The sequence below is a fragment of the Felis catus genome, chromosome A2 (genome assembly GCF_018350175.1).
Source record: "Felis catus isolate Fca126 chromosome A2, F.catus_Fca126_mat1.0, whole genome shotgun sequence".
Taxonomy (NCBI): domain Eukaryota; kingdom Metazoa; phylum Chordata; class Mammalia; order Carnivora; family Felidae; genus Felis; species Felis catus.
This window is the reverse complement of record NC_058369.1, coordinates 140,375,356-140,663,713: the sequence shown is the minus strand read 5'-3', so window position 1 is coordinate 140,663,713 and position 288,358 is coordinate 140,375,356. Positions and strand designations below refer to the sequence as shown.

The 288,358-nt window shown below is 37.8% G+C and overlaps 2 protein-coding genes across 6 annotated transcripts; both read left to right on the top strand.

Annotated features, from left to right (window-relative positions):
* The first annotated feature begins 89,992 nt into the window (after window positions 1-89,992).
* Window positions 89,993-232,691, top strand: SLC13A1 (solute carrier family 13 member 1). Of its 5 annotated transcripts, XR_006594479.1 has the most exons (17): window positions 91,312-91,716; window positions 113,245-113,373; window positions 122,935-123,071; window positions 125,641-125,828; window positions 126,444-126,501; window positions 126,583-126,631; window positions 156,539-156,690; window positions 170,024-170,143; window positions 174,747-174,845; window positions 175,263-175,364; window positions 178,681-178,787; window positions 181,766-181,875; window positions 184,989-185,150; window positions 186,582-186,719; window positions 188,748-188,913; window positions 223,532-223,597; window positions 232,149-232,691. XR_006594479.1 is itself a non-coding variant. In XM_019825749.2 (16 exons), the coding sequence occupies exons 1-15, from the start codon at window positions 91,600-91,602 to the stop codon at window positions 188,883-188,885; spliced, it is 1,806 nt and encodes a 601-aa protein (XP_019681308.2). In that variant the 5' UTR covers window positions 91,312-91,599; the 3' UTR covers window positions 188,886-188,913; window positions 189,011-189,947. The 5 variants fall into 5 exon arrangements, 4 of the variants coding, with proteins under 4 accessions (XP_019681309.2, XP_019681308.2, XP_019681307.2 ...); XM_019825749.2 differs by lacking the exons at window positions 223,532-223,597; window positions 232,149-232,691 and adding an exon at window positions 189,011-189,947; XM_019825748.2 differs by lacking the exon at window positions 223,532-223,597 and having other exon boundaries at window positions 91,313-91,716.
* On the top strand, window positions 230,535-286,666 carry TAS2R16 (taste 2 receptor member 16). Its single transcript, XM_045052638.1, is given in 9 exon segments — window positions 230,535-230,600; window positions 246,995-247,125; window positions 281,415-281,547; window positions 282,536-282,785; window positions 284,225-284,342; window positions 284,344-284,548; window positions 284,550-284,579; window positions 284,581-284,865; window positions 284,868-286,666. Coding segments are annotated over 9 exon segments (1,425 nt in total). The 3' UTR covers window positions 285,075-286,666.
* Window positions 286,667-288,358: the final 1,692 nt, after the last annotated feature.

Below are 288,358 nucleotides of genomic sequence, written 5' to 3'. Positions count from 1 at the left end.
AAAAGAAAAATTTTCCCGCTGGAGTAAATGATTTACCAGCCAGGCAAAAGAGCAAGGAAATTGTTCATATTAAATCTCAGAATATTCAAAGTTCTAATGTGCCTCTGAAGTTTAGCTCTTAGAACTTTACATAGTACTCAAATACCTGGACCCTAAAAAGAAGCAATACTATATAAGCAAAAGGCGTTCCAGTTTTAGGATTTAAACAGTAATAGATTTTGAAAAACCATGTTAGAAATTCATGTTTAGATACAATCTATAGATAAGTGTTCAATTTCTTGAGGTCTGCTCATTAAAAATTCTCATTTTACGGGGCGCCTGGGTGGCGCAGTTGGTTAAGCGTCCGACTTCAGCCAGGTCACGATCTCGCGGTCCGTGGGTTCGAGCCCGCGTCGGGCTCTGGGCTGATGGCTCAGAGCCTGGAGCCTGTTTCCGATTCTGTGTCTCCCTCTCTCTCTGCCCCTCCCCCGTTCATGCTCTGTCTCTCTCTGTCCCCAAAATAAATAAAAACGTTGAAGAAAAAATAAATAAATAAATAAATAAATAAATAAATAAATAAATAAATAAATAAAATAAAAATTCTTATTTTACAATATTTACATGAACAGGTGCCCCTTCCATACATATACCAACTTACACACACACACACACACACACACACACACACACACACACACAGCATTTTTCCAGAATTTTATTTCCTTCACCATACATGATACACATGGAATATTTTAAATAGAATGTATTAAGGAGTCAGAATCAATTCAGATTAGCTTCTGTGTAACCAGCTAACAAACTATCAACCCTCACATAAAAGAAGGCTACAACTATGGAAGAGACCCACTATATCTAGAATGAAATGTATGTTATGGATTTCATTGAAAAATACTCTTATAAAGGCCTTGATTACATTAAAATCTGTCTTTGAGTTTTAGACTGGTTAATTGCAAACTATTTGCCCACTTCCTCACCCAAAATAATGAAAGCTTTGACACAGTGTTTATCAAATATTTAGAACCAGAGAATCTTAATATGAAAAGAGCAATTATTGGAATCATCAGATAGATTTTCAACAGAATATTACACTACAAAAATGGTAATAGTTACAAGGTGTAATTGTGTCAGTTTATCTCAAATCATCCGTGTTCAGAATGAATGAGGAAAGGATACATACTTAGCTTGGAATAGAAGAAAATATTTCCTTTGCTTTTGATGTTGTTTCTTATTTCTTTGATAGTAAAACATAAATAACTAAAACTTTGCTCATAGGTGGCAAAATCTTAACTTTTTACTTCCTAGTGGGTCCCTGGTTGAGCTTGGAAGTAAATAAAAGTCTTTAGAACTAAGAAGAGAAAGGAACTGGAAGCTGTTAACATTCTCAAATATAAAAGTATGACAAGGTGCAAGCAACAGTTTAAGTCAGAGGAAGTTACTACTTGAGAGAACATTACAAAACAGGAGACCAGTTAGCAGAGTTGCCACCAGGGAAAACTAGGAGCATGAAGGAGGTCTTTCTGTTCTGTACATCCCCTGACCATGTATATTCAAGCTTCCTCCCTCAAATTCTCCTCCTTGCCAACCTTTTAATAGTCATGTCTAACTGGACAGTATTTACTTTCTTCCATCATCTTGGAGCTCTGCAATATGTAACTTGCCAAATTGCTCTGTGTTAACAACAAAAATACCTAAGCATCAAATATGTATAGTGCATGGAAATTACTCATTTCAGGTACCATGTTTAATGGCGGTAGCACTCCCATTTGGTTCTCCAGTAGAAGGGATTTGTGGACAGATTAAAAAGGCAGAACTTTGGGAGCTTTCTAGGGGAAAGATATCTAAAATCAGGTATAGCCTTGTGACTTCCCTTGACTCACAGTGTTCAAATATATCTGCTGATTTTATGTAGCTTGGTCCATGACTTAGACTTGGAGAACACAAGAAAATCAGATTGCTTTATGATCTTCTAATCACCAATGTTTGTTTTTTGATTATACTGGATGAAAAATCCAGATTCTCAGTGGGTTAAAGGAGTCATGGGTTAATAAGATAAATTTTCATCCTGAAAATTGATTCTTAACTTCTTATTTCTCACATAGAAATATATTTTCTCCATTCTAAGGACATACTGATTTCAAATACATAGCCTGTTCAACTTGACTTCTAAGAATCACTGCACACACACCCACACCTAACTGAAGGCAATTTAAGAACTAATAGGAGATGTGCCTAAGAACTTGAAGATGGCACTTTCATTTTCAGTTTGGCTGGAACTGAGAAAATTGAAAATGTATATTAAAAAGCCATTATAAAAAATTTACTGTATTTATCATTTAAATCATGTCTTCAAAAATTTGGAATTGACAGTTTTAGAGATCATGTGCTTGATTCATGCTCTTAAAGTAATTCAACAAGTATATTAACATGATAGCTCTTCTTCTACTGAAGAACATTAATTTCTTTCATTCAATATGCTAATGGATACTTGAAGTCATTGCTAAGGTCAACTACAAACATTCCCTTTTGACTATACAGTGACTGTTCTTATTAAATGAACATTTATTCAGCTCTAAACATGATGAAATGCATGACTGGAGGATGATGTCTGCTCTTTAGTTCTTATGACTTCAGTATCATTATTCTAGTAAGCCTCTCAGTAAAACTTGCACAGGGGACATGAAAGCAATGAAGGTACTCTTTAGGAAGCAGTTGCCTGAACTCTGCTAACCTTCATTCAGACAGAGAAATGTGAAATTAGCATGCCTCTTTAATGCCTTGTCTTTGATAAAAAGCGCAAAACATTTACGAATAAAACCATTAGGTTATTTCATTTCTAGACTGCTGCAATCTGCTGTTTAAGGACAACCTAACAGGGAGAAAAATACAGACACATTTTAGTCTGTTTGGATTCCATTTTTAATTACTTCCTTTTAATTTTTACTTGTTACAGACTTGAGTTTAATTAACAACCTGTAGTGGATGCTGCAGTGTGATGCCCAGGTTCCTCTTCCAGGAATGAGATTTGAGAGATTTATCTTTTTTTTCTTAAGTTGATTTATTTATTTTGAGAGAAAGAGAGAGAGAGAGCATGAGCAGGGGAGGGACGGAGAGAGAATCAGAGAATCCAAAGCAGGCTGTGCACTGACAGAACAGAGCCCGAAGCAGGACTCAATATCAGGAATCATGAAATCATGACCTGAGCCAAAATCAAGAGTCAGAAGCTTGACTGACTGAGCCACCCAGGTGCCCTGAGAATTTGTCTTTTGATGGTTCTCAATTGAAATATCCTTAGCCAAAGAGAGCCATCTGCTCAAGGCCATGCCCTTTCCCTGAGGTCAGCTGCATCAAATGTCTAGTTTCTCCAGGCTTGGGTCTATGTATCCCACTCCCTTGCCAAAAGACAGCACAACTCTGAGGGCTCCATCCCTGCTCCAGAGTACCCACGTAATTGGGTGAGCCTTTGTTGTGACTTCATCCATTTTAAACCTTCTTTTGCTGTCCTACAAACCTTCCTAGTCAACTTCCTGCATACAAATGTCTATTTCATGGAGAACTGACTTAAATGACGGTACTCTTATATACAATACCATTCAAGTTTGAAAATCACAGTCACTTTCTGATAACCTAAACCAGTATTTCAAAGAGAAAGTTTAGGGTATGGGATGGAGTGAGATTAAGTGGCAACAATCATAAAGTTTTTTTCTCTAGAGGCCTACAATAGAGCTGTAGAATCCAAGAGTTACCAGTCAACAGAAATCTTCCCATGAAATAACTGATCTACTGCAACCGACAGAGCACTGTTGAAAGAGCACTGGACAGGAAGAAGACACTTATTGTTCATTCCTGCAAACTGTGTGGGACCCTGGTCAAGTTGGCTTATTCATTAAAGACTAGACTGTGTATTTTCTAAGGTCCCTTCAATTCATGGGTCTGTGATTTTTTTTCCAGGCTTATGAAAGAAGTACTATTTATACTTAGTTGTTAAAAATTATTAGGACAATACTTATTTCTTTATAGGTATCTTCAGTGAGAGTGCCATAGACCATATAACAGGGCTGAATGGCAGATTTGAAAAAGGACAATAATTCACTAGAGCTGAGGAGATATCAAAGTGGCCATGATGTTTATGAAGGGTTGGTCCTAAGAGGGAGGACAGCACGGTAAAACCATGAGGGGGAGTCTGAGAAAATGTTATGTCAACAGGTAGAAAAATAACTGCCACAGGTGAAAAAAAAAACCCACAAAAAATGAAAGCTTATTCTGTCTTTCCTTTTTCATGCTTCTTAGTATGCTGTGTTAATTCCAAATACCACAACTTCTGTTTCTGGCTATGACAGACTAGCTTATAGACCAATCATTCTTCCAAGAAAACCTAGAAAAGTGAAAAACTGGATTAAAACACACACACACACACACACACACACACACACACACACACACACACACATACGTAATCTGAAGACATTAGAGAGATGCCAAGGCAACAACGACTTGGGGGCCAGATTGCTGAAGAGAAGGAAAAGTGAGTGAGTACAACATGCAGTACTACTGATTTTCCCCCCAAAGCATTTGCCAATTTGTAAGTGATGGTTGAGAGGCTGGAAGTCTGCCCAGAGCTTTGAGACAAAAATGGAATTCAGAGATCATTATGGAGGACAGACCTAGTTAACAATCCAGGATTTCCGTTGTGACTCCTGAAGAGTTACTCTTTAATAGTAATGACAAACCAGAAATAGACTGGCTCACACACAGGCTGAACTCTGCTTCAAACTAGCTCAATTTCAACTTCAGGCTGGATTAAGGGAAATTTCCCTTATCCCTATCCTTATCCTAAATGTCTACTAGAAGACAGATGTCTCTAGAATTTTTCATACCCTGCGTGTATGTATTCATTTATACATTTACCAGGCTATAGGAAACAAGAACAAATGTTAATAGAGGAAAAAAAAAAGATACTAGTAAAGGTCTTTAGCAATTTCAGCTATTGGAGTTATCAAATACTGACCTTTTGTTAACCTGTGAGGACCCTAGTTCCCTCATTCTCCCTAGACCTCTGATGTATTCAAGGTGATAAGAGGTAATTTCACATAATAGTTCATGCTAATATATGAGGAGAACTTTTCTTCCATCTCATTCAACTCTTTGATGAACTTTAATGGTGCTTCTAGGGAAATAACTAGTTATTTGTGTAGCCCCAAAGAGATAGTGGGAATCTCAGGCTATGGAGGAAAGAAGAATATTGGTAAAATGGCAGTATATGAGAGCGATATTTTGGGGGCAGGAAAGGCACCATGAGAATCCAATAATGGCTTTATAGAGGCGGCTATTCAGCCTGCCTACATAAAGGTAAATTCTCAGCAAGCATAATTAATCACTGGCCCCTATGATTTTGTTTGCTTTATCTTCATACTATAGCTACTTTATTCCTCAAGATCCTTCGCTATATTTCATGCAGTTCTGTTGTTTTAAAACACTGATGAGGTATGATGCGCTTTCAGTAAAGCAGCTGTAAATCTATCAAATCTGCCACAGTCAATATCAAATCCACCAAGGCATGATTGCTGGCATAAGAAATGCAGATTACTTTCTGTTGACTGTACTTGGATAAAGATAGAACTTGCTTAAGGAATCTGAAAAGATGAAGGGCATAGGGCTCTTGGTTTTGTTTTTTAGAAAAAGAAGATATGACATAAAATAATATTTCTAGGTCCAGTAGAGGAAGACAAGACAGACTTTATTTATTTATTTATTTTGTAGGTGATGGTGTTGAAAGGTATAACAAAATAATAGGGAAAATAAAAAATCCAGTTGGAAGATTGAATAGTTGGGTCTAATATAGCTATTATTCTGTCAGCGTTGACATTATAAATTCCCATCTTTGGGTGTTTATAAAATCCAGTTAGACCTAAAACAAAATACACTAGACTCTAGCCAGCAAGCAATTAAAAAAAATTGAATAATATACTTTAAATCATTTTTAGCTCTAGGCCTTGCAAATTGCGCTACCACCAAATGACCCTGAATATTTCCAACTTCATTTACCTGGGACTGAACTTGATTTCTTTCAGGTACAGTTTTGGAATATAGAAGTATGACAAAATGCTCTTCAAAGATATTTTAATATGGATAAATGTAGGCGTTAAGCTTCATCACTACTGTCAGGGGGTCACCAGTGGTTATCATTTGAATCAAACAGGTTTACTGAATACTTTATAAGTACTGAACTTCATTCGAATAATGTTCAGTATTTTAAAGAGCTGAAATTAAGCTTGTAAATTAAGATTTCAAGGCAATATTAACTAAGTATAATAGACCCAGTGCTAACATAGTGACCAGCACAACGTTGGTGCTCAAGTACTATACTGGATCAATCAGCCCTGCCTTTTACCAGCACTGCTACATAAATGTTGCAGAGTTTTATTGATTTTGTCTGAGAGACAGAGAATAGAAAAAGATGGGAGAAGACAACAGAATGGTTATTGAAGACCAGTAAAAGAAAAAAACAGAAAAATAAAGTGGGGAAACAGAAGAGATGAGCAGACACAGGCGACCCAGAAGCAGACTCATATCAAGATTTATAGCTTATTCAGTGGACATCATGCTGCTTGCAATAAGTATAATCAAGATGACACATTTAATTGTTAATCATTAATTTAACAAATAAATAAGAATAACAACAATAATAGTATATTGTGGGATAAAAGGAAAACCACAAAAAAAACCCCTGAAATACTCAATGACAGTATCACACAGATCAGACATGTTTGGAGTTCGAAGATCTTTGCATTGTTTGAGAGAATGGTAAAGATACTTACTGATTTCAGACTTGGAAGAATATAATAGCTCATGATAGAAAGTTTAAAGGAACAACTAACAGAATTGGATCGTGGTATATATTCTCCAAATTTGTAGTTAAGAGAGATGGGATTAAAAAAAAACATAATCAAAAGTGTGTGTGTGGGGGGGGCGGAACAAGAAAGGAGAAAAAAAGCATTGTTAAAGGCAAAAATAAGACCACAGAAATAAATTCAAATTTATCAATACTGTGATGGATATAAATGGATAAATGCTTTGGTTGAAAAATTGGCAGATGGGGCCAGGTTTTTTTTTTTCTCTCAGACTGGATTTAAAAACATACACATAGGCAACTCACTATATTTTGTTGATAAGAAGTACATCTAAAACATAATGATCCAGAAATTCTGAAAACCAAAAAGTAGAAAAAGATACTTCTTACAAAGAAAATTTAGAATTCAAAGGTAAGGGGTGCCTGGGTGGCTCAGTTGGTTGAACATCTGACTCTTCATTTCCACTCAGGTCATGTTCCCAATATCATGAGATCAAGCCACACATCTGCCTCTGCACTGAGCTTGGAGCCTGCTTAAGTTGGAGCCTGCTTAAGATGTCCCCCCCCCCCCCCCCCCCCCCCCCCCCCCCCCCCCCCCCCCCCCCCCCCCCCCCCCCCCCCCCGTCTCTCAGCACCTGGATGGCTCAGTTGGTTAAGCATCCCACTTCAGCTCAGGTCATGATCTCATGGTCAGTGAGTTTGGCCTAACATCAGGGTCCCTGCTGTTAGCACAGAGCTTGCTTCAGATCCTCTGTCTCTCTCTCTCTTCCCCTCCCCAGCTTGTGCACGCGTGCACTCTCTCTCTCTGTCTCAAAAATAAATAAACATTAAAAAATGATTCTCTCAAAAAAACCCCACAAAAGTCAAAGGGCAGAAAAAATATTCCTAACAAAATGAAAATTGGTATACTTACATTAGTATACAGAGAAAGCTATAAGGCAAAAAAGCATTATTAAAGATAAATAAGATCAGAGTATAATTTTTAAAAGTATTAATACACCATATATTTTTTTTAATTTTTTTTCAACGTTTATTTATTTATAGGACAGAGAGAGACAGAGCATGAAAGGGGGAGGGGCAGAGAGAGAGGGAGACACAGAATCGGAAACAGGCTCCAGGCTCTGAGCCATCAGCCCAGCCCAGAACCTGACGCGGGGCTCGAACTCCCGGACCGCGAGATCGTGACCTGGCTGAAGTCGGACGCTTAACCGACTGCGCCACCCAGGCGCCCCAATACACCATATTTTAAACCTGGATATATCAAATAATGAAACTTCAAAATACATTAGGCAAAAATTGATAGATCTGCAAAAGAAATACGCAAATCCGAAGCATAATGGGACCTTTAATCATATTTGTTGGTAATTGATGAATCAAGTGTACAAAAGATGTGGGCTAATGGTCCTGTGCTTAAGTGCCATTGTAGTTGTGTGCTTTCACAAAGCATAACTAATTGTAAGAGACTTTCACAAATACACTCTGGACAGAAGTAAACAAATAAGCAAATTACTTACAAGGCAGTGCCATTTCAGACATAATTCTTTTATAATTAGTAGTTTTTGGAAAATGGATTTTGGCATAATTTACAATTCAGTCAACATTCATGGAGGCTGACTATCACAGAAATAAGGTGCACTATGACCACAAGAAGTTTTTTCATACTTTGCAGGTGGTTTTGTATTTTAGCTATGAAGATTAGTTATCAGAGCCAAACTTGGTCTTAACAAGTAGAATTTTTTGGGGTGCCTGGGTGGCGCAGTCGGTTAAGCGTCCGACTTCAGCCAGGTCACGATCTCGCGGTCCGGGAGTTCGAGCCCTGCGTCAGGCTCTGGGCTGATGGCTCAGAGCCTGGAGCCTGTTTCCGATTCTGTGTCTCCCTCTCTCTCTGCGACCCCCCCCCCCCCCGCCATTCATGCTCTGTCTCTCTCTGTCCCCAAAATAAATAAACGTTGAAAAAAAAAATTTAAAAACAAGTAGAATTTTTATGTATGTACATTCAAAGTCTCTTACATCTTTCTGAGCCTATTCATTTGCAGATAGAAGTAACAGCTGTAACAAGGTTCTTCATATCATGCATTCACATATGATATGCACAATTTTTTAAAGAAATCTCCAATTTCTTTAAGACAAAAGGAGGACTTGCAACAGGGCCCTGTAGATGAGGAAGTTCCAAGTGTAGGCGATCCACCCTCAGGTGTCTTCCTTTTTTTTTTTTTTAAGTTTTATTTATTTGTTTTGAGAGAGAGAAAGAGCGAGCATGAGCAGGGGAGGGGAGGAGAGAGAGAGAGAGAGAGAGAGAGAGAGAGAGAGAGAGAGAGAGAGAGAGAAAGAATGAATGAATATCCCAAGCAGGCTCCATGCTGTAAGTGTGGAGCCTGACGTGAGGCTCAGATTCATGAACCAGGAGATCATGACCTGAGCCAAAATCAAGAGTTGGATGCTTAACCGACTGAGCTACCCAGGAGCCCCAGGTGTCTTCCATTTCATTTTGTTTAGCTTCATCTCGAGCCCTTTGTCTGAAATGTCATGGCTCTGCCTCATAGGGCGTGTGGTTGACATTCTGCTTTCTTCACTGCCTGGCACTTGGACAATCTTAACTTTTCCAAACTCAGTTACTTTCTATGTAGAATGGAAGTCATAGTATCTAACTGATTGCATTGCTGTGAATTTTAAGTAAGATATATTCAAAAAACTTTACCAAGAGATATTAATATTCTTCTCACTTCCCCCCACCCCACCTTGCTCCTCCTACTCCCAATGCCCCCATCAGAGGACTAAGACCAATGTTCTGCATCTATGATGTCATGTTATATGCTCACCCTAACTCAGGCATCTACTCTTCATTCTTTCAGTGTCCCTGCTATGGGTCATAGTGTGGGTAACTGAGATGCCAAGCTTACCAGCCAGGGAAGCTACATTATGCTTTTCTTTCTATATCCAATGCTGTTGCTATTGCATTGTTTTGTGTTCACCGAACACCTGATCACTATTATTATCACCATTCCAACTGATGACAATAATAAAACAATCACTTAGGATTTTGCAGATGATGTCAACTCTCCTAAGGTTGTTTGGCTGTTTCTGCTGTATTTTCTCAGTTTGATCCAAAACAGATCCCTGAGTTATCTCTTAGTTGATAATATCTTTCCTAACTCATTTGATTTCACTCATTTTTCCCCTCCAGATTTTAAATGATGAGCAAGTTCTGTACAGACTCTTCTCAGAACTGATTTAGTTTAGATTCAGTAGCAGTCTTGCAGGATCATGGAGAGACTGCTAAGTTTAATGCCACAATCATCTCAGCTCCTACAGAGTATTCATTTCATTGTCAGCTGGTGGGAACAGGCAATTGCTGTGCTCTAAGGCTGATTCCCTTCAGTAATGAAGCAAGGCACTGGGACATTTTCATTTCTGAATTCCAAGTGAGTACATATTGTCATTTCAGATGCTATTCTAAGATCTATCATTTGCTGGAGTGCATCTGGTACCACATTTATTTACAGCATTCTAATTTTTCTTTAAAACTTAGGGAATGTGGGAAGAAACTGAGGTATTGATTTTGGATATGTAGAGCTCAGCTAGTAATATAGGGTCAAGTTGTATTCTCCAAGGGAAAAATGCTCAATTTCTCATCATTTCTGCTACTGAAGACAGCATTAGAAATAATAATTGAAAATAGGTAATAGACAATCAGCCAGAGGGTTTATTTGATAGCAAAGAGATGTCTGAGTCCCAGGGAGAGAAAATCAAGTTGTAAGAGAGGCAAAGTGCTACCAGGCAGTAATAATGGGAAATTGTGCAACTTTTTACTTTGATACTGAAACATTTCTTATCCTGCTCTAAATGAGACAGTGAACACTAGTATCCTGCTTAAAAAATAAAGGAAAAGAAAGTAGAAGAATATTGTAAGATAATAATTGCCTTGCCCTGAGAAAAATCCATGAAGCAAAGGAAAATTGTAGCACAATATTGAAAGGTGAATTTCATATAATTAAACAAGTAACTGAAGATGTAAAAGACAACCACAAATCAGAAATTCAAAATCTCTGAAATTGTCAACAACTGTATATGATGTTAGATAAAAGTAGAGTAACATTTTTAAGAATTTCAAGGAAGAATATGTGATCCAGGAGTTTTATATGCGCTGCTTCAATTTTCACAGCTATAGAAAACTCATTTTAACCATGTAAGAACTCAGGGACTATTGCACTCACAAGTTCTTTCTTCCTGAGGAAACTGCTAGAGAACAGCCTTCATCCAATCAAGAGACAATTTTAGCCAAAATGCTTATAGTATGTACTGTTTGCATATATTTAATTGCAGAGCTAAGAGTAAATTAAAGATAAGATTAGAATGTAAATGTTAAATCCTCTGAATAAATATAAATACCACAACTAAAAACTGGAAGAGGAAGGTATGAAGCTAACAACTGTACAAAAGGTATAAGGAAAACATTAAATGCTTACGATATATACATTATATTCAAACAAATGGAAAGATGTTCCATAATCTTAAAAAGGAAGGATAAAAAATTATCAGGATGTTAACTCTATCCAAGATAATAATAAGACTGACCCCAATGAAAATACCAGGTTTTTAAAAATTTTTCTAAAAATTGAATCTGAAGTTTATATGAAAAAAATTAATCAAGCTTTGATAACTGTAGGTTGTGGGGGAAGGAAGGCAACAGAAGTGAGGAGGCTAGCACTCATAGATGCTAAAGAATACTGTGTAGCCTCTAATTAAAACAGTGTTGGATAGGCAAGTAAGTGGACTGACTGACAATCCAAAGGAACAAACACATAGAAAACCCCCAAATAGACCCCAAATGTAGGTTCATTTATTCATCTTAATCACTGGAGAAAGGTAACTCAGCAAATTGTATTGGGTTAATTGGAGAAACATTGGAAAAAAAAAAGTTGGATCCTTACCTCAAACTATGTATAAGAATAAACTCCTCTGATTGATCAGAGATATGAATATTTAAAAAAATGAAAATGAAAAAGAAACTATACGTGTACTAATAAAAGGGAATTCCTCTATAAAATGGAAATGGAAAAGCTTTCCTAATTATGACTAAAACTCTCCTTGAAATTATTAGGGGAAAAACTGATAAATTTGCTCTAAAAAATGTATAAGGCAAAGGAAAAAAAAAACTAAATTTAAAAGAAATATAAAAGATTTAGAAAGGAAAGGAAAAGAAGATTTGCCTTGCCCCTGAAGTCTTTCTTCATCTCAGTTTGATCTTAAATGGTTTTGAGTAAGTAGGTTGTATAAAACAATGTCTAAAGTTACTTCAGTCTCAATATTTTAGAATTCTGGTATGCGTGGACTACCTAAATAAGAGAGAGAGGAAGGTATATTCTTGGAATGGATTTTGGTCTCTGTTTTTTTTTTTTTTCTTTCTAGTAATCTGACCACTTCACTTTAATCTCTGCCCAACCATAAAATACAGGATGTATTCTCACTATTGCTTCTTTATGTGTGACACTGATAGACTTTACTCTTCATTCCTCTCGAAATGAAGACCATACCATCAGTTCATGAGCAGAGACTCAAGCCTCATGGATTAGAATTTCTGTTTCTCGGGGAGCCTGGGTGACTCAGTCGGTTAAGCATCCAACTCTTGATCTCTGCTCAGGTCATCATCTCTTGGTTTGTGGGATTGAGCCCCTCATCGGGCTCAGGGCTGACAGCACAGAGCATGCTTGGGATTCTTTCTCTCCCTCTCTCTCTCTCTCTCTCTCTGCTCCTAACCTATTCATGTGAGTTCTCTCTCTCCCTCTCTTCTCTCTCTCTCTCTCTCTCTCTCTCTCTCTCTCAATAAAATAATAAACTTAAAAAAAATAATTTCTGTTTCCTCAAGCCTTCTAGTATCCAGGAACTTTGGAAATTCCCAGTGAATAGGCAGGCAACAGCTGATTAAGGTCCCTGGGTTTGTGGAGTGCTGGGTAACACAATGAATTCAGAGAACTTTAGCCTTGGGAAAGGTGGTGGGAAAAGAAAACTGTAACAGGAAGTAAGTTCCATGACCTTTGACCATGTGTATAAATGGTAGTTTGGGATAAGGAAGCGTAAAAGGGTAAAGAGCAGAGGTAGAAAAGAAACCATATTGCTATCAGAGATTATTTTTGTCCATGATGATGACTTGTAGTTACAAGAGTTTTCATGAAGGAAAAAGGAAGCAAACTATGATTTTTTTTCTAAATAAATACACAGCTTCTAGCTATTTGTAATTATTCCAAAAATGGTTTGAGTTTGCTTATTATATAATTTTCATCGTCATTTAAAAGTAAGCACGTCTTTTTTTTTTTTGAAGTAACAGTTTTTATTTATTTATTTTGGGACAACATCTTTTTAAGAGAGAGAGGTTTTTGTTTTGTTTTGTTTTGTTTTGTTTTCTGTTAAATTCTTTGAGAAGTTTATCTGAAAGATCCTTACATAGGAACAGGGAAGGAAACATTCAGCAGTGGGTCTGTAACTGGTTTCTTCTTTCCTCAGGGCTGCCTGAGGAAAGATTGACCTGAACTCTTGCAAACATTGACTTATGGAACATACAACTAAAAGGCAAATGAGAGTTTAGCAAGAATGCTTTTAGAAGGGTCTACGTGGTTTATCTAGTTTGATTCTTATTAATAAATCTGAAATTTATGGGCTTATGTGCCATAGCCATGATAAAGAACAGGATTTAATTATGTAGCTAGAACAGGTTGTGTGATTAATGAGGCATATAAGAGACCCCAAACTCAGTGGTTTTCCTGTGTTTGACTGGCACCCAAAAGATGGCATAAGTCTGAAACCAAATGAACTCAGGTACAGAAAAGCGTACTCTAAGACCTGCATCTGATATTTGGTGCCTCATAGGTATTGATGCTGCTTGTATTATTGCTTTCATTTCTTTGCTAATCATTAATCATTAATAAAGCTTGAGCCTGATGAAGATTCTTATTTCATTGATTGATAATTGAGGCCTTTGCGATTGTACTGGAATAGTGAACAGTATAAGCAACAGCATCTCCACTTTGTTTTAAATTTTTTAAAATGTTTATTTATTTTTGAGAGAGACAGAGACAGAATGCCAATGGGTTAGGGGCAGAGAGAGAGGGAGACACAGAATCCAAAGCAGGCTCCAGGCTCTGAGCTGTCAGCACAGAGCCCGACACGGGGCTGGAATTCACAAGCTGTGAGATCATGACCTGAGCTGAAGTTGGACGCTCAACCGACTGAGCCACCCAGGCGCCCCTCCACTTTGTTTTAGAAAGGACACTGCCACCTTCTTCACATGACTATTCCTTATAGACAATGTTTACAGCAGCTGAGGACCCAACATCGTGAAAACAAACTGTTTCTATAAGGACTCAAATTTCTCTGGGAAATATATGTGGCTTTTTGAAGGTTGGGCTCAGTTCAAGGGTAGAATTCCAGAAATGTAGAACAATGAATCACTAGCACGTTGTATAGACTCTCTTTCAAATGCTAACAGTCTTAATAAGGCTTACATCAAGAGCTCTCCAGGGACCCATTTATGATAAAGCTTTCTAGAGAATGGCTGAAGTGTAGGTATTTATTGAATGAAAGAAAGGTCTTTAAGATGTAGAAACAAGGTGTGCTGTATTAAAGTGGACAATGTTATAAGTTTTTCAAGATTTTTCTTCTTTTTTTTTCTTTGGACTGGATGCAAGACAATTATTTATATCATCTATTAACCTTTATACCTATTAACATTTATACCTTGTCACTGAACAGCAGGTACCAATTCTGGATACATTCAAATAAAAGTCAGAATCCTTCTTTTATGAGTATTACCTGCTTGTAAGAGTTTCCTTTACATATGTTTTGTATTTATAAGTTGTTAGGTACAGAGTACATGTTTCTTCTTCACTTTTTTAAAACTTAAAAGCACTTTTACCTAGTAAATTTTCCTGATGGGTAAAGAAGGTGTGAAATTTTTTTTTTTTTCTCCTGGAATAGTTCTTACTGTAAAGTAATGAATGATCTTTTGGTTGATTTACCTGAATCTGTCTTCTAGAATTTATCACATTAAATTTATATTTTTTACCCGTAAATATGAGTACCAGACCCTGGATTTATGGGGAGCCTATCGAGGTGAGGATAACCTTCTATCTGTCTCAGGTACACCTAACAGGAAGATACCTTCTTGTTAGGAAAGCAAAGGTAGGGCTGGAGGTTGAGGGCGGGGGGAGGGAGACAAAATGATTTAGAAAATGGGAGTTGAAAAGAGAAGACTATGAAATCTCTTGAGTCATGACTCTTTAAATCCCTGGATTATAGTGGTGCAATGAATTCATTTTTACCTTCTGAATGTATTGGTATTTTATTGGGCAGTATTGTCTACATCACACCCAAGGGGCTACTTTTAATCAAATCCATTCATTTGGCAAATATTTTTAAAGGCATGTTTTTGCTTAACACTGGGCTTTATCTAGGGATATAAGTAATTAACAAAATAGTTAGGATTTCTTCCCTTGGGAAGACCATTATCTTAGGGGAGAAACAGACATTTAATTGAGTACTCAATTGATTGTTTAATTATAATTGTGATAAATACCTCAAAGGACAGGAGCTATATATGATGGAAGGCTATTAGCAGATGATCTGACATAAAGTAAGATTCAGTAAGGTTCTTTTAATTGCCTGAAATCATACAGTTTAGAAGTAGCAGAATAGAAATTTGAATCCGGGCGTAATCTTACTCTGACTCTGCAACTAAATAGTGGCACAAAGTACCATGTGAGCAAAAAGAAGTTTTCTTTGACTACTATAACAAGTTACTACACATTTAGTAACTTAAGACAACACAATGTGTTATTTTACAGTTCTCTAGGTTAGAAGTCCAATACAGGTCTCATGGGCTAACATCAGGTGTCAGCAGATTTATGTTCCTTTCTGGAGGCTTTCTGGGAAAATCTGTTTCCTTACTAAGTTTTCCATCTTTAAGAGGCTGTCCTCATTCCTTGGCCCATGGCCTTCTTTCTCCATCTTCAAAACCAGCAAAGATGAGTCCTGTTTTTCTCACATCACATCACTCTGATTACTCTTGTGCTTTCCTCTTTTACTTTTAAGGACTCTGGTGATTACATTGAGCCCATGTGGATAATCCAGGATAATCTTTCTATTTTAAAGTCAGTTGATTAGCAAACTTAATTCCCCTTTCACATGTATGGCAACACATTCACTGGTCTCAGGGATTAAGATGTGAAGGTGTGGATGTCCTTGGGTGGGCGGGGCGGGGGGGGGGTCTTTATTTCAGCTTCCACAAAGGGGATATTAATTGTGGCTCAAGGGTAGAAGAATCAGATAGCATTGGGTGGAAAAGAGTATGATAAACAGGTATGATAAACAGGTTACCACAGCATGAGCAAGACATGGAAAGGAGTTCTTTAAGAAGTATGGAGCTCAGACGAACCTGAGTCCAAAATGCAATTGGGCTCTACTTCAGAGAAGCAACTGTAAAATATATATTTTTTATATTTATAAACAACTGGAAATGTGAAACTTCCAAGACATTTGGTATTGAGTGATCGTAACTTCATTTTTTAGATGTTATAATGGTATTATGGCTATGTGTATAAAATATTCCTTACCTCTTAGTCATACATATAAAATGTTGGTGGATGAAATCATAAGACACCTGCGATTTACTTTCAGTACAGAAAAGGAGAGATGAAACAGAATTATGTCCATGGATTGATGATTATTGAATAAGAGAGTTGGGAGGAGGGGATTCATCCTGCTCTGTGGTTTGAAATTTTCTATAATAAAAAATTAAAGTTAAAAATAAAAATAGGCTTTTTTTTAGGACGAATAATATTCTGTTGCATGTAGGTACTACATTTTCTCTATCCATTTGTCTATCAATGGACATTTAAGTTGCTTTCATATCTTGAGTAGTATGAATAATGCTGCAGTGAACACCGGAGTACAAATATCTCAAACTTTGGGGACATTATGCTAAGTGTAATGAGCCCATCACAGAAGGACACATACTGCATAGTTCCATTTAGATGAGGTACCTAAAGTAGTCAAACTCATACAAGCAGAAAGAAGAATGGTGGTTGCCAGGGGGCGAGGGGGCAGTGGAAATGGGGAGTTGCTGTTCAGCAGGTAAAGTTTCCACTATTCAAGTTGTAAAATTCTAGACACCTTCGGTATAACATTATGCTTATAGTTAACAATAAAGTGTTAAGTATAAACAGTGAACTTAAAAACTTAAGAGGATAGATCTTATGTGAATTTAATTTAGAAAACAAAGGCATGTCATCATTTTGCAAATTTTGATAACAAATGAATAAGTTAAGTGATGACTCTATCAAATATTTTTTTTTACATTTGTTATAATGTCTTCAGATATCTTATGTAATCTGGTCAGCCAGTGTATTGTCCAAACAATTTTCATTAAAACATTTACCTTTTTACTTTGCAGGTAATGATTTTACTCCATGATGACACTATATGTCATAAATTGAATTCATTGGCAGAAACCTGGAGTTTAATTATCAACACACAGTTAATTCTGTCTTCGTTCCATCTGATAAAATTATGCCAAAGGGAATATATAGATATCATAAAGATATATGACCTTTAATCTTACAGCCTATAAAGATATTGACTAGATAAAACAGCACTGTGGTCTATGAATCATTACACTTGCATTGTAGCCTTGGTTCTACCTATCAAAATGCATTCTTTAAGGACATTAAGCTCACTCTTTTTTTGGCACAGGGCTAATAATACTCACTTAAAGGAGAATTATGCAGATTAGCGTATTTAAAAATGTTTTAATCCTGGAAAGTAAGCTTTGACTGAAGATTTTAACTAGTGAAAACAGTTTCAACCTTAAACATATTTGCTAAAATATTTGTGATATGTGTTCTTGACATGCTACACAGTTAAAATACAGACTTTGAAGTAAAAGTTTGCTGCGTTGTAAGTTGAGTGTTTCTTTAATATGTCTCATTGCTAAGGTTTCCAACTTAAAATAATTTTTCCCATCTTTTCTTTTGTAACAACTCATGGAAATAAGTGAGAACAACAAAGTCTAACATGGATAACAAATAGGAATGAGCACACGGACATTAAATGAAGATTGCCACTTCAGTTACTTACAGAGGACCTTATTATTTTTTTTTTCTCCGACTTTTCAAATTTTGTGTACTGCCCTAATATTCTAGGACATTGAAGCTGGGATGGACATCAGAGCATCAAGTTCACAAGTTATTTTACACCTTTGATATCAGATGGTATAGGCTGCTGGGCCATATGTGCTTCCCCATAGCTTTCAGCAGGAAGGTTTAGATGGTTTTCTTAAAAGCCATATGTAGCATGATTTGTCTATATTCTAGTTGCACCTTAGAAATCCTACTATTTGTATTTAAAGCTATTATCACAGGAGCACTTTAAGTAGCGGTTACAGATTTGTGATGCTTTAGTCACATGCTTTCTTCCAGGCTTCTCCATTTGTGAACCTTGGGTTTGCAGAAGGCCTGGTTAAATGTCCTGGCATGATCTGGGGCTGAAAACTGTTGTGCCTTATGTAAAACTACCTAATAAAAGGAATATTCTTGGGACGATGACCTCATTACTATGGTACTCTCATTGAACAAATGAAGCTTTTAAATACAACCATCATACCCAGTTTCCTGCTAGGCTGAACCCCGAGGAGCTGAGGGCTGAGAAATTGTTTGAACTGACACCTTGGCAGTGGCTAGTGAACTATTTTGATTATTTTTACTACCGCAATTCTCTCCTGTTGGTTCACCTCTTGTGGCCCAAAGTATATAGGGCTGCTTTACTGTGCTATGACCAAGAACAATCTTTATGTATAGACTCCATCATAATGGCAAGTTTTGTTGTCTTCAATATTATCCATATGCCAGGGATTTTAATAACTAGGGCCTGAAAATCCTGAATTAATAGGGGCAAACATAGTGATCTATAAATCTATAAGAAAACGAGCATTTTAAATTTTTTTTTCAACGTTTTTTATTTATTTTTGGGACAGAGAGAGACAGAGCATGAACGGGGGAGGGGCAGAGAGAGAGGGAGACACAGAATCGGAAACAGGCTCCAGGCTCCGAGCCATCAGCCCAGAGCCTGACGCGGGGCTCGAACTCACGGACCGCGAGATCGTGACCTGGCTGAAGTCGGACGCTTAACCGACTGCGCCACCCAGGCGCCCCAAAACGAGCATTTTAAATTTGATCTAAGTTCTGTAATATTCAATAATGCTTTCACAAAAAATTCTCTAAGATGTAGGAATGTTTGTTTTGCCAAATAGAAATTACTTCATTCATTCTATTATAAAGGAATGCATGTATATTCATTACAAATAATTCAAAAAATACAAAACATATAGAAAAAGAAAATTAAAATCATCACAATCTCATCACTAAAAGATAATTTCTGTTAACAATTGGCTATGTATTTTTCCAGACTCTTAACTATATCTACTATCTGTTCTTACAAAAATATGATCACATTATATATACTGTTTTGTGACCTGATTTACCACCCCCAAATCCCTGCTGCCCCCTAAACCACACACACACACACACACACACACACACACACACACACCCCACTGGTACTTTTCTATTTCAAAATTTTGCTTATATACAACCAAGACCTAAAAAGGTTGAATAATATCTAATCAGGGGATTTTATGTTTAGAAGTATGAAGGATGAAGAAGGATTACTACTTAACTGTTAGAAATATCAGACGTGTATGTGTTTCACCAAGGATCACAAACCTGGGTTAACATGGCAGAAGCACCGAAGCAGAGTTTTAAGAAATATGTATGTCATTCCAGGCATGATACAGAATACAAGAGCACTGCCCAAATGGTTGAGAACAGTTCTGAATTCCATCTTACAATTTTAAGTCTACCTTTGTGCTTTGACTTAAGACACTTTATTGCTGGGCTAGTTACTGGTAGCTATGCATATATTTATTAGTTACCAGTTTTATGGTGGGCTCTCCATATCCTTATCACTATATGAAAGCTGAATGAGAGGAAGGTAAAATATAATTGCTGTTTATTCATGTCAGCAATCAGGGGAAATGAGATAGTGCTGCTGAAGGAGGCCTAGACCTGGCAGTGCTTACAAACCCCGGCAGTCAAGTTCCGTGCGGTCAGAGGAAGCCTTGAGTCATAAGCAGGTACTCTAGCTTTTAAGTTGCAGGTTTTTTTAGACTGCATGTTGCAGTAACAACTTGTCTACTTTGAGACTGGCTAAAAAAACCAAGTGTACTCAAACCTAATTTTCCTTTATCAGACTAGATTTTTCAGGGTTTGGTAGTCTAAATTCTTGTCCTGAGCAAGAGTTTTATCTTATTGAATGTATAAGTATCTCCTTTTGACATGTGATCATAAATTAAAGAATGTTAAGTATGTACCTAAATATATTAAAGATTTACGTAGTCACATAATTTACCAGTGGAAGAATTAAAGGTTAGAGAAGTGACCTTTTAAGATCGCATAAATAGGGGCACCTAGGTGGCTCAGTCCATGAAGCATACGACTCTTGATTTCGGTTCAGGTCATGATCTCAGTGTCATGAGATCAAGCCCTGTATCCGTCTCCATGCTGAGTGTGGAGCCTGCTTTAGATTCTCTCTCTCCCTCTCTCTCTCTCTTTCTCTCTCTCTGCTCCTTCCATTCTCTCTCTCAAAAAAAAAAAAGGTTTGCATAAATAATTACTGACAGATCTGTGATAGGAACCCATGACTCTTGTCACCTAGGGAGTCTACTGGACAATATAATGTATTAACTGTATCTTTTATTTTCTGTATTCTGATGCTTTGACATCTGGGCTTTTCTGACCCTGGAGGGGCTGCACCATACAGAGTTAGCCTAGCCAACTTCTAGAGATACTAAATAACTTGCTTATCAGCACATTTTTCAATTGAAAACCAATCAACCCAGAGTCCACATCCCTAACCACCTCCTTTATTAGGCTGTTACACTCTCAGTCACTATCCACCTGCCCTAATCACACCAGGATCAGGTATCAGGCAATAAGGGAGAGTCCCTATGCCCCAAAGCCCACTGAAATTATCCAAACTGGTCAATTTCTAACGTGCCTACCCTATTTTATCTGTTCCTGTTCATGAAAATCACAATAAAATCTTGTCTTTATATACCCCCTCCCCACTTCCTGACTGATCTTGGTGCTCCTCTGTGCCCCCCACCCCATCCCCATGACATGGTGATGCTCTGTCTCTTGAGACCTGTAAATAAAACAAACTATCTTTTCATTGGCAGTGATCTCCTAATTTGCTGGCCTTGTCATGCCTGAATAATAATTAAAAATCCATATATTAAAACATGTAGAACCTTTTTTAAAAAAATTTTTTAATGTTGATTTATTTTTGAGAGACAAAGAAAAAGGGATGGGGGGAGAGAGAGAGGGAGACAGAATCCGAAACAAGCTCCAGGCTCTAAAATGTCACCACAGAGCCCCACACAGGGCTCGAACCCACAAACCATAAGATCATGACCTGAGCTGAAGTCAGATGCTTAACCGACTGAGCCACCCATGTGCCCCAACACATAGACCCTTCTTAATCATGATAGACTTCAGCTATACTACTACTACCAGATGAACATTATGTTTGCAGAAATTACAGTCACTGCCTCTGATTCTGCTCTATGCCAATACTATATTGTCTTTATAATCATTCAAGTAGATCAAAGAGAGGCCAGTACTACACCTCTGTTAGGATATTATAGATACATTTAAATATATATATTACAAAGTATGTACGAATGATGCACATATTTCAGACTTCCTTTCCATTCAATTTAACCTCTTCCAGATTCATATACAATTGTACAGTTAGCAAAGGAGGTGAACCTCATGAGAGCCTCTGATGAACTGCAGTATTCAATTCAATGCTTATAAGTCATATGGCCTTTTGGCTTTGTTTTGGTAGTCCTGGGCTTCTTATGACAAAGTTCTTGTAACATTCTAGGAAAAAAAAAAGATGAGCTTAAAATCCACGTTATTCACAAATTACATTCCCATAACCACAAAGAGGTCCTATTTCCTATTTGGGGAAAACAGGAAGACTTTGGAGCAAGTGAGGAGGATCTGGGAAAGCATTCAGAAATTCTCAGAGTTAGAGAAAGTTTTCATATCATAATTTAGAAAAGTCTCATTTTAAACCAAAGATTTATAGAAAAATTGCTTTCACCTATTAGAATGAACTGTAGGAAATTTCCATTCTTCCAGGTGAAAAAGGGTCAAATATTGACAGTTCCCTATGGTTTAGCCTATTAGCAGAGCAAGTAGGATTTTTCTCTGCCCAGCAGTTTTTGTCTTTTTTTTTTTTTTATCAATGTGACAACTGGAAAAATGGGGCTTTAATGATCAAAGATAAACTGTTACTCATGTTTTAATTATCCTCCTAAACTGTAGATGGAAGCTCATCCCACAGGCACAGTGCCTGTTGTCTCTATGAATCAAAAAGTGAAGGAGACCGATCAACATTTTAGGACTAAGAAGACAGAAGCTAACACTTCTGTTTTTCAGATTGGAATTTATTTTCTGCTGTGGTATTATTATTTAGCCTTGTCATCTCCAATCTGACAATTACCAAGTTTTCTAGTAGCTTCAATTGACAATCCAATATCTTAATTTTTAATCTTCCTCTAACATTTACAGATGGTGAATTTCGTACTGGTTTGAAGAAAACATGGACTATTGACTGATTGTAGAAGTTTCCTCAATATTTTTATCCCTGGTATTATATTTCAACAGGGTCGAATTTGCAAAATGGGTAGTGTGGCTGGTAAATATAGATTACATTAATAAAGATCTATGCCTCCTCAGAGGAAAAGGAATGGATTGAAGTGAAAAAGAATTTCTGTGGTGTTTATCTTAAAACTAACATCAGCAGAGCAAACCTCCTGGGAACTTTTCTGTGCCTCCACGAAATCTTCTCTTTGTAGATTCCAGGCTTTGGTGTCAGAAACACCTTGCATTTATATGCATTGACTCTCTGTGCTCTCCTGATGTTTGGATAGCCGGAAAACATCAATAAACTTACTTTGGAGCCTGATGTATACAAGCCACATGATTTTACATCTTACAGTGAACAATAGAGTAGATGACCTAAGAGACTCACCTTGGTCAGTTCTTCAGAAAATATAGTCTTGTCTGATTTACCTTTGTATAGTTTCTTAGTATTGTGTTATGAATGAAGGCATGCTTTTTGGTTTGATATGTTGGAAAGCAAAGACATGTTCTCTAATTGCATATGAGCTTGAAATCCTCAGAAACCAGACACGGAAATGGTATGGTCCACAATGATAATAGCAGCTCCACAATGATAACCTCTTGGTCATGACAGTGACAGTCTGGCCAGAGTCTGAGAGTTAATCGCAACCTGAAATAAAGGCCTAAAATGAAGTCAGTGGCTTTTCTTAATTCTATTAAAATAACCAGTGGTATCAGCCTAGAGATTTATTTCTGTTATCAGAGGTAGTTGCTTGAAGGTTCTTATTTCATAAGAAATAAGGTATTTATTAACAAATGATATGCTGGAACATGTTCAAACTTCTGGCTAATTAAAAAGATTTTAAACTCAAAGCAACTATGATGGGAATTTGTAAAGATTTGTCATATCAAAAACTGGAAGCATCAGAATGCAGCAAACAAAATACAAAAAGTGAGGAGAAAACACTCATGTCTGAAGTATAGAAAAGGAAAACCTTGGACAGGAGGTCTAAGGAAAGGCTGAGCTTTGGCAAAGGTGGAGACTACAGTGCCCAGGAGATGGGTCCCCTAGCAGATGAGGCACCGGCCTTGTGAATCACCAGGACATGTAATAAACCAATAGTCTCTGGCATTACTTCACTATCTGAGTTTATTTGTAGAATTCTCTTGGTTTGTGTAGTCCTTTTTATGCTATTATTTCAACCAAATGATCATTTAAGATCCTTTGCTGTGGCGCACAGAATTAAGGTCTTCTTTTCCACAAAGTGGTACCCCAGGATCTGATATTTAGGAATAAATCAGCATCTGTTGTAACTACACATATTCTGTAATCTTGTAAAGACTTCTCATTTTAATTCAAGTTGTATGTCTGCTTAAGAAGCCTGTAACATTCACCCCTATTTTTGTTTTTTAAAAATTATATCTTACTGTCTGACTTAATAGAAGAAATTAAATTAAGTTAGTAAATTAAAAAAACAATTTTTTTAACGTTTATTTTTATTTTTGAGACAGAGACAGAGCATGAATGGGGGAGGGTCAGAGAGAGAGGGAGACACAGAATCTGAAGCAGGCTCCAGGCTCTGAGCTGTCAGCACAGAGCCCGATGCGGGGCTCGAACTCACAGACCGCGAGATCATGACCTAAGCTGAAGTCGGCCGCTTAACCGACTGAGCCACCCAGGCGCCCCAAAAAAACAATTTTTAATGTTTGTTTATTTTTGAGAGAGAGAGAGAGAGAGCATGAGTAAGGGAGGGGCAGAGAGAGAGGGAGACACAGAATCTGAAGCAGGCTCCAGGCTCTGAGCTGTCAGCACAGAGCCCAATGTGAAGCTTGAACTCATGAACTGCAAGATCATGACCTGAGCTGAAGTTGGATGCTTAACCAACTGAGCCACCCAGGCGCCCCAAGTTAGTAAAATTTTACCTGATTGTAAAGGTGTTAAAATGTGGAGTGTGACTATATTCTCATCTGTGTTAACCATTAATTATTTGAAAAATAGTTGAAGATATGTTAAAGACTCACTGTAATCTGGCAATACTGTTATATCCGTGAACCATCTCATGACTACAAAAGATGTTCTATGGAAACCATGTTCTGGAGGTCTGATGTTCAGGTGCCTCAGAAAGAAGGCAGAATCAGAGGTTCAGATATAAGCAACTAGAAAAAGTTACAGCAGAAGAAGAAGGTAGGATTGTGCTTCAGATTCTTCTAAACTAAGAAGACTTTAATATACCAAAAGGAGCTAACCCTGGATGATATTTGGGATATCCAGGACATAAAGAGCTGTTCAATTTACTTTAATTAAAATTAGGCAGATGCTCTGAAATTCATCTAAGTGCTTCAGAATCCCAGTCCTGGTGGTCTGAGGTTAATACTGGTATGTGGAGGGATTTCAGGTGCATTCATTTTCTCAAACTTAGACACTACTTAAAGTTTAGCTTATAAATCTCTCTCTTTTGCTGAATGGGCTCAGGTAGCAGCCCAAGAATATTTTTTGATTGTTGTTTTCAGTGAACTTTTAATTTTTAAAAATTGATAGTCTATTTTTAGACCAGTTTTAAATTTATAGAAAATTGAGCAGATAGCACAGGGGGTTCCCATATTCCTCTTTTTCCCATGCCCATAATTTCTGATGTTATTAATATCTTAAAATAATTGTGGTACATTTGTTACCATCAATGAACTGGTATCAATACTTTGTTACTAATTAAACTCCATAGTTTACATCAAGGTTAACTCTTCCTGTTGTACAGAAATTTGTGCAGTTTTGGTAAGTCTATAATGATGTGTATCTCCCATTAAACTAAGGTAATTGTTTAGGTTGAGTGACTGAATCAAAGATAATTTTAAAGTGGCTATTATGGCATGACCATAAAGATGTTTAAATCTCAAGTATCAGTGACACATCCCCGAAGGCAAGGGAATTAAAAGCAAAAATGAACTATTGGGACCTCATGAAGATAAAAAGCTTCTGCACAGCAAAGGAAACAACCAACAAAACTAAAAGGCAACCAATGGAATGGGAAAAGATATTTGCAAATGACATATCGGACAAAGGGCTAGTATCCAAAATCTATAAAGAGCTCACCAAACTCCACACCCGAAAAACAAATAATCCAGTGAAGAAATGGGCAGAAAACATGAATAGACACTTCTCTAAAGAAGACATCCGGATGGCCAACAGGCACATGAAAAGATGCTCAACATCGCTCCTCATCAGGGAAATAGAAATCAAAACCACACTCAGATATCACCTCACGCCAGTCAGAGTGGCCAAAATGAACAAATCAGGAGACTATAGATGCTGGAGAGGATGTGGAGAAACAGGAACCCTCTTGCACTGTTGGTGGGAATGCAAACTGGTGCAGCTGCTCTGGAAAACTGTGTGGAGGCTCCTCAAAAAATTAAAAATAGACCTATCTATGGCCCAGCAGTAGCACTGCTAGGAATTTACCCAAGGGAAACAGGAGTGCTGATGCATAGGGGCACTTGTACCCCAATGTTTATAGCAGCACTCTCAACAATAGCCCAATTGTGGAAAGAGCCTAAATGTCCATCAACTGATGAATGGATAAAGAAATTGTGGTTTATATACACAATGGAGTACTATGTGGCAATGAGAAAGAATGAAATATGGCCTTTTGTAGCAACGTGGATGGAACTGGAGAGTGTGATGCTAAGTGAAATAAGCCATACAGAGAAAGACAGATACCATATGTTTTCACTCTTATGTGGATCCTGAGAAACTTAACAGGAACCCACGGGGGAGGGGAAGGAAAAAAAAAAAGAGGTTAGAGTGGGAGAGAGCCAAAGCATAAGAGACTGTTAAAAACTGAGAACAAACTGAGGGTTGATGGGGGGTGGGAGGAAGGGGAGGGTAGGTGATGGGTATTAAAGAGGGCATCTTTTGGGATGAGCACTGGGTGTTGTATGGAAACCAATTTGACAATAAATTTCATATATTAAAAAAAATAAAATAAATAAACCAATAAAAAAACATAAATCTCAAGTATCAGTTTAACTTTTTCTTCCTAAATAGCTTATGGAAGTTAAACTGATACTAATTTGTAATAAAAAAGTATAATCTAGAGGAGAGGAGTAGATGGCAGAGCAAACAAGAAAAAATCTTCCAATAAGGAAGAGGGATTGCTTGCTTCTCCTACTTTGCTTCGCTAAAGAGATGAAGTTACTCCTAATCAACACCTTTGTAAGAAAGTTCACCAGAGCTAGAAGCTTGTAGCCATGCAACAGTGAATTGAAGTGGGGCATAAAGAAATGAATATTGAGGTGCTCTCAAAAAAAAAAAAGCTACTTACTAGCCAAGAACTATTCCAGATACTCTTAGACACCATGATTAAAGACAGCTTATTCCATGCTTTGTTTTAGGTAGCTTCTTCCTGACTTAGAATAAAAACTTTCCTTAATTTAATACTATTAAATAAATGCATGTTTAAAAAAAAAAAACAGTTCAATCAGCAAGAGTACAGTAGATTTGGTTTATTCTGTCTTTGATTTGATTGACTGAATGACAGTCCAATTTCATCAATAATTAATAAAGCCACAGTTCCTAAATTAACCATGTTGTGGTACATAGTTTTGTTATTGTCTTAGGTGGTAGTCATAATACCATTGGTTGGTTTCTTTTCTTCCTCATATAGTTCTGGCTTTTTCAACTTCTTCTTTCTACTATATTTACACTTTGTTTTTATTTATGTGATACCATTATCTTAAGTGGTTAATGTATTTTTCTAAGGTAATGTAATGTTTTTTCTAGTTGTGATTTCACTACAGTAAATCTTTTCATGTTTTGTCCTGGAGGGCTCTTGACCTTCACCTACCAAATACCCTGACTTTAGTTCTTTGGGCTATAACATTGAATTGCAAATAGTGTGTGATCCATTAAGCTGTTTTCTAGGATTCTGCCTACTGGAGACAATGCTGTTGAGTGATTACTTTTTAGACATGTAGGTGTCTTCTCCACACCCCGCCCCCCCCTTTTTTCCAAATTGAATGTTATTTTGTTAATTTCTGTTCCCATTTCCAGATTCTTGGGAAATTTATATCATTTTTCTTACCACATTAAGTGTAACAACTTCCAATTTGGAATCATTGACCATTGTTTTTGAGAAGTTCATTTCCTATTTCAGGTGAATAATGAAGACAAAGTTTGTTCTCTTCTAACTCCTATAGAACATTGCTTACACTACTCTTATCACCTCCCAGACAGCTTTGTATGTGATAAGTTGTGTTTATTTTCCTTGTGAGATTACAAGTGTCTCTAGGGCAGAGGATATTCAGCTTTGCATTTTCCACAGATATTAGCATAATGCTTTTCACACAGTAGGAATTTAGTAAATATGTGGGATTTACATTATTACGGCTATTTATAGGAAACTTCACAAATGCGTCTAGAAATATTGCCATTCAGCCTAACACATAGTCTGTGTTTTTTTCTTCTGTCTTTCAGCTGATGTTTACCACATGTACTTATGCAAATTAATTTGATTAACATTGTTTTTATGGTTTGGGATGGGGCATTATGTCTTTTAAAATCCAGGCGCACAGTAAGTGTTACGTTTGTTCTAATCACAACATGAAATTCAACGGGGAAGGTTTTGTTGGTTTTTTTGTTTTCTTTAAGTTAATTGGGTCTTTCCATCCTGGCATTTAAGATTCTGATTGCTTTTGTTTCATGTATTTAAATGCTTTCCCTTGGCATTTTCTAATTATTACATAAATAACACAGACATACAGGAGCAGTGTTTCAGCCTTCACTCTTATTTTGCCAGGAATCCAAAGTGATTATGTTAGCATTGAGGGCTTTCTTCATAATTTCTCCTTAGTTTTCTCCTGCTTTCAAATGTAAAACAATTACCCTATAAAAACACAAAACATTAAAAAGCATTAATAAGTAGATAAAAATTAATTATGATTTATAATTTGGAGACTACCATCATCAATGTTTTAGGAATATATTCTTGCATTTTTAAAGAAAAAATTTTGTTTTATAATTTTCTTTTTTCACTTAAATGCATATATAAAACATTTTCCACCCCTTAAATATTCTATAGTAGCATTTTCAGTATTTTCTTATTGTGATAGTTTGATATATCATGATTTTGACAGTCTTTGCTTTGGATATAAGAGACTTTTCCTTATTCATACCCTTATAAATTCCAGTGTATGACCATCAAACATACTTCATGATAAATTAATTTTCAATGAGTAGTCAGCCTTATGTGTATAGAAAGGGACCATGGCTAATACTTGGACTACTATGACGTTTAAATTCCTAAAGTTTGATTATTTGTTCCTTTACTACTCAGTCATTGCCATTGTTGAGCCTACAATCTGACCCTGCAGTTTCTAGGCACTGAAATTATGGTTCTTTTATGGACCATAACCAGTTAGAGCTGGTTAAAGGACTCCTCTGTGCTGAGGCATTAGTATGGCCAGAAAGGAAGTGAGCCAATCCTCCAATTTATGCTGTGCCATGGAAAATGAAGAGAGTTTTCTTTTAATATTTCATTAGTAATGATAACATAAATACTGGTACTGAGATGATAAAACATTGAGATGTAACTAAATTGGGAAAATGGGGAAAGGAGAAATAGGTATCATGGTGTAAGAGTGCCATTACAGTTGTGTCTGTTATGATTAGTTTTGGTTGTGTATAAAATGAAAATACAGAAGAAGATAGACTTAAACAGATAGTAGGCTTATTTCCTCTTCAGTAAATGAATTTGAGAGATGGGCTGCCTAGATTGATGTGGAAGTTCTATCAAGCACATGGGGCCCTATACCTTTTGAATCACTGCTTTGTCATGCTAGTGTGTTGCCTTCTTCCTCAAGGACCAAAGTGGCTACTGGAGATTTATTCATGATAACTGCATTCCAGGAAGCAGGAAAGAGGAAGGAGAGAAAAAAAATAGTCATACAGAAAAATAATACTGAATTATGAGTACAGTTCAATACATTATCACAAAGCGAACTCACCCAAGTAGCTACAACCCAGGGTCAAGGAACAGAATATTTCCAGCATCATAGGAATGCTTCCTGCACCCCTTCCCAATCCCCAAATCTTCCTTCTCCTCTCCAAAGATAACCATTATTCACACTTCTACCATGATTGATTGACTTTTCCTATTTTTGCATTTTTACAAATGAAAATATACAGTATGTATTCTTTTGTGTTTGGATTTTTCTATACAACATTATTTTCTGTGAACTAATCCATGTTTTTGTAAGTAGCTACATTTCATTCAAGAACTTGGAAGATGCCATTTTGTGTTCTTCTAGCTTCCATTGTTCCTATTAAGAAGTAACCTGGAATTCTTGTTGCAATTTTGAAGGTAACCTGCCTTACTTTTTTTTCTTTAAATTTCCAGTATAATTAACATATAATGTTATGTTAGTTTCAGGTGTACATTATAGTGATCCAACAACTTTATACATTACTCACTGCTCATCACAATAAGTGTACTCTTAATCCTGTTCATTTATTTCACTCATTCCCCCACACACCTCTCTGGTAACCACCAGTTCTCTATACTTAAGAGTCTGGTTTTTTTGGTTGTCTCTTTGTTTGTTTGTTTTATTTATTAAATTCTATAGATGAGTGAAATCATATGGTGTTTGCCTTTCTCTGACTGACTTCTTTTATTTAGCATTGTATTCTCTAGATCCATCCATTTTGTTGCAAATGGCAAGATTTAATTCTTTTTTTTATGGCTGATAATATTCCGTTGTATGTATATACCACATCTTCTTTATCCAGTATCATTTATCAATGGACACTTGGGTTGCTTCCATAATTTGGCTATTGTAAATAATGCTGCAGTAAATGCAGGGCTGCATATATCTTTTTGAATTAGTGTTTCCATATTCTCTGGGTAAACACTCAGTAGTGGAATTACTGGATCATATGGTAATTCTATTTTTAGTTTTTTTGAGGACCATCCATACTGTTTTCCACAGTGGCCGCATCAATTTGCATTCCCACCAATAGCGAGCAAGAGTTCCTTTTTCTCCACATCCTCAGCAACACTCGTTGTTTCTTGTGTTTCTGATTTTAGCCATTCTGGCGGGCGTGAAGTGGTATCTCATTATGGTTTTGATTTGCATTTCCCTGATGATGAGTAATGATGAGCATCTTTTCATGTATTCTGGCCATCTGTATGTCTTCTTTGGAGAAATGTTTGTTCATATCTTCTGCCCATTCTTTAATTGGATTGTTTTTGTTGTTGTTGTTGTTGTTGTTGTTTGTTTTCCTGTTTTTGGTTTTGTGTGTGTGTGTGTGTGTGTGTGTGTGTGTGTGTGTGTGTGTGGTGTTGAGTTGTATAAGTTCTTTATATATTTTGGATGCTAACCCCTTACCAGATACATAATTTGCAAATATCTTCTCTCATTCAATAGGTTGTCTTTTAGTGTTGTTGATAGTTTCATTTGCTGTACAGAAGCTTTTTATTTTAATGTAGTCCCAATAGTCTATTTTTGCTTTTGTTTCCCCTGCCTCAGAAGACATATCTAGAAAAATATTGCTATGGCCAATGTCAGAGAAATTACTGTTTGTGTTCTCTTCTAGGATTTTTGTGGTTTCAGGTCTCACATTTAATCCATTTTGAGTTTATTGTTGTGTATAGTGTAAAAAAGTGGTCCATTTTCATTCTTTTGCATGTAGCTGACCAATTTTCCCAACACCATTTGTTGAAGAGACTGTCTTTATTCCCATTGCATATTCTTGTCTCCTTTGTGAAAGATTAATTGATCATATAACTGTGGGTTTATTTCTGGGCTCTCTATTTTTTTTTCTATTGATCTGTGTGTCTATTTTTGTGCTAGGACCATACTGTTTAGATTATTACAACTTTGTAGTATATCTTGAAATCTAGGATTGTATACTTCCAGTTGTGTTCTTTGTTTTCAAGATTGCTTTGGCTATTTGGGGCCTTTTGTAATTCTAGTTCTATAAAAAACACTGTTGGTATTTTGATAGGTATTGCATTAAATCTGTAGATTACTTTGGGTACTATGACCATTTTAACAATTTTGTTCCCTCAATTCATGAGTATGGAATATCTTTACATGTGTTTCTGTTATCTTCAATTTCTTTCATCAGTGTTTTAATAGTTTTCAGTGTTCAGGTCTTTCACCTCTCTGGTTAAGTTTATACTAAAGAATTTTATTATTTTTGTACCAAATGGGATCGTTTTCTTGATTTCTCTCTCTGCTTCTTCCTTGTTAGTAGATAGAAATGTAGCAGGTTTCTATATATTGATTGTATATCCTGCAATCTTACTGAATTCATTGATCAGTTCTACTAGACTTTTGGTGGTGTCTTTAGGGCTTTTCTACAAGTAGTATCATGTCATCTGCAAATAGTGAAAGTTTTACCTCTTTCCCTACCAATTTGGATGCCTTTTATTTTTTCTTATCTGACTGCTATGGCTAGGATTTCCTGTACTATATTGAATAAAAAGTAGTGAGAATGGACATTCTTGTCTTATTTCTGATCTTAGGGGAAATTCAAAAATTTCTCAGTTTTTCACCATTGAGTATGATGTTAGCTGTGGGTTTTTCATTTAAGGCTTTTATTATGTTGAAGTGTGTTTCCTCTAAACCTAGTTTGTTGAGGATTTTTTATCATGAATGGTTGTTGTACTTTGTCAAATGCTTTTTCTGAAGCTATTAAAATGATACATGTATTTTATCCTTTCTTATTGATGTGATATATCACATTGATTGATTTGTGATGTTTTGAACCACTCTTGCCTCCCAGGAAGGAATCCCACTTGATTGTGGTGAATTATTTTTTAATATACTGTTGAATTCAGTTTGCCAATATTTTGTTGAGGATCTTTGCATGTATGTTCATCAGACATATTGGTGTGTAGTTCCTTTTTTTTTTTTTTTTTTTTTTCCCTGTAGTGTCTTAATCTGGTTTTGTTATCAGGACAGTGCTGGCCTCATAGAATGAATTTGGTAGTTTTCCTTCCTCTTCTATTTTTTGTAATCATTTGAGAAGAATAGATATTAGCTCTTCCTTCAGTGTTTGGTAGAATTCACTTATAAAGCTGTATGGTTCTGGACTTTTGTTTGTTGGACATTAAAAAAATTTTTTTTAATGTTTACTTATTTTTGAGAGAGACAGAGACAGAGTGTGAATCAGGGAGGGGCAAGAAAGAGAAGGACACATAGAATCCTAAGCAGGCTCCAGGCTCCAAGCTGTCAACACAGAGCTCCATGTGGGGCTTGACCTCACCAACAGTGAGATCATGACCTGAACCAATGTTCAACCGACTGAGCCACCCAGATGCCTCTGGACATTTTTTGATTACCGATTCAGTTTCATTACTGGTAATTATCTCTCTTTCTAATCTGAATGATAGCCTTGCTGGATGGAATATTCTTGGTTGCAGGGTTGTTTTTTTTGTTTGTTTGTTTGTTTGTTTTTTCTTTCAGCACTTTGAATGTAGCGTTTCTTTCCCTTCTAGCCTCCAAAGTGAAAAATCAGCTGATAACCTTATGGGGCTTTCCTTCTATGTAACTGTTTTCTATTCTGTTGCTTCTTTTTAAATTCTTTCTCACTACTTTTTGTTATTTTAATTACTGTGTGTTTTGGTATGGACTTCCTTGGCTTGATATTCCTGGGGACTCTCTAGGCATTCTGGATTTGGATTTCTGTTTCCTTTCCCAAATTTGGGATGCTTTCAGCTATTATTTTCTGTAGCCTTTTCTCTTCTTCTGAGATCCCTGTAAGGCGAATATTATTTCACTTGATAGTTTTGCTGAAAAACCTTTACCTATTTTCATTTGTTATTACTTTTTCTATCTCTCCTGTTCTGCTTGATTGCTTTCCATTACTCTGTTCTCCAGATCACTGATCTGTTCTGCTTCATCTAGTCTACTGTTTATTCCATTTGGTGTGTTTTTTTAAGTGTTTTTATTTATTTTGAGAGAGAGGGGGCATGTGAGCAGGGCAGGTGCAGAGAGAGAGAGGGAGAAAGAAAGAATCCCAAGCAGACTGGGCACGCATGGAGCCTGACACAGGACTCATAATCACGAGCCATGAGATCATGACCTGTGCTGAAATCAAGAGTAAGATGCTTAACCAACTGAGCCACCCAGGCACCCCCTATGTAGTGTATTTTTAATTTGTTATTGAGTTCTTTATCTGATGGGTTCTTTTTTATGTTTACTCTTTGTTGAGGGTCTCACTGAGGTCCTCCACTCTTTTCTCAAGGCTGTGAGTTTCTTAATGACCATTACTTTAAATTCTCTATCAGGTATATTATTTATCTCTGCTTCATTTAGCTCTTTTGCTGCAATTTTGTCCTGTTTTTTTCATTTGAGACAGACATATTTCTCTATCTCCTCATTCTGTCTAACTCTCTGTGTCTGTTCCTATGTGTTAGGAAAGTCAGCTACACCTCCTGCTTTTGAAAGTAGTGGCCTTATGGGGACACCTGGGTGGTTCAGTCAGTTAAGTGTCCAACTTCAGTTCAGGTCATGATCTCACAGTTTGTAAGTTCAAGCCCCACATAAGGCTTTGTGCTGACAGCTCGGATCCTGGAGCCTGCTTTGAATTCTGTGTCTCCCTCTCTCTCCACCCCTCCCTCACTCGTACTCTGTTTCTCTCTCTGTTTCTCTCAAAAATAAATAAACATTAAAACAAGTTAAGAAAGTAGTGGCCTTATGAGGAAGAGGTCCTGTAGTGCCCTGTAGTGCAATGTCTCCTGTGCATCAGAACCTGACATTTCAGGGATGTTTTCTGTGTGCATCACGTGCACGCTACTATTATGACTGAGCTGTGTTTTCCTCCTGTCCAGGGGTCTGCGTTGCCTCTCTTTGCCTGTTGTGGTCAGGGTTTGGTCCCTGTGTTGTCAGTGGGTCAGTCTGGGGCTACCTTGCACTTGAATTGGGTCAGATCACCGGGCATTTGCCAGAGCTTGGTAGCACCAAACTGCGGGGTAGTCTCCCTATGTTTTCTCCTGAGAAGCTTTTTTTGGTGGACCAGGTCTTCAGTCAGACCAGATGTTTGCCCTAAGCCCACTACTGGGATTGCAGTCAAACTGGTGTGTGTGGTTATATCTCCCTCTCCCAGGGACAGAAGACGATTTTGTGTGGTCCTGACCCCTGTTGAGGCTGTTTGTATCCTGCCACGCTTGTGGCGCAGCTTTGGAATGACTCCTACTGAGGGCATGAGTCTGCAGGAGAATGTGGGAGTGGAGCACGCTGTTAGCAAGCTAGGTGAAGATTGTTCAGGCTGCGCTGATTCCTGTCAGGGTCTGTGTGTCTGGGATGGGTGTCAGGGGAGGGAAATGGCACCCGCCAGCCTCTTTGTTCTTAGCGATGTCTTCCAAAGATCCCTGCACCTCCAGCACAGGCCTTACCAAACATATCTTCCTCCCATACACCCCAGGCATTTTTCAAACTGTTGCTTCTATGCTGTATCTCCTGAGGCTGTTTGTTGTGTTGTCTCTTAAGAGCAGGGCGTGTTTCCCATTTCCCCCCAGCTCTCACAGAGCCAAGCCATCGATTTTTAACATTCCAGGTGTTAAGCTCCACTAATTGTAGGAACCCGAGAAGGTCCTCTGGTTTTTAAAGCCAATGTTATGGAGTTTTGTCTTCCTGGTGGAGGTCTCTGTGTCTGGGGTGCCCGGTGTGGGGTCTGCTCCTCTCTTTTCCATGCCCACAGTGTCCCTCTCTCTTAGACGGTCCTAAGGGTCATTTTGTCTTCCAACCACTTCTCTGCTCTTCCTATCCTCTTTGATGGGGTCTCTTCTCTACATTTAACTGTGGAGAGTCTGTTCTACCAGTCTTGTGTGGTTTTCTGGGTTATTTACACTGATGTGAATGTTATCTAGGTGTATCTGTGGGATGGGGTGAGCCTAGGATCCTCCTACTCCATCTTCCCTGTTTATTTCTTTATCTTTGCTGTTGAGCGGTTTCGCTATGATATGCCTAGTCTGGTTTTCTTTGAATTTTTCTTGCTTGGGATTTGTAGTGATTTTTGATTCTATAAATTATCCTTCATCAGTTTTAGAAACTATGAGCCATTATCTCTTCAAATGTTGCTTCCGCTTCATTCTGTCTCTTCTTTTTCTCCTTCTTCTCCTTCTCCTCCTCCCTGTTTTTCTTCTTCTTCATTCCAGTTATACATAAGTTAGTGTATATGCTCTGTGTTTCAATATTTCTATGTTTCTATCATTTTTGCCTTATTTGTATTTTCTTCTGACCTACCTTCTACTTCACTCATTTGTTCTTAAGTTATGAATTATCTGCTATGAATCCATCAGGCAAGATCTCAATATCAGTTACTTTATTTTTCAATGTTGGAATTTTTATTTGGATCTTTTTAATAGTCTTTAGTTTTTGCTGAGATTTTAAATCTTGTCATTTATTTAACATATTAGACATAATTTTTCAATATAAATTGAGCACTAGGAAGATGCTATCTTCCTGAAGAGAGAATTTGTCTTTGCTTCTGGCAGGCTGCTAGGGTCGCTAGGAATCCGGGATCATTTTAATCCAGTGAAGAATGGGAATGATTTGAAGCTCATTTTCCCATAATTTTCTGTACGGGCTGGTCTACTTCTAGTTCATCTTTTTGCCTAAAGTATAATTCTCTACAGCCCCAATTTAAAGTCTTGGTTTATCAGGTCCTCCCTCTTTGGGGGTTCTTGAGCTCCATTGTTCCTCTAGCACAAGAAATATGCCAAAAACTGCTCAGTTTCTCAGAGATCTTTTCTGGAACCTGGATAAGCCTTGTGCTGTATAGCCTATTCATCTCCCTAGCTTCAGTTCTGCACTATTACGTCTTTCTACAGCTAGTGTTACTTTACCAGGCTCAAATATTTGCTCCCCATTCTGTTCCTTCAATCCTCATGGCACTAGGGGCTTCTTCTTCTAACCCTAGGGATGTCACCATCCCTTTATTATGTGTTTTTTTTCTTTACCATCCCCACAACTGTGTATATAGTCCCATAGTTAAGCACACTTCAACTACATTTTTGTCGGTGCCGTCTGCTCCTTGCTACACTCTGACGCAAGCATGCCTGTGGGGGGAAATAAAACTGCAGGTACTGTACTCTCTTCTCTGGTTTCCTTCTTGTCCTGAATCTTGGCCCGTAATTTTTATTAAATCTCTAATACCTCAACTTGTTTTATTTTTAAAAATATATTGTTCGTCTTTTCTAATTATTTTTAGTGGTGGAGTTGTGAATTACCTAGTCCATATTCCTGAGTGTGGAATTTTCCCCCATGCCCGTATTTTAAGGGAAATGTTTAAAAAAATGCACAAAAGACCCTTTAGTTGGTCATATGATTGGTCATATGGGTATACATAACTGCAAAGAAATCTGGAAAATCTCTAACCTAGGTGGCAATATGCACATCTAAAATGGGAAGTCTGTTCTATAGAAGAAAGTGAAGCTGGATATAGTGAGGTAACTAGCAGTGCATGCCCCAGAAACAAGTAGATAATATTGTTAGGAACCAAGCTCCTAGGCCCTATGAAATGAGAGTTGGCGCAAAGAACCACACGGCACTCCGACGTCGGCAGAGAGTCTTTACTGGTGCACCAGGGCTCCCCAGTGTTAGAAAGCGGGAGAGCCTCGAAAAGCGGGTTTACAGGTCTTTTATAGCATTTGGGCTACATTTGCATACAGGTTGGCGATAGGCTCTCTTTTCGGTGGTGGCTAGGGGTGGGGGTAATTTTGTCCTGGGGACACTTGGGAAATGCAGTTTCTTTCGGCTGATGCAACTCGGCTGATGCAACTTGGGGCCCGGGTTGCGAAGCGGCTGGGGACTTTCCGGCTAGGGTGGGGTGCATAAGCAGTTTTACAGAAGCGGAATGGAGGCGGTTATTTTTGTAGCAACCTGTCTTGTGGTGGGAAAGGTGGGGGCTGCGACTTCTCAATATCAACAATTTAGAAATATATTGTGTAAATAAATATATCACTTAGAAATGCAAAGAGGAATATTATAAAAGTTAAGAGTTAAAAAGGATTTCTTTTCTGGCAGGTGGGACTCAGAGGTAGAGAAGAGCAAGGCAAGGAACTGCCATTTTGTTGTTGTTGTCGTTTGTTGTTGCTGCTGCTGCTGCTATTGTTTTTATAAGTCTTATGGTTCTAATGGACATACAAATCCATCTCCATGTATTGCTTTGATACAAATAAAGTTCATATTAAAAGGAAGAAAAATGATAGTGTCTTTCTGTCCTAAATGTATGTGATCTTTATTCTTATACTTCTCTGGGTTTCAGTTGCCTTCTCTAAAAATTCTTTCAGTTTATATTGTGCTTTACCATGAAATGGAATTAGACTAAATGCTCTTTAATGTCCCTTTGATTCTTGATATTTAATTAATCTGATTCAATCTATGAAAAACATATAGTGCTGATTTAAAATGTATCTGTCACCACACTTAGATACAGACCTGTTTGTATCTTGGTGTTCGTTTCGAACCAGACTAGGTACCTATTACCCAGAGAAAGCAAAAAAATCTCCACATGTAAATTTACGTAATAATGAAAATGTTAAAAGCAGAGAATTTTCCCCAGGAGCCAAGATAAAGTTTCAGCTTTAAAAATATGAAAGTAGCAATTGGGGAATCTCAAAATATGTACAACACGCTTACTTGATATTAAAATCTGAACATGCTGGTTTGTGAACCCATACCCTTGAATAAGATTTTTGAGGGCCATGTTGAAGATTACTGAGATAATACCTATTAAGGCATTTGAGTCCTTTATAGAAGACTTGCATTACAAAGAGTAGAATTACCTATATAAACTGTTCTTGGTTTTCTCACTGTTTTAATGAGATTAAGTGGGGAAATGGCTACACTGTGGGGTTTTCTAAAAGTTCTCTTTCCAGTTGCTGTTAGGACTGTATGGAAATTGCAATAGAACTGAAGGAAATGAGTAATTGCACCAAACATCTGTGCGAGAGAAGTAAGAGTAAGTGTTATACTGGTATGACACCTACATCTTCCTGGTTATTCTAATGTGATGAACAATATCTCTAAAAAGATTTTCACACTTATAGGCCTGTTTTTACTATTTGAATTTATCTCGTTTTCACGGAAGAGTATATCACTCTGCACGTATTTTTATTTTGGCCTCTGTTATACTTGCCTGAGTCCCTCTACTTTAATTTTAAATTTAACATCTTTCTTTGTATCAGATAGTCTCCATGGTACTCATGAGAAGAGTCTTCATACTACAGGGCTCACTTGCTATCGATCACCTGGCTTATAGATTGGCCAAACTTGGGGCTAATACTTACCTGCAATTTGCTCATTCATGACTGAGATAGCGCATCCCTGTGGTACCTATATGAAAATTATGTTCGAGGAATTCCTTATGAGGACACAGTAGATGAGGAAAGATATTCTAATATCTTACTTAAAAAAATAAAATATTGAATCCAGGTCTGTCTAGGAGTGTTTGGAAGATTGTTGAGGAGGATCTAATATTGATCTTTTTCTTTGATCAGAGGCTGAGTCTTGTATTAAAATTTAAAATTATTGTATGGGAAAAGAGAACTGAATTTGGCTTCGAGACAGTGAGGTAGGCCAGAGCTGCATGATTTAGCTGTAACCTTGGTCAAGTGACCTCAGTACTCAAATCTTCCTTTTTCATCTTTTAAATAGGAATAGTGGTAGTATATATTTTGTAAAGCTGTTGTGAAAATTAAAATAATTCATATAAATACTCGGCTTATAGCAAATGCTATATGTTATTTTTATTGCCTAATTAAGCATTGTTTTGGTAATAATAAAGATGTTCACAATAGTCACTAAATCTTCATCTCCATTTTCTTTGATAGATTATGCTCTATTTGCTTCTTTGGTTGTTTGGTTTCAAACAGACTTCTTTTGGTTGTTTTTCAGTCAGTGTTACCAGAATTAACTATGCTTTCTCCAAATGTACACAACCTTTCAGCAATTTAATGTAAAGACTTCTGGGTATCTTTGTAATTTTCAAGGTAATTTTATATTTTGCAAAAAAGACAGTAAGAAAATTCTAAATGTCAATGAAATATACTGCCTATCATATACAAAATTCACATGACATATATATCACTAGATGTATGTATACTAAACTTTTGTTTCCCTTTCTTTTTCTCCTGCCAGTGGGTATAGATTTGCACAAGCCTGACCAGTCCCACCAACTCTTATTCAGTCCCCTTTATGCCCAGCAGAATGTGTTAAATAACTGAAAGTGCATATGTCCAGTCACTGAGAAAGAGACAAATAAGACAAGAAAAAATTATACTAATGTTTTTGCCCCTTTATGACCCTTCTCAACAACTCTAATTATTGGCTCTTTATCTGATTGAAAGATAAAATGTGGCATATTATTCTCTAATAGGTAAATATATTATTTTTAAGGTCTTGAGTTCTAAGGTCTAGAAGAACCAATCCTTGTATTACAATATAAACAGTTGCTCATGGGGCGCCTGGGTGGCTCAGTCAGTTGAGCGTCTGACCTCAGTTCAGGTCATGATCTCACGGTCTATGAGTTCGAGCCCCGCGCTGGGCTCTGTGCTGACAGCTCAGAGCCTGGAGCCTGCTTCGGATTCTTTGTCTCCCTCTCTCTCTGCCCCTCCGCCACTCATGCTCTGTCTCTCTCTGTCTCAGAAATAAATAAACATTAAAACAAATTTTAAAAAATAAATAAAAATAAAATACAAATAAACAGTTGCTCGTGTCTGGAGCTTCCTGCCTCTAGAGGTTAGCATAACATGAGTTAGTAGCATACACCTTTAAGGTCAAATCAAAAAAGTATTTACTTTTTGTTTTGTTTTGTTTTATTTTAAAAGAAAAAAGAATTCAAGAACCAGCAAAAGTCTATTCAAGAAAATAGAAGATCTCTTTGAACTTGGAATCTGTGTCTCATAGTATTTCTGATAAGGTCACCAGGCAAAAGGTGGCCTCAAGTCCTCAATCTTCCAGAGCCTCCAAAACAGTTTCGGCCTCCTACATTTCAATCTAATTCTGAAACATGTATATAATCTTCTTGGTGGGAGTCATGTCCTCTCATAGTTCCCTGTATACGTAATATAGTGGTCTGTGTGGTTCAAGTAGAAGAAAGATATTGACTGAATGAATGAAAAAACAATTAGCGTAACTTTGGGCAGCGCATTAATTTCTTTATGATTTATCCTGTCATATTCCAAACAGTCTCTTAACAGTTTGTTAAACAGGTCTGGCTACTGCTCTGCTCACCTCCATTTCCCCTGGAGAATGTAGGCAATGACACTTTGGTCTTACCTGACTCTGACACTTAATGGCAATTTGAACACATTATGTCACCTTTGAGGTCCTTAGTTTATTCATCTATAAAGAGAAGATAATGGTTCCTGCTCTGTTGGCCTTCATATTTTCAAAAGGATCTATCTAATAAGAACTGAGCATGAAAAGCTCAAAGTCTGCCAGTGTACAAAAGGAATGTGTTCATATTAACCAAGCACTGAGCATGGGTCCATGGGCTGAGAAAGCCTTCAGGCACAGGGTGCCTGTTAGGGGGTCCTGTGTTAGCTTTGTTCCTTCCATGCTCTTCCCCCCCCCCCCCCCCCCTTAAATAGCCTGTAATCACCCTGCAATAGCTAATCAACACACTTTTCTGATTAGAGGGAAACATGAAGCATATGGACAAAAATAAGGGAAAATAGAAAGTCGGACACTGAATTTGATACAAATTGATTTTAGTTGGGCTTAAAAATTGTATATTCTTAACATTTAGCAGAACCATTCAAAATATGCATCACAAGTCACTTACTAGCTTTGCTTAAATATAAGAACTATATTCTACTATATTCTTTCCTCTTGATTTCTCACATTTCTTCTTCTCTTCTATTCTTAAATGTTTTCTCTACAACCTTTTTGTTCTGGGCTTGAGTCTCCACCCACCTCTCCCTTCCGCTAAATGACCAGGACAAACCTGACCTCTTTTAGATTCCCTCCTTAAAACCAACTGAAGAGCTGATCTTGTTTTTTATTATGCCTCGTATTGCAGTAAGCAGCTTTTTTCCAGTAGCTCTTCAGTTTACTAAGGGTTCATGAGGGAGAAATTCCTAGAGCAGAGATGAGAAGTACAGAAAGGGAAAAGACACGGAAAGAGAAGTGGAAGCCTGCAACAAGCAAATATTCTGCACTATAAAAGTCTCTCAAGAAGTGATGTTTCTCTACTGATTTTCCACACAAACAAGCTAGCTGAACCCTGGCCAAAGAACTTGTCTCCGGGACCTACATGCATTTCTTGGAACTTTACTTTCAAACATGTAGAATCACTGCATTCTTTGGGACTTGGAGCTATAGAAATGCACATGTAACGTATAGTGGGGATATTGTATAAATTTGTGTGTGTGTGTCAGAAGCATTAATTGTGACAAACTCAACAGATATTTATTGGGCATTTGTTACAAACCCGGCATTATGTCAGGTGTTGGAGATACAGCTATGGATAAGACAAAAACAGTTTTGAGTGTAGTTTGCTTACACTTTCATTACAGAGGTTTTGTTTTTTAACTAAGCTTTTCTGCTTTCCTGCAAACAGATAAAGAATATAAACTACAAATATATTTGAATTTAATGCATACCTTTTCCCAGCAGTTATTACTTCCTCAGTTGCCTGCATGGGATAATATGATACATAAATAGTGCTTGAAACACTATCTGAACATACAACCAGTCAATAAAAGTTAGAAGGAGGAGGAAGAAGACGACGATGGAGTCCGAGAACTGTAGTTACCTACTAGATTTGACAATAACATTGTACCCTGAGTATGGGGTGGTGCAATGAGTTGAAGAGGAACCATCAGAATGCTTGGGTGAGAGTTCCAATATTTGCCATTTTCTTTTGGACAGATTAGTCTCTCAGGGCCGCCATGTGCTCAGGTATAAGATGGGAGGAAAATTTAAATCTTCCTACATCACTGGAGGCTGCTGGATCAAATAATATAGGGTATGCGATAATAATTTTGTGACTTAACAGAAGTACTATTAAGTAAGGTGGTTAGTAAAAGTTTATGCTGAATATGAATCAAAATATCAGTAGATCCACCTTATCTAAATGTAACTAATGTTTTATTAGGAAATCCACACTACTGAATGCCCCAATTCATTGGAAAATGTGAGCTCTATTTTTATTTCTCAGAATGCAAACACAAGGGATTTCTGAGATAGGCACGTATTTCTTTTATGGGAGGGAAAGAGGCTTAGTTGTTTGGAAAATGGTACCTGCTGGTTAATCTGTGCCATCTCTGTCATCTCCATAGCAACAAGCTCTGATGTAACAAACAGAGGAACTTGATGGAGAAATCAAAAATAGCTCAGAGATATGGTAATGGGAATTCATAAAGTTACCAATGAAGTAAGAAGATTGTTCCCATGTAAATATTCTCTCTTCCACTTCTGTTTTTATGAGAAATTCCTCTTTGGAAGGTATTCGTTACCGTGGTTATTAAAACTTAAATACCATCTATTCTTTTTTTTTCTATTAAAAAGTTGGTTGTTGCAGAGTAATGCATTTTTAGTAAAACAAAACGTGGCAGACTTATAATTCCTGACTCACTTAAGGGGACACGTTGTATCTGGTACAAGATAACATTCTTTGGTTCCAGCAGTTGGTTCTAAGAGTAAAAGAGTCAGGAATGGATCTCACTGCCCTTGACTCTTTGGCTCCCAAGGTTAGAGTATTAAGGAATAAATGGACTGCTATCCAGATTATATTGTCTGTTTTGGTACTTTCAGCATTTTTTTTTATTAAGAGTGAATAATAATAATAATAGTAAACATATATGTAGAGGTCACAACATGCAAGCAATATTCTAGGAGGTATATGTGTGTGTTTTCATTCAATTTATGAAATAGGTACTATTATTATCCCCAATTTACAAGGAACAGAGAACTAACTTGCCTCAAATTACACAGCTGGTAATGTAAATGGTGTTGTTTGTTTTCTGTAGACAATGGTAATTTATTTGCTTTGGTATCCAGAGGATCACTGTCTAAGAATTATGATAGACCATATTGTAAGTAGTATGATATCCCATTTCAATCAGGGATGATGAAACCTTTAATACTTAAGTAGGCGCAGAGAAAAGGGAATGAGCAATGTTTTTCCTAAATAGGAACAAGGAGGAAGGGAGATGCTGTATCTTTTGGTTCAGGCCAAGTCTCTCTACTGCACTTTGCAATAATATTGATAGCTACTATTTATATAAGGCACATTCTATGGGCTAAGCAATATAATGCATGTTTTATAGGTACTTCTCATTTAATTCTCACAATAGTCTATTCGGTAGGTGTTATTTTCATTTTACAGATGAGGAAATGGGGATGAAAGGATTTTGAGTGAATGATGGAATGATAGAATTTTCTAATAATTTTTTATTCTTTCAGTCAGGGCTTAGAAATTTTACAAAGTTCATAATGGTGGGTGGTCTAAGGTTTAAATCATAGACTGATTCCAAACTCTAGAAAGTGATCAAAAGTAATTGATGATGGGGCACCTGAGTGGCTCAGTGGGTTAGGCGACCAACTTCGGCTCAGGTCATGATCTCACGGTCTGTGAGTTTGAGCCCTGCGTCAGGCTCTGTGCTGACAGCTCAGAGCCTGGAGCCTCCTTCGGATTCTGTGTCTCCCTCTCTCTCTGTCCCTCCCCTGTTCACGCTCTGTTTCTCTCTGTCTCTCAATAACAAATAAACATTAAAAAAAAATTTTTTTTAAAGTAATTGATGAAATTTATTTACACAAGTGTGCGGGTCCTTCTGAAAACTATTTTATCAAAGTAAATAGGATGGGTGGGTGTAGTTGAACATTTATCCTGTATGAAGCTTGCCTTGTAAATACTCTGAAATGATAACTTATTTCATTCCTTGTATATTTTGATGTATCAAAGTCTCAGATGGCAAATCTGCCCTTGTTTTATTTTGCTTTTATTTATTCATTCAAAAAAAAATCTTTATTGAACACCAACTCTGACCACACACCATGCCAAATTACGGAGATACAGAGATGACTAAAACATCTTCCTTGGCCTGAAGTTGCTCATAGCTGAGTGGATGAGATGATAAATAGATGACAAGTGAGCATGTAGGACAAAACTCTCATCTGGGAGCTTTGGGAGTAGTAAAGGACCAAATGTCAGACAGGAAGTAGTGTCTGTGCAGAGATTTGAAGGATGAATTGAACAATTGTTCCAGATAGTGTGGGTATGGAAGCTGATTTCAACCACAGGGGAAAGAATGTGATTTTTAAGATATCAATATGTGGAGAGAAAATAGAAGAACAAAGCTGCCTTGCCTGAAAACTGATCACTCCTCTAAAACAAGTGACTTTTTACTTTCATGTCAGCATCACTAATTTAAAAGCATGTTTCTGATTTCTTGAGAGGATATGACCTTGCAAGACCTTTTGCAGTAGTATAGATACAGGAGGGAATTGTGGATGATTTCTCATTGTTTTCTACTTGTTATACTTAAGGACATCGATCTGTGTCACAAAATGTATTTCAGGATGACTTATCATATACGTTGCAAATGTATTTGAACTGGAAAGGTAGAAAGCTCAAGGTATATTGAAGTGTAGTGGTTGAGTTGCAAATTGGCCGTTTACAGTAATAAACATCCCCACCCAGACTTCCTGGCAAATTGCAATTTATCCTTTCAAGACTTTGCTTAGACACTACTTCCTTTTTGATCTTCTTTTCCTAATAACTGAAGGGTTTTTAGAAATGTTATCATTTATTCCCCAGTGAAAATATGTGAAGTACAGTTATTTCTTTCAGCTTGAGGAACAGCATCTTCTAAGTGGAGAATGTAAAAAGAAACTCGTCATTGATGTTCTCTTGACTCTTTTCACTTGCCCGTGTACAATCCTGATTTGCCTCATTTTCTGCCCATTCCAACCTCTCCCTTTGTCCCCAAAACACTTTCAGTTTTCCCTTCTTTCCTCATTTTCTGTCTCTTTTTTTAATGTTTATTTATTTAGTTTTTTGTTTTTTTTTTTTTGTTTGTTTGTTTGTTTTAATTTTTTTTCAACATTTTTATTTATTTTGGGGACAGAGAGAGACAGAGCATGAACGGGGGAGGGGAAAGAAAGAGGGAGACACAGAATCGGAAACAGGCTCCAGGCTCTGAGCCATCAGCCCAGAGCCTGACACGGGGCTCGAACTCACGGACCGCGAGATCGTGACCTGGCTGAAGTCGGACGCTTAACCGACTGCGCCACCCAGGCGCCCTGTTTTTTTTTTTTTTTTTTGAGAGAGAGAGGGACAGAGAGTAAGCAGGGGAGGGGCAGAGAGAGAGAGGGAGACACAGAATGTGAAGCAGGCTCTAGGCTCCGAGCTGTCAGTATAGAGCCCAGCGCGGGCTGGAACTCACAAACCGGGAGATCATGACCTGAGCTGAAGTCAGATGCTTACCAACTGAGCCACCCAGGCACCCCTTTCCTCATTCTTAATCACCTGTTTCGTTGACAATCCTCTGTCTATTCATAAATATGATTTTTCTCTATTCCCTAGTGTTTATGAGTAATAGGTTGATGGGTAAATCATTTTCTTTTCATAGAGCTTTCCCAAATTGTTCTTTTAACTGCTGGTAAATTTCCTAATCAATTATTTCATACAACCCAGTGCAACTAGGGTGTTTATTTGTTTGGAATCGTAGACAATTCTAATCAACGACACCATATAAAAGCCAGATCCCTTATATTCATGTGTGCTTGTGTGTGAGAGTGGGTGGACTGGAGGGAAACAAGTCTTAAGTGTTCTAGAATCTTCAAATTTTTGAGCCAAAAAAATAATTTAGGTATCGTTTAGTTCAGCCCCTTCATTTTAATAAAGAGCAAACAAGTCCAGAATCCCACAGTAGTACAAGGAGGCAGATTGGAAGGCAGGACCAAGGCTCTGAGCTGTGCCACCAAGCCCAGGTCTCCCAAAGCAAATCTGTTAAAATCAAGTGGGCTTGGCCTTTTGTAAAAATGTAGATTTTTTTTTTTTTTGAGTCCTTTAAAAAAGACCTGGCCTGAAAAACTATCCAGTCTGACTAGGTCTGATTCTTTTCACTGGAGTGTGAGGAAGTAGAAGAAGATTACATTTCAATTTATTTGGTGATATCCTCAGCTCTGAAGTACTTTGCAGGTCTGAGAAAAGAGACATACATAGAAATTAGGTTCTTAAAAGTAATTCCAAAGCTACTTAAATTGCATGATTTAATGCTATGTAGGGAAAGGGTGGGGAGTCTCTAAAGAAACTGACCTCTACCCCTTTGAATAGGAAAGCACTTTTTGGCCTCTTGGCCTCGAAATTGACACCAGAGTTTGGAGAATGAAATTCTGTATGATAGAATTTACCTAGCCACATCACCCTGTCATTTACTTAAATTATGTATTTCTTTTTCTCTCTCAAGTCCTGGCATTCATACCAGAAATTTGAGGTCATTGTTATTATGTTCTATGGTAATTAAAGAAATTTCTTCCCTGTCCTAGAAAGACCAAATTAACCCCTCATGTTCTCCCTTTGGGACTCAAAGTTAATTAATGGCCACATAATGGGTCACTTTGCTCTTCACTCATTCCCAGAGCACTTTCCTTCCCCTCACTGTCTTTGAGATCTGAAAATTGCATTTTTTTTCTTCCTCTTTCACATCTCCTGAAACTTCGGACCTTCTGAGTGGCTATAGAACATGGAAATACACTTGCTCTCCTCCATGGTAATTTCCCTGAGGTATAGAATTTCATTCCTGCTATCTGAACAGTGTTAAGGGATTTGGATCATTCTTTCAGAATCCATAGTACAATATTTCACAGGAGGATGCAGAAAAAAATGAGTCTCATACCTAATTCTATGTAACAGTTGCAGTGGGAACAGAAATGTAGAAGTTAGAGTCTAGGGGAGAAACTCAATTTTAAGTTTGGTAGGTTGCCTGCTGCTAGGGTAAAGGGAGCATGAGTCTGAATGTAACCCTACCTTTTTGGATGTGTCCCAGAAATATATCTGAGGATATTAAAACATGCCTGGAACTCATGAAGCAAGCTGCAATGCATTCATTTAGCCACCTTGAAGGAGGTGGGGCTGATTATGTCGTGTCTGTTAAATGTGTTTTCCTATTTTCCCAGTGTTCACTAGGTGTATAATACATATGTATGAACATAAATACATACATACATCTGCCCCCAAGTAATCATCATGGGTGGTTTGTAATTTGCTGCTTTTATACAGAAGGAAGCTTTTAGAGCGCAAGTGTTAGCTGTTTTACATTTTAAGGCAAGTCCCCAGGTGAGAGCTGATCCTAGATTCCTTTCAAGGAAACTACTCAGCAGGAGTTTGGAGGCAGAAACTAATACAGAAATTATACATCCACAACATGCACTTGACTCTCCTTTGAAGTTGTTCTAACACGGTGATTATGAAATCTGACCCGTGAAGGCAAGATTTTCAAAATAACTCCTCCTCAGAAACAATAATTAAAACTGGCCTAATTAGTTGTTGGATAAGTAACATGACTTCTTTATGTTCTGTTCTTTATGTCAGTAAAAGTCTAGAACTGTGGACAAAAATGGAACTCAAGTACAGGATGGACTTCAAGTGGAGAAAACCATCACAGACATGCTAGGGCTTATTCAAAGGTAGTTCATCTCTGGTTTGCTCATGTGACTGTGAATTACCAGCCTCACTAACTGCTTCAAGATCCAAAGAGAGTGCCTGCAAGGCTTCTTTGGGAGTGATGCAAATCCACTGAATCGTTATCAAAGGGAGTTCCTTGTTTGAGATATCTTTTATGTTTCCCAGCAGTACATATGATAGAATTGAAAAAAAAAAAAAAAGAGGAGCAAAGTTCCCATCTGAAACTACTGGAGAGCTGCTGGATCTGACCATTACTAAGGTTGTTGGAATGCAGGGGAGTGAGGGCACCAACCTCTTTATCTGACTTTGCAGTATTAGCCCACCCCACCCTATCGGCTGCTCTGTCTTCCTCCCAAGGGAGTGATAACAGTAGGGGTACAGTCAGAGCAGGCGCTAACATGCCAGTTATGTAAATGCAGAACCTTGTACCCATGGAACCCCACCACAAGAGCCGGCATTTTGGCAAGTCTAAAATCTTACCCAGTGTGGATTCCAGGACTTCCTTCACGTTGTGTAGACTCATGACATGCACTTAACTTTAAAGGTTATTTATAGTTTCCAAAAAGCTTTTCATAAATGTTCCCTCATTTGATTTTCATTATAACCCTGTGGTGTGAATATTGTTATTTTGAAGACTATCTTGTTATTTTGCTGATGATGCCTCAAATGTATTTTTTTTCTTATGTGTTGTTTCAACAAACAAACATAACTTAACACCTATGGTCTGCAGCATAATGCCCCAAAGACATACTTCCCCAAAGACATCATCAATCATCCTAATCCCTGGAGATGGTGAGCTTGTTAAGATTATATGACAAAAGGGAATTAAGATTGCAGATGGAATTAAGGTTCTAAATCAGCTACTAATCCCTTATAATAGGGGGTTTGTCCTGAATTATTCAGGTGGGCCTGTTGTAAACACAGGGAATTTAGAAGTAGAAGAACAGGCACAAGAGGTCAGAGTGGTATTGTACCAGAAAGACCAGATCCGCTGTTGCTGGCTTTGAAGACGAAGGAATGGGCCGAATAGCCAGAGAATGTGGGTGGCTTCTAGAAGCTGGAAAAGGCAAGGGAACAGATTCTCCTCTAGAGCTTACAGAAGGGAAGTAGTCTTACTGACACTTTGATTTTAGTGCAATTAAACTTGTGTTTTTTGTAAAATTGTAAGACAATAAATTTGTACTGTTTTAAGCCACTAAATTTGAGATGATTTGTTACAGCAGCCATAGAAAACTAACAGATTTTTTCACACAAGTGAATGGTCTAGATAATTAAAGTATAATATTTTGATTGACAGTTTAAATCCTTTAGATGGAAATATCTGTTAAATATATTTTGCATTTCTTTACTACATTAAACAGGATACACTGATCACAATTTAGCTTTCCTAATAATTATGAAACATAGTTATGAACACAAAAATTCAGGGCTGCAATAGTACTGATGAACTCCTGAGGATATTAATGTAGGAAGAGCTGTTGGGCATTAAACTAAATAAGCCTAGCCCAGTTTTTTTTGGTTTGTTTGTTTGTTTTTTAAAGTTCTTGGGTCTCAATTCTCCTTATCAGTTCTTTCTGCTGGCTGTTTATAAGTTTCTACCAGCCACCTCCAATGATGCTTATAATCTGTTTATAACCAAACTTGTTAAAAAGTAACTTAAAATTATATTTAATGGAATTTAGAAAATATATGCCAAGTGACACACACACACACACACACACACACACACACACCTATGTATTTTTTCCTAATGTCTTGGTTGTCTGAGGATTGAACATAATATGAATGTACCATCTGTAGGTACTTCATTGTATATTTAATATTCACTAGGATCCCATGAGGTCGGTGGGAGACTAATAAATGCATAATTTCTGTGAGTTTATGTCTGTGTCTGACCTAAAGGAGATAACATTATATTAAAAATCAATAGGCTGGAGGTTGGGACTGGAGGCTCTGAGATGCTTGCAAGTTTGAGACACTGAAAAGCTTGGATGGTTGAGAGGTGACAGAGAAGAAGAAAGAAAGGTCAGGCCAGAGAGGAAGGCGTGACTGTGATAATGACTTTGGGTTGTATTCCAAGAGGAAAGAATTAAGGAGAGAAGAAGCATGATCAGAACAAAAGATCACTTGACTGCTGTGTAAAAAATCAATTGAGTGCGGGTGAGGGGGGAAACAGGAGTGGATAAGAGGAGAATTTTCATAAGGAAGCTATGTCAGCAATCCAGGCAACGGAGTGGTGGCTTCAGCTAGCAGTGAACAGGGAAAAGGGATGGATGGAGTCAAGACAGATGTTGGAGGCAGAGCATTTTATCCAGATCTTAAAGGAAAGGCTTATGATCTTATGTGGGGCAAATATTCAGCATATTCAGTGTAATAGGGGAGCTCTAACTTGACATAAATCACATTAACACAAGGCAGAAGGCCTTGACTATCACAGTAAAGGTATATATAGTATGGAAATCTTGACAACATTTGTATCAAGATTGACTCTCTGCCCTTAGTATTGGAAGCTTAAAACTGGGCCTCTCACCAAAGCTGGGGAAGCCATCCCTTCACTGCCCCATCCCTTCAGAATGTCCTTTCTTCTGCTCTTTCCAGTGCTGGAGCTCGGACTCTTGAGTGACCGCTCAGGCAGTCCAGGTAGAATCCCGCCTACTTTCGGCTCTGCCGTATAGACCTATAACACGTGAGCCCTAATAGAAAAATTTGGAAACCTGACAGGGATGTTTACATGAATCTTGACTTAGAGAAAAATCCAGTTTTGGACTAAATTTATCTTGAGCTCTGAGATTTAAATGATGCTGTCTCAAGCTTAAGAAAATCTGGAAAATCGATATATCATTCAGTTAAGCAAAATATACTTCACATGTTGAATTTAAGTTTATTTGAAAGTTTCCAATTATCTGAATCAGGAAAGGATCCAGATATTGAGATAATGATACAAGATTCTTTGACCTGGCTCTGAATATGACATGCCAAGGTTTCCTAATAAAGTAACATTTTCTAGCAAATACTAACATTTATCATTCAAATATATTTTTCATTTTTTATAAGGATATCTCAGAGATTACCAAGTTTTTAAAAAAGGCATAAACTCTGCAATCTAGCAGCAATTTCTTGACTTCTATATAACATCAGGACGCCCTGTTTTTCTTTATATTCCCTTCAATGTTAGGGTTTAAGGCCAGGTCTCCAGAATGATAACTGAAGCAAAAAAATCACTCCTTACCCATTGTATTGGAAGTAATAAGAGCACAAACTAAAGCAATTGGTAGAATTCATCATTTTTCACGTTGGAAGTATTCTAAGTGGGCCTGGGTGGCTCAGTCGGTTACGCGTCTGACTTCGACACAGGTCATGATCTCACGGTTCATGAGTTTGAGCCCTGTGTCAGGCTCTGTGCCAACAGCTCAGAGTCTGGAGCCTGCTTTGGATTCCGTGTCTCCCTTTCTGTCTGCACCTCCCCCCTCCATGTGTTTTCTGTCTCTCTCTCTTTCAAAAATAAATAAAACATTTAAAAAATTTTTTAACTTACTGCCATAATTTAGCTATTGTTGAAAGTGCATCTATAAACACTGGGGTAAAGCATTCCACCTGAAAGCCAAAAAGTAAAGAATTGCTACTTTTTTTAAATGCCTAAAAATGATAATAGAAAGTAGTCATAGGAAAGAAAACTTGAATGTCCTTTCTAACTCTCTTTCAAATAAAGTTAGATTGATTTTTTTTAACGTAAACAAAAATCACATGTTTTCTCCTATAACAGTACTCTTCAACCAATTAACATTCACAAAGAGTGCTTTGCTGTGTTCTGAAAATTTTAAATAAGTAATTGAGTCAGTGAAATAAACCTGTACACATGTGGAAAATAATAACCAAGGGCCAGAAGGTGATTCAGTGAGTGCCTGTCAACTGAATGGCCTCTAAGCTTCTTGACTGGGAGAGTTCAGCCTTGGCTACACATTAGAATCCCTTGAGCAATTTTGAAAAATGCTGAGTCTTGGGCCATACTCCGGACCAATAAGCAGAATCTCTAGAGGAGTTACTGGGGCATGGTTGTTATTTTTGAGCCTTTCCAAATGCTCCCCAAACGGGGCCAAGATGGAACAACTGCAGCGTGATCAATGTTATACCTTCAGACATATCAGGATTGCTTAGGTGTTTTCTCCGAACTTACATGAATCTTAAAGAACTGGGACTGAGAACTCTGTGGATGAGAAGTTCATTCCAATAAGGGTACAAGGAAGTTGGCACTATTTGCTGCTGACTGCTAATGAGAAGGTGTGTACCTTATGATTGCTCTGAAGAACTGGCTAAAAACAATTCACCACCATCTGAACAAAGCCGCTTTCTCAGTAGGTCAGACCTGCTCAGTTATTACATTCGGTTTCTTAACTACTAAGAAGAGGGCAAGACTTTAGAAGTACAATGAAAGAGGAAGCTCAGTAATTACTTACCTGTTCCACCAAGTGCCAAGACACCTATAAGTGAGTGAACAAACACTAGCATTCAGGAACTTGGCTTTCATACAGAACCCAGTGCTTCTATAAACCAAATCAGAGGCCCAGTTTTATATAAGGAGGAGGCTGGGATTGTTTCTAATTGGGGAGAAAAATCCACTCCCATTAGAAAGATACTCCCACCAAGTGCACACACGTGCACACACACACACACACACACACACACACACAGGACTGTTTACGTTTGAAGAAATTGATATGCATAGGAGACAAAAAATATCTTTATGAAGGAATACTTAAAAACTGTTTGAAGATGAAGGTCACAACTGAATTCCATTTTCTCAGTCTTTCTGAAGTATAGAAATCCACATTACAATAGGCTCCTCGAGCAAATACAAACTGATTTTAACAAGTGAACGAAGGAATATTATTGTCCATCACCAGCAGTAATTATGTGTCCTTTTCTAGAACTACCCAATTTCTTTTAAAGTTATTATTCTGGGGCCACCTGGGTGGCTCCATCGGTTAAACATCTGAATCTTGATTTCAGCTCAGGTCCTGATCTCACTTTGTGAGTTTGTGAGTTCGAGCCCCACATTGGGCTCTCTGCTGCCAGCACAGAGCCTGCCTCAGATCCTCTGTCCCCCCCCCCCCCCGCCCCTATCCTGCACTCTTTCTATCTCAAAAATATATATAAAAAATAAATTTTAAAAATAAAAAAACCTTAAAGTTATTATTCTGAGAGTACAGGTTAGCAGAGGGTTTTGTGTGGCTGAATCTGGTAAACATCTGGGAATCCAGGTGCTTGACATTTAAATTCTCTGTGGCAGAAGTGTTCCTTCATCGTGTGAAACTGTCACATTATTATTTTGCCTAATGATACCATCATTATCATATTCACTTGAGTGACAAAATGCCAGAATCACGCTCATCAGTTTTCTGCTGTGTCCTTCCAAAATCAAAGAGCTTTTTCTTTTTAAATCTATTGAATTAGCATGGTGGGCTCAGGCAACAGAGTGGAGCTTCAGTAGTGGTATTCAAAAATTATATGCCATCTTAGGCCACCCCTGTAATTCATGCATTAAATTTAGTTCTGCCAAGATTTAGCCATTTAAGCTTGAGTTGTTTTAAATTTAATTATGTGTGTCAAGACAAATATTTAAGTGTGAAAATTTCAATCACAAGAAATAAGGAAAAAGTAAACATAATTTAGAGAGAGAGGGTAAAACAAAATATTCTTATTATACCAATCTGTTAACCTATATGATTCTAATTCCTTTGATTGAATTAAAAGACTAAATTTGTTTTTCATGTATTTTAAAACGATGTTTTGTCTGCACACATATTACAGCAAGTATAGTTAGTAGAAATTACATAAAAACAGTGATGTGTTGAAAGTTTCTAATAATTTAATAAATGATGTGGGGAGACTGAGTAAAGAAGGTAAAAAGAAACACAAGATGCCTTAGTTGTTAGGGGATTGGACTCTGGAATCAAATAACATGAATTTAATCTTGGCAGAGCCACTTGTATGTGAACTTAGCAATTATTTAACGGTTCAAAGCCTTGTTTCAATGTGACCCCGCTTGTGTGTCTGTTGTGAGGACAGAAGTAGACAACATGTATGGTACATAAATGCTCAGTAGTGGTTAGCTATTATTAATAATAGCAAGGATTATATTATGTTGCGTTTGTTATAGATCATACCACATTATATGATATTAAATGATATTATAAGGTAGCTTTATTTCCAATTATAAGAGATACATAACAGAGATGAATAGACAAAGGGTATCTAGATTTCAGCTACCATTTGGAAGCTACTTTAATAATAATAATATTATTAATGTAGATAAAACCAAAACCTGCTGATGGTAGTTCAGCATGATAAGATGATGAAGCCTCAGATAACTGGTTACCATTAGTGAAACTGAACTCACTAAATAGGATCTGCTTCAGTTCAATTAGTGGCACCACCCTAATACCCACCCAGTCATGCAAGTCTGAACCTCCTGGGCCTGTGAGATGCTCCTCACTCCTTCACTGCTCTTCGCCCCAAGTGTTAGTTAACTCAGAAGATTTCATTGTTTACAACTCCTGAAAGCCTCCAGACTCTTCATTCCTCCCCATTCCTCTCTCCCGCGCTCTCCTGGCCTCTCCTGGCCTTTCCTGCCTGGGTGCTCTGTTTTTCTCCCATTCTCCTACACACGCTGTCTCTGGAGTGTCTGCTTTCCTTCTTTCCTAACACAGTTGCTTTCTGTCTTCTCTTCGGTCCATAGAAAGCCCTTTTCTTTCTTCCCATTATGGGATGACTGACAAACAAAATCCTAATATGAGAATTAATTAGTGAAAGCCATTTTTTGAGCCCAGTCTTACTGAATTGCCAAATTACTGATTTTATGTTTCCTGATTAAACTTAGTATGTGTAGTTAACCCTCTGGCTTCATAGAAATCTAGAAGATCAGATGACCTATGCAGAAGCCCTAGTCGCTAATGATTCTTTAATTCCGTTTAAGTCAATACAGTGACATGTGTTTTACTGGCATAAAAACAAATGCAATGGGCTTTTGCCATGTTTCCAAGAAGAGATCTCAAGCATGAGGAGAGTAAGGTAGGCAGTATGGCACTTAATAGCATGGGTTGTGGGTCAGACTGCCTCAATCACAGACTGCCTCAGGTTCTCTGCAGCCTGGGGGAAGTTATTCACTCTTTTTACTAGACATGCTCTGAGAGTAACCACATAAAATGCTCAACACAGTACCTATTATATTTTCAGCATCTCGTGACTGGTAGATCAAAGTGATGGCCCTGTTCTGTGTCTCCTGAGAGTGTTTGTGTCTGTGAATGTGTGTGTCTGTGCTTTAATTTTCCCTTCAAGAGTGATCTCTAGCACAATTCCAAAGAGAGAATGAAACAGGAGGGGAAAGATACTTTTAAAGGAGTAGGAGGAATACATATAAAGGCTTATAAAATCGAATTGCTGTTATGTTGGCTTTCTGAAAATTTCCACTCATAAATAATATTTATTCATTTATTTAAAAATATTGTCATAAATGTTTATTGAGGGTCTACTATGTCCACTGTTTGAGCTGCTGGGGATACAGCAGTGAAAAAAAACACAAAGTTCCTTTCCTGGTTTATACCCTAGGGGAGGGAGATGGGCAATAAATAAATCGGTAAATATGAAGTGTATCAGATGGTGACAGGGTAATAGAGAAAAATAAAGCAGGCTGGAAAGCATGAGATATGTGTAATTGGTTATTAACATGATGATGATGATGATGATGATGATGATGATGATTTTATGAAGACTGCTACTCTCCTGCCTGACTAACCTTCATTAGTTTCATAAGAAGAGTAGATCAGCCCACAGATAAGCGCAAGTCTCAATATAGTCTGTGGGGATGGGTCTAGGATGGGCTGGGGCTATCAGGTGGGGCACACAGCAGAAACAACATTCTTTTGCATGAGGAAGTTCTGAGAATACAGCATTGTACTACTGTAATATGGAAGAGACATTAAAGATCAAAGGTAGTACCAAAAGAATAGAGCTAAAAAGAAACTTAGAGATGTGAATTGAATGGTGCACTCCTGTGCTTCCTAACACAAGTCATTTTTCCAGACATGAAGATCTGAAGAGACAGACTGAAAGAAAGTAACTTTAAGTTAACATTAGACTGGACGCTTAAGAATAGATTGCATTGATTCATTATGTTAAAAAAATCCTGATGAAGATTTTTCCTGATGATTCATTATGTTAAAAAAACCCTGAGAGAGATCTGATGAAGCCTCACTGTTAAGGTGTCCAGTGAGGAGGGGAGAGGAGGAGAGTGCAAGGAAGGCATCTGAGGGATGCAAAGTCCAGGCAGAGGGAACAGCAAGTGCCAAGTCCCAGAGGCAGGAACACAGTCTATGGTTTCACGAATAGCAGGAATACCTGTCAGCACAGGGGAGAGTGAGAGGCAGGCAGAACACACTGATCGTTAGACCAATTTAAAGACTTTGGCTTTTATTCTGAGTGCAAATGGGAAACCAGTGGAAGGCTTTTGAGTGGAGGAGTAAACATGACCCGACTGATGCATTACGAGGTTCTCTGCAGCCTTTCTGTAGAGAGTAGACGGAAGGGAATTGGCAGTGGGATGAGGGTGGAAGCAGGGAGCCCTATTAGGAAGTAATTGCAGTAATCCAGTCAGAGTTGAAGGTGACTTGGACCAGTGTGAAGGCTGTGGAAGTGGTGAAAGTGGGCAGATTCTGCGTGTAGTAATATGAAAGTAGAGCTGACAGGACTGAGTGCTGGATCAGCTTGTCACAGATGATAAAACATTCTGTCCGTTAGTTCATTGTCTCCCTTCACACTCCTGACAAGGGTGAGAAGCAGGTGTTGCACTTACTTCATAAGAGAGAATTGATGCTCTGAGGAGTTAATACAGATATGAGGTCTAACAGTGTCAGCGGGGCAGGGGTGTGGTCTTGAACCCCCTGTTGTCATTCCTAGCTGCCTCCTCCTGGAGGACCCTCTCTCCCCAAGAGTTCTCTTAGGACCCTTTTATCCCCATACAGCATCTGTGTGACAGCAGAACCGACATTTCTTTGTTCAATTCAATAGTGCCTTCCTATTACAAATCCATTCCCTTGTGCCATTGGATTTCCCAGATTTCTCACACAGTGACTTCATAGTGTCCTGAGTAGAAAATTCAAAAACCCTTTTTAGATGTCTCACCAGCTTTCTCTTCATTTGGTGGCAAGTAATTTCTGGCTTCATTTCTGGCTGAACCTCTCCACTGCTGTCCCATATGCCTGTACTAAACTAAACACACACACACACACACACACACACACACACACACACACACTAATTGATTACAGTTATAAGATTACCCTAACTTGATTAGATGTGAATATAACAACCCAAGCATATATTTTCTGATCTGAAAGGACAAACACAGCAAAATATAGCAATAGACCAAAACAGAAAGTATCAATTAGTCCTCTTGCAAAATAGTTATTAAACTTCAGATATCACAGAGATGTTCTTTTTGGCTTTGTCTTTGTCTTCTCAGTGTAGAAGAACTTATTTTATACTTCTAAAACATTTCTGGAATAGAACTGGTAGGGGAAGAGGATGTGGAGGATAAGGAGTCATGGAGATTTTTAAGTGGGCAAGTTATTTCCTTGAACATAGTTAGAATTTAAACAGCATGATGCTGATTTTTCTCCTCACTCTCATGGTTGAGGAATAAATGAAAATTAACAGCGTCTTTGCTGAGATGAAACATAAAGTGATTCCAGCTTAGTACCTTATAAAATCAAGTAATTTCTATCCCAGTGATAAACAGTCCCTCAAAGGCCTGTGAATGAAAACTCAGTTATGTCTTTGGCAATTTTGTTCACTTTACGTCCTATATGCTTTTTTTATAAATGCATGTACAGTATGGGAGGGGTAATTGTTTAGTCTCCAGACAACCTTTCCACTTACCCTGTGATTCTGAGACTCTGGTGCCTCTGTGAAGACAGCCATAGAAAGCTGCTCACATACTGGATTTTGGCATGCAGGATGCCTTTCTTCCTGAGCCATCATGGCACCAATATGAGGCAATTTGGCTGGACTGACTTCATTAGGAATTAGGCTATAATGTATGTTAGTATTTTTACCTCCATGGAGAGTGGGAGAGTGTCCCAGCTCCTAATAGTTATTACTTATGTGTACAACTTTCCATTCTTTCATTCTCTCTTTGTAAAATGAGGCTGAAGGATTGGCTTGAAGTTATACAGAGGAAAGATTATGCACAGTCTTCCAAATCATTCAGCTCTCTAATTGGTTCCTAAAGACAATTAAATTGATTCTGTTACTTCAGTACTCTGTTTCTGTTGGCCTTGGCACAATAAGTCACTTCTGAGAAATGGCAAAGTCCTACATTAGGATCGATCAGTGAAATGAGTTTTCAATCTCACTCCCATAATTACTATAAGGACAATAAAAGCGTGGCCTTCTGGTAGACATGCAAGAAAGTACTAATTTCCAAATGTATGAAATAAATAGACTAAGGGTGTGGTCAGTCAGTTATTGAATAAGAAGAAACTATTCCTTATTCTGTAGCAATTATTTGTATAGATTCCATTCATTCATTTCTCTGTAGGAATAATAGTCTTATGAAAATGTAAACATTCCTAAGAAGGTAACATGTTAGGTTATTATTGACCACAGTAATTTTGGTAGCTTAAATTACTGTTCACAGTATTTACATGCTGCACTTAGCATGTGACTTCCTTGGGGCTTGAGGTGGGCAAATTGTAATTCTCTGCCTTTTGGGAATCAGAGTGTTCTTTGATTGCTGTTTCCATGTTGGGCTCAGTGTGCACCTTCCTTTGGCCAGAGGGATATTAGCAGACTGGATTGCGTCATTGGCCTTGATCTCTGACATTTCTATCATTGCCATACTTCCTCTGTGAAGCTGCTGTCCCTTCAACCTGGGCCCCAGGATGGCATACATGGAGAAGAATGGACCTCAACCATCAGTGAAGTCTAGTCTAAGGCAGCCAATGTTTAGATGACCTGTATACAGGTATACATGTATCTCTTAAGTTTATATGTTTCTGGGTGGTTTATGCAGTAATAGTTGAAAAATACAATAACAATCATTAATTAGATACTTAGGAGTTAAAGGTGCTAAACATACATTATCTCTGAAAGAGTTGGTTTCATGCTGGAGTAGGACATTAAGTTTAGGATAGACTTCTAAATCTGACTGTGCAATTATGTAAAAATAAATACGTTGGAGTATCTATGAGAGAACGTGTCCTTCTTGCCTTCCTAAAAGAAAGGGGTGATCTAGAATATTCTTTATTTTTCCCTGAGAGTGACTTAACAGTGGTAATATGATGCAATAAAAGAATGGGTTATGACAGTTTAAAAAGAAATAAAGAAGAATGAGGGGTGCCTAGATGGCTCAGTCGATTGGGTGTCTGACTCTTGATTTCAGCTCAGGTCATGATCTTATCATTCCTGCGATCGAGCCCCGTGTCTGGCTCTGTGTTGACAGCATGGAGCCTACTTGTGATTGTCTCTCTCTCCCTCTCTCTTCTGCCCCTCCCCAACTCACACTCTTTCTGTCTCTCAAAATAAGTAAATAAACTTAACAGAAAAGAAAGAAAAATGAAAAAAATGTATTAGGATCTCCTTGTTACTTTTTAAGTATAGAAGGTGCAGAGTATGGTATACTCGTGTGCCAGGTTTTTATTTTGATTTGCTCATTTCATCCTCACAGCAATGAATTTAGGAAGTTGGCACTATTATTATAGGCATTTTATAGTTGAAGAAACTGAGACATAAGAGTTCAAGGAAACTAACATCCTCACCCAACTGAGAAATAGAATACTATGACTAAAACCAAGGCAGACTGGCTCCAAAGTCCCTGCTATACCAAATTGTGAATTAACCAAACTCTAAGGAACAGTACTACTGAAAGTTGTAAGAAATATCCAGCATTTTCTAAATGAACAAGGAACTCTCATCCCTTGATCCTTCATACATGTGAATTCCACTGAATGGGGTGTCTTGCCCTTTTTGCCCAGCACATTCCTTAAGACCCATCCCAGATGCACTACCTCCAGAAAGCCTCCTTGGTCTCCCCAGTCTGGGTTAGGTGTCTTTTCTTCTTTGTTTCAGTTCTCCTTGTGCTGTGTCATTCACCTTCAACACAATGTTGTTATAGTTTATGTGCTGTGTCTCTTCCTCAGAATATGAACATCTGAAGAGCAGGAATTATGTCTTTGTGCTAGTTACATAGAAGGTTCTTAACAATGGCCAGTGGTGAGTTATATGATACACTTAAGGGTAGAACAAGTGATTGGTATTTGGAAAGAGTCCCCATTATTTTCTTTCCAACTTAATTTTACAACACCCTGCATCACCTGATAAGCTTCTTTCAAGCTGGTGTTTCAGTCTGGGAGCCCTCAGAGCTCTGGTTCCCCTCCAAGTCTTTTAGCTGGTAGCCTTCCTGCCAGGAGTGCTCTTCAGCCCTCCTCTTTCTGTAGCTGGCTTCTTCACCGCTGTCAGCCTCAGATAGCCTTGTCTGACTTCTTATGTTGTGGACTTCACCTTGTTACCACCTTTCAGGGCAGCCCCATTTGTTTCTTGCGTATTGTATCAGGAGATTCCATCAAGATACTCATTTGTGTTTTCTTTTTGTTGGTATTGAAGAATCAAACTACTGAGAGCTATTGTGTTTTGTTTTCTTTATTACTCCCAGATTTTTAGAAGGCCTAATTTTATTTTTTTATTTTTTAAATTTAAATCCAAGTTAATGTATAGTGTAATAATGATTTCAGGAGTAGAATTTAGTGATTCATCACTTACATGCAACACCCAGTGCTCATCCCAACAAGTGCCCTCCTTAATGTGGAAGGCCTGATTTTAAAGAGGAGATTATTCTGGGTACTCCAGAGTGGGGAGAAGAAAGGCTTATGCCTGTGAAGTTGTGGGTTAGAGGGTGGAAGAGAACATTTTCAAACCCTGGGAAAGGGACAGCAGAGTGTCAGTCTACAGGCAATGGTTCTGTTCCAGTTTCCTGGAAGTATTTCATGGGAGGTTCAGAGTCCTGCTAAGTAGGGTTCTGTGTGTCTCTAGGAATGTTGGTCCCTTAGAACTAGACTCATTGGCTCAGCTAAGAGTTCTGAATTCAAGCTTGGGGGCAGCAGGCTGCCTGCCCTTTCAGGACCATGTGGGCTCAGTGACTTCAGCAATCCGATCCCAGCCATGCTGGCCTAAAGACAAGGAGGATGAGGTGGCCCCTAAAATGACTGAGATCAAATTTCCCACCAGCCTGATATGCTGGGGATTCAGAGGTATGTTTAATTTTGTTTGAAGAAAACAAATTAATCTGACAGTTCAAGCTTACTTGACTATAATTCATACCTGCTACAAAAGCACTTGTTACAGTTTATAATTATATATTATATTTCTCTTGTTCATTGTTTGTCTTACAGATTCTAAGTTCAATGAGGGCAAGAAGGTGCTGAAGTAATTTTTCTCAAATCAATGTTGAATTAATGAATTTTGCACATAATAGGGTAAAGACTAATTGTTCACTTAACTCATTAGTGAGGTATACTTACCAGAGTGCAAGGTGGTAAACAGCATTACAAAAAAAAAAAAATATTCACAGGAAGGTCAATAAGCTTTCTCCACTTTTTATTCCTATTTATTAATGGCAGAAATTTAATTGAGAAAAATGCTACCAATTAACCTTCCAAAACATCCCTTAAACATGTAATAGTCAGTGTGCTAGGTGGTCCACTGACAATGAACAAAGGAATGGGGCAGGGGGCGGGGGCCATTATAAGGACAAAGAGAACAAGGACATGTGACAGGAATGAAAGAGAAAAGGGGAAGGGGGGGGGGAAGGGCAAACTGTGGGAAGGATACTCAATAAAGACCTGAAGATGATTCCTGAGAAGCTGTTCAAGAACATTCTAAAAGAACTGAGTGGACTAAGGAAAAAATCACCATGAAAAGCATAGGAGTAGGATAGGAATGTGGATGGAATTCAGTTTAAGAGCTGTCCTGGGGCTGTGACATCTCATTACTTGTCCTTATGCACCTGCCTAGACCTTACTGTATACTGTAATCTATATGTAGGGTTGATTATACAAAGGTAAAGAATGAGGGTTTCTACTCATCAAAAATTGTGCATGAACAGAACAAGTTCATAAAGTTCAACAGAACATAAAGTGCTCAGAACAGAACAAGTTAGGTGATCTAGGTGACTATTTGGGTTGTTTATTTGTGTTTACTTCTCCTGAATTTGTCATTTGGTCTTATTATCACCTGCCTGGATGTTCTATTTTTTATAAATCATTACAGCATTGAAGCGTTCAAGTGCTAAGATTCTAACATGAGTATAGCGTGTTATGAGCTATATCTCTAATAGTGAAGATGGGTTTGTGAAGAGTGGCCTTAAAACCAGCCTTTATCCTTGGATGCTCTGCATTTGGCCACAATGGAACCCTGAAGAGAGGCTGTTGATGGAGCATGATAATAAGAAAGCGTAAGTCATTCATCTCTGAGTTCCCTATAATGGGGCTGCAAAACCATCTCCTGCCCCAAAGAAAGATTTAACTAGTGACAAGGGAGTGCTGGTTATGGGGAGGAAAATTACCTTCCCCCCATACTTTAGCAATAAAAATAAGGATAAGAATCAGGGTTTGAGACAAATGCTGCTACTCACTGACTTTCTTTTTATGTTGTTTTGATGGTGGTGAGCTTTGGAGTCAGGACAGAATGGGGATGTTGGGATAGGAAGGGCATCTTATTTACAAATTACTAATTAACTAAAATGAAATGGCCTTTTGGTACTCTCTGAAGTGGGTCATTGTAAGAGAAAAAAAGTCATTTGTTTTCCTTTCACTTTGGGCATTGTAAATGAATATTCCTTTAGGAAAATTGTGTATGGAGACTCAGAGAAATCATTGCTCTATTCATTCAATGTGACAGAAATGAAAATGATTCTATGAAAACAAAGCAGTAGGAGTTGAATTATATTTTTTATTGCTGATAATCTAAATTTTTTCCAATGCCATCACAGTAGTATCTGTTAACAAATATTTATTAAGCCCTCAGTGTGTTTTCTGCTTAAAGCAACTGGATGGGGATGAGAGGGAACGAGGCTAGGTTAGAATAAAGACAGAACAAGACTATTTGCTATCAACCCATCCTGTGTTTTTACTGTGACTGGACATCACATGTCAATGCCTTTTTTGGGGGTCTGGCCTTTACCATAAAGGAGACATTTCATCTAAAAAAGGTCAAAAAGACCAAAAAATATATAGAAGGAATGTAAAGATAAGATATATAGATATTTCCAAGCAATAGATACTGTGATCATGTATGAATAATGACAGAAATCTGGACCTCCCAGTACTAGTTAGCAAATTTACTTTTTGACTCTCTAGATATTTTGAAAAGGTTTTTACTTATAAATAAACATGTATAAACAACTACCCATGACCAAAAAACAAAAACAAACAAAAAGAATAAAACAAGGAATAAATGACAGTTAACAGTTATTAATGTCAGAGTTAATAATTTGGCATTGTAATTCATAGTGGGTAATAAAATTACAGGCAATTTTAACTTGTGGTCAGCTGCTAAGTGGTTAGATCTTTAAACCAATTTTGAAAAGGAGATATAGAGTATTAAATAGAGTCCTGGAAAACCATTCCCTAAGGATATTATTTCCCATGATCATACATTCTGGTTTCCAGAGTACAAATTCAGTTTATGGCTACTGTCCCAGAATAAATATTAATGGATCCTTTTTAACTCTAAAAAGTGTACCAGTTAGATTAAAAAATTGTATCTACCTATGGGACATCATGACTATCATGATGTGCTCTCCATTTGAGGAATATGAATCATTTTGAATTCCAGCTGAGTGGTATTTATTAAGCAAACACTATAGACTCAACAATGATAATAATAATAATAATAATAATAATAATAATAATAATAGCAATTTTAGCAGATAATATTTATTTTGTGATTACCATGTTCTGGGTAATTATACTGGGCACTTTATGTGCATTAGCTCATTTAAATTTTAAAACAATCTTGTGGAGTAAATGCTCTTATCACCATTATATAGATTTTTTTTTAAGTAATGGAAGCACAAAATAATAAGTAACTTGCCCAAGAACACACAGGTAGTACGTATTGAATCCAATAGTCAGCATTTTTATTCCAAGCCCTATTTTGTTAACCATTTTTTTTTATCAAGAAGCTTACCAATTAGTTAAGTAACTAGGTTAGGAAGTATGACATAAGCACATGAAATAAATAAAATGGGATAGTAAATGAGATAAAATGTATGTATTGCCCATTTCCCAGAGGCTCTTTCATCTGTGGAACATAGAATTATTGTGGAGAGTTTTTAAAAAGTTATAGAAAACATGAAACCTTTATAAATTGAATAGATAATAGGCTTCATATTTCTGCTATACTTTTATGATTGATAAATTATACTTAAATTAAAAGCAATACAGAATTCAAAGTAGTTTCTTTTGTTACTTCAAATACATTTTTCTTAAAACCCTACTGCTTTCAAGTTTCATGTCACCAGGGACAAAGAGGGTACCAGCAAATCAGCAAAAGCTGGATGAACGAATTGCCCAACAACAGCAAGCACCCTGTACAGAGGAAGTGAGAGTGATTACTTGATAGTTGTATTAGGAGATTAAGTGTGGTGATGTATGTAAGTGTTTAGAATGGTATCAGACACATGGTAAATGCTTATGAAATGATTATTCAATAAATGCTACTGAGGAATGTGACACTCAGTAGGGTGTTATTAGGGTGTTAGATTAGCATGGAATTTGGAGATGCCAGGATAAGGATGGAAAGATAAAAAGGAAAAACATAAATGAGTTGTTGAAGACAAAAGTGGGTCTAGCAGGACAGGACAGAAGAGCAAGCAGGAGATAGTAGATGGTGGTGGTCAGTCGTAGTGATTGGAAAAGGAGAATTTAAATAAGTGGTTACTTGAAAAGGAGAGTAAAATGCTCCAGAGCACTCACAAAATCGTTCGGGATGTTTCCTTCTTTTCTACTCTTGCTATAACTTACTTTCCCAGAACTGCTTTGGGTAACCCATTCATCCCTTTAAAACCAAATTTTATGCATGTTGAATTATACATACTAAAAGATAAACAGTGGAAGCATTTATAATAAGTTCAAAGAACAAATAAATGAAGTGATTTTTTCTTTTTGCATCTATATTCCTCCTTGTTTTCTGAATGTTTTGTGATCGTTCTCCACTCTGCAGTTGGCTGTGGTGAATGTTCTTAATTATGGTCATCAGAATGATGAAAGAGTTTTCATATCACAGGTGTTGACAGCAGACAAATCTGTGGTTTCAGAAAAGGCAGTTTCAGTCTGAAGACAAATGAATGTTGACAAAAGCACAATAGATATTGCAAGGGTACTAATCTCAAATTTATAGGGAGAACAGCACATGTCATGCTGTGCAGCCCAAGTTTGGGACATTTAATATAAGGAATGGCTTCCATACTGATTGCAACAAGAACGTTAATTGTTCTCCTCTTGCACTGTGTCTAGTGCTACAGCACAAATCTGCTTCCCTTAATTAGATTTCAGAGGATTCAGAAAGGTTCCACTCTTGATCTGAATTGTTTCATTTAGTGGCATTATTGGGTTTTTATTTCAGCAGCCTGGAGGTGAAACCCATCAACCAATCAGCAAGTTTATACAGCATCCCTACTATGCAGTTGGCTTTGTGTTAGGTGCCTATAATGGAATTGTGGAGGCAGAACCTGCACATATGAAATAATAAGAGAACAATGAAGGCCGAACTGTGTGGAACTGACTTTCAATGCAACAGAAACTGAGAACAGAGGGATCAGTGTGGGCTAAAGAGGTTTAAATTTTTTTCTTATGATTTTAAATTATTATTATCAATTCCTACCATTATAACAACATTTACTGAGCATTAAGTGCTCACCATACAGCAGGTACTATGCAGAGCACTTTGTGTGCCTTCTCTGATTTAATCCTCACAACAACCCTTTTTATTATTCCCACTTACAAAGAGAAAACAACATACTGTCTTTTTCCCTAATTTATATATGATGATATTGACTCTTAACATGGTTATATAATTCACCCATAGTCAGAGCTAGAAATGCCCAAGTCTATACTTGAATTCAAGTTTGTCTGACCCACCCCCCCCGACCATTATGCACATTAAAACAATATATGCTGATATAGCTTCATAGCAGGATGAAGCACATAAAGTAAGTCTTAAAAACTACATGTAGATTCCAAAAGGCAACAAAGAGGGAGGGTATTTTAACAGGAGGAGTAGAATATACATACACACTGAGACAAGAATGAGCACGACATCTTTAAGGTGCAGGGGAAAGGTGCATGTCCAGAGCAGAAAGTTAGTGCCATGGAGGAGTATAAAGGCTGAGTGGATCTTGTTTGCATAGTCCTGTGCTTGAATCTGCACAAACCAAGGTGTGGCTTGAAGCTGGATCAGGCAGAAAACAGGCAGTACTACTCAAGAAATTAGAATATCTGATAGCAAAATAGTTACATCAATTTTAAAAATTTTTTATGTTTATTTTTGAGAGACACAAAGAGAGAAAGCATGAGAAGGAAAGGTGCAGAGAGAGAGGGAGACACAGAATCTGAAGCAGGCTTCAGGCTCTGAGCTGTCAGCACAGAGCCCTACACGGGGCTCGAACCCACATGCTGTGAAATCTTGACCTGAGCCAAAGTTGGTCGCTCCACGGACTGAGCCACCCAGGTGTCCTTACTTCAAACTTGATGGCAGAGAGACTCAGGTACACAAGAGTCAGAGTAACAGAACAAGACTAGATAGGGTAGGTCATACATTTGTTCATACCCTCCCTTATTCATCCACACTGTTGTAAATGAGCATGTGTTACATTTAAGACATTACACTGGGTGTTGTAAAAATTTTAGCGATTAAAAAAAAAAGGCAGGATTTCTTCCCTCAAACAGTTTGTAGTCTAGACTGGGTTGACTCGAGCTGTGGTTGTTAAAGTGTACCAATTGGGAGAAAGTGGAGCAGGAGAAGATCTTTGAAGGAAGACTAATACATTCTGAGTGAACTGAAAGCCCAATCAGAGGAATAATTTACTTATTGATTGATTTAAAGACTATTTTTGAGCACATATCTTATGCTAGGTGTTGGGGAAAAAAATGGAGTCCTCATAAAACTTAGATGTGGGTAAAGGATAAACAATAAGATGAACTCACGGGTGAATGTAAAATTACAAGGTCAGGGAAGACTTCTCTGCAAGAAATTAATTGAGACTGAGGGATATATATGAAACAACCAGACACAGAAGGGAGGGAATATTATTCTGGGCAAAGAAAAGAGCATACGTGAATGTTGAGTGTGGGGTGGAAAAATGGTAACTGTAAAGAACTGAAGGCCAGAGCCCCTGAAGCACGGCAAGTGACAGAGACCATATTGTGTGAGGAGTTGAAGAAACACAAAACAAAGATCTGTAGGCCATTACACGGCATCGTCTTTATCTTAAGAACAATGGAAAGCCGGTTTAGAGGGAAAGAGGGAAGTGATACATCAGATCTGCAGCAATGTGGAGAAAAGATTGGAAGGAAGGAAGATTGAATGCAGTGGGGTAATGATAGCTTCAGTTAGGGTGGTGTTGATAGTGCACGTAGGGTGGAGATGAAAACAAAAAAATCAAAAGCTATTTATGAGATAAAACCAGAAAGACTTTGGTAGTGGATTGGATGTAGAGGTGAAGAGGAAAATATCAAGGAAAACTAGATTATGCTTGTACAACTGGATGAATGATGGTGCTGTTTTCTGGAAGACCATGTTCTTGGTGGCGGGAGACTGTAAGTTTAGATGAGGTTTTTGGGGAAATCTAAGAAAAATCTCAAGTAGGCAGCTATATATATGTGTGTCTAAATCTGAAAGAGAGTTCTGGACTGAGAATATATATTTGTGAGTTTGTTGTTTCAGAACTACAGGATGGCAGCTGAATCCTAGAAGGAGAAATTTAAGTTTTCTTCATGAAAGCCCTTGTTTTCATGTGGTCTAGCACAGTCAGTCTGAGGCCAGTGTTCTGCTGGTTCTACCCTTACACATCCTCACAGAACAAGAAGTATCCATCCTACTAGTATTTAGGAGCTGAATGTAGCAAAGGCATATTGGAAGGATTTATACCATAATTTGGTCTAAGAAAATCCATAATTTGATTTAATGAATACCTCTTATAAGTGAGGTCTTCTACTAAATAACCCAGGAGTTGAAATTTGAGTGAGATGTGGTCCCCGATGATGCTCAGAATCTCCTATTGCTAAATCATGGGAAATCAACATAGTTGGTTCTCAATAAGTAGTAAACCATAATAAAAGCATGTTTATTATGCTCTTATAACCTATCTCCTTCCTAAGTAGAGCAGAGGTCTATTAGAGCAATGAAAACTTAGGTTGAAAAGATGACCAATGTGCCAAGACTGAGAGAAAATGCCTAACAAAAGGCAAGATATAGGATTAAAAAAATAGATGGACACTTTTACAGGTTCTGCCCATGCACCAGATAAGCAGCTAAGGACTATATTTAAAAATGCAGTGCTCACATGCACATAGATTACATTATCACCCTGTCTTCTTTACTTAAAGTTTTCATCAGAGCATTACTGATTTTAATTGGAGAGACTCCACCCATGTCACTTTAAACTGCATTTCCCTGTAAGGTAGAATTCCTGGAAGGAATTTGAAATATCAGAAAGAGTACCTTTAATGTAAGTAAAAACAGCATATATATAGTGTGACTTGAAAGAAAACATGTATCTGATAAAGAACTTATATTGAGACTATATAAAGAACACTTACAGCTCAATAATAATAATAATAATAGGAATAGTAGGAAGACCAAACTTTCTGATCTTTTTAAAAAATAGGCCAAATGGGGTGCCTGGGTGGCTCAGTCGGTTAAGTGGCCGACTTCTGCTCAGGTCATGATCTCTCGGTCCGTGAGTTTGAGCCCCGCGTCGGGCTCTGTGCTGACAACTCAGAGCCTGGAGCCTGTTTCAGATTCTGTGTCTCCCTCTCTCTGACCCTCCCCTGTTCATGCTCTGTCTCTCACTGTCTCAAAAATAAATAAAACGTTAAAAAAAAATTAAAAAAATAGGCCAAAGATTTAAACCAAAAGAATGTATACTAGAATAGCCAATAAGCACATGAAAGATAATCAACATCATTACTCAATAAAGAAATGCAAATTTAAGCCATATTGAGATATTACACACCAACCAGAATGATTAAAATTTAAAAAATTATAGTACCAATTGTTGACCAAGATGTGGAAAAACTGGAACTCACATTCTACCGGTAGGAATGCAAAATGTTTCAGTCACATTGGAAAATAATATGGTAGATTTTTATTATACACTTTCCAGATGACTCAGCAATCATGCTTCTAAGTATTTACTCAAAAGAAATGAAAATGTATGTTCACAAAAGTCATGCATGCAGATGTTCATAGTAACTTATTTAGAATGGTCAAAAACTGGAAACAATCCACATGTCCACCACCTGATCGCTAGATACACAAATTGTGGTATATCCATAAATCAAATATTATTCAGAGATTTAAAAAGGAAAAACTATGGGGCACCTGGGTGGCTCAGTCAGTTAAGCGTCTGACTTTGGCTTAGGTCATGATCTCATGATTTGTGAGTTTGAGCCCCACATCAGGCTCTGCACTGACAGTGCAGAAAAAAGAAAAAGGACTACTGAGGTATGGAAAATTATGGATAAGGCCTCACTGACAAAACCAGTGTAGTTCTAAAACATTGAGTTTTGGAAAAACTGAACTTTATTTCTTTTTTCCCCCTCCAAACATTATCCTGTTCAGCTTCTCTACGTTCAGTGCCAAAAAGAAAATACAATCATTGTCCTACAGGCATATGGTTGTCTTTTTGTGTGAAACTTGTACATGTATCTGTTTCAATTCACAATAGTCCTCAATCCAATATCTCTCTCTCAACGAAATACTTTTGGAAATATCTGTATATGACTGAAATACTGTTGTATTATCCAAGAGGGGAAAAAAAGTCTTGAATTTTGTCAACAATAGGTTACTGTAGATTTTTCTTACTCAGTAGAGAATGCCTTAGTGTAATTCTTAGAAGTCATTGCCTTTATTACAGCATTCCCTTACCACCCATATCTGACATAAAAGTGGTCTGATGTTGACATGTACTTGCTTATACCCCAATGATAAACATTCATCTAACCATTCATTTGAAAACATTTTTTGAGTACTCACTGAAATACTCACTCCTATGCTAGATCCAGAGACTAGGACAACGAATAAGACTTATTTCAAAGGCCTGAGCCCCCTGGAAGAGATAAGACATGCTAATAGTTGATAAGGATATAGTATTATAGTCAGTGGTTCTCAGCTCTGGCTTCATAATAGAATGACCGGGGAGACCTTTCAGGAAGTGCTGATACTGGGTTCCAACCGAGAGATTCTAGCTTAATTGGTCTGAAGCAATGCATGGACATCAGTATTGTTTTTAACAACACGCAATTAAATCTAGTAGCATCTGTGACGGAGGAAAATACAAGGTACTGTGGGAGCATTTAGGAGTTACCTAGGATCCAAAATAAATATCTGATGGAATTGATTAACTCAGTGAGTTGATTCACTCAGTGAAGAAAGAATATCTAATCGAATCAGGAAGAAGTTTCTCCCAACCAGATGCATCAGAAAAGGGCAAAACATGAAAATCCTTCCCTCAACAAATACTTACTGAGTGTCGTCTGTATTCCAGGCACTGTCCAAAGACCTAAGAACTAGGTCTCAGTAACCAAAGAGAAATCTCTCCTGTTCTTACGGAAATTATACTATGATGGTAGATACTGACATTATACTATTAATTGTGGAAATAATACTTAAATTACAATTCTGAAAAATTACATAAAACACAGGAACTATGAGGGTCTAGTTGAGATATACCCAACTCACTGTGTGTGGCCGGTAAGGTTTTTGAGAAGGACTGAATTTAGGTTGAAACTTGAAGGATGGACAAATGGCAATCAACATAAGTGGGAATTCAGAGAATGGCTGGCAGAGAAGAGAACTGTGAAAAGCCCTGATGTGGACTGCATGGTCAGTAGGCGGCTGAAGAACAGTGAGCTGAAGGAGGATTATGGAGGAGAATGTTTCTCCACTGAGGCAAATTACCCGGGACTTTGTAGGCCATGCTAAGTCCTTAGTATATCACATCCCTTCTGTTCCCATGTGGTATCAGTGACACATCAGTTTGTGTGACTCTTGGCAGCTAACAAAATATTTCCACAAATATCTCATGTCCTCAAAAACAGTCCTGTCTCTTAGATAATGTTCAAAGATGCTAATTGACTTGCTCAAGTTCACATAGCTTAAAATCAGTCTATAGAAACCAAGACTCCAAACCTGAGCCTTTTTCTATCACACAACAGCTAATATTTTGTTACTAGATTATATCTATTGTGTGCAGCTAAGTAAAGATTGTTCTGATAAATTTAGAATCACTTGTCTAGATTTTATGACAGTACAAAGATGTTAGGAGCACTTTGTGATTTGTTGTTTGTTTTTATAAGAACAATGGACTCAAAAGACAAAGGGCAGATTTAACAGTAGCTAGGCAGACCTGTCTAGATGAAAGGAATTTATCAAGATAGATCTCTGCTCAGAGCTAGAGGAGCCTTATTTACTCAGTAACTGCTTCCAAGAGGAAATGAATGCCTGTAAAGAAAAGAGAGACTTCTCACTGCCCAAATTCTACTGATGAAAGAGAAAGCTTTGCCTTGTTAAAGATTCCAAGCAACCTATAGGAGCTCTGAGGAAGCAGCCAATAAATACAGTCTTTGCACTGCTCTAGGACCTCACTCTTTGCTTGTCTGGCGAGGAGGGAAGCTGTGCCTGCCTAGGTTCCTCCACATGGCTCAGGAGCATGTTCATTGGACGCCATTTTGTTGATGGGGCCCTATCAGAGCCACCACCTCCCCCCCCAAAGGGATTCTTCAAGGAATTTACCTAGTGTCTGCCTGAGTGGAAAAGATTCATGGTAGACATGGGATAAAGCAATTCATCTTTCTTGGCACTTTTTCTTGTAGTCTAGACTGGCTAGATTGTAGTAGCTAGTACCACAAAAAGATTCAGAGAGAAATGTTCTCTATAGATGTTAAATTGGGACATATACTATGTGTTTAAATAAGTAAATCACAAACTAGGCACAACTAAATGCCAGAAAAAGTAACATCTAATAACTTGCTGAAAATGTCAACTCTTTAATATTTGTCTCTGTGTCCTAAATTTGCAAAACTATAATACGTATATATTACAGAGAGTGGAAGTCAGGTACTTTTGAGTTTGGGTGAGCATCTCAATTCCTTGAATATAACCAAGGGTTTTATAAGTACATGATTATTTCATTTGGTCAGTATTATTAGGAAGCAAAATATTTAAGAAGCATATTTCTAGATCACTAAAAGCAAACCCTCCAAATGTCAAAATATGTATTTTCTTATTTTCACTTTTTACTACCCTTTAGTATAACTGCCCTTTGTTTTTACCAGATCTAGTTAAGATTATCATTCTTCCTGTCCCTCAAGGCAGGCTCCCCATGGCCCTTTATTTATCCAGATCCCTTCCTTATCCAATCTGTCTTCTGGTTTAATAGATTCCACCCCGTAAGAACTCACATATTTAGTCTTGATTCCTCTTTTCCATTTCCACTTTTGGTGGAAATACAATACAGTTCATGTATCACCTGGACTACTGCAAAATGTTTTGAATTCTTCTCATGGTTGCTTGCTTCCAACTCTATTGTCATTAATTCTGTTGTCAGGTGAGATGGCCATCTGCCATGACAAACCAGCACTTTGGGGCTAGGCTTGCTATGCTTGGAGAATTTCCAACAATGTGGAATCTGCCTTCCCAAGGTACATCCAAGAAATCTTCGTCTCTGGCTGCTGGGTAACAAGGGCACAGGCATAGAACTGGGCTTTGTTATTTAGGCTCACCCATGCAACACTTGGATTCTGAAGCGTGTAAATGGAAGAAAGAAGCTCTACATACATTCCTTTTTGCTGGCAAGAAGTCTGGTTCTGGAAATAGAGTCACTGTAGCATCCAGTGGCAGCAGCATCTCAGATGGCCATCTCTGATGGAGCCAGTTCTGAGCATGATTTGGGGTATCATTCTTCAAAGTAGCCTGGAGCATAGTTCTTCAACTCTCCCAGGGGTTCCATGAATCACCCAGTATTATTTCAGTCAAGTCAGCTCTTTTTCTTGCCCCTTATAAGCACAGAGTAATCTTTCTGAAAAGTAAACCCAACCATTTCACTCCTGCTTAAACTTCAGGACTCTCTACTGCCTACAGAATGAAGTTCAGACTCTTTAACTTGACATTCCAGGTTCATTAACATTTTGGTTCCATCAGCATCTCTAGCCTCTTGTCCTCCCATTCTCCCCACACAGACACTAATCCAAACATACCAAACAACATGCAACACCCTCTTTGTGCCATTGTTTTTAGTGCTCTACCCTTTGCTTGGAATGCTCCTAATTCCACTCTGTCCAGTAAACACCATTCTTCCTTCATGTCTTAACTTACTGCAACATTTATTCCCTACAACCTCCTTGGCAAACTTATGCATTTTCCCTCTTTCTTTCAAGTTGTGTCCTATATATCTCTATTTTAATACTCACCACATTGCAGAAATTGTTTAGACATTGGCCTTACCTACCCTGGCTGTATGCCTCTCAAAGGCAAGAACTATGTGGTATTTATAGTTCTTCAACTATAGTTCTTCAACTAGCACAATCCCTAATGCTTGATATTAACTTTATACATCGTGGATGAATAGATAATGAACTTACCTCGTCCTTTTAATTCATCCAGCTTCACCTCTTTCAGTACCCCACTCACACCCCACCTACTCCAGCCAAGGGCTTCCCCCATCACCACCCCCACCTCTGCTACTGAGGGCACCTGACATCTTTGTTCCTTTCTGCAAAGTCCTTCCTCTGGATGTTCTCTGGGAAGCATTTACACAGTTAACAAGACTGTTCAGTTATCTCTTTCATACTAAGCATTTCTGTCCCCTTTTCCTATCCCCCAGTATATTGAACCACTCCCTATTTTGTGTTTAAACTGTCCCCTAAAGAGGCTTTTTTTTTCAGAGTCTCTAAAATACTTTCTTGCCTTTATTCACACAGTCTGTAACTCTTTTCTATGCTGTAATCTTCTGGGGAACAGTGACCATGTCTTCTTAATCTTCATATCCCCGGCACTGACCAAAAACACCTGGTGAATGAAAGAAGCTTCATAAAATTTTGACAAATTATTTGAATGTTGCTACTACACATTTTCTAGTGAGAAATGTATTGTTGGCCTTTCTTTTTCTTGGTCTTCTATCTGTTTCTTTGCTCTTGTCTTCCCCCTACCGACTTTTTCACTAAAAGCTAATGTTTCCACAGAAAGAGGGATTTAATATTTAGTTTTAGGGGATGGTTGGATGGATATATGGATGGATGGGTGGATGGATGGTTGGATAGATGGATGATGTATGAAAACATAGATACATATATAAATTGACAGATAGATTGACAGATATGATAACATATTAGAGAAAAAATGTTATCTTAAAAATTACAAGGCACTGAAAGTTAATAACTAGAGAAATTAAAACAAGCAGCTGTCAGAAGACATAATGAGAGAATCCACCTAATTACAATTTTAAAAATACAAGGCCATGTTCTAATTCATCCTGAAACCTGGGGCCAGAATTGGCAATCTTAAATGCTTATCTACTTGAGTTACTTTTATGCCTTAAATCTTCCAATGGCCCAAATATTAGCAAAACCTATAGAGTTTAAGTATAACCTGATCCTAGCTCTCTCCCAACCTGCAGAGCTAATAAGGGGAGGATTCTTTTAAATCAAGAGTAGAGCACATAAAGTTTTTATTGCTAAGTATGCCCTATAAGCAAGATGTGTGGGATCTGACTGAAGGACCTCAGGTGTTGGAATGATGCAAAGGGCAGGGGCGCTGTTGGTGGAGATAGAGACAGTCAACCCTAGTAGCCACACACGAAGAGTGAGAGAAGGTCTGGGTGAAATGCAGCTACCAAAAAGCTGGATGAGAAGGAACCAGAACTGAAGTAGGAATTCAGCGTTTTGCAGAACGTTGTGGTGAAGGGGATTGACTTGGTCACTGGAAAATTCAAGATTGGTGAAAGGGAAAGAAGTAAAGGCTCACTGCCACTTGGAGACTTCCAGTGGCCCTCAGAGGCAGTCACCCTAACAGCAAGTGCAGAGAGAACTAAGAGAGCATGCAGTAGTCATCCATTGTTAGAAGGCAGTTCATGTCTTACCAACAAATAAAATGAACTAAGGAATGCCACCAGAGGAAAGGAGAAAGCTAAAAAATGCATTAGAAATGACAAAGGAAATAATGCAAATTAGATGAAATAAAAGCAACAGAAATTCATATAATAGACACAGATTTTTTTTTAAAACACATTTTAAAAAGTTTTCAATTGAGCTGACCATTTATTTGTCTTTGAGTCCTCTCTCTTTCCATTAGAATGCCATTGCCTATGCCAAAGCAGTTGGTCCCGTTAGCACCTATTTCCTTGAGCTGATGAGTTGTCTGCCATGGGTCCTTCTAGCAGAAGCAGTGCTAACAAGTGCCAGGACCCACTGCCAGGTGCCCTTGCTGGGCTGCTGATGGGGTGCAGTTCAGAGGGGCTTGCGGCAAACCACCGTCACAAGGCTTGTTCGGTTCCCAGTTTCTATGGTGGTGTTTTTGCAGAGTTCTAAAGAGAGCTCCCAAAGAGTTCATTTGGGCCTCTGCAAAGATTTCAGTGTAACATCAGTCAAGTTAAATGATTCTACACCTGGGATTTCGACTTGTTTTCTCCTTTTTCTCCCCCCCACCCCTTTTTCTTTTTGTTAGGCTGAGTGACATAGGCACTGATGTTTCCTCTCTCTAAAGCTGCTGGTGGCCTGGTGATTTCATAGATCACCTCATTCAGATTCTCCCACAGGGGCTAGTTTCAAAACACTGGCCCTGATCTATAATCAAATTTGCTGGCTGTCTGTTTCCTTGAAGTAGCAGAATCCTGCTGATGCCATAGTAAATACTGCCCCTCAGGAAGGTAACATTGTGTTTTAGGTCCTGGCTCATCGCATAGAAATAGAATGGCGAATGTTGAGCAAAGTCAGCACTGCAAATTTTTCCCTACAAAAAGTAGATTATTTTGTTTAATGGAATCTTAATGTATATTATTTATCAGTAAAGAATGGACATTTGATATACTATCAGACCACTTGTGTCTTATATTATGATGAAATGTTAAATTACAGTGGAATGGAGAGGTGAGAAAAGCATTATCTTAGTGTGACCGTGGCTTGAGTCAGCTTTTATCCATAAAACTCCATTGCTCATCTCAGATAAAGGGATTTGAAGTAGAAGACTCAAATGTCCAATTTCAGTTTGGCTTCTATATGTTTAACCCATATTACTGCTGCATTAATAAATGCATCTGTTAGTGCATTCCTAAGCATAACTCATGGTAGATTCATTTAAGTTCCAGAGATTGCTTAGCAACGATATACAATAAACTGTGCTTCTCTTGGGATAGAAGGATGACATTGACCCCTCAATTAGACATGACTTTGATGTTTTCTCTTAATTGATGGTGATGATTTGTGCTCTGAGTCATCCACACTCTAGGATATGTGGCTGGCTAAGTATAGATCTATCCTATGGGTCACAGGACAGAGTTTTAGCTGGAAGAACTACAAGAGGATTATATTCATACCTTCAATTCTATTAGTATCAAACTGAATTGGTTGCTGACATTTAAATCTCAAGAAATTTCATGTAAAAGATTATAATACTGAGGGTTGTTTTTTGGTTTTGTTTTGTTTTGTTTGTCTTGTTTTATTTTTTTCCTAATTCAGAAAAAGCTGATGGCCTGGGACCTGTAGTGTCTCATGCCAACTGAGTGGGTCTGAGGATGGCTGGCTCCTCTAGGGAGCCACCTACTTTTGATTTTACCAAGGTTCCCTGCTTGCTCCTCCCTCTCATATTTGATGGACTCGTACCCAAAGACGTTTGAGTTTGCAATCCCTGCTTAAGGGCTATTTTATTTGTTATGCAGGGAAGGACACTCACCTTAATTAAAGTGCTTCCACCCAATGTCCTCTGTGATGGAGGAGGCATGCATTTCGCAGTTACTTTCACCACAAATGCATTTTATGTCCTTAATGGAATTAAGCTCTGTGGCCTGTGAATCAGCAAGTCTATCAGGATCATAGGTAAAATCTCTGTCTAGTGGAGACAACCTGTCACTCAAACTAGTTTTTGACACTCAAAAATAGATTACTTCAGGTGTTTAAAATTCTTAATAAAGTTTTTAGTTAATCTTAAGATTCTGTGAGCTCTCAGGACTTTTTAAATCCTCTGTACCGCGAACTAATTTACTCAGGTCAATCTCCATTCCTTTTGCCACATCATTCATTCCCTTTGATCAGAACACTCTCCCCAGACTCTCCAAAGATCCCAAATCTTTATTTTTAGATGCCTTTTAACTCTCAGTTTCTGCATGGCTAAGGGGACCACATGATGCAATTTGCCTTGAACAGCCTTAGAGTAATTATTAATAGCATCCCTTTTATTCTCAAAAATGTCCAGATCTGAGCAATAAAATATAGGGTTACCCTACCCTGACTACCCCAGTCCTTACGATACCTGTGTTTGTGATTATTGTAACACAGAGCAGTCCATGTTCTAGGATTTAAAAATTCTAATTCACTTATTAACTCTGAGTCTGAAGATTTCTTCTCAGCAACATCAAAGTGAATAGACACCTCTAACTACCCACCTCCCATAGAAGGCAAACTTCTAATAACAATAGTTTACCTCATTGATATTTGTTTAGTTCAGCACTTCTCAAAATGGGGCTTAGGTACTCTGTGGGATTATTTTCATAATCAGACAAAGACATTATTTGCTTTTGTTTTCTCTCACTCTCTCATCAGTATTTGGTGGCGTTTCCCAGAGGCAACATGACATGATATGGCAATAGATTGAATGCAGAGTCCAACTGTTTCCAGTCTCTAAAGAGATTTGCAAAAATGTAAAACAATACCATTATTCTCACAGTTTTTTTGAGGAGTATATTTAAGTTTCTTAAAATATATTATTTGTGTTAGCCTATAATGGGGTTATTATTTTTAGTATTAAGCAAATTGCTAAATATGTAAAGTTTTTCTCAGCTTTATTTTCTAATGGCGTATGAAAAAATGTTTAAGAGCATAGAGCATCTGAGACAGAATGTTTGAGGACTGCTCACAAAGTGCTTTGTACTTTTCAAATAATTTCACATTTATTATGCAATTTTGAGTAGTTTTATCTTTTCTTAAATGGAGATGTGACTCACATGCAATGTTCACTCTTAAAGTGTACAATTCAGTGTTTTTTCATATATTCACAAAATTGTACAGTTATCACCACTGTCTAGTTTCAGCATAATTTCATAACCAAAAAAGAAACCACATGCCCATTAGTAATTACTCCCCACTTTCCCCTTTCCCCAACCCTTGGCAACCACTAATCTACTCTCTGTTTCTATGGATTCGCCTATCCTGGGCATTTCATATATACGTTATTGTAGAATAAGCAGCCATTTATATCTGACTTCTTTTACTGAGCATAATGTTATCAAGGTTTATAATTGTAACAAGTAGCAGGTATCAGGTGTAGCAGGTATCAGAATCTCATTCTATTTTATGGCTTAATAATATTCCATTGTATGCTTATACCAAATTTTGTTTACCCATTCATCTTTTAGCAGACATTTGGATTATTCCCACTTTTCAAAAATCCTGTAAAAAATGCTCTTGTGAACATTCATATACAGGTTTTTGTGTCCAGACATGTTTTCATTTCTCTTGGGTATATACCTAAATGTGGAATTGCTAGGTCGTATGGCAATTTAATATTTAACATTTGGGAAAAGTCCAAACTGTTTTTCAAAGCTGCTGCAGTTTTACATTCCCAACAATTGTGTATGGGATTCAGTTCTTCTATATTCTTGGCAACAGTTGTTATTATCTGTTTTTTTTGTTGTTGTTGTTGTTGTTTTGTTTTTTTAATCGTAGCCACCCCAGTGAGTTTGAAGTAGTATTCTGTTATGGTTTGATTTGCGTTTCTTTGGTGACCAATAATCACGAGCACCTTTTTGTATGCATATTGGCCATTTGTGTATCTTCTTTACAGAAATGTCTGTTGAAATCTGACTCAGAAAAATCTGTCAAATCTGTTAAAAAATTATATTGTCAGGGCGACTGGGTGGCTCAGTTGGTTAAGCTTCCGACTTCGGCTCAGGTCGTGATCTCACGGTGCATGAATTTGAGCCTCACGTCAGGCTCTGTGCTGACAGCTCAGAGCCTGGAGCCTGCTTCCGATTCTGTGTCTCCCTCTCTCTGCCTCTCTCCCACTCACACGCTGTCTCTCTCTCTCTCAAAAATAAATAAACATTAAAAAAATTTTTTTTAATTGTATTGTTTTTTTACTGTTGAATTGTAATTTTTAAAAATATATTCTAGGGGTGCCTGGGTGGCTCAGTCGATTAAGGGTCCAGCTCTTGGTTTCAGCTCAGGTCATGATCTCATGGTTCATGAGTTTGAGCCTCATGCTTGGGATTCTCTCTCTCCCTCTCTCTCTCTGTCCCTCCCCTGTTCGTGCTCTCTCTTTCCATCTCTGTCTCCCAAAATAAATAAATAAACTTAAAAAAATAAAAAATATATATATTCTAGATATGACACCCTTATCCGATATATGATTTATAAATATATTCTCTCATTTTATGGGTTGTGTTTCACTTTCTTGGTAGTGTCTTTGGAGCACAGACATCTTTAATTTTGATGAATCTAACTTGTCTAGTTTTTCTTTGGTTACTTGTAGTTTTGGTATCATATCTAAAGAAAACAATGCCAGGGTTGGAGAAATGGGTGAAGGTGGTCAAAAGATACAAATTTCCAATTACAAAATAAATAAGTCATGGGCATGCAATGTACAGCATTATGACTCTAGTTAATAGTACTGCAGTGTTACATTTAAAAGTTGCTAAGAGAGTAGATCTTAAAAGTTCTCATTACAAGGAAGAGAATTTGTTACTGTGTGATGATAGATTTTAACTAGACTCCTGGTGATCATTTCTCAATAAATACAAATATGCCAAACCATTATGCTGTGCACCTGAAACTAATATAATAAGTCAGTTATATCTCAATTAAGAAAATAAACTAGATAAACCCAAACAACAGCATGACTGAATGAATGAGTAAATGTAAATAAAGAAGGAAAGAAACAGGGGCTCCTGGGTGGCTCAGTTGGTTAAGCATCTGACTCTTGATTTCAGCTCAGGTCATGATTTCAGTGTGTGGGATTGAGCCTGCGTCAGGCTTCGTGCTGACAGCAAGGAGCCTGCTTGGGATTCTCTCTCTCCCTCTCTCTCTCTTTGCTCCTCCCCTGCTCACCCGCACTCTCTCTCCCTCTCTTTCAAAATAAATCAGTGAACTAAAAAGGATTAAATAAATAAACCAGTGCCAAATCTAAGGTCACAAATATTCAAACCAGTGTTTCTTCTAAGAGTTTTATAGTTTCAGCTCTTACATTTAGCTCTTCCATCCATGTTGAATTAATTTTTGGATATAGTGTGAGTCAGGGATACAACTTAATTTTTGTACATATGGATATCCAGTTGTCCCAGCACTATTTATAGGAAACAACTCTCCTTCCCCATTGAATTATCTTCCTCACCCTCATCAGAGTAGTTTTACTTTTACCTCAATTTCCATTGCTTCCAAATTAGTCTCTACTTAATTGCACCTTTTGCTCAATTTCAAAGTGCACATTCCCAGATGGAGCACTGGCTGCCAAATAATTAGTGAAAACAAGTGACAGTGAAGTTACTCAGAAGTTAATCCTGAGAAACAGTTTACTAAATGTCTATGAAAGCATCTTCCAGGATGAGTGATCACAGCAAGCTGCTGGGTCTATGAAAAGATGAATGATTCTGTGTAAAATCATCTGAACGTTTCCTTTATACTATGTAGATTGGATTTCTTGACAAATGACAGCAGATTGTGCCAAAGGTTGTTTTAAGTAGCAAATCTCTTGGCTATTTGTTTGGATGGACTTTGGATAGTTTCTTTTACATTGTTAATAGTTCTTTTTTTTTTTCATTTTTAGGAGAAACATAGCATCAAAGGTTAGAAATCTGTACATTTTCCTAGAAAGTTTTGAGAATTCTACATTTTTTGAAAGAAAAATTTTAATGTATATATTGAGAAGAAATTTTTTGAATATAAATCAGCTCTAGAAATACAGAATGTAAGAGCTGTGAGATCATGTAAATCCTTGATTTTTAACATTTTTTTTAACATTTATTTATTTTTGAGAGAGACAGAGTGTGAGCCAGGAAGGGTCAGAGAGAGAAGGAGACACAGAATCCAAAGCAGGCTCCAGACTCTGAGCTGTCAGCACAGAGCCTGATGCGGGGCTCAAACCCACAAACGGAGAGATCATGACCTGAGCTGAAGTCGGTTGCTCAATCAACTGAGCCACCCAGGCGCCCCTAAATCCTTGATTTTTTTTTTTAAGGGAGAATAATGAAGGCTACAAAGGTAAATTTATTTATCTGGGGAATGCCCACAGAGAAGTAATAAGGCAATGAGGAAAATCAGTAGGAGACTATAGGCAAGGTCTTGAAAGAGTTGAAAACTGGAAGGCACTTTAAAACCTGCAGTAACTGTCCAGATACAACACATATTTAGAGAACCCATCTGCTTAGTAAACAACTGGAGTGCTTCTCCCAATATAAGAGTTGACCTGTCAGTTATCATAATGATACGTTAACTAAGGCAACAGAAAGTAGGCAGCAAGGTTAAGATGAAAAGAGTTGCCATGAGGCTATCAGACCAAGGGAATATCACAATAAAAAAATGAAAATCAAATACTTGTCTTCTATGAAAGTATGGGATGGGGGAATAGCAGGCAGCTGCCTTAAATGTTTTAGATATAGAGAGAGTCTTGAAGTTGAGAATGATTAAAGTGACCATTGAAAGATGAATTTTATACATGGCCAAATATTAGAATAATGCTCCTAGTAGTATAAAAATCAGATGTTAGAGAATATTAGTTTTGGGGGGGGATACTCCCATCCTTCTCCTTTATGAGTCTATTTCTGTGTTTTTGTTTGTTCATTTGTTTTGTTTTTTAGACTCCACATATAAGTGAAATCATACGGTATCTGTCTTTCTGTGTATGACTTATTTCACTTAGCATAATACCCTCCAGGTTCATCCATGTTGTTGCAGATAGTAAGATCTCATTCTTTTTTATGGCTGAGTAATATTCTATGTATGTATAAATATATAAATATAGATATATACCACATCTTCTTTATTCACTCATTTATCAGTGGAAATTTAGGTTGCTTCCATATGTTGGCTGTTGTAAATAATGTTGCAGTAAACGTGGGGTACATATGAGTGTTTTTATTTTCTTTGGGTGAATAGTAGTGGAATTACTTGATTGTATAGTATTTCTTTTTTTAATTTTTTGAGGTGCCTACTTGGGTCTTTATACTTTCGGGTGATGCCTCTTTTCCCTAAGGGGAAGGTCTGAGATCCATTCACTCTCTCAACCTTGGTACTTCCCAGTCCAGGCTCTCTCCTGCTCCAGGAAGCTCTGCCAAGATCCCTGAGTGGCTGATGCTGAGTTTGCATAGTAGATAACATCCCTACAGAACAGAAGAGAGGAAAGAGTGGCCAAGAGGAAAAATACTAGTGGTTTCTAATTATACTCGGTTCATATTAACTCCACATGTGATCTCTTGGGTGTCTGTTTATAGAGTCACATATATTCATTCACACATATTTAATACTGATGGCATTTCCTTTCTAGAAAATATGAACATTCTTAATTTTTGAGTAATTACTAATGGATAGCCCTCCTTTCTTCGGAGAAATCCATAGTTCAATAAGTATAGTTACTAACACTTCTTATCCAGACAAAAACATATTTCCAAATATAAAGGAATAATTGTTTAGTGAAGTTGAAAGTAACTTATGCCTTAGAAAAAACTGTTTATATCCTTTTTTGGCATTTATGCTAACTAAAGAGTAGAGGGTAGACATAATCAGATGTGTAGCAGGGGCTTCTGGGAAAGTAGATTTCAAAAATTTTATGAGAAATGTGGATTTGTGCTTGAAGACAGGAGACAGGAAAATGCCAACAAGGCAAAAGTCATTGCTATTAACTGTACATCAGTGAGTGAAAGGTCAATCTTGGGCCAGATTCTAGAATGGACTACATTCTACTAAAAGCGCATGTCTACTCAAAGAAGACAATTCAGTAGACCTGAGTTAATGATATTGTCCAAGAGCTGCTTTCTAATGCAAGAGTGTCAACTTTAAGGAAGGTATCTGGAGAAAGGAACCTGTTGAATATATTATCGATGAATCTAGATAAAAATATGCAGGGTGCTAATATTAAATATGTGTTTAGCATGCATGTGATGAATGACAGAAGTCATGGCAATTTAAAACCTGTAAAAATCTAAGAAGAGAGAAATTAATAGGGAAAATTTTCTGTGTCTATCAGTATGACAAAATAGAGATTACTAAGCTACAGCATATAGAAAAATATTTTGAATGTTTATTGGATGTTAAGCTCAAAATGTTTCAGCAATGTAATACGGCAATGCAAACCAAACTCTGCAGTGCAGCCTGCATTACTATAAGAACCACATAAGAACTGTTCCTGTCTGCTGAACAGCATCTACAATAGAGCTGTGAACTCAGGCCAGAGGTATAGAAAAAACTAGTTCCTGCTTTTAATCTGAGAAGAGTGCTCAGGCTACTGATAAGACTTGAAATTTGAGACACGAGGAACAATTGAAGCAAATGGGTAAGAGGAGACTTCAAATAATAAAGACTGTCATGTGGAAGTGGAGCTTGATTTCCACCTCCCAACTCCAGCCCCATGATCCCAAAAAGCAAAATTTAAAAAGCAGGTGGAAGTTACAGGAAGACAAATTTTGGCTCAGTCTCAGGGAAAAAAAAATCTAACAGAGATTAGATTAGGGGATATTTAAATATGGAACGAGGGATGATTCGTCTATCATTAAAGGCATTCAAGAATGGGCTAGGGTTGCCTGGCTGGCTAAGTCAGAAGAGCATACGACTCTTGATCTCAGGGTTGTGAGTTTGAGCCCCACATAAGGTATAGAGATTACCTACATACATATATACATACATATACATACATATATACACCAACAAACTTGGGGAGGGGAAAGAATGGGCTAAAACAAACAAACAAACAAACAAAAACGGGTTTTTCGCACCAATATTTCACAGAGGCCAAACAATTTTCCAAACCAGAGATATTGTGATTCCCCAAATGTAGAGGAAGCCACATTAGGTCAAGACTCTTGCTGTGAGAATTTCTAATCAGTTACTTTAGGGGCTAGGAAAATAGACATTGTTATGAAAGCTAGCAGAACAGTCAAAATTAGTTGTCTTCCCATAGGACATGTCTTATGCTGTACTAAGCCATAAGGAGTCCTTTTCTGTGTACGTGGCGTCTTCCTCATTCAATGGTAAGCTCTCTTGTGGCACCATACTTTATTCATATCAGTTCACTCACGAGAAGGGGTCCATTTTATTAGCTTCATTTCTTTTAAAATCTCCCAGAGTTTAGGGGCACCTGGGTGGCTCAGTCAGTTGAGCATCCCACTTCGGCTGAGGTCATGATCTCCTAGTTCATGAGTTTGAGCCCTGTGTCAGACTCTTTGCTGACAGTTTGGAGCCTGGAGCCTGCTTCAGATTCTGTGCCTCCTTCTCTCTCTGCCCCTCCCCCATTCATTCTCTTCTCTCTCTCTCTCTCTCTCTCTCTCTCTCTCTCTCTCTCTCTCTCAAATAAACATTAAAAAATATAAACAAACAAACAAACAAAATCTCCCAGAGTTTACACTACTGACCACTGTCATTTTTTATCATGTTTATCCAGACCAAAAGTATAATTTAAGCTGTGTCCTCATGGTCTGCAAATTAATGTGGTTTAACTGTACAATCATAGAAATTGAGAAGAAAATATTGTTCTGAAAATGCACCTCTGTGAATCTTTGGTGAAAGAAAATGGACAAGAATGTAAGCATAAATAACTTGTCAGAATAAATGTTGGTATGTTTCTTCATAAGGTCTTGAGTTGTCACAAGGCACACATTTCCTTCCTTTAAACAATGAATTTCCTCTATAAGCAACCATTTTGAACCGAAAGCTGCCAAACCCAAATAATAAAGCCCATGTGGTGAAGAAGAGTGAATGCTGTAGCTATGCCAACAGAAAATTGCTCCAAGAGGGCAGCCTGGCTAACTTCCTGTATTCATGTTAATGACATATTATAAAATATTCTACACTTAGGTCAAAAATAACTTCCAAGGAAGATGGGTCAGCTTGACAGTAAGCTGGATGGTGTCAGTGCCACCTACTAAACTTAACATGAAATCACCATTAGGAACTATGTTAACACTTTATCTGTTCACTGTCATCAAGGACAGGAGATGTCCCAAGCTCAAATGGACTTTTGGTAGTAAAAATGATGGGAGAAATACCAATTTTTTTTCCTGAGATAGGAAAAGCAGACCTAATGGCTGTGAACAGCAGTGAATTCATAGCAGAATTGAGATTACTAGGGGAAAATTTTTACCTCACTAGTTTCTTTAAACTGGTCTCTCCAGCTATACCCAAAAGCAGATTCTAACTGCTTACTCTGAACTATATGAAATCCTTCTGACTTTATAAGAGGACTGAACACTTGGATCAGCTGGGATCATGTGGGCTATTTCTGTGGCTCCTTAGCTTCCATTGCTGGGGCGTTCTGGAATCATAAGCAATCCTCTCAGAGCACCTGAAACTCTGGTCTGCTTTCTCATCCAGGTGCTGATAACAGTGCTACATCCAGGAGTCCTGGGCTCTCCTTTGAATACCACGAGGATGACGATATGTCTTACGTGTGAAGACGGTTGAAACATAACTGTCACACAAGATGATTGGGCAGGGGAGGGAGAGGCGGGCAAGGAACGGAAGTAAACAGTGTTCCAGGCAATTCACTTTTGTAATGATCTGCTCAATACTCCAGAATGTCCTTTGTCCTCTTCCCTTCTCAACATTTCTCTCTTCCTCCCTCTATCCTTAGATTTTTCCTTTCATCTCCCAGAGAACCCAGGATAAAGATATGGCCAGTGTTGGTCAAGGGAAAACATTCCTCCCACCCTGGTAGAGGGTGTGACCAGTTGTTTCTGGCTGCAGTACTAAACTGCTCTGGCAACTGCTCTTTTTTGCTGGAAATAGGTCCTCTTTCGGAATTTGCTTTGCTTCTCAGTTCATGGGAGTTCAGGTCCTCACCCACAGGTCACGGTTCAGTCTTCACTGTTCAGTCAGCCATTTACCTCATGACATCAGAAGAATGATTACTGAAGTTGTGGTTAATAATCAGCGTACCAATTTAGGAGTTAGGCAGGAATCTGGAGTCTCCAGGGCAGACTGTCTTTCTCTAAATAATGACTTTATCCTTTACATTAGGAAATAAAAATAAAAACTGATGCAGTTCATTGATGTGGGCCTGGAAATGTTCCTGTATATATTATCTATATCTTTCACTTTCATCAAGAGAATTCATCATCTTTTAATTTTTTTTTAATGTTTATTTATTTCTGAGACAGAGAGAGACAGAGCCTGAGAGGGGGAGGGGCAGAGAGAGAGGGAGACATAGAATCTGAAGCAGACTCCAGGCTCTGAGCTGTCAGCACAGAGCCTGACGCGGGGCTCGAACTCACAAACCATGAGATCATGACCTGAGCCGAAGTTGGTCGCTCAACCAACTGAACCACCCAGGTGCCCCGAGAATTCATCATCTTAAAGAATAGAAAAGTGGGCAAGAAGAAATTGAAAATACTAAAAAGTACTAAGGAAAATGACCACTAAATGCCAGTTAGGAGGGGGAAAAAGCATCTTAGTTTTCATAATATCAAAAAGGGGTTTGGGGCACAGCTCACATACATCATTCAGAGAGTGAAACCCTTCACAGTGCAGGGTCTGGAAGTTGTGGAATTTATAAATGTAACCAGAATATATAAATGGAGATGCGCCATGAATGAGTGTCAAAATTAGGAACTAGTCGAGGCTTAGAAACAAATGAACTGTAAGGAGAAAATCTGACCTACATTCCTTGACTTAATTGTCTAACAATAGCAATCAACTAAGACTGGCATGCACCTTGAAGTCTAAAAATTCAAGGAATGAAAATAGGAGCACATAATTGAAGCAAACGCAGTGTTTTTTTTTTTTTTAATGTTTTATTTATTTTTGAGACAGAGAGAGACAGAGCATGAGCAGGGGAGGGGCAGAGAGAGAGGGAGACACAGAATCCGAAGCAGGCTCCAGGCTCCAGGCTCCGAGCCGTCAGCACAGAGCCCGACACGGGGCTCGAACCCACAAACTGTGAGATCGTGACCTGAGCCGAAGTTGGACGCTTAACCAACTGAGCCACCCAGGTGCCCCTGTTTGTTTGTTTGTTTGTTTGTTTGTTTGTTTGTTTGTTTGTTTGTTTTAAATACAAATGTGCCTATCTGCTTTCACCAATAGTAAAAGCATTCTGACCTTTTTTTTTCTAGTCAAAGTATATACTGAGTATGCACACTTTGGGGTATATTTGCAATGCAGCAGATATTCCCCCATGGGACAAGCCATGTCTCTTTGCAGACCTAATACACTATTGAAGAATTCCTCTTAGAAACCATACTCTCTCAGCAATGAGGCTAATCAGTTCCCACTTGTCTATATCTGTAGGTAAGTTTAGAGAAACTTTTCACAGAATATTCACTTGTCTCTAGCAGCTTGCTAGAGACATAAGGGGAGTAAATTAATGTCCCCTGGACTCAAAGTGTTTGCAATCTTACTGAGGATTTAAGATTTACATGTATTAATAAAAATAGTAAGTCAGGTAAGCCAGTTTACTTACAGGCAAAATGTACCTTACAGATACTAAGTCAGTGATTCTCAAATATTAGTGTGCATGAAAGCTATGTTGGGAGCCATCTAAACATGCAGCCACATTTTGACCCAACAGGGCAGGGATCTTTACCTTTGTCAAGCACTCCAGATTGTTTGGATGTTGTTTGGCCAGTGAGGCTCTTGGGTGGGTGCATGGGAAGTCAGGAACTGTCAGGATGGGTTTATAGAAGGCAGCAGACTGGAGATGAAGCTACAAGTCACACTTCAAGGATTGGTGGGATTTAAATTTAGAGAAGGGAAGCATATTCTTGGAAGAGGGAAAAGCCTGAAGAAAAGCACAAGTTTGGGAGCAAATGTAGGATAAGAAATATATACCCAGAAAACAAGCCTGAGAGAAGCATGTAGGATAGTCACATTTCCGCTCCACTCGTATAGACTGTCTATGCAGCTTTCATATCCTAGTCAACCTAACTTCTTTATGCAGGTAATCAGAATATATAAAGAAAGAATCTTTCTTTTCTTCATGCTGGAACCTGAGTTTCACATGTTATGTTCAATAATAAGTCTCAAGGAACATAAAAAAGAAAGCAAGCCTTATAGTTACAATTTCTAAGCCAACCAAATCATGTCTATATACAAATTCTAGTTCTGATGGTTAGTATTAGTCTCAGATTAATAGTCATTATGGTGACGTATGACATAGTTAAGAAAACATCATTGCCTTAGGAACCAGAAAGAACTGGATTTAAATCATTATTATATCACTTAGTACCTGGGACATTTTGCATCTCTTTGGATTTTAATTTCCAAATCAATAAAAGAGAAATAATTATAACAATACCTACAATATCAATACCTTGTATTGAGTTTTGAAGATTAAACAAGGTGGTTATGTAAACTCCCTGGCACATAGTAAATAACTTTAAATAAATGAATAATGTTTCTAATATTTTTGCATTTGTAAAGAACATGTTTTAAGTGAATTAATCCATGATTATACATTGGCATAATTCATTTTAGATCAGATAGGTAAAACATAGCACAGTTGTGATATATTAGGAGAGTTATGTTTTTCTGTACAAAGAAGGGGTGCACTTTGGCAGTGGTAGAACTGGTTAACCATGTGATGTGATTTGAAGGACACCCTAAGATATGTTGCCAAGGGGCCCAAAGTCTCCCATTAAGAGTGTCATTCTCTGGTGACTCTTAGAGAGGTATGCAGCTCATATCAGTCATTCATGCCTAGTGTTAATTATCCTGTCAGATCTTTTCTCTCTGTGAGAGTGAGGAAGAAGAGATTGGCTGGACATAAAGAAAAGGTGTAACCGTTTTGTAATAAGGGGCACACACAGAGGACTGAGCTGGCTAGAGCCTCGGGCCACAGTAGGAGGGTCTTACAAGCCTTAGTCTGGTGAGAAGAGCAGCAGAATAGAGAAAATAAGGCATAGAAAGGAGGCACTGACAAATGTCAAGAGTTTTTCCTTCAGTCTCCATCTGGTTTGAGAGCCACTGTTCCCCCATTTCTGTTAAATGTCACACAAATGCCTTTTCATTTTTGGTATCATCTCATAAAGTAAAATTCTCTAAGATAAGAAAGTGAGGCTCAAATGGTCTCACCAGGTGGCCTAAGGAAATTTAAGAACAGAAATGGTTTCCTAAAAAACATTCAATGAACTGTACACAGTGTTACATAGAGGAAAAAAAAGAAAAGAAGTATTGAAACTGTTTTGGGTAATTGTGTTCCTTTAGTGTGTTTCTTTAAAACACTTATTATTATTCCTCGTTATTTATTACTATTATTTGTAATTACCCTCTCTTTTTTTCACCTGAGAAATTTAAGAAGTAATGTACCTTTCTGGTTTGGAGACTTTTTTTCTGTACACTCTGCTGATTTTCCTGAATCACTATCTGTGATGTATCTTTAGAAATTTAGACATTTAGAGGGAAAAGTGCTTTCTCATCTACGTTAATAATAAGGCGAACGTTGGTGAAAGAATTATCTTCTTTGATAGGAAAAGAAAGCAGTTACATTAGTGTGGAATTAGAAATAAGGTCTAAATGCTAACCATAGACTACATAAAAGTAAGGTTATTTATACCAAGAGAAATTGACTATAAATTATAAAAAAAATGTGTTCTGTTTATACCTAGGGCTAGGTGCATAGTAGTTATTTAGTTGAAGTGTATCACATTATTAATTTACAACACAATTAGAAACAAACCAGAGTCCCTAGCCCTGAGCGGTTTTGAAATACATCCTCCACATCACTGTGAGAACAGTCACCATCTTCACACATGTGCTTACACACACACACACACACACACACACACTCACCCCTTGAATGGCCCCAATGACTTATCTCTGGGAAGATTTCCCGTTAATTATCTAGTCAGAATCAGCCCAGTAGTGTCAACTTAGTCATGAAAAAGTGGAACAGGGGAGGGCTTATATAAGGCTTTATGATAACTTTTAGTTTTCTATCAAAAGAGACAATGGGGTACAAGAAACACACAGAATTTTGCTTTCAAATAGTGAATAAATCATTGTGCAACTGAGTGTGATATTGGGAGAAAAATGCTGCTCAACATCAGAAGCAGTGTTATTTATCTTTTGAATGAGAGCAGAGAATTCCTAAATGAGAGAGGTCAGGAGCTCTTCTCTGAGCCATACTTCACATAGGCAGTGCAGAGGGCTGCCTCAACACATTACCTGAGAAGCCCTAGAAAAATCTGTACCAAAACCTTTACCTTTCACACTGCCATACACTGAAATTCCTACTGCTGGAAATCGCTATTTCAATTCACACACTGAAAATGCACTTTCTTAGAAAGGGCACTGGGGGCATCCGATAGAGATTGCTCAAGTCACCACCCAAATATGGAGCCCGGAAGTCAGGGGACATCCGAAGGGGCAGAGGGGCCTCACTGTGGGCAACATCAACAAACCTCACTATTTTGCCTTCCCTAGATATGGCCAATAAATGTTCTAGTTAATGTGAACAAATTAAATAGGGAAAAATCAGTTGTATCTTTCAAAATCCATACCAGCAAGTGGCATATGATTTCTTACGAACACTCAGGCTTCTCTCTCCATGTTAATTGTGACAGTAAAACAATAAAAAATCAAGATTTAATTTTAACTCATGTTGAACCAACCATCTAGTGCAGTAAATGATGATGATGGGCTGGAGAAATATTAATCTGTGTTGGTTATTTAACACCTGCCTTATTTTGAGAAGAGCACTATCAAATGTGTCTGCTCAGGACAATGAACGTCCTCAGCTATGTTCTAGTTTATCGTAAGTTTTTCCTGGTAGTTTTCACTCTGTTGGTTTTACTGCCATTGCCAATCATCCTTCGCACCAAGGTAAGTGAACCTGGAGAATAGGCTGGTGGATTTCCTGATTTATTTAGCTGTCCTTTAATAGTTTCTGTGTAATTGCCTGGTTCAGAACTGGATGGGTGGTGCCACTCTGAGTTTGAAGTCAGGATGGTCGTACATTGTGTTTTGTCCACTTTTCCCCTTTTTAATGGTTAAAGTTGGTTGATCCTCAGTGTGACTAACTAGAATAATTAAATAACATATTCAATCAGAATTGTTCTCTTTCTGGTTAACCAGATGAGACAAAGAACAAAAGAAGCACAACCCTTGAGATCTTGTCATTCTAGTTATCAATCTCCAGGGGCGATCCTGGGTTAGCACGATCCCATCTCCCAAGGCCAGGCAGCTTTGGGATACTGGGGAAAGAGCTAGAAGAATAACCGGGAGCCCCAGGGTCTAGCACAGACTAATTTACTTGTCAGCTCCATGGCTCAGTGTGGGCCACTAAACCTCCTGGAAATTTAGTTTCCTTATGGAATGAGAAAACGTTGAAAGCATGATGTAATTTTCCTCAGTTAATTAGAAAACTTAATAAATGATTGTACCATGTTCCAATCATTTGAGATCTTATTTCAGTTCGGTGTACTTACAAGCATTTTTCTGTTTGCTTTTACGTGTAGTCAAAGTCCAGAACAATAAACCCAAGACATTTTTAATCCCGTGGTAAAATGATTTGAATCAGCAAGCATTTAGTGAGCGTAATGAGTGTTACTTGGTAAGGGGACAATCACTGGAGCTAAACTCTCTGCTTTAGGTCACAGATATACCACTTACAAGCTGTGTGACTTGGGCAAATTAGTTAACTTCTCTGGGCTTCTGTTTTCTTGTATGTAAGCCTGGGAGAGTAACAGGCTTGTTGTGAAGATTAAATGCATAAGCATTCATCAGTAGTGGCTGGCACACAGTAAGTAGGGCAGCAAGAGTCTCCCTAAATGTGTTCACCCACAGCCGGTGCAGTTCCCACCACCCCATGATGGCTTTCTGATGTTCTCTAACAAATATTAATCAAGGTTTTACCAGTCTACGTTGAAGTAGAATCACAGTAATTATAATATGGTGGATCTTTCAGTCTCCCTCAAAAGCCTATCACTGATCTAGGAATCTCTGAAGCAAATTCATGTGAGCTAATGAAAAATCCTTTTTGATTCTACCAAGGTCTCCTCTGCCTATAAAGCTGGGGAAGGGACTGGCCTCTACTGCCCCTGGCTACTTGTTGCCTCATGCAGGGGACAGCCATCCAGCTGTAGCAGCCTCCCAGGCTGGGCCTCTCTCTCCCCACAATCATGACTCACAATTCCCTGTTGAGGAAGGGAAGGACTCCCACCCTTTTTGGTCAAACATTGTCTGAACCCTCAAAGCCTTAAAGAATTTCTAGTGAAAACAATAGGCCCTGCCCATTGCTTTGGTTTAGTTGGTTTTGTTTTTCAAATTTTGTCTGATTAATCTTTCTCTCACCCCCCTTCTGCTTCCCGTATCAGCTACTTCTGAGGACTCCTATACGAGTCTCTGGCAGTTACAGACATGGGACTCTAATGTGAATGCTGCTCTATCTGAACCCCCTTCAAAGACTTGTTACTCTGTCTAGTGTGCATGATGGCCTCCTCTTTCAAACTCCCCTGGTCCTGTGGGCCCCCCAGACCTGGCTGAATTCTACCATTCTATCATGAATACATCCTGGTTCATACCTGGACCCCTGCTATATTTTAATATTTCTGGATTAGTTTCAGCCTAAATCCTTACTTATGGCAGAGAAAATAAGAAATCAAGCTAGTCAGTACAAACTTACGCTATGACTATATATCATCTGTGCTGCTCCTTTGACATACATGTGCATGACACTTTGATTATCTTCCATAATTTTCAGAGGAAGTGAATATAAATTTGTTGAAAGGGAGAACAACTAACTAAATAAAAAGCAGAGGTTTCAGTGCATGATTCATTAATCAGAAAGTATATTCTTGTTAAGAAATGCAGTCATTAATTTTTTTTTTCAAGGCACTATGACAGGAGTACATTAGGTCTGTGGAGAAACCAGGGACCTGGCATCATGTTGCATTTGATGAACTGTGTTCCTCCTTCCTTTTCCACTAATCAACTCATTTGTTAAAATTCAATCAGTGTTAATGTGAGGTTTTTTTCCTAGTACAATAGCATGATTTCATTTTTGGCTACTTCAAATGCATATTTAATCATTCAATCAACTGCTAAATAAACTCAATAGTATTTTAACTGTTGCTTACAATGAAAGCAGAACTTTTTTTTCAAACAATATGGGGCATTGGAGGGTATGAACTTAAAGTAGAGGCTATTTTGACATGGATGCAAATCACTTTATTGTAACTTTCGGATGACCAAACTGAAGAACCCTATGCTTCTAAACAGCCAGTAACAGAACAACTAAAGAATTCAAGCAAAACAAAAAATCAATTTTGCTTTATAAAAATACAATAATTCTGCGTGAATGTCAGAACAATGAATTATTGACTGATTTTTTTTTTTTCATTTTCCTACTGCTTATTGAGTTGTTTCTATAGATTGGCCTTAACCCTTACCTTAATTCCATCACAGTTTAGAAATGTACAGGGGTGGCTCAGTAGGTTAAGCAGCAAACTTCAGCTCAGGTCATGATCTCATGATTCATGGGTTCAAGCCCCACTGAGAGCTCAGAGCCCACTTCGAATCCTCTGTCTCCCTCTCTGCCCCTCCCACGCTCGTGTATGCTCTCTCTCGCTCTCTCTCTCTCTCTCTCAAAAATAAACATTAAAAAAAAAGAAATGTGGCATTAACAATTAGAGACCCTTAGTAGTTTTGCAATACAATATTCAAAGGGAAGGAGAAGGAATTCCCTTTGCAGAACATGTCTCTGTTATAGGCATTCTGCCAGCCGCTTTATCTGAATTATCTCATTTAACCTTCATTACAAACCTATAAGACAGTCACATATGTTCTATCATTCTCATTTTCCACTTGGGGAAGCTGATGCACAAAGTATGTGACCCAACAAAGGTCACATAGATGCTATGGAAACTGGATTTAAACACAGATTCTGTCGGAACTCAGACTTCATGCTTTCCCATTGATTATGTTTTAGTCTTTTCTGTATTTTGTATTTTTTGAAGATTTACCCTCTATTTCGAATAGTTATATAAAGTGTGGCTTGATGATCATTATCAACAACTCAGGCATTTCTCCTTGTGATAATGCTTTAGAAGGTCAAAATACAGAAGGGGTGTATCTTAGCCATTTCCTCACTTGACCTCTTGCTATTCAACGTCTTCAAGTTAGAAAATTGCAGTGATTCTAACTACTGCAGATGGGCATATGAGAACCAAAGTAACAGTCTTACATGTGTGTCATTTGCTGAATGTCCCAGAGTTTCAGCTGTACAAGCTGGTCATGTCAGCTTGTCAGCATATGCTGTACCTTCCCTTCACACCTGTACCCAAATGTTCATTATGAGTCATGGCATTCGATTGGCATCTTAAGATCTTCTAGTTGGAAGAAATTTTAAGACTGTGTTTTTCAATGTTTTCATGGAAATATTTCATAGCAAAGGAGACTATGCTCATGGGCATAAGTCAAACAGAAGCTCAAATTTAATCCTTATGAATTAGGTATTATTATTAGTCCAGTTCTGCAGATTAGAAACAGAGACAGAAACGAGTAAACAGATTACCAAAATGTGGCTATATAGATGTTTCCAGTCAACATCTGTCTGACTCCAGAGCTGTGATCTCAACCGCAACTGAATATCTGTATTCTTACAGCTTCCACAATGGTAATAATTATACTCCTAATACATTGGGATAAATGTCACTTTACTAAAGGAATCACAATTTCCTATTGCTTTACAATGAAACATCAGTTTTTAATTATGATAGAAACATGAAGGTAGTCTTAGTCCTTCTCCAGTGAGTAGCTAGTGATCAACAAAACAAGCCTGGAATATAATTCATAATTATGTAAATATTTGAATGAAATTAATAATTGCACTGAATTTTTCTCAATTTGGAAAGGAACTTTCTTAAATATTGCCTGACAAAAAGTTAAAATTGGCGTAGGCCATATGCCATAGTTTCAGTGATATCCTCTGTGCAATTGTGTTCTTTTATTACTGTTTTTAGCATCTTGTTAATTTTTACTTTTCTCAGTACCCTCTACTATTCCCTTACTCATTTTTCCAATTCTTGGTTTTTCTTTGATTTTCTATTAATAATACAAAAAGATAAGAAGAAGGCCAGGGTTTTTTGAGGAGCAGTAAGAGGAGAAAATTGAGCAATAATATTTTCTGTGTATAGAGTGCATTTCTTCCAGTCGTATCTCACTCGGTCTGGCTTATCCCTGGTTTATCCCTAATTAGAACCCCTTTTTGAGATAAAGAGAGGGGAAACAGCCACACAGAAACTGAGCAGCATGTCCTAGTTAATTGGTTCTAAAACCGAAACCAGATTTTAATTATCTCTCAGATACTCCAGGATCTCTCTGCAAAATATTTTACACCAAGAGAGACTTGGAGAGAAAAGAGAATGGCAGCGTCAACACAGCAGAGCATTAGTGCGCAGTCACGACATGGGTTATGGAGGGAGGGACTATGGCATTAAGGGCAGCTCTATATCTGCACTGTCATGTGCTACCTGCATTTCCCTCCCAATATATTCATCTGATATGTCCTGAGTTTCAAAGTTATAATAGAAATTATAATAAATAGAAGAAATGATACAAATGACAGACTTATGGTGCCAAATCTAAAACAAAAACAAAACAGGAAAATATCATGCTTGTAGAGAAATGTAACCTTGTAAGTGATAAAGGATGTACCAGAAGGAGGAAATTCTGACAGAGAAAACGAAAACGGAGGGGAGAGAATTTAAAATGATTACAAGTGAAAGAAGAGCAAAGGGGAAAAACTCCAAGAAAACATACTGAACTTTGAAAGGGACAAGTCAAACAGGCATTTCAATAGAAATAATTGATATTGTTCTAAATGTTGGTTTAAAGCATAGTAGGGACTTCAGATATGGGGGGAAATGCTGTAAACTCCAAGAAAGTAAGCACTTCAGTCACAAAAGAGCATCAAAATGATGTAGGGCAAGAAAAAAAAAAGGCAGAAGTCATGCTAATAGTAATGTGGTAGATGAACAAAACGAGGAAATCCAAATTTGATACATATTTTTTCATGAATATTTTATGAGACCTTGCTAAGCCCAATGTGTTGTGCTAAGTGAACTGTGGTATGTAAACATAAGTTTAAATTAATGTTTCTGCTTTCAAGAAGCCTGCACAGTTTTTGAAAAGTCAGTATACACTGTGGCAAACATTAACCACAAATTTAAGGTTGTATATAAATACACGCCAAATGATTTAAACAAATAATTTGTGTCTAGACATGTAATTAAAAGGCAGATGGATCTCTGGGGATTCATCCTCCTCCAGCCCCACCCCCACCCCCATGTCCTCAATCACACACAGTCCCGCTTGTCCACCACCTGCTGCTCCTTCTGTTTTCTTTGTCTCCCAGAACCTGCTAGCCTTCACCCCATTCCCAGGTCAGAAACCTGTGTGTCATCTCAGGTGCTTCAAATCATCAGTCTACATTGTGTCACTTCCTTTTTTTTTTTTTTTCATAATTTTTTAAATGTTTATTTATTTTTGAGAGACAGAGAAAGACAGAGAACGAGCAGAGGAGGGGCAGAGAGAGAGGGAGACACAGAATCTGAAGCAGGCTCCAGGCTCTGAGCTGTCAGCACAGAGCCCGACACAGGGCTCGAACCAGATCATGACCTGAGCCAAAGTCAGACACTTAACCGACTGAGCCACCCAGGCCCCCTGTTGCCTCCCTTCCTAAATCCCCCCTCCCGTCTGCTTCTTCATCTCCCTGCTGGCACTGCTTTCTTTAGGCTGTCCCATATCTCTTTCCCATGGACCATTTTTAGTCTTTTTCCCAATGTCTCCTACCAGAGCACTGTTTTTTAAATGCCAACCAGGTCCTGTTGTATCCCTGGTCAAAGTTGTTCAGTGATTCCCTTTTGCTTACGGGGGAAACAAATATCTAAACAAAGCATGTATACACTGATGGATATTCAAGGTTTTGCCATTGATTTGTCCTAACAACCCTCTCCCAGAACCCAAGTACCTGTCTCCCACATTCATGTTTTACATGTTAGCAGTATTTCACTATTTGCAGTCCCTAGATTACTATTGACTATTCGTGGCTATTCTTGCCTCTCTGTCTTTGCACATGCTGTACCCTTGTCCTGAAATGCTCTCTCCTCTTGCTCTGTCGTTTTTGAGGAAGCAGATCAGGCAGTGATACAAACTGGGAATCATCCTCAATGCTCTCGATGCATCTTGGATACTTCAGCCTGTGTTATAGTACGTGTTCCACTTTGCTTTTATCATTGCCTCCTCCTGTACACTCTAAATACCTCAAAAGCATGGAGCATACTGTTTAATTTCTGTTTTCTCTGGCATCAAACATAGTGCCAGTCACATAGTAGATAGTTGATAACTATGCTGAATGAGAGTGATGATGTCTAGTAGTAGAAGGATGTGGAGACTTAATCCAGATCTTGGAGAAAAGACAGGATGCAGGAGAAAGAAGATGATCGAAGGAAGGGACTTCAAATAGAGTGACAAGGATGGCAGAGGGACAGAACAAGAACGCTGGAGTAAGTTTTTTTCCTTCCGTGGTACATTTTTATACCTAGTTTGATAATGATGATCAGTATCAACATCCGCTATAAACCTCATAGCAGCCATTAGAAATACTCAGTATCACACCCAGTTTATAGACGAACAAACAGAGACTAAAAGAGGTGAAGCAATTTGCCCAAAGTCACACAGGCTATAAAGGGAGTAAGAAGATGTAAACACAAGTCTCTCTGACTCCCAAGTCCATCAAGGATATTGCTTCTTTAATAGTATTTATATCAGATCTTTAAAAGCTTGTGCACAGTTGGCCTTACTCCATCGTTTTCTGGGTTTTCGAGTACAAAAGCATAAGTTGATATGAGGCCTCCCGCTGCCCGGATTGCAGGGTAATCATGACCCATGATGGACAAATAGTGTGAGCAAGCCTTAGACTCTGATTGTTTTACGCTGCTGAGATTTAAGGACTTTGCCACAGCATAGCCTCAGCTGCCCTGACTTATCTTGCACATTCTGAGAAACTTCCCAAGTGACTCTGTCGTGCTGCCCCTGGCCCATTTCCTCATCTGTAAAATGAACAAGACTCTTAAAAGAGTTTTAAATGTGATCTGTGGATCAGCTGCCTCAGATTCACCTGAGCTACTTGTTTCAAATCACAACCTCTGTACGTGAAGTACAAGACACTGCACGCTTAACAGACTCCTCATGATTCTGAAGCTGTCAATTCACAGACTGCATTCTGATCGCCCTCTAATGCGTTCTCAGGTCGGAGAACGAGGTGGACTCTGTGGTCATTTCCAGTTCCCCCGTGTGGGTGGCGTGTGAGGACTGTATATCTACATTGCTAATTAGTTGCAGAGGTGAAATGAAAAGTAGGAGTTAATCATTCCCCAGTAATTGGCCTAGTGGCGCCACCAGTTGCCTTTCCCCGCTGTCCATTTGGGCTAAAAACAAGAAATGCTGGTTTTTTCCCTTGACTGTGTAGTTGAGCTCCTCCTTACTCTTTATCTTCCAACATGAGAATATTTCTAGTCATGGTAAGCCTTGCAATTAGTATGGATTGAGTCTTGAGAAATCACTGCGTCAGAAAAGGTAGGTGTATCACAAACCACGCAAAGCCCTTTACAGGCTCTGTGAAATAATAATAGTGTTTTTCTTGTAGCAGACAGATTTAAAATGCATGATTTTTCTCCTTTCTTAATTGCTTTGTGTCCTCTTTAGAAAATCAATTGCAGTGAGTGAGGCCTGTGATTGGTCCTGCTTTTCTCCAGCTGTGCTGAGAGATCATACCCACATACGTACTAATTCATCAGCCGAATTGCTCCCTAATACCAGTCAGAGTGTCATTAAAAAAGGAGGGAAGGGGCAAAAGAAACTATATTTTAAAGCCTAATTTTTATTCCAATTCCATCTGGAGATATAATTTAAAAGAGAACCGAGGTGATTTTTAAGTATAATCAGCCACATTTCCCAAGACAATTTGACAGTCGGAATTTGTGGAGGAAAACCGTTATCCAAATTGTCTAGTCATAGCTTCATTTGCCTTCCTACCTCTGCAGCAGGTACCCTGGCTGCACTGGGTTGAGGTGGTTAAGACAAGACACGACTGTGTTGTTGTTAAATGGGGCCTGGGGAAGCATGAAAGTGTCGGCTGTGAGGAAGTAACCTATGCAGGAAAAGTTTTAGCTCCAATGCTCGTTTACTGGGAAGAGAGATGAGAGCTCCGGGAAAAATGTAGAGACATTCCCCCACTGGGGTGAGGGTTAAGATAGCCGGTGCCAGACAAGTGGGAGAGAAAACAAAAAAGAAAACAAGGCAAAGTAAAGAAGTTCCTAATGCTGAAGAATTCTATGTTTAGATAGCGATTGAGAGTTTTCTAGAAGGATCAAGCCCTATAAATAGAAACAACTGTAGGGAGAACACAGAAAAACTGTGAGAAGAAAACATCTATTCAAGGAATATTCCTGAGTGCTTCGTATGTTCCAGGCACTGCTTTCAGTGCAGGAATAGAGCAATAAATAAAAAATATATGCTCTCGTAGCATTTTCGCTTGGATTGAATCCCAGCTCTACCACGTACTAGCAATGTGATCACTAATCTCTAGTTGAACTTGGAATTACAATATGTACCTCAAAGAATTTGGGTGCACATTAAGTCAGTGGAACACCAAATATTGTATCTGGCATGTAGTGGACATTCATAAGTGTTATTTTCCCATCCTTTTACTTATTCATAGGTCAGAAAAACACATTTGTCCATTTACCTGGCAGATGTCTTCACCTTTTTTTATTAATTTTTTTTAACGTTTATTTATTTTTGAGACAGAGACAGGGCATGAATGGGGGAGGGGCAGAGAGCGAGGGAGACACAGAATGGGAAGCAGGCTCCAGGTTCTGAGCCATCAGCCCAGAGCCCGACGTGGGGCTCGAACTCACCGACGTGAGATCGTGACCTGAGCTGAAGTCGGACGCTTAACCAACTGAGCCACCCAGGCGCCCCTGTCTTCACCTTTTAAATGAGTTCTCCTGTCTATAAAGTTCATGATCCGCAGTGTAGATGAAGTTTGTACAGTTAGGATCCCTCTACATCAACCCCTTCTCCACGCTACACCCAAAGCAAACACATGCTTCCATTGACTAGAATGGGGAAGACAAACAAACGGGGGGGAGTAAAGGTGAGAACTTAATGGTTCAAAATACTCCCGCATCATCCTGAGGTCAGGTTCAAAGAGCCAAACTAAGTGCCAGAGAGTAGTTTTCTTGCAGCTGTGGGGAGAGGGGGGAAAAGACAGAAGACTGTCTGTGGCAGCATTCATAGGAGGCAGACAAGCAGCCTCCCACTCAGCACCTGACTCAAGCTACCGGATCCAGCTAGATGATTGGATTTGCATTGTCCTGGTAGGGCAGGACCCCCGGCTGCCAAGATAAGACATTCTAGATTGGAAGCTAAGGACTTGCTGGAGGCAACTGTAAAGCTTCTGGATGAGGAATAATGAATATAGAAAAAATAAACAAAGATAAAAGAACTACCCCTCAGGATAAATATGAAAATAAATTTCAGCATGCAAAAAGATAATTAAGAAAGACTGAAAATGAAATCAACACAGCAATGAAACACTCCAAATCTAAGGAAAACAATAGGGGAATCAAGACAAGTTTGAGAAAAATATAAGATGAAGGACTTGAGATGCAGATTGTAAAACTTGTTAAAAAGCTATAATAATTAAAAGAGTTTAACAGTTTTGCAGAAAGTGATTTTTAAAAGGTGGCTGTGATTGAGGCCAGAAACGAATGTGCCTGCACTTATAGAAATTTGGCATAAGAAATGGGTAACAACAGGAGTTGGTGGGAAAAAGACAGACCATCCAATTTAAAAAGCCAGGGCATTTTGGCTACCCATTTAGGAAAAATAAGGTATCAGTTTCCTATATAAGTAGATCAAGGCCCTACTCTTGAAAAGTTTTAACTTCAGAAAAAACCGTGGGAGTATATAATACAGGAAGAATTTCTCATACAAGGTAGTAAAAATTTTTAAAAATAAGAACATTTTAAAATAACTGCATTAAAATTAAAAACTTGTCAACCAAAAATACAATGAAGCAAATTGCATAGGCGAGCCAGACATTAAGAAAAATATTTGAAAATATTTAACTTCTAAATAAATATTAAGAATCTAAAAGGTAACTCCACAGATTCATGAAAAAAAGAAGCAAAGAAGCAACAGAAGAATAAGAGGTTATAAATAAGGTAATTTGCAGGAGAGAAACAATTATGTTCAATTACCATGAAAAAAATACTTCAATGGTATTCAAGCAAATGCAAATTAAATTAAGAGGAGCTTTTCATACCATCAGATTGTCAAATAAATCAATTAGCCCAATATACCGATGGTTGGTGAAATGGAACTCTCTCACATTGTTGGTACTGATATAAACAGATACAACTATCTTAGATATCACTTGAGCAATACTCACTACAGTTAGAATCCACGCCTTCCATCTAGAAATTTCACTACTAGTTTTAGATATATACTCGAGCTTTGAAAATCTCTTTCCTGTTATCCACATGGAGGCAGGGTACAAAGATGTTGGGGAAAGAGCCCTAAACCTTCAGTAGAAATATGGACAGATGAATTGTAATAAATGCAGAAAAAGAAATGCCATATCCATTTAAAATGAATTAATAATAGGTCTACATGTATCAATATGAACACATTTGAAATACATGAGTAAGATGGGAAATTAAGGTAAAAAGGCATTTTTTGCATGAGTAAAAAAACAAGTTAAAAAATGATATAGACAGTAAGCCTTGTTTAATTTTAAAACCATGCGGTGTTTATTGTCTATAATGTATTAATGTCTACATGTAGTAAAATCACAAAAATATGGGTAGAAAGGGTACAAACCACATTTTATTTTATTTTATTTTTTTAATTTTTTTTCAACGTTTTTATTTATTTTTGGGACAGAGAGAGACAGAGCATGAACGGGGGAGGGGCAGAGAGAGAGGGAGACACAGAATCGGAAACAGGCTCCAGGCTCCGTCCGAGCCATCAGCCCAGAGCCTGACGCAGGGCTCGAACTCACGGACCGCGAGATCGTGACCTGGCTGAAGTCGGACGCTTAACCGACTGCGCCACCCAGGCGCCCCACAAACCACATTTTAGACAGTGGTTGGCTTTAAGGATTGACCAAGAAGAAAGCAATGGAGTAGTTTATATGTCCCGAACTGTACGTGGAATGTTTTATTTACTTAAAAAATTCAAGCAAATGTAGCAAGTTGTCAACATTTTTTAAATATGATGAAGTGTACAAGTGTTATATTATTTTTTCATATGTTCTCAATATTTTATTTAATAATTGGAATACTACTCGACAATGAAAAAAGAATGAAATCTTGCCATTTGCAACAACGTGATGGATCTAGAGGGTATTATGCTAAGTGAAATAAGTCAGTCAGAGAAAGACAGATATCATATGATTTCACTCAGGTGGAATTTGAGAAACTCAATAGATGAACATAGGAGAAGGGAAGGATAAATAAGATAAAAACAGAGAGGGAAGTTGGGGTGCCTGGGTGACTCAGTTGATTAAGCGTCCGACTCTTGGTTTCAGCTCAGATCATGATCTCACAGCTTCGTGGGTTCGAGCCCTACATTGGATTCCAAGCAGTGTGGAGCCTGCTTGGAATTCTCTCTTTCCTTGTGTCTCTGCCCCTCACCCACTTGTGCTGCCTCTGTCTCTCAACATAAACAAACTAAAAAAAAAAAAAACAAAAAAACAAAACAGAGAGGGAGACAAACCATAAGAGACGGTTAAATACAGAGAACAGGAGCACCTGGGTGGCTCAGTCGGTTAAGCTCTGACTTCAGCTCAGGTCATGATCTAACAGTTCATGAGTTCAAGCCCCACATCGGGCTCTGTGCTGACAGCTCAGATCCTGGAGCCTCCTTCACATTCTGTCTCCCTCGCTCTCTCCGCCCCTGCCCTGCTCACGCTGTCTCTGTCTCCCTCAAAAATAAATAAGCATGAAAAAAATTAAATACAGAGAACAAGCTGAGGGCTGCTGGAGGGGAGGTGGGTGGGGGGATGGGCTAAATGGGTGATGGGCATTAAGGAGGGCACTTGCTGGGATGAGCGCTGGGTGTCATATGTAAGAGATGAATCACTGGGTTCTACTCCTGAAGCCAAGACTACACTGTATCTTTATTAACTTGAATTTAAATTAAAAAATAGAAAAAAAATTAAAGATATATTGCTAGAAAGATTCTAATACTTTTTTTAATGTCAGAAAACAGGAATCTCCTGTTCATATTGGTAATTAGTCTGCACTTAATAGCTTCATCTCTCTCTGGTATTTGAGAGAATCTTCATGCAACAGAAAAAGTGGCGATGGCCCTAAATGAGCCAGGGAGGTACAGCAGACACACACAGAGTGGGAGACCGTGGTTAAGTGACATTAAACCTCATACTGTGTAATAGAATTTACAACACCTGTATTCTGCACAACTGTCTTTTGTCTGGCTGGATGTGGTTTGTTTGCTGAATTTGCCCATGTAATTTTTGGAAATCGTAGAGAGCAGATAAATTTTTGAACAGAATTTTTTTTCTTTTATTTTGAGGTATTTTTATTTGGAAAAGCTGTCTCAACTCCCCCACCCTCGTTTCATGTAGCATCTTGAGAATGAATCATGATTTTAAATATCCTTTTTGTAAGATCAGTCTTAGAATTTGGAATCTTTTTTTTTTCTTACTCTATTTTCCTTCACAATAAACACAGAAGAAGTGGACATGATTGTGTTGCTCTGACTCAGTTCAAGAACTCATACTAAAGTGCTTTCCTATTTCTAGAACAAAATTTTATTTAAATTATTACTTTTTAAAATTAAATTATTTAAATTATAGTTGCAGAGTTCATTTGAATAAGGTATCAGTGATTTCTACTAGACTTGAGAGGCATTGGAAGAGAGGGGAAAACAATTCGCCCACAATCTAACTGAGCAGACATCGGTCTCCTTTCACTGTGGCTTTATCATTATTTGCCTGTGGTGGCCGTAGCGGTGGTTGTGATGTGTGATGGTGGTAATGGTGGGGCAGCTCTATTTTAGGGATGGGGGGCTTGCCAAGAAGGTGGAAAAAGAGATGGAGGAGAAAAACTAAAGCGATCACCAGGAGATAAATATGGGAGAGCTAGACACGATGGGCCAGTCTACAGCTTTCTACCGACAAAATGAAGGAGTTTTTCCTCTACTTCAGAACTGGTTCTGTGAACCAGATATCCAGGATACCCCTTCAGTGGCAGCACAGACAACTTACGTGTTGTCTGTTTTTTTTCCTTCATTAGAAGAACCTAGTCACCAAAAATTCCTTACCCTAATATTAGTGTTTTTTAAATAGATACCAATAACAGAAAACAATGAAATGTTTTTGTCCCTCTTTTGTTACTTCTTAACAAGAATATTCACAGATATTTGATTTTTAAAAATAATTCGACATATTTTAATATTAGGTTCTTTAAAAAAATGCTTAACATTGTGTCTGGGTTAACCTTCTGTTGTTAAATGCCTGAAGAGTGTTGATGGGAAAGAACACTTTCCTTACCATGACTCCAAGCCTGACCAAGGAAGATCACATAATAGAAAACAGGAACTGGAGGGAGATATCAATAGGATGTGACTATAATTTATCAGCCAAAAGAGGGACACTTTTGAGAATGAAAAGGGTTGCTAATCAGAAAAATACCTGTATGTCAGGTGTAACCCAGCACTCTCCCAAGAAAACTGACATTGCCATCTTGCTCACCCAGATAGAGAATTCTCTATTCCTCCTTTTCTAGACTTTAAGTTTTCCTCAAGATATGAAAAATGGGGCACTTGCCACAAATTCTGGGAAGGCAGCTCTTAGGGACAATGCAGATGTGGTGCCTTAGCCAGCTGCAATTAAAATCTCCTGGGACTCAAATGCAAAAGTATGAAATGTGTTCGAGTGTTTGGGGGAAGCTCCATAGACAAGACATAAATTTGAACCTTACATTGAAGGATGGACAACTTTTCAAAATATGTTCTAAATCTAGGGATTAAATTTGAGCAGTTTATTTTTACCTGGGAGCAGTACCTGGAAACCTGTATCTGGTTTCCAAATTGGAGGCCAGAGTTAAAGAGAAAAGGGGAAAAGGAAGTAACCCACTGCCTCTCAAACTTTAACTTGTATACGAATCACCCGGGGAACCTGAAAATACTGATTCTGATTCAGTGTGTCTGGGGAAGGGCCTGATTTCTGCATTTCTCACAAGCTCTAGCCTCATGCTGATGCTACTGGTCCATGGGCCACACAGAAATTCAAACACACAGTCCAAATGTTGGTTCTGAAATGGTAAAGAAAGATGTACTTGCAAGGCAGAGTATCTAGGTAGCATTTTTACTACCAGAGATTTTATTCAAATGCCAACAAAGGCCAAGCAGACAAGAGAATAAAGTGAAATGGTGCAGAGGTGCTGTGCAGAACTGAAAAGCACAAGTCTGTCTTGAAGGATACGCTCTGCTTGAGTCTGGAGAATTGTTGACATGGAAGAATATTATCCTAATATTACCAAATTCATTAGTTTTTTTTTTTCAAGGAAAGCCAGGAATTCAGATTTTATTTTTAGTATGAAATTTGGTTTGTAAATCATGATTCAAATTAAACACACGTGCGCGCATGCACACACACACACACACACACACACACACACACATACACACACCATCATGAGTCAAATAAATTATATTTTGTTAGTCAGGGTCATCAGCTTCCAACTGCTTCATCCAAATCGAACTGGATGAACTTCATCCAGTCATACTGGATCAAATGGTCCAAGGGTCTAGAGTATGGTTACAGGCAGGTAGAAGCTTCCACTTAAGGGCATCTGGGGGCTTACTGGTATGACTACCTGGCTGAACATTATGTATTAAAGTTCAGAAAAAGGCTGCATAATGAGGAGCAGGGATAAGAACCCAAGTATCAAGAAGATGCATAAATAAACTCCCTAGAAACAGAGAGCTGAGGGGCACTGGGTAGCTCATTTGGTTAAGCTAAGCATCTGACTTTGGCTCAGGTCACGATCTCGTGTTTGTGAGTTGGAGCCCCGCTTCGGGCTCTGTGCTGACAGCTCAGAGTCTGGAGCCTGCTTTGGTTACTGTATCCTTCTCTTTCTCTGCCACTCCGCTACTTGTGTGCCCTCTCCTCTCTGTCTCTCTGTCTCTGTCTCTCTCTCTCTCTCTCGCTCTCAGAGATAATAAATGAATAAACCTTAAAAAAATACGTTTAAAGAAATAGCTGATGTCAGAAAGTATTTGGGGTAAGTCTTATAATTAGAGTTCAAGTGGCCTCGAATGCAAGATGAGGATTTTGGATTATTTTCAATAAACAACTGAAAATCACTGACTTGATTTTAAGTCCGGGCTGGGCCAGTTAAAATATGAAAGTTATTAGGGAAGCTAATAATTTGATACTTGAAATTTTGCTTTTTATTGTGTTTTAAAAAGTCGGCCACTGAGCAGAGTATGAAGTTTAGCTGAAGTAGACCCATATGGAGATGAAACGGGGGTTTTGTTAGCTAGCGCCGTCTTTTCCGTTTATTTTTGTTTTAGCAGTCCGTTACAGATTGGTACTACAAATAGATTTCAGGGTGGCTAGTCCCTTAATCTGGCTTTATACAAGGGGATGACAAAATCAAAGTGGAAGATGATCTGGTCAGGAAGAACAGTCTTGCCTGCAGTGGACGAAGTGGGGTGGAGGTTGATGGGCAGATCTGAGAGAAAAAGGACAGGGGATGGATAGGTGATCTGGCTGTGGCTGAAGAGCCAGACAATGAAAGGGTTCGTTTTTCTTTGAAATCTGGGTTCTTGCAAATATGGTAGAAAACAAAGTCGTAAGGAGAAACTTTGGAGGAACTTCATGTGTTCTCAACAAGAGAAAACACAGGCCTGGTCGTTCTCACGCACTGGCATTTTAAATGAAGCTAGTATTCACAAAGTCTCTTCAGAGCAAATCAGAAGTTTCAGTCAAGGCTCAGGTTTGTCTCGTCGTTTTGTTGTCAAGATTATAGAGGCAGACTTTCTAGAAACCTGTCAACATCCAAACACCCTTATTCTTTCTCCTTTAAAAAGATAACACAATGAAGACATAACATAATCTAGGTTATTATGGATTTCTTAGACCCCCGGCTGAAAGTGCAGCGGTGCCAGATGACTAAACACCAGGCTCAGAGGATTCAGCCTGACATGGGTGAATCAGAGGGCAGCAGAGCTAGGAATTTTGTTGCCCTGGGAAAATCATAAGTAAAACACCTCATTAAACTCAGACAGTTTTTGTAAACGTCTCAAATGCAACTCAGGATTTGCAGAGATTAAGCACTGTGGGAGCCAAACAAAGCCATATGATAGATGCTAACTTTTGTTGACCACTTAGTACTCTCCAGGTGATTTCATTTCAAAATTATTTATATAAGCCAAATATAATAATATACTTTAACCATTTTTTTATTGACATATACTTGATATCCAACATTAGATTCGTTTCAGGTATAGAACACAGTGATTCCACATTTGTATACACTGTGAAATGATCACCACGGTAAATCTAGTTATCATCTGTCACCATACAAATTTACATTTTTTTCTTTTTTATTTCTTAGGAACTTTTAAGATTTACTTTCTTTGCATCTTGCAAATTGGAGATACAATGTCATTGACTGTAGTCACCATGCTCTATGCATTATGTCCTCATGACTTTTTATTTTATAACTGGAATTTTGTACCTTTTGATCCGCTTCAACCCATTTTGTCTGCCTTCCCAACCCCTCCCCTCTAGCAACCGCCAATCTGTTCTCTGTATCTATAAGTTTGGCTTGGTTTGATTTTGTGTGATCATTTCTTTATTAGATGCCACATATAAGTAAGATCATGCGGTATTTGTCTTTCTTTGTGTGACTTATTTCACTTAGCACAATACCCTGGAGGGCCTTCTATGTTGCCACAAATGGCAAGATTCCATTCTTTTTTATGGCTCAGAGGTATTCATACATACACCATATTTTTATCCATTCATCCATCAATGGGCACGTAGTACTTTCCATACCTTGGCTATTGTAAATAATGCTGCAGTGAACATAAGAGTACATATCTCTTTTTGAATTAGTGTTTTCGTACTCTTCAGGTAAATACCCAGTAATGGAATTACTGGATCATCATATGGTAGTTCTATTTTTAATTTTTTGAAGGACCCCCACACTGTTTTCCAGTGGGGCTGGAAATTGACTGCACCAATTTACATTGCTACTAACAGTGCACAAGTGTTCCTCTTTCCTCCACATCCTTGCCAGCACTTACTATCTCTTCTCCTTTTCCTAATAGCCATTCTGACAGGTGTGAGGTGATCTCAGTATGGTTTTGATTTGCATATCCCTGAAGATTAGTGATGCTGAGCACCTTTCATATGCCTGTTAACAATCTGTGTGTCTTCTTTAGAAAAACGTCTATTCAGGTCCTCTGCCTATTTTTAATTGTTTTTTGTTGTTGTTACTGAGTTTATGAATTCTTTATATATTTTGGGTATTGGCTCCTTACCAGGTGTATAAATTGCAAATATCTTCTCTCATTCATTAGGTTAACTTTTATTCTGTTGATAGTCTCCTTCTCTATGCAGAAGCTTTATAGTTTGTTGTAGTCACATTTGTTTATTTTTGCTTTTGTTGCTGTTGCCTTTTGAGTCAGATCAAAAAAAAAAAAGGTATCATCAAGACCATTGTCAGGGAGCTTACTGCCTATGTTTTCTTCTGGTAATTTTGTGATTTCTGTTCTTACATTCAAGTCTTTAATCCATTTTGAGTTAATTTTTGTGTGGTCTAGTTTCATTCTTTTGTGTGTGGCTGTCCAGTTTTCCAAATACTATTATTTGAAGACACTGTCCTTTCTCCATTGTATACTCTTGGTTTCTTTGTCATAAATTAATTGGTCATATATATGTGCGTTTATTTATGAACTCTCTATACTGTCCTATTGATCTATGAGTCTGTTTTTATGCCAATACCATACTGTTTTGACTATTATAGCTTTGTAATATCATTTGAAATCAGGGAGCATGATGCCTCTAGCTTTGTCCTTTTTTCTCAAGATTGCTTGGCTGTTCATATTTTTGTGTTCCATACAAATTTTAGGATTGTTTGTTCAAATTCTGTGAAAAATTTCATTGAAATTTTGACAGGAATTTCATTGAATCTCTTGAGTGCTTTGGGTAATATGGACATTTTAACAACATTAATTCTTTAAACTCGTGAGCACAGAATATTTTTCCATTTATTTGTGTCTTCAATTTCTTTCGTCAATGTCATAGTTTTTAACATACAGATCTTTCACCTCCTGGTTAAATTTATTCCCAGGTATTTTATTCTTTTTGATATAGTTGTAAATGGGATGGTTTTCTTAATTTACTTTCTTATAGTGCATTGTTACTATATAAAAACACAAAAAATGATAGTTGTTTTGTGTCCTGCAATTTTAATTAATTTTTTAGTCTCAGTAATGTTTTTGGTGGAGTCTTTAAGATTTTCTCTATATAATATTATGTCATGTGCAAATAGTGCCAGTTTTGCTTCTTCCTTCCAATTTGGATTCCTTTTATTTGCTTTTCTTGCCTAATTGTTGTGGCTGGAACTTCCAGTACTATGCTGAGTAGAAGTAGTGAGAGTGGACATCTGTGTCTTGTTCCTGATCTTAGAGGAAAGGCTTTCAGCTTTTTACCATTGAGTATATGATAGCTGTGGGCTTGTCATATATGGCTTTTATTATACTGAGTTTTATTCCACCTATACCCACCTTGTCGAGTTTTTATCATAAAAGGATGTTGAATTTTGTCAGGTGCTTTTTCTGTATCTATTGAGATGATCATATAAATTTTATCATTCATTATATCAATGTGGTATATCACCTTGATAGATTTGTAGATATTGAACCATCCTTGAATCCCTGGAATAATTCTCACTTGATTATGATGCATGATCCTTTTAATGTACCACTGAATTCAGTTAGCTAATATTTTGTTGAGGATTTGGCATCTATGTTCATTAGGGAGATTGACCTGTAATTTTTTTCTTATGTGTCCTTTTCTGGTTTTGGTATCAAGGTGATATTGGTCTCATAAAATGAGTTTGGGAGCATTCCTTCCTCTCCAGTTTTTGGACAAGCTTAAGAATGAGAAGTGTTAGATCTTTTAACGTTTGGTAGAAATCACTGGTGAATCTCTTCAGTCCTGGACTTTTCCTTGTTGGGAGTTTTTGATTACTGACTCAATCTCCTTACTAGTAATTGGTCTTTTCAGATTTTCTATTTCTTCGTGATTCCGTCTTAGAAGATTGTATAGTTCTAGGAATTTATCCATTTCTTCTAGTTTGTACAGTTTATTGGTATATAATTTTTCATAGTAGTCTTTTATGATTATTTGTAATTCTTTGATGTCAGGTATAACTTATCTGATATTCTAACTTTATTTATTTGAGTCCTCTCTCTTTTTTTTCTTTCGTAGGTCTAGCTAAAAGTTTTTGAGTTTTGTTTATCTTTTCAAAGAACCAGATCTTAGTTCCATTGATCTTTTCTCTTGTCTTTTTAGTGTCTATTTTATTTATTTCCACTCTGAAATGGAAATAATTTCCATAAAATTAATTTGGAATTAATTTGAAAAATAATTATTTTTTTCCTTCTACAAATGTTGAGCTTTATTGTTATTTTCCTGGTTCCTTTAGGTACAAAGTTAGACTACTTGTATTTTTTCTTGTTTCTTTAGGTGGTAGCATGCCAACGACTATCTCTCTGATTGTTGTAGACTTGTACTGCCCAGAAATGCTGTCCTCCCTGGCCAGCAGAGCCAGGCACTCGAGGGGCATATTCTGTGGTGGGTACACTTTCCTGCTAGCTTTGGCAGGGCTGTGAGTGTAGGACACTCAGCCTCCCAGCTCTGGCAGGGCGGAGGAGGCTGTAGGGGTGGACACCACAAGGCAAGGGAAGAATGCAAAAATAGCACCAACCAGCACCTCTTTCCCTGGACAGAATCCTAACAGGCTCTGCCCCTCTGGGAGACACTTTTAAGATTAGCAAATGACTCTCCTTCGTGTATGGTCTCAGCACTTTTCAAACTGCTGAATTTGTGCTGACTCCCAGGGTGGGTGAATTTGTACATGAACCCTTGAAGAGTAGAATCTCCATTCCCTACAGCCTCATGGTTCACCTGAACCTAAGCCCCACTGGTTTTCAAAGCCAGAGATTTGGGGGCCTCCTCTCTCTGGTACAGATCCCAAGAGTTGAGGTGTCCAATCTGGGGCACAAACCCCTCACTCCTCAGGGAGTAACTTCATATTTGTGAGATATCTCCTAATGGTGGGTCACCATACCATACACAGGGTTTTTGGTGAGACCACATCTCTGCCTCTCTTACCTGTCCAGATGTGACTTTTTTATCCTTTGTTGTGAAGGAAACTATTAAGGTAGTTCCTAAGTTTATTTTTCTGATCAAATTATCTCATGTGTAGCTATAGATTTGTTGTGTCTATGGGAGTAGGCAAGTTCAGTTCTGCCATCTTGAGCCCCAAATCTCAACCATTTTTTAACAACATCCTAAAACATAAACACACAATTTTATACCTAGCAAAGCAACAGATTCTGTTAAGAATCTCATTTCTGTTGAGTCTCTCTGTGTTTCCCCAGGAGCTCAGCTGTCTTTCTAAAAAGCAAAGCAGGAGGCTCTTAAACTCCAGGTCCATGTTACTTAGGAGCTCATTTAGTCCCATCCATCTCATGTAGCTTGGCACCGCCCGTCTTTATCTGAAGCAAAATACAGCAAAAAGTTTTTTCTAGGTTGATTTACGCCCTTTAGTAGGAGAGGAAGGCAGGTGTACATGTGCCACCAACAGGCACCAGGGAACACATTTAAAAGTCATATATGTCTTGCCCCAGGGGAAAGGCAGTAACTTGGCTATTTACACACTCCAGAAGAACCAGGAGGGCATTTTATAGGCAAATAAAAGTGAACACAAGCATTCACACACACCGATATGAGCACAGAAAATTGATTATATGCTGTTATCTGTTTCGAAGGAAGGTGAATGAAAATTAAAAACTGAGGACTTTTTTGTCTTCGTTTTTTCATTTTATTAAATTTTGGCTCTTAGAATCCCTGAGAAATAATTATTTGCTGCCCAACTTAAAGGTTCAGAGACCTCCAGAGTTTCCTCTTACTTTCTCGGTGACACAGCTCCATTCAGCAAATGTGGATGTGATTTGATTAATGATTTCCCAGCCTCGTTATTTCACCTTGCGTTTTTCTTTTGTTCTTTCCAGGAAGCAGAATGTGCCTACACACTCTTTGTCATTGCCACATTTTGGCTTACAGAAGCTTTGCCTCTGTCAGTAACAGCTTTGCTGCCTGGTTTAATGTTTCCATTGTTTGGGATCATGCCTTCTAAGAACGTAAGTCCTCTTGCAAATGTATGTGATAATTAGATTCCTTATTTTGTGTTGATACTCCCATTGAGAAAGTTGTATTGAAAGGGAGCAATAATCCTATTGATAAAGCTTCCACATTAGTCCTGCAAGTTTCCAGTTGTTTCTCCCTAGAATTCTGCATGTATGTCTGCATTCAGGTGGACAGAAACAAAACACAGGCTGTAGCCTCTTGAGTCATATGTGTCAGTAGGAGAAATGCGTGTCCAGCCTTCCTGGGCTGACATCTATGGCTGGTGTCTCTCTCCCAACAAAAGGGCCAACCTTTTCACATCCTGCATAAGCTTTTTCTTTTCAACAGAATTTGGTCTCACACAGTGTTAGAAAAGCAATTTTTGTTTTTAATGAAGAAAAAGCTACCCTGTTTTCTTTTCCAGAAACCTGCCATTTCAAAAGATAAAGCCAAATTAACTTTCATGTGTATTTCTATTTTGTTCTTGCTGAGAGGAGTTTATTCATGCTGAGAGGTGTTTCTTACCTTTATACAATCTGAGGGTACCCGTCTGAAGAAAATGGATTCAGTTTCCCATTAAAAGCATGAAATGCATTGAAATCAGAAAATCTGTCTTCATGCAGTCTCCAGCCACCCAGCACACAACTGCCCAAACCACAGCTGAAAGAATCTCAGGAAAGATGTCAAGTTCAAGATGCCAGCCCCTGCAATTTGTCACCTTTGGACTTCTATCTTCTGCCAGGGTTCAATATTGCTAACTTGAGGTTCATCTGTCTTATAACGTGGGTAGAGATTTTTCTTTTTAAATAACCCATGTTATATAGAGATGGGGTTTTTTGTTGCTGTTATTTTGTTTTGTTTTTTGTCCTATGGGAGAAGCAATTCCTTTCCTTCTCTTCATGTCATTCTTCCTCATTTCGTGGTTCAAGATCTTCTTTTCTTCTTTTTGCGTTGCAGATCCATTTTACTCCTCTTTTCTTACTGCATTTTTCCTTCCCTCAGAATCTTGACTCTTTTCTTTCTAAGCACCATTGCTTGGGAAGAGAGTGTAGCTTCTCGTCCCCTTCTGCTGCCCACAGAATCTGGGATCTATAATTTAAGAAGTTTCTCAAATGCTCCAACATGCTACATGGCTCCCAGTAAAGGAAAATTTAAAAGAAGGGGCAGGCAAGTTCTTAAACGTAGTGTGTTAAGTTATTAACCCCTGTCCTGCTGGCCTAGGTGGTTGTACCTCTAAAGGTAACTAGTTCAACAGTGACGTATTTGTCTTTTACGGTTTAATAAGAATGAAACTGACTAAATTGACTTTTTAAAAGAAGCTGAGATCAAAGCAAGATTAACTGCAACTGGGGCATTTCTGTAGCAAAGAGGCTAAAGGAAGACAGGAGAAGAAGGATGCCTAGGAAAGCCTGGTTTTGTGGGAACTGCCAAAGAAATATCTTTGCCTCTTTACAGAATGTGGAGGCCTGGCTAGAGGCAGCAAAATTCTAGGTACTGTCAGCAATTGCGTTAGTCAGGCTGCCAATACCTGTCCAAGAGTCCTTTGTCTCCAGAAGTGTCAACCTCAGACTAATTTAACAGTCATAGAACCTTAGCCTTGGGAGCTCGTACTTCTGGATCATTTCATCCTGGGCAGGAATTTCCCCTCTCAATAGCTCTTACAGATGAGATCACTCAGGAAGTGTTTGGGTCTTCCTGTGTGTGGGTTTAGAATACCCTTCAAAAAAATACATATGTTTTTTAACACTTTGAATACTTGATTCACTCAGCTTTACTGAGCCCAGTGTCAAACTCAGTCACTTTGTCCCTAGACTTTCCTCTAAATGTCTAAGATTACGCGTACACACACACACACACACACACACACACACACACACAGACACACACGGACAGCAACAATAGCAACAATAAAAACTTCATCTTTTTTCCACATGACATTGCTGGTTTTGATGTGAAAATAAATACCATTTCCTCTTTCAGTCTCCCCCCCTCCAGTCTTTATGGTTTCTGCATCTCAACTCCCTTCCTTAACCCCACCACCTCCACCTGTGCCATCACCACCATCTTCACTCCTGTTCCCAGAACTACCTCCAGTTTGTCAGTGGTACTTATGAATTAGATAGTTAGTGAATGTAATGTCTATCACGTGGTAAGCACTCACTATATATTAGTTAATATTATCATTATTTGTACATTGACAAGAGTGAATACCTCACTAGAAACATTCTGACTGTTGCAAAGCTAAGTGAATCTATTTCATTTCAGCCTAAATTTGTTGCAAATTTTATGTGACTTTTTTTTTACCCTAAGCTTAGTAGGAACTTGAAACAAATCAAAGTCCTTAGGACTTTCAGTGTAGCAAACTGCTCTTCAGTCTTATGATCCTCTTTCCAGAACGGGCAACTGGAATTTTACTAGGAAATATCTGACCAAAGTTATGGGGAAAGGGCTAGAGATTTATTCAGAAGACCTGAGCTTAAAACCTGATATTCACCACTAATAACTTGTATGGTCCTGATCATGTCCCTTAGCAACTCTTTTTTTCTCATAATCCAGAGGTTGTTATAATAATCAAATCAAATAAAAATGTGAAACAGTGATAGATACTAGGCATCAATTATTCTTATGAGTTTTAATATCCACAGTTAAAGGTGTTAAATATCATACCAGCCCTTCTGAAGGATTTGGAATCTCAACTTTGCCATGGAGACTAATGTGTCTTTAATACCCTTGTCTAAGTTCAGAGCCTTACACATCCTTCTCTTTGGCCACAATAGTTTTAATCTTATGTTATGCATTTATTAAGTCAATGCTAAATATCTGTATCTTACTGAACACCTTATTGTACTAAATAATGTCAACAAATTTTGAATTTCTCTCATATCTATTGAATAAAATCTGAAATGCTAAATATTTAGTGTGCCGAATTAGATATTCCAAAACAAATATCATTATTATTATTATCGTCATGGAAAAAGTGTTTATATATAAATTTTATAGATATAAATATGAAGATACTCATATGTATATGCAGATGTTATATATTTAGGTCAGTCGTGCAATAAATATTTATGTGCTAGGACTCTGCCAGGATCTTGGGAATACATTAATGAGTAAATACAGACAAAAGTCCCTGTCTTCATAGGAGAAAAGAGACAATAAACAATATACCTTAATGCATAGGTAAATTACAGGGAGTTAGAAGGTAATTGGTGCTATGGAAAAAAGCAACAGGATAATAAAGATCTAGAGAGGGTTGCAGTTTTAAACAGGATCATCAGAGTAGACTCAATGAGGTGTCAATACCTGAACAAAGACTTACAGGAGATGAGGGAGTTAGTCATGTGGATATCTGGGGAACAGCCGTCACTGAAGGCCATACGGCCCCCACAAAGACCTCAAGGCAGGAATAGGTCCGAAGGATGATTAGAACAAAGTGAGTGAAGGAGAAAATGATAGAAGATGATGTCAGGGAGATAATGTGTAGAGGGACTAGACCATCTAGGGCCAAAGTAGGCCAACATAAGTCACATTTTAATGAAATGAGAATGAGACTCTCTAGAGAATTTTGAGTAGAGGAGTGGCATGATCAATTTGACTTTTATTTAAAAGGATAATTTAGACCTGCTATGCTGAGAAACAAGGCAGAAAGAAGGAAACAGGTAGCAGGTTATTGCAATAATGCAGTTGAGAGGCCATGGTTAATTCAGACAAGGGATAGTAATAGGGATATTGAATATATTGTTAATGTATTTTTAAGATAAAACCAACAAAATTTCCTGTATGATTTGATAGAGCATATGATAGAAAGAAAGAATTCAAGGATGCCTCAGAACTTTCTGACCTGGCAGCTGGAAAATTGGAGTTGCCATCAACTGAAATGGGGAAAACCATGGGCAGAGTAGGCTTGTTGCACAAGAGAGGCTGACACCAGGAATACAAAGTTGGACACTAAGTATGAAATAACTGTTTGATATACAAGTGAGGGTGTTAAATAGGCAGTTAAATACAAATGGGACCAGAGTTCATGAGAGAGAGCTGAGCTGGAGATACAGGTTTGAGAATTATCAGCATATACATGATACTGAAAGCTCTAAAAGTTGATGAGATCGTTTAGAGAATGAGTGAAGATAAAAAACAAACAAAGAACTGACTAATTGGAGAACTACAATATTAAGGGATTTATAAGAAGAAAAAGAATTTGCAAAGAAGAATGAGGATAGGCTATTGAGGTAGGAGGAAGACCAGGAGAGTGTGGGATCCTGGAAATGTTTTAAGGATGAGGCAGTGATCAAATGTGTCAAATCTAATAGGTCAATTAATGTGAAAACTGGAAATTGACCATTGGATTTAGCAACAAAGCATAAATAAATATTCTTAAACACAAAATATATATAATAATATAATATAATATAATATAATATAATATATAATATAATTAATATAATATAATTAATATAATCATATACTTTATAACTGAGCATTTTTCTAAAAAATATCATTTAATTCACAAACTTGATATGAAGTATTATTGAACTTTTATGGGTAAGTATACTGACTTGTAGGAAGCTTGTGAACTGGTAAATTTTATAGCTAAGAGAGAACCCACATGCTCTGATAGCAAAAGTGCATGTGTTTTGGTGAAATCCCACTTTGAGACAGAAATATGACTACCTTGATCTTAAAAACAGATTTCAAATTTCATTAGAATTTTATTTGACATGCTTATTTTGCCTCAAAAATAGTTATATTTACCAGTGTCATTTACAGACCAGTAGCATTTTCTCCTATTACCTCCTATACACATGGGCTATAAACAAACACATATACTCGTGACTAATGTGCTACAAATATACTGTGATGAAACCCAAAGAATGGGTAATACAATGAAAACCAAAGAACGTGAGACTTCCTCCTTAGGTTTATAACTGTTTGCATTTAGACAATTGGGCTGCAGGCCATTTTTTTGTTTACAGAGTCTATTAAGACTGGAAAACTATGAGTCTGAGGGCCAAATTCAGCCTGCTACCCAATTTTTAAATTAAAGTTTTACTGGAGGAGCACCTGGGTGGCTCAGTCGGTTGAGCCTTCGACTTCAGCTCAGGTCAGGATCTTGTGGTTCGTGAGTTCGGGCCCCACATCTGTGCTGACAGCTCAGAGCCTGGAGCCTGCCTCAGATTCTGTGTCTTCCTCTCTCTCTCTGCCCCTCCCCTGCTCACACTCTGTCAATCTCTCTCTCAAAAAATAAATAAACATTAAAAAAAATGTTTTTTAAGTTTTATTGGAAACACACAAAGCCATGGTTGTTCATTTACAGTCTCTGGCTACTTTTGTGCTACAGACAAGTTGAGTAGTTGCAGTACAAACAATGAGGCTCACAAATTCACATTTATTATCTGACCTTTTACAGACAAAGTCTGCCAACTGCTGACATAATCTAAAGAGAAATACAAGAGTATCTTATGGTCTTGGACTTCCTTCTGTGTTCAATAATTTACTAATAATGGCTCACTTCTATGTATTTCTTTAAATACATGGTAATTTTTTAAATAATTCTGCATTTATTTTTTCATAGAATTCTCAGACTGATGGAATAGTGTAAGTAGGGTTTATTTTCATGAGAAAAACTGCAAAAGAGATAAGAGCAGAGGAAAACTCAAATGTCTATTTATCTTCCAATAATCAATTTGAATATCAGGTACTGTAAGAAGAGTTTCCCAATTCTCCTAGAAAAAGGTGGTTATTTACTCTTTGAGCCTCAGCTATAGCTTGAAGAAATATTTTCCATGCACCTGTGATACTTTACTGCTGTCTTTGTTACCTTGTTTTTCTCACCTAGTAACCTGTAAGCTTCTTGAGTCTAGGGACTTATTAATTCAGTATCTATTGAGTGCCAATACGTGCCATGAATGTCCTAAATCCATAAATGCAATGATCAATAAGACACATCTCTGCCTTCAACATATAGCTAGTCTAATAAAGGGAATAATAAAGTAAAAAACAAAATTATCACCACGTGCATTAAGATGTGCTCTCACAAAAGGAAGTGGCATCCAACCACGTTTAGGGTAGTCAGGAAAGGCATCTTAGAATTGACATCTGATTTCATCCATGAAGGAAAATTATGGGTAACCAAAATAAGAGAATAGAGTCGTTCCAGGTTAAATGACAGCCGAGTGTTAAAGCATTTCTGTGATTGGAGAGTTTCACACATAAGGAGAAGTTGGCAGAGAGCACTGAAAGACTAAGCTGGAAAGGTGAAATGGGACTAAATGATGAAGAGTCTTACAAGACGTGTTGAGAAGGTTGGATTTTGGTCTTAAAACACATGGCGTCCACTGAAGGAGTATAGGAGGCACAATGATGTGATTAGATTTGTACTTTAGAAAAGTAATTGTGACAATGGTGAGGGGTGGATTAGAAAAAGACAGATCAAACGGTAACCATGTGAGAAGCAGTAAGGAGCTCAATTAAAGGTTTGAGTAGTAATAAGGTTTGAATAGAACAAAGTGGACAATTTAAAGTAGACGGGGGAACTGGAAATAATAGGACTTAGTGACTAAGACGCACTTATTGGAAATGAAAAAGGAATCAGAGCTGACCCTTAGGTTTCTAACTTGGACAACTAAGTAGATGGAAGTTTCATTTGCCACAAAAAGGCATATGCTGAGTTTTTAGATATTTATAGGAAATTCAAATGGAAATGTCCAGCTGGATACACCAGTCTGGAACACAGAAGACTTATCTGTTTGGGCACAAACACCTTAGTGTCATTAGCATTAATTCAACAAATATGTATTGAATGCCTACTATGTGCCAAACATGATTTTAGTCACATAGAATTAGAAATTGAATCTGTAAGATTCAATAATCAGGGGTACAAAACAAGAAGACTGGCGACAAACCTTATAGAGTACCAACATTTAAAAAAAGGTAGAGGAAAAGTAATTTTGAAAGTAGGCCAAGAAGAAAAATTCAGAGAGGCAGAGATAGACCCAGGAAGGGAAAAAAATGGTTTGTCAGGTTGTAAACACTAGTAAATTAATAAATTGAAAGAATACTTATACTGAATGTAAGGACTGAGAGAGTTAAGAGGTTAGAAGTTTGGGAAGAGAGGGTAGACAATTGGGATTTAGGAGCTCAGAGAGTGTAGTTTGTACGTGGATTCCCTTCCTCCCTCTCTCACTCATCCAGTATTATTTACTGAGCTCCTACTCTGTACCAGAACTGTACTAGGTGCCAAATATGCAATGACTAGCAAAACAGATTCCTGGTCCTCTTAGAATGTATAGTGTAATAACAAACTACATAATGTGATGTGCTATAAAGGAAACAAACAGGGCTCCACAATACAGAAAAATAGTAAAATCTGTTTAGAAAAGCTGGATATTTGAGAATTGAAGAGGTGTGAAGAGGGAAAAACATGTGAGACATTTATTCTTGCCTTCCCTGTTCATATAACAGTTTTGGTGCATAGTAAACTCTTGTCCAATGTTAGAGTAATTAATAAATGAAATAATAAGGAAATTGATATAATTATTTTCTATTATGCAATTACTACAAAACGCAAAGAGGTACATATAAACTTTGAAAACATAATAAACTAACTTTTCACAAAACATAAAGAAGAGATCCACTTGTCCACTTTTAATTCCAAGGCTAATTTTTATTTTGTTTTGAAACCAAGCCAGACTTGGTGGGTTATACTAAAAGTGCAGGTACAACTCAAAATATCAAAATAAGGGCGCCTGTGTGACTCAGTCCGTTGAGTGTCCAACTTCAGCTCAGGTCATGATCTCCTGGTTCGTGGGTTCGAGCCCCACATCGGGCTCTGTGCTGACAGCTCAAAGCCTGGACCCTGCTTTGGATTCTGTGTCTCCCTCTCTCTCTGCCCCACTAATGTTCTGTCTCTCTCTCTCTCTGTCTCCCTCTCTCTCTGTGTCAAGAATAAATAAACATTAAAAAAATTTTAATAGCAAAATCATCATGAAGACTGATTTTTCTATTCCTTTGTGGTTTCATATTAGAATAGTTATTTTCCAACTCTTCCATTCCTTCTAACAGATATTTTTAAGGGATATTTCTTCTTTCTTTTTAAATGTTTAGTTATTTATTTTGAGAGAGAGTGTGCAAGTGGAAGAGGGGCAGAGAGAGGGAGAGAGAGAAATCCCAAGCAAGCTCCACACTGTCTGCGCAGAGCCTGCTGTGGGGATTGATCTCACGTATGGTGAGATCATGACCTGAACTGAAATCAAGAGTCAGACACTTAACTGACTGAGCCACTCAGGTGCCTTAGGGATATTTCCTCTTATAATCGTCTCTTTTCTGCACAGCCTTGTGATTCAGTTTAACCAAGCGGGTCCTAAAGTCAGGTCTGTTGAATATCAGTCTCATGAGGTACAGCACCTAAGAATTTAAAAGTAAGTTTTCTGTGGTTAGATAAATTGAGAAATATGTTGTATATGGAACTCTTGGAGTGGCAATATATATTAAAGGTATACTTAATATAAATATATAATATAATGTTTATATTATTTATAAAATTTAATGTTTAAATATTATAAGTATAGTATTTAAAGATTTTGAGGAGATCTATGGGAAAGAAAATGCTAGCATTTCAAAACTCTCTGGTTTCTAAACTTATTTGACCACAACATCTTTGTGTTGTTGCTGCTGTTTCAGAAAAAGATTATGTATGTAACATACCTCAGAGCATTCTTTGGTAAATAGGTGGACCCAAAGTGTCTGTACACTCTACTAATCTCTCAATGGTGTTAGCTAAAAATGGTTTAAAATGTTGGCTCCTATTGAAGAGTATTTATTTTCTAGCAAATGATTTTGAAGGTAAAACCATTCAAAGTATTAAGAAGTGACACTGAAGTTATGGCATAATGGATAGTATCAACGACACTGGCAAGTTGGAGACTTAACTTGGACTTTCCCAAATCACAGTCATTGTCATTCTACCATAGCAGCATAACTCGATTAACCCCAGCTGAGGGGAGGAAAAATTAAGACATTGAAGGCAGTTTCCTGATGTTACACAGTTATTTAAAAACCCAGTATGGAGCATCTGTGTGGCTCAGTCAGCTAAGCATCCAACTCTTGATACTGGTTCAGGTCATGATCTTGTGGTCGTGAGATAGAGCCATGCCTGGAGCTCCTCATCGGGCTCCACGCTAAGTGTGGAGCCTGATTGGGATTCTCTCCCTCTCCCTCTCTCTACCCTTCCCCTACTCGTTCTCCCTCCCCCCTCAAAATAAATAAATAAACATTAAAAATAAAAAAATAAAAGTAAATAAAAACCCAGTATCTTGGGTTCCCTTTCTTTTTTTTTTTTTTTTTTGTATACATTCTTCCTTAACACTACTATTTCTGGGTAAGAATATAGAACTTACTTCAAATTTGTATTCTAATGCATCTACATTTTTCTTAACCAAATAGAAAGATTAAGTAGTTTGAAGGTCACAGCTAAGAGCAGCAAAGTTAAGAGAAAGCAAAATTGCTTTCTTGGGCAATCTCATTTTCCCCCCACCAACATAAATAAATGATCATGGGCTTAACTATAATTTCAGGTGGCATCTGCTTATTTCAAAGATTTTCATCTACTGCTAATTGGAGTCATCTGCTTAGCAACATCAATAGAAAAATGGAATTTACACAAAAGGATCGCTCTGAGAATGGTGATGACAGTGGGTGTGAACCCAGCGTGGTAAGTACCGCATTTACTGTTCCAGGTTTACATTCCAAACAGATCATTTTTATGCAGAGCAAATAACTAAATAAGTAATACGCGTCCAGGCAGTCATTCATATCACAGTATAATTCATGCCTTTTTTTCTCCTCTGCAAATATGAAAGGGATGTAAAGTGTACTTGAGTTGGAGGAGGAAACAACAACTTTCCCTTCACAGCAGGTCTAACTACAGGGAGATTGGAGTAAGTGCACACAACTCTCTCACCTTTCATGCACATTAAGAGGCAAAGCTGAGAGGAGCCTTGAACCTCAACAGACAAGATTGATAGGCTTCAGAGTAGATTTCAGTCCTATCTCATTATTTGGCTAATTACCCATTCAAGACTTGTTCAAGAGCATCCTTGATCATCAGGGAAGATGTTAAGAACCAAAGACAAAGACATTACTGACAAAATACAAATGTGTGCAGAAAAATTCCAAGGTGAACATTTTTCTTTTTAAATGAACTGTTGCAAAGTGAAACAATCAATTAAGAAGTTTCATCTACAGAATGTGAAATCGCTCAGTTGACTGATTTTCCCCCACTGAATGCTTTCCCCCATGGAAATGAATGCTTTTTTCCATTAAATTAATTGGCTATTGTAGTTTTAATTCTAGCGCTTGTTAAGAACATAGATGTGAGCTAAAAAATATATTTTCAGTGTCATAATCACTTGCATATGAGAAATTATATGTTTCTCTCTAAAGGCAATAACATATATACCAGTCCTTATAAAATTTAGTGTGTAGTAAGCAGAAAGTTCCCAGGAAAATTACCACCAAAAAGTTCTAAATTAGAAATTATAATAATACTGATTTTAAAATACACATTTAACATTTGCCTAAGCATTAAGCTTTAAAGCCTTAGGTGGTTCTTCCCTTCTCATTTTTCTTTGAAAATAAGAAAATTTTATTGAATTATGTTGCATAATTCATTCTAGAGTGTATCCATATCTGTGTTTACCATTTATGAGTAAAATAGTGTTGTTGAATACAGAAAATAACTCAGATGAGTCAAATTTTTTAAATGTTTGTTACTTACAATTTTTATAACATGTATGTATTAAGGTAATTTCACTCTTAAAATGAAATGGTGTTCCACAGCTCTTGGGACGCTACAGATACTGTCTCTTTTCCTTGATCACCTTCTCACTGACCACAGGGAATAGGGGAGTGAACCGCACAGTGAAGCAAGAGTCCTGTCCATTATATCATTAAGTGGCTTTGCAATTTAAGGCATTTTCACCACACTAAAGATTTATCTGATCACCATCTTCTTTTATAGGAATATTTCATGTCTTGTCAGAGCCTTAAGTTAAAGGTATTTCTAGTTTACTTTTATTAAGAATCATGTCTTATTTAAACAGATATCTGAAGAGTTCTATTTTGTTTTACATGTAAAAATTGTTCACCTGATCTGAAGTGGAAACTTACAGTGTGGAATTTTTCTTGTGGATCTACTTTTTTTTTTTTAATCTTTATTTATTTTTGAGAGAGAGACAGCATGTGAGCAGGGAAGGAGCAGAGACAGAGAAAGACACAGAATGCGAACAGGCTTCAGGCTCCGAGCTGTCAGCACAGAGCCCGACATGGGGCTCAAACTCATGAACTGTGAGATCATGACCTGAGCTGAAGTGGGATGCTCAACCCACTGGGCCACCCAGGCGCCCCACTTGTGGATCTACTTTTAAGGGGAGTCACAGAATTTTATAAATGGCTTTATATGGAAAGATGTGCTTCTGAATGATTTTCTGGGATCTCCTGCTCAAAGGAGATCATATTTTTCCCCCAGGTGTGACTTTGAAAGCTTATAGATACAGTTTCAAATCCTAGAAGTCTTAGGTGTGTTATTTTTAAGGGAGAAGAACTGCTCTAAATATAAGAGAAGACAAAATAATATATCCAGTTCTTGACCACAGGTAGGAATGTTAAATTCAAGAAAGCGTAAATAATAGAATCTATAGAAAATTCTGAAACCTCATTTTAGCTAGTAATTTTAACCATTTCTTTATCTACCATATGCTGAACCAAGTAGTCAGTAACAAAAAGCAGATTTAAAAATATTAATTTTTCTCCTTGCCCTTGTGCTTCCCTGGCACACAGACTAATAAACAGAGATGAGATCAAAAGGTAAGAGAAAGAATAAGGGATCCTAAACTCAAAAATTGATGACATTTCCTCTTACTAGTATTTGAAGGTAAGCGTCATCTGCAAAGGGCATTCAAATATTGGTATAATATTATAAGCTGTTATACCATCTACTGACTTGCAGTTCGGTTATACATTTAATCATTTTTTTCTGTTTCAAGAGAAGATTCTTATGGTTTCCAGGGAGACAAATCTCATAAAAACTCCACTCTTCTATGTGCCACTTTGGTTCCTGTCTGGCTATGGCCATCCTCAGGGGTCGTCATCCGAGGGGAACCTTAACTTAAGTGTATTTTGAAAAAAATTCCCAAGTCAAAAACAGCAACCTTGACAGTTAAATAATACAGAGCTAGTTAAGCTGAAGAGCACAGTTCATACTAAAAGCCCTCTCATTTCAGGCTGACATTGGGGTTCATGAGCAGTACCGCCTTTTTATCTATGTGGCTTAGCAACACCTCAACTGCTGCCATGGTGATGCCCATCGTGGAGGCTGTGGCACAGCAAATCATCAGTGCTGAAGCAGAGGTCGAGGCCACTCAGATGACTTATTTCAGTGGATCAACCAACCATGGACTGGAAATTGATGGTATCACATGTTGTTACAGCTGCAACGGGGTCTAATCATTTGGGCAATAGGCATAAACTCAAGAATCCTGGCTTATATTTTATTGACTGTCCATACATGCATGATGTGAATTTAGCCTTCCCCTTTCTGTATTTATACAAAGGAATGACATTACCCGAATATTTTACCTTCAGTTAATGGTCAAATCTACATTCTCTGGAAAAAAAGAGGAAGAATGCCCTTTCTATCCTCCAGCCAGTCTGATGGAAATCTTTCTCTGTCTTTCTCTCTCAGGAGACCCCAGGTCTACTTTCATACTGAATTGACATTCCTGCATAAAACTGGGAATCTGTCATTCCTACATTCTATTTGGAAAGAGCATTGCATTTGGCTGTGGTTATTTCTGGCTCTGATAAATTTCCCTGATAGAGTGAAAACTGTTGGGGCAATATTTGTATTTATAAAATACTTTATTAAGATGAATGTTATGTCAGTAGGTGAATTTATTTTCAGTTTCTAGTAATGCTTCCATCTTTAAACACACACACACACACACACACACACACACACACACACACACACCTGCACACACAGAAAACCCTTTAAAGTATTTTTCTTCTATTTAATGTTTTGCAGAAAGTGTTAATGAACATGAAACAAACGAGAGGAAAGAGAAGACAATACCGGTTCCAGGGTAAAGAATATTGACATTTTGATTAGGATTTTCGAAATTACATTTTAATAAAATTATAAACGGGGTCGATTTATTTTGCAGATACAGTAATGATGCAGGGAAAAATTCAAGCAATATGGAGCTGGAAAAGGTACATTAAATGTGATTCTTTCTAAATAATTATATGTGAAATTATATTAGATGTGCAGTTAGAGACGTATGCATTTTAAAATCTGCTACTTGCTTCCTTGTTTATAAATTACTTTGCTTGCCTAAGTCAAAATGGTTTGATAAGCCCTCATGGAGAGACTAAAATCAATATTCTGATAGAAAGTATTTTAGGCTTTGAAAATTAGCATCATTATTTTCTCCTTTTACTAAGTTTGTGGTGATAGGAGGTAGCATATGTAGTTCAAAGAAATATAATTCCAGTCTCAGAATATTGTTTCATTTTCTTATTAAAATCTTACTGGCTTGGTAGCCTGATTTTCATTAGGACTCTCCCCATTTCTTTCAGGTTATAAACTTAGAGCAACTATTCGTGTAATTGCAATCCAGTTATCTTTAGTATTCCCACTAAAAAATTCAATGCAGAATTTATGAATTGCTACTGTCAAACACAGATGGAGGAGTCGTAGTCATTCTAGCTATTCAAGGAAGGAAGGAGACTTTTGTAAATTATCCCACAGAATTCATTTCCCAGAATAAATCAATATAAAAATTCTATACCGAGTCGTATTGGGAGCAATAGATCTTGAGTCTACTGAAAAGTAATCCTGCATAGCAATAGTTTTATAGTAACCATGGCATTAGGAATAGGAGAGTGGGGCATATGTTCCTTCCTCAGGCTGTGATGCATTCACATGCAGCTCAGTAGGAAAAAGAAAACTCTCTTGTTATTTACAGAAATCTTTAAGGAAAGAGTGATTTCTGTGTAAAGCGGAGACAAATAACAAAGCTAAGTTTTAAGCCTTTAGCTACAGTGTACACTAAGGGTTTTAAAGATGAGAACTGAATATACATTTATGAAAACATTATCATTTTTAGTGATAGAGTAATTCTTGTAAAACATAGAAAATCAATAGCAGGCAAAGTATGTCACAGAAGAATACATTAAAAATGAGCTTTAAAAATTATGAAAACTGGCAATCCTAAACAGAAAAATATGCTCGCACTCAGTAACTTTCTCGTGGTCATCTTTAGAAACCCAGTTTTCTGGCATGATGCTGAAATTTAGTGTCAAGCCCCTTCGAATCGATTTGACATCCAACACAGTCCTAGGCATTATAGAAAGGTCCAACGATGAAAAGACCTGCTCCCCACTGTGTGCAGCTCAGAGTCTAGTGGGGAAGGTGGACGTAAAAAAGACATGTGACATAACTCCTACAACAGAAGCATGCACAGAGGGGCTAAGTGTTCAGAATTGGAGAGCAACCAGCTCAGTCAGGGCATGTTGCAGGAGTGGAGTGCAAGGGAACGAGATTTGAGTCAGGAAGGAGACAGCATGTTCAATCAGCAGAATGCAGACTCCATGCATGCAGGGACTGTGTCTCATTTGTTCACCATTTAATTCCATGACACGCTTCATTGCCTCATTTTCAGTAGATATTTATCTTCATCAATTAATGAATGAGTGAAAAGAGAAGAGGTATTCTAATTAGAGAATGCAGTGAATTCAAAGACCCAAATATGTGGAGAACTGGGCTTTTCTCAGGAAACCTCTCCACTGCAGGTTCTAGGGATGAGTTGTGGTAAGTGAAATGTGAAGATAGATCAAGCCATGTTCAGAATAGCTGTCTGTGGGACGCCTGGGTGACTAGTCTGGTTAAGCATCCGACTCTTGATTCCTGCTCAGGTCATGATCTCACAGTTTCGTGAGTTCGAGCCACACGTCAGGCTCTGCGCTGAACCTGCAGAGCCTGCTTGGGATTGTCTCTCTCTCTCTCTGTCTCTGCCCCTCCCTGCCCATGCTCTCTCTGCCTCTCTCAAAATAAATAAATAAACTTTTAAAAAAATATTTTAAAAAATAGCTGTTCTTGGGGCGTGTGGGTGGTCCCTTAAGCGTCAGACTTCGGCTCAGGTCATGATCTCATTGTGAGTTGGAGCCTCCGTGTTGGGATCTGTGCTGACAGCTCAGAGCCCAGATCTTGCTTCAGATTCTGTGTCTCCCTCTCTTTCTGAGCCTCCCCTGCTCATGCTCTGTCTCTGTCTCTCTCTCTCTCTCTCAAAATTAAATAAACATTAAAAAAATAATATTTAAAAATTTTTTTTAAATGCAGAAGAGTTTAGAGTTTATCTTAGGGGAAATGGGAATCTTTGAAACTGGAGAGCAGCATGGTAAATTCTGCCCATTGAGAAACTTACTATGGCAACAATTTGAAGAGTGGAGAGTGCAAACCAAACTGGACTTTTTTGATTAATCAGACTTTGAGGACAAGAGAGAGAAAAGCATAGAAGATGTCTCTGCTAGAGTAAACTAGGTAAATGTAGGCCTTGATGTCACCAATTGAGATGCAGACACAGGAGGAACAAGTGTTCAATGGAGAAAAGTAAAGATAATGTGGGTACATTTAGGGCAATAAAGACTGAGTTCTGAGTTTGGGAGAAGAGAGCAAGCAAGGCCTTTGAACAATGCTTCTGTGGTCTTTGTAGAACTCAACGTGTAAAATTCAACTTTATGCAAAAGAAAAATTAAAGGATAACTTTTTACTTTACAAAAGTATTCTTTGTTAGAGATAACACGAAAGTGTTATTTTATATACACACTCAAGATATGTTTTGATTTTTAACAATTACAGATAGATATATTGTATATTTTGTGTTCAATTTGTACTAAATTGCACCTGTTCTTTGCCAGGTTTAAACTAGTTACTTTAACATTAATTGATTATGTGGAAGAATCTGTATCTACTTCATCTAGTTATGAAAAGGAAAGAATATTTATATTTATAATGTTTTTTTCTTCTATTTTCTTCTTGAAGCAGGTAGGGCATTCTATTGAATTAAAATAGCTGTATGGTTTGGCTTTGAATTTGAACTATAAGTCATCAAAGATCCAAATATTACTCCTTTAAGGAAGGAATGGTTTAAAATAAATTTCAGAGAAGAGGGAAAAATGAAGGGCTTAGGTTTTTTTAAAATTTGCACTATTTTGCCATGTTCGTATTTTAAAAAAATATTTAATTTCTACTGAAAATTACTACAATTTTGTACATTTGAATCATTTGTTCAGTAAAAAATTAAGTATTTTCTTAAATTTAATTAAAATCTGTTTACTAGTATAATTAAATCAATCCAAGATGATCAATAACCTTACTTTATTTTAGAATTATATATTTACTTTATTTTTTAGAATTATGTTTCTCTTTAAAGGCAATAACACACACCAATCCATATAAAGTTTAGTGTGTAGTAAGCAGAAAGTTCCCAGTAAGTAGAAGAAAATTAAGAATTACCACCAAATAAGTTCTACATTAGTAATTATAATAATATTGATTAAAAATATACGTTTAACATTTGCCCTAGTATTATCTTCTTAATGAGGCCTACCCTGATCACCCATTTTCATTATGGCCAATACATCCCTCCTAATACCCTTGAACCTGCCCTACTTTTCCCAAAGCATGCATTACCTTCATACCAATGAAATTATTTATTTAATTATTTTCCATATGCTTATTTGTATTTCAAATATCTAGAACAGGTGACTGCCATAGAGTAAGCATGTAGTAAATATTTGCTGAGTGAAGGAATAAATTCAGTAATATTTTTCTCAATAATACTTAGATTAAAAGAACTCATTCTGTATAGAAACTATAACAAGAAAAAAGCAAACTGATAAAAGTTGAAAGATAAAACCATGAGTCAGAATAATTTCATTTTTTCCAGCTTAATTGAGATATAATTGACACATAAGTATACTTCACTCAGCCAACACATTGGGTAAATTTAAGGCGCACCTGTTGATTTGATATATTTATATATTGCAGAATGATTATCACCATTGCAATAGTTAATACCTCCATCACATTACATAATTACCATTTCTTTTTTGTGGTAAGAACATTTAAGATCTACTCTGTTAGCAACTTCCAATATATAGCAAGTATTATTAATTTTAACCATCATGCTGGACATTAGGTCCTGAGAAATTATTCATCTTATAACTGTAAGTTTGTACCCTTTGACCAAAATCTCATTTCCCCAACCCCAGCCCCCCAGGACCACACTCTACACTCTGTTTCTATGAATTAGACTTTTTTCAATTCCACATGTAAATGATAACATGCAATAATTGTCTTTGTCTGACTTATTTCACTTAGCATAATGTTATTATAATAACAGCCATTCTGTTGGGTATGAGGTCATAACTCACTGTGATTTTGATTTGCATTTCCCTGATGGTAGTGATATTGAGTATCTTCTCATCCACCTGTTGGACCACTTGTATGTCTTCTTTGAAAAAATGTCCATTCAGTTCCTCTCATTTTTAAATTGGATTATCTGGGATTTGTTGCTGTGGAGTTAATTTTTATGAGTAGTACAAGAAAGGGGTCCAATTTTATATGCCTGTGGTAATCCAGTTTTCCCAACACCATTTATTGAAGAGGCTGTCCTTTCCTCACTAAGTATCTTGGCTCCTTGTCAAATGCTGGCTCCTTGTATATATTAAGGTTTATTTCTGGGCTTTCAATTCTGTCCTGTTGGTGTGTGTGTCTCTTTTTATACCAACTCCAGACTGTTTTGATTACTATAGCTTAGTAATATAGTTTGAAACCAGCAAGTGTGATACTTTCAGTTTTGTTCTTTCTCAGGAAAGAGAAAATTGCTTTGGCTATTCATGGGGATTAATTTCATTTTTTGGTGGAAAGAATATAAGGGTTTGGAACTAAAACTTATCAACCCTAAAATTCTTGTTGAAAGAACTGCAAACTTCTGACATAGACAATAATAATGATAATTTTGCCATTGCTGCTGCTACTGCTAGTAATGATTACATGTTAGTTTTGAAGGTGATAGATATTCAGTAGCCCCTCTGATTCCAGGAACTGATTAAAGAATAGCCATATACCAATGCTGCATACCTAAAAGGGAGATGTTTTCCATGACTTGCCAAGTTCTCTTCTTATTATAGACCATGACCCAGACATTAGCAGAGCTCCCTACTTGTGCCCAAATAAAAGTGGTGGGTAAGTGATTAGCCTATAAATCCTGCATGACTCTAAAAGTAGTTACAATATTTTTTTTGAGGCAAAAAGGAACAAAAAACAATGGAATATCCTAAAGGGACACTGACAGTACATGGTCAAATTTATTTGTCAGGTTCCAGGGGAGCAACTGAGAAACCAATCATCATCACTCATATTATTTCTATCAGAAATGAGTTCCAGGTATCCGAAAACCAATTTTTACATACCAAAAGAAGAATCAAGTTGCTAGATTTTTCCCTTCTTCACAAGCACTAGTATTATTCAAAGAGATACCCACATTTTTATACTAGCTCAATTTCTAAACGTCCAGGCATCTTTGAATGAAAGGAATTGGAAAATCGGTTTGCTTTTAATGAAAGGTCTAAGATAATTGTTTTCCTTTCATTTTATATAATTCGTCATCCTCTACAGGGAAGAGTTCAAAGGGAAAATTTCCTTGAACAAATTAAATCTTGTTTTTTAATTAGGTGTTTAGTTTGGGGGTGAAAATCCTTATTATTGAAAACCAAATTCTAAAAGAAAACACTGTTTAATGTTCTCCAAGAATTCAAAGAACCATATTAACTGTAATAAGCATGGTTCGTAATATCATGGTCTAGGGGCATTAGTTCTGCCAAGTTGGTAGATAACAATTCTAGAATATCTGGTGTCCACATCAAATAGAAACAAAACTGTGTTCTCCTTGATTACTCTTCCATGCAAGCCTAGGTGTAACTGAGTGGCAAAGCCACTCATGAGAGCTCTTCAGTCCTCACCTGACACCTGACAATGTAGGTGTCTTCTTTGACTCATCCAGACAAATCCTGTAGTTTACAGAGAGATGATGATAGGGAAGGAGAGAAACCACCACATACCCTTTAGGAATAACAGCCCCATCAGAATGACAGGAGACAGCAAGTGTCTGCAAGGATGTGGAGAAAAGGGAACCCTTGTGCACCATTGGTGGGAATGTAAATTGGTTTGGTCACTGTAGAAAACAGTATATAAAGGTTCATCAAAAAATTAAAAAGGGAGTTACCATATGATCTAGAAATCCCACTTCTGGATATATAGCCAAAGGAAATGAAAATAAGATCTCAGAGAGATATCTGCACTCCTATGTTCATTGCAGCATTATTCACAATAGCCACAATATGGAAACAACCTAAGTGTCCACCAATGGATGAATGGATAAAGAAGTGGTATGTATATACAATGGAATATTATTCAGCCATGAGACAGAAGGAAATCCTGCCATTTGCAACAATATGGATGAAATTTGAGGACATTATGCTAAGTGAAATAAGGCAGACAGAAAAATACAAATACTGCATGGTATCATTTATATGTGGAATCTAAAAAACAAAGTAAAATTCATACAAACAGAGTAGAAAAGTGGTTGTCAAGGGCTGAGTGGTGGGGTGCAAACTTTTGGCTATAAGATGAGTTAGGTCCAAGGATGTAATGTAAAACATGGTGACTATGGTTAACACTATTGTATGATTGAGATTGGTTAGGGTAGTAGTGTTTGAATGTCTCAAAAAACAACAACAACAACAACAACAACAGAAAAATAGATGTGTGAGGTGGTGGAAATATTGATTGGCTGGGTTGGGGTTACTTTTCATAATGTATGTATGTGTCAGATTACCACAACTATACACTTTAACTATTTTATAATTTTGTCAATTATATCTCAATAAAGTTGAAAAAAAATGTGGGATTTTTTAAAGCTTATTTATTATGTGAGAGAGAGAGTATGAGCTGGTGGGGGTGGGGGTTGGGGCAGAGAGAGGAGAGAGAATCCCAAGAAGGCTGGGTACCGTCAGCACAAAGCCCAGCGTGGGCTTGGTCCCACGAAAAGACGGTCAACCAACTGAGTCACCCAGGTGCCCCAGTTGTGGGATAATATATGTGTACATCAAGTGACCTTGATGTACACACTAACAGTGAAAGGATTCCTCCCATCCAGTTGATTGGCATCTAGATATTTATCAAGTTTAGGCACTTCACATGTTTTTTTAAATTTTTTTTAAAGGTTCATTTATTTATTGTTGAGGTGGGGGCAGTGGCATAGAGAGAGGGAGACAGAGAAACCCAAGCAGGCTGTGCACTGTCAGCACAAAGCCCAACGCGAGGCTCAAGCTCATGAACTGTGAGATCATGACTTGAGCCAAAGTTGGACAGATAACTAACTGAACCACCCAGGCGCCCCTACTTTGTCTTTTTTTTTTCTTAAACATTTATTCATTTTTGTAGACAGAGAGAGATGGAGTGTGAGCGGGAGAGGGGCAGAGGGAGAGGGAGACACAGAATCTGAAGCAGGCTCCAGGCTCTGAGCTGTCAGCACGCAGCCCAATATGAGTCTCAAACTAACGAACTGTGAGATCATGACCTGAGCCAAGTCTAACGCCCAACCGACTGAGCCACCCAGGCACCCCTAGTTAGTCTTTTTTAATGTGGCAGTTCCTACGCCTCTGGGAATACAAATTGAGCTTTTAAAAGAAATCATAACTATCCTATTTACTAATCCATTTTATGACAACACATTTCATTCAAGAATTCGGATGCCTCACTGTCAGTGTTCTTATATCAGAACAAAAGATTAAATTTCTGGTATGTAATAGAGATCCAATATCTTCCACAAACAGTCTAGACTAGAGTGAAGGTAAATGCCTGCATACGGACAAGCAGGTAAAACCTAATTCATCTGAAATTATACCAAGTGTATTTTTTTTAAGTTTATTTATGTATTTTGAGAGACAGAGACAGCACAAGTGGGGGGAGGGGCAGAGAGAGGGAGAGAGAGAGAATCCCAAGCAGTCTCAACACTGCCAGTGCAGAGCCTAATGCGGGGCTCAAACCCACAAAGCCCTGAGATCATGACTGAGCCAAAACCAAGAGGGATGTTTAGCTGACTGAGCCACCCAGGTGCTACCAGGTGTATTTTCTGATAAAAGAAGGTAGTAGGTGGCAACAGTTAGTGAGGTAAATTCACTTATCTTAAAAAAAAAAAAGATAAAGGAATCACAGAAGCAATCTGTGAACATGACCTCACTCCATATTTCAATTTTTATTGCCGCCAAAGTCCTAGCTCCACTGATATCTAGACTTAGCTGTGTTTCCATAAAACACTTTGTTGTTAAAGGAATGATTGTTGATAATATCTTTTCTCCCATATGTCTTTCATTTTTGAATCACCAAAATGCAGTTCTTCACATTTGAAGTTATTGAAATATCATCTGGCAAATAACATAAGTTCAGCCATGTTGGAAGCATCTGTACTTTCCTCTAACTGTACAGTAAGCCTCCCACGCTATATAATTTATTCTAATACTGTAGTTTGTTTTTTTAAAATCCTCAGAAATGTTTTTCTATGCATCTTCCCATAGTATTTCCTAACAAAAAAGTGCATTTATTTTATTTTGTCCTCAAATCGTTTTTATGTATTTGATCACGAAATACTTTACACACACATGTATTTATAAAATGTAACAGAAAAAATTTAAAGAAAATGCATAAAATGGTATCTTTCACACCTCAGCTTAATTAATTTTGAGAAATCTCTGTGAGCCCTTCTCTGATTCCATCTCCTTTCCTCACACAATCACATCCTTCCCCTTATTGAGACAGCCACAGTCAAGAATGTTGTGTTAATCATTCTCTTGTTTTCTTTTCAGTATTTCTACTTCTTACTTCTTCATCACGACAAAGACCCAAAACAGCAATAGTTTTAACAAGATAGGAATAAGCTGAAATGGTGGCTCCACAGTCATGATGGCCCTGATTCTTTCTGTCCCAGTTGTGCCATCCTCTCAGCACTTGACTGCTACCTCATGGTGTAAGATTAGCTGCCTCATCTCCCTCTATCCATTCTCTACTCTAGCTAGCTGCAAAAAAAGAAAACAGGTGTATGTACTTAGAAATTGCTCTATTACTTTCCTGGCTTTAGGATTGTTTATATCTTCTATTTCTACCTGAGTTAGTTGCATTTTTCTAGGAATTTATGCATTCCATCTCAAATATACTGGCATATAGTTGTTTACAATATCCACTAAGACCTATTTAATTTCTTTTTTTTTAATTTCTTTTTAATGTTTGTTGTTTTTGAGAGAGAGAGAGACAGAGAGCAAGCAGGGGAGGGGCAGAGAGAGAGGAAGACACAGAATCAGAAGCAGGCTCTAGGCTCTGAGCTGTCAGCACAGAGCCCAATGCGGGGCTCGAACTCACAGACAGTGAGATCATGACCTGAGCTGTAGTCGGCCGCCCAACTGACTTAGCCACCCAGGCGCCCCAGACCTATTTAATTTCTAAAGTACTTTTAGTTACAGCTTTTGTCATTCCTAATATTTTTACTTATGCTTTTAAACTTGCTAAAATAATCTTTTAAAAGCCTATGTCTATTTTATTTGTCTTACAAGTCTTGTCAAAGCACTGACCTTTGGCTCTTTAATCGTATTTATGTATGTTCTAATTTATTTATTAGTTTCCTCTATTATTTTGTTCTGTCTGCTTAATTTTTGCATTCATTCTGTTCTTTTTAAAGTAGATATTTACATTATGAAATTCGAGCTATTATTTTCTTTCAAAGTAACAATTTAAGGAGATGAATTTTCTTCTATTAATTTATCTATACCATATATTTTTAAGTTCTTTGAGTTTTCTGATTTCTATTATGCTAGATTCTTTCATTCATGAGTTGCTTAGAAGTGTATTTTAAAATTTGAAATAAACGAGGCTTTTGTAACTACTTTTTAAAAATTTCTAACTTAATTTTACTGTAGTCTGACATCAGTTCTTCTAAACTTGTTGCGGCAGATTTGTGAACTAGCACATGGCCAATTGTGATAAATATTTCATTGCACTTTAAAAAATTGTATATTCTCAACTTACTGCGTGCAGTATTTTCCAAAAGTCTGTTAGATCAAGTTTGCTAGTTGTTTTTCAAATTTTCTGTGACCTAACCAATTTTTTGTCTATTTAACCCAGCAATTAATGGAACAGTTGTATTAAAAATCCCCCTCTAGGATATGGATATGTCTATTTCTTCTGATAGTGTTGTCAATTTTAGTTTATATATATTTTTAGATTATTTAGATTATGTTATTGTGTCCCTACCAGTTTAGAATGTTTGTATATTCCTGGTTAATTAATGCTTTTACCACTTTGCAGTGCCCCTCTCAGTGTATAGTAATGTTTTGGGGTCTTAGAGTTTATTTGTATGCTAATGTAGCAATGCCAGCTTTCTTTTTTTTTTAACCTTCATATTTATTTTTCGTATTTATTTTAATTCCAGTATAATTAACATACAGTGTTATATGAGTGTGAAGTGTACATATAGTGATTCAACAACTCTATATATTACTCGGTGCTCATCATGAGAAGTGTACTCTTAATCCCCTTCCCCTATTCTACCCAACCCGCACCCACCTACCCTATGATGACTGTTAATTTGTTCTCTATAGTCAAGACTCTGATTTTTGGTTTGTCTCTTTTTTCTTTGCTTGTTTTGTTTAAGTTCCACATATTAGTGAAATTGTATATTTGTCTTCCTCTGACTGACTTATTTCACTTAGCATTATACCCTTTAGATCCATCCACGTTGTTGCAAATGGCAAGATTTCATTCTTTTTTATGGCTGAGTAATATTCTATTTATACTGCATATTTTATTTATCCATTCATCTATTGATGGACACTCTGGTTGCTTCCATAATTTGGCTATTATAAATAATGCTGCAATAAACATAGGTGTTCATATCTTTTTTCAAATTACTGCTTTTGTATTTTGAGGGTAAATACCCACTAATGGAATTATTGGATCATTTGGTAATTCTATTTTTTATTTTTTAAATTAAAAAATTTAACGTTCATTTTTAAGAGACAGAGAGAGGCAGAACATGAGCAGGGGAGGGGCAGAGATAGAGGGAGACACAGATTCCAAAGCAGGCTCCAGGCTCTAAGCTATCAGCACAGAGCCTGATGCGGGGCTTGAACCCATGAACTGTGAGATCATGACCTGAAGTTGTACGCTTAACTGACTGAGCCACCCAGGAGCCCTTGGTAAATCTGTTTTTAACTTTTTGAGGAACCTCTATATTAAGGACATTTTAACAGTATTTTTTCTATCCATGAGCAGAGAATATCTTTCTATTTGTTTCTGTTGTCTTTAATTTCTTTCGTCAGTGTTTTATAGTTTCAGAGCACAGGTCTTTCACCTCTTTGGCTAAGTTTATTCCTAAGTATTTTATTATTTTTGGTGCAGTTGTAAATGGAACTGCCTTCTTAATTTCTCCTTCTACTGTTTTATTATTAGTGTACAGAAATACAATGGATTTCTGTATATTGATTTTGTATCCTGAAACCTGACTTAATTCATTTACCAATTCTATTTACCAAAGATTTTTGGTCAAGTCTTTGGGGTCTTCTATATATAATATCATGTCATTTGCAAACAGTGAAAGATTTACTTTTGTCTTACCTTTTGGATGCCTTTTATTTCTTTTTGTTGTCAGATTGCTGCAGCTAGGACTTCCAGTACTATGTTGAATAAAAGTGGTAAGAGTGGACATCCTGGCATTGTTCCTGACCTTAAGGAAAAGTTCTCAGTTTTTCACCATTGAGTATGATGTTAGCTGTGGGTTTTTCATATGTGGCCTTTATTATGTTGAGGTATGTTCCCTCTAAACCTACTTTGTTGAGAGTTTTTGTCATGAATGTTCTACTTTGTTAAATGCTTTTTTTTTTTTTGCATCTATTGAAATGATCTTGTGGTTCTTATTCTTTCTCTTATTGATGTGATGTATCACATTGATTTATTTGCAAATGTTGAACCACACTTGCATCTCAGGATGAATCCCACATGATCATGGTGAATGATTTTTTGAATGCATTGTTGAATTCAGTTTGCTAGTGTTTCATTGAGGATTTTTGCATCTATGTTCATTGGACATATTGGCCTGTAATTCCCTTTTTTTGCAGTGTCTTAATCTGGTTTCGATTTCAGGGTAATGGTGGCCTCATAAAATGAATTTGGAAGCTTTTCTTCCTTTTCTATTTTTTTTTTTTTGGATTAGTTTATGAAGGATGAGTATTAACTCTAATTTAGGTGTTTGGTAGAATTCACCTGTGAAGCCATCGGGTCCTGAACTTTGTTGGGAGTTTTTTTGATAACTACTTCAATTTCATCAGTGATAATTGGTCTGTTCAAATTTTCTATTTCCTTCTGATTCAATTTTGGGAGGTTACATGTTTCTAGGAATTTGTGCATTTCTTCTAGGTTGTCCAATTTGTTGGCATATAATTTTTCATAATATTCTCTTATAATTGTATTTCTGTGATGTCAGTTATTTCTCCTGTTTCATTTCTGAATTTGTTTGTGTCCTCTCCTTTGTTGTTTGTTGTTGATGAAGATGATGATGATGAGTTTGACTAAAGCTATATGAATTTTGTTAATCTTTGCAAAGAAACAGCTCCTGGTTTCATTGATCTGTTCTATTGGTTTTTTAGTTTCTATTTTATTTCTGCTCTAATCTTAGTTATTTCCTTCCTTTCACTGGTTTTGGGTTTTATTTGTTGTTCTATTTCTAGCTCTTTTAGGTATAAGATTAGGTTGTTTATTTGAGAATTTTCTTGCTTCTTGAGGTAGACCTGTATTGCTATAAACTTTATTGTTAGTACACCTTTTGCTACATCCCAAAGGTTTTGGACTGTTGTTTTCATTTTAATTTGTCTCTATGTATTTTTTATCTTTGATTTGATTTCTTGGTTGGCCCATTCATTATTTAGTAGCATGTTATTTAACCTCCATATATTTGTGCTTTTTCCAGATTTGTGAATACGTAGTTGATTTCCAGTTTCATAGTAAGTGTTATGGTCAAAATAGTGTTATGGCCAAAAAAGATGCATGTTATGACTTTAATCTTTTTGAATTTGTTGATACTTGTTTTGTGGCCTAATATATGATCTATTCTGGAGAATGTTCTCATGTGCACTTGAAAAGAATATGTATTTGCTGTTTTAGGATGGAATGTTCTGAATATATCTGTTAGATCCATCTGGTCCAATATATCATTCAAAGCCACTGTTTCATTGTTGGTTTTCTGTATGAAAGATCTATCCATTGATATAAGTGGGGTGTTAAAGTCCCATACTATTATTGTATTACCATCAGTTACTTTATATTTGTTATTAGCTGCTTTATGTATTTGAATGCATATTTATAATTGTTATACTTTCTTGATTGTTCTCTTTATGGTTATATAGTGTCCTTCTTTGACTCTTGTTACAGTCTTTGTTTTAAAGTCCATTTTTCCTAATATAAATATTGCTACTGTGGCTTTCTTTTCACTTCCATTTGCAAGATAAATGCTTTTTTATCCCTTCACCTTCAATCTGCATGTTGCTTTAGGTCTGAAGTGAGTATCTTGCAGGCAGGATATAGATGGACTTGCTTTTTTATCGCTTCTGTCATGCTTTTTTTTGATTTGGGCATTAGTCCGTTTACATTTGAAGTAGGTATGTACTTATTAACTACTATTAATTAATAATTATTAATTATGTACTTATGTAATTATTAATAGGTATGTACTTATTTCATTTTGTTGTTTGTTTTATGATTGTTTTTGTAGTTCTTTGTTTCTTTTTTCTCTTGCTCTTTTCTCGCATAGTTTGCTGGCTTTCTTTAGTGGTGTACTTGGATTGGGTTCTCTTTATTTTTTGCATATTCATTAACAGTTTTTTATTTGTGGTTCCCATTAGTCTTATATACAAAATTTTATGCATATAGCAACCTATATTAAGTTGATAGTCTCTTACATTTGAACTCATTCTTTATTCCTCTGCCCCCCTCACCATGTTTTAGGTATATAGTGTCATACTTTACATCCTTTTATTTTGTGAATTCCTTGACTTATTTTTATAGGTATACATTATTTTACTGCTTTTGTGCTTTCTACTTTTCTTGCTTCTGTTTATGGTCTCTCCTTTCCATTCAAAGGGCCCTTTAACATTTCTCACACGGCTGGTTTAGTGGTGATGAATTCCTTTAACTTGTTTGTCTGGGAAACTCCTTTATCTCTCTATTCTGAATGACAGCCTTGTTTGATGAGTATTCTTGGTTGCAGGGTTTTTTCCATTCAGCTCTTTGAATATATCATGCCACTCCCTTCTGGCCTGCAAAGTTTGTGCTAAAAAATCAGCTGATAGCCTTGTGGGGATTCCCTTGTAGGTTACAGTTTTCTTTTCTCTTGCTTCTTTTAAGATACTTTTTAAAAAAATTTTTAATGTTTATTTTTATTTCTTTTTGAGAGAGAGACAGAGTGCAGAGAGAGAGGGAGACACAGAATCTGAAGCAGGCTCCAGGCTCTGAGCTGTCAGCACAGAGCCTGGGGGCTCAAACTCACAAATCATGAGATCATGACCTGAGCTGAAGTCAGATGTTTAACGGTCTGAGCCACCCAGGTGCCCCTTACTGTGTGTCTTGTGGACCACCTTGGGTTGATTTTGTTGGGGACTCACGTGCTTCCTGGATCCGGATTTCTGTTTCTTTCCCCAGATTTGGGAAGTTTTCAGCTATTATTTCTTCAAAGAATTTTTTTTTGCCACTTCTTCTCTTCTCTTTCTGGGATCCCTACAATGCAGATGTTATTACACTTGATGGTGTCACTGAGTTCCCCTTACATAATTTCATTTATTATTCTTTTTCTTTCTCTCCTGTTCAGCTTGATGGTTTTCCATTAATCTGTGCTCCATATCACTGACCCATTCTTCTGCTTTCTCTAGTCTATTATTTATTCCATCAAGTGTATTTGTAATTTCAGTTATTGAGTTATTCATGTCTGATTGGTTCTTTTTTGTGTGGTATATCTCTTTGTTGAGGGTCTCCCTGAGGTTCTCCACTCTTTTCTCAAGTCCAGTGAGTATCTTTATGATCCTTACTTTAAATTCTCTATCAGACATATTACTTGTCTCCATTTCATTTAGTTCTGTTGCTGTGATTTTCTCCTCTTCTTTCATTTGGCACATTTCCATCCTTCTCATCATTTTGTCTAATTCTCTGTGTTTGTTTTTATGTGCTAAGAAATTCATCCCTGTTTTCTGCTCTTGAAAGTAGTGGCCTTATGAAGAAGAGGTCCTCTAGTGCCCTGTAGTGCAATGTTCCTGGTCCACCAGAACCTGGCACTTCAGGAGTGTCTCCAGTGTGTGTTGTGTGCACGCTACTGTTGTGGCTAAAGCATGTTTGTCTTTGGTCCAGTCATCTGCAATGGCTTCTTTGTTGTGAGCAGGTTTTAGTCTTTGCATTGCTACCGAGCCAGTCTAAGGCATTTGCCAGAGATGCAATACCACTGAACTGCAGGGTACTTTCTCTGTGTTGTCTCCTCAAAGACTTTTGTTGATGGGCAGGGCCTGTAATCAGACCCTGATGTCTGCTGTAGCCCCCTGCTGGGGCCACAGTTGGACTGGTGTATGTGGTTATCTTCCCCCATCCCTTTGGTAGGAGTCATTTTGGAGTGGTGCTGGCCCCTATTAGTACTGCTTCTACACTGCCAGGTTTGTGGCACCATTTTGGAAGGGCTCTAGTCAAGGGCATATTGGAGGCATAAGGTCCATAGGAGAAGGTGGGGGTGGGGTGCATGGTGCCAGCAAAGTCCAGCTGGTCAGATGTGGGAGAGGACCTGCAACCTCCTAGGAAAACTCCTGCCCAGGCCAGCCAGGTTGGAGGGGACGGATCCACAGAAGCACAAGGGCTGGGGAGAGAGAGCTAGGTAGAAAGTGTTGGTGCTGTGCTGGTTCCTACAGGTATCCATGTATCTAGGCTGGAGGGTGAGGGAAGGAAATGGCACCTGCCAGCTCTTTTGTTCTTAAAGTCTCCCAAAGATCCCTGCACCTCAAGCATTTGGTCTGAGATTAGTAAATAAATCTCCTTCCTGTATACCCCAGGTGTTTCATACTGCGGCTTCTATGCTGTATCTCAATATTGTGCTGTCTCTTTGGGGTTGGGGACTCCACCCTCCGGGCTCTCCCAGAGCTGACCCCGCTGATTTTTTTCAACGTTTATTTATTTTTGGGACAGAGAGAGACAGAGCATGAACGGGGGAGAGGCAGAGAGAGAGGGAGACACAGAATCGGAAACAGGCTCCAGGCTCTGAGCCATCAGCCCAGAGCCCGATGCGGGGCTCGAACTCGGCGGAGCGCGAGATCGTGACCTGGCTGAAGTCGGACGCTTAACCGACTGCGCCACCCAGGCGCCCCGACCCCGCTGATTTTTAAAGTTGCAGGTATTAAGCCCCACTGACTGTTGAGTCTCTTGGTTTTCAAAGCCAAATGTTATGGGGATTCATCTTCCCTGTACAAGTCCCCCATGCCTAGGGTGTTTGGTGTGAGGGTCTGGTCCTCTCCTTTTTTGAGACCCACAATATCCCTTCTTTGCACAGAGTCCTGTGGGTATGTTTGGTTCCAGACCTCATCTTTGCATTTCCTACTTTCTTTGATGTGGCCTCTTCTGTACATTTAGCTGTGGAGAGTCTGTTCTGCCAGTCTTCAGGTCTTTTTCTGGGTTATTTACACTGATGTGAGTGTTATCTAGTTGTATCTGTGGGAGGAGGTGAGCTTAGAATCCTCTGATTCTACCGTCTTCCCCAGAAGTCTCCTTAAGTGCCAGCTTTCTTTCGGTTAGACTTTACCTAGCATTTCTTCTCTCCTTTCACGTTCAATATTTCTATGTCCTTATGCTTTAGATGTATTTCTTATAAAAAAACATATTGCTGGCTTTTACGTTTTTATCCAGGTTGAAGATTTTTGCCTGACAAGTTTTATCCATTTGAATTTTTTGTGACTTTATAAATTTAGAATAATTTTGAATATCAGATTTCTATTTTTTCCAAATATTTTTTATATCTCTTCCCTGCATTCTTTTGCAGTTATTTTCTTTTTGTTCTTTATTTAGTTCATCACACACACATACACACACACATACACACACACCTGCATGCATATATACACGTATGCACATATACATGCACACACACATACACACACTTATACACTATGCTCTGTGTCTGTTATTATAGATTTACTGAAAATTTTTATCATGTGTATTGGTCAACTAAGTCTAACAAAACATGGCATACTTGGTGGTTTAAACAACAGAAATTTATTTTCTTACATTTCTGTAGGATAAAAGTCCAAGCCACCAGGGTTAGTTCTGGTAAGGCCTTTCTTCCTGGCTTGTAGACAGCTTGCCTGCTCACTGTGTCTTCACACAGCCTTCTCTCTTTGCAGAAGCAGAGAGAAAAAGAGAGATGTCTGGTCTTTCTTCCTCTTCTTATAAGGACAACAATTTTATCACATTAGGGCCCTACCTTTGTGGTCTCATTTAACTCTAATTACCACCTTAAATTCCCTATCTCCAAAACAGTCACATTGGGTGTTAAGGCTTCAATATATGAATGTGAGGTGGACACAGTTCAAACTATAATGTCATGTATGCTTGATTTATAAAAATGTAAAAAGAGGGGCGCCTGGGTGGCGCAGTCGGTTAAGCGTCCGACTTCAGCCAGGTCACGATCTCGCAGTCCGTGAGTTCGAGCCCCGCGTCAGGTCTGGGCTGATGGCTCAGAGCCTGGAGCCTGTTTCTGATTCTGTGTCTCCCTCTCTCTTTGCCCCTCCCCCGTTCATGCTCTGTCTCTCTCTGTCCCAAAAATAAATAAACGTTGAAAAAAAAAATTAAAAAAAAAATGTAAAAAGAATCCATTATTCCCTTCCTCTTGAACAGGACAAAGACCTTAGGACATTTCAACTATACCATCTCTTCCTGTTTATGTGTGGCCATTTTCTAATATTTTCTAGTTCTATTCTGTCATTCTCCTATAAACTATATAATTTTATTTTTTAAACCAATGCTTTGTACAATTATGTGCATATTTACTAATATCTTTGTTCACCATTGTTTCTTGCTTCTTGAACATTCTTTCTGGGTTCATACTCTTTCTGCCTGAATATATCTTTTGAATGTACTTCAGAGAGTACCTTTTGAGGGTAAACTCTCAGTTTTGTTTTATATAAAGGTCTTTATAATTCATGGAATATATTTTTGTGATTATAGATTTCTAGATTGACTGTTTTTTTTCATTGCATATTGACACGTATTCCTACTGTCTTTTGACTGTTTTGCTGTTAGAAATAAGCTAGCTGTCATTCAAATTGCCATTCCTTTAACAGACAATCCTTTCTCTTTGGTTACTTTAAAGATGTGCATGTCTGTGTGCATGTGTGTAAGTTGAATCTTTTCTAATAATTCTTTTTTTAATGTTTATTTATTATTGAGAGACAGAGCATGAGCATGGGAGGGGCAGAGCAAGGGGGAGACACAGAATCCAAAGCAGGCTCCAGACTCTGAGCTGTCAACACAGAGCCCAATGAGGGGCTCGAACTCACAAACTGAGAGATCATTACCTGAGCCAAAGTCGGACGCTTAACTGACTGAACCACCCAGGTGCCCCTTTTCCAATAATTCTTGAGAATTCTCAGCCATTATTTTCTCTGAGTCTCCAGTTAAACATATGTTAAACTTTATTATTCTGTCTTCCATGCTTTTTAATACCTTTATTTTCCTTCTGTGTCTTGCTAGACTACATTATGAATAACTTCAGATCTATCTCCCAGTTCATTAATTCTCCCTTCAGCTATGTCTATCTTTTTTGTTTAACTATTTACTGAGTATTTAAATCCAGTTATTTATTTAATTTTATTTATTTTAGGGAGATAGAAAAGGGAAAGAGTATGCATGAGCAAGGGAGAAGAGTAGAGGGAGAGAGAGAGAATCTTAAGCAGGTTCCATGCTTAGTGTGGAGCCCAACATGAGGCTTGGTCCCACAACCCTGGGATCATGACCTGAGCTGAAATCAAGAATTAGATACTCAGCCAACTGAGCCATCCAGGTGTTCCTAAATTCAGTTACTTAAATTTTAATTTCTATAAATTCTATTTGTCTCCTTTTAAGATTTGCTGGGTGATTTTTTTATAGTCTCTTTATCTTTGCTCATATTTTCCATTTCTTCTCTAATTTTGTTAATCATAAATTAATTTACTTATATGTCTAATGGCTCTAGTGTCTGAGGTCCTGTAGATCGCTCCTTGGCCTGTTTTTGTTTTCTGCTGTTTCCTCACTTTTCTTGCCTTTTGTGTGTGTGTGTGTGTGTGTGTGTGTGTGTGTGTGTGTGTGTATGTTTTATGTTTTTAAATATTGAAATGATAGGGGCACCTGGGTTGCTTATTCAGTTGAGCATCCAACTCTTGATTTCAGCTCAGGTCATGGTCCTAGGGTCATGGGACCGAGCCCCACATCAGGCTCCACACTGAGCATGGAGCCTGCTTAAGATTCTCTTTCTTTCTCTCTCTGCCCCTCTCCTCCACTTGCATACTCTCTCTTTCTCAAATTAAAAAAATAAAAATAAATAAATAAATATTGAAATACTAGTTTTTCTTGAAACTTCTGTGGGAATTCCTTAAGTTCTGGGTTGCAGCTTCATAGAACTTCTATATTATTGTTTTTCTTTTAACAGACAGGTAACACCAATTCAGACTAAAAGTGGTCATGGTTAGGAGTTTTTAGGCTACATTATGTTTTCCCCTTAAGTCAGGATGAGATTTCCTTGCTGTCTATCTTTACAAAGAATACCCGTTTTATGAGTGTTCTCCTCCATGATTCCCCATGGAGGGTGGGCCTTAGGTGTTATCTGCCATCCCAGCTCTCTCTGCAAAAGAATAAACTGATATCCTCAGATCAAAAAGCTGCCTAGTCACTCACCTAAGATTCCCATTTTCACTTTATTTAGGGTCAAGGCAAATCCTTTACTTTTGTATAGTTTTGTGATACATCTTAAGGTGCTTTTTAAATATTTAAACCACATTTTATTTAACAGGAGCTCTGACTTGTCATATAGCTGAAGAGAAATCCACTGTTATTTATATATTATGTCAGTCATTTTTACTCCTATAGAAAGAAAAAGATTTTTCCGAGTACACATATATTTTCATTTTCAGCTATTCATGAATGCATTACAAAGGAAATTTCTAAATATTTAACATTTAGGATAATAGCATTTTATTAAATAAACCTTGGATTTAAGTATGATTTTTGACATTGCTAGAAAAGTAGAATTTTTATAAAGAGTCTTCATTTCTTAAGTGCTTAATTTTATTTATATTTTTTTTTAATTTTTTTTTCAACGTTTATTTATTTTTGGGACAGAGAGAGACAGAGCATGAATGGGGGAGGGGCAGAGAGAGAGGGAGACACAGAATCAGAAACAGGCTCCAGGCTCTGAGCCATCAGCCCAGAGCCCGACGCGGGGCTCGAACTCCCGGACCACGAGATCGTGACCTGGCTGAAGTTGGACGCTTAACCGACTGCGCCACCCAGGCGCCCCTTAAGTGCTTAATTTTAAATATCTTTCTATTCATCATACTATTACTACATAATCTAATATTCCAATTCACAATATGCAAATACTTCTTTATTAACTACAGTGGATATAAATCACATTTCCAGGAGTCTTATTGATAACTTCAATTTTGTTACCAACTTCTCTGAATTGTTCAAGTTATTACAGATTTGATCCTTACCAGATCTTCATGAAGAGTTCATATTAGGAGTAGAAGGATCTCCTCTCATATTTTCTTTCTGGTCACTTATGTATTATCTTTATTCTGGGCTTTCTTTACATACATAATTTCCTATAGAAATCATTTAAATCCATATGTGTATTATGAAGGGGCTGTTTTAATTAAAACTACAAAGCATAATCTGTTATCCACTTAACCAAGTACATGTAAACTCAATATGCTGAGAGCTAACAAAGGAGACAGGACCCCACTGTCAATCCCTCTTCACACTATGGAGCTTTTACTCTCCCCCCACCTTTTACCTATATTATCCACCAATGTATAGACCATCAAGGCATCAAGGTCAATCTGTGCAATAATTATTAGTTAAGATTCATTCATTTATTTTTAATGTGAAACAGAAAATATTGCATCTTCCAATAAGATGCCAGATTGAATAAGCCCGTTTACCTTCACCCTATCCTAAATCTCCATTACAACAAGAACAAATAGACCTTATAAGTCACAAGTTACAATTCTATAAATGTCAAGAGAAGAGATGACAGCAAAATCATTTTGGAAGCTGGAAATAAAAGGATGACTCAGTTATGTCACGAAAGCGGAATCTTAAATCAATGGTGAGGAAAGACAATAAACAATCCAATTTATATAGCAGCAGCCTTCAAAGTTTTTAAAATGTTGAAAATCGAGGATAAGTAAAAAATGGCTTATGAAACATTAAATTCCCAAATTTCTTCCTCAACTTTACATAAATGCAACTGCTTCTCCTCCACCAGACAGAAGTGGAATATTTAGATCTGGTAAAGCAGAGGGTAAAGAGAGCTGGAACCTGTTCGGGTCACAGGAGGGTTTCACAGTGATAACTGGGGCAGGAGGAGGCATTTTATATGTCAAATGATGAGAAACTTGCCTTCTACTCAACTGTTCCTGGGAGCCAGACATATACCCTCCAGGTGTCAATGGACAGGAGACCAGGGGTCCATCCCTGGGGAACGTAATCAACACAAAGAAAAGGTAAAAATATATAGAATTGGGTTTTCTCAGGAGAAAAAAAAAAAGGCCCACTCAGATGATACTGCAGTGAAACCCACAATCAATAACAAATCCCAAAGCACATGTATAGAGCTTCCAAACAGTTTTCCACTGTCTTAAATATGAGCCAACATATCTGAAGAATATCTTGGGCATGAAAGAGAGAGTTCCAAAGAAACAAAAAGAAAGCAGAAAGCTGCAGGAAACGGAAACCGTGTAAGAAGGTGAAAACACAAGAAAAGAGACTATCATTAATATAGTAACAGAGAGGTAAACAAAGGAATTGCATTCATGGAATATACGAAGGGTGTTCTTTTTTTTCAGCATAGGTATGTTTAATACAATATATGCGGTCTTGCACCATCCTTTTTTTAGTGTTTATTTTTAAATAAATTTACACTTTCACCTATTTCTAACCCCCTCACCCCTTGCCTCTTGCAACCACCAATCTGTTCTCTGCATCTATGAGTGTGGTTTTTTTGTGGCTTTGTGCTTTTACTTTTTTAAAAGATTTCACATATAGTAGAGATTGTATAATATTTGTCTTTCACTGTCTGACTTATTTCATTTAGCGTAATTCCTTTGATTTCCATCTGTGTTGTCACAAACGGCAAGATTTCATTCATTTTTTTATGGCTGAATGATATTGCACTGTGTACATATACCACAATTTCTTTATTCATTCATCCATCAATGGACACTTAGGTTGTTTCCATATCATTGCTATTGCAGATAATGTAGCAATGAACATGGGTATGCGTATTTCTTTTCGAGTTAGGTTTTCCATTTTCTTTTCAGAACTACCCCAAAGTAGAATTGCTACATCATATTGTAGTTCTTTTTTTAGTTTTTTGAGGAACTTCCATACTGTTGTCCATTGTGGCTGCACCAGTTTACATTCCAACCAACAGTGCATAAGGGTTCCCTTTTCTCCACACCCTCACCAACACTTATTCTTTCTTGTCTTTTTGATAATAGTCATGCTGAAAGGTATGAGGTGATAACTCATAGTGGTTTTGATTTATATTTCCCTGATCATTAAGGATGTTGAGCATCTTTTCATGTGCCTGTTGACCATTTGTATGTCATCTTTGGGAAAATGTCTGTTCAGACCTTCTGCACATTTTTTGATTAAATTGTTTGGGGGTTTTGCTATTGAGCTGTATGAGTTCTTTATATATTTTGTATAGTAGCCCCTTATCAGGAATATGATTTGAAAATATTTTCTCTCATTTAGTAGGTTGTCTTTTCATTTTTGTTGATGGTTTCCTTTGCTGTGCAGCAGCTTTTTAGTATAAGTCCCACTTATTTATTTTTGCTTTTGTTGCTTTTGCTTTTGGTGTCAGATTCAAAAAGCCATCACCAAGACCTATGTCGAAGAGGTTACCATCTAAGTTTTCTTTTAGGACTTTTATGGTTTCAGACTATGTTCAAGTCTTTAACCCATTCTGAGTTAATTTTTGTGTATACTTTAAGACCGTGGCAAAATTTCATTGTTTTGCATGTGGCTGTCCACTTTTTCTAATACCACTTATTGAAGAGGCCCTCCTTTACCCCATTGGCTCCTTTGTCATAAATTAATTGACTATATCTATGTGGGTTTTATTTGGGGGCTTTCTATTCTGTTCCATTGATCTATGAGTCTGTTTTTATGCCAATTAGCACACTATTTTAATTACTATGGATTTTTAATGTAGTTTGAAATCAGGTAGCATGATGCCTCCAGCTTTGTTCTTTTTTCTCAAGATTGCTTTGGCTACTCAGGGTGTTTTGTGGTTCCATACAAATTTTAGGATTGTTTGCTCTGTTTTTGTGAAAAATGTCATCAGAATTTTGATATCAAATTTGCATCAAATCTGTAGATTGCTTTGGGTAGTTTGGATACTACAGATTGCTTTTGAGTAGTATCAATTTTAACAATATTGATTCTTCTAATCTGTAAGCATGGAATGTCTTTCCATTTGTGTCTTTTTCAATTTCTTCATTAATGTCTTCTAGTTTTCAATATACAGGTCTTTTTCATCCTTGGTTAAATTTATTTCTAGATATTTTATTATTTTGTGTAATTATAAATGGAATAGTTTTCTGCTTCTCCTGACAGCTCATTTTAGTGTATAGAAATGCAACAGATTTTGCATATGGATTTTGTTTGCTGCAATGTTACTGAATTTTTTTATTAGTTCTAACAGTTTTTTTCATGAAGTGTTTAGAGTTTTCTATATATAATATCATTTCATTACAAACAGTGACAGTTTTACTTCTTTCTTTCCAATTTGGATTTTCTTTCTTTCTTTCTTTCTTTCTTTCTTTCTTTCTTTCTTTCTTTCTTTTCTGTTTTGTTGCTCTTGTTGTTTTATTCTGTTTTTTTGTTTTTTGTTCTAGCTAGGACTTCCAATACTCTGTAGAATAGATGTGGTGAGTGGGCATCCTTGTTTTGTTTCTGATCATAAAAGAAAGACTTTCAGCTTTTCACCATTGAGTATGTTATTAGCAGTGGGCTTGTCATATATGGCCTTTCTTATGTTGAGGTACATTTCCTCTGTACTCACTTTATTGAGAGTTTTTATCATAAATGATGGCTGAATTTTGTTAAACACTTTTACTGCATCTATCAATATGATATTTTTATCCTTCATTTTGTTAATGAGGTTTATCACATTGACAAGCTGCAGATGTTGAATCAGCCTTGTATCGCTAGAATATTTTCATTTAATAATGGTATATGATCCTTTTAATGTATTCAATGTATTGAATTTGGCTTGCTATGATTTTGTTGAGGATTTTTGCATATATGTTCATCAGGGATAGTGGCACGTAATTATCTTTTTTTGTAGTGTCCTTGAATGGTCTTCGTATCATGGTAATTAATGCTGGCCTCATAAAATGAGTTTGGAAGAGTCCTTCCTCTTCTATTTTTTGGAAGTTTGAGTAAGATTGATATTAATTATTCTTTGAATGTTTGGTAGACTTCACCAATGAAGAAGCCATCTAGTCCTGGACTTTTTTTGTTGAGAGATTTTGGATTACTGACTCAATCGCCTTGCTAGTAATCAGTGTGTTGACATTTTCTATTTCATCATGATTCAGTATTGGTATAATGTATGTTTCTAGGAATTTATCCATGAATGGAATTCGTTAAAAGAGGAACAAGAAGACAAAAAATAAAATGTGAACATAAATAAAATATAAAATATATAAAATGTAATTTAAAAATATGAAATTACATCATAAATAGAAAATTTAGTAGAAAAAAATAGAATGAAACAAGAGAAGAGAATAATAGGAAATTTCAGAAACAGAATAGAGAATACTGAGTGAAGACTAATCAAAAGTTGAAGAAAATTTCCATAGTGGAAGAATATAATTTTTATGATTAATACTCCCACTGAGTGCCAACATAAGAGATGAAACACACTCACACTGAGAAGGTTATTGATATTTCAGGATATTATGAAAAAAAGGGAAGATCCTAAAAGTTATCAGGAAAAGGGAAAAACTGGTTCATTAAAAAGGATCAAAAACATGAATGGCTAAAAACTTCTCTATAGCAACATTAGAAATTCAAACAGTAGGGAAAAATGCCTTCAACATTCTGCATAACATTTATTTTCAATCTTGAAATCAATATCCAGTCAAATTATGGATAGAAGCAAGAGGATAGACTAAAGTCTAGGTAGATCTTTGCAGATGTAGAGAAGAAAAGGACTGGACTTAGAAAAGGTTAGGAAGGCCTCTGAAAGAAGTGCTCTAAGACAGTGAAATTGGTAGAATACTTGGTGTAGGCTAAGTATGTTGTTTGATTGTTCTGAGAGAAGATTTAAACAACCACAGAATGGTTGGGGCCATTTAGTGGTGGTTATTTAGAAAACTAAGCAAAACTTAGAAAATTAAGCAAACAAGGAGGGGTAGAAAAAGTACAAAACAGGAAAAGTAATATAGGTCGTATTGCTCAGATGTTCATACATCTCTACCCTAGGCAGCATTCTGAACATTGAATTCTGCTCTAAATTATCATGTAGTCATCATAATGGGAGGATAATGGGGACGTGAAAAGTGTGAGTGTGTTCAGTGGTCAAGTCCATGAAAGAAAGCAAAATTCCCATCGTCTAACATAGTAGAAATTTAATTGTAATGCCAACAACTGCGAAATAAATATATTATATCCTATGGATATTTTTAAGATAAGTGCAAATAAATACCCAAAAAGAGCTAGAAGATTTTAAACTGGCTGTCTTCAGCAAGCAGAAAATGATTAGCTAGAACTAAGATTTTGTACAATTAGCCATCAATAATTATTTAAATGTAAATGGACACCCTAACATTTTCTTACCACTCTCACCCCAGTGAATTATTATGCACATGATTGAAGACCACTGGTTTAGCCTATGCTGGTTCATGTATGCATTTTTAGTAAGGAAGATTGGAAGGAAATGTTTAACATGCCCCTGGAATCTCCAGTCACAGCCACCAGGTGGCAATAGTGAGTTATATCTGGACCTGCAAGATTTCTGTTCTGAAATGTCCCTTGAGCACCACCCATGTGATGATGTCATGGGATTGACATTTGGTCATGTCTTAGACAAAATTTGTCTGTCACTTGGAAGAATTTGTAGAAGGTACATTCACAAGGTCTTAGATGTCATATTTGTGTGAAATAACAAACAATTGGGATTGAATAAAAACAGATTACAATTGCTATGATAAAAGCAATATGAAATGTAATTAAGTATAAAGTCTTAGGTGTAGATTTAAAAATGAATTTTGGTCTTCTGAAAAATGTACCACGTAATCTCTAAATACTTGTCTGCACTAATAGACTACAATTCTTTTATATATTGGGAAAACTCTTTTATGATTGTAGAAGATACAAAAAATATCAAGAAGACAGAAGATACCCCCAATTCTATTGTTAATATTTTGACATTTTTCATTTTGGGCTATTCCTAGGCATTATGTGTATGTGGATATATTTTTATTATAAAAATTACTTTATTCTGAATATTTAAATTCACGTAAATCCCCCATCATGAAACATTATAAAGCAAGCACTTTCCCATTCACAGTATGTCCGTGGCAATGTCCTTTGGTCTTCTTAGCACAGGAAGTCTTCTCTGGCCATGTTATCCCTGACTGTCTCCAGCTTCACCCCTCTAGATGTTTTGCATCTCTTCTTTTCTTTGCATAGGAATCATTTTTCCCTCCCAAACTCTTAGGAGAAAGTACACCAAACACACACATGCATGCACACACACACACACACACACACACAGACACACACACCAAATTCCTCATCTACTTATGGAAGAATGTAGTGCTTATTTTATTGTCCTCATATCTGCAAACACATGCTCTTGACTTTCTAGTCCAAATGACTTATTACAAATCTCTTTTGAGCCCTTTGGTCAACCCTTGGTCTCAGGTTGAAACCACTGTCTTCAGCAAAAGACTAACCTGCTGAGGACTCTCCTTTCCATTGTTTTTGTAGTTTCTGTACCAATAGTTGGCTCAATTAATGGCTTGTCTCAGGCTTTCTTAAGGGATGTATCCATAAGAGACTCTTAAATATGGAGAACAAACTGAGGGTTGCTGGAGGGGACGTGGGTGGGAGGATGGGTTAATGGGTGATGGGAATTAGGAGGGCACTTTTCACGATGAGCACTAGGCGTCATATGGAAGAGATGAATCACTGGGTTCTACTTCTGAAGCCAAGACTATACTGTATGTTAACTACCTTGAATTTAAATTCAAAAGAATTTTTTTAAGAACAGCTCTAGTTTTCTGCCCACTGACCTCCACTACTGTCTCTCTGGACCTCAGTCTTTACCTCTTACTATAACATCATCTCCTCAATAAATTCGACCCAGTAATCACATGACCTAAGCCAAAAACAACAACAAAAAAAACAAACAAAAAACAAAAACAAACTCAAACAATAGAGCTGACTGCATGGGGTTCATATTTACTGGATGATAACAGAATTGTTGCACCCCATCCCACCTCCCAACACCTGCACTTAAACCTTAACATGTATTATGAGGTATTAGTGTTACAATTTATTGCAGATTTTAAATTTAACTTGAATTTTTAATGTTTCTAAATTGTCCATGATATTTGCATAAATATCACCTTATCTGCAGTAGCATTAATGTATGTTTTAAAGGTCTATACAGAGGGAAAAGTATGGGAAGTCCATAAAGGATAAAACATGGTGAATATATTAGTATTTTCCTATTTTGATTTTTAAAATTTTATATCAGCCAATGCATTTTAGTCATTGTGCTTTATATACGTATATAAACACCTATATATGCATATATTTGCAGTTCAGCTTTTATATGAAATCCAGTTTTTTTCTTTGTAGTTTTGAAAGTGTTTTTTATAATTTTGAAAGTTTTAATGTGTCAGTGAGAATTATTATACACATTACATCTTTAAGTTTCCATTCTTATTATCAGTTTAATTGTATCCAAATTATATATCACTTTCTGGTTTCTCTTTGGTCTTGTCTGTAACAAAATAGATCATTTTTAAGCCCTAAATTTCATTTGTACCACTATAATAATTTTTAAAGATATTTTGCCATTTTATTTACATACCATTTATTTTTCAAATTTTCAATGGCAGCTTTTATCGTGGAAAATACGCATCATTTCCATGTAGGAAATGTAGGAAATATTAGACAAAAGGAGACACTTACAAATTATTTTAGGTGAAGAGTAGATACCCAGAGGGCTAACTTTTAAGTTAATTAGAAGGTAAGAGGCAAATTACAATCAATGCACCAGACCCTACAATGCTAAGTCATTCCCACATCCATGATGGTTTTCAGTGAATAGAAAATATTTCCTTTCTGTGATTTCTCCCAAAGATCTTTCAGTGCGTATATCACAGATAGCATACCTATCTGTATGGAATAGGGAGATTCCTCTATTTGCATATTTTAAAAATACATCTATATTTTTTTAAGGCTGAAATGTGTGGGACAGGTCTCAAATAGGCAAGACTTGATAGATAAATACCCATAAGGAGGCTATTGCAGTAGCCCAAATCAGATTTGATTTATACCAAAGTGATAGTAGTGGAGATGAACACGAAAGAGTCCAGACATATTTAAGTAGATAAAATTGACATGATTTGGGAGGGTGAGGAAGAGAATGTTTTCAAGGAGGACAAGCAATATAGTGTAGTGGCTGAGGTTATGAATTGTAAAACAAGACTACACGGCTTTAAAATCCAAGTGTGCCATTTTCAGACTATGCGACCTTGGGCGAGCCACTTAACTTTATCTCATGTCTTCATGTGTAAAATGGGATAATAGCGCTAACCTCATTGTGTTGTAAGAATAAAGTGGATTAAGTTGTTTATTTAATTTTAACTTAGAACGGTGTTTATTGTACACTAAGCACACTATAAGTATTTGTAATTATAATGATGATGATACTACCAGATTAATTAGGTGATCCTGAAGAAGAACTACATTTGAGGAAGGAAATGGTGAGTTTGGTTTTGAACATTTTGGGATTGAGGTTTTATTTAAGACATTCAAATTATGTTAAACAGTTAAGTGGGTATGTAGGTCTAAAAGGAGAAGTCTGGGCTGAAGAACAGAATTGATGGTCTGGTGTATCGATATTCATTAAACCAGTGAAAATATATGAGATTTCCTAAGGATAAACATTGCAGTGAAAAGAGACAGGTGCCCATGACATAGTTTTCAAGAAATTCCAGTTTTAAGGAAAGATGAGGGAAAATGAACTGACAAGGGAGACAGAGAAACAAGCAGAGATGTAGGAGAAAACCCAGAAGAGTGAGATACCACAGAAGCCCTAAGAAGAGTTTTCAAGCGGGAAGAAGCGATTAACTCTTTCAGGTCCTGTTGAGAGGTCTACAAAACTGAGACTGAAAAGTATCTGTTGAGTTTAGTAATGTGGAGGCTATTGATAATCACAGCAAGCACACTTGGGGTGGACTGAAGAGATGGAAGCCAGATTGGCGTGAGTAAGAATACAGTCAGTGGATGTAGACAGCTCTTTTGAGTAGTTCGGCTGTGAAAATGAAAGTGAGGTAGGGCAGTGGTTTGATCGAGAAGAAGGTTAAGAAGGCCGCCTTTTTCTCTTTTGTAAAGATGACTTGAAAATGATTAAATGTTGGTGGCGCAGAAGACAAATAGAAGAGGACCACGTGATGTGTAAACTATTTTCTGTTGAACAGAATTCAGGCACAGGAGCCAAGTATCGAACAAAGAAGGACCACATGATGTGTAAACTTATGTGCTTGTGTATTGCTTACTCTTCCACCATCGGTGGACTGACAACGATCACTGGTACTTCCACCAACCTGATCTTCGCTGAGCATTTCAATATGTAAGTAAAAGTTTTGAACTGTCGATTTGATAAAGAGACAGCGCGCAACTTATGAAGGTGAGTCTTAACTGATTCAGAGAATTCAGGAACAGTGATTGCTATCCTGAGTTAACTCTCCTTCGTTTTTGTTTTTTTTTAATGTTTATTTATTTGACAAAGAGAGAGCACGCACACAACAGGGGAGGACCAGAGAGAGAAAGGAAAAAAGAGAATCCCAAGTGGACTCTGTGCTGTTAGCACTGAGCCCGATGTGGAGCTTGACCCCACGAACTGTGAGATCATTCCCTGAGCCAAAATCAAGAGTCAGACACTTAACTGACTGAGCCACCCAGGTGCCCCTACTCCCCTTTGTTTTTTATCAGGACATCAGGACATCTGCCCTTCTACTAAGAGTTAAATATGTAGGGCATAGTGAATCAGTAGGTGCTCACAGATTCCCCAAGCAAGCTCAGAAGAGATAACTCCTGGCTAACCATTCTAGCCAAATGGGGAAAACATTTATCATTACAAATAATACTGCAAATGATAGTTAACAAAAGCGAATAGGGATTATTTGCAGAGGAAAATTTTTGTAGGGTTTGGGAACTAGCATTTGAACTTGAAAGATGAGTGGTGAGCAAAGGTGCTAATTACAGAAGTCTTACCTAGAATTCAAAAATAGTTGAAGGATTGGGCAATTGCAAGAAATGGCAGTAATAAAGTATTCTAAGGACAGATACATGACTCTAAATATAAGTCTGCAACTGTGATGTTAATCCATTGCAGAACATGGGGAATATGTGAGTAGAGTCAGATAACTTGGATGCAAAATTCCACAATTATCAGGGGTGCCGAGGTGGCTCAGTCAGTTACGTGTCAGACTCTTGATTTCGGCTCAGGTCATGATCTCATGTGAGATCAAGCTCCATGTTGGGCTCTGTGCTGACAGCATGGGATGTGCTTGGTATTCTCTCTCTCTGCCTCTACCCATGCTGGTGCATGCTCTCTTGTCTCTCTGTCTCAAAATAAATAAATAAAGTTTTTTTAAAATTCCACAATCTGGGGCACTTGGGTGGCTCAATCAGTTAAGCGTCCAACTTCAGCTCAGGTCATGATCTAGCGGCTTGTGAGTTCGAGCCCTGCATCGGGCTCTGTGCTGACAGCTCAGAGTATGGAACCTGCTTCAGATTCTCTGTCTCCCTCTCTCTCTGCTCCTCCTCTCTCTCTCTCTCTCTCTCTCTCTCTCTCTCTCTCAAAAATAAATAAACAATAAAAAAAATTTTTAAGTCTACAATTTTCAGTCACTTACTTTATGAATTTGAAAAATAAAAAGTGCATTACTCTCCCCAAGACTTAATTTTACCTATCGAAAATAGTCACAGTTCAGATGGTTATTGTGAGAATTAAATGAATTAAACTATGTAAAAATACTTGACAGTATTTGTAAGAGCTATTATAAGAACTATTGAAAAATAGTTTGAAAGTCCATGCTTTTATGTGAGGCCTCAAACTGATTCTACACCCAAGGTATATTTTCAAGTACTAATAGGACAGATAATTGTCAGAGTTCCAGCAAGTTGGGCAGCATTAAGGATGCTCTGGAAAAGGATTTAGCTCTTTTCACAGAAAAATTCAGGTTCAGAATCAGGAAAATTACATACTTCAAAGCAGATTCACAGATTTTATAAACTTTCTGAAATTATTTGCAAAATGTTGTACATGCATAGCTTTTCCAAGAAATCCAAGATTCAAGAAAATGTCACAGTCCATTCTAAAAAGAACAAGAACTTGTGTGCAAAGAACAGTGGCAGGGCGGTTTAGGACAGGCTACCACAGACCTCCATGTGTATTTATTGTTTCTCTGATTACACATGCATCATGTATACTCCCAACGGCCATCTTAGAAACAAACTTCTAAAAGGCATTTGGTTTATAAGTGGGAGACTTCTGAAATTCGCCATCTCAGAAAGGACTTACCCAATGTATCCCCTAATTTAAGACAGGAAGTGTACTTGATCTCTTTCTGAAAATTAGACTACTGTCCTTTCTCATTAATTCCCCAAGAAGGTTCCACATTATAGTCTTCTCTGTAAATCTCTTTTTCTAAAAATTTAGACCAGAATTTTATTATTTTATTCTTGGTGGTAGAGAACTGCTAGCCTCTACCATTCCCATGAAATTGATGGTGTTAAAGTAAAGTAAAGTAATCTATGCTGAATTTGCCTTTGGTCTGTAGTCTTGCACAATGTATCAACCAAATTTTCTTTTACTTAACTGTTCCCTTGTCATTTGCAATGACAGATTGAGAGCATTGTAGCACTTTGAGCAAAATGTTTCAGTAACTATTTTCCCTAATTATCTAATCTTCTAATTCTCCTAGTCATGGGAATTTGGCCAAAGATTCTTTAAATTTAGAAAATGCTTAACATGTACTTTGAAATTTGGCGACGTTTTGTCTTCAAAAGTTTACTTTAACATTAGGAATTATACACAAAAAGAAAGAAACTCAGAGTACCCCTTCTTGATAGAAAATACTAGAATAGAGGGGAAAAACAACCTTATGTGAAAAAATATAATTGATATTATTAAACAAACTAGATATTTAACTTTTTCTTAAGTATTGGCGCTAAAAGACAACAGCGTCTCAAAGCAACAATGGAATGAAATGCATTCACTTTCTTTAGGAAAAGTTCCAGAAACTTAAAACTACAGGGAAAAAAAAAGGATTTATATTCTTTGCCCAGATCTTTGGAAACAGACAGAAATTGCCCTTTATTTTCAAATCCACTACAATAATGCCACCTTTATCCTCTTGACACCGCTTGCCATCTTTTTTAAAGCAATACCAACAGTGATTTTGTGCAATTTAATTTTGGATCTCGCCCAGCTCCAAAGGTGCATGAATCCTAAGAATCCATGATTTCCTACCATTTACTTCTAGAGAAAGGTGCCATCTTACAAACAATGGGAAGAGGAGAATGGATAACACATTTCAAAGCCTTTATCCATCTCTCCATCTATCACTTATAGATACAAAATATATTTATATGTATTTTATATATTCATATAAATATATTTATAAGTATATTTATATATACATATATATACATATATACAGTGTCTTTTATTCTCTTCTTTGCACAAAGAATGGAAGAACGATGAATTCTGAGAAAGCTAAATTTCATTCAGTGCAAATAAAACAAACCTTTATTCCTTCACTCTTCAGTCAACAAACATTAGTTGAGGACTGACAATGTGCAAGGCACTGTTTTGAATTCTTCTGGAGAATGCAAAAAATAAAACTTGTCAGGAAACTTCGAAATTCCATCTGGTTTTCTAGACAAAACATGCATATGTGAAAACCTTTAAAATTTTTAAAACATAATAACATTTGGTTTTGACATATAGGAGAGAAGTTAGGTGACATGTATTGAATTTGTGTCAGAAATTTTACATACGTTTTAGTGCACACATACTCTATATATCCTTGCTGTGAAGGTGGCATATACTGGGGAGTAAAGCATAGGCTCTAGACTTAAAATGTCTGTGTTGAAATCCCAGTTCTTCCATTTACAAACGAGGTGATCTTGGACAGATTACTCTCTTTAAGCTTGTTACCTTCCCAGAGAAATGGGGATGATGATAATAAGGTCTCTCTCTTAGAGAGTTGTTTAGAGTTTTACAATAAATAAATAAATAAATAACACTTTAAAAAGTGCCTAGCACAGAACATATGCTCTGTAAATGTTTGTTATTATTACTAGAGTCAAGAAAGTGGATGTTTGTATAGCAGACTGAGGTCCAAACCAAGATCATTCAAACCCCCGTCTGTCTCCCTAAACAATTACCTCCCTAGAAACATAATTGAACGTTCACTCTAACAGAGGAGTGTAGCTGTGTGCACGGCCAGGATCACTAGAGAAAACTTGTCTATACAGCATGACCCAATCTTAAAAGAGGTAAATAGCATGTTTATGAAGAAAATGAATGCAAATAATTCATAAAACCAAAACACAAAAAGTTTGTAATCATGTTTTTAGGGAGGCAGTGAAATAATCTGTGTATTTTTTGGCACTGTTTAGAACAGCAATGTGCAGATTGATTGGCATTCTAAGAGTCTGAGGATAGAAGACCAATTAGGAGTCTATTACCAAAGTGCTAACAGACGATAAGGGCAAAACTAAGCTAGTTGTGAAGTGATAGGATTTAGACTCAGGACACTGTATGTACAGACAGGAAGAGTGAGTAATTAGGTGTGAGGATTTAAGGGCAAGGAGGGGTTAGGGCAACTCTGGGAATTTTTGCCAATATGGATAAATAGGTAGTGATGCCATGAATTTCTCGGTTCATTGGAGAAATTAATAAATTTGATTTTAGATGTATTAACATGGCCTGCTAAGACCCTATCCACAAGATTTTCAGTAGTCATTTGCAAACGCATCGTTGAAGTTAGTTTAAAATCTGAGGGCTGGCGCATCTGGGTGGTTCAGTTGGTTGAGTGTCCGATTTTGGCTCAGGTCAGGATCTCCTGGTTCGTGGGTTCAAGCCTCGCTTCGGGCCTGCTTCAGATTCTGTGTCTCCCTGTCTCTGTTCCTCTCCCCTGCTTGCACTCTGTCTCTCTCTCTTACTCAAAAATAAATAAACATTAAAAAAAATTTTAATTTGAGGGATATATATACATACATACATACACACACACACACATACACACATATACACACACACACATACATACATACACACACACACACACACACACACACACACACACACAGAAATTAAAATCTTGGATGTAGAAATGGTTACCAAGGGAGAAAAAAGTTAAAAGAATCAAGACATGGATAGACTCTTGGGTAGTGTTGACAAAAAAGATGAGAAAAGTTTATCAGAGTAGGTGGAGAACCAGGAGCATGTGGTGTTTTGAAAGCCAAATAAGACCATTTTCAAAGTGGAGGATGACTCAGGAACAAACAGTGTGGTAGAAGGGTCAAGGAGGAGGATGGCTAAGAAAAGGCTTGGTTCTTATCAGTGTCCCCCAAGAAGACACATGGGAGGGAGGACCAAATTTAGACTGCAGAGAGTTAAGATGTGAGTAAATAGTGGGGAGGGGAAAGCAGCTAACTTAAATGGTTCTTTCAAGTTTGACAAAGCAAAGAAAAAAAGAACAAGCATGGTGTGACCAGAGGTAGAGAGTTCTCTTGGAACAAGGGAGATGTCAGTTTTGTTTTACACTCAGGAGAAGGAAACTGTAAAAGAGATGTGTGACATTTTGAAAAAGAGAGAGGAGGAGATTGATTGGCCAAGAGTCAGGTAGAAGCAGAATGGAATTAGAAACAAGAGTCGAAATGTTAGTCTTGGAAAAGAAGTACACATCCTCTTGAGTAATAATGAGGGTAAGAAGAGAAAAAGTGAAGACAGAGGAATTTCAGAGCATGTGTACAGTTCCCTCCTTTCACAGATGAGGAAACTGAGGCTCAGAGACTTTAAGCAACTGATGATCACTAGTCAATGGAGGAACAGCCAGATGAAGACAGATGGCCCAAGGCCCAGTGCTCTTTCTACTCTGCAGTCTCACTGCCTCACAGACCATATTATGTGAGGGTGCCAAGATGGCAAAATTCTAAAAACACAAGTTTGCTGCCAGTAGCAAGAAAAACTACATCAGTCTTCACATTCATGGGTGGCGTTTTCTTTATTTTTTAATGTAAGCATGCAAACATAGCAAGTGGCATTTGAAATAGTTGCAAAGCTAAGTGTGTGGCTAGTTAGACTGAACCATTCCCTTGTTGTCATGAGCTGATGTATAGCTTGGGAGGTGATTTTCAGAATAATACTAACCAGATGAAGCTAATTCCCTAACTCAACTATAAAGTGTGCCGTTTTTTGGCATTCTTAATCTGAATCTAGCACCAGTGGTACCTAAATTCTGGCTCCTCTGTGATTAATTCACCATTATCCTTAACTAATCCTTGGAATAGAGCGTTCTGGAAATATTCTTTGGTCTTCCTACTTCCTGTTACTACCTTACAGGTTTGTGAGATTTTTATTAGCTCCTCTGTTAGGTAAATCCTGGTTGATCAGCATTCTCTGCCTGACCCTCATTCCATTCTGCTCCACTGACAATACTTCCAGTCATCACCCAATCTCCTCATTCCCTGACAATTATTGTTAATATCTACCACCTTGTAATTAACCCATTTCCTCCTACTCCGGTTCTTAAAAGGCCTGCCAACTGTGTCAATTTCTTTCTCTACTTGTGTGGATGCTTTTTCATCTGAAACTCCATTCAGTTACTCCTATACCACCATTCCCATCTCCTCTGATCATAAACTGTATTCACATCTCTATAAACGTGTCTCATCTACATTTATGCATAACCATCACCCCTGATGATTTTCAGACTTATAGAATCTGAATGAATCATTGTCTTATTCTTTTAGCACACAAGGGGCACAGGTAGATGATCGATAATCATCAGCTGAGATGAACTCTACCAAGACATAAATGAAGTGCTTATTGTTCTTGGGAATCATCTCAATAACTAAATAATTTTTTGATATTAAAATTATGCTACTGAGGGAAATATTATTAGACGCAATTACTGCTGTCATAGCAAACTAGTTTTGATGCATCAATATTATTTAACAAATAGAACAGCTATTAGTTAAACCCAAAACGCAAATCTACCGGATTAAAATGGAAGTAAAATTTCATAACTTGTTGATTATCAAAGAATATTATTCAGCTTGTGGGTGGCAGCTGTGTAATATGTGGGTGTACAAAGAGCATGGAAGGAACTTTTATTGTGAACAATTAGCACAGTCGTTGTTACTAATTACATATTAAATTATAACTACTGTGGTTCACAAACTAAGAAATTGTAAAATAAATGTGTTTATAGGTCCCCTAAATTCAAATGTGTTTATTGGTACCCACCTTCCTAACCTTTCTTGTTGGCTAATTATAGAGGGAGAAGGTAAACCAGTTACCTAACAATAGCTACCTTCAAAAGTTACCATGATTTTTTCCTGGAGAATTGAGCAATTATATTTCTCAGAAATAAGTTCTCTGGCAAGTACCATAGAAGAAATTTGGCTATTGCAGAGTTTGCACTCAGACCTTGGCTCAGATTTCAGTCTTGCCATATATTAGCTTAACTTCTGTGAACATCATCAGTTTCTTCCTCTGTATAATGGGGGTGATACTAGAACTTATTACTGTGAGGATTAAGTGGGATAATGCATGCTCGGCTCTTAGCAAGAGGGCCTGGCACATAGGAAATTGCCAATAATGCTAGCAGTTGATGCTGTTTATTTTACTTTTGCTATTCCTATTAGAAATATAAGCTTGGTTCATGAATAACAAGTAGTTAATATTTGAAAAGAAGTGTCTGCAAATATACCAATACAGAACTGAAAAGTGGCTTTGACTCAAATAATCAAAGCAGTCATTAATCAAAAGGACTATAATCAGCATGGACACAGTGTATAGTGCTCTAAAGGCCAAAATTTGTTTCAAGGCTGTAAATTTCCACAAGTACATCCATTCTTTTGAGACAATTTCTGTGTATTTCATTAGAATTAATGTTATTCATCATTCTGTAGTTGGGCATGAGAACTGCAACAACAACACTATCTTCCTGAGTTTCAACAATGATGGGCACACAGGCTTCAGGTCAAAGCACATCTCTGCTATGGTGAAATCATTTCTATGGTGTTCTAAAATGTCCTTAGACATAAAGTTTGTGCCCTGGCTTACGGATATCTTGCAGTATATATGGAACTTTCTATTTTCACCTGGGGACTGGAGTTGAGGACACTATGCCTTAATGAAAAGACATTGTATTTTAAACCCCCCTTCTGGGTTGAAAATTCTGCTTGACTGTACAATCTGTGACCTTGAACAATCCACTTAACCTTATGAGACGTAGTGTCTTCCTGTGTAAAATGGATATATAATGCTTTCCTCACAGGATTTGTGTTAGAATGAAATGTGCTTAGCTCATCTGCTCATTCTTAAACCTCTGCCTGACCTCTAGATGCCCCAGGGTGCGTTCCCTCTTCCTCTTATCTCCATTTACTCCTGAAATTATCACGCCCATTTCTGTGGATTACAATATCACCTGTATGTTGGCAACGACCTCTTTTCTATCTCTAACTGCCCGCTGCTCTCATTTTCAGACTCATCTATCTAACTGCCCATCCAACATGACCACTTGGAAAACTAAGGGACGTCTTCGATTAACATGCCCACAGCAGCATTTTTGACCCTCCACTTCCTTACCCATCTGCCAACCTGTTCTCTCCTCAGACTTCATTTCAGTAAATGGCACCTTTTCCTCATTCCTCCACATTTTGTCCCAAATACGTTTAAAATCAATTGTCTTCTCATCTTCACTGCTACCAATCTGACTTCAGCTAAAATCTACTCTATTTCCCATCCTACCCTACTCCTCTGCCAAACTTCTTTTGTCTTCTAATAAATTTCCCTGTGTATTTGGTTTATATTGCTACTTTACACATTACCATTAACTTAACCGGCCTAAAACTGCATGAATTTGTGACCTCATAATTTCTGTGGGTCAGGAGTCTAGGCACAGGTTAGCTGAGAACCTTGCTTAGGATCTCACCAGGCTAAAAATCAAGGTGACAGCTGGACCTCTAATCTCCATAGAAAGTTAGAGCCCTATTCCAAGATCATTCAAGTTACTGGCCTGAACTGAGTTCCCTGTGGTTGAATTACTGACGTGCCCATTTTATTGCTAACTTTTGGCGTGGGGTCACTCTCAACTTCTAGAAGCTACCTCTAGTCCTTGCCACATGGCCCCTTCCTCTGGCAATAGGAAAGCTTACTTCTTTAGGCCAGCAGGAAAGGTTCTCTTTTAAGGGTTCACCTGATTAAGTCAGATCCACCCAAGATAATCTCCCTTTTGATTAACTCAAAAATTAATGGGGACCTTGATTACCACTGCAAAATCCCTTCACTTTTTCCATAAAAGAACCTAATCACAGGAATGAAATCCCACCTTATATGCAAGTTCTTCCCACACAGAAGAGAGAAGATTATACAAAACATGTATAACAGGCACAGAAATCTTGTGGGTCATTTTGGAGTTCTGCCCACTACAACTTGGCTTCCACTCTTGTTGCCTTCAATCTTGAGGATCCATCTAACCAACATGCTTTATGTAAATAACAAATTTACATAGACTTTAAGTTAGATCATGTCACTAACTTATTTATTATGTTCCAATTACTCCTGATTACGTTTGTGCTCAAATTCAAATTCCTTCTGATGGCCTACAAGGTGTTACATGATCCGATTGCTGTTGGCTACTTCTTGGGCTTAATTTCATGCCACTAACTTTAGCTCACTACCCACGGCCACACTAGCCTTCTGAGCCTCAGACATTCTGCACTCATTCCTACCTCGGGGCGTTTGTACTTGCTATTTCCTCTGTCTGGGGGTGGGGGGCAGGTAACTATTTCCCAGCTATTTACAGGACTGGCTGCTTCTTGCCATTTAGATCTCATTTCAAATATCACCCTCTTTAACCACACTATGTAAAACTTTTTCCTCTCCCTAGTAATTTTCTATTACATTATCTTGTTATATTTTCTGATTGTTTTCATGCTTACCTATTTACTGTCTGTGCTCCTCATTTCAATGTAAGCTTTATGGGGGCACCTGGGTGGCTCAGTCTGTTAAGCCTCCAATTCGGTTTCGTCTCGGGTCAGGATCTCACAATTGGTGAGATCTAGCCCCGAGTCAGACGGTGGTGACAGTGCAAAGCCTGCTTGGGATTTCCCCTCTCTCCCTCTCTCACTGCTCCTCCCCCACTTTCTCTCTCTCTCTCTCTCTCTCTCTCTCTCTCTCTCTCTCTCTCTCAAAATGAATACATAAACTTAAAATATGTTTAAAAAATGTAAACTTTATGAAAGGCTATCTTACATCCATCTAATTCACCACTATATCCCCAATATTTAGAAGAGTGCCTGGTACATGGTAGATACTCAAAGTGTTGGGTAAAAGTAAAGGTAAAAGTAATTCATTCTATCAGAATGAATTGTACTTAACATAGTTCATGATATTTATTTTAGGCAGATACTTGCAGTCACTTCACTTTACAGGGCATGAGGAAGTGGGAAAAGAAAAAGTGAAAAACTAATCCTTCACAGTATGCCATTCATTCCATTATCACTTAAAGTATTCACTGGAAATATAAGTATAAAGGTTATGATCATGGAGGCCACTGTCCTGTGTGGTGTTCACTTCCTTAATACTAAAGAAAAAAAGCAAAAAGAAAACAGAATTTAGCTTTTTCAGGCTTTCATTTACTAAATGAACTACCTCCCTCCAGGCAAAAATTCTAAAAAGGCCCTTGTCAATTAAACAAATTTTATTTAAAAAAAAATTTTTTTATACATTTATTTACCTTTTTTTTAATATATGAAATTTATTGTCAAATTGGTTTCCATACAACACCCAGTGCTCATCCCAACAGGTGCCCTCCTCAATACCCATCACCCACCCTCCCCTCCCTCCCACCCCCCATCAACCCTCAGTTTGTTCTCAGTTTTTAACAGTCTCTTATGCTTTGGCTCTCTCCCACTCTAACCTCTTTTTTTTTTTCCTTCCCCTCCCCCATGGGTTCCTGTTAAGTTTCTCAGAATCCACATAAGAGTGAACACATATGGTATCTGTCTTTCTCTGTAGGACTTATTTCACTTAGCATCACACTCTCCCGTTCCATCCACATTGCTACAAAGGGCCATATTTCATTCTTTCTCATTGCCACGTAGTACTCCATTGTGTATATAAACCACAATTTCTTTATCCATTCATCAGTTGATGGACATTTAGGCTCTTTCCACAATTTGGCTATTGTTGAGAGTGCTGCTATAAACATTGGGGTACAAGTGCCCCTATGCATCAGTACTCCTGTTTCCCTTGGGTAAATTCCTAGCAGTGCTATTGCTGGGTCATAGGGTAGGTCTATTTTTAATTTTCTGAGGAATCTCCACACTGTTTTCCAGAGGAGCTGCACCAGTCTGCATTCCCACCAACAGTGCAAGAGGGTTCCCGTTTCTCCACATCCTTGCCAGCATCTACAGTCTCCTGATTTGTTCATTTTGGTCACTCTGACTGGCGTGAGGTGATATCTGAGTGTGGTTTTGATTTGTAGTTCCCTGATGAGGAGCGATGTTGAGCATCTTTTCATGTGCCTGTTGGCCATCTGGATGTCTTCTTTAGAGAAGTGTCTATTCATGTTTGCTGCCCATTTCTTCACTGGGTTATTTGTTTTTCGGGTGTGGAGTTTGGTGAGCTCTTTATAGATTTTGGATACTAGCTCTTTGTCCGATATGTCATTTGCAAATATCTTTTCCCATTCCGTTGGTTGCCTTTTAGTTTTGTTGATTGTTTCCTTTGCTGTGCAGAAGCTTTTTATCTTCATGAGGTCCCAATAGTTCATTTTTGCTTTTGATAGGGAGAGACAGAGCACAAGTGGGGGAGGGGCAGAGAGAGACGGAGACACAGAATCCAAAGCAGGCTCCAGGCTCTGAGCTGTCAGCAAAGAGCCCCACAAGGGCTCAAACTCACAAACCGTGAGATCATGACCTGAGCCAAAGTCAGATGCTTACCCTACTGAGCCACCCAGGCGCCCCCAGTTAAATTTTAGAGGACTGAGTAAGGAGAACAATATAGCCTGATTTCAAAGTATGAGCTACAGACGGTGAGAGATGAAATGGGGCTTGGGGTGCTGGTTTGAACCTAATTCTGGCAGCATTTCTAAATGCCTTTAGGCTGAACAGAATAGCATAAGCCATCAACCTGTAACCCAAGTCTAATAAACTGATGAGAAATAAGAATAATCCTTTTCATCCTTATTGAACTTTCCAACTGAAGACAGCAAACATTTTTAGCAATTCTTAGTAGAAGCTCATGGACATGATATAACATTTTTCCATTCATCAATTCTCTGTATTCTGTAGCATTTCTTACTCACCCTTGGTCATTTCTAATTGCATAAATGTGTAAGCTAAGCTTTGGATCTCTTCATGATAGATAATGATCATCCCAACTTGCTCCTGATAAATCTAGGATGTAGAGCAATTTTTTTATAACCTCAAAGTAATGGTAGAAAACACTGGAAATCTAGAGTTTTAAAAACCCATTCTTTTTTTTTTTTAAGTCTTTGCATTACTTAGCAACCATCTTAAAATAGAGGAGACACTTTATAAAATAGAAAAATGTGGCTTATGTTGATGGCTATAGTGTGAAACATTTCATTTATTTACATGACCTTTTTTAAATGGAAAAATACAAAGCGTGATTTAAATAGAACAAGAATATAAAAGTCTATCATTTCTATAAAGTTCTCTATATTTTATCATTTCAAAAATAATAAAAATAGGTTAACAGTGTCTTTATTGCTTCTGTGTGTTTCCTGTACTTTCCAAAGTTCCAAAGTCACTGTGTCAAGAAAAAAAGCAAAGAAACTATTTCTCAAATTTCCTGTTTTTCCCTCCTCTGTCATAAAATAGATAACTATGTGAGAATTAACTTGGAATTTATGCTACATTTTTGAAGAATAAATGTGAGGTTACCAAAGAAACTGTGCTTGTCTCTGACTCCTCCCCTCCCCCAACTTTTTTTATTATTGTTTTGTGGTTATGTGGATTGAAAAGCTGAAAATAACTAGGAGAAATAAAGGAAGAGCTCATGTTTTCCACAGAACTTTTAGTCATTTTTATCTGGTCCAGATTTATTCTGTTTGGCTGAGCCCTAAAGCACTGTCTAATTCTAACAAGGGCCTGGCAAGATGGTTGTAGTTTCTTCAGGGCAGACAGAAGAGAGGGGAAACGGCTATAGAAGACAATATGGATGGATCAGAGTCCCATCCTAAATGCCTGGGATGCCAGCTACCAATTTAGGTTCCATGAAGTTAATTTCCATCTGTTCCCAAGTCTGTTTGTCTTTCCTCGCTCACATACCGATGATTCGAGTGCTAAGAACCAGGCACATATACCCATGCATACCCATTTCTTGTGCATTTAGTGAGTGTGGACACTCTGCCAGCTTTCCCAAGCACTTCCTTACACATTGAACAAAGGGAACAAAAATCATAACATACCCACCCTTGCTTGTGAGGGAAGCAGCAATAATCACAGAGTTACAGATTCAGGACAAGAGGTAAGAGGTAAAACCAACTGCCGTACTTAACGATGAGAAGGTTCCACACCTTCCCTCTTGACTGGGAGCATGGCAAAGACATGAGGTGTTGCTTCCCAGAGGACCATCAGAAAGGATTCCCTTTACACTCCCGTGAACACTTTTCTGTCTTTTCACACAGGCGTTACCCTGAATGTCGTTGCATTAACTTTGGATCCTGGTTTATGCTTTCCTTCCCGGCAGCTATTATTATTCTATTCTTGTCCTGGATCTGGCTTCAGTGGCTTTTCCTAGGATTCAAGTAAGTAAATATTCCATGTTGATCGGATAACTAAAGGTGTCTCGGTTCCCAGTTCTCAGCTGCTCACCCAGTGCCCTTTCACCCATTTCGTGCACACGGAGTCTCTGAATTTCTCTTCCTTACAAAGCTGATGCACATGAGCACATATTTTAAGGATAAGCTAAAACATTATCTAAACAGTGTTGGCTGTGGAGGAGAGTTTGTAAAAAGCAAATCTATCTTGGTCTCCTTTGAATCCTAAGCTAATAATTTATTAATCAGCTGGAAGGGCATAAGGAACTTGTGGTAAGGACCCAGTCCAGCTTGTTAAAGTGAAATTTCAAGAAGTTTTGTTCCTCCTTTTTGTTAAATGTGGTGATTTCCTCTGGTTACCTAGTCACTTTAAGCTATAGCATGCAATATTCCTGCTTCATCTTGGCACCAAGATTAGTACATCCTTGAAAAAATCACATAAAGACGTGAGAGTGTGCCCTGTGGAAAGAATGTTAGATTAGGAATCAGGAGACCAGGGATAAAGACTGTGGCTTCTCACAGTCCAGATGAGTGATCTTTCTCAGTCTCCATGTTTTCAACTGTAAAATGATGGAGTTTCATTGGATTATCAGTAAGATCACTTCCAACACTGCAATTCTAACACATATGGGTCCAAGGTGAACACCTAGAAGTCAAGGTGAGAAACACTGATCAGGAAAGAGCCACTAAAATGTCAAATACATGTATTCAAGGAAAATTTGCCAATAATGCCTTGGCTGGACTGAAGCTGGTAGTTCATAAGTACCAATGAGTTACAATACTTAAATGACAGCCAGCATTTAAAATTATGAAGGACTCCACAGCAAAATCTAAATATATATATGTATATATATATATATATATTTATATTTATATTTATATTTATATTTATATATATTTATATATAACAGTACTCCACAAAGAAAGGGGAAATGGCTATAAATCAAACCCTGAGAATTTTTTTCCTGAAAAAACAAAACAATTGAAATTCATCTTTATCGGCTATTTAAATAATCTCAAGGACCTATGAACAAAACATGTTATCTACTAAGCAGGTGAGACTGAAGTCAGCTATCTGTGCTTCCTTTGAAAAGCAAAGCCCTGTGTCCATGTGGTGGTCTGTGCCCATGCCCAAATTTTCCAAGCCTAGTCACCTAAGGACTCATAGTCTTCCCTCTCCATTTCCTCTTCCTGATTTTTCTCCAGAACTGCCACAGTTTTGTTAGCAGTGGGAAGATGATACTGATGATTTAAAAAAAAAAAAAAAAAACTGTCCAGATTGTGGGAGCAGCGTGTGGCAGTTCTCCTGCTGAAGCAAATGTGTGGAATGTCACTGACTTCAGCAGGTGGGCATCAGTGGGGAGAAGCCAGCTGCATACTAAATGCCCCTTCCTGGAAATCCAAGCCTCTGGGGGTCTATTCAGTTGCACAGGTAGCAATTCAAGATGCAAAGGACAGGAATCCCAACTAAGGGAGAAAGCACCCCGTCACAGACCCATAGTTGTTTCCTTCTTTGTTGCTACATATAATGACTTTATAAAAAAATGTATGCAACCATTGTCATTATTATGGAATGGCCTACCCTGTATAAAGGAGAAATTAAGAAAATAAAGGGCAGATGTATTGAAAGGTGTTCTCAGTGAGGACAAAAATCCTGTGAAGTGCATACATTAGGCAAAAGTCCATAAATCATGACCGGTGACATTTAAGCAGTCCCGTTGCTGTCCGCTATCGATTAGACATTACACAACTTCACACTCCGGCCAATTTTTCAGTGTCCATTTCAGTCAGTCGGGGTCTTCACCTCCAAAGGTTTTAGATCAACAAACGGAAATTATCAGCCACTCCCCTGGCAGGCCACCCTACATTCTGGTTAGCGTGTTGGCTGTTAACACAGTTAACTCACCCATTATAAATGATCCCAGCGTACTTGGGAAGAGAGGCTCATCTATCAGTGCCGCTGAACTTACTTAAGTGAAGAGGTTGATGCAATGTCATATGCTTCATCAGTTCCTTTGTGAAGGCATTAACCTTCTTTGTAGCAAAGCCAATATGGTGTTGGACTTGACTATTTATAGTCCCCAACCAAAGAGACCAAATACATATACAGTCTACTGGCTGGAAAACATTTTTTAGGGAGACTTGCCTCTTTTTTTAATTCTACTTTTCTGTTCTACAGATGGATCTCAAGGTGGTTCAGGATCAATTTCTTATAATAGTAGTATTTATATTGTGATAAGGGGTAAAATTTCAAGACCGGCACTAGTCAGTAATTTAGTTGAGATTATAAACATTAAATATTATCCTCATTGATCTTAAGTATAACAACATCCATCTCATTATGTTCAGGGGTTGGAATGTGTGCAGGAGAATGATTATGAAAGTGTAGGATGGATGATTTAAGAATAGAGGAAACTCGGGGTGCCTGGGTGGCTCAGTCAGTTAAGCGTCCGACTTTGGCTCAGGTCATGATCTCAGGGTCTGTGGGTTTGAGCCCTGCATCTAGCTCTGTGCTTACAGCTCAGAGCCTGGAGCCTGTTTCAGATTCTGTGTCTCCCTCTGTCTCTACCCCTCCCCCACTTGTTCTCTCTCTCTCTTTCTCTCTCTCTCTCTCAAAAACAAATAAGCATTAAAAATTTTTTAATTAAAAAAAACGAATTGAGGAAACTCGGCTCCTTCAAAGGGAATAATAGTCCAAACAAGTCTGAGTGGCAGAGCTACAGAAATAAATAGATAAATAAATAAAATGTCTCTGTGTGATAGCTGTCTTCACACCGCCTCAGTCTTCCAGCTTCCTCCCTCATATACATCCACGTTCAGCCCAGCAATTTTACAGAAGAATATGCTTCTGTGCTCGTTCTTCTCCTAAAATTGCTTTCACTGACGTCTGATTGACCTACAAAAAACCATAGATATTTGATATGTACAACGTGTTTGGAGATCAGTGTACACCCATGAACCATCATCAATGTGAAGGCCAAAAACTTTTCCATCACCTCCAAGTTTCCTTTTGTCCCTGTGCTTTTTCTTTTTTTCTCCCTTTTGTGGTAAAAGCACTTAACATAAGATCTGCCCTCTCAGTGAATTTTTAAGTATACAATACAGTATTGTGAATCATAGGCCTTATTTTGTGCAGTAAATCTCTAGAGCTTATTTATTTTTCATAAGGGAAACTTTGTACCCTTTGACTAACACCTCCCCATTGCCCTCTCCTTCCATTCCCTGGCAAACACTATTTTACTCTCTGCTTTTATGTGTTTGACTATTTTGGATTCTGCATTTCTGTAAGATCATACAGTATTTGTTTTTCTGCATCTGGCTTATTTCACTTAGCAGAATGTCCCCGAGTCCATCTGTCTTACTACAAATGGCAGGATTTCCTTCTTTGAGGCTGAATAATATTCCATTGTATGTATAAGCCACTGTTTCTTTTTTTTACTATCACTTTTACTTTACCTACTTGTTTGTCAGTGGACATCTGACTCGTTTCCATGTCTTGACCATTGTGAATAATGGTTCAGTGAACATGTGAGTGCAGGTATCTGGTCAAGATCCAGATTTCAATTCCTTTGGATATACACTCAGAAATGCCTTCCCTACTGCACATAATGTAATCTAACTCACCTACTCATAGACCTTCCAAAAGGTAGTCCATAAGAATCTAGCCATTTGCTCATTTGTTTATTCCTCTGGAGGGATTTTTTGTTTTTAATCTAGGCGCTAGAGCAGTACTTCACAAAAAAAAAAGTTTTGAAGACCCTGGACTTTGAGAAAGAAAAATTAGTCACAGGGGAAGGTATCACTGAAGTCAACAGCTGAAAGAAATAGGCACCGGCAGTTACTATTGGCAATAGTTGAAAAACTATCTGGTAGATTCTATTAGGACATAAGAGGTCAAGAATCTTATAGGAAAAAAAAAAAATGGAACCAAGTTGTTTTCGTTCTGAGAATAGATCTAGTTCAGACTCCGCTCATGATCACGGTACATGACTTCGCTGCCCTAGTGTATGACCCAAGTTTAGTATATTTTGTGAAAACTGATGGATCTGACAACCAGCTGTCTCAATTTGACACTGTTCAGTTGATGAGTCGAGTGTTTGTTTTACATGCCAGTTATATGTACAGTGTTGAGAGTCGCTGTACCAAAGGGAACATCTATGACACTGCCCCTGCCTTCAAACAATTGGTTATCTCACTAGTGAGATAAAACCTACACATGTGCAACAATTAACAGTCAAGATAGACAAGACATAGATTAAAATCTATAACAATCAGGTATATAATAAAGTGTTAAATTAGAGATGAGCGTCTCATGGCAAAATTCCAAGGGTACAGAGGTAGAAACAGAGGTAGAAAAGGAAGGGATCAGGGGAAGATGTGTGAAAATGGGGAACAAAAATTAAGTCTCGCAAATTAAGAAAACCAGGCAAAAGAGGAAAAAGGGGAGAGGACATTCAAAGAAGGTGATGGAGGTATAGGAACCAAGCACAGATTTCTGTTATTGGCCGGGAGATCCGTATTTTGTAAAGCTTTCACACAAGTCTCTTCTATGAAGGGAGAATTCTTTGCTTAACAAGTTTATTCTTTTCAGTTTTAAGGAGATGTTCAAATGTGGCAAGACCAAAACAGTCAAGCAAAAAGCCTGTGCTGAGGTGATTAAACAAGAGTACCAAAAACTTGGGCCAATAAGGTAAGATGCACCTGCACGCAGACGCACAAGCAAACACACGCATGCTCACACAGGTGCATACTGTTTATACTGCAAGTATTGGTGCAGAGGGAAACAGGCACATAATAGTCTATAATGTGTTTAGGACACCTAATAAGGGCCTTGAATATGCTAGCCCTTGTAAATAGATCTCAACATGACAAAATACATACTTTTAGCTCACTGAAATTTACCAGGTAGAATCAAAGGAAGCCGAAGACTCCATAGAGGCGTCGAGTCCTTTTCTAACTGTGCTGGTTCTCTCAAATTGTTGACACGTAATCATCTGGTTTTTACAGCGTTTAGCGTTCTGCTAAGATTACTCTGGCAATAGCTCAGGGAGTTTCTACGAATGTCCTGACTGAGAAAATAAATGAAATGATGGGAATTTTTGCACAGGTATCAGGAAATTGTGACCTTGGTCCTCTTCATTGTGATGGCTCTGCTATGGTTTAGCCGAGATCCTGGGTTTGTTCCCGGTTGGTCTGCACTTTTTTCCAAGTAAGCATTACATATTATGTTTGTCAAACCTTACTGTTTTTTTTTTTTTTTTCTGGTTTTCTCCTAAGTGGTTCCTATAACTCTATAAGATTATATGAGACTTTTTTCCCCCTTCCTTTCCACTGAAAAGATTTAATTCTAATCTTTTCAGGAAAAAAAAAATAAATGACATTTAAGGTAAGACTGCAGATAAGATAATCATATATTCTGTAACTAAAAGTCAGGCTCCTTTAGGCAAAGCTTTTCCCAGCCTTACAAAATTAGAAATATAATCTGCAGAAAAGCCATGATCGGTGGTGGTTTGGAGTGCAGACTGTGGAGCCTCACTGCTTGAGGTGTATTCTGGATCTTCCACTTTGGGCAAGTCACTTATATCTCAGTTCCTTCATCTGTGAAATAAGGCTAATAACAGCACTTAGAATAGCTCTGCCCTACTCTATACTGACAGTGCAGAGCCTGCTTGGGATTCTCTCTCTCCCTCTTTCTCTGCCCTCCCCTGCTTGCTCGCTCTCTCTCTCTCTCTCTCTCTCTCTCTCAAAATAAATAACATAAACTTTAAAAAAAAAGAGTAGTGCTGCCCTTACTCCCTACAGAAATGTAATATTTATTATTAAGTGAGATAAATGCCACTCCATCCTTGTTAATAACCTGAGATGGATCGCTTCTCAGCCTTTTGGCTAAGATCAAGTGTAATAACCTGAGATGGATTCATATTCTGTGATTTTTGCCAACTTATTTTTTTTTTTTTACTCAGGTCAGTATCTTGTCTTTTTTTTCTAATTATGTTCCTTTTTTATACTAGTTCACTATAAATCCATCCCTGCCCCTATTTTTTAGATAAAGAATTCCTGAATAAGTAATAAGACTGATTTTAGAAACTAATGTTAGCAGCTGGGTCGAGTTAATTTCATCTTGCAGTGTCTTATAGACCAGCAGTCCTGCTGAGTCATATGAAGTCACAGGGAGGATGATAGCGTAATTTTCTAAATTAAGGGCCATCCTATGTGTCAATATAAATACTTTGGTTTTGAGATGTATGTTCCCAATCTGTCTTTCACTGAAGTACTCTGCTTCCTAAATTGAGCAGATCTCCGATGATGACTTCCTGTCTCACATCCCACAGCAAGAATCCATGTCTCTGGGGACAGAAACCAAAATTATTTTAGTTAAAGGTATTCTGCTGACATGGAATAAAGAGGTCCTTCTCTTCTTGAATAGAGACTTCTGGCAATATAGGCATTAGCAACATTTTTTAAAGGTGCGAGGTCTGTGTGCAAATTCCTAGTGAACATACAAGTGCAGCAGTGTGATGCGGTAGCATGTTTCAAAGGATCGGCTTCAGCTTGATAAACTTTTTGTTTAGGACTAAAACTTTTCACTTTGAGAAGTCTAAACAAAAGGCAGCATCCTGTTATTCATAGCAAACTATCATTTAACAGTTTGATTATTATTTTTTAGTTTTGTAATAGGTTGTAAACCAACATAAAAAGTGAGTTTCCTTTTCAAAATTCCACTCCTATTAACCTAAGTAGGGAGAGTCTTCTCTAAACACTGGTGTGTAAACACTAAATGAAATCAGATAGTAGCTAATAAAAACCAGGAAGAAATCCCAGTATGAATTCAACGTAATAAGTTTCTAATTTCTGTTCTTTATAGGAAGAAAGTGTAATTCAGAAGATATTTTGTTTGCAGCAGGAAAACGGAGTATATTTACTATGGTCAGGTGTTCGTGTTATGTAGAATTCCGAGAGAAAACAATAGGAAAAGGAACAAAGGTTTGAGAGGAGAAGGAATTTGAAGATATAAGTCTAACTGACTTTGATTCATAAATCGCCAAAGCAAATAAAATTTGTGTAAGCTTAATATTTTGTAATACTGAGGCAACCTTAGTTCATAATCAAGTAAAAATAAAATGAAAATAAACAAGTACTGAAATAATAATAGTTTTAAAAGTCTTTGGGAACACAATTACCTCAACATTTATGGCTTGATTTTATGTAAAGTGTATTCTGTAGAATATATTTGTAATATAGAGATTTTAAGCATTTAGAATTTCCAAAGCTAGGATGATATATCAAGATTTATAGCTACCACCTAATGTTTTCATTCCATCTGTTTGAACCTGGACTGAATTCAATGTGTCTTTTCATATAAAACAAAATCAGATTACATGATGCCTGACCTAATTTGGTAAAATTACAATAAAAAATTATAACTCAAGTGAAAGAAATAAGGAGCAATAAAATAATAAATATTGGTGAAGTTTGTTGAATAAATTACACCAAATAGCTTTGTACTCAGCAAAGAAACAAATAAAATCTATATTTAAGGAAAACAGACTCCTTTCTAAAGTTGCCAGATTGAATAAAAATAATGTGTTTCCTTGATTATTTATACTGTTCAAGTGAATCACAGGAGTAGAGAGCTTCTATAGTATGTACACATTGCCGAGTCACAGGCAGCAAAATAATCTCTAGGGTGTACATATTTCTTCTCAGGTTACAAAGATTCACTAGTTAATACTGCTGAATCTTAAAACTGAATTTTAATTATGTATGTCTGTTTCATTCATGTCTGGTTTCCAGGTGCTTATTAACAGTTGAGGCTTCTGGGAACCTGTCTTACTTGCTGGAATGACCTAGTGATTCTAAGACCCCATCTGTTCCTGAATCACTCTTAATTTGTACAGTGATCATTTATGAGCATCTCATAAACCATTCTAATAATTAATATTCTTGATTGAGTTTCACAGGGTGCAAAGCATTAAATGGGTTGATTTCATTTGTATGATATGGCTAGGGCCTATAATCACAGTAGCAGATGTTATATCTTAGAAAAACAGATCAATTTCTTTTCATAATTTACAGAAGAATTTTAGAGGACTCTAGAAACACCCTTTCGTTGCCACAAGTCAATACTGTGATGTTATACAACAATTATACAGGGCTTTGCCTAGTCTAGCAATTGTTTTGGTTTCAGTTCTCTGCCAGTATATTAAATGAAAAAATTCAAAGAAAAAATCACTTACCAAATCCTTGAGCCTTGCCTAAAAAGTGTGGGCCATTATGTTAGCATGTGTATTCATGGTTTTGAAAGTAGGAGACGTATATGGAAACAATGAGAACATGGTGTGAGATTTTCGGCTTCACTAAGTTACATCATTTAGTTGGAAATCCGTAGATTTTAGACCTGATTATCCAGAATAAATAATCTATACCTCCACTACTACTTGCATGCTTATTAGCATAGTCGATTGTTGTTTAGTTCATTCAAGTTCTTCCTGCTATTTTTAATGTACACATCTGTCCTTTTTCAGGTATCCTGGTTTTGCTACAGATTCAACTGTTGCCTTACTTATAGGACTTCTATTCTTTCTTATCCCAGCTAAGAGATTGACTAAAACTACACCTACAGGAGAAATTGGTTGAGTATTATTTATAATTCTGAATGAATTTGACAGAAGAGCAAAAATTACAAAATTCCATTGGTTTCAGTTAGCACTTAGAACAGAAGGAATGGACATGCTTCCACAGCGCCTGGCTTAGCACACCCTGTTTGCACACCGCAACCCTTATTCAGCCAGCACATGTTCTCCCCCTGCAAGGAGAACCATCTTACTTGGCAGAAGTGAGAAGTAGATTTCCTTATGCAACATGGTTAGAACTCCACTATGAGTGATACTGTTTGGTTCACAATAGGCCCACTTCCCCTGCCATAATCAGAATTAATCTTACTATTGGCAAACATAGGAACAAGAACTCTAAAGTCATACTTCATGATGAGCCCTTGATAATAAATGCTGAGGATCTAAAAAGGTGAAGAGTTTCAAGGGAAAGAGTATTTACATCATCATAGTAATCCTGGAGAGAATGCAAATCAAGCCCACATATAGCCAGAACCCTAGTGTCACAAATGAAAGACGTAGTATTCAGTGGAGCATTCATAGTCTTTGTAATACATGGACAAAGAAGTACCCTTGTTTATGTGAGCATACCCCCCTTCCCCTGACACACACATATTTTTTAAACACAGGATTCTGCTGTCCCCCCCCCCCCATTTATGCTATAATATAGCAGGTGTTTTTGGTAGTCAGATTCCTATGTTGTTATTGTAGGACAAATGGTTTAAAATTGTTTGGAAATAGTCTAGTAGAGGGTGGGGGGTTTTATTGTTGGTTTTTCTTTTATTTGTGCCGCCTTTTTTTTTGCATGGGTGGAACCTGGATTCATGGAGTTGAGTTGGCCCACCTGATTCCCTGTGTCCAAATTGATAAGCGACTAATGAGTCAGATTTCTAGGACATGATATATATAAATAGCATAATGTAGAAATAAATGCCTTTTGTTCTTTACTTGAGTCTAGAACATCTCAAAGTGTGTTATAAGGGGATATTGTAATACAGAGTAATAATTTCTGTGAGACCCTGAGGACACTGACCATTGAAGTCAAATCCCTATGGCCTGTTAGTGGCCAGTGTTGAGGAACCAATGCTTGGCTTAACTTCCCTGGTTCCCACATTTGAATCCTCCTCTCAGAAAAAGCCTTGCTTCTGTTGGGGAGAAAGAATTTTATCTTCCCTTCAAGATCCTTCCAGCTGGACTAAGACTCAAGTTGATAGGAGCAGATTAATGGTAGAAAATCAAATTTAATGGTGTACATACAGGGAATCCACACAGACATGGAAGTTCCAAAGACAGTGAGGCAACATGACCCTTATATGAGCTAAGAAGAGGGATAGGGGTCTGAGGATACAGAGGAGAAAGACCAATAGCAGGAAGGTGAAAGGAGATGTTTGGAAAACAAAGGTTACCCAATTATGCAGATAAGTTTCTTAGGTAAAGAGAAATCTTTGTTAATCTCTCTCTTCCTGGTACAAGCGGATAGTTGAGTGGGGAGGCAAAGAACTTTTTCTGAATCTGCTGGGGTTTTTTTGTTTGTATTTTTAATGTTTTTTGGGGGTTTTGTTTTGTTTTATTTTTAAGAGAGAGAGCACTAGCAGAGGGGCAGAGAGAGGGGGGGACAAAGTATCCAAAGCAGGCTCTGCAGTTATATCAGCGAGCTCCATGTGGAGCTCAAACTCACGAACCATGAGATCATGACCTGAGCCAAAGTTGGACACTCAACCGCCTGAGCCATCTAGGTGCTCAAGTCTGCTGGGTTGTGATTGCTTTTAACTCAAAATAACATTCATGACAAAGTCGCCCATCTTGGGGCAGCCTGCTGTTGGCCCCTATACCAATGTCTACCAGTCTCTCTCTTCTCATTCTTCAACTCCTGTTCTCCCTGATAAACTCATTCACAGTAGGTTTAAAAATGGCAAGACATTATGTGTTAAATTTTACATGAGAGGTATATTTCAGAAATGTTTGTGTTTTAACAGAAAATATATCGCTTTTTTTTGAGAGACAGAGAGAGAGAGAGCGCGCGTGCACACAGGTGGGGAGGGGCAGAGGAAGAGAGAGAATCTTAAGGAGGCTCCATGCCTAGTACGGAGCGTAGTGCAGGACTTGATCTCAAGATCATGAGATCCTAACCTGAGCTGAAATCAAGAGTCAGACGCTTAACTGACTGAGCCACCAAGGCAGGCCTTGATAGGTATATATATCCTAATTCAAGCAAGGAAGAGCAAAATCTCCATCAATAGTGAAGGTAAATTTGGTTTAGGTTTAACAGAAGGAGATAGGAAGGAGTCTTAGTAGTAACCCTAAAATCTCACCATGTAGAAGGCCACTTGTTACACACAAATGTTAAATGGAATAATATATTCATGGATGACCTTTTTTCTCAACAAATCAAATGAGCCATTATGACCTAAATATCAAAAGAAGTCTTTATGATAATTGCTTTATAAGAATTTTAAGAGTCTTATGAATGATACTTAAATTATTTAGTCTGAACTTTGATTTTAAACTGAAATCATGATGAATCTATTATGACCCTCCTCATGATTTGAAAAAATAAAAAAGGTTCAAGAAAATAGTGAATAAAATTATAATGCTACAGTGATGATATTAGAACCAATGTCGTATTAGACACTCTGAATAGCAAAGAATAGTATAGTCAATGCATTGTGTTACTCATAGTAGGCAGAATGTTAGTGGAATGAATGAATGAATGAATGAATGGCACTATAAATGATAATGTTATAATCTATCTAAATTTGTAATATGATCCAAAGGATTTTTCCAAGTCATGTTTATGTTTGTTTGTTTGTTTTGGAATGCAGTGTTCCACCTCAGCCAGGTAGAAATCACTCAAAGTTCAGATCAAGTTACTTACCTAAAAACAATAGAGGAATATTAAAAACTTCTTATGAGATGGCGGTTTCAGGTAATGAAAACAAATACATGTCATGTTGTCATCTTTTAAGCAATGTATAACTGTGGGAATTGTGTTTTGCAGTTGCTTTTGATTATTCTCCGCTGATTACTTGGAAAGAATTCCAGTCATTCATGCCCTGGGATATAGCCATCCTTGTTGGTGGAGGGTTTGCCTTGGCAGATGGCTGTGAGGTAATACTCTGTGTCTAAGATATTTAACAATTAACTAGACTTTTCCAAAGAAGAACAAGAGGCATTTAAGCTTTGACATATTCAACTTTACCCTATCATTTTAACAATACAGAATTCAATAGTCATGCAGTGAGTATACCACACAAACAAAGTGAGTTCAATAATTTTTACAGGCTGCGAGCATAAAACATCACTTTTTATGATGTCCCAACATGTCAAAAGGAATAAAGCAAAGAAGATTAGAATTCTTAAACCATGAAATGGTACTAGAAGACTAGCTAAGTAAGAAAGAAATGCAAAAATCATATGTACAATGACTCCTAGCAAAACATTTTGTTTTATACCTTTACCTTATTTCATGATGAATTTGAGTACCTCACAGACTTCTCTTCAGTGTATCATAGTCCAGGTGGGCCTGGGTGGCTCAGTCAGTTAAACGTCCTACTCTTGATTTTGGCTCAGGTCACGATCTCAGTTCATGGGATCAAGCCCGGCTTTGGGCTCTGCCCTGAAGGGCTCTGCGCTCGCACTTTCTCTCTCTCTCTCTCTCTCTCTCTCTCTCTCTGCCTCTCCCCTGCATGTGCTGGCTGTCTCTCAAAAATAAACATTTTTTAAAAATTTACAATATATCATAGTCCTAAGGCTGTCAAAGAAGAATAAGAAGTAACAGTACTTCATTACATCATTTATTTATTACATATTAAGTACATTAAAAGTACTTAGTACGTGCTGGGGCACCTGGGTGGGTCTGTTGGTTAAGCATCTGCCTTCGGCTCAGGTTAGGATCCCACAGTTCAGGGGTTCGAGCCCTGCATGGAGTTCTGTGCTGGCAGCTCAGAGCCTGGAGCCTGCTTCACATTCTGTGTCTCCTTCCCTCTGCCCTCCCCCTGGTCATGCTCTGTCTTTCTCTGTCTCTATCTCAAAAATAAATAAACATTAAAAAAAAAAGTATTTAGTGAATGTTTATTGAATGAAGTCCAGAGAGAATTTTACATAACCATTGCTAATACTACATTATGTCTAATTTTAGGGAGAAATAAAAACCACCATTAGGAATAATTCTTTGGCCTGTCATCTACTATCTAGTTTATATAAAGTAGAAGTCTGGGGAGGCCTTTGTCACTTGAAAGTCATTGTAGGGCTGCTGGAAAAAAGCATCTTCTTAAAAAGTCCATGAGAAAGTTTTTACTCTTTGATTAAAAACTCTCATTTCTGGGTCTTATAGTCGTATGTGAAACACTTAAAGCTCACAGCTGCTCCATTTCCTTATTCAGCCATCAGAGTAAAAAGGATGATGAGAGAGATGTGTTGTGTCCAGCCTTTTCGTTTCTGGAAAGTTAAATTTTTATTTTTCTCAAGGCGAATAACTATCTGCTATCTTCTAAATAGCCTCTAGGGAGATTGTCTTTTGCTTCTTACTTTATTGTCAATTTTTCTGTATAGCATTTGGACACAAAACTTCCGACTTAATAGGTGAAAAATCTCAGAAATTGTCTCAATTCTGAGTGCCACTTATAATGCCTTTTTACATCTAGATTTGGCTTGCCTCATAGACCACTCAAATTTAAATGATAGAAATATAAGGCAAATTCACTCTTTTCCCCTACTATTTCAGAAATAATGAGATCTGGTTTCTCAGAATCAGTAACTTCCGTTATTTTTATTGCTAATTTGAACTGTGAGGGAATCAGAATCGGTCATTCTGACACTGATGTTAACTTTGTTCATGTCTCCTTCCCAGAATATCTGTCCGGAATGGACTCTAGATACTCAAAGTGATTTTAAAAGCATTGGCCAGACCCTAGAATTGCAAAATCCAAGAAAATTAAAAGGTGTGGACTTCCTCTGATACACTAGCCCCTCCCACTGGAAGAATTAGGGAAACCATAGAAGGAGGTCTCGTTTGCTGTGAAAATCCTGGTACATAGAATTAAATTTCTGTGGGATATCCAGAATGACCCTATCCCTGAGTGGGTATATTGAAGCCATGAATTTCAAAAATATGGCTGTGGAAAAATATGCCCCTAGAAACTGATTTTACAAAGATTTGGAGACAGTTCATTTTTTAAAATTTTGTTCCAAACTGTAATTAGTTTGGCAAATGTCCAGAACTCAATAACCCTCCTGGGTGGGAGTGGTGAGAGAGCAGCTAGCTACTAAAGCATTCACCTCTTTGTAATTCGCTCTCTCTTAAAAGCCTGTTAACTTTGTTTTAATATAATCACAGTACACTAAGTGTCTCAGGTATGAACAATATTCATATAATCCTAATGGCAAAATTTAAATATTGATTTAATAAAAAATGTTGATATATGAGTAAAGGAAATGGAGGGCCAGGAAATACATGTATGGTGGATGGTGTAAGAAAGCTGAATCCTTGGGGCGCCTGGGTGGCGCAGTCGGTTGGGCGTCCGACTTCGGCCAGGTCACGATCTCGCGGTCCGGGAGTTCGAGCCCTGCGTCAGGCTCTGGGCTGATGGCTCAGAGCCTGGAGCCTGTTTCTGATTCTGTGTCTCCCTCTCTCTCTGCCCCTCCCCCGTTCATGCTCTGTCTCTCTCTGTCCCAAAAATAAATAAACGTTGAAAAAAAAAATTAAAAATAAAAAAAAAAAAAGAAAGCTGAATCCTTATGTAACGTATTGGAAAGTCAGTAAACAAAATCTAAATTAGCAAATTAGGAAAACACATGGTTTAAAAAATAGCTGTAAATAGCTAATATGGGTTGAAAATTGTCTCTGGGAAACACAACGTAGGAATAGAGAGAGGCAGACCAGAGGGCTTCCATTTTCTTAAAGTCCTGTAGTACCACATGATTTGTCCATATAAATTAGGTAAAATTAAATTTTAATTTAAAAAACGTGAGAAGGCAATTCAAATTTCCTAAAGCATGTTGGTAGGGTTAAAATAAGAATAATTGAGAACTTCTCCATGTCAGAGCCTCCTAGATCTACCAAACTATGGGAAAATATGAAAGATGAAAGTTATATTTTAGAAACTGTGTTCTTAGGGCAAAGGTTACATTTTATATATTTAAATTGTGTCTGATTAAAATGAATTGTTCACAAATAACATTACAAATTATTATTATTTTCTTTTTTTTTTTTTTTTTTTTAGGAATCAGGACTATCTAAGTGGATAGGAAATAAATTATCTCCTCTAGGTTCATTACCAGTATGGCTAATAATTCTGATATCTTCTTTGCTTGTCACATCTTTAACAGAGGTAGCCAGCAATCCAGCTACCATTACCCTTCTTCTCCCGATATTATCTTCATTGGTGGGTATCTCATTGATCTGCTTTTGTACTCATCGAAAGTGTAGTGTTCTACTTTGCTTGTTCTCATATTGTGGCATGGGATCATTTTTGGTGCGAATGATCTTCCTATAAGTAGCTTATAGAGTGGTCTTTATTTGGGTTGATACTTTTTTGGGAGACCTCAACGCAGAACTCTGTTCTACATTCAAGCAGCAAGATCTTAAGAGAAGTACTTACCTTCTTTCTGCCCAGATTTTTCATTTGCAGCTAAGTACAAGGGTCAGCCTGGATCCTTTCCAGCTGTGAGACTTTGGGATTCAGTGTTTCCTGGCAACTTCAGTATTTAGATGTCTAACACTGACACTTCTCCCTCCAGATTATTCCTCAGTTTCTGAGAAGTGGTTCATATAGGTGATTTGCAAGTGAATAAGAAGCTAGGCTTATGCTTCCGGCTTTAAGCTTAAATGTCTTAGACATGGTTGTTTCTCTCTATAGCCCAGGGAATAATTTTAAAAGATAAGTAAAAACCAGATTTGCAAGGAGAGAGAGGAAACGACAATCTACCTTTTTTCTCCCCACCTAGCTAGCAATTACAAGAAATAGCGTTAAGTAAAATGTTTTCCTTATTGGGACGGCTAAGTTTGGTGAGAGGTAGCACTTTAAATTAAGAAGGATTGCCCTTCTGAAATTGTTCTCCTCCAGCTCAAGGCGCATATGATAGCATTCTTAAGCTGCTGCTTCAAATTAGAGAAGAAATGTAGGCAGTTTATACTGGCAAAATACCGTTTTGGTTTTTCTGTTTTTTATTTCTCAACAGGGCACAGATGAAATGGCACAGTTAGAAAAGTTAGATGATGAATTAAGAATAGGAGTGACTCTTCTTCTGTGAAGATCCCTAAGCAAATTTTAAATTATATATGGCGCAGAGGCAGAAAAGTTAATGGAATAATGAGAAGCTTTGGAGCCAGAGAGACATAAGCCCCTACATACGCTCTGCTGCTTGCCATCTTTGTGTCTGGACTTTAACCTTTCTGGGCCTTAGTTTCTTCATCTGTTATTTGGGGCTATAGTAGCCATCTCATAGGTCATTGGGAAAATTAAGTTATTTTATATAAATACACACACACACACACACACACACAGCACCTAGCACACTGGATAAATGATAAATTGCTTCTGTTTTTATTTAGTTCCTGGAATAAATGATACTTAATTTTCTAAATGCACTGAGCTTTAATACTTATGTGGGCATCAATAACCATATAGACAACAACAAGAGGAAGAGACATTTCTGAAAAATATTCTTCAAGCTAGAGTTGCATTTATGTGTACAATTTTATGTCTTTAAGTTTTAACCTGCTTCTGCAAAAGTTTATTATAATAATTTTGCTCATTTTGATGCTTGGTGCCTACCTCAAAATTTCACTTAGACTCCTTTGTCTTTCCCAACAGGCTGAAGCCATTCAAGTGAACCCTCTTTATATTTTGATACCTTCTACTCTGTGTACTTCATTTGCATTCCTCCTACCAGTAGCAAATCCACCCAATGCTATTGTTTTTTCATACGGCCATCTAAAAGTAATTGACATGGTGAGTGAGCTGAAAGAAAACAATCAGGTCCAATGTCTTGCGTTATCGCTCCTTTTACACACTAATCAACTTCCAGGGAAAGCCTGGCTTGAGTTCTGTTTCTGAAGGTGAGTACATGATTGGTCATAGAATTGTTTTCAAGAGTGATACCAGAAGCAAACATGCCATTAGAATTTGCAGTCACAAATACAGATACTGAATGCATCAGTAACACTCTGGAAGAGGGAAAAGAGCATAGACTGTGTTCCACACAAGGGCTTAAACTTACATGTCAAAATCAGAATCCAACTTGACCTAGGCAAAAGGAAGAAATAGGATTAATGAAATTCAGCAGTCACGCCCTGTGGTTTTCTATCACAAACATCTTTGCAACCAACCAACATTCACTTTGAATAACATACTGGGCTCAGTGCCTGCTGATGAAAAGTCGTCTTTCTTGTTGTGATTCTAATAGTGGCATCTGACACGAAAGTGCAAGCAAGTCATAACGGAACATTTGGTGTGGTGTCTACATGTGGTGTTTCTTCCTATCCGATGGGGGGCCCCAAAATGCGGGGCAACGATCAGGTGGAAGCCACCTGAAGCAGAACAGAGGAGATAGAAGTTGGCTGAATGCACCACCAGAGAACAACGGGCAGGACGGCAGAAGAAAGGCTGTCTGCAAGGAGGCAGTGGGTGGGGGGCGTTTTTAAAGGAGGAAGGTGAAGAGGTTTGGCAATATATGGAATTTTCCCTTTTTTGGTAACTGAGCCTGGTTGTAAGTAGCCCATTGGTCATTTAGGGCCTTTGGATATTTGGGGGTGGGTCGCCTGATGGGCCTGTCGGTATTCAGCCAGGTGGTCACTGTGGCCCTTTCTACATTCCCTTGCTCATGGCTGTTTGCCGTGGTAGGCAAGGACTAGCTTGAGAACACTCTAGTCTCCCCCAAATCTTGATCACCATCTTCCAAACCAAACCAAACAGGAATGTAATGAAAGTAACTTCCATTAGTTTCCTCTGCAGGTGCACTCCCCAGGTAAGTCCCAGCTCCCTCCTGCCACACACATTGCTGTCCCTACATTCCTGCAATGTAAACATTTTGGAAATGCCTCTATGCAGAAGTCACATAATATTCTTTTGGAAAAGAAAATGTGTAGGACACCATATAACCAGTGTCCTGTGCACATGAATTTAAACAATAAAAACAGGATTCTGGAATAAGTGAGTGGCTTGCATAGAAAGAAAAGGAGACTTCCTATAATAATCATCACTAGATATCTCCTTTTGCTTTGGGGCTCCATGCTTTAAAACAGAGAATGAGAGGTAAGCAGTCTTTCCCTGTAAAAAGTCAGACAGTAAATATTTGACACTGTGGGCCGTATGCTCTCTGTCACAACTACTCAATTCTGCCATTGTATCACGACTGCAGCCAACAACAATATGTGAGCAAATAGTCATAGTTCTAGTACCATAAAACTGTATTTACCAAAACAGGTCATGGGCAGTATTTTGCCACTTGTCTCTGTTTTAGTGGATAGAAAACAATTTTGAAATTTTTAGTAGCTACTAGGATGATGACATAAGAGCCAGAAAAATGGGCACTCTAAGAAAGATGGATAGAAGTGGCATTTTATTAAATCTCAGTAGGAGAATACTAAAGGCTAAACTAATAATGGTATTGAGTGAACATGAAGGATCCAATTATCATATCATGACCCGAACCTTACCCACTGAAAGACAAGACCTCAAAACTCAAATTCTGATTTAACATGAAATGGCAATTTTTTAAAGGGATTTTTTCTTGAGTTAGTTGATTCCAGTATATTCCTAAGAGGAACCTTTCAGCATCTCCAACTAAATGTCATTTAGCTGGGGACGGATTCTCCTTTGACATGAATGGAAGAATTCATTGTTTTATGAAATGACAACAATTTACACACATCATTTAGGGTGCATGTAAATCTGGCGTATACTTTCTGCTACAGTGTTCTAACTCTCCTATAGGTTTTCTTTTGGGGAGACTGACATTTATGCTCTTTCCTGTTCAAGGTTAAAGCTGGACTTGGTGTTAACATCGTGGGTGTCGCTGTGGTGATGCTTGGCATGTCCACCTGGATTGTGACTCTGTTTGACCTGTCTACTTACCCTTCTTGGGCTCCTCCAATTAGTAATGGGACCATGCCATGACAAGCCTGAACATTATAACTATCCTGTGGTGAGTTTTGAGAACCATTGAGAATTCACTGCAGATTTGGCTTTGGGAAATTGATGACACATTTAAATTAGTCCTGATGTAGCTTTTGTGGTTCCAGTAAACGCTCAAAACCTGCTGGCATAACCCAGAGTTCACACCAAAGAGCGTCTCCGTGCCTTTATCAAGAAGCTCACAGCTGAGATTTTGCTCATAGACCTTATGCATCCTGCTTCAACGTAAGAGTAATTTATAACATGACCTTCAAAGAGATTAGGTGATTTATTTCATTTTATAGTTTTGGTTTGGTGTAACATTTCAAACATCAATTTAGTATTTCAGAAACTTCCCATAAAGCTAGAAATAGGAAATAAAACATACCAGTTAATTAGGTACTTGGATAAATCATTTCTGTAGTGTTGCTGAAGGGAATTTGTTGAAAAACCAAAGCAGTGGTCATCTGCTGGTGCAGAAGAAAGGTTTAATTTAAATGAAATCTGCACTCTATCATTTAAAAAAAATACCAGATTATTTTTGACGTATACATATGATATGAAAATTGAAATTGAACTGGTAGTTTCAAAATTATAGTTGAATCCACTAAACAACAGAAATCTCATAGATAAGATTAATGTCTACTTGACCTTATGGTTGGATTAATATAATTCATACCTTTATATCTCAGTGCACTAAGAAATGCATTTTGTAGAGCTGTGAATAATGCTTGCTATGATTTGCACTGTTAGCACAGTGTAGGTATAAAAGAAAGCTAAACACTATAAAACTATTAACACATTTATGCATATGTATAACAGTTTTGTTTATATGTTTATCTTATAAATACATAAATACAAAATATAAATATAAATCAGAAATACATAACATCATATGTAAAAAGAGAAGATTCAGAAATCTAAATGAATTATCACTATGTATAGAGATAGAAAAAAGTAACATAACTCCATTATTTTCAACATTGAGGCAAAATATCAGATGAAAAATAAGAATAAAAAAGTAAAACTGTTGACATATTTACAAAATAAAAATTATTAAATTAACTATTGAACAATAATTTTATTATTACTAAATAGTTAATAATTTAATAATTATTAAATTAATAGTTATTAAGTTATTCATGGGCAAAAAAAAAAGAAAAAAAAGAAGGGGTGTCTGAGTGGCTCAGTTGGTTAAGCATCTGACTCTTGATTTCAGCTCAGGGCAGGATCTAAGTTTGTGGGTTTGAGAGCCCCATGTCAGGTGCTATGCTGGTGGTGAAGCCTGCTTGGGATTCTCTCTCTCTCTCTCTCTCTCTCTCTCTCTGCCCTCACTCATGCTTGCTCTCTCTCTCTCTCTCTCTCTCTCTCTCTCAAAAATAAACTTTAAAGCAGAAAAGGAAAGGAAAGGAAAGAAAAAAAGAAAGAGAAGAGAAGAAAAAAGAAATCTGAACATCCAAACAAAAATAGAAAGAATAGTCTCCTAGCACTCAGGATGTGAAAAAGAATAAGGTCTATTGACATTTCCTAAATTCGACTACAGGGGAAAAAACGACAATGAAAAACAAAATAATGTGCACAGTTAGGAAAGGATGGAGAAGTTAAAACATAACAATTCTCATGCTAAAAATAAAGTGGAAGACAGGTTAAGAAAATACTTTTGGTATTTTTAATCTTGATAGAAGTCATCAGCCCTCATTTGGTTTTTATGCAAATGATGGTACTTATAAGGTTGTTCTTGAAAATTAAATATAGCAAAAGGTAGTTTTTAAAAAGGAAGACATTCCTTTAAAAATTATATATTATAGATTGTCTATGTTCATTGTCTATTAGTCAATGCAAAATTTATCATTTTTTTAAAAATTTGTCCATTTAAGCCTTACAATATATTGCTGCTTTATGTATGTCTTCTAAGTTCCCCCTATTCACTTATTTTTTTCCCTATCATATGTTATACTTTTACTTATGATCAATAGAATCTATTACTTTTTGGCTTTTTTTCTAGTCATTCAATTTATCACTGCTGAATTATATTATGTGATGAATACATTTTAATTATGAAAAAATGAAATGACTTTTCAAATTAGAGTGAAGAAGTTTTCCCTTCAAAAAAATAATACAAACATTTCAGCTTGATTCATTTTAATGAATTGCTTCCACAGCTGCCAGCTAAGTACAAGAAAAATAATACTTAGCCAAAATTTGTTTAAGTGAGCCATACTGTTCTCTTGCTCCACCTTTATGTTTAGTTGACATATCAAAAATGACTTAACTCATCCATTTCACATTTGTCCCATTTACATCAAAGTTCTCAAGCTATTTTAGTTTGAAAGTTGTGTACTGTCTTTGGAAGTTTCCAAAAGGCAATCTAAACAGATGATCAAACAAATCTGTGTCCTCCCACTCCATGGTAGAGAGTGTTTTTGTTATTATCCTGATCCTTTCTTAAAGGTTAACTAGAAATCTTTGTCACTTTAAGTCCCAGTATCTTCCTCAGGATTGGCTCTTGTCTAGATAATAGTAGCAATTTCACTAAGTGCCTATTTACTGTCTGTTCGTGCAAGTGTTTGGAGGCCCCACTGGCGTATGTGTGCGTCTTTCACTCACGTCAGCTGCCTCTGTACATGTCAGCATCTCTAGAATTCAGACTTCCTTCCCTTCAAATGTCTGCACTCTTTCCACCTCACTTGGTCAACACGGCTTTGTTCTCTCCTTTCAGCCTGGGAGGTAGGGAAGTATGCTTTTAACCAATGAGAGTCATCAACTCTGTTATCAAAAATTGATAATATAATATACTGGTACCTTGGAAGTTTCTTGACATGTATACTACATAGTATAATACGTAAAAGATTTATTATTTGATACATTATTGTATCTCTGCCATGGCTAAATATTTGATAAAGATTGGGGCGCCTGGGTGATTCAGTCATTTAGGCGTCCAACTTCGATTCAGGTCACGATCTCACAGTTGATGGGTTCAAGCCCTGCATCGGGCTGTGTGCTGACAGCTCAGAGCCTGAAGTCTGCTTCAGATTCTCTGTCTTCCTCTCTCTCTCTGCCCCTCCCCTGCTTGTGCTGTCTCACTCTTTCTCAAAAATAGATAAGTATTAAAGAAAAGTTTTTTAAGCAAAAGAAGAAATGAAGCACTTTATTTTTTTAATGTTTATTTATTTTGAGAGAGAGAGACACACAGAGCATGAGTTGGGGAGGGGCAGAGAAAGAGGGAGACACAGAATCTGAAGCAGGTTACAGGCTCTAAACTGTCAGCACAGAACCTGATGTGGGACTCAAACCCAAGAATAGTAGGATCATGACCTGAGCCAAAGTCTGATGCTCAACCGACTGAGCCATCCAGGTGCCCCAGAAGCACTTTAATCAAAGTAAAAATTATGGGGCACCTGGGTGACTCAGTTGGTTAAGCCTCCAACTCTTGATTTCAGCTCAGGTCATAATGTCACTGTTGTGGGATCGAGCCCCATGTTGGGCTCCGTGTTGGGCATGGACCCTGCTTAAGATTCTCTCTCTCCCTCTTCCTCTGCTCTTCCCCTGCTCACATGCATTCTTTCTCTCTCTCTCTCTCTCTCTCTCTCTCTCTCTCTCTCTCTCTCTCAAAAAAAAAAGGGGGGGGTAAAAAGTTATTAGGTAAGTTTTCAGGATGCAGATATCAAAAACACAGGTCCCCAGACTGTGTTTGTAAAAGCAAGACCAGACTAGACCAAGAGTAAACAGTAAAACAGTGTAGAACTAAAGCAGAAATCAATGGGTTTTTCCAAATATGGGGATCATCATTTGCCTAAGAAGAAAAAGACTCAGGGTTTAAAAAAGAAATAAAGGAGGTTTTCTTACTTATAGTATAGTGGTATAGATACTGGGGGTGTTTTTAGGGGGAGTAGATTTTAAGCCAAATAATAAAAAATATTGTATAACATATATTCCTATGCCAGCAAGAAAATAATGGAAGTCCTCAAGAGAAAGATGATTGAGCACCAGCAAGCACCCAGAGACTTAACCAAGGACTGACAGTGGCAACTGTTAATCCCTAGACATCTCAAAATTTTCTTTTAATGGGTAGATACACAGGAAGCAAGGGATGGGTGACAAAGCCAGGACCCAAGAAAGTGTAAGTTGAATGGAAAACTATGTTGAGTGAGGATCTCAAAGGGCTGTATTCTCAGAGCAAATGTGAACTGGGGGAAAAAAGCCTATCCTATAGAGGAAAACATCAAAGGAACCTTCATGTTTTGGCCTATGCACTAGGTAGAAGAGTAAAATCTCCCTTGAGAATTCATAACTGTGCAGGTTAGGGGCCTAAACTCTCAATACCAGTGTGTATTGGAAAAAAACCTTAATGTGAAACTTTATCTTAAAACAATCCCGGGTTGTAGTATGCCCAAGTATCTGGCAAAAGGAAGGAGCACCTTCTTCAGCTTGGGGCTCAGAGAATTACTAAGGTGAAATCTCTGTGAGAGATTATAATCAAAACTTGTAAATTCTGCCAAGACGCAAAACATACTGTGCAAGAGCCTGAATAATCCAAAGGACAAAGACAATAGATACTCTACTTATCAAATACAGAATATAAAATGAGGAAGTATAATGTTTGACAATATAAAAGAGGGTATGAGAAATATAATAATTGTGGTAGGCAGAATTCTAAAAATGTCTCCCTAAGTTTTCTGTCTTCTGGTTATTCAATCAAACACTAATCTAGGTATTGCGATGAAGGGGGTTTGCAGATATAATTAAGTTTATTCATCAGCTAGCCTTAAAATATGGAGATTATCCTGGATTATCCAGATGGGTCTAATGTGATCATATGAGATTTTAAAACCAAAAGAGGAATACAGAAGAGTCAAGGGGGTGAGATGAGACAATGGGAAGTCAGAGAGATTGGAAGCATTACAAGGCCTAACTCATTATCGGTGGTCATGAAGATGAAAGGGGTTATAAGCCAGGAATGCAGAAGACTCTAGAAGCCGAGAATGACCCCTGGTTGAAACCCAACAAGAAAACAGAGGCCTCAGTCCTACAGATTCATGGAACTGAATTCTGCCAATCCTAAGCCTAGAAGTTGATTCTCCTCAAGAAACTCCAATAAGGAACACAGCCTGGAAGATGCCTTGATCTTAATCCTATGAGACTTGTTTTGGACAAGTCTGTTAATCTACAGAATTTTAGGATAAGAATGACTATTGTTTTAAGCCAGTAAATTTGTGGTAGTTTTTATGACAATAGAAATCAAATCAAATAAGGAATGAGAGACTGTAAAAAGTGACCAGATAGATCTGAAAAAGTATCAAATAGAAATTTTAGACATGAAAACTAAGTTAAAAACTTAATGAATGTGTTAAATAGCACATTTTACAAACCAGTAAAGTGTGTGAACTTGACAACACATTCCCAAAAAAATTAATTAGAATGCAACACAGAGATAGACAAAAGGAGCCCTGAAATGGAAGTAAAGAAAAATACAAGCTAGAATGCCAAATTATAACATATGTTTAATTAGAATTCCAAGAGTAGATTTAAAAAATGAAGGAGACACAATCACTGAATACAATGAGTGACAGTTTTCCAATACTAATAAAATAAACGAATCCAGATTTTCAAGAAGCATGATGAATCCAAAGCAGGACTTAGGGGGGAGAAACAGTAAATCTACACTCACCTACATGATTGTGAATAGTTGAACAACCAAGAGAAAGACAAGATCTTAATAGAAGACTGAGGCTTAGACTGAGGCTACTTTCTCAAAAGCAATTAGAAACAGTGAAGTATCTTCAAGTGCTAAAACAAAGAATTGGATATCTAGAAAATCTATGTTTTAAGAATAAAAGAAGGGACACCTGGATGGCTCAGCCAGTTGAGCACCCAACTCTTGATTTCGGCTCAGGTCACGATTCCAGGGTTGTGGGATCTGCATTGGGCTCTGCGCTGAGTGGAGCTTACTTAAGATTCTCTCTCTCTCTCTCTCTCTCTCTCTCTCTCTCTCTCTCTCTCTCTCTCTTCTCTCTCTCTCTCTCTCTCTCTCTCTCTCTCTCCCTCCCTCCCTCAGCCCCTCTCCCCCATTCATGCTCTCTCTCTGTCTCCAAAATATAAATTAAAATAAAATTTCAAAAAAGAAAACTAAAGAATTTTCAAACTAACAAAAACTAAGACAGTTTACCACTAACCAAAGCTCCAAAATTACTTCTATTGGTCATATCAAAAGAAAAAGAATTCAAGGAAGAAGATAATGTGACACAATAAGAAATGGTGAATAATCAAACTGATAAATATATGGGTTTGAAAAACCAAGTAGATTAAAATACTAGAAGAGCAAAATGTACAGTTCCAAGGAGACAAAATAGTCTAATTTTGCTCTCGAGCCCCATTTTCTTGGCAGTAGGACACTTAATCTAACTAAATCAAAGCCGAATTCACCATTTCAGTGTTTTAACGGATTTCAGAGTGTAATTTAGTCAAACTTAGTTTTTGTGTTTTCGATCCTCTCTCTTATTTCCTTCAGCTTACAGTTTTTATCCAAGTTTTGTGGACCGTACATGTGAAACTCTCACTGAGTGACTGTAATGTATCTAGTCTTTGTGATTAGACTGGCTTCCACCAAGATGCACATTCCTTGGAAGTGTACAGTTCTCATTGGTTTTATCATTCACTTCTGATTAAAAGATGTACTCATGCGACTCACATCATCCCTGAAGTCAACATCTCCTCATTGTAACCACAGGCTCTATTGATCCACCACTTGAAGGGCTTTCAGGACTTTGGATGCTCTCTGCATCTCTCTGGGGTCCTGGCAGTCTGAGGAGGAAAGTGTGTCTAAGCCCACTCCTTCCCGTTAGTCTGCTTTCCTGCTGGACTGCATGTTAAGTGCAAGGGAGAGAGAGCCTGAAGCTCACATCTTATACCCAGAAGAGTCAGTATATTCATTCATTCATTCATTCATTCATTCAATAAGTCATTAATTAATTATTCATTAAAAATAATGGATGCAACCTTATAGCCACAGAACAGAGCACATCAGCCTAGCTCAAATGGAGACCAAAACCATGGTTTGTCTTAAGAAGTGTTTATGAGGGGCGCCTGGGTAGCGCAGTCGGTTAAGCGTCCGACTTCAGCCAGGTCACGATCTCGCGGTCCGTCAGTTCGAGCCCCGCATCAGGCTCTGGGCTGATGGCTCAGAGCCTGGAGCCTGTTTCTGATTCTGTGTCTCCCTCTCTCTCTGCCCCTCCCCCATTCATGCTCTGTCTCTCTCTGTCCCAAAAATAAATAAACGTTGAAAAAAAAATTAAAAAAAAAAAAGAAGTGTTTATGAGCATAGGATCTGGAGGCTGATTGCCAGCACTGAATCCCTGCTCTCCACTCACGATTCCGTCTTCAGATGTGTTAGGTAACCTCTGTATGCTGCAATTTCCTCATCTGAAAATGGGAAGGCAGAAGGATATTTTCATGGAGTTACAAGGATTAAATGAGTTAATTACACAGAGAACACTTACAACAGTAACTGGCCATAGTAAAAGCTCAGTATGAGATAGTATTCTTCTCAATGTTGTATCATTTTTATTCCTCACCACAGCACACAGAAGTAAGTGCACTCATAAAATCACTAGACTTGGTCAGACTCCTTCTTCAGGAGGCTCTTAGCCAAGATCTCATTGAAACCTTAGGATTTAAGTTAGAAAGGTTACTCCTAGTTCATAACACCTAAGCAGAGATTTCCAGAGAATCTTCTAATATTTACCCAATAAGTTGAGAGAGAGCACTGGGGGTGAAACAGTGACCAAAGTATGTATTTTTTTTTAATGGACCTCAATTTATAGAATTCAGTGCACAAAGACTCTATAAGGAAATTTAGACACCATAGACAGTACTGTAAGCCAAGTTGAATAACTTACTGAAATAATGTGGCATTATGTTCATATCGAATGAGCCTCTCACTCCATTAAATGATTCTCATCATTAGTTTTCACTTCAGGGATTTTCAAATAGTTCAAAACTCCCCATGTTGCCAATGCTCCCTGGAGCATTGTCTGCAGGGTTGTTGATGAATCCTGACAGCTGTAGTTCTGTGCACCTGCTGAGCTGAGCCTACCCTCTGACCTCCCCGCAGCAGCACGTCTACCGCTGGGCCACTGAGTCAGATGCTATGCCTTTGTGGTTATTGTTCTGTAAAAAGTACGCCCTGAAGATTACCAAAATATCAGAAATGTCACGCAGCCTCCTCCTTCATTCCAAGAAGATTTGTGTGCTCTTGAATCCATGTGAAATAGCCAGCATTTCCATTATTTTTCCTTATTTATTCTAATTGCTTCATTCTGCCCTTTTTTGTTTCTTTTTTGTTTTTTGTTTCTTGATGCATTTTTTTTTAAGCAAACGTGGTTTAGATTCCTCAGAAAAGTCAGATACTATGTTTGTTAGAACCTCAGAATAGCGATCTCTTAACAGTGCTTCTACACAAAGAAATTACAAATAGATCACTTTGCACATCTACTCCAGATTCAATTATGGCCTATGGATAAATTTGCAAATAGAGCTTGAAAATTACATACCTTATATTTCATACAACGGCTTTCAAATTCCATGTCATCCTGATAGAAAGTAGGGGAAGTTTTGGTGGCACAGTTTAGGAAAGAAAGAAGAGATGTTCTGAAAACAGGAAATTTGATTTATTTTAACATGACTGCCGTGAAATCGGCTTCTACTTTGAAGAAAGACTTCAATTCCTCAAACAATTTTGTATGTGTTAGATGCTGGACTTCCAGACTAGCCTCCAGAGTCCTTCCTTTCCTAGCACTTCTTGACGGAGTTGAGGGACTTTTACCACCTTAGACAATTAAAATAAGCTGTGTACCAGAAACAAACATTTTTGAGACTAGAACAAGAACCCAATGAACTCTAGTCATAATGGATAAATGAACTGAGGAAGAATTGACATTTTAAAAATTTTGAGTCTCCTGACCCATGAACACACTGCATTTCTCTATTTAGGTATTCTTTAATTTCTCTGAGCAATGTTATATAGTTTTCAATGTACAGTTTGTTCATCTTTAAACACATTTAACCCTAAGTGTTGCTATTGTAAGTGGTCTTATATTTTAGCTTCAATTTCTGGTTGATAGTTGCCATGATTTAGAAATGCCATACATTTTTATAAATTGATTTTGTACCTGCACCGTTGCTAAGCTTACTTAGTATTTCTAGTTGGGTTTTGGAGTGGGTTTGGGGGGTTTTTCTTATTGTTGTTATTTTGGTAAATTTCATAAAATTGTCTACATGATATCTTCTGTGAATAAAATCAGCAGTATTTCACCCTTTCCAATCTGATTACTTTTATTTCCCATTTTATCTTAAAATATCTTTGTTTTTTCTTCTCCTAGTAGCATTTTTTTTTTTTACCATTAATTATGAATGTTTGCTGTTGAATTTTCAGAGCCTTTTTAATCAGATTGAGGGAACTCTTCTCCTGCTAGTTTGCTGAGAGGTTTTTTTTTTTTGTTTTTTTTTTTTGTTTTTTTTTTTTTTAATTAGGAATGGATGTTGATTTTGTCAAATGCTTTTGCTGCACCTTTGGAGCTTATATTCTAGTTTTATTTTGCAGTCTTTTAATATGCTAAATTACACTGAATTAGACAAACTTTGAACATATGTATTGTTAGATTTTGTTTACCAAAATTTTGTTAAGAATTTTTGCACCAGTGTTCAGGATGGACATTAGTCTGTAGCTTCCTTACTTTGTTGTTTTTGTTGTTGTATTAGGATAATGCTTGCCTAAGAGAATGAGTTAGGAAGCATTTTCTTCTCTTCAATTGTCTGGAAGAGTTGTAGAATTTAAGTTATTTTAAATTTGTTGAGATTCTTTATGAAAGAATATTGTTTATCTTGAGAAATATTCTGCCTTGAAAAGGGTATGTATTCTGCTGTTGTTGAGCAGAGACTTGTAAAGTGTCAATTTGGCCAACTTTGTTGATACTTTTTTCAATTATTCTATATTCTTACCAATTTTTTTTCCTACTTGTTCTGCCAATATATATCAAGAGAGGAATTTTGAAATCTTTGCCTATAATTGTAGAGTTGTCAGTTACTTGCATTTTGACCTGCTTTTGCTCTATGTTTTTCAAAACTCTACTTTTTGGTTGGTGTGTAAACATAGGGTTGCTATGTACTCTATGCCTTTATCACTGTATAATGCTCTTTTTACCAATGTTGATATTCTTCACTCTGAAATATATGGGTATTAATGTAAGTATACTTTTTAAATTAGTTTTAGCATAGGTTATCTTTTTCCAGTCCTTTATTTGTAACTGGCTTGTGTCTTTATATTTAAGGTGAGTTTCTTATAGGAAATATGATTGAATCTTGTGTTCTTATGTATTAATCAAATATGACTGACTCTGCTATTTAACTTAAGTATTTAGGTCTTTTGTATTTATGTTACATTTTGTATAATTGCATTTAAATCCACCATTTTGCTGTTTTTTCCTATTTTATTTGTTCCGTGCTTTGTTTCCCTCTTGTACTGCCCTCCCTTGGATTATTGACTTTTCTATGACTTAATTTTATTTCATTCCTTGACTTATTTATTGTAATATTTCTAGTTTCTTGAAGATTCACAGTATACATCTTTAACTATCACAATTTACATAATATATTACTGCTTTATGTGTAATATTCTTTTTTTTTAATTTTATTTTTACTTTTTTTTTTTAATTTTTTTTTCAACATTTTATATTTATTTTGGGGACAGAGAGAGACAGAGCATGAACGGGGGAGGGGCAGAGAGAGAGGGAGACACAGAATCGGAAACAGGCTCCAGGCTCCGAGCCATCAGCCCAGAGCCTGATGCGGGGCTCGAACTCACGGACCGCGAGATCGTGACCTGGCTGAAGTTGGACGCTTAACTGACTGCGCCACCCAGGCGCCCCTTTACTTTTTAAATTTACATCCAAATTAGTTAGCATATAGTGCAACAATGATTTCAGGAGTAGATTCCTTAAGCCCCTTACCCATTTAGCCCATCCCCGCTCCCACAACCCCTCCAGCAACCCTCAGTTCGTTCTCCATATTTATGAGTCTCTTCTGTTTTGTCCCCTTCTCTGTTTTTATATTGTTTTTTGTTTCCCTTCCCTTATGTTCATCTGTTCTGTATCTTAAAGTCCTCATATGAGTGAATTGATATGATTTTTGTCTTTCTCTGACTGACTAATTTCACTTAGCATAATACCCTCCAGTTCCATCCACGTAGTTGCAAATGGCAAGATTTCATTCTTTTTGATTGCTGAGTAATACTCCATAGTATCTATATACCACTTCTTCTTTATCCATTCATCCATTGATGGAAATTTGGGCTCTTTCCATACTTTGGCTATTGTTGGTAGTGCTGCTATAAACATGGGGATGCATGTGTCCCTTCAAAACAGCACACCTGTATCCCGTGGGTAAATGCCTAGTAGTGCCATTGCTGGGTCGTAGGGTAGTTCTATTTTTAGATTTTTGAGGAACCTCCATACTGTTTTCCAGAGTGGCTGCACCAGCTTGCATTGCCACCAACAGTGCAAAAGAGATCCTCTCTCTCCACATCCTCGCCGACATCAGTTGTTGCCTGAGTTGTTAATGTTAGCCATTCTGACAGGTATAAGGTGGTATCTCATTGTGGTTTTGATTTGTATTTCCCTGATAATGAGTGATGTTGAGCATTTCTTCATGTGTCAGTTGGCCATCTGGATGTCTTCCTTGGAGAAGTGTCTATTCATGTCTTTCGCCCATTTCTTCACTGGATTATTTGTTTTTTGGGTGTTGAGTTTGATAAGTTCTTTATAGACTTTGGATACTAACCCTTTATCTGATATGTCATTTGCAAATATCTTCTCCCAATCTGTCGGTTGCCTTTTAGTTTTGCTGATTGTTTCTTTGCTGTGCAGAAGCTTTTTATTTTGATGAGGTCCCAGTAGTTCATTTTTGCTTTTATTTCCCTTGCCTCCGGAGACGTGTTGAGTAAGAAGTTGCTGCGAGCAACATCAAAGAGGTTTTTGCCTGCTTTCTCCCCGAGGATTTTGATGGCTTCCTGTCTTACATTGAGGTCTTTCATCCATTTTGAGTTTATTTTTGTGTATGGTGTAAGAAAGTGGTCCAGGTTCATTCTTCTGTATATCGCTGTCCAGTTTTGCCAGCACCACTTGCTGAAGAGACTGTCTTTATTCCATTGGATATTCTTGCTTTGTCAAAGATTAGTTGGCCATACGTTTGTGGGTCCATTTCTAGGTTCTCTCTTCTGTTCCATTGATCTGAGTGTCTGTTCTTGTGCCAGTACCATACTGTCTTGATGATTACAGTTTTGGAGTATAGCTTGAAGTCTGGGATTGTGATGCCTCCTGCTTTGGTTTTCTTTTTCAAGATTGCTTTGGCTATTTGGGTCTCTTCTGGTTCCATACAAATTTTAGGATTATTTGTTCTAGCTCTGTGAAGAATGCTGATGTTACTTTGATAGGGATTGCATTGAATATGTAGATTGCTTAGGGTAGTATTGATATTTTAACAATATTTGTTCTTCCTATCCAGGAGCATGGAATCTTTTTCCATTTTTTTGTGTCTTCTTCAATTTCTTTCATAAGCTTTCTATAGTTTTCAGTGTATAGATTTTTCACCTCTTTGGTTAGATTTATTCCTAGGTATTTTATGGATTTTGGTGCAACTGTAATGGGATCGATTCCTTAATTTCTCCCTGTTGCTTCATTGTTGGTGTATAGGAATGCAACCGATTTCTATGCATTGATTTTATATCCTGCAACTTTGCTGAATTCATGAATCAATTCTAGCAGTTTTTTGCTGGAATGTTTTGGGTTTTCCATATAGAATATCATGTCATCTGCAAAGAGTGAATGTTTGACCTTCCTGGCCGATTTGGATGCCTTTTATTTCTTTGTGTTGTCTGATCGCAGAGGCTAAGACTTCCAATACTATGTTGAATAACAGTGGTGAGAGTGGACATCCCTGTCTTGTTCCTGACCTTAGGGGGAAAGCTCTCAGTTTTTCCCCATTGAGGATGATATTAGCATTAGGTCTTTCATATATGGCTTTTAGGATCTCGAGATATGCTCCTTCTATCCCTACTTTCTTGAGGGTTTTTATCAAGAAAGAATGCTGTATTTTGTCAAATGCTTTCTCTGCATCTGTTGAGAGGATCATATGGTTCTTGTCCTTCCTTTTATTGATGTGATGAATCACATTAATTGTTTTGTGGATATTGAACCAGCCCTGCATCCCAGGTATAAATCCCACTTGGTCATGGTGAATAATTTTTTTTTAATGTATTGTTGGATCTGGTTGGCTAATATCTTGTTGAGGATTTTTGCATCCATGTTCATCAGGGAATTTAGTCTATAATTCTGCTTTTTAATGGGATCTCTGTCTGGTTTTGGAATCAAGGTAATGCTGGCTTCATAGAAAGAGTTTGGAAGTTTTCCTTCCATTTCTATTTTTTGGAACAATTTCAAGAGAATAGGTGCTAACTCTTCCTTAAAGGTTTGGTAGAATTCCCCTGGAAAGCCATCTGGCCCTGGACTCTTGTTTTTTGGGAGATTTTTGATTACGAATTCAATTTCCTTACTGGTTATGGGTCTGTTCAAATTTTCTATTTCTTCCTGTTTCAGTTTTGGTAGTGTATATGTTTCTAGGAGTTTGTCCATTTCTTCCAGATTACCCATTTTATTGGCATATAGTTGCTCATAATATTCTCTTATTATTGTTTTTATTTGTTTTCATCATTCTGAACACAATAGAATCTCTCCTCTTTCATTCTTGATTTTATTTATTTGGGTCCTTTCCTTTTTCTTCTTGGTCAGACTGGCTAGTGGTTTATCAATTTTTTTAATTCTTTCAAAGAACCAGCTTCTGGTTTCATTGATCTGTTCTAATGTTTTTTTGGTTTTGATAGCATTAATTTCTGCTCTAATCTTTATTATTTCCTGTCTTCTGCTGGTTTTGGGTTTTATTTGTTGTTCTTTTTCCAGCTCCTTAAGGCAGAAGGGTAGGTTGTGTATCTGAGATCTTTCTTCCTTCTTTAAGAAGGCCTGGATGGCTATATAGTTCCCTCTTATGACTGCTTTGCTGCATCCTAGAGGTTTTCAGTTGTGGTGTTATCACTTTCACTGACTTCCATATACTTTTTAATTTCCTCTTTAACTGCTCAGTTAGCCCATTCATTCTTTAGTAGGATGTTATTCAGTCACCAGGTATTTGTTACTTTTCCAAATTTTTTCTTGTGGTTGATTTTGAGTTTCATAGCATTGTGGTCTGAAAATATGCACGGTATGATCTCAATCTTTTTATACTTACTTAGGGCTGATTTGTGGTCTGTTCTGGAGAATGTTCCATGTGCACTGGAGAAGAATGTATATTCTGCCGCTTTAGGATGAAATGTTCTGACTATATCTGTTAAGTCCATCTGGTCCAGTGTGTCATTCAAAGCCATTGTTTCCTTGTGGGTTTTTTGATTAGATGATCTGTCCATTGCTGTGAGTGTGGTGTTGAAGTCTCCTACTATTATGGTATTACTATTGATGAGTTTCTTTTTTTTTTTTTTTTTAATTTTTTTTTTTTCAACGTTTATTTATTTTTGGGACAGAGAGAGACAGAGCATGAATGGGGGAGGGGCAAAGAGAGAGGGAGACACAGAATCAGAAACAGGCTCCAGGCTCTGAGCCATCAGCCCAGAGCCCGACGCGGGGCTCGAACTCACGGAGCGCGAGATCGTGACCTGGCTGAAGTTGGACGCTCAACTGACTGCGCCACCCAGGCGCCCCTTTTTTTTTTTTAATTTTTAACGTTTATTTATTTTTGAGACAGAGACAGCATGAATGGGGGAGGGTCAGAGAGAGGGAGACACAGAATCTGAAACAGGCTCCAGGCTCTGAGCCGTCAGCACAGAGCCCGATGTGGGGCTCGAACTCACGGACTGCGAGATCATGACCTGAGCCAAAGTCGGCCGCTTAACCGACTGAGCCACCCAGGCGCCCCTCGATGAGTTTCTTTACATTTGTGATTAATTGATTTATATATTTGGGTGTTTCCACATTTGGCACATAAATGTTTACAATTTTTAGGTCTTCTTGGTCTATAGACTCCTTGATTATGATATAATGCCCTTCTGCATCTCTTGATTCAGTCTTTGTTTTAAAGTCTAGATTGTCTGATATAAGTATGGCTACTCTGGCTTCCTTTTGTTGACCATTAGCATGATAGATGGTTCTCCATCCCCTTATTTTCAATCTGAAGGTGTCTTTAGGTCTAAAGTGGGTCTCTTGTAAACAGCATATAGATGGATCTTGTTTTCTTATCCATTCTGTTACCCTATGTCTTTTGATTGGAGCATTGAGTCCATTGACGTTTAGAGTGAGTACTGAAAGTACTGAAAGATGATGCTTGTTGAGTTGGAGTTTCTGGTGGTGTTCTCTGGTCCTTTCTAATCTTTTGTTGCTTTTGGTTTGTATTTATTTATATATATATATATTTTTTTTTCATCTTTCCTCCCCTCTGAAAGTCCCCCTTAACATTTCTTGCAGGACTGGTTTAGTGGTCGCAAACTCCTTTATTTTTTGTTTGTCTGGGAAACTTTTTATCTCTCTTTGTATTTTGAATGACAGCCTTGCTGGATAAAGAATTCTTGGCTACATATTTTTCCGATTCAGCACACTGAATATGTCCTGCCACTCCTTTCTGACCTTCCAATTTTCTGTGGATAGGTCTGCTGCAAGCCTGATCTGTCTTCCCTTGTAGGTTAGCAACTTTTTTTCCCTTACTGCTTTCATGATTCTTTCCTTGCCTGAGTAGTTTGTGAATTTGACTATGATATGCCTTGTTGATGGTTGGTTTTTGTTGAATCTAATGAGGGTCCTCTGTGCTTCCTGGATTTTGATGTCTCTGTCTTTCCCCAGGGTAGGAAAGTTTTCCACTATGATTTGCTCACATAACCCTTCTACCCCTATTTCTCTCTCTTCCTTTTCTGGGACCCCTATGATTCTGATGTTGTTCCTTTTTAATGAGTCACTGATTTCTCTAATTCTTAAATCATGCTCTTTTGCCTTAATCTCCCTCTTTTTTCCTGCTTCATTATTCTCTATAAGTTTGTCCTCTATATCGCTGATTCTCTGTTCTGCCTCATCCATCCTTGCTGCCGCTGCATCCGTCCGTGATTGCAGCTCAGTTATAGCATTTTTAATCTCATTCTGGCTATTCTTTACTTCTTTTATCTCTGCTGAAAGGGATTCTAATCTATTTTCGACTCCAGCTAGTATTCTTATTATCGTGATTCTAAATTCTGGTTCAGACATCTTGCTTGTATCTGTGTTGGTTAAGTCCCTGGCTGTCGTTTTTTGTGCTCTTTCTTTTGGAGTGAATTCCTTCGTTTTGTCATTTTGAAGGGAGAAAAGGAATTAGTGAGGTAGAAAAATTGAAATAAAAAAATTAAAATTAAAAAAATTAAAATTAAAAATTAAAAACACGCACAAAAATCAAATAGATAATGCTAGATCCTAGGTGAGTTTTGGTCTGTGTGTTGAAAGTGGTTTGACAGATTAGAGAAAGAAAAAAACAAAAGGGGGGGAAGGAAAAAAAAAGGAAATCGTTTGAGAATTTGAAAAAATGAATACACTGAAGTAGACTAAAATGAGATGATGGGGGTAAGATAGAATTTGAAAAAATATACACAAAGGTAAAGAATGTGGTAGAAAAAAGGTAAAGAAGAGTATTTTTAATAAAAATTAAAAATAAATATGAATTTTTTCATTTTCTATATTTAAGAAAAAAGAAAATAAAGGAAAAAGAAAAAAGATAAAAAGATAAAAAAAGAAATCGTTTGAAAATTTGTAAAAGTGAATACACTGTAGTAGACTAAAATAAAATAATGGAAGTAAAATAGAATTTGAAAAAATTTACATAAAAGCAAAAACATATGGTAATAAAAATTAAATAAAAATATTTTTAACAGAAATTGAAAGTAAAAATGAAGTTTTCTCTCTCTGCATTCAAGAAAAAGAAAATAAATGAAAAAGAAAAAAAGAAAAATAAAGAAAAAAAGGAAATTGAAAATTTGAAAAGGTGAGTACACTGAAGTAGACAAAAATAAAATGATGGAAGTAAAGTAGAATTTGAAAAAAAATTACACAAAAGTAAAGAATATAGTAATAAAAATTAAAGATATATTTAATAAAAATTGAAAATAAAAATGAAGTTTTTCTCTTTCTGTATTCAAAAAAAAGAAAAGAATTGTAAAAGAGAAAAAGGAAAAAGAAAAAAAAAAGAAAGAAAAAAATTGAATAGATGAACCTGTGAACAGACTGAAGTAGTACTGAAATTGCTTTGTTTTCCCCTAGAAGTCAGTCTATGTAGCTCTTTATAGTCCATAAGCTGGTGGTGAGGCTTGTGTTCTTGAAGAGCGAAGTTGGCCCAGTTGGGCGGGGCTCAGTGTAACAGCTCCGCTCTCCACTAGATGGCACTGCTAGCCTACTGGGGTGGATTGTTGCCATGCACGTAGGTGCATACGTGCATGTGCAGGAGTGGTGAAAATGGCGCCATCCAGCTACCCAGTCTGTTCTCCCAGATGAGCAATTGCACACCCATCCTCTGTCTTTAGCTCTCGTCCGCTTTCTGCTTTTTCTCTCTCCATGCGGCCCCAGGCAGTACCTCTCTCCCAAGTTTTGTCTCAGATGTGGCTGTTTTCCCTGGCCCCTTACTTCCAAAGAACTGCGGCTTTGACCCATTCCAACCCTCTGCGGTAGGGTCGAATGAGCAATGGCTAAATGTCGGCTGCACCCAGGAACGCCCGCTGGACCCTGTTGTTGTCAGTGCCCCGAGACTGCAGCCAGATGCTAGACCGCCCCAGAAAAAGTTCGTGAGACAATATAGCAGCAGCATTTCAGGGATTATGGAAAATCCCACCACACATGTGGCACCAGGCTTCACCCTTAATGACCTTCCCCAGCACCAGTGAATATGGCCGCCTTCTGGGCTCTGCCAGGACTGGGTGGCTTCGACACTCTCTACCAACTGTCCTTCCAGCAGTGGAATCGCTTTTCCTCATGTGGCCCAAGAACCTCCTGGACCCCACTCTGTTCCTGGGGATTCGCCCTTCCCAGGTGTCGTGTACCGCCAGGTATCAAGCTGCAGAGTTGCAGCCTTTGTGCTCCCCTTGTTTACAGTCTTAATGGAATTTAAACCCTCTCCTTTCTCCTTTCTCCCTTTTTAGTTTAGACCCTGTGGCTGTTTCCAGTTTTTCCCCTTTCTCTCCAGCTGCTTTTGGGGAGGGGTGATTTTCCCGTATTCTACCCCCACGCAGTCTCCATCCTCTCTCTGCCCACAAAAGCGGTTCTCTACCTTTCGCAGGTTCTCGCTCCCCATGTTCAGCTCTCTGCACCGCATACCTGCTGAATTCTGTGGTTCAGGTTGTGCAGATTGTTGTGTTAATCCTCCAATCAGTTTTCTAGGTGTGTAGGATGGTTTAGTGTTGGTCTGGCTGGATTTCATGGACGCGAGACACACAAAAAGCTTCCATGCTGTTCTGCCATCTTGGCTCTTCCCTTTATGTGTAATATTCTTAACAGAATTTATACATATAGCCTCCTCTTACTACTTTGTGTTATTGTTGTCATACATTTTATTTCTATATAGATCATAAACTAAAAAATGAATTGCTATTTTTTATCTAAACAGTCAACTTTTGAAAATAACAAAAAATATTTGATTTTTTTCCACATTTTTCATTTCTTTTATATAAGCTTGCTATTTTGATTTCTACCTGGTATAATTTTTATTCATTAAGCTTTTTTAAATCTGGAAAAAAATATAATTTACCTTTATTTTGGAAAGATATTTTCACTGGGAAAAGAATTTTAAGTTGATAGTATTTTTCTCTCAGAAGGTTAACGATGTTCTGGTTATATTCTGGTTTATATTCTTTTTGATAAGAATTCCTAACTTTTAATTCCTAACTTTGTTCTTCCATATGTAATGTGTATGTTTTTTCTTCTGGCTACTTTTAAGATTTTTCTTTATTACTGATTTTATACAATTTTATTATAAGGTACCTTGGTGTAAGTTTCTTTATTTCTATGTGTTCAGGTTTCATTAGTCTTCAAAGTATTTATAATCAGATGTTTGTTTTTATCAAATTTTGGTGTAATTTTCTTTGTTTCTATGTGTTCAGGTTTCATCAGGTTTCAGTGTATTTATAAAAGTTTTTTTTTAATCAAATCTGGAAAACCTTCATCCATTTTTCCTTAAAATATTCTCTCTATGCCTCCTTTTATTTCAGGGACTACAATTACACACATATTTGGTCACTTGATATTGTCCCAAAGTACACTGAATCTCTGTTTTTGTTTTCTGTTTTTTCCATCATTTTTTATGTGTGTTTATCATTTTGAATAGTCTCTGTTGTTACATCTTTAGTTTTACCAGTTCTTTCTTCTTCATTGTCTAATCTGTTAACTCCATCAAGTACATTTTCCATCTCAAACATTGCAATTTTCAACTTTAGAAATTTGATTTGGGTCTTTTCTATTTTTCCTATAATTATTGAGCATACTCATTTTTCTCTACCTTCTTGAACATATGTAATATAGTTTTAATAACTTTCATGTTCTTATCTACTAATTCTATCACCTATGTCATTTCTGTTTCTATTCCTGTTGCTTGACTTTTCTCTCTTTTAAGAGTCCTGTTTGGGGCGCCTGGGTGGCGCAGTCGGTAAGCGTCCGACTTCAGCCAGGTCACGATCTCGCGCTCTGTGAGTTCGAGCCCCGCGTCGGGCTCTGGGCTGATGGCTCAGAGCCTGGAGCCTGTTTCCGATTCTGTGTCTCCCTCTCTCTCTGCCCCTCCCCCGTTCATGCTCTGTCTCTCTCTGTCCCAAAAATAAATAAACGTTGAAAAAAAAAATTTAAAAAAAAAAAAAGAGTCCTGTTTTCCTTCTTTTGCTGTCTGGTATTTTTTTTTTCAATTGAGAGCCATATATTGCTTATTTTACTTTGTTTAATACTATACATATACATATATATGCCTATATATATTTATTTAAGTTTATTAATTTCTGAGGGGGGGGGAGAGAGAGAGAGAGAGAGAGAGAGAGAGAGAGAGAGAGAGAGAGAGAATCTCAGGCAGCCTCCATGCTATCATGGAGGGCTTGAACTCATGAATCATGAGATTTTGGCTTGAGCCAGAACAAAGAGTCAGATGCTTAACCGACTGAGCCACCCAAGTGCCCTAATACCAGATATATTTTTATTCCTAACATACTTGAGTGTTATTCTGGGGCATTCTTGCATTATTCAGAAATATTTTGATCCTTTTTAGTCTTGCTCTTAAGATTTACTGGGTGAGACCAGGAAAACCTTTAGTAGAGTGACATTTGCCTCATACTGAGGCAATACCTTTTTGAGTATTGTACTGGATGCTCCATTAGTTTACCACTCTAGCTCATGGGAACATGAATTATTCCCAGCCCTGTGCTAGTTTTTGGAATTGTCCCATCTAATAATTTGATTAGTTTTTTCTTCACCCTTAGCTAGTTTCCTGAGAGACAGGCATTAATCAGTATTCAGCAGATTAGTGGACAGGATTCCTGGAGATCTCTCTGCACTTGTCAGTGCGTGTTTCTCCTTTCTGATTCTCTGCCTGAAAACTACAGCCACCTGTCCTCTTCACACTCCCAGCGCCATCTATTCAACTCAGGTGATCACCAGTATTGGCCTGGATTCCCTTTTTTGAACCTGCTACCTGGAAACTCTCCCCTTGTTGTAAGTTGGAATAATCATAGTTCTCAACGATTTCTTCTCTCTCAGAGATCACTGTCCTGTATTTCCTGATGTCCAATGTCTGAAAATTGTTGTTTCGTATCATTTTTCCTATTTTTAGTTATTTGAGGCAGAGGGTGAATCCTGTTCCTCATGCTGTATCTTGCCAAAAGTGGAAGTATCTAGAAGAGTCAGATGTAATTATAATCTTTTTCTCCTAGTAAGGTTGGAATCAGGACAAGTGGAGTTAATTGGATGGTTCTGAAGTCTCCGATTTTAATCACTGGTGTATAATTCAGCTCTTAAATAAGAGAGTAAATACTGTATGAAGAGCCTCTATGGTAGTATTGGGAAGTAGAGAGGGTTGCTTCATGAATGCAATTTGAATTTGTTGAGTTTGAGATTTATTCACCACTTATGAGAGACTTAAGAAGAAATAACTAATGAGCACTTAAATAATCCGAATGTGAAATGGCAAATAGTAGTCAGACCTGCATTTCTAGTTTAAAATTAAAGATGAAGTGAGTCTGGAACATACAAAAAATGTGTAAGAACATCCTTTCTGTTGTTTCTTCATCGTCAGTACTATGATAGCTACCTGATATTAATGTCCTATATTGGTTGATATATTTTTAATTATTATTTTAATTCAGAACGGAAGTTTTATGGCCCTATTTGAGAGTATGCTATGACAAATGTAACCCATATGTGTATGTGTGTGTGTGTGTGTGTGTGTGTGTGTGTATATATATATATACACATATATTTTGCTTATATGTAAAAATAATAAAGGCATATACAGGGATATATATATACAGTTTTAAAATCTTGGGAAAATTGTTCAGAGAACAATTCAACCGCAAAGTAAGTTCAACATGAGGAGGCAGGTCTCTGACAGAAGCTGTGATATGTGTGGTATGACAGGAATATTTTATCTTCACAACCATGGGGCTTTTTGGGTAGATCATCTAACAGATGTTAAATGAATAATAAATAATGACAGGTTATTCCACAGGGTCTGGGAAGTAATTTTTTACTACAGTCCTTGATATTGCTCTCCATAAACTTTTAATCTCCATCTCAGCTGGGAAAGTAATTGCTTCTGGTCAGGGCTGGGGGTCCACTGGGAGCGAGCAGTCCTCTCCTCAGGGAACCCAGTGGGTTAGTGTCCCTAAGTATCCCTAAGATACGCTCTTATCTTCCTCTCCGTACAGAACCTACTCATGGGTCCTCCTTAGAATTTGAACAGGGCCAGAATCCATCATCAGAACTGGAATTTGAATTCTCACATTACGCCTGTAGTCAGGACTGTATGTGTGATTTAATGTGCTAGATATTTTATACTTTGACTTAAAGCCAGCTTTATAGTTAATGTATTACTGAAGGCTAAAGTTACTTGTATTTACCTCCCCATATTTTTGTAAAGCCAGAATTCTGAAGATTATAAAGAACATAAGGGGTCCCTGGCTGGCTCAGTCAGTAGAGCATGTGACTCTTGATATTGTTAAGTTTGAGCCCCATGTTGGTTGGAGAGATTACGACAAAGTAAAATCTCTAAAATAAAAAAGAACATCAATCATCCCATGAAGACAGAAATCTCACTGGCCACTATTTACATTCCTCTTCTCCCATCTATTTTCTTTATCTTCATTTATTCACTTGACTAAAGAATGTAAACAAGGAAAGAAAACTACATACAATTCCCTAAAGCACTATTGAACATTTCTAGTAGATTGCTTTTTAAAGTCTGTCATTAGCCAAGTACTTCACAAAATATAAAGCATGTTTGCAAGAAAGAGAATTTTTAACTTAGCAGTCTTTGCTGTGCCTCCTGGGAAAACCTACATGGAGAGCAGAGGTGATAACCAAACACGCAAGTACTGTTTGTTGTGATATTACTAATCGCATCTTATGCGATCTCCTCTGAATCTATTCTCCAAACATTGTGGATATTGAATAGCAATGAAGTGGCTCAATGAATCCAATAACATTCAACGGAGTTTAAAGTCGACTTTAAATTTAGACTTTTGAGTATCATAACGGAGACAGACTAGTTTACCCGACTTCAAGACTTATTATATAGATAGAGTAATCAAAACTATGTGGTATTGGTAAAGGCATGGACATATATAGTTAACACCGAATGAAGAACCATAAGTAGTCCCATGTAAATATGCCTATTTTGGACAAAGGTACAAAAGCAATTTAATGGAGGAAGGATAGCCTTTACCACAAATGGTGCTGTAGAAGTAGACATCCACAGACAAAACCAGGAAACAAAACAAAACTTTGACCTGAGCTTTATATTGTATGAAAATTAGCTTGATTGATAATGAGCTTAAATGCATAAATGTAAAAACATAAAACTCTAAAATGTTTAGAAAAAAAATGAAAGAAAATCTTCATGGATCTAGGGCTTGGCAAAGAGTTCTTAGACTTAACACCAAAAGTATAATCCATAAAAGCTAAAATTAATAAACTGGATATCAAAATTTAAAACTGTTGCTCAGCAAATCCCCCATTAAGAGATTGAAAAAAAAAAACACGAAATGAGAGAAAATATTTGCAAACCACAGGGACTAATACTGACAATGTATGAAGAATTCTTAAAACTCAGTAAACAAACAATCCAACTAGACAGTGGGCAAAAGATGGGCACCTGGGTGGCTCAGTCAGTTAAGCGTCTGACTTCAGCTCAGGTCATGATCTCACAGTCTGTGAGTTCGAGCCTCCTGTCCGGCTCTGGGCTGACAGCTCAGAGCCCGGAGCTTGCTTCGGATTAGGTGCCTCCCTCTCTGTCTGCCCCTCCCCCACTCATGCTGTGTGTGTGTGTGTGTCCCTCTCTAACTCTCAAAAATAAACATTAAAAACTTAAAAAGAAAGTGGGCAAAAGATATGAAGATACACTTCACAGAGGAGCATATATAGATGTTAAATAAATACATGAAAAGATGTCCAAATCATTATCCATCATGTAAATGCAAATTAAAAACAACGAGATATTACTACACCCATGTCAGGAAGGCTAAAATAAAGAACGACAGCACCGAATGCTGTCAAGGATGTGGAGAAACTCAATCACTCAATGCTGGTGGCAATACAGGTGGTACCGCCAGTCTGGAAGACAAATTGGCAGCTTCTTAACAAAAAATTGGACGTGAAACTCCCATGTGACCCAGCAATTGCAATCCTGGACATTTCTCTGCAATCCAGAGAAATGAAAGTGTATGTTCATACAAAAACCTACGTGCAAACGTTTATAGCAGCTTAGTAGGAAAAGTCAAAAACTGGAAACAACCTCGATGTCCCTCAAAGTGTGAATGGACAGGCAAACTGAGACACATTCGTACCCTGGAACATGACTCAGTATGAAAAAAGAACAAACTTTGCACTGAGTTAGGTCCTTGTGAGGTCTCGGGTCCAGTGAAATTGCTAAAGTGTCTTTGGCCACGCAAGTTGGCAAGGCATGCCTTTAGCGCTTCTTCAGTGTTGGTGACATTTTGCTTAGTGAGGTGGTAAGCCTTTTGTGAGAGAGTAGCTGTAAATATTTATTACTGACATTGTCCTAAGTTCTAAATAATTGTAAATATTTATTACTGACATTGTCCTAAGTTCTCTCACCACAAACAGTAAATTATGGTGAAAAACAAAACAAATGTGGAGACGGAGGTTGGGATGGAAGGTGCTTTTAGAAGTGCAGACATACTTTTCAGCTACACCTGAACTTTGCTGAACTGAGATGGATGCAATACTCTGCACGTTCAGGAGCAGTACTGAGCCAGTTTTCCTCCTTCCTCTTGTTTTTATTCTTCACAATCCATCTGGTTTTCACTCTTACTGTCTGAATGGCTGATAGAGTACCTTTTTATAAAGCACTCAGAATGTCTGTGTGAATTGAAAGATGCAGCACACACAATTGCGTGTTCTCAAAGAATTTTCACATTGTTCATTTTCAGTAGAGTCTGATTAAGTGCCTCCTAAGAGCCGAAGCAACAATCTGAACTATCAAAGCAATCAGCAGCCTATCTTTTAATTCTTCTCCATAAAATAATGTCCGCTTGTGAATTAGATTTTCTAAAATTTTCTTGTTGACATTTTCTAATCCTTTTTTTTTTAATTCCCTTAGAAAAAAACATATAACAAATGCCGATTTAATAGTGCCTGCTGTCTCCCATGTATTGTTCTTAATTCCTATCAGCATATGTACAAAATTTTGAGGAAAGGGGCACCTGGGTAGCTCAGTCGGTTGAGTGTCAGACTTCAGCTCAGGTCATGATTTGGCTTAGGTCGTGATCTCATGGTTCGTGGGTTCCAGCCCCGCATCAGACTATCTACTGTCAGCACGGAGCCCACTTCAGATTCTCTGTCCACCTCTCTCTCTGCCTCTTCCCCACTCACACTCTCTCTCCCAAAGATAAATATTTTAAAAACTTTTCTAGGAAGAGTTGGAAAATCAGCTATGTCCACCACTGCCACTCCTGTTCAGAGGTTAGAATTCGTTGGGGGCTGATTCGGCCCGTTGTACATAGCATTAATATTTTTTTTTTATTTTTTAAATGTTTTTATTTATTTTTGAGGCAGAGAGAGACAGAGCATGAGCAGGGGAGGGGCAGAGAGAGAGGGAGACACAGAATCCAAAGCAGGATCCAGGCTCGGAGCTGTCAGCACAGAGCCTGACACGGGGCTCAAACTCACGGAGTGTGAGATCATGGCCTGAACTGAAGGCGGATGCTTAACCGACAGAGCCACCCAGGCACCCCACATAGCATTGTTTTAAAGCAAGACCTTGTGATGGGTTCTAGGAGTTCTTTGTGAAAATACAACATCGTTATAAATATTTCTGTCACTCTTAGGGAAAAATATCGGAATAAAAAATAGTCTTCTGGAAAAGATCATTTAGTCCACGTTTTTACTTTTTTGGATAAATGTGGGTGCCCAAAGAGCTTTGATATGAAAAGCTCATTGATCAGTTGATTTTAAAGGAGGTATGACCACGTTGTTTTGAATGAGTGGACTATGAAAGCCTGGGATGGGGAGGTAAAAGAATATAGTAGGAACATGTTTATATACAATATTATCTAAATATTACCAAGATGCCTTTGGATTTAGGTTATTTGCCAGAGTACTATTGCCTAATTTAAGATTAGAAAATTTAAAAATATGAGTTAAGAGCCTGGTTTGGGCTGCGCCTTGGAGCCCCATGTACCGCTCTACACCGACAGCAAGGAACCTGCTTGGGATTCTTGCTCTCTGCCCCTCCCCTGCTCATGCTCACATACACTCCCGCACGCGCTCTCTCTCTTCCTCTCTCTCTGAAATAAATAAATAAACATTAAAAAAAGAAAAAGAGCCTGGTTTGGGAGTAAGAAATACCAGGGCTCCAATATTACCATTTCCCATGTGCATTACTTTGGCCTGCTTATGTAACTCTTTAACTCCCAGCTTCTCTGACTATAAAATGTAGTAACGGTAGTTAACTATTGAGATTACAACATATAATGCATGTATTTACTTTTTAGGAAGCACTTTAAAATTGTCCTTACTATTTTATTATTGCTTATAAAACGTGTTTTTACCTATTTGGATCATTACTTTTATACAAGAGTAGGATTAGGAAATGAACTTTTTTTGAATCCTCTTGATAATTTCTTTTAATCTGTTTATTTTTAAACTTTGCCCTGGGCTTCCTTCCAGAAAGGATTGCAATTAGGTTATAGATATTACAGTCAAAGAGAATTTTTTTTAAAATAGAGAAAGAAAGAGTATAGGGAAAATAAACCCAGGAAAATCAGTTGAAGCTAAATGCATTGCAGTACATATAAGATATGTTTCATATAGTCAGGTGTCTTTTTACCTTGCTGATAAAGAAGATTCCATCCTTAATGACATTATTCACTATTCATTATTCACTATTAGTGAAACTCCTGAGCTGTTTCTTAGAATTCTCTATAATAAAATCCCATAGTGGGGCACCTAGGTGGCTCAGTTGGTTGAGCATCCGACTTCAGTTCAGGTCATGATCTCACCGTTCTTGAGTTCGAGCCCCACATAGGACTCGCTGCTGTCAGCCTGTCAGCCTGTCGGCGCAGAGCCCGCCTTAGATCCTCTGTCCCTCCTCTCTGTCCCTCCCCCACTTGCGCTCTCCCAAAAATACATAACTATTTAAAATATAAAATAAAATCCCACAGAATAATCACAAGACATCACTCAGGGAGAGCAAGTCTTGTTATGACCTGGGTGGGAAGTGTGGGTTTGTTGAGGCAGGTGAGGTATGGAGGAGAAATGCCACAATTTTAGTTCAGGTGTTTTGTGTCTGACTGACTTGACTCTGAGTATTTTATCTAAAGAATGACCATTACAGTCTTTGAAATATATTACATGTATATTGATTTTTTATATCTATTTTTAGTTTTTAATTATAAAATGCTTCAAACATACAGAAAAGCACAGAATGTATTAGTAACCACACCAGTGTACCCAGTGTCCCATGAACCCACCATGCAAATTTTTTAAATTAATAACAATTTATGATATTTGTCCCATATATTTTTCCAAAAGACAGGAATATTCCAAATAACATCTAAAGGCCCCTAAAACTCATTACTGCCACCAGAGTCAAGTGATGACTATCCATGACAGTAATGACTATCCATGTTAGCATACATTTTCTCCAGTTGTATGTATGTATGTATAAGTAATTTCTAGTAATGTGTTTAGAATGTTTTTTAAGTTTTACATAAATTTTATCATTCTGTGTGTATATTTTACAGTACATTTTTCTTAATAACTGTATTCATATGTGTAGTCTAGTTTATTATTTTAATTTCTGTATAGCATTAGATTTTATTTTAAACGAGAATTTTATCAACTCCCCCAATGACGGGCAAATATTTTTTCCCCAGTAATATTCTTGTACATGGCTCGTTGTGCACATGTATGAATTTCTCTAGAGAAGATCAATGCAATTGAAATTGCTTATTTCCAGAGCATGGACAGCTCCAATTTTACCAGGTATTGCCTACATGGCTTTCAGTAGAGGCTGTATTCATTTATACTCCTGACAGCAATGTGTAGGAGTTCTCATTTGCCCACATCCTTTTCCACATTTGTTGTTAGACATTTCAACTCTTGCCATACTCATAGGAATTTTATCTTGATATTGCTGTAACATTTTTCTAATATGTTCTGAAGTTGAACATTTTTCCATACATTTATTAGCTAGCCCTTGGAATTTCATGTTCTTTGAATTGTATATAAGTAGGTTTTCCCTAACCTTCTACTATTTATTTTTATTGATTTATAGTAATTCTGTACCTTAGATAGCAATCCTCATGCTGTTTGGCAGGCTGTTGTTGTTGTTGTTTTTCATGATGGATTATCTTTGAACCAGGTTGTTGATTTTAGCAGAGTAAAACTTATGTGTTGTTTCGTTTAACATTTTGTGGGTTTTGCCTTTTTGCCCTTTATGGATATACTCTGTGTGCTCATATAAAAAAACACGTCCCTGCCCCCCAATATCATAAAGCTATTTTCTTATGTTTTACAGCAATGCTCATATATAAAATTATTTTATAATTTTTTTCTTTTTTTTTATCTCCGTCTGACTTTATTATCAAGGTTATAATACTTTTATCCTGTGAGTTAAGTATCCTTCCCACTTTTTCTATTCTCTGGGATCATTTATATTAGATATAGATTATCTTTCTTCTAAGACTTGAAAGAAATTGACTACATAAATATCTAGAATTTTCCCACAAAATTTTGCTATGAATGTTCTCATATAGCAAAGTAGAAGGAATTTTAGTGAAGGCCCTTCTACCTACTACCTAGATTCCACCATTAACATTTTACTCTGCTTGCTTTATCACATATTTGTCCATCTCTCCATCCCTCTGCCCAACTAGATTGTTGGTTAGTAAGTATTGATTCTTCTTTGATGTTGTAAATCTAGATTTTTAAAAACTCTGTTACAAATGACTCACCTTAGTTTTCAATATTATTAGAATAAAATTTTCAACATGAGCCTGTTGTTTTGTCTACTATATTTGTAACTGTGCCCTATATCTCAATTGTTATTTTTTTTTTACAAATTAAGTGATCATGACCTAGTTCACAAAACGTGTCTCAATAAATTACAATAAAACAGTTTTGACAATGTTTTATAACCACAATGTAATAAAATCAGCTAATAACAAAAAGATAGTTCAAAATGTTTAGAAGGTTTATTTTTTTTTTTTTTATTTTATATATGAAATTTATTGTCAAATTGGTTTCCATACAACACCCAGTGCTCATCTCAACAGGTGCCCTCCTCGATACCCATCACCCACCCTCCCCACCCTCCCACCCCCCATCAGCCCTCAGTTTGTTCTCAGTTTTTAACAGTCTCTTATGCTTTGGCTCTCTCCCACTCTAACCTCTTTTTTTTTTTTCCTTCCCCTCCCCCATGGGTTCCTGTTAAGTTTCTCAGGATCCACATAAGAGTGAAACCATATGGTATCTGTCTTTCTCTGTATGGCTTATTTCACTTAGCATCACACTCTCCAGTTCCATCCACGTTGCTACAAAAGGCCATATTTCATTTTTTCTCATTGCCACGTAGTATTCCACGTTTAGAAGGTTTAAAAACATTTCTTTTTTTTAATATATGAAATTTATTGTCAAATTGGTTTCCATACAACACCCAGTGCTCATCCCAAAAGGTGCCCTCCTCAATACCCATCACCCACCCTCCCTTCCCTCCCACCCCCCATCAACCAAAACATTTCTAATAAATTTCTAATAAATGTGAATTATATGTTGTGTTTGTTACATATGTTCTATATGTTATTTGCCAGTAACGTCTCTTTGCTGTCAGCATTTATTGCTACCAACTGATTTGTGGTTATATCCAATATGAATTTTTTTTGTACTACATTTGTTCAGATCTCGTTTCATGTGCTTTAGTAAGATTCTAGTTTTATTCTTATAGGTCCCATGCTGATTTTATGTTATTGATGTTATCATCAGAACAAGTACTTTTTCCCTGAGCTACTTTTTTCTGTGGAGTTTCATACAATGTTCAACTGATTCACCATAATTAGTACATTCTTCCCTTCATTAGTTTCAACGTGGCTAAAAGCTGTCATCTCATCTGTTCTTGTTGGAGATGGCATGTGTCACTGCTTTTTCTTCCTCAGATTTCTTTTTCTATTCAGATTACTTACCCTTTTCCTGACTCTGAAAAGGGGTTGCTTGAAGAACATTTGCCAGACACAAAGAATGACAATTGTGCATTTGCCATTACTGGTCCTGGTACCACCAGGTTCTCCCTCAGATATTTCCCCCTCATGTTTACCATCAGCCACATGAAGACTTCTGGACCAGAACACCACACTTAGCACCTCCTTCACTCAGCTAGTCACAAGATTCTTATTAGATCCAAAGCAGTCTTGGGACCCAGAATTAAATAAAAATAGTAGCTCACACTTAGTGAGTTTGGACTGTGCTGCAGGCATGGTTTGGGGGGATTTATATGTATATTTTGGACGCATATTTTGCGTCGCAAATTCTCACATATTTTGGACGCAGATATTTTATTCCACAGTCATCACAAAAACATTTTTAACCTTCCTACAGTGAGATATATTTGATGCTTGCCTCACCAGTTTGTTAAAGGTGGCAAAATTAGTTTAGTTCAGACTCAATGGCAGCAGGATTAGTGATAAACAAGTTTTCAGCATTTTCCTCTGGCCCTTATGTTTAAGATTAAGTTAACATTGCCACGACATATTAGATTAGCGTAATTTCAGTCATTATTTGCATAGCCTATGGAAAAATATGCAAAGGCAGCCAAACATAATTTATTATTTGGCCTTTAATACACTTAAAGTCTTGCCGGTGACTGTAGAAGATTATAAATGTTCCTCGTAGGTTTTTTTTATTTTTTTTTTCCTTCTCCCTTCATTTGGTGCTGTTTACTAAAGCTGTACTCGCTCACTGCTTTCGCATACTGATCTAATGGTTTTTGTTCACATTCAAACAGATAAGGAAAGTATATATACAGTCCCCAGACCCTCCATGCAGGGAGGATCCTGCCTTGTGTCCCTGGATAGACAGCTGCTTCCTGACGTTGGTGCCCGCCTGCTTACACTTCCTTTGTTAGCTGTGTGATGTATCTATTTGTAGGTTGCAGAGTCAAGAGATTCAGGGTTTTCATTCCCTTTTGAGTCAGATTCTTTAGGCTTACCCTTAGTCTCCTCTGTTCTGGGCAAAAACTCCTCCTTTCTGATCACCACGGAGGTTAATATTTGCCCTCAGTCGAGCTCTGCCCCACTTCCCCTCCCTCAGAGTGTAGGGAAGAGGACTGGGTGCTTCTGCCAAACTTACTGGGGAAAGAAGTAAAACAAACGAACAAGATAAATATGTAGCCCTTTAATGTGCATTCTCATCTCTTGTTCTTGGAGATTCTGATTTCTGTCACACATTGGCTCGGTGGGGACAACTAGCTTACCAGTTGGTCTTTGAATGTCTTTCCTTCTCCCTTCAGTATGTATCAGGGTTTCTCAACAACAGCACTCCTGACATTGTAGTCCTGGTAAGTCTTTTATGTGAAGAACTGTGCTGTGTCCTGTAGGGTGGCTAGCAGCTTTCCTGGCCCCTACCCGCTAGATGCCAGCAGCAGACGTCCTCCACTTGGGACAACCAGAAATATCTCTGGACTATGTCAAATGTCCCCCGGGGGTCAGAATTACCAGTTAAGGCCACTAATATATATATCATTTAATTGTAATTATAGATACTATTAATCTAATTTAATACAGAAAACAAAAGTGCTATTGTAACAAAATACCTTTAAAATTTTCATATTTAAAAAAGGAAGTAGAATATTTTTTAAATGGACCAAATTGACAAAAATGGTAAATAATTCAATAGATGGGAACGACCAAGAGCATTGCATTGTAGCCCACAAGGACGTAACTGCTCGCTATCAGGCATTTGTATTATAGTGACTGCTCCTCCCATTCTTTCCTTCAGCAATATTAGCATAATTACTTTGCTCTAGGAACTGTGCGGAGGACAGGGGTTACAGAAATGAAAATGAAACAGAACAATCCTTGTCTTTAAACATTGTTTGACAAGTATAGTTTTTCTGAAGATATAATCTTAATAAATTTAAGGAATGTACAAAGTCTGAAGTCAGTGTTGAATAAAAGTTTAATTCTAAACTTGGTTGTTTTCTCAATTTTTGCCAAACTACTTTTGCCAGTGTCAATAAAAACTAAAATTTCACGAATTTTTGTCGGTGAAAGAAAAACTATCGTAAGTTATCAACAACAATTTAATAAACCTTTTTTTTTTCATTTTCTATTGTTATTGAAGTTAACTAAAACATCGCCATGATAATTTTAGGGATCTGTTTTCATGACTAGGCAAACATGACTACTTTTTTCTTTCACTCAGCATAATAATTTTATTTTTTTTATTTTTTAATATAATTTATTGTCAAATAGGCTTCCATACAACACCCAGTGCTCATCCCAATAAGTGCCCTCCTCAATGCCCATCACCCACCTTCCCCTCTCCCCCCACCCCCATAAACCCTCAGTTTGTTCTCTGTATTTAAAAGTCTCTTATGGTTTGCCTCCCTCCCTCTCTGTTTGTAACTTTTTTTGTCCCCTTCCCCTCCCCCATGGTCTTCTGTTAAGTTTCTCAAGATCCACATATGAGTGAAAACATATGGTATCTGTCTTTCTCTGCCTGACTTATTTCACTTAGCATAATACCCTCCAGTTCTACCCACGTTACTTCAATGGCCAGATTTCATTCTTTCTCATTGCCAAGTAGTATTCCGTTGTATATATAAACCACATCTTCTTCATCCATTCATCAGTTGGTGGACATTTAGGCTCTTTCCATAGTTTGGCTATTGTTGAAAGTGCTGCTATAAACATTGGGGTACAAGTGCCCCTATGCATCAGCACTCCTGTATCTCTTGCGTAAATTGCTGGCAGTGCTATTGCTGGGTCATAGGGTAGGCCTATTTTTAATTTTTTGAGGAACCTCCACACTGTTTTCCAGAGAGCCTGCACCAGGCAAACATGAATTTAAATTGGCTTGTGTTCATACATGTTTTTTAGTTTGTATATTTCCCTTAACAATATATATTAAATATAACATGATAATACACGTATTTCCTCCATTTATAATGAATGTAGAAAATTTCTTTGTGAGAATATACCATGAAGTATTTGCCTTCCCTCCACTGATAGACACTGAGGTCATTTGCAAGGTTTCATTATTAGAAATGATACTGCAGTGAAAAGCCTTCTTCATACCTTCTTCTGCACTTAGGTGAGAATTTCTGAACAGTAGGTACCTTGTGCTATGACGCATCTGCACCTTCACTCTGTGTTACCAAGTGATCCTCGAAAGTGCTACACTAACTTCTGCTGCCACTGAAATTATTGATAATTTCCACTTAAACCCTCATTCTTTCCAACAGTTGACATTTGCAATTCTCTTACAATCTTAGCCAATTTGATGAATGGATAATTAGTATTTGATGATTGAAGTTTGCATTTCCCTGATAATGAGAATAAATATTTTATGTTTCTTCTTCTATGAATTTCCTGTTCATGTATTTTTCTATTTATCTTTCTATTGAGTTGTCTGGCTTCTATTTATTAATAGAAGAATTTCTATTTTTTTATATTTATTTTCTTGTATTTATATTTTCTTGCTTGTAATCCTTCGACACTTGTACTTGTGTTTATCTTGTCCTGGTGAATGACCATATTTTGCTTTTGTCTGCTTTGTTTTTTAAATTGAGTTAAAGTTTTTAGATTTAAGTCCTCATTGAATTAGCTTTTAATCCTCATTAATTTTTATCAAATTAATGTTTCCTTTGTGTTATATTCTATAGGTATCTTTTATTTTAAAAAAGCTTTCTCTACTCCACTTATGAAGTTATCCCTATAAATTCTTTTAAAATATTTGTTTTGCTTTTCACCTTTGTTTTTATTTTTTTTTTTAATTTTTTTTTCAACGTTTATTTATTTTTTGGGGGACAGAGAGAGACAGAGCATGAACGGGGGAGGGGCAGAGAGAGAGGGAGACACAGAATCGGAAACAGGCTCCAGGCTCTGAGCCATCAGCCCAGAGCCCGACGCGGGGCTCGAACTCACGGAGCGCGAGATCGTGACCTGGCTGAAGTCGGACGCTTAACCGACTGCGCCACCCAGGCGCCCCACACCTTTGTTTTTAAATGAATTTAATTTGTTTTTGTAAATACTGAGAATAAGCATCTATTTTTAATTTTTCAGTATGAATACATCTATTGCCCCAGTAATAGGGCAACTGTCTCAATAACTTGAGAAGTCTAATATTTTCCCCATCGATTTTTCACATGCCAAACTCCCATTACAAGAATAATCCCTGTTTGGGGACTCTATTCTCTTTCATTGACCCATTGGTTCCAGTTTTTTTAAAATAAAGTTTTAATAAGGTTTTAAAATAAATTTTATTTTTAGAATAATTTTAGATTTATAGAAAATTGCAAAGACAGTGTAGCATTTATGTTTTGCACCCAATTTCCCCTATTATTAGCACCTTAATTAGTACAGTATATTATGATTAGCGAGCCAATATTGGTTCATTATTATTAATTAAAGTGCATTATTTAATCCTATTTCCTTAGTTTTACCTGACATCCTTTTTCTGTTCCAGGATAAGCCCGCATTAAGTTGTCATATCTCCTTAGGTTCTCCTAACAGTTTCTCAGACTTTCTTTGTTTTGATGATCTTGACAGTTTTGAGAGGTACTGGTCAGGTAGTTTGTAGAATGTCACTCTATTGGGATTTGTCTAATGTTTTTTTTCTCATTATTAGACTGGGCCTCTAGGTTTTTTGATCTGCTTGGGTGCCTGCCCTGCTCTCCCCAGAAAGCTTCATTATGTGAGTAATACAACTTTCCGTTCCCTATCGGTGCTAGTGTGGCATATCAGCCTGACATGGCGACTGAATTTGAGGAGGAGGGGAGACAGTCAGGCCTGCCTCAGTAGGGTGGCTATAAGAGTTTCATTGTTCATTAAAATAGATTAGGACTTCTTTGAATTGAGACCCTATACTATGTTCTTAGTGAACATTTACAGACAACTAAATATTCTTTTAAATTTCTTGTAAATTTCTCTTTTAATTTCTCCTGATATCTCAGGATATCAATTATGAACCTGTGGTGATAGATTTTATGTCACATCTGTCTGACTTTCCCCTGTGGCTCAACACGATACTCTCCCTGACATCATAGTCATTCTCTTATATTTAAAAAAAAATGAAGCTTTAAAGCTTTGCTTCTAATATTTGCTATGAATTTATGTTGGGCTGCTGTAAGGAAAAGACATAATTGATATAAATTTATAAAAGGTATAAAATTTTTTTCTATATAAATGACCAATTCTTCCAGTACTGTTTGTTAAATGCCCTTATCTTTCCTCACTGGTTTGAAAGACTCTGTCATATAAAAGTATCTCCATCTACGTTTGTGCAATATCACCACGGACTCCAAGTAGGGGAGCCTCTAGCTGAGGACCCATGCTTCAGAATGTCTGCAATGGTCCCTCTCCAGCCACATCCCTTCCTATGATGAGAGCAGGCAGCAAGGCAAGAGACATACCCACCCAGAGCCCTGTCCCAGTTTTCAACCTACCTAGTGTTGGATACCCTGGATCCCGGAATTTCATGTCCAAACAACTCTGAACCCTCTTGCAGGTATAAGGCCTGCACAATTTGCTTTCCTTAAGAGGAGACCATACCACCAATAAGCAGGAGGGCTGACCAAGTGGAGGCTGTGTTGGTGGATCCATGGGAAGGGCTTGGATGTTCAGGCTAGTGTCCACACTAGGCGTGCATGAAACCTTTAGGAATGGGAAGAGAATAGAGTCAGGCCAAGACTCAGAAGCAGGAGTCAGAGGCCTATGCGTCCTGTACCACCACATTCTGAGACAGAACTCAAACAATCCGAGAATTATAAGTTCAGACCTTGCCTTCCAAATATATATACATATGAATGTGTATGTGTCAAATTAAAAAGATAAAACATATTTCACTTATTTCTTTGCTAGCTTACTTAAATGGTATAAGGGTTTCCATTTGCACTCTTGCCCTAGCTCCTACAAATGGTAAGGGGTGTCTTGTGTTCGTGTTTGTTTCTAGGTTCTTTATCATGTTCCATTGGGCTATTTGTCTGTTTCTGTTTCAATAGCACCCTGCCTTAATTAATGTAATAATTAATCAAAAGGGAAAGTCCCCTACCAATTTTGTTCTAAATTATTTTAGTTATTTTTGTCCTTTTTTCCTCCAATGTAAATCTGGGAGGGGGGATCAGCTTATCAAGTTCAAAAAAAAAAAATCTCCTTTAAACTATCATTTTTACTGGTTCATTCTCTTTTTAATTTAAAAGCTCCCTTTTAGGCTAATGTATGAATTTTCTCATATTTTAACTTCCTGCCATTGGTTCTGTCTTAGCCTCTAAATCAGTGGTTCTAGACAGAGGGACTTTGGCCCCCCAGGGGACATTTGACGATGTCTGGAGACGTTTCTGGTTGTCACAAATGAAGTGAGGGGTGCCACTGGCATCTAGTGTGTAGAGACCAGGATGCTGCTAAACATCCTGAAGTGCATACAACAGCCCTCACAGCAAACCGTGTGACCCAAAATGTCAAAGGTGCTGGGGCTGAGAACCCCGTTCCAGACGACACAGGAGCATGCAGAACCATTATGACACATATATACACGTAAGTGCATGTTACAAGCGTGTGGACCCGTTTGCACATCTGTGAGTATATTGTCATCGGTACTGAGCTAACTGCTTTCTTACCCCCTGCCCTGCATCTGAGAGTCTCAAAGCAATTTACCGACATTATCCTGTTAGTCCTCATCCAGAGCTCTCGAAATAGGTGACAGCATGATTACCCTTGTTTTATTAATTCAGAGACACAGATTAAGTGCTTTCCCAGTGTTCTTTACAAAAGTAAAACTATTGAAAACCATATTCCATGAAGCCCCTGTTTCAGCCATTATGTGATAGATGATAGTTTCTTCTTTTCTTCTGCTTTAAGAAGTTGGATGATTTTTCTTCAGGCAACAATACCCTTCCTACTTTTCAACACACAATTCAATTCTAAGTACCTAGTTCTTTTTAAAAAAAAAAAATTTTTTTTCAACGTTTATTTATTTTTTGGGACAGAGAGAGACAGAGCATGAACGGGGGAGGGGCAGAGAGAGAGGGAGACACAGAATCAGAAACAGGCTCCAGGCTCTGAGCCATCAGCCCAGAGCCTGACGCGGGGCTCGAACTCACGGAGCGCGAGATCGTGACCTGGCTGAAGTCGGACGCTTAACCGACTGCGCCACCCAGGCGGCCCCTAAGTACCTAGTTCTTAACATAGAAAGGAGTCTAATTTTAATACACACTTAAAAATTTTATTTAAGTAGGTAGAAATATTTTCATACTTGAAGGAAAAAATCTAGGGAAAACCTTTGTAAAAGTTTGGAATGGTTTAGTGATTAAGAATCTGAAAAGAACTAATGCTGTAAAGGAATTTACTGAACTTTATTTAATTTAATCAGGATAGCAGTGTCATTAGGTTTTAGACTTCATTTGTAAGCTTAATATTTAACAGCAAACTGATCTTCAGTAATTCTGAAGGGATTATTACTGATCATATTGATTCTTAAGGAATCATAAATCTGGACATGGATATAAAAGAATATTTCATGCTGAGGGCACTGGTCATAAGGGCAAATACATCTTCCTTGCTCTCATAGCCAGTGGAATTATACTTGAGTATGTGTGATGATTAATTTTATATGTCAACTTGGCCAGGCCATGGTGTCCGGATATGCGGTCAAACATTGTTCTGGATAATTCTTTGATAATCATTGTTTTGGATGATAGTAGCATTTAAAATAGTAACATAGAATAAAGCCCATTACTCTCCTTAGTGTGGATGGGCCTCTTCCAATCAGGTGAATTCCTGAAAACAATAGACTGACCTCCTCCTAGCAAGAGGGAATTCTGCAGCAAGTGGCCTGTGCACTTGAAGTACAGCACTGGTTCTTTCTGGATCTCCAGTCTGCCAGCCCACCCTGCAGATTTTGAATTTGCCAGCCTCAATAATCAAATGAGTCAATTTCTTAAAGTAGATATCTTTCCATAGATATACACACACCCTATTGGTTCTGTTTCTCTAGAGAACTCCGAGTAATAAAATATGTAAAGAACTTCTTTATCATGTATCAACAATATGGATTGATACACATAGACTTTGAACTAAAAAGAATTATACATAGTGTCTAGTAACCAGCTGTGTTTTCTTTTATTTAGACAATTGGTTTACACACTTTTTCATCTTCTCCACTCTCAAATCCCATCAATGTGCTGTGATTATCACAAACACACTAAGATAAATTCTACGTATCCTGTTCTCCTGTCTTTCTTGAACATATGGGAAACTAAACTTCCTAGGAGTTAGGTAGCCAGGCCAGTGGGACTAGTCTTGGCTAAAGAAACGTGAATGGAAATGACTTGTGTTACTTCCAGGTTGAGGCAGTAAATCTTCCTGTGCAATTCTCCAGTCTCCCTCTTTCCCCGCCTCAGCAAACCGTGAAACCTGATGTTGAAATGTCAATGCCTCCCTTAACCAGAATCCTTGAGTGACCATCTGTGGAGCAAAGCCTGCCTCTGCCCAGCTTTGATACAGAAACAAGTCTTTATTGTCTTTAACTATTGGAATTCATGGCTAATGTTTTACCACAGGATAACCTAGTTTATCCTGACCAATATATATGGCAACGCTTCCTTGCTGGCACTACATAAATGCTGGACGAAAAGGGGACTGCAACTACACTCTTATGAAATATGGTCATATTATCTAGAAGAAGAAGGTGAATCCAGAATTAATACAATATAATCTAAAATTAACTAAGAACGTTCTAAAATTAACACTATCATGTTATCTGATACTTTGGCTAAATTCAAATGTATTTAAATCAGTTTATGGATATAGATAAACTCTTCTGTCTCACACTTTTCTGGCATTGTCCAAATCATTTCAATTTCCTGTACAACTGTTTCCTTACTACATTGTTACAAAAATTAGGATGAGAACTAGTTTTTTTAACCTTGTGAGCTTCTTATGAGAAATGCTTTTAAGAAATAAGAGCACAAGTTTTATTTGGAGCTAATATTCCAGGGCACATACAAATCAAAGAATAGTGATTACATAATTTTAGCCCCATTAATATAAGGAGATATAAGTTGACATTATGTGCCTGACTCAGTTCTTTCTTCCACTTCCTCTCCTTCTAGATATGATGAAACAAAGATATCACAAGGTTTTTCTGGTTCCCGAGCTAGCCTTCCCACCCCCATGGAAGGAAAAGGTGGAACCATCCCACCATGGAAGGAAAAAAAGAAGAAAAATACTTAAATCTCAAATTTACCTTAGCAGCAACAGGCACAGGGCTTAGTCTTTTGCCCTGCCGGAGTAAACTGCTTTTCAAATCTAAAAGTAATGAGGAGAGTCCTGAATTTGTCTTACTTTCTGGGTATAAACCCTGTATCTAAAAGTTACTCTCTTGTGATGCTGAATTAGTCGTTTACTCTCCCTTATCCTCAATTTCCTCAATTCAAAAAAATAAATTTATTAATATGTAACTCCTGTAGTTCTTCCCCAGGTGGCCCCTTGGTGATGCTTAATAATCACTCAAAATTATCTGACTCTTAGTAATTACTGAAAATTAATTATTAAATAAATACAATCATGGATGGGTGGCTGGTAACTATGAAATTTGTAGATCAAAATAATGTTTGTGAAAATATTTTCTCTTTAAAAAAATTTTTTTTAATGTTTATTATTTTTGAGACAGAGACAGAGACAGAGCAAGCAGGGAAGGGGCAGAGAGAGAGGGAGACACAGAATCAGAAGCAGGCTCCAGTCTCCGAGCTGTCAGCACAGAGCCCGATGTGGGGCTCGAGCTCATAGACCACGAGATCATGACCTGAGCTGTAGTGGGCCGCCCAATCGACTGAGCCGCCCAGGCGCCCCAAAAATATTTTCTAAATGATTAAGAGCTATAAAGATATAAGGTATTATCAATAGAAAAGTGTTTTGAAAATATTATCTCTAATATTTATTAGATACGAGTCTAAAACCTTCTGGCTTAACAACATAGAATTCTTTTAGATTCTGTATGCACTTAGTAGATGCCTCAGAAGTTGGGGAGTTCCTTTCATAGCAACCTGAGCAAAAGGAGACTTCAGTGCTCCACCCACCCCCCCAACCTGTCCCTGGAGATGCATGTTCACAGCATACTTGAACTTCATAATGCAGTTGGAGTTTCTGCACCAGGAAGGTTGGCCCCTCTAAAAGCAATGCCTCAGAAATAGTTTGAGAGGAACCACAGAAGGGTTGCCTTTATACCTCACCCTCTATACTCACCTCTCATAGAAGATGAGGAAAATACTCATGGGACCACCTGGGGAAGCACTTTCTCCAAAACAATGAATATATGTGAAAGACTTTTGACCTTGAAGTGGTGCAGGAATTAGGTTTACCCTTCAGTGTAGTTTAGGGTCTTGAAATCCTAGGAACCTACAAAGGTGAAGTAACACTTGAGACCAGATCTTCAAAGAAAGCCTCTGACTGAACTTCAGCTGAAGTAACTTCAAACAGGTGCAGACTCTGACATCTCTGGGTTCTTCCAAAGATCAGCCCATGTCTGGTTCTGATTTGCTGTTGATTTAGAGAAACTCTTTATTTTCTTTGGGCATCAAAGTTTGTTTTTGTCATAAACAAAAGCCTCTCCTATCTCACTGCCCCCAGACCCAGCTCATAGCAGAACTCTCAGAGTATTTAATCAACAATAAAGACTGACGTTAACTCAAGAAATTTACTTAGAACTTTTGAGCATTAGGCAATTTGCTAGTTATCTGTGAAATTCATCTTTGACTTATAAATAAGGCAATTAAACTTGCTATCTTTTTTTTAATGCTTATTAAATTTTAAGAGAGAGAGAGACAGAAAAGAGTGGGACAGCCTAATTAGGTAATAGCTGATGATGACAATTGCACCTTTATTTTTCTTTGTATGATTCTAAACTTCACTCCTCTCTCCACACCAGTGCCATTATCACCACTGCAGTCAAACTCCTTTTCTACTGGTTTAATCATATTCTACTGGGGCTGCTTTGTGAGACAAACAGTAATAAGAAGTCTCAAGAAAAGGAAAGTTAAATAGTGATATATTTAACATTTTCACAACTCCTTAGTTTTTGAAGAATTTCAAGGACCTTGGTTCATAATGGACAGGCACCAGATACCTACCTACAAATGATGTTTTCCAAAAATAACACTCCTTACGATCACTACCTTATGTCGCAGACTATGAGTCTGGAGTTCTCTCTTGTCCAGCAAGAGGACAGATGCAGAATTGAATGTGAGAGAGGCTAATGTCTGGGAGGAGACAAGAGCCCCAAACAGGGGTATTTTATTGAGATATCAAGATCTTACACACGTGGTGAATGTGCAGAAGAAAACAAACAGATAGTAATCATTAACTTGTGTGTGTAAGAAGCAAAGGGCCTGGGGGGCAAGTGGAATTTGAAGTTGTGATCAAAGTATCTTGGTGCCAGATGGAAAGTAGTTTCCTGCAGATGATATAACAAGTTACTCGTGATCCCATTATAATATCTCGCTAACTAATCTTGGGCAATTTCTCCCTGTGGTGGCAGCTTTCCATCCTAAGCTTTTTTTTTTTTTTTTAACATATTTGTGTAAGTATAAGGAATTCTTGAACCTATTTCCCACAACCTTAAGTCTGAAACAATTAACATGAGGGCAGAAAGCTCCCCCTGGTTTGTGGCGTTCTTTGCTATGGTCCCTGATATTTGCTCTCAGGTACCTCGATAAGCCTAGACTGATTTCTTATAAGTATACAAGAATGAGGGTGTGCCAACATAGCTTACTCACTTGCTTTTTCTCTCTCTTTTTCTCTCCAACAGCCTGTAGGATACAGGGGATATAAATACTCTTCCCTATTCCAGCCAATAACATTCCTGAAAGAATGAATTATTAACACCAGAGATTGTCAAACTATTTGTGATAAAATAGTTATACATATTATGAAATGTAGTTCTGTTCTATTATTTTCATCAAGACTGAGTAGACAAAGTGGTAGAGACCCATCACTACATGCAAACAAATTCTTTTCTCATCAAGGCCTGTCCCCATCCTCCACCTTCTGGTCACACTAATTATATGAGACAGCTTGTAGGGATAGTAGAGGCTCTCATGCCTACCACAGAATTCACATTTGGGTGTCAAAGCAAAAATTCCACCAAAGTCAAACAAGTAAGGAAGATTTTGTGCTGAGCTGTTGCAACAGGGAGCCAGGCCAGAACAGAGTTTGAATTCATCTCTGTTGACATAAAAGGCAGGAGAGTTTTGAAGCACTGGGGTGAGCTTTTGAAGGAGTATTGGAGGACATTAGGAGGAAAGGTTGGTTAATCAAATGTGTGGAGCCACTGAGTTATTCCTGAGTTTGCAAATGTTTTTCTGTGATTAGGCCATCTGTGTTCACCCATAGAACTTACAAGTTAGCCTCCTGTTCTCCCACAGAAAGTATGGCCCTATTTCCCTGATGATTACATTTCAAAGAAACAACTCCCAGACCCTGGAGAAAGACATTCCTGGGTTTAAAACTGGCGAGAGGTTTCTAAAAGGTTTATGTCTCAAAGGAGCAGAGAAAGAATTTACATGTTTTCTAAAGCAAACGCTCTGAGAAAAGGGAGGTCAGGATCCTGGAGTCAGGAAGAAGTCTGTCTAAAGTCAGGAAGCTGAGAGGAATGTTCAGGTTGTCTTGGTCATGGGCCCATTTTAATTACTGCTGAGCTAGAGTGTCTCCACAGTATGACCTTCTACAAAATAAAATTTGGTAGAAAATGAACTTATTTTAACTATATACAAGAAGGTTTAGTCACAGAATAGCCTCCCTGGGAGGCCTCCTCTAAGGCAGATCTCCACAGAAGTACACATTAAAAAATACAAGATGTCAATTTCTTTTCCAGTATATTCCTACTGACTGTTGTGATCAAAACACAAAACTGATTTTCACATGAAATCAAGTCACCATATGGCTCAAGTGACCTGAAGAACCATAGGTCTTGTGAATCATGTCTTGCTTTTTGCTTAGACATGAAGGTGAAATCCTTAAAAGCTTTTCTTCTTTTTAATGATATGCACTGATAGAGCTGCTGGTTTGTTCCCCACTTCCATATATCACAGAATGAGCTTTGTTACCAAAAATCAAGGACTTTGGTTTTCATTCCCGACTCAAACGCTCCCCGACTCCCACCTCTAGTCCTTTTTGGTTTTTTGTTTGTTTGTTTGGAAGTTGAGAAGCTTTTTTAACACCTTGCTCTTAGAATATAATTTATGTTTCTTTAGGTACCCAGAAGCCAGAAGGCATCATATAAATAAAATTAACTTCATTTTGAACCAGGCTCTAAACTGGTTAATGGAAACCAAGATGAATTGCTTCTGAATGGAAATCAACACTCATCCCTAGAATTGGAGCACCTATCCCAACAAACAAAAGAACTGTTACGTGAAGAATAATTTTCTGTTTATAAATCTCTGTGTATTTCTAATCATGCTTATTGTCATATGAACAAAGTGTAAGTTAGAAAGAAGCTCACTTCCCAATAGTTGGATCTTCATTTAATATTCATCCACAGTCGCTGCTGGAATTAATTACTCACACCTGCGCACGTTGTTCCCCTCATACTTTTGCTTCTACCAGCAGCCCTCAGAAATTACCCAGCCTCTGGGCTACTTCTCTAAGTCGCTTAGAGCCACCCACTCACAGATTGTTTTTTTTCTAAGGATGTGGTTTCTTAGTATTCCTCTGGGTTTTCTTTGTTTGTTTTCCTAGCTTTGTTGAGATAGAGTTGACGTATGGTATAAAAGGTGTACAACGTGATGATTTGATATATGTATATATTGTGAAATGATTACCACAATAAGATTAGTTAACACCTCCATCCCCTTACACGGTTACGCGTGTGTGTGTGTGTGTGTGTGTGTGTGAGAGAGAGAGAGAGAGAGAGAGAGGGAGGGAGAGAGAGAGAGAGAGAGAACATTTAAGATCTCCTCTCTTAGCAACTTTCAAGTATACAATACAGTATAGTTAACTATAGTCATCATGCTGCACCTTGGGTCACCAGAACTTATTTATTTTATAAGTGAAAGTTTGTTCCCTTTGACCAACATCTTCCCATTCCCCCCCCCCCCACCCCAAGTATTTTCTTACAAGGAAATTCTATTTATTTAGTGCATGTTGGGCTATTCAGTTGAGTTAAATGGACACAGATCACAACTTATTTAAAATTCTGATTGGCTATGTTCACCTTTAAGTCTTAACATTTCTATAATAATTAGGCTAATGACCATCTAATCAGAAGAAAATACTTCAGTGTCACCACTGCAGGGCATATGTTTGGGGCTGCTTTGATTAGCATCAAATCATTTGCAGTCTTAAGTGATCAAAACCTAAATGAGTGAGACCAGTGAAGGTTTTAGATACAGTGCAAAGTCATGAAATGGAGTCACTTTAACAGGATTAGATATTGTTATCAAGTCCTTGAAATAACATGATACATACTTCATGGGAAAAAATGGCTTATTCAACGTTAATAACAAAGTTAATTGGAAGGAAGGATGGATGGATCGGTGGATGGATGGATGGATGGATGGATAGATGAAAAGGAATATATATGGGTTATAGATTCGGTAAAATACAGTTTTTTTTTTTTCTCAGAACATGATTCTTCCTCATTAGGTCATGTTTACATATATAAGTTATTTAATCAATATTCAATTGTTACACATTTATAATATGTATAATTCTTCCTTATTATAAACCCATCTGCAAAAAAAAAATTTATAAATACACCTTAACATGCATCTAAACAGCAAACACGTATTATGACCTGTTGGTACACATACGTGACCCAGCACAGCATTTATTGGAGAAAACTGGCCAGGACAGGAGCAATCAGGAGCAGGTACAGAGGCTGCTTCTGCTCATCACATCTAGACTCAGTGCGAAAGGATAAAGCAGGGCCAGAGAGAAGCCCCGGGGGGTTTAAAGGACCCTAAGGCTTTCCCTTCCCTTAGTCTAAGCTCTGTGGTTCCAGCATATGGCAAAACTCTGGCCTCCTGTCTTAGTCTACCCTCTTTGAATTCCTGGTTGATGGAACATAAAGGGAAGAACCCAAATAGAGGACAGAATTTGGAAAAAAATGATGGAAGGGTGAAATTTTTAAATCTTTAGCCAAGGTCATGCCTAACCTGACCAACTCACTTCAGGCATTTTCAATTATAGTTCTCTGTTTTAATTTCTTCATAGCAATTATTGTTGCCTTGAATTATTTTACTTTATTACTTCTTGATTTTGTGTCTCCCCAAACTTGAAGATGAATTCCGTGAAAGGAGAAATCCTGCCTGACTTACATTCCTGGCACTCAAAATAGTATCTGCATCATTGTGAAAACTGACTATTTGTTGAAATAAAAAGGGGAATGAATAAATAAATTCTATTACCTGGAAAATAACTCATACGTTAGATATATACTATGTAATATAAACATTTGTTACAATGTAGATACACAACACACATAGGTGTGAATATATGTATATATAGTGTATATGTGAGTGTGTGTGTACATGTGTGTATTTAGAACTGGTGTAAGAATGAGCTTACTTTGAGACTGGAAAACTGGTAACTATCGAAAAGGCAACATCAGAATTGAATTCTCTCTTCCCACTGCATCATGGGGTCTTGCTTCCTTCCATGAGAAAATGACAGGGTATTTACCTTTTTTGACCTCATAATTGCACTCTGCCGTTAGCTGTCCTTCCTCACTGCAGCTCAGACAAATTGGGGGTGAGGTCAAGGGGTGTTACCCTCTCTGGAGCCTATGTGTTTCTGGATTGACTTCACGATGTCTCTGTCACACTGAGGTCTGCCCAGTGCCGGGGACTGTTGCTGAAGTGTGGGCAACAATCTCATTTGGGAAACATCCTGGGATAAAGAAAGCAAATCTGGGGGTGCATGGCACAACCCTGATATCTGGCTAGGTAGGGGCTCCTGACACAGTAGGAATCTATTGCCCTGCTCACCTACAACTTGCTGGCTAGGGATCTGGCTTCAGCGGTCTGGCTCCTGCCTCCCTCACCTCTGAGCCCACAAGGTCACACAAAGCTCTGGTCATAATGTCACTGTTTGGTCTGAGGCATGGCTGTTTTATTTTTATACTTCGTCAGTAGCTTCACTAGTAGCAAGGATTTCAAAACTCTGAGAACTGTCTGGGTTTGGTAGAAACTCCTGCCCATCTATCTCTGAGACCTACATTGGCCTCACGCAGATATTTCAGTTTCAGTAAGCTGCATTTCACAGCATCTAGCTGATTGGACCCTGTCATTTCCCCCTAAGCCTAAACACATAATTAGAGCACGTACTGACCTTTCTATCTACATGCAGGTGTGATTTAAACATGTGAACCCAGTAGTAACTGCACTCCTTGCTTCATCTTCTATGATGAGTTTTCTGCTACAAAGATCCGCATGGACATAAATATTTCCTAATGCTGGATCCTGGCTGACTATCCCATTAACCTAAGTCTCCGCTTAGCCCCAAGGTCTGAAAGCCCTCTTTCAATTCAGTGCATTTTCTAACCATGAAACAATGTCCTCTTGCCTCATACCTGACACGATACCTGTGACATTCCTGGTGACAAACAGCTTATAGCAGTGTTACCCAAACCTACTTGATCTTGGCAGCTCGGTCTCCATGGGACTTGCTCTTGGCTACTGACGAGGTTCCAGTCTCATTATGAGTGTCAGAGACCTCTGCTCTCTTTTCAGGAAAGACTCTAAATCCTATATAAATTGTGTGTCTGAGGAAGAAAGATAACACCTCATTTCCAGCCTGCAAGTTTGAAGTCGTTTTTCACACCCTTTCATTCTGGGTATCTCACATAACACTGCCTCTGTCTAATTCAGCTGTGCAGGGGGTGGGGGGAGGTAGGGGGTGGATAGAAGAAAATTTGAAATATGGCTTTTGTGTGTACTCAGGAAGAAATGAGGAGATCGTCAGCCAGAGCCTAGGAACTACCGCATCTCATTTCTTGACATATCAGCAGACAGTTCAACCCAAGATTCCCCCACATACACCCTCAAGAACTGCTTTAGGATCCACAGTGGTAGGTGAGCTTTTAACCAAAAGAAAACAAACTTCACAAAGCCATTCCATTTCAGAAGAGACTCAAGCATGCATTTGAAAGGAAGGGGTATTAGGATAATCAATCGGAGCAAAGATGAGGTTGACAGTGAACGTCTATGAAAGGGTTTGGACGATTATTCAGGAGAATAAACCATTTTTAAATGGAATCTTTTAACTTTTAGAAAGTGTGACAATGTTCTGGGGATTACAAGGGGCTGCTGTTTTCCTCTTCAGTTCTCCAAGGCATCATATTCCAGGCACTTTATTCTCACAACACGTGTAATTCCTATTTCAGACTCATTTTCATGATCTCCCTCTTACTCTTAGGCAATTGCTTTCCATTCTTTAAAACCATAAATCAAGCATCTTGGAAAACGTGGTGTTACAGGGTGCCGATTTAATCAGAGTGTCAGGGGGCAAATCAAACAATAGATCTTAAATCTTTTTTTTTTTTTTTTAATTTTTTTTTCAACGTTTTTTATTTATTTTTGGGACAGAGAGAGACAGAGCATGAACGGGGGAGGGGCAGAGAGAGAGGGAGACACAGAATCGGAAACAGGCTCCAGGCTCCGAGCCATCAGCCCAGAGCCTGACGCGGGGCTCGAACTCACGGACCGCGAGATCGTGACCTGGCTGAAGTCGGACGCTTAACCGACTGCGCCACCCAGGCGCCCCTAGATCTTAAATCTTAATATGACTACAATTAAACTGAATCACCTGGGAACTCAACAGGGTATGATCCATCAGAAAAATATCCATATACACCCCAGAGATCTGTTTAGATATTTCCCTTCTTAAATTTCTACTCTTGGACTCAGCTGGTCAAAAGTTAATCCTTTTTTCTCTTTCCGCACAAACCTTTTAAGATCTGTTTTGTCTCTCCCATTTCCTTCCTTCCTTTCCAGGCTCCCCATTTCAGCTTCAGCCAAATCCATAAGCCACCCTCCCTCCTGCAAGAAGTTCTTGCCTTAAGAGGAGAAAGCCTTCAGCTTAGACTGGTTATTCTTTAAAAAGAAAGAAAAAAAAAAATCACCCTCCTCAGAATCCCCCAGCTTGAATGTATGAACCAGAGTTTAGATTTTGGCCGTCTTGAGTCAAGGGTAAAGGCTCTTTTAACATCCCTCTGGACAACACAGAGAAGCCCAATCACTCCTCCGCCTCAAGGCTGCCCCTATGGTCCTACCTGGGAATATTTTCTCCTCCCTCAACTATGTTTTAGAACAGCATATTTGTAATGTAACTTTTTTTTTCTTTTTTGCAGTTAATAATTTTGAGAAACTGAATAGTGTAAATAAACAAAATAAGCCCAAAGATACAAAATTAAAGTTTTACATTTGATGTCCCAAGCTCCTCAGTGGATTACAAAGTTCAATTCCTGACTCTCTGGGCTCTCTAGGCTCCCTGTTACCTGATTCTGACTCTCTGGGTCTTGGCAGAGAGGCTGTATAGTTCAATGGTTATGAGGACAGGCTATGAAACTCACAGTTCCATGCTCACTGGAGGGTTATTTTTTTTTCTTTTAACGGTTTTTTAATTTATTTTTTAATATGAAATTTATTGTCAAATTGGTTTCCATACAACACCCAGTGCTCATCCCGACAGGTGCCCTCCTCAATGCCCATCACCCACTGCCCCCTCCCTCCCACTCCCCATCAACCCTCAGTTTATTCTCAGATTTTAAGAGGTTTTTTTTTTTTTAATTTTTTTTTTCAGCGTTTTTATTTATTTTTGGGACAGAGAGACAGAGCATGAACGGGGGAGGGGCAGAGAGAGAGGGAGACACAGAATCAGAAACAGGCTCCAGGCTCCGAGCCATCAGCCCAGAGCCTGACGCGGGGCTCGAACTCACGGACCGCGAGATCGTGACCTGGCTGAAGTCGGACGCTTAACCGACTGCGCCACCCAGGCGCCCCATGAGTTTCTTATGGTTTGGCTGTCTCCCTCCCTTTTTTTGCCCCCTCCCCCTCCCCCATGGTCTTCTATTAAGTTTCTCAGGATCCACATAAGAGTGAAGACATATGGTATCTGTCTTTCTCTGTATGGCTTATTTCACTTAGCATAACACTCTCCAGTTCCAACCACGTTGCTACAAAGGGCCATATTTCATTCTTTCTCATTGCTGCATAGTACTCCATTGTGTATATAAACCACAATTTCTTTATCCATTCATCAGTTGATGGACATTTAGGCTCTTTCCATGATCTGGCTACTATTAAAAGCGCTGCTATAAACATTGGGGTACAAGTGCCCCTATGCATCAGCACTCCTGTATCCGTTGGGTAAATTCCTAGCAGTGCTATTTCTGGGTCATAGGGTAGGTCTATTTTTTTTTTTTTTTAATTTTTTTTTCAACGTTTATTTATTTTTGGGACAGAGAGAGACAGAGCATGAACGGGGGAGGGGCAGAGAGAGAGGGAGACACAGAATCGGAAACAGGCTCCAGGCTCTGAGCCATCAGCCCAGAGCCCGACGCGGGGCTCGAACTCACGGACCGTGAGATCGTGACCTGGCTGAAGTCGGACGCTTAACCGACTGCGCCACCCAGGCGCCCCAGGGTAGGTCTATTTTTAATTTTTTGAGGAACCTCCACACTATTTTCCAGAGTGGCTGCACCAGTTTGCATTCCCACCAACAGTGCAAGAGGGTTGCCGTTTCTCCACATCCTCGCCAGCATCTATAGTCACTGGAGGGTTATTTAAAGACCATTCTGTGCCCCATTTTTCTGTGTGACTGATGATGATCAATTAGAGACATGACCTCAAGATAGTTGCTCAGATGACTGTGCTGTTATCCCAAAATCCTGCACTTCCTCATTTGTCTGTAGATAAGGCCTCTGCTGAGTTAACCTGAACACATCGCTTCCTTGAAATCTTCAAGATTCTAAGACACTATTGTTCACACTCAAAAAATGAGATGCACTCAGTCTCTAGCTGTTTTTCTTTTTCTTTTTTTAAGTGTATGAAGACACTTGATTTACCCAGAAAAGTTTGCCAAAAAATTGATCAGAAAATAAATGAACTATCCTGAAAGTAATGCTGATGCTTCATAGTGTGATTTTTTTTTTTAATTTAAGGATACAGTATGGATTTCTCTAAAGATGCTAGAAAGTGATTTGGTCTCAGTTCCAGTAGTTTTGAAATTTTATTCTTTAAGGAACTCTAGCAAATTTGAGGAAGAAGTTATATCCCTTTCATTGCCATATTAATCAAAAGGAACTATGCAACTTTCTCATTTCCTGAATTATTTTTTAAAAGCTGCCCTTTTTATTATATAAAGACTTGGTAAAGAAAAAAATCAAAAAAAGTAGAAACTAGCTCACCTATTTTTCTTTCAAGAGTTTACATTTTTAGTGCCTAGCACAATATCTTTTCTATTCCTTATTATTTTTTTGCAAAAGTTTCTTTTTCAGTTTGATGTATAAATCAAGATAGGCTATGAACTATTTCTTCCCTTCAATTATGTATGCATAGACTGCCAAAAATGTATCACTAGCAAGTGGCATTTAAATGGCAATTTGGGGGGGGGCACCTGGGTGGCTATGTCAGTTAAGCATCCCACTCTTGGTTTTAGCTCAGGTCATGATCTCATAGATGCTGACTGAGAGTTCAAGCCCCTCATTGGGCTCTGGGCTGACAGCATGGAGTCTCCTTGCGATCCTCTCTCTCCCTTTTTTTGTCCTCTCCCTCTCCTGCTCGTGCTCTCATGATCTCTGTCTCTCTCTCTCTCTCTCTCAAGATAAATAAACTTAAAAAAAAGAATAAATGGCAATTTTTAATACTAAAATATAAAGCTATAATTAATAGCCATTATTGACATGTCAAAAAATTACATACTCAGTTCACATCTGTGATTGTAGTCTGGGATTAGGCAATTTGAGAAAGTGTATGTCCCTGACATGTTGCATTAGACTTACAAATTTTCTTTTTGTTTTTGTTTCTTTGTTTTTTTACATGCATTTTTAAATTTTCTATAATTTATATATTTTTTATAATTTATATACAAGTTAGTTCGCACATGTGCAACAATGATTTCAGGAGTAGATTCCTTAAGCCCCTTACCCATTTAGCCCATCCCCCCTCCCACAACCCCTCCAGCAACCCTCTGTTTGCTCTCTATATTTAAGAGTCTATATTTAAGAGTCTATATTTAAGTTTTGTCCCCCTCCATCTTTTTATTTTATTTTTGCTTCCTTTCCCTTATGTTCATCTGTTTTGTATCTTAAGTCCTCATATGAGTGAAGTCATATGATATTTTTCTTTCTATGACTGACTAATTTCACTTAGTGTAATACCCTCTAGTTCCATCCATGTAATTGCAAATGGCAAGATTTCATTCTTTTTGATGGCCGAGTAATACTCCATTATATACATATACCACTTCTTCTTTATCCATTCATCCATCGATGGACATTTGGGCTCTTTCCATACTTTGGCTATTGTTGATAGTACTGCTATAAACACTGGGGTGCAATTGCCCCTTTGAAACAGCATACCTGTATCCCTTGGATAAATACCTAGTAGTGCAATTGCTGGGTCCTAGGGTATTTCTATTTTTAATTTTTTGAGGAACCTCCATACTGTTTTCCCGAGTGGCTGCACCAGTTTGTATTCCCGCCAGCAGTGCAAAAGAGGTCCTCTTTCTCCACATCCCAAAAACATCTGTTGTTGCCTGGGTTGTTCATTTTAGCCATTCTGACAGGTGTGAGGTGGTATTTCAAAGTGGCTTTGATTTGTATTTCCCGGATGATGAGTGATGTTGAGCATTTTTTCATGTGTCAGTTGGCCATCTGGATGTATTCTTTGGAGAAGTGTCTATTCATGTCTTTTGCCCACTTCCTCACTGGATTATTTGTTTTTTGGGTGTTGAGTTTGATAAGTTCTTATAGATTTTGGATACTAACCTTTTATCTGAGATGTCATTTGCAAATATCTCCTACCATTCCATCAGTTGCCTTTTAATTTTTCTGGTTGTTTCCTTCGCTGTTCAGAATCTTTTTATTACGGTGAGGTCCCAATAGTTCACTTTTGCTTTGGTTTCCCTTGCCTCGGGAGACGTGTTGAATAAGAAATTGCTGAAAATGAACTATTGGGACCTCATGAAGATAAAAAGCTTCTGCACAGCAAGGGAAACAACCAACAAAACTAAAAGGCAACCAACGGAATGGGAAAAGATATTTGCAAATGACATATCAGACAAAGGGCTAGTATCCAAAATCTATAAAGAACTCACCAAACTCCACACCCGAAAAACAAATAACCCAGTGAAGAAATGGGCAGAAAACATGAATAGACACTTCTCTAAAGAAGACATCCGGATGGCCAACAGGCACATGAAAAGATGCTCAATGTCACTCCTCATCAGGGAAATACAAATCAAAACCACACTCAGATATCACCTCACGCCAGTCAGAGTGGCCAAAATGAACAAATCAGGAGACTATAGATGCTGGCAAGGATGTGGAGAAACGGGAACCCTCTTTGCACTGTTGGTGGGAATGCAAACTGGTGCAGCCACTCTGGAAAACAGTGTGGAGGTTCCTCAAAAAATTAAAAATAGACCTACCCTATGACCCAGCAGTAGCACTGCTAGGAATTTACCCAAGGGATACAGGAGTACTGATGCATAGGGGCACTTGTACCCCAATGTTTATAGTAGCACTCTCAACAATAGCCCAATTGTGGAAAGAGCCTAAATGTCCATCAACTGATGAATGGATAAAGAAATTGTGGTTTATATACACAATGGAGTACTACGTGGCAATGAGAAAGAATGAAATATGGCCCTTTGTAGCAACGTGGGTGGAACTGGAGAGAGTTATGCTAAATGAAATAAGCCATACAGAGAAAGACAGATACCATATGCTTTCACTCTTATGTGGATCCTGAGAAACTTAACAGAAACCCATGGGGGAGGGGAAGGAAAAAAAAAAAAGAGGTTAGAGTGGGAGAGTGCCAAAGCATAAAAGACTCTTAAAAACTGAGAACAAACTGCGGGTTGATGGAGGGTGGGAATGGGGCAACCATGCAGAAGCTTTATATCTTCATGAGGTCCCAATAGATGCATTGAAGAGGGCATCTTTTGGGATGAGCGCTGGGTGTTGTATGAAAACCAGTTTGACAATAAATTTCATATATTAAAAAATAAATAAATGAATAAATAAATAAATAAATAAAAATTAAAAAATACATATTATCTAAAAAAAAAAAAAAGAAGTTGCTGCAGGTGAGGTCCGAGAAGTTTTTGCCTGCTTTCTCCCCGAGGATTTTGATGGCTTCCTGTCTTACATTGAGGTCTTTCATCCATTTTGAGTTTGTTTTTGTGTATGGTGTAAGAAAGTGGTCCAGGTTCATTCTTCTGCATGTCCAGTTTTCCCAGCACCACTTGCTGAAGAGACTGTCTTTATTCCATTGGATATTCTTTCCTGTTTTGTCAAAGATTAGTTGGCCATACATTTGTGGGTCCATTTCTGGGTTCTCTATTCTGTTCCATTGATCTAAGTGTCTGTTTTTGTACCAGTACCATATTGTCTTGATGATTACAGCTTTGTAATACATCTTAAAGTCCAGGATTGTGATGCCTTCTGCTTTGGTTTTCTTTTTCAAGATTGCTTTGGATTTGTGGGGTCTTTTCAGGTTCCATACAAATTTTAAGATTGTTTGTTCTAGCTCTGTGAAGAATGCTGGTTGTATTTTGATAGGGATTTCACTGAATATGTAGATTGCTTTGCCTAGCATTGACATTTTAAGAATATTTGTTCTTCCTATCCAGGAGCATGGAATCTTTTTCCATTTTTTTTGTGTCTTCTTCAATTTCTTTCATAAGCTTTCTATAGTTTTCAGTGTATAGATTTTTCACCTCTTTGGTTAGGTTTATTCCTAGGTATTTTATGATTTTTGGTGCAATTGTAAATAGGATTGATTCCTTGATTTTTCTTTGTGTTGCTACATTATTGGTGTATAGGAATGCAACCAATTTCTATGCATTGATTTTATATCCTGCGACTTTGCTGAATTCATGGATCAGTTCTAGCAGTTTCTTGGTGGAATCTTTTAGGTTTTCCATATAGAGTGTCATGTCATCTGCAAAGAGTGAATGTTTGACCTCCTCCTGGCCGATTTGGATGCCTTTTATTTCTTTGTGTTGTCTGATTGCAGAGGCTAAGACTTCCAATACTATGTTGAGTAACAGTGGTGAGAGTGGACATCCCTGTCAGGTTCCTGACATTAGAAGGAAAGCTGTCAGTTTTTCCTCATTGAGGATGATATTAGCATTGGGTGTTTCATATATGGCTTTTAGGATCTTAAGATATGCTCCTTCTGTCCCTACTTTCTTGAGGGTTTTTATCAAGAAAGGATGCTGTATTTTGTCAAATGCTTTCTCTGCATCTGTTGATAGGATCATGTGGTTCTTGTCCTTTATTTTACTGATGTGATGAAGCATATTGATTGTTTTGTGGATATTGAACCAGCCCTGCATCTCAGGCATAAATCCCACTTGATCATGGTGAATAATTTTTTTAATGTATTGTTGGAACCAGTTGGCTAGTATCTTGTTGAGGATTTTTGCATCCATGTTCATCAGGGAATTTGGTCTATAGTTCTCCTTTTTAGTGACATCTCTGTCTGGTTTTGGAATCAAGGTAATGCTGGCTTCATAGAAAGAGTTTGGAAGTTTTCCTTCCATTTCTATTTTTTGGAACAGCTTCAAGAGAATAGGTGCTAACTCTTCCTTAAATGTGTGGTAGAGTTCTCCTGGAAAGCCATCTGGCCCTGGACTCTTTGTTTTTTGGGATGTTTTTGGTTACTAATTCAATTTCTTTACTGGTTATGGGTCTGTTCAAATTTTCTATTTTCCCATTTCAGTTTTAATAGTGTGTATGTTTCTAGGAGTTTGCCCATTTCTTCCAGATTGCCCATTTTATTGGCATATAATTGCTCATAATATTCTCTTATTATTGTTTGTAGTTCTGCTCTATTGGTTTTGATCTCTCCTCTTTCATTCTTGATTTTATTTATTTGGGTCCTTTCCGTTTTCTTTTTGATCAAACTGGCTAGTAGTTTATCAATTTTGTTAATTCTTTCAAAGAACCAGTTTCTGGTTTCATTGATCTGTTCTAATGTTTTTTTGGTTTCGATAGCATTGATTTCTACTCTAATCTTTATTATTTCCTGTCTTTTGCTAGTTTTGTGTTTTATTTCATGTTCTTTTTCCAGCTTTTTAAGACATAAGGTTAGGTTGGGTATTTGTGACCTTTCTTCCTTCTTTAAGAAGGCCTGGATTGCTATATACTTCCCTCTTATGACTGCCTTTGCTGTGTCCCAGAGGCTTGGGGCTGTGGTATTATCATTTTCATTGGCTTATAAGTACTTTTAAATTTCCTTTTTAACTTCTTGTTTAGCCCATTCATTCTTTAGTAAGATGGTCTTTTGTCTCCAAGTATTTGTTATCTTTCCACATTTTTTCTTGTGGTTGATTTCAAGTTTCATAGCATTGTGGTCTGAAAATATACATGTTATGATCAATTTTTTTGTACTTATTGAGGGCTGATTTGTGTCCCAGTATGTGATGTATTCTGGAGAATGTTCCATGTGCACTGGAGAAGAATGTGTATTCTGCTGCTTTTGGATGAAATGCTCTGAATATATCTGTTAAGTCCATGTGTGACTTTCAAAGCCATTGTTTCCGTGTTGATTTTCTGGTTAGATGATCTCTCCATTGTTGTAAGTGGGATGTTGAAGTCCCCCACTATTATGGTATTATTATCAATGAGTTTCTTTATGTTTGTGATTAATTTATTTATATATTTGGATGCTCTCACATTTGGAGCATAAATGTTTACAATTGTTAGATCTTCTTGGTGAATAGACTTCTTGATTATGATATAATGCCCTTCTTCATCTGTTGTTAGTCTTTATTTTAAAGTCTAGATTGTCTGATATAAGTATGGCTACTCTGGTTTTCTTTTGTTGACCATTAGCATGATAGATGGTTCTCCATCCCCTTACTTTCAATCTGAAGGTGTCTTTAGGTCTAAAGTTGGTCTCTTGTAAGCAGCATATAGATGGATCTTGTTTTCTCATCCATTCTGTTACTCTTTGTCTTTTCATTGGAGCATTTAGTCTATTGACGTTTAGAGTGAGTCCTGAAAAGATAAGAATTTCTTGCCATTATGTTGCCTGTAGAGTTGGAGTTTCTGGTGGTGTTCTCTGGCCCTTTGTAGTCTTTGTTGCTTCGGGTCTTTTTTTTTTTTTTTTATCTTTTCTCCCCTCAGAGAGTACCCCTTAACATTTCTTGCAGGGCTGGTTTAGTGGTCATGAACTCCTTTAATTTTTGTTTGGGAAACTTTCTATCTCTCCCTCTATTTTGAATGACAGCCTGCTGGATAAAGAATTCTTGGCTGCACATTTTTCCAATTCAGCACACCGAATATATGCTACCACTCCTTTCTGGCCTGCCAAGTTTCTGTGGATAGGTCTGCTGCAAACCTGATCTGTCTTCTCTTGTAGGTTAAGGACTTTTTTCTCTTGCTGCTTTCATGATTCTTTCCTTGCCTGAGTACTTTGTGAACTTGACTATGATATGCCTTGTTGATGGTCAGTTTTTGTTGAATCTAATGGGAGTCCTCTGTGCTTCCTAGATTTTGATGTCTGTGTCTTTCCCCAGGTTAGGAAAGTTTTCCACTATGATTTGCTCACATAACCCTTCTACCCCTTTTTCTCTCTCTTCATTTTCTGGGACCGCTATGATTCTGGCATTGTTCCTTTTTAATAGTCACTCATTTCTTTAATTTTTAAATTGTGCTCCTTTGCCTTAGTCTCCCTCTTTGTTCCGGCTTCATTGTTCTCCATAAGTTTGCCCTCTCTATGGCTGATTTGCAGCTCTGCCTCATCCATCCTTACCACTGTGGCATCTATTCAAGATTGCAGCTCAGTTATAGCATATTTTATTTCATCCTGATTAACTTTCATCTCTGCAGAAAGGGATTCTAATCTGTTTTCAACCCCAGCTAGTATTCTTGTCATCCTGATTCTAAATTCTGGTTCAGACATCTTGCTTGTATCTGTGTTGATTAAGTCCCTGGCTGTCATTTCTTACTGTTATTTCTTTTGGGATGAATTCCTTCATTTTGTGATTTTTGAAGGAAGAAAAGGAATTAATAAGGTAAAGAAAAAATTAAAATTAAAAAATTAAAAACAACACAAAAAATCAAATAAAGGATTCTAGATCCTAGGTGTGTTCTGGTGTGGTTATTGAAAGGACCTTGATGGATTAGAGAAAAAAGGGAGAGGTAAGAAAAGAAAAAAAAAAAAAAAAAAAGGAAAGTGTTTGAAAATTTGAAAAAAATACAATGAAATAGAATAAAATTAAATGATGGAAGTAAAAAAATAGAATTTGAAAAATTTAGAAAAAAGTAAAAATTCAGTAGAAAAAAATTAAAGAAAAATATTTTTAATAGAAATGGAAAATAAAAATAATTTTTTTCTCTTTCTGTATTCAAGAATAAGAAAAGAAAAGAAAAGAAATTGAATAGATAGACCAGCAAACAGACTGAAGTACGATTGAAATTACATTGGTTTCCCCTAGAAGTCGAACTATGAAGCACTTCATAATCTGTATACTAAGCAGGGGGAGAGACTTGTATTGTTCCTGAAGAGGAAGTTTGGCTCAGTTGGGCGGGGACTTAGTGTAAGGACTCCGTTCTCCACTAGATGGCGCTGCTTAGTTCACTGGGTCGATTGTAGGTGTGTATGCACATGCGCCAGAGGGGTGAAAATGGCATCGCCTGACTACCCAGTCTTGGAACTCTGTTCTCCCTGACCAGGCAATTGCACAGCTTTCCTTTGTCTCTGGCTTCAGTCCGCTCCTCGCTTTTACACTGTCTGTGACCAAGCCGTCAGGTTGCCAGGCGGCACCTCCCTCCTGAGTTTTATCTCAGGTGCGGCTGTGTTTCCCCGCCCCTCGCTTCTGAGGGACTGTGGCTTTGACCCGCTTATACCCTCTGGGGGAGGGTCTGACCGAGCAATGGTCGGGTGCCGGCTGCTCCCAGGAACGTTTGCGGGACCATGCTGCTGCCAACGCCCAGCGACTGCGGCTGGGTGCCAGCCCGCCCCAGAAAAAGTTCACGCGATCATTTCAGGGGTTATGGAAAATCACAACACATCTGGCACCAGGCTTCACCCTTAACGACCTTGTTCCAGCGCAGCGAATGTGGTTGTTCTCTGGCGTCTGCTGGCACCCTTGTCTGGGGGGGTCCACACAGCCTCTACCAGATGTCCTCCCAGCAGGGGAACCGCCTCTCCCCTGTGGCCTGCAGACCCACAGACTTCACTCTGCTCTTGGAGATTCACCCTTCCCACCAGCGCACCTCCAGGTATTGAACTGCAGAGTTTCAGGCTCTGTGCTCCCCCTGTTTATAGAGTCTTAATGGAATTTAAACTGTCTCTCCTTTATCCCTTTTTTGTTCAGTTCCTTGAGTACTCTTTCTTTTCTCCCCAGCTGCTTTGGGCGGGAGTGGGGATGCTTTTCGTACTCTGCCCCCCCCCACCCCCCCCCTCCCGCGTCTCCATCCTCTCTCTGCAAACAAAAACAGCTGCCTGCCCTCTGCAGCTTCTCTCTCCCCCAGTTCACCTCTCCGCGCCATGTACCTGCTGAGTTCTGTGGTTCAGGTTGTGCAGATTGTTGTGTTAATCCTCAGATCAGCTTACTAGGTGTGCAGGATGGTTTAGTGTTGATCTGGCTGTATTTCAGGGATGAGAGGCGCAAAAAAACTTCCATGCTGTTCCACCATCTTGACTTAACAAATGTGTTAAGTCAAGACTGTTTTCAATCATATTTGTTTCAAATTTCTGTTTAGGTGAAATTGTCTCAGACATTAGATTGGCTAAAATATCAAATGCCTGTTTAGAATGGGACTTTGCAAAAGCAGTGTCTATTTGCTGTCCCTTTTAAATCAGTTGAACTCAGTGCCATATATTAAAGTTGCCTGAGAAGGTTTAATTTTTTTCATATTAATAGTGGAAGAGCTTAAATATTTTAATTTAATTGCACTAGAGTGAGGCTTCTAAAAAGAGTCAAGATCTGAATCACTGATTTTCCTAACAGTGAAAATTGAAGAGTCAGGACAAAGCGTGGGACCAGGAGTCTGTACATTAGTTGGTATCTTTTTAACCATGAAGGATTTAAGACTAACCAATGGTGCAAAAATCCCTTGTCTACTTTCATGTTTGCTATCCTTTATATGTATTCTTTTTTAAAAATATTTTTTAATGTTTATTCTTGACAGTGTGTGTGTGTGTGTGTGAGTGTGTGTGTGAGCAGGAGTGGGTCAGAGAGAGGGAGACACAGAATCTAAAGTAGGCTGTAGGCTCTGAGCTGTCAGCACAGAGCCAGATGTGGGGCTCAAACTCACTAACCTTGAGATCATAATCTGAGCCAAAGTCAGACACTCAACTGACTGAGCCACACAGGCAACCCCCTTATATATTCTTAAATGTGGTTCACCCCAATTCATGTGGGCCTTTATTTTCAAGTAAGCATATGGGGGAGACAAACTTCACAGAGAAACTAAGAATGAACCATCTCACTTTAAATGCAGAACTCACAGATGAGCTTCCTTAATGTGGCAATCTGGACCAGAGCCCTTTCTTTTGTTATCTCAGCCGGCGCTGGGGTTGGTGGGGGTCTCAGGGCTGTAAAGGATAAAATGCCACAGAAAACACTATGCTTCCGATTGTAAAGTTGAAAGTCAAAAGAGGTCATGTCTCATCTTCTTGCTGATTCAGAAGAAGACAGAAGATCCAAAAAAGCAGATGTTCCTAACAGTTCCTGGAGATGCAAGAGACCTGGACAGAAATATTGAAACCCACACTCCTGCTTCCCAAAGTATCTGAGTTAGTAGCCTTTTGCTCACCCAAAGGACACATTTATGGCAACCTCCCCCACTCTTGGCACATAACAGATGCTCTGTAAATCTTTTGGGAATTGATTAGGAAAAAATGGCCATAATAAAATGCTTGGATCCACAGGAAAAGAAGTCTTTTAAGCCTCATATAAAACCCATTGATGAGGAAATAATTTTTTTAACTTAACAAATTTGGTCATCTGTGTCCCTAGATTACATAAAACAGCCTTTTAGAAAGACTAATTGGGCTGATAAGCTAGAAGCTGATGCTGAGAAAGAACAGCTGATGTAAAATCCAGACCTAGAAAAGTAGGGTCTCATTGGGTTCACAGTAAAACTGAAACAATTGAAATTTATCACTGTGGTTCCATCAGAGAACTTCATATTTTGTTCAGGACACTGTACTTAACAGGATGAAAAAAAATACTTACATTAAAAAGTTGTGACTTAACTATCTACATGGCTTAAATATAATAGTGAATAAATTCTAAGCCTTAATCATTATAAAATTTCAATTATGGGAAACAATTTATTTTCTGATAGAGCTACATAGATAAAACAATAGTCTTTTTCTTTTCTATATGAAATAAAGACTCCTGGTCTGAGAGCAGCTATATACTCATCATGTTCTCCCTGAAAGCCCGTAATTGCCACACTTCCTGTTACCGTTCTCCCAATGGATTGAATGCCAGTCAATGTTCGCTACCGACTCCTGGGGGCTTCTGAGGCTTACACGCTGACTCTGTAATTAAAAGCCTGTGCCAGGAAGCAACTGTCAGCTCAAGCCTTCCCTCCTACTGGCGAATGTCTGTCAACTCAAGGATTTATTTTTTTAATATGAGAAAATGTCAGTTGCCGTCTGAAATAAAGTTTTTGATGATTCAAGCAAACATTGAATACCTAATGGTTAAATAAAAGAAATACAAAAAATACAGCATTGCTTTGAAAGCAACTCCTTTTACATTGTGAAAAGGATTTTACCCAAGAACTCATCATAGAGCATAAATAAATGTTATATATTCCCCTTTTGTAAATTTTACACACACACACACACACACACACACACACACACGTGTGTGTGTGTGTTCTAGGGTTAGTGTTTTTTAATAAGAAGAACCTATAAAAACCTCAAGATCTCTTATCACTACATCTGTTCCTATGAACATAAAAACATCTATAGTAGGAAACACCATGAAGTTTAGTAGCAAAGATGATATTTATTTATCATGAACTTTAACACTTGATTGAACAACATGATGACTATCCCAATTTCATACCAAAATAACAGTGTAATATTTTTTAATTCAGAAAAAACTAGTTGCCGTATTATGAATACAGTTGACCCTTAAACAATGCAGGTGGAAAGAGTAAGATGAAGTCACTCATGTCAAGCAGTGACCCATGTCAAGCAGTGATGTAAGCAGCCAAGTGTGTTGCAGCTAAGACCACTGAAATCAGCACAAGCTGATGACACCAGAATTGATAACCAGCAGAACCAGAGGAGGCCTGCAAAGCCCCAAGACTGATTTTACTCCTTGAAAAAGAGAGGACTTTTACAGCAAGCTGCCAGACTCTCCAGATGCTGATCCTTTCACGTCTGGCAACATCAAAAAGGCAACAGCTGCTTAAAGGCTCTTCCTGACTGATCTCTGAGCAGAACAGAGATCCTCCATTGCTTGAACATGATAAGCAACACGTGCAGAGGGCTGACCGTGACCGGATGGAGGCCTCATCTCAACTGCGCGCTCTCAGATTGATGTCACGTTTGGTTTGTTAACTTCTTACCCCTTGTTGTATCTGATTTGTTGTGTGACTTTGTATTGTGCTTTGCTTTGTGTGATGTGTATGAAGCCAAGTTAAATGCACAATGAAATATCATTGAGTTTGGAATCCTGGACCTGCTTTACAGTTAGTTAACCTTGCTTTATAATTGAATAAAGCTGACATTATGGAAAGACTCAACTCATGGGACGCCTAGGTGGCTCAGTCGGTTAAACATCTGACTCTTGATCTCAGCTCAAGTTTTGCTCTCAGGGTTATGGGCTCCACCCTGGGCATGAAGCCTACTTCAAAAAAGAAAAAAAGAAGACACATTGCATCCACAACTTATGTGTGCACCTTCATAGTGTCCTGATGACAGCAGGGATTAGGGGTACCATCCTCCTGTGCAGTTGAAAATCTGCATGTAACTTTTGACTTCTCAAAAACTTAACCACTAACATCCCACTGCTGACCAGAAGCCTTCCAACAACATAAAAAGTCAATTAACACTTATTTTGTATGGTTTATTTTGAGAGAGAGAGAGAGTGTGTGTGTGCGTGTGCATGATTGGGGGAGGGGCAGAGAAACAGGGAGAATATCAAGCAGGCTCCACCCCTAGCGTGGAGCCCTACACATGGCTCAGTCTCACAACTATGAGATCATGACCCGAGCCAAAATCAAGAGTCAGATGCTTAACCAACTGAGCCACCCAGGCACCCCCATATTTTGTATGTTACCTTGTTATATACTATAATCTTACAACAATGTAGAGAAAGAAGATATTATTAAGCAAGCTATAAGGAAGAGAAAATACATTTACAGTACTGTACTATATTCATGGGAAAAAAATCTGCCGATAAGTGAATCTGCACAGTTCAAACTCGTGTTGTTCGAGGGTCAACTATATATGCCCATGGAGATATTTATTTTCCAAATTCACTCGTGTAAGTTTGAGCACACCTTATCTACATTTGTTTATAAGTACCCAGACTGTGATTTTGGTAGAAACAGTATAATGGTAATCGTTCATTTCTATCTTGCCCTCCCATCAACTATGGCTTCCGCCACATACATCCCATCCATTAGTTCTGGGATTCCCATGAATGACATGTGCTGTCAAACAGCTCTCATTCTATAAGACATCACTGTCACCCCACCACAACTTTTCCCCTCCAAGTCTTCCCCAGAAAGGACAGTACGTCTCAAAATGCTGTGGCTCTGCCATTTCATGTGTTCCTTCTTGAAAATGGGTCATCCTTCTCTTGTGCACATCCCTTCTCCTATAGAAGTTTCAGCAGGAGACTGACAGCACACTGTCCCCTCCATTTCCTCCACATTGCTTCCGTTCTACAGGAGCCATTCTGGCCCTGGAACTTCCTTCTTCTATCATCCTAAACAAAGGCCTCATGCAAACCAATCCCTCATGAAGATCAATCCCTTTAGGCTTGTTTGAACCTTAAGTCACAAGGAAGGGTAGCCACTACACATTCCTTCTTTCAAATGGCTTTTATTGAGACCTTTACAAATTTCCAACACATGATTTAAGAAAGCTATACAGGATGAAGGGTAATGACAGGATGTTATGAAAGAGAAGCACACTAAAGAAGGGGAGCATTAAGATCATTCCTCTTCCTAAACTAGATGAGTAGCAGTAGGTGTACATGTGTGATTATGTTCAATACCTGCTTTTATGAAGTGCCTCTAGATCACTTTCATTATAAACCTTCAAAACAACAATTCCATCTTTATTTCATTGTTTTATGAATATACCTAGAGGCCTACTTGAGTAGTATACTTGATAAATCCAGTTAATAGCTGATAACTCTCTAAGATCACTCAATTGCTAAAGAAAGGGGCACATGCTAAGTTTTTATTTGCAGACACTGAAATAAATTACTAGATTTTTATCCCATACAGCTAGAGGTAGAGATTGATAAAGATGCTAAGTCCCATTACTAATCTTTTTCTTGTACTGTCAGTAAATATATTTTTGAACTCCTGCCATATGTAAGAAACTATGTTAGGTATTTTGATGCATTAAACAAATAAAAATAAAGTCACTGGCCTGAAGATAACTTACCATCTAGTTTGGGAAGGAAACCATGTACATACAAATCAATATAAGGCCTTACACTATATTCCAAGTTTGAAGATTTGTAAAGCTATGTAAATTTAAAGTTTTTATTAAATATGTACATCATATTTATACAAGAGCATAAGCTCCTGTTTAGTAACTATGCAGAGATAAATTTTGTGTTCTTAATCTTTTTCCATAAAGTCTCTATGTAGCTTAACAAAGCTGACTAGTTGAGACCTGGTTATTGATATATAAATTCATCTTTTTGAAATAATCATGTGGTTTCTTTGAGATAGATTCTCATTTATTTGTTTGATAGGTGATAAATGCATTTGGTATGATATTCAAAAGGTAAAATCTATAAACAGTGAAAGGTAAATCTCAATCTCTTTCTTCTTCTCTAGTTATCAGTCCCCCCACCCCCAGCCAATACTTTTACCAGTTTCTTGTATATCTTTCTAGAGAAAAATTATGCCTTTACAAATTGTACATACGTGCTTTGCTTTTTTGATATAAATGGCAGCTTACTATGTATAATCTTTTGTTTTATTCACTAAGTAACATAATTTAGAATTATGATATTCCCATATTAGTCCATGTAAAAGTGTATATACCATAATGCATTTAATCAGTACCTTATTAAAGAACATTTAGTTATTGTCCAACTTTTATGAGTACAAGCACTGTTTTAGTGAGTATCTTTGTACATAGATCATTTCACACATGAAATAGAATTGCTGGATTAATGGGAGGTACATTTAAAATTTTGACAGATATAGTCAATTTCCTTCCAGCAATAAATTTCTTCAATGGCAAATCACTTATGAAAATAGCAAACCCATGGAGCAAGCTGAACATCTGTTTTCTTATGCAAGAACCAAGTGGTTTTTAAGCCTTATATTTTAAGGCTATATCTATAACCAGAGTGGTAAGGCCAAAATTATTCAAGAACTATTTCAAATGAAGCATTTGTCTTTAAAATTAGCTACAGTCCATCGAGTACAATTGTTGTCAGGGGACAAATTTTAGGAACAAATTTTGGGCGTTTATTTTTAACTAGCATTAGGTCATAAGCAGGGTATATTTGGAAATTTTCTGTCAGTGGTATCAATAAATATGGTCTAATAATTTTTCTGAACATTTCCCCAAAGTGTTTTATTCTTTTAAGTCAACAGGCAATATTTGACAAATACTTAAGTATGTATTTTGAGTCAGGCACCATTGTAAATATATACTGAGTACAACAATGAATATTACATGGCCTCTGACTTCAATTAGAAAAGCCACATACAGGGAGAATAACATTTTAATTAAAAAGGCAGTGAAGTGTTACAGAAGTGTTAACAAGGACCAATGGATATACAAAGGAAAATATCAATTATAGCTAAGGGAGAAGAAGAGACTTCATGGAGGAGATAGCATGTGAATTGAGTTTAACAAGTGAGTTAATATTCAACACGTACATTGAAGATGGAGATGACATGAGGAAGCAGAGGCCAGGAGGATGAAAAACTTTGGTATAGTCCACGAAAAAAATTCAGAATAGTCAAAAAGATAGATGTAGATAGACATAAATATACACACTAAACACATATATGCGTAGGTACACACATATATATTACATTACATATAGGATATATATAATACTTTAATATATTATATATAATATATATTTATATGTATATAAAACTATGGATTAGGGAGGGTAAAGGAAGGAGCAGAAAAGGGATGCAACTTGAGATAAGGTTGGAAGAGAAGTCAAAGACTAGATCCTGAAAGAACCTTGTATGATACATTAAGATATTTTGACTTTGAATCTCCTATGACTAAGCAGTGCACCACTTGGAACTGACAACACTAAATCCGTTACAGTTTCACATTCCATGAACAATTCAGCTCTAGGATGGCTGAGGATACAAGAAAAGCTCCCAGGCATGTCCCTCTGAATAAGTAATCTCATCCATTTACACCAAAATATACATCATTTTCTATGTGTGCCATGATAAAGAGAAAAGTAGAGACAAACTCCTGTAGGATAAGAAGCTATTTAAGCTCCTAAATCACATGCAGTTTAGAAAGATCACTAAGAATCGCATGAAAGATAAAGAAGGCCTAAAGGCCAAGTACTGAGTTGACAATTGATAACGAGAAGGTACAATTAATATCTCCCAGGAGATAAAAGGATGGCACCCACATTTTGCCTTCATTGACCAAGAGAGTAGTAATGTCTCTTGTTGAGTTTAAGAATAAAAGATAAGTAAGAGCTTTTGCAAGAAAGATGAGTTGAATGTTAGAATAGTCCTCGCATGTCAAAAGCCAGAGGGACATATAAGATACATATGAGATGCCAGTAGAAATATCGAATATTGGGGCACCTGGGTGGCTCAGTGGTTGAGCCCCCAATTCATATTGGCTGAAGTCATGATCCCAGGGTCATGGGATCAAGCCCGCGATTCCCCCTCTCTCTTCCTCTGCCACTCTACCCCGCTTGCACTCACTCGCTCTTGAAGAAGAAGAAGAAGAAGAAGAAGAAGAAGAAGAAGAAGAAGAAGAAAGAGAGAGAGAGAGAGAGAGAGAGAGAGAGAGAGAGAGAGAGGAGAAGAAAAGAAAAGAAAAGAAAAGAAAAGAAAAGAAAAGAAAAGAAAAGAAAAGAAAAGAAAAAAATCAAATTTTAACATTGGCTTAAAATGCTATGTGTACTTAAAGTCAAATAATAGAAACTGTAGATACTGCAATTACCTTGTGCCCTAGAAACTGCCCTAACTTTGTATAACAAATATGTGGAAAGTGGATTAAACAAGATCCATGTAGCTTGTCCAGTCTGGAGTTGGATATTCCAGGACTTGATGCTTTAGTTCCAGGGTGTGATCAATGACCCAGACACCCTAGGAGTTTTCACTGCACTATGCTTTCTGGTGATTTCCAGCCTTAAAGTCACCATAAGGTCATAAAATGGCAACTGTACTTCTAGCCAAAGTATCCACATTCCATGAAGGAAGAAGGAGACAAAGGAGAAGACAGAGGGCATGTGCCCATTGAGTTTAGTCATTCTGTTAAGATTTCCCAGAAACATTAAAACTTGCCTCCAGAATGAAGCTGGACCTTGTGGGAGTAACAGAAGGCTGGAAAGTCTGAAGAAAGAAGGTATCCCTACAGGAAGCAGCCTTTGTATGTACAGAAAGGCCACGTGCAAAAAGTAAATTTCCACACACACCCACCATGGGCCTTCATTCGCATCCGACCAGCTAGTCATGAACTTGTTTTCTTTCTCAAAATGGACTGTGCCCAAACTCATTTCTAGATGCTGTGAGCATGAATAAGTGAATTGATCAAAATAATAAGTACTGAAAATAGTTTCAAATATATTTGAGTCATAAAGTTTGTGTTAGTCGTTATCCTTATTTATTAATGCCTTCTTACATAGCTCAGCATACCATAAGAAAGTAGAAACATTATGTAACCAATATGTGTATTGAGTGTTTACGGGTACACATTTCAGTTGAAAGAAAGAAGAGAAAAGACTCAGGGCCTGGGCTCTTTTTGGATCACTACATGTCAGCATGTTAATCTCCACGGTTATGGTCATAGCCAAAATGTTCTACCTCCAAGGTTAGAAGTCCTTTCCAGCTGACAACTAATTTAAGTGTCTTGGTATAAGCTGGGAGAGATCTTTAAACACAGTTAGACTTGAACACATGACAACATAAGGAGTGTAATGAGATGAGAAACAAAACTAGAACATCCTACACTGTCTTGGTGTTGGGTAGGGGATTTTTAATTCTAGCAAAAGACACAGTCTTTTTTCCTTTGATCCTTTCCTTATTTTCATTCATTTATGGTGTTTGTTGGTTGGTAAACTTGCCTTGTAAGTCAGTTTTCTTGGTTTGTACTCTGGCATTCTCACTGCCAAATATGGGAACAACACCATTGGCTAACTATTGCATTTCTTTCCAAAAAACCATTTGAAATTCCTTGTCTAAGCAATTGCCCATTAAATAAAAATCATTTATTGTCATTGTGATTATATAAACAGATCAACTTTTGACATTTCTGCTTTTAAAAACATCATTCCCACCAATCACCCTACTCCCTTCAGCAGTGTTCCTTTGGTGACTCCTATGTTTCCTTTTCAATTACCATCCTATTTTCTTTTTAAATTAATACTTAGTGGGAAATGTAAGTGCTACGACAATGTTATGAAAATAATCCCACACGAAATCTTTAAGAATTTTATTTCCCATTAACTTCCATTGTAAAAGTTGTTTTCATTTCTTGTGAAAGGCAAATTTAATAGACCAAGACTCACAGTTTAGGAAGTGAAGGAATGTTTGTGTGCATTCTCTCTGCTCAGCCACAGATTTCCCTGAGCTGTCCATATCTAGTGGATCACTGGGTGCTTCACACCCTATGGCTTTCTTTAGGTAATAATGACTATTACATTTTTCAAGTGATAAATACTCTTGACAGCCCAGGTAACTTTTCGGATTTTTTTTCCTACTTTTGCAGGCCTTATATCATCTTTTTTGGGTTTATCTGTTCTTCCTACTTTCTATTTTCTTCTCCTACCTCCGACATCCAGGAAATACAGAATGTGTCTTTTACTTTCATTCTCAAACTTTCAGGCCTTCACAAAAAGTAGAGAAAAATGTCTGAAGTTAATGAAAGGCAATTTTTCCTTCACCCACTGGAGAAATTGAAAATATGACCTTTCAAAAAGACATATAGGGAGACAGCTTAAAGTCTGATAAAATCTATGTCAAATTAAGTGATTCCCCCAGCCCATAATTGCTCTTCAGGTGGTTGATTTCCATCAGGATTACTCAGGACCCAGACTAGCTTGAGCAATTTACAAATACTCTCTGCCTTTTCCCTGCGTATTACCCCTTAGTTTTGGCCCCATTACTTCTCCTTGTCATTTTCCAGCTTTCACCCATTTGCAGACTAAATTACACATCAGACACCAGGAATCTTGAACACCAATTTCATGCACAGAAATTTGAAATGAAGAAGCTCACAGCAATGTCTCCTTTACCTGAAAAGAGCATCTTTATTTCTGTGCTAAGAAAATAGGTGTCCTATTATGGGTTTAGATATCCCTAATAATTTAATCTGCACTTAGTCTCATTTTTAAATTGTAAAATAGGGATAAATAATCCTTTTAGAGTAGTCATGAGATTGGAGAAAGGTCCTATTATATGATCAATAAAAGAGGTTGTAATAAGGATAATAATAACAGAAAGCAAATGATTACCTAGCACTTTCCACAATGCAAAGGGCTTTCACATGCAGGTTTCATACTGTATATTTCTAAATTTGCCCTCATGGCAATCTCAAGAATTAGATAGCTAGTAGATATCACAGATGTGGAAATTTAGAGAATTAAAGTGACTTGATCAAAGTCACACACTTAGGAGGAATCAAAACCTTGACTAAACAAGGACATCTGATTCCTATCCCCAAACTTTCTATGCTTAAAACATAAAATAAAATAAAACAAATTTAACTAAGTCTATTTATCTTCCTTCATAAAACACTATTGCTCTGATCACTGAGAAATAGACTCTAAAAATTAGAAAAGTCTTATATCCCAGATTTTCACTCCATCCATAAATCTTTTTCACAATATAGCAGATTCTCTGGATTCTTCTTAAATACCAGTGTCAGGGAGCATCCTGCCTTGTATATGGCAGCCTGTTCCACTGTTAGTTTGAGTTATCCTATTTGTGTGTGTGTGTGTGTGTGTGTGTGTGTGTGTGTGTGTGTGTGGAACCAATATTTTCTTCCCCTCAGCTTTAAAGCACCTATACCATTTGCCCTCTCTATGTTGGTTATGTTCTTCAGATGCATCTTTTATCCTAGCCCACCACATAAGTACTGTATGATGGTTCTACATATATTTTAAAATAGGTTTCTCTTCTGTTCTGTTTTCTCTTAAGTAAACTTCCCCAAATCCTTATATGAGACATTTACCTGCTTCCTCTCTAGCCTCAGTATCTGTTTTTTGAACGTTTCCTAATTGCCAAAAGAGCATCCAGTTGAAATCCCAGCACTCTTCTCCATAAGACATTGGAGGAATCATTTGGACATTTAAAAAAAAACCTCAACCACCCTTTCCTGCCCTCCATCAAGGAATGAGAAAACCAAAGCATAGAGCGCTAAGTGACTCGTCTGAGGACACAAAAGTCATGGCACAGGACTCCTTGATATTATACAGTAATATTATTCTCTTAATATCATGATACCAATGATTCTCCCTTCTTAGACTTGCAAATGTGAAAATCTTAAAAGTCACCGGAATGTTAAAACAGTCACTGAAAGAATGTTCTCAGTTGATTTTTCACTGAATTGGTCATTTGATATACTTATTTCTTGGGGCTAACCCCTGAAAAATGTCAGGGCACCTGCAGAAGCAATCCTTGCACCCTCATGGAGAATCACCTCCAAGACCATTATAGCCCTAATACCCTACGGGTCTATGTTATAGGTCAAATGATATCATGCATTCTACTTCCAGGGAAAATTACTTGCAAGAGTATAGTTTAATCTCCGTTGCTGAGCTCCTGAATGACTTAGATGTCTCTCAGCTACTAAAATTAGGCCACCTCTACTATTAAAAAAAAGTATTATATACTTACACTGCATCTCTAAGGTCTTGGTACAAGGAAATATTAAATATACAAATATTTATTAACTGGTATAATTGAGGAATAGTTTGTTTTGATTACTCCATAAGCTTTCTGGCTAACGGAGCATTCCCTCTCCTTACATAGTAAAATTGCTGGGGCAATGCAAAGAGTTGCCATGGAAATTCTCTTTGATGTGTGTATAATTGCATGGTTTTTTTTAAGGTTTACTTATTTATTTATTTATTTTGAAAGAGAGAGAGAGAGAGCGAGCACTTGCAAGCGTGCGTGCAGGCAGGGGAGGGGCAGAGAGAAAGGGAGAGAGAGAATCCCAAGCAGGCTCCGTGCTGACACTGCAGAGCCTGACAAGGGGCCCAGACTCACAAACTGTGAGGTCATGACCTGAGCAGAAACCAGGAGGCCCACACATAACTGACCGAGCCAACCTAGCACCCCTGCATGGTTTTATTTTTAAACTATGTATTTTAAAACAGGTGGTTACCAGAGGGGAGGTGGGTGGGGAGACGGGTGAAATAGGTGAAGGGGATTAAGAGTACACTTATCATGATGAGCACTGAGTAATGTATGGATGGCATTGTTGAATCACCAGATTGTACACCTGAAACAAATATAACATTGTATGTTAACTACACTGGAAGTAAAGTTAAAAAAAATAAAAATGGTAATTCTACAGACTAAAATGTGACAGCAAGATAACCAATAACAGGAATTGGTTTAAATTTAAAAAGTAGGAATTTAAGTAGGCACACAGGAAAAAGAAATCCTCTAAATTTTACATAAGTAGAAAGCTTAAGGAATGAATGAATAATAATAATAATAATAATAATAATAATAATAATAATATTTTAAAAATCAGAAAAACAAGAAGTCTAAAATATTTCTGAGAAATACCAGAGGCTTAAAAAGTATTTGTGAGGGTCACAATTAAAATGCTACAGTCTGGGGAACCCTCTTGCACTGTTGGTGGGAATGCAGACTGGTGCAGCTCCTCTGGAAAACAGTGTGGAGGTTCCTCAAAAAATTAAAAATAGACCTACCCTATGACCCAGCAGTAGCACTGCTAGGAATTTACCCAAGGGATACAGGAGTACTGATGCATAGGGGCACTTGTACCCCAATGTTTATAGCAGCACTCTCAACAATAGCCAAATTATGGAAAGAGCCTAAATGTCCATCAACTGATGAATGGATAAAGAAATTGTGGTTTATATACACAATGGAGTACTGCGTGGCAATGAGAAAGAATGAAATATGGCCCTTTGTAGCAACGTGGATGGAACTGGAGAGTGTGATGCTAAGCGAAATAAGCCATACAGAGAAAGACAGATACCATATGGTTTCACTCTTATGTGGATCCTGAGAAACTTAACAGAAACCCATGGGGGAGGGGAAGGAAAGAAAAAAAGAGGTTAGAGTGGGAGAGAGCCAAAGCATAAGAAACTCTTAAAAACTGAGAACAAACTGAGGGTTGATGGGGAGTGGGAGAGAGGGTAGGGTGGGTAATGGGCATTGAAGACGGCATCTTTTGGGATGAGCACTGGGTGTTGTATGGAAACCAATTTGACAATAAATTTCATATATTAAAAAAATAAATTAAATAAATAAATATATAAATAAAATAAAATGCTACAGTCTGTCCATTCATCCCTGCTTTATCCTCTTAGAAGCTATGAATACTATGCCTACACAATTAAAGCTTACTTCTAAAAAATCTTTATTCCCAATGGATTAAGATCACTGAAACTTCTAAAAAACTTTTATTCTTTTTTTTATTATAACCATAATACATATTCAACTTAGAGAAGTGGGAAATATAGGGAATATGTGGAAATATATCCACAAAAATTAATATTACTAACTCCATTACTCAAATGCAATCAGTGAAAATTTTGCCATTTATCCATTGAACCTTTATATATGCCCTGATGTAAATATTATAATATGTAAGTTTGAGGGGCGCCTGGGTGGCATCTGACTTTAGCTCAGGTCATGATCTTGCAATTCATGGGTTCAAGCCCCGCCTCAGGCTCTGTGCTGACAGCTTAGAGCCTGGAGCCTGCTTCAGATTCTGTCTCCCTCTCTCTCTGCCCCTCCTCCACTCTCACTCTATCTCACTTTCAAAACTAAACATTAAAAATTTTTAATAAAAATATGTAAATTTGAAATATTGGGGTCATATGATACATAATGGAATATAACTTTTTTTTCACTTATGAAAATACCATAAAGCTTATTCCGTATGTTTGAATACCCTTCAAAAATGATTTTACTCAACATAAAAATGTTGAGACATTGTTATGGATATATCAAAATGTGTTTAGTTCCCCTATGATGGATTAAGTTATTTCCATTTATTGTAATTAAATTTCTCTCTAGTAAACAATGTTGTGTATGTATTAATACAAATATATATAATATGTCCTATATACACATATACACATACATATGGGGGCATAAGGATATAGCTGTCTTGAAGTTCTTTGGTGCATATTACTAAAATGCCTTACAGAATTTCATGATTTATACTCCCGTCAGACAAATATAGAATGCCTGTATATTTTTAACTCATTGTTTTAACTTGTGCCTATCATTATTTGTATTAAGACTGTTATGATAAGGAGGATAATGGTCCCCCAAAGATGTTCTAATCTCCCAAAGCTGTGAATATGTACCCTCACATGGCCCAAAGGACTCTGTAGATGTGATTAAATGAAGCTCTTGAGATCGGAAGATCATCCTGGATTATCCTAGCAGGCCCAATGTAATCACAAGAATCCTTATAAGAAGCAGGTAGGAAGAGTCAGAGAAGGCAGTGTGATAGCAGAAGCAGAGAAGATATGCTGACTGAAGCAGGAGGCAGAGAGAGAGAGAAATAAAGATGCCACACTGTTGGCCTTGAAGATGGAGGGAGGAGCCACAAGCCAAAAAATGCAGGTAGACTTTGAAAAGTTCTAAAGGCAAGGAAATAGATTCTTCCCTAGAACTCTTAGAAGAAATACAGGAATACAACCCTTTTGACCTCCAGAGCTGTAAGACAATATATGTGTGTTGTTTTAAACCACTAAATTAGTGGTAATTGTTACAACAGCAATAGAAACTAACACAGCTCTTTTCATCGATTGTGAATTCTGTTATCACAGGTCATCTTTTAGACTATAAATACAGTGTCTTTTTTACTTCTACTTTCATGAACATAAAAAATGTTTGACAGTTCTCAGCAACCACCTATTGTTACTACGCTGGTTAATAGAGTTATGGGTCTTACATCAAAAGAAGAAGGAGATTTCATTACATACTCGAAGACATGGATACTCAGAGACCATTAGCTCTCCAAGGGAGTTTAGAGACTATAAAGTCCCACAAAAATTAAATCTTCTTATTCATGAAGAATACTTCAAGTTTATGAATAACTGGTTCACATTTAGGTGACAGTTTCATTTCACTTAATGTTAATTCAAATTCATAGTGAGAATCACAATAGCCTGCTACATAGGTATGAAAACAGAAAAAGATCATCAAAGAATCCCAACAATGGGATGAGTAGGAAAACCAGTCAGAATCCAGAAAAAAAGTCACACCAAATAACTGATTGGGGAAGGTAACAACAGTACTTTCTAGGCTTTCCTCAGGAAATAGAAAGGACATCAAGTTTGTACCTCCTATAGTGTCCAGCCCCTATTTTGTAGTCACTCTGTGTAGCACCCAGACACCTGGACCAATGTCTCTGCAGAGCAGATGTGGGAACCAATCAGTACCCTGCAACACTGTGCACTGACTTCTTTTAGGACCTTGTCAAAATGGGAGTGACACCCTACTTTGAATAGGCCCAATTTAATTGACTTTTTAAGTAAACAATGAGATGGAATCTTCTGGACACCAAAGAATGGAATTCTGTTAAAGAGATTGTCAACCTCTACCTTTCAATACCTACTGTTGTTTGAAATAACATTCCACCCTGGACCAGTGAGTCTTCTGTTCTCAAATTTTTGAGCAGACACCAAAAACTGTTTAGTCCAAATTTTCTGAGAAGCAGATATCAAGAAAGGATTAAATGTGCAAGGATTGTAATATGGGAAATGCCCGTGTGAGTGAAGTAAAGAAGCTTGGAGAAGCCTGGGAAAGACTAAGATGAAAGTCTGACTTCAAGTGAAGGAGAAAGCCCATGTTTCTCTAGTCAGACACAGACACTATGCTCTGGAGAAAGGAATATCTTTCTAACTCTCAACTCCTCTCCACTACTCAAAAGTTGTGCAGAGGTGCCTGGGTGGCTCAGTCAACTAACCGTCCAAGTTCGGCTCAGGTCATGATCTCACCATTCCTGAGTTCAAGCCCTGCATCAGGCTCTGTGCTGACAGCTCAGAGCCTGGAGCCTGTTTCGGATTCTGTGTCTGTCTCCCTCTCTGCCTCTCCCCTGCCAGCTCGCTCTCTCTCTCTCTCTCTCTCTCTCTCTCTCTCTCAAAAATAAACACTAAAAAATTTTTTAAATAAAAATAAAAACAAAAGTTGTGCAAATATGGACAAGTAAAACTTCTCCAAGACTTAGTTTCTTTGTCAATTGAATGGGGATACTAATAGTATTCCCCTGCTACAGCTGGGCTAGTAAATGAAAGTGTATATAATTCAAGCTCAGTGATTGGCATTAAACTTTTAATAAATCTGGCTATTGTAAATATAACTTGATTAGTTCACCTCTCTTCTAGATAAAAAGAAAATAGATTAAAAACAACATTTCTCTTTTAAGATGCAGCAAAGGATAGTGAGTGCTATAAAGATAATTAAAAAGCATGGGCTATGTAACCCTACAGACCAGAGTTCAAATTGTATTTCAGCCCCCTAAAACTTACTGAGACATTGCAAATTAATTAAAATAGCTGAGACTTACCTCATTTGTAAAATGAGGGTAATAATAATATCTATAGTTTATAGATATAGTTGTTTCAGGGATTAAATGAGATAATAAATGTATTCAAAATCCCTACGCAGTGCCTAGCACATAGTAAGAGCACAATACATTTTAGTTATAATCCACTATTGTTCTCTATTATATAGCATGATAATTTCATGGCTAATGAGTTAAGTAGAGTCATCAATTCCTGAAACTAATAATTACAAATTATTCTCTTCAAGGTTTTCATCATCCTTTTAAAAATGTTTTAAAATCTCTTTTCATGTTGTCCTTCATGGTTCATGTATTCAGTGGTCACACTTGTCATCTTCACCAGAGTATGTGCCCATTTTAGAGGTTGTGCCCTCAATGTGCCTGTTACAGTGGCTTTGTTTGTTTCTTCCTAGATTTTGGTTCTAAGCTGCTTAGGTGCTTGGTAGCCAGAGATGCAAATTTCACACAGTTGTATGCAAAATAAGAATAAATATATTATGAATGAGAGGCTAAGAGATTTTCCTTGTCCAGAGTGCTGAGCTTGAGTACCAAGGCTTCAGTGAAATACATTTTGCTCTCCAAAGGGCATTCTCACATCCTTCCTAACTCTGCAATATTTCCCTATAAAAACTGAGTCTCAGATATCATATGATTTCACTCATTTGTGGAATTTGAGAAACTTAACAGATGAACATAGGGGAAGGGAAGGAAAAATAAGATAAAAACAGAGAGGGAGACAAATCATAAGAGACTCTTAAATACAGAGGACAAACTGAGGGTTGGCTTAAATGGGTGATGGGCATTAAGGAGGGCACTTTTTGGGATGAGTACTGGGTTAAGAGATAAATCACCCAGCTCTATTCCTGAAGTCAAGACTACACTGTATGCTAACTTGAGAATAAAAAAATAAAATAAATAAAAAAAAAAAACACTGAGTCTCCAGTGGGTTGCAATTGCTGACTATAGTCCTGTGCCCATAAAAAAAAAATGCCAATAATGGTTGTTAATTGAATGAAACGGAAATAAGTTGAAATAAGTTGAACCTTAGCAACATTACAACCAGTCTTCTTTCAGTATAAAAGTGTTATAGACTAAACGGTCTATAAATGTTCATATTATTTTATTTCTACCAACCACATCGCATGTCTGGTCATGTGTCCTTAGGAACTTTGATTTTCTTTTATACCAATGAAAAAATGAAAACTTTGCTAATCCTGTTGCAATCCTCTCTGAGGATCCATTCCTGTGTCTGATTAGACAAGTGTTGGTATATGAGCCTACCTTTAGGCATGGCAAACATTCAATATCCCTCTGCTTATTTGGTTTTAAAAAGGTTTGTGAAGTGTACATCTGGGTATTCTCAGCACTTCATTTTCCTTCTTTTCCAAGTGGCATTTAATACTAAACAAAAGCTGATCAGAGGTTGGGAATTATCCTTGGCCCATTGTGTTTCCATGGTTACAGGTCTGTGTTGTTCATCTTCCGAATTCAGCCTCAATGACTTACGCTGCCTTTGTGACCTGTGCTTATTAAATCTTGATTACTATGTTCCATCTGCATTGGCCTCTTACTTATACACCACAATAGCTTCTAAAGGAGGCAGTCTTCCTACATTGTGATTGAAGCATCTGAACACAAACATCACTTTGTCAGTATTTCTCACTTCTCATGACAAAGTCCACACTAAAATAACTGGCCCCTTTTAAAGTTATGCTTTGAGGAAAGTAACATCTTTTTAACCTCTTTTAACAATGTTATTCCTTCAAAATTCTCTCCAATGTATGATTAATCACCTACTTTTCTACCTTCCCATCTAGAAAAACTATTATTTGTTTGTTTCACTACCAAGGTAATGAATGGATTAATATAATCTAGAAAACAATGAAGCAGTGCTACCAAATTAATAGAACATTACAACACTAATTAATAGAAGATATTTTGAAAATGAAAATGTAATTCAATTCAATCAGAATGCCTGCTGCCTTTGTAAGTAAATTTTAGAAAATCCTAGATGAGAATATTTGTAAAATAGAGAAAATTGAATTACCAAAGGAAGGTAATTGAAAAACAGTCTGTATCAGAATTAGACACTGCTGCCTGTAACAATAGTAATAAAAATAATAAGAAAAATAGTGTCTTAAGTAAAATAGAAGTTTTGTTCCCTAATAAAAGGATTCTAAAAGTAGGCAGTCCCTGGAAGGAATGGCAGCTCCATAGTCATCAAAGACCCAGGCTTCTTGTAGTTTCTGCCTCAGGAACTTTAGCAGGCTGATTCACAATCCATTAGCATTGCTAGAGCTCCAGCTCTCATAGCTACATTCCAGGAAACAAGATAGAGAAAGGGGAGGACTCCTTCAAACTCCACACATCATATGTACTTACATCTCTTTGGCCAAAAATTAGTTATATGGTCACATGTGGTTGCAAAGAACTCTGGAAATATAGTCTCTTAAATGGGCTACAAGGTGGCCAGCTAAAAATCAAGATTCTGTTACTATAGAAGAAGAGGAAAATGGATATTGTGAACAACTGGCAGTCTCTATCAGAAATCCCAAAAATATAACATAAAGATTATAAAGAATGCCATGAATAGGCACTACTGACAAAATCATATTTAAATAACTGTTGTAGCATTTGAAAAACAACTTTCAAATATTTCTTTGTTTTAAGGAATATTTGACAAATTAAATTTTAATCTCTTCCCCTTTTTCATCTCACAGTATTGTCTTTACCTTCCCTAGACAATTTGATAATAAAGATAATTGACATTTATTGAGCAGACTAAGTGCTAAGCAATGAGCTTAATTTTAAAACCCTCAGGCCAAACTTTTGAGGTGGTTATAATTTATTGCCATTTTATAAAAAACAAATTTAAGGAGATAAGTAATTTGACCAAAGTCATAAAGCTAAGTGGTGAAGTCAAGACTCTAACTCAGTCAAGTTGACCAGGGAATTCTGTTCTCACTATACTACAGCACTATTCACTTATTGTAATTATAATTTGCTCCTATGCTTTTATATACTTCTATATACAATTCTTATCTCCCTTACCTTCTGCGTCTTACATCCAATTACCTTTTTCTACTCATTTTCTAAGCTAGAACTCAGTAAAAACCTAAAACGTACACTAAGAAGCAATTTAGGGTTAATGTGTTCACTGTCGTCGTATATTGCCTAATATAGTCCCTTCCATAAAGTAGGTGCTCACTAAATACTTAGGGGCAGCATACAAGAAGGCTAGAAGAAGGTACTGGGTAATGTATGGATGAGTGGTTTCAGGTAAATGGTAGAGGAAGAAATAGACTATAAAACGTAAGCAGAAAAAGAAAGCAGGAATGTCGGGTGAGTCTGTACTCTTGAGTTTTGCATTAAAAGGTTAGAGGTTAAATAAAGATTACAGGGCTTAGCAGGATTTTGTGCAATTTGGGTTCTGATGGTTTGGTTTTTGTTTGTTTTGATTTTAACATCTGGGAATGTTGAGAATGTTTGAGGTATAAAAAGTCTGAGGAGGGGCACCTGGGTGACTCAGTCAGTTGGGCGGCTGACTTTGGCTCAGGTCATGATCTTGCACTTTGTGGGTTTGTGTGCTCACATTTTATAGTCTATTTCTTCCTCCACCATTTACCTGAAACCACTCATCCATACATTACCCATTACCTTCTTCTAGCCTTCTAGAACCCCTTTGTGGGTTCAAGCCCCGTGTCGGGCTCTGTGCTGACAGCTTGCAGCCTGGGGCCTGCTTCAGATTCTGTGTCTCCCTCTCTCTCTGGTCCTCCCCTGCTTGCACTCTGTCTCTCTCTCAAAGATAAATAAAGATTTAAAAAAAAATTTAAGTCTGAGGAAATAAGGAGAAAGATAATGTAAGGGATAAAATGTAAAAATAGCCCCAAAGGAAGTGAGACAGTATGAGATGAGGGCGTAAATGAAAAGCAGAACCTCAGCAAAGACAGAGAAGTCCATTTTCCTGAACTGTATGGAAAAATGGAGGTACAGGAACAATAATTAATCTCCTTTACTGCAACCTGAAATTAGGCACTATTGCTAGTTGAAATGAGGATAGGACAGGAGATATAAATGAAAAGGAATAAAAGAGGAAAAATGTTGGAGTCCAGCCAAGAAGTGACCCATGAACTAGATGTGGAAAGTTAGGCACAGAAAAATCATCGAAGAACATCGCTACAGATGGGCAAATCAGTATGGTAGCAAGAGCGATTCTCAAGGATCTAGTGGAGAAGTCACAAGGAGAAAGGGAAACTACTGACATGAAAAGCAGCCAGTGAAATGGATGAAGACAAAGGGGACTGAAAACAGGATCAGGGTATTTGGAGAAGACTGAGGTACGTGGGGGAAGTGAGAGGTGAGTAGACTTTTCCTCTGATAAATGTGCTCTAGTCAGCCATTGCATTAGAAGGTAATTTGAAAAAATGTCCTACATTAGCATATGACAAAAGGAGAAAAAAAGAAGAACATTCTGTGCAGATCTAATCTTTGGGGGTATTCAAAGCAACAGCATATTGTTTATTATCATATTTCATAATCACAGAGTCATTATACCGAACTGACATTTTTCTCAAGTACCCCTTTTATTTTCCTCACCGCCACTACATTTTGCTTCCATGATACTCTTTACAAATTTATCTCTTTGGCTAAATGAGATCTTGAGCTATTGCTCAATGAAATAATGAATAAATCAGTATGTACTCCAGACACAAGGCCACCATCAGCGGTGGTAATGCAAATGTGAGATTTCTCCATGAAGAGATTCCTATGATTTCAATACCATTACAGCATTAATGTTAAATTATTTACCCAACTTGGCATAGACTTGCAATCATTTATCCACCTTTCTTCATCTGGTTCCCTTTCTGGTAATGAACAAATATTTTTCAAAATAGGAATAGTCTTAGAAAAGCCATCAACATTATTAGCAAATTTCAACGAATCATTCAAGAAAATATTTACTGGCCTCATTATGATCCCAACACTGTGTGGGCACTGGGGATCTAGTTGTCACAAAACAAAGTTCCTACCATCCCTCATTTACATTTTGATGAAGCAAGTAGACACTAAACGAATAATTTAGTTTATGGTGTATCCACTGGGAATAGGTGCTGTGAGGAAAAAAAAAAAGGACAGGCTAGGATAGATGAGGTAGGACTAGGGAGTGAGTAGGATAGTGAGGGAGAAAAATGCAATCTTAAATAAGAATCAATAGAAACCTTGCTTGTGAAGGTAATATTTGAGTAAAGATCAGAAGGAATTGAGACAGTAAACTAGATATCTGTGAGAAATAGTTAAGTAAGACTGGGAACAACAAATCAAAAGACCTAAGAGACCCTGAAGTTGGAGCCTGCATAGTCAGAGAAATGATGGGGTTGTAGATCATTACAATATGGGAAGACATTGGAGGATTTTGTGCAGAGCAATAGCTGATTGGGCTCACGTTTTTAAAGGATCACTCTGGACATTATGTTGAGAATAAGCAGTAGATGGCAACAGTGGAGCCAGACAGATGGTAGAAAAGCAATTGCAATATTGAACTGAGAGGCGATGGGACCTTGCTTCTGAAGAGCATTAGCAGCAGTAGTAAGAAGTGATAGGTTCCTGGGTAAGTTTTGGATATCCATATTTGCTAATGGATGGGATGTGGGATTTGAAAGACAGAGACAGGAGTGACCCCATTATTTTTGTCATGAGCAAATGAAAAGTTGGAGGTGCCATTCGGGCAGGAGGGATAACTACAGGAAGAGCAGATATGTTGCTTTTCTGTTGATGCTGTTAAATCTGGAAGGCTCAAAGAGGATCAACTTAAATGTAAGAAACACCATGTAATTCTTCCAGATGGCTCAAGTTAGCTAAAGGAATAAGGGATTGAGGACAGTTAATCCAGGTCTACTTAAATTGAATATTCATCAAACCCAGACTCATGAAGCAAAGGTCAAACATTTTGCTTCAAAGACCAAAGGAGGGAGGAGAGGCCCCGGCCCTCATCTCCTCTTATCTGTCACTTGTGGTCTGATGAGAGGTTCTTCTCTCAGCCAGGGTGTCCTCCTTCAAGCTCAGGGGACAGAGGCAATATATATAAGGCTAATTGCTCCTCTTGCAGTGGGGTTCAATTAATGGTGAGATCTCGTAACATTTTCATAGCAATAGAGAGTGGGTAATAACCAAAAATTGGCGTTGGCTCTCAAATTTTATCAAAGCAGGAATGATGTGCGGCAGGTCTTTGAGTAGGATTCAGGGATTTTTTTTAATCTGTTTTTTTCCCCTCTTGCATCAGCATCACAAGTAAGGATCAGTGGTAGCTTATCAGTCCCATCCACCATCACCCCCCATTCAGGGTTGTTTCATCAATAGCAGGGGCTCACTTCTAATTTGCTTATTGATTTCCAAGAAAAATCTAGTGCTTGTGAATAACTCTCCTTATTTGATAAACTGAATTCTCTTACTTAATGAAGCAAAGTTAAGTGATTCTTAAATAAAACATTTGCTCCTATATAAAAGTTGTATCCACTTTTCTTTATCCCAAATACTATATTGGCTAACCTAAACATCATTAACTTTTTCTTGTTTCCTATTGCTCCCCTTTATGAGGCAAGACAATCTTTAAAATATTCTAAAAACAACAAAAAACAAAAAACAACTTCCCAATTTAGAAATGTTTAGCCTTCATGTTGACGCTCCCTGTTCTGTTTCCTTTCTTCTCATCTTTACTGCGGTTGTGGAATATTACAAAGGAGCATGCTATTGGTCAAGAAAGAGCCTGAAGGCCCTGATCTGGATTTTGGTTCCTTAGCAGCTCTGTGTATACTACCGTCAGAATAAAAGTGTTTTCATAAACTACTGAACAACCAGCTAGTTAAACTAAGCCATGCATTTTTAGCCCTTATTATCCAGGAGAGCACTTTTCGTGTTTACCTGGCTGCAAAGGAAAGAAATAAGCTGATGAATCTTATCCAAAACAGATTACATTGTGAAAAACTGGGAAGGGGTATTGAAACTGGCATGCTGTATGTTTTAATCTAATGTGGCTATATTACATGTACATGTTAATATTTGAATGAATTGAGTCGTTTTGTATCCCGTATCTTTCTCCAGAAGGTGATAAAAAGAAGATATAGGAAACGAAGTTGCAAATATACATGTATATGAAAATGAGAGAGAATAGAAATAAGTGGAAATGTATACAAGGCACACTGATAGTCAAAATATGTTATTAACTGGATGTCTCCACAGACTTTTCTACTTGCCTCTTTTTCTCATTGTTAATAGAAATATTATAGTATTTATCTGTTGTTATTTTCTCAAGTTCACTGATCTTTTCATCCGCAGAGTTTAATGTGCTCTTTTTTCCAGCTTTATTGACATACTATTGACATATAACATGTAAATTTAATGTGTACAGTGTAATTATTTGATACGCATATATATTGTGAAATGATTACCACAGTAAGATTAGTTAACACTCCATCTCCTCACATAACTACCTTTGTGTGTGTGTGACAATAGCATTTAAAACCTATTCTTTTAACAGCTTTTGGATATATGATCCAGTTTGTTAATTATAATCACTATGATGTACATTAGATCCACACAACTTACAGCTGGAAGTTTGTACCTTTGAGCAAATCTCCCCATTTCCCCATTCCCCAGCCCCTGGCAACCACCATTCTATTCTCTATTTCTATGGATTTAGCTTTTTAAAATTCCTTATGTAAGTGAAAACATAGTATTTGTCCTTTTCTGTGTGACTTATTTTACTTATTTTACTTTTCATAATGTCCTCAAGGTCTTCATCCATATATACATCACATCTTCTTTATCCATTTACCCATCAGGAGACACTCAGATTGTTTCTATGTCCTGGCTAATGTGAATAAGTGAATAATGCTGCAATAAACATAGGGGTGCAGATACCTCTTTAAGATAGTGGTTTCATTTCCTTTGGAAATATACCTAGAAGTGGGATTGCTAGATTCTATGGTAGTTCTATTTTTAATTTCTTGAGGAACCTCCATACTGTTTTCCATAGTGGCTGTACCAGTTTACATTCCCACCAACAGGGCACGAGGATTCCCTTTTCCCTACATCCTCACCAACACTTGTTCTCTCTTATCTTTTTTTTTATGTTTATTTATTCTTGAGAGAGAGAGAGAGAGAGAGAGAGAGAGAGAGAGAGAGAGAGAGTGCAAGAGGGGGAGGGGCAGAGAGAGAGGATGACACAAAATCTGAAGCAAGCTTCAGGCTCTCAGCTATCAGCACAGAGCCCAGTTCAGGGCTTGAACCCACAGACTGCGAGATCATGATCTGAGCCGAAGTTGGATGCTTAACCAACTGAGCCACCCAGGCACCCCTCTTATCCTTTTTATAATAGCCATTCTAACAGGTGTGGGGTGATACCTCATTGTGGTTTTGATTTGCCTTTTCCTGATGTGCCTCTCATCTGCTATTAATCCATCTAGCCAATTTCTTACAGTTCTTTCATGTTTGATTTCTTTCCTCTTTTATCAGGCTCACCACATCCCCATCAAGGTCCTTCTGAGACAACCTTTGTTAGCAGTCTGCCACCCAGGAGAGGAGATAGAGTAGTTCCTGAGGGCTGCATTTGTTGCCTGGTAGAAAGGGGCCTCTACAGCACCTTCTAGCATGGGAGATATACTCGCTCTTACAGGGAATGGAGGGGTACTTCTGAAAGTGTTGAGTGTTTAGTGATATCTGTCTAGCCAAAATCCTAAGGGGCAGATATTCAGATATCCTTCATCCTGTATCTAAGTATCCCAGGTTTTCCCAACCAGGGCCTTGACTTTACCCCGGAAGACCTGTCTTGGCTGAACATTTAAATAGTTCTGGATCTCTGCAACATTGTCAAATCTTCATTTCACTGCTCAGTTTTGTCTGCTGTTAGCTCTTCCACTATGAGAGGTAAGAGCCTCATGATAAGTTACCAAAGGTGCCTCTGGCTTTCATACTTAACCTTTAACTGCTTGTCCATGAATCTCAGTTTCTTCTTATCCCTTTCCAGGGAGTCAGTACCACTTAGCAGAAACCAGCGAACTACTTGTAGGTATTGTTCCCTCCCTATCTTTCAAATGACTAAATTATCACAACTTTAAGGTCAGTTCATTCCACTGAGATGTTTTCCCAGGTCACCACTGGTGAACCTTTAGCAATCAGGGCACCATATTGTGCCAGGGGCTATGTGTGTCCCCAAATAATATTCATATTGAGGTCCTCTCTGCCTGCTGGGATAAGAATGAGTGAGTCTCCAAATCCCATCTTATCACCTGCTCCTCAGACCACTCCTGGGACTACTTATGCGAGTTCAGACTTCCAAAAAGCAGACACCACAATAGCATCTTATGTGCAAAAGACTAACTGGATAAATTTCTGTGAAACAAAGAGGATGACTCTGAACATGACAGAGGTAGAATCCAGACTGAGATGAAATTTGACCTCTAGAGAGAAGGGGAGTGAGGAAAGATGATGAGGTAGGAAGATTCTTAGACTGCAGTGCAGTTTAAAGGAAGTTCTGGCCAGACTGAAAAGTGTCCTTGAACCAAAGTCACACAGTGAAGGAGTCCCCATCTCACAGAAATGGATCTGCATTATTCCTCCCTTTCCTCCAGCCATGCTCAGTCTCCCTTTCCTCCTGCCATGCTCAGTCACTAAGTGAGAACAGCCCATGGGAAACATGGCTTTCATGGCAAATGCGGTTGTGGAACTAGAAGGACAGACTCTGGGGCCATCAGTCAAGCATGTTGTTAGCAGCAGCTAGAAATCTGAGCAGCACATTTTCATGGCTACGGTCTCCACAGGTCCTTGCTAACTAGTCTATGTAAATGCTGCCCTCTAGAGTTCTGAAGGCACAACCCCTAGGTGTCTGATTCCTAAATATCTACTGCACAAACTCACCTCTGTCTTCAAATTCAGACAATTCCATCCCTTCCTCCTTCTCAGCTTACAATGTTTTGTTTCCTACTTCACTGAAAAAAATAGGCACAATAAGAAAGGAACTTCAACATGTTATCACCATGTATATACTTCTTTTATTCCTGCTACTGGGGAGAAAACATTCTTGCATAAAACAAAGGTCAATTCCTCCACTTGGCTAGGTCCCATTACCTCTGAACAAAATTCCAGAAGTTCTCAGTCCTCTCTCTCTTCTTCTCCCCCGTCCTCTCTCATCAATCTACCTTCTCTACTAGATTACTCTTATCATATAAAAACATGCCATTATTAATCTTTAAAGAGGGTTTAGGCAGCCTGTGAACAACTCTAAATTCTGGGCTAAGACAATGACCAGGAGGCTTGAGAACTCTTGTCCTCTTTCTCTTTATTTCTCAATCCTTTCCTTTCCTTCATCTTCTTTCATTTTCATCCTTCTTGTTCCTTTTGTTCCTATGCAAATCCTTTGGGTAGCACAGAGATATCCTAGTCTTCCATGAAGGTTGCCACCATTGTTTGCATCCAGGGCTGGCTGATGAGTTATTGGCCTTGTAGTTGTGAAAGATACAGAAGGAAACCAAGAGAAGGCTTCTCAAAGTTCTTCAGTAGCTCGTCTGTCTCTTATTCTTTTTTACCATGTGCCATTAAGTAAGATTTATTCCCAAACCTCTCTCTAAGGTATTTGACCTCTGAAAATATTAGATTGCCCCAAATTAGAACAAGGATACTTTTGTAGTGGGATCTCATTTATTAAAAACAGGAGAAGAACCTCACTTATTTTATATGTGGACAGAATCTCAGCGTGGGCCAAAGTGTGTCTTCTCTTGGAGTCAAGATAAATATATTTATAACTAGAACACCCTGAGGAGTGGCCACAGGGAAGCCTATGTATACGAGGTCTCGAGACATCCCAAGGCTAGAAGGAACCAGGTACGATGTATTCATATCAATAATTGTCAAACTTTATCAGGCATCCAAATCACCTAAAAGCCTTGTTAAAATTTGGATTGTTAGGTCCCACTCCCAGTATTTCTGACTCAATAGGTCAGAATAGGGCCCAAGAATTTACATTTCTAAGTATTTTTCAGGTGATAATGATGCTGTTAATTTATGGGATCCATGGCTTTAGACATTATTACAAGAGAGGACTGTCTCTGAGGGTAGTGTTTATCATTCTGTCCTAACCCCTTCCAGCATCATGGATTTATACTATGTCCTAGGGAGAGAGAGAGAGAGAGAGAGAGAGAGAGAGAGAGAGAGAGAGAGAGAGAGAGAGAAATAAATTAAACATCACTGAGGCTCTGGAATATTTGGCTTTGGTAGCTTTCTAATTGAATATAACAGGAGAAGGGGGAAATTATTCTCATCCACAGTACCACAGGTCATCAGAGCCCTATACCTTGAGTGTTCAAAGGTTCTAAGGCATCATGGATAGTGCCTGATTGGAATGATGAAATGGAGAGAGTGCCTAATGGAGGTACACATGTCACCTGAAACACAGTTGTTGATGATGATGGTGGTGGGCTTTAACTCCTTTTGGTCAGAATTTTGCCTAAGGCCTTTGAGTGGCATCATTTTAGTATTAAATTACAGTTCTTGTACTGTCTATAATTTGCAATTTGCCAACTGACTGGGTACATGCTCCCAGGGTTTCAGTAATGTGTACATTCAATAAATTAGAGACTAAACAAATTAATGCTATGATTCTTATCTAAAGAATGAGATAAAAAGCAAAGAAAAACATTACTTGCTTCAGGCCACAAAGGTTGGTGGCAGAATTAGAAATAGGAGAGAGAAAGCTCCCTAACCTTCTTCATGGACCACGTTAGTTACTATTAAATATTCATTTAAACTGCTGACCATTTTCAAATGAAAAAGATCAATTCTGATTGTTATTGAATGCTGGTGACACAAGAAAGAATGTGTATGGCTAACTGGGAAACATCTAAGACCACTGGTTTTTGACAAATCTGGGATTGCTTTAACAAGGGTCAAAAGCAAAAAAACTCCAGAGCACCTGGGTGGCTTAGTCGGTTAAGTGTCCGATTCTTGATTTGGTTCAGGTCATGATATCATAGTTTCTGGAGTTCGAGCCCAGCATTGGGCTCTGCACTGACTGCATGAAACCTGCTGGATATTCTCCCTCTCTTTCTGCCCCTACCTGGCTCATAATCTCTCTGCCTCTCTTAAAATAAATAATTAAACTTAAAAAAGAAAAGAAAAGAAAAAAGAAGGCACCAGACTCTATGACTAGCCTGTTGGGGAAGGAGTTCTGTTTTTCAGGGAAGGAAGTTATAAAGGAGAAGGCAGGTAAACAAAGCATGCTGTTCATTTTGGGGTGAAGATGAAATCATTTTTCCCAAAGCCTTTAAGGATGGATACAATCTTCCTCCACAGAAAAAATAAATACTAAGAAAAATAAGATTGTCACAGACGGAAAAGAAGCTTCCCCTACTATATATAGGAACAAGTATAGGCTTAAGTCACCTCCAAAGATGGATTATCTCTGAACTTCTATAACACAAGGAAACTTTAAAAGAGGTATATAGAGTATAAATCTTCACAGGATCTTTAGAGAAGGCTTTGTTTAGAAGTCACAGCCCTACATGTTGTGCAATATACAGGCTCTAATGTTATTAGATAATTAAAATGCACCTGGAGTTCATGAATGCTTTGAAAATATGATGCTATATATAGCATTAAACATTTCATTTGTAGCTGCAGAAAAATTGTGGCTTTTACTAGAATAATCAATAAAGCAGAATTTGGGATGATAGTAGAACCATAAGCACATTCACAAATTTGGAAACTAAGAAAGATCCAGCAAAATTTATCTTGGGTGAAAGCACTGAGAGATAAAAATATGTAAAGAAGACTATCTTGATACTGTGGATGAATGAGAATTATTTCCTGAAGAATTGGACACTCCCATCATTTTTCAGCTACTAAAAGCTTATGAAATGAAGAGGTCACTTCGCCTTACAGATGTTCAAAGTAAAACTACACATGGAAGTTTTGTTATTGTCACTACACATGCCAGTATCTTCCCCACAGAGGTGGCTCTAAAGCCGTGGGTCTAAAACTGAGCTGCCATTTAGAATTTGGTGGGGTGATTTTGTAAAATCCTGATACCCAGCCTATACCCCAGAAAATTAAATTAGAGTATTAGGGATGGAACTTAGGTCTCAGTTATTGATTTTTTTTTTTACAGCTTTACTGAGGTATAATTGATACACAGTTGTCCCTAGAACACAGGTTTAAACTACATGGGTCCACTTACATGCAGATTTCTTATAGTACAGTATGATAAATGTATTTTCTCTTCCTTTTGGTTTTCTTAATAACCTTTTTTCTCTAGCTTACATTATTATAAGAGTATGTTTATGATACAGATAACATACAGAATATATGTTAAATGACTATTTTATCCGTGAAGCATCTGGTCAATAGCAGGTTATTAGTAGTTAAGTTTCTGGGATTCAAAAGTTATATGCAGAATTTTTTTTTATTAGGGGGAGAGAGTGTGTGTGTGTGGAGGGGGGGTGCAGAGGGAGAGAGAGTGAAAGTGAAAGAGAAAGAGAGAGAATCTCAAGCAGGCTGCATGCTCAGCCCGGAGTCTGACACAGGACTCAATCCTACAACCCTGGGATCATGACCTGAGCCAAAATCAAGAGTCAGATGCTCAATTGACTGAGCCACCCAGGTGCCCCAGTTATATGCAGACCTTCAATTACATGGGGGGTTGAAAACTGTACAAAAACTACATATATTCAGTGCATACAATTTGATGAGTTTAGACGTGTACAAACACTCATGATAACCATCACTACAGTCAAGGTAGTACCATATGCAACACTTTCCAGAGTTTCCTTGTGTCCCTTTGCTTTTTTTTTTTTTTTTTGCTTTATTTTGTGGTAAGAACACTTAACATGAGATTTACTCTCTTGACAAATTTCGAATGCATAATATCATATTGTTAAACTATACAATCCATGTTGTATAGCAGATCTCTAGCACTTATTCATTGAACATGACTTAAACATTATTCCTATTGAATAACAATAACCCATTTCCTCACTACCCAACCTCTGGGAAGCACTATTATATTCTCTGATTCTATGAATTTGACTATTTTACATATGTCATATAAGCGGAATCATGCATTATTGATCTCATTATGACTAGCTTATTTCATGTTGGATATCTGTCAGGTTCATCCATGTTGTCACAAATAGTAAGATTTCCTACATTTTTAAGGCTGAATAATATTCCATCGTACATATATACCATATTTTCTTTACCCATTCATCTGTTGATGAACATTTTGGTTGTTTCCACTTCTGGGCTATTATGAATAGTGTTACAACGAACATGGGAGTGCGATATCTCTTTGAGATCCTGACTTCAACTTTTTGGATATATATACCCAGAAGTGAGATTGCTGAATTATTTGGTAGTTCTATTGTTAAGTTTTTGAGGAATCTCCATACTATTTTTTCATAGTTGTTATGCCCACCAACAGTTACATTCCCACCAACAGTATTCCAATTTCTCTGCGGCTTCTCCAATGCTTATCTTTTTGTTTTTTAATAGTAGTCATCCTAGGGGCAACTGAGTGGCTTAGTTGGTTAAGCATCCAACTCTTGATTACGACTCAGGTCATGACCTCACGGTTTGTGAGGTCGAGCTCCATGTCGGGCTCTGTGCTGACAGTGCAGAGCCTGCTTGGGATTATTTCTCTCCCTCTCTCTCTGCCTCTTCCCTGTGCTCTCTCTCTTTCTCTCAAAATTAGTAAACATTAAAAAAAAGTTTTAAATAATAGTCATCCTAGCAGATATGAGGTGACATTTATTGCAGTTTTTTTCTGCTTTATTGTGATGCTTTTAACCTCAGCACAAAGAGTAAGTAATTTATCTTCCACATTTTCTTTATTGCACTTCTGATTTGCATTTTTCTGATAATTAATGATATTGACTATCTTTCCACATATGTGTTGGCCATTTTGCAGGATACAAAATTGATATATAAAATTGGTTGCATTTACATACACTAATAATGAACCATCTAAAAGGGGAATTAAGAAAACAACCCCACCTACAATAGCATCAAAAAGGATAATATACTTAGGAATGAACTTGTTTTTTCTGTAGAAACAGAAAAACAATTCTAAAGTTCTTAGGGGACCACAGAAAAATCATAGTAACCAAAGGAAGATTGAAAATGGACAAACAAGCTAGAGACATCACATGTTTGGATTTCCAAATATATTAGATTTCCAAATATATTACAAAGTTGCAGTAATTAAAACAGTATGGTACTGGCATACAGACAAATATATACACTAGCAGAATGGGATAGAACAGAAAAAAACCTATCGTGTACACAATCAACTGATCATTGACAAGGAATGGGGAAAAGAAAATCTCTTCAACAAAAGGTGCTAGGAAGCCTGGATACACAAATGCAAAAGAAAGAAACTGGACCCTTATACTATACACAAAATCTACACAAAATGCATTAAATACTTAAATGTGAGACTATAAACAGTAAAACTCCTAGAAGAAAACATAGGGGAAACGTTCCTTGAAGTTGGACTTTGCAGTGATTTCTTCAATGTGACACCAAAAACACAGGGAACATAAGCAAAAATAGACAAGTGCAACTATATCAAACTAGAAAGTTTCTGTACAGCAAAGGAAACAACCAACAAAAATAAAAAGGCAACCTATAGAATGGGATAAAATATTTGTAAATCAGACATATAATAAAGGGTTTATTCCCAGGAGGTATAAGGAACTCCTAAAATTCAATAGCAAATAATCAAATAACCTGGTTCAAAAATGCACAAAGAACTTGAAGACATTTTCCCAAAAATGTCAGTTATGGTCTCTAAAGCTCTAGAAATGAGTCCATGTGTACCTGTGGAGACTCTAGGTCTCTGGGGTAAAACTCAAGTATGTAGTAAGTAGCTCCTAAGTGGTCTACCTATATTTATCCTGATTTGTCACAGAAATCTTAGTCTATTCTATTGAGATTTTTCCTGTATATAAACCCATTATTTTATTACTTACTAAATATAGGTACCTATAAATATAATTCAACTAACATAGAGTTTGGCTGTCTGTTTCTTAGAGTTGCCTCTGTATTAGCTTCCTATTGCTGCTGTAACAAATTACTATAAATGTAGTAGTTTGGAACAGCACAAATTTATTATCTTAAAGTTCCAGAGGTCAGAGTCTGAAGTGAGACTTGTGGGTCTAAATCAAGGTGTCCACATAGCTGTGCTCCTTCTGGGAACTCTAGGGGAGGATCTGTTCCTTGTCTTTTCCTGCTTCTAGAAGCTGCCTGGATTCCTTAGATTGTGACTCTGATCTCTGCTTCCATCATCACATCACCTCCTCTGACTCTCACTCTCCTGCCTTCCTCTTACAAGGACCTTTGTCATTACACTGGGTCTATTCCAGTTTTCCAGGATCATCTTATCATCTCAAGATTGAGATTATCTGCAATGTCCTTTTGCCGTATAAGGTAACATAGTCAAAGGTTTCAGGGATTCAAATATGACAATTTGTGGACCCTTATTTTATCTACGAAATTGTAAATAAACTACCATGTGATGGGCACGTGACCATAGTATTGCTGAAATTACATTGTATTAACTTGGGTTCATTTTGCCTGTCCCATTGGTTCAAACAGTGATTGACAGTACATATCCACAGTCATGTGGATCATGGAAATCTCTCTCCACAATGTCACATGTGATTATAAGTCACCATTTGTCTCATTCAGTTTCAGTGCATTTGTTCAAGCCACAATTTTTCCCTGAAAAATAGTTGCCAATTTAGGCACACTTATATTTTATCAACCTTTCCAATTTCAGTTATTTGAATGGCATAGGAATATAACCATAGTGTATATTCTCTACAATGTTAGGCCACTGGCCCTTACACTTATGGTAGAATATGTGGTTCTCTAGTCTGCTCTTCTTGTGTTCTTCATTCATTCAATAGATATTTTCTAGGCACCAGCTAGAGGCTATAGTGTTCTAGTTGCTAAATCAAGGGACCTCAGAGATTGCTCTACAGGAGTCATACACACAGACGTAATAAAAGACAACCTTTGAACTCCTAACCCCACAGAACATTAACCACCAGTTTATAGGGACTCTTTACATGTCACATTCAGAGAATCTGGGTTGTTTGATTGGTTGTTATCACAAAGAGAGTGCCTCTGTGGAGTAGAGTTGTGCCAGATCATCCCTGGGGCTGCGGGCCAGCCTATCAGTGGCTGGTTTGGACAGGTGCTCATTCCTGGTCCAACTACAGCGGCTGGTATTGTCACGAGGGCTATAGTGGTGAGTATTGCGCTTAAGAACCCCTCAGAAGGAGGTCTGGAGCATCATGAGCATTCTGAGGTTCTCTGAGTGAGGCAGTGCCTATTGGAGGCAACATGTTTAGTGCATCCTGGACAAAAGGCAGATCTTAATGTTATTATTGCATATTTCACTTACCATCACTTCTCATTCTCTTCTTTCTCCCTACTCCTGTATGGACACATCTTAACCCATTCACCTGGTAATCGCAAGCTACTGTTTTGTCATCTCACTTTTTTAATTTGCTGATTCTTGCATTTTATTGAGAATGCAAAGCACATGCTTTCTAATTTCTTTTTTCTAGTATAATTTTTTAACTATTTATTTTACCTTTGTATCATGAGTTCAGTGGTTTATTGTTATGTTTCAGAATTCTAAGCTTCATGTTGGATTGCTTCTGTTTTCTCCTCTGTGAATGATTAAAAGTCCATAAGACTTGGTGCTTATCACACATAAGGTCCATGAATTTCACTTTGTCTTTATCGCCAACTAGCAATTATTAGAATTTGCTTCTCATTTTTGAAGCCAGTAATTAAATGTTTGGTATCTATCTGGTACAGTTTTCCTGAACTCATTTCCTGAATTCATCCTCTAGTCGGCCTATATAGCTATGAATTAGTTCCTAGATATTTGGAAGTAATGAGTAGCTTGTCCCTTGTCCAAAACAGTGCTTAAAGTCTACCAGTTCACAGGTTCCTGCTTATAGGGATCTTTTTGTCTCGGAGTCTTTCAATTCCATCTTCATGTTCCAAGGTGCCACACACACCATGGGTTCACTTCCACCTAGCATCATTGGGTACACTGAACTGTGGTTCTAGAATCAAGTTATAAAAAGAGATTGCTTCATGGAGGTGCCATGAGAGCTGTTTGAGAAACTGTGAATCAAGTTTGCCTCTAGTGAGAATGCAAAGCGTGGAAGGGCAAGGGGTTAAGCTTCCACGTCCCCTGTAACAGGTGAATGTGAACACAGGTATGCTTCACCACAGACCACTGGCTGCTCAGCTTGGGCTCAGGACCTGTAGCAATTGGAGCTTTGAGCATCATAGCATGTGATGGGGAAGAGTACAGCAAACACCATGGTACACTGCTAGAAAGGGAAGCAGCTGGCAGGTGCAGTATCCTCAGCAGGTGCCTGACAAATCAGACCATCCAGCATCTGCTGCAGTCAGTCTTGCTTGTGAGCCCACAGGGGACACTTCCAGAAATAATTCATGGGTACCGTACAGAGGGCTGATAGTTTACAGGACCAGATTATACCAGTCAGAGACATTTGAAGTCACGACCATCAGTGATTCCATTGTTCCAGCCTCCCAAACAGAGAAAGCAAAGCTTCTTGGCTTCTCTGCTCAACAGGCCTAATTTTTAAAAATTGTTTTACTAAGCGTCCGACTTCAGCCAGGTCACGATCTCGCGGTCAGTGAGTTCGAGCCCCGCGTCGGGCTCTGGGCTGATGGCTCAGAGCCTGGAGCCTGTTTCCGATTCTGTGTCTCCCTCTCTCTCTGCCCCTCCCCCATTCATGCTCTGTCTCTCTCTGTCCCAAAAATAAATAAACGTTGAAAAAAAAAAATTTAAAAAAAAAAAAAAATTGTTTTACTAGTGGTGAGAGGGCCTTCTTTATTCATCTTGAGCAATGTCAGCAGTGACAAAAAGAGCTGGCCATGTAGGAAGGCAAAAAACAATGATGTCAATGGAACATGAACAATTCTCAAAGATATATAAAGCATTGGCTCAAGGCATTGAAATTGGCAGAACAACAGCTAAGGATGCCACCCTTCCACTGTAGGGAGTGCAGTGCAGGAACTCAATGGGCAGTTATGAAAGTGGCATGCATTGGATGAGGGTACTTGAAGGTCTGGAATTCTAGCAATATTGCAGGTAGAAACTGAGAGTAAGGACTTTTCTTTGTTATTTTTAATTTGCACTCACACTTTGGTTATAGCATCCACTTCAGCCTACTGTGGAAGCCAAGGAGAGAGGATTTCTGAAGGTTTCCTTATTATGGCCTTCAGCAGAATAGAAATATTACCCAGGACATGAATGGACGGTGAAGGCTTTATCTTCCCTGTGGTTCAAATTTTAGGTTAAAGAAGTGAGGATATCATTTAAAAAATATTTTTTTTTACTGTTTGTTTATTTTTGAGAGAGAGTGGGGAAGGGGCAGAGAGAGAAGGAGACAAGGAATCCGAAGCAGGCTCCAGGCTCCAAACTGTCAGCACAGAGCCCGAGATGGGGCTCAAACCCATGAACCATAAGATCATGACCTGAGCTGAAGCCGGACGCTTAACTGACTAAGCCACTCAGGCGCCCCAAGAAGTGAGGATATCATTTAAAGAAGATGGGAAAATAAGTTAAAGATGCCTTAGACAGATAAAGATATAAACAGCATGACTATGAAATAAGTATGTCTTTTATGGGAATAATCAAGGCACCTCAGGAGCAGGAAACAACATTCAAACAGATTTCTTTGCATCCGGGCCTGCTAAAAAACCAGCAAGCAAAGCATAAGCAGATCTTGCAGATAGGAAAATAGCAAAGTGAAAGATGAGCTGGGAAAAATTTACATCCAGAGGGCGGTATTTTCTTGCATGAGACAATAGTGGGACTTGGAGCCTATTCCCTACCTGGAAATTATTGCAGAGATTTTGAGTCCGTGTCCAAGAAGATACTTTGGAGTGGAAGAATGATGCCCCTTGGCTCACTATCTTCTTCATAACCATCTATGTGCTCAAATCCTTGAGAGTAATTATGCAGAGGAGCTTAATGTTTGCAGTGCTGGGCAGAGTGGGTGCAGGCCAAAAGGCTGTCATCAGTGGACTTGAGTCTCATCTGCCTGGGTATTTGCTGCTTCTGTCTACAATGGGCATCTGTCCTATACAATTTTTGCTCCTATTTTAACCCTAACTATGTATTTTGGTACTTATCAATCACCTGAGAATTTACTAATACTCTTACTTTCTGGTTAACCAGCTTGCTTGCTGTCTTCTAACTGTGTCAAAGTCTCTTCCTTTACCAGTCCACCTCTTCTAGCTGAGGTGGAGAATGTTGAGGTTTGTTCCTTGGCTGTTGCTGGGTTCTTTGTTGGTTTTTTGTGTGTCAATCATCTTTTCAACTATTAGGAATTGTGTCAATGTTCGCTTAATCACCGTGGGGTGTTTCTCTACAAACAGCACTATGGTTAAGGGACTTAAGACATTCCATTTGTTTACCATATCTCATCTAATGGTTGCATTGGTTATTCCTTTCCTCCTGTTCCTGGCCTCCACAATCCTGCTCATGGCCTCACTGTTCCAACACATGGAACAATGCAACACCATAGCACTGGTCACTGCAGCTCCAGCATGAAAGCTCACACCACTGCCCTCAGGTCTCTCACCATTTTCCTCATCCTCTTCACTTCTTACTTGCTGACCCTACTCATCTCTATTATGAGTATCTCATTGGATAAAAGGTCTTGGTTCGGGGCTTGGGGAGCTGTCATCTGTGCTATAGTCTCTATTCACGCCACTTAACTAATGCCGAGCATCCCTAAATTGAAAAAGTTTTCAAGATAAGGTGCTGGAGCCTAGAGACTGACTGAGGCACAGGGTACAACAAGACCCCTGGGTAAATGGGAGTATGCATTGACACAACTAATACCAATAACCAGCATTATTCTTGACAATCCCCCACGTAATAGTAATACACCATATGTGCAAGCCTTATTCTCCTTCATCCCACAGCCATCTATCTCTAATCAATTCTTTCTCTATTCCATGGCACTCCTTCATTTGCTTTCCACAATCACCATGTTGGTCCCAACTTTCTCATGCATTTTTATTTTATCCTTTTCATGACTGCCAATTACTTTATGCATTAATATGAATCCCTTCCCCTCAAGAATTTATTGCCCACACCCTGAATATTCCCCATGCTAACCCCTCAATCCACTTTCCTAAACTTAGTCAAGAAAAGGTCTTGCCATCTCTCTCTCTCTCTCTCTCTCTCTGCTGCTACTGCTTCTAAACCTTTATCCAATGACATAAATTTTCTTATTTGGTTCTCTACCAAATACTGTCCCTTAATTCCTCTAAAACTCAAGTCAAAAATGAACGCCTCTTTTATTTTCATTCACCAAGAAACTATACTCTTCCCAGAATAGCAGACTACTGACCCAGTCTGGGTTCATCCTAGAACCTCTCCAAATATTGGCAACCTAACTGGGTCAATTGTAGATAGTTTCCATTGGTTGGATACTTGCCTCTCTATTGTACTACAAATTGGACAGAACTTTCTAGGAAGATTCCTAGATTGAGGCTTAGCTGGTTTTCGATATATAACCCAGGGGTCAGCTGGGAAACTCCTCTTACTTTGTAAAATCTGAATTACATTGGCTTAAATTTTCTATTCTCTTCTATATGTGCTCGGTCATAGTCCAAAGTCCTCCTCAAATGGGTAAGAATATAAGAGTTGCATAGTACTCAATTAAAAATCACCTGTAGGACTTTCCTGTGCTTTGGAAGCCCTTTTCAGCCTTCTCAATCCCACAGAACTCTCTCATATTCTTTCCTTTGCAAAAACTAGCCCCACTCTCTTCCCATGACATCTTGTTCATCATTTCTCCCCTCTTCACCCTGGCCCACCCGCAACAAAGTGTCTTGGCAACACCCAACTCTCAGGCCTTTGGGTCTCAGCTTTTGTCTGCTCCAGGCACTTATCAAGGTATTTTTCCTAAAGACAGCTTCATCTCTTAAGGCATCCTGGTGCCTGAGGTTTCACCTTTTATATGAATCAAGCATGTGTGATGAACTGAAATTCTGGCTCTCTCACTAGAAGACTGAAGCACCTGCTGAGAAAAAGCCAACCTATCGGGAAAAGGACACAGTTATCTCAAGCTAGACTGTGAAAGAAAGACTTAGTCCCTGGAAGGGAATGGAAATTCCCATCTGGTCTTGGGTATGTCATTCCAATTTGTCTCCAAGTAAAGCCATCCCTTAAATTCACATTTGAAACTGAGGATGTGAGGGGCGCCTGGGTGGCACAGTCGGTTAAGCGTCCGACTTCAGCCAGGTCACGATCTCGCGGTCCGTGAGTTCAAGCCCCGCGTCGGGCTCTGGGCTGATGGCTCAGAGCCTGGAGCCTGTTTCCGATTCTGTGTCTCCCTCTCTCTCTGACCCTCCCCCGTTCATGCTCTGTCTCTCTCTGTCCCAAAAATAAATAAACGTTGAAAAAAAATTAAAAAAAAAATAAAAAAAGAAACTGAGGATGTGAAACAGAAGCATAGTCTGAGAGACCAGTCTCACCAAAGACTCTGTGCCATGTGTCAGACCTCAGAACCACTGCTGCTGTTGCATAGAAAGGTCAGTGAACTATATTTTCCCACTTCATGGCACCACCCACGCAGCCTTGGCATTTCCCAAGCTCCAATGCTTCAACTATAGTAGAAGGTGGATGGAACATGGTGGATGCGGTAATATCTGGGGAACACAGTCATAACCCGATGAAGTGGGACTGAGAAGAAGAAAGGAAAATAAGAAGTAGATATCAACGTTGTGTTACCTAATCAGAGACCCCCAGGAATGCTTAGGAAGCTGGTGGGGAGATAGGTTGCAAGGGTTTGGGATCTGAACGGAATAGGTGGGACAAGAGACAGTAAAATTTGAGTTACTGCTATGGGTCAATTATAGTATCCACATCTTACATGTTGTAAAATCTCAGAAAGCTGAAAATAACAGAACTGTAACCTCCATATATGTGTAAATAAAGAACGGGGAGGGGAACCCTCCCCTTGACTATCACATACATAGATGCTCTTCCAGAATCTGTTAAATATTTGTCATGCTCTGTCTTCTTTTGTATAAAGTGTAATGGAAAACTTATTCTGGATATACAAAAGGTGGGGTGTTAGAGGTAGTTGAAGGGGTACAGAAATAAAAAAAATACAGTGGAAACTGAAATAATAACCATCCCTTATATTTATGGCACCTAACAATTCACAAAGAGTTTTCACATACATTTTCCCATTTTCAACTAAAAAGACAGGTCAAGATCATCCAATTCAACCCAGATGGAAAACAGATCTGAGAAGGTCAAGTGAATTACCTAAATTTGCATTGTTTGTTAATACCAGACCTAAGAACCAAGGGAAAAGAAAATGAAACCAAGGGATAAATTTTATTTTATTTTTTCCCCAATATATGAAGTTTATTGTCAAATTGGTTTCCATACAACACCCAGTGCTCATCGCAAAAGGTGCCCTCCTCAATACCCATCACCCACCCTCCCCTCCCTCCCACCTCCCATCAACCCTCAGTTTGTTCTCAGTTTTTAAGAGTCTCTTATACTTTGGCTCTCTTCCACTCTAACCTCTTTTTTTTTTCCTTCCCCTCCCCCATGGGTTTCTGTTAAGTTTCTCAGGATCCACATAAGAGTGAAAACATATGGTATCTGTCTTTCTCTGTATGGCTTATTTCACTTAGCATCACACTCTCCAGTTCCATCCATGTTGCTACAAAGGGCCATATTTCATTCTTTCTCATTGCCACGTAGTACTCCATTGTGTATATAAACCACAATTTCTTTATCCATTCATCAGTTGATGGACATTTAGGCTCTTTCCATAATTTGGCTATTGTTGAGAGTGCTGCTATAAACATTGGGGTACAAGTGCCCCTATGCATCAGTACTCCTGTATCCCCAAGGGATAAATTTTAAAGAAGCAAAGAGTTTAAATTTGGAAAAAGATGATTAACATTTAAAAAGGAAATACTTTATTTTTTTAATGTTTATTTTTGAGAGAGAGAGACAGATCAGGAGT

Bases quoted from the DNA above. Each gene is read 5' to 3' on its own strand.
- SLC13A1 (XM_019825748.2), top strand. From the start codon at position 91,600: ATGTGTCTGCTCAGGACAATGAACGTCCTCAGCTATGTTCTAGTTTAT. The intron at 175,365-178,680 runs GTAAGCATTACA...GTCCTTTTTCAG, and splicing joins TGGTCTGCACTTTTTTCCAA to GTATCCTGGTTTTGCTACAG. The intron at 186,720-188,747 runs GTGAGTGAGCTG...TTCCTGTTCAAG, and splicing joins ATCTAAAAGTAATTGACATG to GTTAAAGCTGGACTTGGTGT.